This window comes from Dendropsophus ebraccatus, chromosome 7 (assembly GCF_027789765.1).
Source record: "Dendropsophus ebraccatus isolate aDenEbr1 chromosome 7, aDenEbr1.pat, whole genome shotgun sequence".
Taxonomy (NCBI): Eukaryota; Metazoa; Chordata; class Amphibia; order Anura; family Hylidae; genus Dendropsophus; species Dendropsophus ebraccatus.
In genome coordinates this window covers 76017634-76272328 of record NC_091460.1, presented here as the reverse complement: position 1 = coordinate 76272328, position 254695 = coordinate 76017634, and the positions used below count along the sequence as shown (strand labels likewise).

The 254695-nt window shown below is 40.7% G+C and overlaps 1 protein-coding gene across 2 annotated transcripts; it reads right to left on the bottom strand.

Annotated features, from left to right (window-relative positions):
• Positions 1-35508: 35508 nt before the first annotated feature.
• Positions 35509-167948, bottom strand: GLRA3 (glycine receptor alpha 3). Of its 2 annotated transcripts, XM_069977800.1 has the most exons (9): positions 167878-167948; positions 121009-121136; positions 114933-115000; positions 75954-76177; positions 62154-62236; positions 60509-60646; positions 54963-55177; positions 47693-47839; positions 35509-35903 (listed from the first exon to the last, which is right to left on the bottom strand). In XM_069977800.1, the coding sequence occupies exons 1-9, from the start codon at positions 167946-167948 to the stop codon at positions 35628-35630; spliced, it is 1350 nt and encodes a 449-aa protein (XP_069833901.1). In that variant the 3' UTR covers positions 35509-35627. The 2 variants fall into 2 exon arrangements, with proteins under 2 accessions (XP_069833901.1, XP_069833902.1); XM_069977801.1 differs by lacking the exon at positions 167878-167948 and having other exon boundaries at positions 47690-47839; positions 121009-121087.
• Between the last annotated feature and the right edge of the window lie 86747 nt (positions 167949-254695).

Here is a 254695-nt window from a genome sequence, read left to right as displayed (position 1 = left end):
TACTGGGGGCAGCACACAAGGGGTATATACTGCTGGGGGCAGCACACAAGGGGTATATACTCCAGGGGCAGCACACAGGGATATTTACTACTGGGGGCAGTACTCAAGAGATATTTTCTACTGGGGCAGCACACAAGGGGTATATACTACTGGAGGAAGCACAAAAGGGGTATATACAACTGGTGGGAGCTCACAGGGGGCTATATACTACTGGGGCAGCACACAGGGGGTCTATATACTACTGGGGGCAGCACACAGGGGGTCTATATACTACTGGGGGCAGCACAAAAGGGGTATATACTACTGAGGGCAGCACACAGGGGGGCTATATACTACTGGGGCAGCACACAGGGGGGCTATATACTACTGGGGCAGCACAAAAGGGGAATATACTATACTACTGGGGCAGCACAAAAGGGGAATATACTACTGAGGGCAGCACAATGGGGTCCATATACTACTGGGGGCAGCAAACAAGGGGTATATACTACTGGGGGCAGCACACTAGGGGTATATACTACGGGGGGAAGCACACTAGGGGTATATACTACTGGGGGAAGCACAAAACAGGTATATATAACTAGTGGGAGCTCACAGGGGGCTATATACTACTGGGGCAGCACACAGGGGGTCTATATACTACTGGGGGCAGCACACAGGGGGTATATACTACTAATTATAATACCTAATTATTAAGAGGGGGCACAGGGACACCTGAAAACTATGGAGGCACAGAGGGGTGTAACTACTATATAGGGGTACACAGGGGACCTAATTACAGTATGTGTTGGAGCCTTAAATGTTTCTCTGGAAGATTCTGGAGAGAGGATTCACAGCCAGGAGAAGACTTCAAGGTTGCCCAGGCTGGATGGAGAGAGAAAGAAAAAGTGAAAGACTCTGATCGGAGAAGACACCCCTGTGAGTCACTAGATGTAACTGCACTCTGTTATAGGGTTGTAGATATAGGGGTCATGGTGTGGCGGTACTATGTAATGGTTTCATTGGTGATATCTTTCTGTTTTGTTCAGAGCAGTTTTGAGGCAATATGTATTTGCTGTTCTGGAAATAGTGTTATAAGGTAACTACTGTATGTATTTGGGCTCCAATTCTGATAATGTGTGTGTGTGGTAAACTGTTGAGGGCTCTGCAGCGGGCCCACCAGTGTATTAAAACGGCCCTGATACTACTATAGCTGTCATATGGGGGGAGGGGGTTACTGCTGCACTGAGTTTACAAGTTGCTATGTAAACAGACAGGAAAACAGCAACAGCATCATAGTAATGCAGGGGTTACATCATAAAAGCAGCTATAGTTAAAACAGTGTACTGCTGCTGATAATGGAAAGCTAAAGTGAGAGCTTTAGCTGTTCTGAGATGAGAGGGAAACACTAGTCTACAGTATAAAGAAGGTAGAGTATGGACCATGTGGAGAAGGTAGGCTCAGCTTGCATTTACACAGTTCAGACTCTCTCCTGCACACAGCACTAGCTAAGCCCCGCCCCCACTTCTTGTGTTCCATATTCTGTCTCTGTTACTAGAGATAGACAGAATCAAACAAGTGGCAGTGAAAAGCAAATATAGAAGTTCTGAGGACCCTAGTGGCTGAAATGTTAGTTTCAGTTTTAAGGGGTAGAGAGAAGATTTCTTTATTGACCCTTCAGAGGAGTAAGTTGTGGGAAAGTTCCCCTTCAATCTAGTGGCCAGTTGTTGCCTCCAAAGTCAGTCACAAATGGTTTAGTCTTCTGCTAGATCTTTAGGAGACCATAAAAAACATATTTTTTTTTTGTGACCTCCAGGGCAGGAATTGTTGTTACAGAGAGGGAGAATGACAGATGGTCTGGACTGCTGTAAAGCTGGACGGGCAGTGACTGGAACAGGTGGGGGGAAGAGTCTCCACATCAATAGTGGCAGGTTAGGGTGCGTTTACAAAGAGATTTATCTGACAGATTTTTGAAGCCAAAGCCAGGAATGGATTGCAAAAGAGGCGAAATGTCAGTCATTCCTTTATGAGCTGTTCACTGGTTAGTCTGTTTCTAGCTTTGGCTTCACAAATCTGTCAGATAAATCTGTCTGTCTAAACACACCATTAGACTGTGCAAAGAAGGTAGTAAAAATAAGAGTGGCAGACATTTGTCCAATACAAGTGCATTTCTAGAAGATCGCCCCTTGTTAAAGGAGTCTTTACACACATCAATTATTGTACAGGTAAGATTCTTATATAGTTTGTGAAGCTTTTATTTGAACCATGGCCACAGTCCCCTTTTCATGGGGGAGATTGCTGCCAATTAAGAATTATTTTTAGGCTCACAAAACAATGCGATGAGAAGATAAAGGTTTGTTGGCTGATCCATTACATGGGGCAATATTCACCTGTTTGTCAGACCAATCATCCCATGTAATAAGCCATTGACAGTGTGAATGTTAGTGCACATAAGAAAAGCTCCACAACGACAAGAGCCTGCCAGTTTAGCTGTAATAACTAGGTGTGTTCTTCTGTGTGAAAACCATGAAGTTTGTAAATACTGTAACTATAAAGCCAATTGCCTCTAAATAGTAAAGCAATCTTGATTTAAACCAAAACTCTGAGAAGCATAATTTCCTTCTGTGGGCTGGTTACCGCTAGACCTACACCTACCACCTTGCCTTCCCCTTCTTTACATGTGCTCTGTTTCATCACCCTTCATAGAAAGTCACTTTAACTGCTTAACAATTTCATCTTTCAGCTGAGAGGTGCGGGAGGACTGCCTGGAGTGATCTGATATGTAATGATGTAATCCTGAGGTTCAAAGGAAGTCAGTAACACAGACTGACCGTAATTTACTGGTTTTCAGACTGAAAATCACCTTGTCCAGCTGCAGTAATGAAATGTATTGATACAAGCTGAGCTGGCATTACAGAGATGACACTGCAGGAATACTGGTGGTGAGTTATTATTTGGGCAAAAAAATAATAAAAAGTGGAATGTTAATTTAAAGCGTACCTATCATGTGACAGCATAAACTGAAATAATCCTGCAGGTATACTGTCTATTCAGACAGGAGTGGGGGACGGAACACCCGGAAGTGCCATAGACTGCATTGTGGAAATGCATAAAAAAAAGAAAAATTGGGGAGCGATCTATTCTCTAGCAACCAACATTTAACCTTGATATCCTTGAAGTAAGTGGGTTACTCACATCTCGGAAGGGAGATTGGTCAAACTCCCCCCTGGTCAAACTCCCCCCCGCCGCCAGGAAATCTCGTAGCCGCAATACAGCCAGTCGATGTTGCACTTCTCAGTAAAGGACAGAATTTCTCCCCATATCTTATATTAAAACAACAAATTTATTCTTTGTCCAACGCATATCGGAATACCCAATTCCTTCATCAGGGACATAGTAGCAAATAACTATTTGCTACTATGTCCCTGATGAAGGAATTGGGTATTCCGATACGCGTTGGACAAAGTCTAAATTTGTTGTTTTAATATTATCACCAAATTTATCTTCAAATCACTGTGATCGAGGAATTTACTCCGGTCCTAGCTGTAAAGCACGATAGAAGACTCAATAGGCTGTGCATAGAAGATCTGGGGAGAAATCCTGTCCTTCACTGAGAAGTGCAACATCGACTGGCTGTATTGCGGCTACGAGATTTCCTGGCGGCGGGGGGAGTTTGACCAATCTCCCCTCCGAGATGTGAGTAACCCAATTACTTCAAGGATATCAAGGTTAAATGTTGGTTGCTAGAGAATAGATCGCTCCCCAATTTTTCTTTTTTTTAATGCCTTTCCATGTTGGACCGGTGACTTGGATCCTCCGGAGGGTGTAGCGATCCCGGCAGAATTGTGTTATTAATCTCTTCTAGGTTGGTCTACAGTGAGTGGTGAAGCTTCACCACTCACCAATTGTGAGTGTTTTATTTCCTAGAGTCCTGTTCCAACCATAGGAACGTTACCGCTCCCAAAGTGCGTTTTTTTTCTTTTTGTTTTTACATAGACTGCATTGTAACAAACTTAATAAAACTACAATGCAGTCTACAGCCTGGGAAATCACATCAGAAGAGACATCTAATGATGCGTTTACACAGAGATTTATCTGACAGATCTTTGAAGCCAAAGCCAGGAACAGACTATAAACAGGATGCAGGGAGATTTCTCCCCTTTTTAAATCCATTCCTGACTTTGGCTTAAAAAATCTGTCAGATAAATCTCTCTGTGTAAACGCACCATTACCTGCAGAATATTTTTAGTGCATCCTGCCTCAGTCACCAAATGATTGGTATCCATTCTTATAAGTCTACCTAACAGGACAGTTCAACAGGACACCTATATTATAGCATTCTGTTTCCATAGACCTTAATAGTTAAATTCATGATTCTCTATTATATTAAAGGAATCAAGTTAGGTGATTATGGTGATGTCAAAATTTCAGTACCATTAAATGTTTCTTGAAACTAGTTTTACTCAATTTTCAGCATCTAAAGGGATACTCCGGCGGGGGGGGGGCATTTTTTTCCTAACACCGGGGAGGAGGTGGCTGAGGGAAACGACGTCCACTCACCTCCCCGGTTCCAGTGACGCGGGCCCGAGACGTGACGTCTCAGGTTCGCTCAGCCAGTCAGTGACGGAGGCGGGATCCATTTCAAGTCCGCTCAGATCCAGCCTCTGTCACTGACTGGCTGAGCGGACCTGAGACATATCGCCTCAGGCCCGCGCCAGACACCAGGAAGTGGCCGGGAATCGGGGACCAGAGCGGCGCAATGCAGGACCCGCCACTGGAATCGGGGAGGGGAGTGGACGTCGTTTCCCTCAGCCACCTACTCCCCGGTGTCAGGAAAAAAAAAAATGCCCCCCCCCCATCGGAGTACCCCTTTAAGAGTCAATAAAACATTTCTGACGTAATTATTCCTGTGATACATCTGAGACCTATTATAAGAAACAGCTGGGTGACTACAGGTACTTCAGCATAAAATGTGGTGTGTGAGTAATGACAGGTAGACTCCCTTTGTGTGTTATGAAATAGGCGTTTTCGGTCCTGAAACTGTAAACATTAGGTATTGCTCTCGCTTGATAACAAGTTTGGCAGAACATAAATAGATCTTTCTTAACTGTAGTGATTATTTTATGCGTGTAACCAGTCGCTCCACCTGTTCCCGATGACGGTTATTATTTTTGTAATCCTCCAGGCAGTACTTTCTCTGATAAGATGCTTGTCTTTTCTGACTCAATGATTATAATAGGTTTAATTGCTACCAAAGCCACACTTTAAATGAAGTCTGCTCCTACATTCTACCTTTATAACTGCTGGTATTACCTGTGTTTCAAGAACTACAGTACATCTAATGGATGTGTTACGCAAGCACTGTATAAATAGGAAATATTACTATAATTAGAGATGAGCGCAGCAAATCTGGCAAATTCTGGTTTGCAGCGAATCGGGCGTTTAATTTGCCAGATTTGCTTAGCAAATTCACTAAACATGGCGGCCGCAATAGCAAACGCACATGTTAGCTTACACTTACACAGTTGCATACATCACAAAATATAAACGTTCGCATGTTTGAAAATGATCGTTATAACCATTCCGTTAATCGAACAAATTGTTCGGACCGGCAAACACAGACAGATTAGCAGCATTTTTGTACGAGCATACGATTGTGCGAATATTCGTGCAAACTTCGCAAAATGAATTTCCGAGTGATTCGCTCATCTCTAACTATAATATTAAGCAACAAATAAGAAAACATTAAGTTTGTCATTGATTTTTCTTTTTCTGTTCCTAAAACCCCAGTTTAACTATTTATATAGCTATTTGTATAATCTATATCTAGGTGTTATTTAATATCACAGTTCCCTAAGGGCTTTTTTCCCCAAGGTATGTGCTGGATAGTGATTCCCTTTAGGGAAAAATTCTGACACATTCCTAAGGGATCCCTAGCGGCTGTACAAAAAATTGACATGTTAGTTTTGTGCAGCCACTATTCATTGAAAAGCAGACGCACAAGCCTGACAGGTCACACAATAGAGAGTGCGCCACCATTGTGTTCAATAGGGAATTGGGATGCAGGTGCACACGGATGTGCCAGGATTCCAATTCAAGCAGTACTGGCCGGGATGATCTTCACTGACACCGGCCATTCTGTAACCTGAGGATCCTCTGCCTTTCTTCCTGGCAGATCCTCTTCAGTCTCCTCAGGTTGGATGGGGAACAGTGGTGGACAGCCATTTTCAAGTCTCTCCAGAGATGCTTAATTGGGTTTAGGTCAGGGCTCTGGCTGGGCCAGTCAAGAATGGTCACAGAGTTGTTCTGAAGCCACTGCTTTGTTATTTTAGCTGTGTGCTTAGGGTCATTGTATTGTTGTAAGACGAACCTTCGGCCCGGTCTGAGGTCTAGAGCACTCTGGAAGAGGTCTTCATCCAGGATCTCTCTCTATATATACACTCACCGGCCACTTTATTAGGTACACCTGTCCAACTGCACGTTACCACTTAATTTCTAATCAGCCAATCACATGGCGGCAACTCAGTGCATTTAGGCATGTAGACATGGTCAAGACAATCTCCTGCAGTTCAAACCGAGCATCAGTATGGGGAAGAAAGGTGATTTGAGTGCCTTTGAACGTGGCATGGTTGTTGGTGCCAGAAGGGCTGGTCTGAGTATTTCAGAAACTGCTGATCTACTGGGATTTTCACGCACAACCATCTCTAGGGTTTACAGAGAATGGTCCGAAAAAGAAAAAACATGCAGTGAGCGGCAGTTCTTTGGGCGGAAATGCCTTGTTGATGCCAGAGGTCAGAGGAGAATGGGCAGACTGGTTCGAGCTGATAGAAAGGCAACAGTGACTCAAATAGCCAACCGTTACAACCAAGGTAGGCAGAAGAGCATCTCTGAACGCACAGTACGTCGAACTTTGAGGCGGATGGCTACAGCAGCAAAAGACCACACCGGGTGCCACTCCTTTCAGCTAAGAACAGGAAACTGAGGCTACAATTTGCACAAGCTCATCGAAATTGGACAGTAGAACATTGGAAAAACGTTGCCTGGTCTGACGAGTCTCGATTTCTGCTGCGACATTCGGATGGTAGGGTCAGAATTTGGCGTCAACAACATGAAAGCATGGATCCATCCTGCCTTGTATCAACGGTTCAGGCTGGTGGTGGTGGTGTCATGGTGTGGGGAATATTTTCTTGGCTCTCTTTGGGCCCCTTGGTACCAATTGAGCATCGTTGCAATGCCACAGCCTACCTGAGTATTGTTGCTGACCATGTCCATCTCTTTATGACCACAATGTACCCAACATCTGATGGCTACTTTCAGCAGGATAATGCGCCATGTCATAAAGCTAGAATCATCTCAGACTGGTTTCTTGAACATGACAATGAGTTCACTGTACTCAAATGGCCTCCACAGTCACCAGATCTCAATCCAATAGAGCATCTTTGGGATGTGGTGGAACGGGAGATTTGCATCATGGATGTGCAGCCGACAAATCTGCGGCAACTGTGTGATGCCATCATGTCAATATGGACCAAAATCTCTGAGGAATGCTTCCAGCACCTTGTTGAATCTATGCCGCGAAAAATTGAGGCAGTTCTGAAGGCAAAAGGGGGTCCAACCCGTTACTAGCATGGTGTACCTAATAAAGTGGCCGGTGAGTGTATATATATATATATATATATATATATATATATATATATATATATATATAGCTGCTGTCTCCCCAGCACAGTTGAGGGAATTAGTGCTTAGTCAGAGCTATAGAGACATGAGTGTGCAGTAGATAGAATCACAATCACAAATATGACAGCCAGTCCTGTTGGTAGCTTATGAGGATAGGATTGGGAAAAAACAAACAAATGATGTCAGTGTCTGACCACACACACACACACACACACACACACACACACAAAAAATAAGGGCCCGTTCACATTGAGTGAAAGTCGCAGAATTTCATGCGCCACTGTAAATTCAGCCCTGTCACTTTGATTCCATGCGATGCCTCATGAGCCACCGCTCTCTGTCCAAAGAATTGATATGTTAATTCTTTGGGCGGAGAGCGGTGCCCACAGAGCGATATAGGGTCAGAGAGGATAGGATAGAAGGGCTGATTGTGGGTGGTTGTTTGTTGTAGCTGCCAACCAAGTGTACAGTTTACCAAGTAACTGGGTGCCTATAGGAATTTACTGGGACCAGTGAAGACTAGATATGAGCGAACCGGGTTCGGGTTTGAGTCGATCCGAACCCGAACGTTCGGCATTTGATTAGCGATGGCTGCTGAACTTGGATAAAGCTCTAAGGTTGTCTGGAAAACGTGGATACAGCCAATGACTATATCCATGATTTCCACATAGCCTTAGGGCTTTATCCAAGTTCAGCAGCCACCGCTAATCAAATGGCGAAAGTTCGGGTTCGGATCGACTCGAGCATGCTCGAGGTTTGCTCATCTCTAGTGGAGACACAGTCCATATTATTCACTCACTGGACACTGGGCACTGCAAACTCCTACCAATTTACTGGTATCAGTGAATGGAGTGTGCGCCTTACATAATCAGTGGTTGCACTCCACTCCTCCTGTTTTAAACAAATTTGGTTTCATTACTGAACTGAATGTGCACTTTACTTAATTAGTGTTTACACTCTACTGCTACTGTGTTATACAAGTTGGGTTTCATTGAATTGGATGATTGACATTTTTTTTTAATTGTGATTTTCCCATTTTTGACACCTTTACACGAACATGCATTTACAAATTTGTCATTTTGTAATAGTCCCAGTACTGTAGCTATTATAGTTTAGCTGTTTTATCAAAATTTGTTAAGATTCGATTCATTAATATTAAGGAGTTTGACCCACAATTCGCGAAGCTTGCAAAATGAATTTCCGGCTGCTTCACTCATCTCTAATGGTAATTATTATATTATCATAGACAGTTATAATGTACAATAAAGCATAGATAAAATCTAACAGAAACTGTGATCTACCCTGTGCAATATGCGCGGGGCACAAGATGGAAGTTCTCTGCATACCAAGAAACCTGCAACAGGTATAAGTAGCACTGACTCCATTAAGAACCAGATAACCACAGTTACCGCATTGTAGTGGAAGTAGGGGAAGCTGTTAAGGGGGATTGGTTCCACACATCCCAGACATTGTGATATTTCTTGGGGCATTTCATATGGATTTAGACAACCTTCTTATACGGTATCATGCTGTTAACTAGTTGCTTCCACAAAGTAATGGTGGGCAAACTGAGACCATTCCATTGCATAGAAATGGCTTTCTGGCCATAAATAGAGTTTCTTGTAGCATGTTATGAAGGTCGTGAGCCCAATCCTCCTCGTCCAGCTGCCTAAACAAGCAAACTAAAGGATCCAGTGGAATGGGGACTGAAACTACATTTGACAGGAGCTGAATGATCTCCTTCTAAAATTTGGCTGTATTTGGGCAAGACCATATCATGTGCCAAAAAATCTTGGTGAAGAGGGTATGCATCCCATACGATGGAGACACACAAGCCTCAAGTATGCCTTATGTACAATTTATAATTGTGTAAGTCTATTATTTATCGCCGGGGACACAAATCTATGAGATTCGAGGAGGGACTCACACACTTTGTTGTCTAAAACAGAAATAAGCATCTTCCATTTATCTAAGACAGGTAATGGTCTCCTAGTCATCAAGGCTCTGATAAGATGGGAATACAAACCAGACACATGTCCACCTGGGCCATGGGATCTGATTACCCCTGTTATAGGGAAAGAGGAGACTAAAGTAGATGGGTTGGGGAACTGTGGAGAGAATACATGCCACAGCTGCAAAACTCTATAAAAGTTCTGGGAATTGCAAAGGAGTCTCTAAGTATAAAGAACTATACAATACTACTATCCACATACACTTAAAAATGGACCCCCCCACTGGTGCCAATAATTGCGTCCTCTAATCCATGAAGATGAGATAAGATCTGATTGAACTAGATGGTGATTTTAGTGGAGTTTAGCTGGTCAACTAAAATACTTGGTCCATAGCCAAATAGTATAGACTAGTGTCCGGCAAGGCCATCCCAGTACTATCCTTAGGCCTTTAGTTTAGAAAGTTGTAGCTTTGATCTGGAAGCACCGCAAATAAATCAATCATACATAAATCCAGATCAGAGAAAAATTATTTGGGATTTGTACGAACACATGTTAAAGAACATACAATTATTTGATAGTACCACCATCTTTATGAGATTGATACAGCCAGCTACTGATAATGGTAAGTAGGACCAAACCCTAAACTTCTCCCTGAAATGTTGTAGCAATGGATCTACTTTGAGCGACAGGACCGATGTGTGTTTACTAGAGATGAGCGAACCTTGAGCATGCTCGAGTCGATCCGAACCCGAACTTTCGGCATTTGATTAGCGGTGGCTGCTGGAGTTGGATAAAGCCCTAAGGCTATGTGGAAAACATGAATATAGTCATTGGCTGTATCCATGTTTTCCAGAAAACCTTAGAGCTTTATTCAAGTTCAGTAGCAATCAAATGCCGATCGTTCGGGTTCGGATGGACTAAAACCCGAACCCAGTTTGCTCGTCTCTAGTGTTTACCCATTTTTAAACCCCTAAATACTTAAATTAATCAACCATTCTCAGACCCACCCTCTCCCAACCCAGAAGATTTGCCCTAGTAGTACTAAGATAACATAAAGACGACTTACTCAAGTTGATTGTCAATACAGAGTATTGGGCAAAAGTATTGATTACATGTGTAGACTTGGGAAGAGATAAATCCGTGTCGGACAAGTACAGCAGCTTGTCATATATAGAGCCCAACTCCATAGAGCCTTACTCTTATCTTCCTTGGTTGAGTATGGAATAAAAGGGAAAGCTAAGGGTTCAATGGAGAGTACAAAAAGGAGGAGGGAAAGAGGACAGCCCTGACATGTATGGAATAAAGTAAGTTTTTTTTATAGTAATGTAAATGTATTCACAGCTCCCAGTGATTTATTAGGTGAAACACTGTCTTTACAGTACCTAGTCACCTGTTATGCGCACCCAGTGACTGGCCATAATGCACCACCAGCATCCAGTTACTTTGTATACTGGACATTAACTGCACGGCTCCTGCAGAAAACTACAATCTACCCACAATCCAACCTACTCTGTCCCTATATTCTCTCCCTGCTCTGCTGCTTCACTACCTGATGCAACCTACTCTCCACTATACACAGCTGACTGCTCACCTCCAGGAAGCAAATCACCTTATAAAGAGGGTGAGGTGCGGACATTACAGAGGGGCAGGTGAATGGACAGATAATCCCTTGCTCCCGCTGAGTGAAGGTACTGTAAGCTAAAAGGCTTGCACTAAGAGGCTTGCAAGAAATTTGCAACTTTTTATGCCATATAAGCATTTACCCATATTTTACAGCTTGCTGCATCTGGGGGAACTTAGCCATAATTAAATTAGGGATCCATATAGACCTCTGTTTACTGCCAAAGTGCCTACAAAGGCCATGAAAGCATCAGCACTAGACCATAGACATTGGAGCAATATAAGGCAGCCTGGTATAATACATTTTGTGGACAGCTAGGTGTGTGTGGTTTCCTTACTTGGGGAAGAGATTGTACCAATACACACTATGGAAAAAAGGTAGTATGGTGGACTATAAGAGTTCAATTGTTCTGGCATTCATGTTCCTTTTGGTGGCATAACCTGCACAATAGTAGACTGATACATTTATATACGTATATCAATAAGTGTGTACATGTACATGTGTGCATTTTTACTTTGGTACCCAGGGTTTTAGATTGACAGTACTGTAAAACAGTGTCTGTTTAGGAAATATAAAATTTGCTCTTGTGGCCGAAAAAAAGAAAGTCACTCTTCAACATACTTTCTGCCCTGATTTTCTCCAGGAAACATCATTATTCTGAATTATAAGGAAGCGAGAGAATTGGCAAGAATTAGTAAGGTAAGTATTGTTACAATATGGACAATTGCATAGTCCATTCCTCTTTGGAGCAATGCCTTTTCCCTTGTTAATAAAATTGATATATATCTTTATCTCAAGGTGCAGATGTAAATAGTCACCTTTTCACCCCAACCTGGAAAGTACTGGTTTAGCTTTTGCATGTCCACCTCACCTTAGTAAATTCCTACAACATTCCTGTGTATGCCTGGGAGGAATAGTGCAGGAAATACTGGTATGGGCTATTGATATGGAAGAGTTGTATAAAATTATCAGGGATTCTCAAACATTGTACCGATTATGTATATACTGTAGGTATATGTCATAGGGATAATAGATGTAACTAATTATAAGGAAAATATGGGATTATAGTGTACTATGTGTTTTTGTTTCTTATTATAGTTGGTAGTTAATATAAATGTATGGGGCAACAGTATATATAGCTTTGGGAGTGTTTGTGTATCACAAGTATTGGGTTGGATATGTCAGGTAGTTGTGATGGATACACAGTGAGCTAGTGGTGGATGACACATTCAAACTTCCCTTTTTTAGACATAAACAAACACATTCCCTAAGAAAGACAATCATTATAGGATATGACCAATTAGGACCTACCACACAATAGTAAATGGCTGAGCAGTGTATAAAAAGAGAGTCCAGAGGGATGATGGAACCATGAAGAGAAGGAACCACACAGCTGTGTAGACAGAAGGACCGCTGGCTGGTAGATATGGTCATATTCTTATAATTATTGCGCACATGTTTATGTATGTATGTATATTGTTGTTAGTTTAGCGTTCTGTATGTAGGGGGATTATTGTGTTTTACTTCTGAATGCATGCTTAGTGTAGGAACCTTATAAAGAGGAGTTATGTACTGTGTGATGTAAAACTTTTGGGCAACGTGATTAATAAAGTTGTGGATTGGAGCTAATTTATGTGTTTCTGAATCCTTATTATTCAGATATAGTATTTACACATCCACTATAGCAATATATTCACAGCAGTACTTCATTCTTTTAGCCTGTAGAGTCAGCCACTATTACAAAGGGCCAAAAGGCCTACATTGAATACTTCTGTATAAAGATAATAGTATTAAAGTGTAACATTTAGTATTAAAGTGTAACTGTTACATATTAACAGCAGCTGTTAATACGGCCCTGGTCATGGACTGACTATTTGTTGATTATTGAGGCTGGGTTCACACTACGTATATTTCAGTCAGTATTGTGGTCCTCATATTGCAACCAAAACCAGGAGTGGATTAAAATCACATAAAGGATCTGTTCACACAATGTTGAAATTGAGTGAATGGCCGCCATTTAATGGCAAATATTTGCTTTTATTTTAAAACAGTGGCTGTTATATTGAAATAATGGCAGTTATTTACCGTTATATGGTGGCCATCCACTCAATTTCAACATTGTGTGAACAGTTCCTTTCTGTGTTTTTAATCCACCCCTGGCTGTTGCAATTTGAGGAATACAATACTGACTGAAATATACGTAGTGTGAACCCAGCCTATATGTATATCTATGCTTTTTGCACTTCTTAGAGATTTTTGTCAGTTTTATCTATTAGTACAAAATTTAAAGAATAGGCATAATTGATCAGTGGGGTGATACCAATTTAATACGGGAGCTGTAGATTAAGTGTCCGTACAAGCCTTCTGCTTTCAGACACAAAATTTCTGGGCTAATCTGATTGATGGCTTATTCACAGGATCAGCTGTAGCACTCGCTCTACACAGTGTACAGGCCAAAGGCAGCTGGTCCCATTCGCTGTGTAGTGGTGGCACTGTGTAACTGCAGTTCAGCTCCTATTCAAGTGATCGGCAGCTGAGCTGCAGTTACCAGGCCTGGCTACTACATGGTGAATAGAGCCAGCTGATGGCAGGTGCTGAGCAACCAAGTTTTTGCTCCCCACCAACCAATGGCCTATCAATCATAGTGGCCCAGATAATGCTTTTATTGGATTCCTCAAACATTCTTTTTTGTCTACATTTGTCTACCTTGTCTACACATACAAAACAATGTTCTTGTAGCCATACTCATATTTAACTGTAGACTTTAACAAAAATGCGCCAACAGTTCCCTGAAAAAAACACCATCCAAAATATGTCAAAACAAAATATGTATAAAACCCCCATTACAGCTCCCTTTCTGCCTCTTGTCTTTTCAAGTGACTTGCCTTTAAAGAAAAATGCATATTTTAGACTAATAGTCATCTGCTTACCGGGAGGATGTATTTACTAGCAAAAAAAAAAATAAAAAAAAAATTATATAATATATATATATATATATATATATATATATATATATATATATATATATATATATATAGAGAGAGAGAGAGAGAAGTGATAAAAACTCATGATGGCCCATTTCAGTTATAGCTACTTAGATGATAACTGTGATGCAGATGATTGCTGTGAAATCTACTATTATTACTGTCATTATGCACATATAATTACAAGGAAGGACAAGGAAGTTATTTGAAAGCTTACACAATATTTAAGTGGCCCCCATCAACATCATATTTATTTGCTTACAGAGGTTCTCAACATTTCATCACTATAAACTTATTTACGTCTAAGAAATCATTAGTGCTAGGAATATGTCAAGTAAGTCACATATTATTCTCCTTTGGAAAATTAAATGATCACAGCAGTCCCTATATAATACACAGGCTCAAATAAAGTGGTGACATTTTCTTCTTATTTGACAACGTGTTGAAAACATAAGGCTGTGACAATTGCTTGCACTTTGAGGCTATGTTCACGCAATGTATGTGTTGTAGAAATCAAGGCCGTTGCTGTAAAAATATATGAATCGATGGAATGACATCGGTTTTCTGCGGCCGTTATTCATTGAATAAAGGGCACAGAGAACCTTTCAGTACACACAATGTACACGCTCCATTGTGTGCAGCGGGGAATTTGGATGCGGGCGCACACTGATGCGCCCACATCCGAATTCAGCGGCAGTGAAGATCATCCGGCCGATACTGCAGTACCGGTGTCTGCGTCCGGTGTCTTACTACATGTGAACATGACCTGACATAGTGAAGTGAGTATATGTTGCCTGTGATGGAATGATGGAAATTGTAGTTTTGCAACAGTGGGAGGGCTGAGGGTTCCCCATCCCCAATTTAGACAGACACAAAATTTGCTGACTTTTAATTCCTTTATTATTGAATGATTTGTGGCTATTAGGATTATTCTACCAATCATAAAGTTACGATTAAGCCATGAAGTTATACAGATTTGTACATTTCTTCTGTTTATAAAACTCAAGCCTTCCAGTACTTATCAGCTGCTATTTGTACTGCAGGAAGTGGTGTATTCTTTCCAGTCCAACCCGCTGCACCACTCAGAATGTGTCAAAACACTGTGTATAAAACCGTAATTAAAACTCCCTGTCTATAGCTCTTCAAGTGAACTAGTTTTAAATACAAAAGCATATTTTACACTAACAGTCATCCACTTGCCGGGAGCATGTTCATGTCATGAACTGTGCAGAGCAGTAGTAAATCCCTATAAAAAACCTCTCTGGCTCTGGACAGTTCATGGCATGGACAGAGGTGGCAGCAGAGAGCACTGTGTCAGACTGAAAAGAATATGTCAGAGTTTGTTCTCTTTGTGTGAATTCAGCTGAAATTACCAGCTGATGCCCGCTCTCTCTCTGACCTTATTCACACTGCAACTCTACTGCCAGGAAACCGACAGGAAGTCGCTCTGTGGTAGCTCTGGGTGCTGCTACGCTACAACCGGTCTCCTGCTAGATGGTACTGTGTGACGCCACTACTGTGGTGGTTGGTCGGTGGAATAAAGCCCAGCCGGTTATGATGTTGTCGTGACGCCAGTGCTAACTCAGCACACAGGTGTGATGTGTGACAATCAGGGGGTTACTCACTTGCTGGGATCGCCATCTCCTGGGCCTGAGACGGTTGGCACATCACCAATTGCAGTCCAGTCAGTGCTGTATGCTTTATACTGACCTCAGTCAGCTTTATTTATCCGTTCAAATAACAAAAGACATAGGCAACACTGCCAATAAAATAAAACCTGGGCTGTCTAGCCACTGACTACACATTACAGCTTCCCTAGCTGCACTCCTGAGCCTACTGCTCCACTTGACCAGGTACACTGGTCTCACCCAGACTTCTTGTCTGCAGCTCCCACAGGCCTAGCACTGCCTGTGTTCTCCCACCCTGGGAGTCTTCACCTGGGAGCCATCACCTGGAAAGCTCTGGAGTCTCTAATAGAGCTCCACCAGGTGTTTTCAGAGCCTCATTAGCTCTAAGGCTGGAGTGGAGTATCTGGACCAGGAGCTTCACCTGAACTCCAATTCCCACTCCAGAGGCATAGAACTGCCTCTTATAGCCCCACCATGCCACAGATGGTATACCTTCTTTTAGTTTTTATGGCTGGCTATACCCTTCCCCAATGGTCAGTGACCTGCTGGGTTGTGATGGGTCCCTTGGGCGCTTATCACGGTGGTCCAGAGTCTAGATGTGACCCACCTGGACTGTTGGTACCACCACCCACAGAAAGGGGAAATGAACCAAGGACGGTGTAGCTTGTGTGTAGGTGCTGGTGCAATGATCACTGAGTCCCAGTAGAATAAATAAACTTTCTTTACTAGTCTTCTGTGATACAAGAGAAATAGTGACTGTTGTGATACAGACTTGCGTTCACCAGATCTGTACTGAGAGATTCTGAGGTAGAAAGTAAGATAGCAGTGCTGACTTGGTTGTTTGCTGAGAAAGTAAAGTAGAGAATTCAGAGTAGTGGAGAGGAGTTTGTCTTGAGAGTCCTAACCCAATGTAGTACTGTTCTCTGCCAGAACTTTAGAAGAAGAAGAAGAATACTTGAAAGAAGAGTACTTGTGGCTGTGTTTTGACCTTTGTCGCTATACCACCTTTTGCCCTGTAGTGTTAAGTTACCTCTGCTGCCAGGGTGCCACAAGCCCCAGTATTATTTACCTGAGTTGAGCTAAGTGTCCAAGTGTGTCCCGGTGTCACCTGTGCAGCGAGATAGAGTACGTAGGCTCTTGGCTGCTTTGCTCTATCCGGATCAGTTCCTCTGCTCTAGAATACTGTCCTGCGTTGTTTTGATATGTTCACGGCATGGGATGGGGTGATCCCTGACATGTCCTCTCTGTAGGTGTTTAGAACTGCATTGTTAGTAGAGAAGTTGCTTTAAGAAAGATCTCTGTCTACTACCACACTCTAGACTAGACTAGCTTAGACTCTTGTCCCTGACAGGGGACCTGGCATAAGCTAGGGCCCAGCTTGACTACAGCAGGAACTGTCCTGTCTTGTGTCCTCTCTGCACAGAAACCTGAATAAGACTGAGCTACTTCCACTTCCTCCCACCAGTGTAAAATTCCTCCTACATGGGCCTAAGTGAACTTCCCTGAAATTGGTGGGGAGGTGTGTGTGCAAGAAAAAGAGGATAGACATAGGTTAAGAGAAATAAGCTTCTCCATTGGTCAGCACAGACCATGTGGTATAGAAATAACAGTGACCCAATAAAAACTACAGCTGTGCAATACGTTGCCCACCCGTAACTTTCCATCTTTCCAAACAAAGTGATTACGGATTCTGCACAGTTTGGCTGTTATATAGAGGCATTCACCCCAGGGCCGTTTTAATACACTGGTGGGCCCAGTGCACAGACCTCAAGAGTGGGCCCCCTCTCCTTATGAAGCTTAACTGAATTATATTTATCAGGTATTATCACTGGGGCATTATACTCAGTGCATCAGGTTTTATGACAAGTTATAAAAAGGGAGTATGGTCGGGGAGCATTGCTATGTCAGGTACAATACCCCTAAATCTTTATGAATAATGGAGAATGAAGCTAGTGGGGGCACGTACAGACCTAATATCACCACTGGAACAGTTTCTGGCTATAACAGGTTCCCACTGTAGGGAGTATGGGTGTGTAAGCTCTTGTGTCCCCCCAGTCCTCCTCCTAGTCTGTAGGAGGACTGAGGGCACAGGAGCTTACAGACTAGGAGGACTGGGGGGACACAGGAGCTTACAGACTAGGAGGAGGACTGGGGGGGACACAGGAGCTTACAGACTAGGAGGAGGACTGGGGGGGACACAGGAGCTTACAGACTAGGAGGAGGACTGGGGGGACACAGGAGCTTACAGACTAGGAGGAGGACTGGGGGACACAGGAGCTTACAGACTAGGAGGACTGAGTGGGACACAATAGCTTACAGACTAGGAGGACTGAGGGGGACACAGGAGCTTACAGACTAGGAGGACTGGGGGGACACAGGAGTTTACAGACTAGAAGGAGGACCGGGGGGACACAGGAACTTACAGACTAGAAGGAGGACTGGGGGGACATAGGAGTTTACAGACTAGGAGGACTGGGGGGACACAGGAGCTTACAGACTAGGTGGATTGGGGGGACACAGGAGCTTACAGACTAGGAGGACTGGGGGGGACACAGGAGCTTACAGACTAGGAGGAGGACTGGGGGACACAGGAGCTTACAGACTAGGAGGACTGGGGGGGGGGGGACACAGGAGCTTACAGACTAGGAGGAGGACTGGGGGACACAGGAGCTTACAGACTAGGAGGACTGGGGGGACACAGGAGCTTACAGACTAGGAGGACTGGGGGGCACAGGAGCTTACAGACTAGGAGGACTGGGGGACACAGGAGCTTACAGACTAGGAGGACTGGGGGGACACAGGAGTTTACAGACTAGGAGGAGGACTGGGGACACAGGAGCTTACAGACTAGGAGGACTGGGGGACACATGAGCTTTCAGACTAGGAGGACTGGGGGGACACAGGAGTTTACAGACTAGGAGGACTGGGGGGCACAGGATCTTACAGATTAGGAGGACTGGGGGACACAGGAGCTTACAGACTAGGAGGACTGGGGGGACACAGGAGCTTACAGACTAGGAGGACTGGGGGGACACAGGAGTTTACAGACTAGGAGGAGTACTGGGGGGGACAGGAGCTTACAGACTAGGAGGGCGACTGGGGGGACACAGAAGATTACAGACTAGGAGGACTGGGGGGGACACAGGAGATTACAGGCTAGGAGGAGGACTGGGGGGGACAGGAGCTTACATACTAGGAGGAGGACTGGGGGGCACAGGAGCTTACAGACTAGGAGGAGGACTGGGGGACAGGATCTTACAGACTAGGAGGAGGACTGTGGGGACACAGGAGCTTACAGACTAGGAGGACTAGGGGGACACAGGAGCTTACAGACTAGGAGGAGGACTGGGGGGACACAGGAGCTTACAGACTAGGAGGACTGGGGGGGGGGACACAGGAGCTTACAGACTAGGAGGACTGGGGGGACACAGGAGCTTACAGACTAGGAGGAGGACCGGGGGGACACAGGAGCTTACAGACTAGGAGGACTGGGGGAACATAGGAGTTTACAGACTAGGAGGACTGGGGGGGACACAGGAGCTTACAGACTAGGTGGACTGGGGGGACACAGGAGCTTACAGACTAGGAGGACTGGGGGGGACACAGAAGCTTACAGACTAGGAGGAGGACTGGGGGACACAGGAGTTTACAGACTAGGAGGACTGGGGGGACACAGGAGATTACAGACTAGGAGGACTGGGGGGCACATGATCTTACAGACTAGGAGGACTGGGGGACACAGGAGCTTACAGACTAGGAGGACTGGGGGACACAGGAGCTTACAGACTAGGAGAAGGACTGGGGGGGACAGGAGCCTACAGACTAAGAGGAGGACTGGGGGGACACAGGAGCTTACAGACTAGGAGGACTGGGGGGGCACAGGAGATTACAGACTAGAAGGAGGACTGGGGGGACACAGGAGCTTACAGACTAGGAGGACTGGGGGGGGACACAGGAGCTTACAGACTAGGAGGAGGACTGGGGGGACACAGGAGCTTACAGACTAGGAGGAGGACTGGGGGACACAGGAGCTTACAGACTAGGAGGACTGGGGGGACACAGGAGCTTACAGACTAGGAGGACTGGGGGGACACAGGAGCTTACAGACTAGGAGGAGGACTGGGGGGACACAGGAGCTTACAGACTAGGAGGACTGGGGGGGGGGACACAGGATCTTACAGACTAGGAGGAGGACTGGGGGGGACACAGGAGCTTACAGACTAGGAGGAGGACTGGGGGACACAGGAGCTTACAGACTAGGAGGACTGGGGGGACACAGGAGCTTACAGACTAGGAGGACTGAGGGGACATAGGAGCTTACAGACTAAGGGTACTATTACACCAACAGATCTGATGACAGATTATCTGCCAAAGATTTGAAGCCAAACCCAGGAGTGGATCTGAAAAGAGGTGAAATCCAGTCTTTCCTTTATGACCTGTTCTCTGATTATAGTCTGTTCCTGGGTTTGGCTTCAAATCTTTGGCAGATAATCTGTCGTCAGATCTGTTGGTGTAATAGTACCCTAAGAGGAGGACTGGGGGGACACAGGAGCTTACAGACTAGGAGGACTGGAGGGGACATAGGAGCTTACAGACTAGGAGGAGGACTGGGGGGGACACAGGAGCTTACAGACTAGGAGGACTGGGGGGACACAGGAGCTTACAGACTAGGAGGAGGACTGGGGGGGGGACACAGGAGCTTACAGACTAGGAGGACTGGGGGGACATAGGATCTTACAGACTAAGAGGAGGACTGGGGGGGGACACAGAAGCTTACAGACTAGGAGGACTGGGGGACATAGGATCTTTCAGACTAGGAGGACTGGGGGACACAGGAGCTTACAGACTAGGAGGACTGGGGGGACATAGGAGCTTACAGACTAGGAGGACTGGGGGACACAGGAGCTTACAGACTAGGAGGAGGACTGGGTGGGACACAGGAGCCTACAGACTAGGAGGACTGGGGGGACAAAGGAGCTTACAGACTAGTAGGAGGACTGGGGGGGACACAGGAGCTTACAGACTAGGAGGAGGACTGGGGGGACACAGGAGCTTACAGACTAGGAGGAGGACTGGGGGGACATAGGAGCTTACAGACTAGGAGGACTGGGGGGACAAAGGAGCTTACAGACTAGGAGGAGGACTGGGGGGGCATAGGAGCTTACAGACTAAGAGGAGGACTGGGGGGACATAGGAGCTTACAGACTAGGAGGACTGGGGGACACAGGAGCTTACAGACTAGGATGGGGACTGGGGGGACACAGGAGCTTACAGACTAGGAGGAGGACTGGGGGGACATAGGAGCTTACAGACTAGGAGGACTGGGGGGACACAGGAGCTTACACACTAGGAGGAGGACTGGGGGGGCATAGGAGCTTACAGACTAAGAGGAGGACTGGGGGGACATAGGAGCTTACAGACTAGGAGGACTGGGGGACACAGGAGCTTACAGACTAGGAGGGGGACTGGGGGGACACAGGAGCTTACAGACTAGGAGGACTGGGGGCACAGGAGCTTACAGACTAGGAGGACTGGGGGGACACAGGAACTTACAGACTAGGAGGACTGGGGGGCACAAGAGCTTACAGACTAGGAGGAGGACTGGGGGGACACAGGAGCTTACAGACTAGGAGGAGGACTGGGGGGACACAGGAGCTTACAGATTAGGAGGAGGACTGGGGGGACACAGGAGCTTACAGACTAGGAGGACTGGGGGGACATAGGAGCTTACAGACTAGGAGGAGGACTGGGGGGACACAAGAGCTTACAGACTAGGAGGAGGACTGGGGGGGGACACAGGAGCTTACAGACTAGGAGGAGGACTGGGGGGACACAGGAGCTTACAGACTAGGAGGAGGACTGGGGGGACACAGGAGCTTACAGACTAGGAGGAGGACTGGGGGGACATAGGAGCTTACAGACTAGGAGGACTGGGGGGACACAGCAGCTTACAGACTAGGAGGAGGACTGGGGGGGCATAGGAGCTTACAGACTAAGAGGAGGACTGGGGGGGACATAGGAGCTTACAGACTAGGAGGACTGGGGGGACACAGGAGCTTACAGACTAGGATGGGGACTGGGGGGACACAGGAGCTTACAGACTAGTAGGAGGACTGGGGGGACATAGGAGCTTACAGACTAGGAGGACTGGGGGGACACAGGAGCTTACACACTAGGAGGAGGACTGGGGGGGCATAGGAGCTTACAGACTAAGAGGAGGACTGGGGGGACATAGGAGCTTACAGACTAGGAGGACTGGGGGACACAGGAGATTACAGACTAGGAGGGGGACTGGGGGGACACAGGAGCTTACAGACTAGGAGGACTGGGGGCACAGGAGCTTACAGACTAGGAAGACTGGGGGACACAGGAACTTACAGACTAGGAGGACTGGGGGGCACAAGAGCTTACAGACCAGGAGGAGGACTGGGGGGACACAGGAGCTTACAGACTAGGAGGAGGACTGGGGGGACACAGGAGCTTACAGATTAGGAGGAGGACTGGGGGGACACAGGAGCTTACAGACTAGGAGGACTGGGGGGACATAGGAGCTTACAGACTAGGAGGAGGACTGGGGGGACACAGGAGCTTACAGACTAGGAGGAGGACTGGGGGGGGACACAGGAGCTTACAGACTAGGAGGAGGACTGGGGGGGACACAGGAGCTTACAGACTAGGAGGACTGGGGGGGACACAGGAGCTTACAGACTAGGAGGACTGGGGGGCACAGGAGCTTACAGACTAGGAGGACTGGGGGGACACAGGAGCTTACAGACTAGGAGGACTGGGGGGACACAGGAGCTTACAGACTAGGAGGACTGGGGGGACACAGGAGCTTACATACTAGGAGGACTGGGGGGACACAGGAGCTTACAGACTAGGAGGACTGGGGGACACAGGAGCTTACAGACTAGGAGGACTGGGGGGACATAGGAGCTTACAGACTAGGAGGACTGGGGACACAGGAGTTTATAGACTAGGAGGACTGGGGACACAGGAGCTTACAGACTAGGAGGACTGGGGGGGACACAGGAGCTTACAGACTAGGAGGACTGGGGGGACACAGGAGCTTACAGACTAGGAGGACTGGGGGGACACAGGAGCTTACAGACTAGGAGGACTGGGGGGACACAGGAGCTTACAGACTAGGAGGAGGACTGGGGGGACACAGGAGCTTACAGACTAGGAGGAGGACTGGGGGGACACAGGAGCTTACAGATTAGGAGGAGGACTGGGGGACACAGGATCTTACAGACAAGGAGGACTGGGGGGACATAGGAGCTTACAGACTAGGAGGAGGACTGGGGGGGACACAGGAGCTTACAGACTAGGAGGAGGACTGGGGGGGACACAGGAGCTTACAGACTAGGAGGACTGGGGGGACATAGGAGCTTACAGACTAGGAGGACTGGGGGGACACAGGAGCTTACACACCAGGAGGACTGGGGGGGACACAGGAGCTTACAGACTAGGAGGACTGACTCAGTCCTTCTAGTCTGTAAAATCTTGTGACCCCCTCTCCCCCCCAATCATACTAAGACTAAGATCCTTGGAAAGCTGGGTGGCCTCAGTCATACAACAATATAAGATGCAGGAAAGCTGGGTGACTTCTGAATGGCAGTAAGTGTTAAAATACCACCTGTGGTCTGTGCCGGGGGCGGGACTTGAGACCAGGGGGCGGGGCTTATCGGGACATACTCCGTACAGGTCCGGTGGGCAAATCATCTGTCAGTGGGCCCCCAGCTTCAATTCCCCCCTCCACACACCTGGCTACTACTTACATGCATGGTGCAGGTGCTGCTCCCCAGCCTCTACACACTCTGCCTGGGGAGAGGCTGGATGCTTGTGAAGTCGGCACTGCCTCCTAGGCTCCCCCGCAGACAGGGCCAGCAGAGCATGTAGTGCAGCCTATAGCTGCTTCCTGTAAGACCCGGTCACTCTGTCTCACAGGAAGCAGCTACAGTCCTCCTCCTTCCTGACCACCACCAACCCCGCACTGCCACAGGTGTCACAGAGCGCAGACACTTGTGTCTTCAGCTCCTTCCCCTACACTGCTCTCCTCAGCCGGGGGGCCCCTGTCACGTGATCTGAACTAGGGGGCCTTGTGCACATGCACCATATGCACCTAGGTTAAAGCGGCCCTGATTCACCCCCACCGAATGCATAGAATCATCAAATCTTAGTCCAACCCGACACGCTCCCTGATCCTGGCCCCCACCTTCCGTGTCGGCATGACGTGTCCTCCGTCTCTTTAATGGGCTGGGTTAGCGCTTCTAACCTCTGGAAGCAGCTGCCCCCCCCACACTGCGTAACCCCATTTCCCCCAATAGGTGCTCCCTGCCAGCGGCTAACTCCCCCGGCAACTGACCTGGTGCTGGCCGCCCCCTGCACCCCCCTCCCCCGCGAATCACCTGACTCTGGCCCCCCCGGCACTCACCAGGAGCTAGCCGCGGCAACCGCCCCACCCCACAAGCGCCCGGCAACTGACCCAGTGCTTCCCGTCCACCTGTGGCACGTCCCCTCCTGCGAATCACCTGGTGCTGTCCGTGGCAAGCCTCCCCGCGAATCGCCCGGTGCACACCTCCCCCTTGCAACGGACCCAGGTGCTGGGCGCTAGTGGCATCCCCACCCCCGAATCGCCTGGTGCGGGTCGCGGCACCCCTACCACCCGCGAATCGCCCACCCGGTGTTGGCCAGCGGCAACCCCCCGCCCGGAACTGACCCAGTGTTAGCCGCCTGCGGCATCACCAGCACCCCTCCCCCCCGCGGATCACCCTGTGCTGCCCGATAGCCGCCGCCGGCACCCATCCCCCCCGGTGCTGCCCGTTGCAGTTGTATTTCTGCAACCTGGATGGTCTCAGATGGCAAAACTACAACTCCCATCATGCCCTGCTGACAGGTAATGATGGGGGATGTAGTTCTGCAACCTGGATAGCCATCCAGGTTGCAGAACTACATCTCCCATCATGTCCTATTGGCAGGTCCCAGCAAGCAGCAGGAAGCATTGCATGCTGGGAAATGTAGTTTCCTGGCCAGCGCCATCTTGTATACATATATCGGTTTTTAGAAAAACTTTTTCTCGGGAACAGCAGCAGCTAAAAAGACGGGTGATAGCTCAAAAAACTCAGGAGGACTTGGTTTGGGGGAATTTAATTTTTTGGCTCTTGGGGGGGAATACCCCTTTAAGCTTTCTCCTGTTTCCTGGTGCTTGGTGGGTTAAGCTTTCAGAAGTTGCTATCTTGCCTTCTGAGGCTTGGTCTATTCGGGGCACAGGGGAGGGCTTCCTGGCTTTTATTGGTGTCTAAAGGCCCTATTCCACGGAACGATTATTGGCCGTATCCAGCAGATATTGGCCGTTATGGGCGATAATCGCCCATGTAATAGGAGTCAATGATCGGTCGACATCGTTCATGTCGGCTGACTGTTGAAGTCATTAATCTTTCAACATGTTGAAAAACAAACCACTTGTATAGCAGCTATCTGCTGCCGCCCCTCTGCGGAGTGGGATCGGCGGCAGCAGACTGCCACTATATATTCTATGGGCTGCCTAGACGATCAGCAATCACCCGAGCAGCCCCCTGCAGCTTCCCCCGGCCCTTCCCGTACTCACTCGCTTGCTGAAGCCGCATATAATAGCGAGCGGGGAACGAGAAGCAAGCGAGCACTGACATCGATCGTTAGACTCGGGCCATGGAATACAGCCTTAACACTGTTGTCAGACTCCTTGTCCCTATCAGGGGCTGGGGCGGGAGTTCTGGCAGCATTTAGTCTGGTTGGTTACACCCAGCAGTTGCCAATGTATGTTTGGTCTCCTGCTATACCAGCAGTATCTCATCGTACTGCTTGTGATTTAACTTTGTCTTAACCTTCTATTCTGCGTTACTTCTTGTGCTTGACCTTGGACTGGACCTTGTTAACCCTTTTGCTTGCTGTTTTGGATTTTGACGTTACCTCCTGTCAACTCAGACTGTTGACCTCTTTGTTACTATACCTGTCTGGGTGTTCTGTCTTCCGCCCCGTATCCCTAGTTAGGCTAGGGACTGTCGCCCAGTTGCTGCCCTAGGGTTAGCCTAGAGGAGCAAGTAGGCTGGGACAGAGGGTGTGTGTTGAGAGAAGGGACCGCCATCTTCCTAAATCCCAGCACTCCCTAACAGAATACGCCACTTCCTGCCAGGCATATAGATGCTGAAAAGTAGTGGAAGACTTAAAAAAAAAATTTTTTAAGAAGAAAATTACAAATCTGTATGCATTTCTGGTACCAGTTAAAGGGGTTGTCCAGTGAAAATCTTTTTCCTTCAAATCAACTGGTGTCAGAAAGTTATATAGATTTGTAATTTACTTCTATTAAAAAATCTCAAGTCTTCCCATAGTTCCCTCTGCTGACATCTCTGGCCGAGACAGGAACTGTCCAGAGCAGGAGAGGTTTTCTATGGGGATTCATAGAAAACCGAGGCTGAGTTCCTGTCTCGTCCAGAGATGTCAGCAGAGAGCACTGTGTCAGACTGAAAAAAAAAAAACATTTCCTGCAGGGCATACAGCAGCTGATAAGTATGGAAAGACTTTTTAATAGAAGTACATGAAAAATCTGTATAACTTTCTGACACCAGTTGATTTGAAAGAAAAAGATTTTCCTTTAAAGTACTCCTTTAATAGATACAAACTTTGCTATCTGTGGAATATAAAATAGGAAAAGAAAAAATGTTAAATGGAGAGCGGAATTTGATTTCTCCACAAAGGGAATCAAAGTGAGAAAAAATGGAAACCAATTACTCACTATTTGGAGGGTAGTATGGACCTAAACTCCCCTCCTGGCCAGGATCACCTCACTGGTGTAATCTCCCGCAGTCAGCCAGATCTCTGCGGACTTCTGTGATCTCCACACTGGTGCTCCTTGTTCCTTCAAATGGTGCATGCATTTTTCCGACCTGGACCAGGTGTGCACAGCAATCGTGTGGGCAATCTTTGATTAGGCTGGGTATTCTGGATAGTAAACTGTCTTCTGCACTTTCAGAACTTTCTGGTGTCCCTGCATTTTCTTTCCTTATGGTAAAAGCACAGCTGAAGGTACAATGCAATGGTTTAATGATATACTTGCTGTTTCACTTGTTTGCCACTAAGAGTTGGTTAGCTGGCCTATTCCTATCCAGGGAACCTCACAGAAGGTCCTTTCACTGCTTAGCAACTTATCTCAGGCCAGTCTCAGTCTCTTTCTGTCCTCTTCATCTATATGAAAGCTCCATGAGGTCTATATAGGGAGGTGGAGTAGTAGTTTGTGCCAAAGCCAGAAGTGAATTCAAATGGGATAAAAAAAAAAAAAAAGTGAGTGGCCATTTTCCAAAAAACTGCCTTGTGTGATTCCAGCATTTTGGATCCCACAAGACTTATTTCAGGTGCTGTCCTGATTTTATAGGAGAGCCAGTGTATGTGCTGCTAGTCCCACCTTGTCATGGTTTTCTGTTTGGCATTTTATGATGCTGTGCCATTGCAGTGAGGTGTCCCTTGTCTCTTCGGTAAATTTCTAATATTTTTTTTAATAGGTTAAAAAATTTAAATAAAGATTGGCTGTGGGTCTTCCTTAAAAACTAGCCCAGCATTCACTTGTGGATAGGCCTGCTCTATAGACAGTAGATAGGTTCAATCTATAGGCACATTCTCCTACTGGTGGTTCCCCATCAACAACTACAACTACCAGGACATGCTGAGAGCTGCAGTTATGCAATGGATGAAAAGAATAAACTACGAAACTGTTTGGAAGTGGACTCTGCTGTTGCTTAACTCACTTTTTTCATCCTTAGTTACATAAGTGAAACACACAAAAATGACACATTTAGTAATAAAGAATTTATTTTTACATTAAAATATTTACAGTCATCAGTAAATAAGTTGGAGTATTTGTTTAGACTTTAACTTCCAAGGCTTGGTCTGCTAGCAATGAATGGAAAAATTACATCATATAAAGCATGCAGTGTTTCTAGCACAGGAAAATGAGCAAACACCAAAAAAATAAAGTCCCTCAAAACCTCAAAAGATGAGGGTCCAGCAGGTTCTGAGCCCACAATGAGCTTGATAAATTACATATATATATATCGCTTTTACTAGCAAACCATCCTTCGTTTATTCGCCCTACACTGAATCTTTATGGCACAGGATTATACAACACTTACATATTTTGCCTGTTTTTGAAAATGTCATTTACAATGGTATTGCCAACAGACACCATTTATATATATATATTTATATGCATATATGGAGATAAAAACTTAAATCATGTTATCTTTTTCTTGCATATTTCGCCAACATAATATAAGTAATAATATAAGTGCAATAAAATTCAAGCATTGCAAGCATATGGTACATAATTATTTTTTTATAATTTATATTTTTTTTGCTACAGTTGAAGCAAATGCTCCATATCACATTCAACAAATTTAATAACTTCTATTTCCTTTTAGCAACAATGGGGAAGATTTAGTAAGAGTTCCATAATATCGTTCATTTTAAACAACAGCGAAAATGGCTGAACTTGCACTAAGGGTATCAAATGGCACATGGTATACTATATTTGGTGCAACTCAATAAACATGTAAGATATTGTTATTTTCCTTAATGCCACTTCGTACTAATGTATTAAGAATAAACTGTTAAGCTATTTATCCGCAAGGGATTTTGAATTTTCACAAGGGTTACACCTTCTCCAGGAGGTCTAAATATGTGATGGGATATCATGTTAACATATAAGGCTATGTTCACACACCATAAAATAGAGGTAAAATATGGCAGTTTTTCAATATTAGGCTATGTTCACACTTGGTATAGTAACAGATGCTGTTAAACTGCTGGCCGCCGTATCATTCTTTTTTGCAATTGACTTGCGGGCAGCGTCGGGTGTGCCCGGAAATCATTTAACCATAAACTTCAATGTAATGTGCGGCCGCCACCGCACAATACATTGTGTGATCAGCTATTATTTCCGGACACAGTTCTGTGGACAGCGTTCGGGAATAATTGGCAGGCAGACTATTTTAACGCCCGTATATGTGGAACGAATAAAGAATATTAAAGAACATCTAGCTTTTACTTTATCGAACTGTACTGGAGATATTTCTTCCTTTCAATATTACATTTGAACTTTTTTTTTGAAGGGACATCGGTTTTATATTTTGTTCATTTTTTGTTGTTTTGTTACATTCAATAACAACATGAATTTGGTAACAGAGTTGAATTGTAAGTCAAATATACAGTTATTGCTGAGATAAAGGCTATGTACACACCACGTCAAAAATAAAGAAAAGGCGGCCGATTTTGATATATCAAAAAAGTCAGTTTTTGCTATGATTCAACTGCTTGCATAGGCAATGCATTAAAGTCAATGGGAAGACGGACGTCCAATGCACACAATGCATTGAATAACGGAAGGGGAGGCAAGGCTGCTAAAGGACATTCATTATTTTAGACTCAAAATAACGGACGTCATTTTAAACAGAGCTGTGTGAACATAGCCTAAGGATATATTATATCTATATACATATATTTCATCTATGCAAATTCATTTTTAGGAAGACATATCATTTTCTTCATTGAAATAAAGTCTTTCACAAAATAATAATACTGTATTATATTTTCTATTTAATATATTTTTTAATTATTTATTTTAGATTTTATATTTATTAGCAGCCTTACTTTTGTATGGAACTTTTTCCACAGCATGAATACCTACTTCTAATAATTTGTAATGAAGCTTTTTATTTATTATTAATTAACCATACCGTAGTAATGTCACTACTTTGTGGATTCTAGGATATTTTTGGAATCCTCAGTATGCTCTATATATCATAACTTTCTAATATGTTACCAGAGGATTTCAGCTGCAGGGCTGTCACCGCCACTCCATTCTGCTCCACCCCAGGTGCTGGGAAAAAGCTGGAACCAATCCTGGGAAACTTCTCCCAGTTTCCCAGGATTGGATCCAGCTTTGAGTATTTGGACCGTTCCTAATGCGGACACAGGTTGTAGCAGGCAGAGAGCACCATGTCAGACTGGAAAGGACACACAACTTCCTGCAGGACATACAATTGATAAGTACTGTAAGCTTAGAAATTATTTTTTTGAATAGAAGTAAATTACACCAGTTAATCAGATTTTTGTTTCCTCTGGAGTATCACTTTAGTTTTTCTGTGAATCTAACCTTATGATAGACTCCAATTAAGTTACTATTTTTTACTAACTTTTAAACATTTGGGTTAAAAATGATTTAGTTACATTTTGAATGGATGTACATTGTATTTAAAGGGAACATTTCAAAAGCCTTTATAAAGTAAAGCTGCTGGCAATGTGACCCAGGTCATTTAATACCCATTCTACTCCTGTGCAATATATGTGTGAGTAACATGTTTTTACATATTAAACTTTGTTTCCAGCCTGCACTGTATGTAAATGAAGTACCTGGAGTCATCAGGGTGTCACCCAGCAGCTTGGAGTCAAGGGCCCATCTTTTTGCCCAGCTGAAAGCATGCCTCCTCTCTGATGATTTACGGCCCTCCCTGCTTGATATAAGACTAGCTTGTGCAGATTTCTATTTGTAATAGAGAATATACTGGCAGTTTGTATAGCTTTTCTTATGCAGCACTCCATTAAGAAGTGTTTGCTTTTGTTAAGAATAGAATATTGTGACACAATAATACGATATTCAAGGTATGTGTTAAAGCTAGAGAGCACAGAGAAATATAGTCCATGCTTCACAGTAAAAAGGTCAGCAAGAGCTGGTAACCAAAGTGATGATAGACCAGATGATCTGGAATGTCTATCGTCTATTCGATGACTTTTCCCTCTAATGGAGTAAGTGAGGGAGCAGATGATAACCCTGTACTAAGGAGGAGGACATCTCACTTCTCTAAGAGACCTGAGAGGCCATGTGCTGTCATCTATCAGATTATTAAGGCATTTCTTACAATATGTATTTCAATGGGTTTTAAAAAGCATCTACAAGAGTATGTTATTAGTTCTAGTTTATTATATATGATTGCTGTTTGCTTTTCATATTTTTCATTGTTTCACAAATTAATTGTGTCATTTTCTCAGTGCATACGGCCGTATTATAACACCATATTAATGTTGCTTGAAGAGAAGAATACAGTGGTGTCACATGGGTGCCACATGGGAGCAAACAGTTAAAAAAGAAACTCAGCTTTTTTTTTTACCTCTTCATACATGCTCATTTTTTTTAAATATAAATTATTCCTAAACACCTGAATATTTTTTCTTAATGAACTAGTTAAGTTTAAGAGTTAAGTTTCCAAATAAAATACCTAATAAAATCTAAGATATAAAAAAAAAATATTTTAAACTAGTTTATAGTGCTACGATTAGAAGGTGAAAAGTATTTATGAATCAGAATGATTTAGGCCCTTTTAACTTCTAATAGGAGATAATGACAGGGAAATAAATCAGTCGATTATGAAGCAATTCCATAAGAGTAAGCAACAATTGAGCAACTGATGAAACTGCCAATAGCAATGATTACATAATATATATGGGATTATAATATGTGTGTATTATTACAGTTGGTATATTTATATAATGTTTTGTCGATAGGCAGGACAAAACTTTTATGGAAATAAACTGGGAAAGAGGCAGGGAAAATAATATAACTGCAAGAAATAGGCTATGTGCACACAACGTCAAAAATAGAGAAAAGGCGGACGATTTTCATATTTAAAAAAATGTCAGTTTTTGCCACAATTTAACTGACTGCAATGGCAATGCATTGAAGTCAATGGTAAGACGGACGTCCAATGCACACAATGTATTGAATAGCGGACGTTTTTACAGCGGACGTCAAAGTAATGATCATGATCATTATTTTCGGACGTCTTTTGCAAACAGACGTTTTTTATTATCTGTTCACACACAGTTTTTCTTTTGTCAACGTTCTTTCTCCGTTTTTACTTATAAATTCAATGGACCTTTTATTAAGCCGCACCCAAAGGCCACTTAGTAATCCCAAACTAGAATAATGTACCAACAGCCATCATTGTCTGGGAGACCAGACAGCTAAATGAGGTCCGTTATTTTACACTCAAAATGACGGACGTAATTTTAAATAGAGCTAAAAAAGGTTGTGTGAACACAGCCATAGTCCAGGTTTTTTTCCCCTTTCATTCTGCTGCCCTCATAACTGTGAATAATATAATAAATATAATAAATAGTATTTAGGTATTGTGAATTGACTAATAATTACAAAAGCCACTCCATTCCAGCTCGCCCATTATCTTTGATTTTACCTCTTGACTCCTCAACTCTGCGTAAACAGTGCATGCCCACACACCCTAATGTTTCCGAGTCCACCTTAGTACTATGCTCTGTCTCCAGTTGGTTTAGCTGTACACAACTTGTGATCAGTTTGGGCACTGCACTTCCAGACCTTTTATACTGCTGGACCTTTGAGTTCAATTTTAGCAGATCAGACATAAACAGTCAACCTTAAAAAAGTCGGGAGGGGGGGGGGGGTTAATATATTGCTGCTGGTTTACAGTATATAAAACAATAAACATGTTATACTTACCTATCCAGTGCCCACCACTTACTGCAGATCCTTCACTTCCAAGACAATCTCGTCTCAGCAGTGACAGCCTGCTTAGCCAATCACTGACTGAAGGGCTGTTTTGTCTCAGTCAGTGATTGGCTGAGGGGGCTGTCACTCCCGAGAAGAGTCTGTCTCAGAAGTGGTGGTAGCCGCAGTCAATGGGGGACACCGGCGACACCAGCAGCAATATATTAAAAAGGCCAACTGATGGACAACCTCTTTAATAACAACAAATTTGGGATATGATGTTCTTTACTATAATTCAAAGATGCAAATTATAGAGTAGTTAATGTCACAAAAGAAATCAGAAATGTATATACTGTACAAAATGCATTTGTATTATCTTAAAAATATAGTAGTTGTAATAGTAGCAGTAGAACATAGTTTCTTCAAGAACACAGTTTTTTCTTATAGGGTGGTGGCACCTCTATACCTCTATACCACCTATAGTTATGTCCCTGAATGTACTGTGGATGTGGACTCACTTACAAATGATCTAATCTGTACTATTAATAGTATTATACCTTTTAAACAATGCTGCACATATTATGATGGTTGATATTGGAGGAGAATATGTATCTTATTAACTAATAAAAAAAACCAGCATTGTCAGCCACCACATAAGATATTTCTTGGCAAATGCTCAGTCAACAATTATCTCATCTCTCTTGACGTCACCATAAATATTCAATAAGGGGAACAGGAATGAGCCGCTGCCAGGCTCTAACCAAAATGAATGGGCATGTTAAAATTGAACAGTGTGGATCTTCATTCCCTCCAACATCTGCTGTCAAGGTATAGGCAAGGGGTCTCCTTACAAGATCTGCCAATATTATTCTAATGTCTAGGAGGGACCTAATTTATCCAAAATATCTACACAAAAATAATTATGCAACCTCTCACATGAAACATGGATACTGTACATGTATATAAATTAACAATATATTAAGTATGAAAAATAATAATGTATACAAAACTTAAAAACAAAATAAACATCTGTATAAGCGTGCTATAGAAAGATATCTCTGCTGGTTACATACACCCTAATGCTTCAAAATTTGATCACGTTTCCCTTTGCCCTAGGTTTTTATAAGTCATCATGTATGTAGAATACAGCTATGTCATGAATGTAGAAAATTGCCTCTTCTATATTGTCGATGTAAAGTTAGATAGAAATTTACAAAATTGGTTTGCTTAATGAATCTGTCCTATCTATAGATATATACTATTGGAATGTAAGGTGTGGGTATAAATATATTTAAAATGAATCACATATAATATTAGAAATAAATATTATTTTTGCACAACTAGAATCTTGGGAACACATGTGACTCTTGGAAAACCCACACGTAGCTCCTAAAACTTTTTTGAATCAATGACACCTGTTATATCAAAACAATATTAAAACTTGGCACACATATTACTGGCAGTTATTAGGACCTGAGAGACTTTTCTTTTTTTTTTCTGTATTTTTTTGTGCAGTTGATATACAGTATACTGATTTGATGCATTAAGCTATACCAGTTTGCACCAGTTTTTTTTTTTTTTTTTTTTCTGAAATCTGATTTTACTTTTTAGGACTAAACAATTTAGCATGGCGTTAGTCCACATGACATTTTCTATTTCTATTTTTAATCATTATATACATTTGTCAGCATTTTTGCTCAAACAGATACATATGTAATTCAATAAAAGAAAAACAGTTTTTTCTTTCTTCTTTTAAATATAAAAGTACAATAGCTTGAAGGGAATGTATCACCTGAATTCTTATTTTACCGATTAGAGGCACATTTCAAAAACAGTCCTTTGTGTACAGTCATATTTTTTGCTCTGTTAACACCCTCTAGAGACAAAACACTAGAGGGAACCTAATGACTTCCATTGAGCAATTTTCTAGGCATGATCTGATACCTGTGTGGGTGTCAGTGTGTGTGTCCATGTGTAGGGGTGTGTAGAACAGAGTTAATAAAGCATGTTAGAGCTGATAAAGCCACTGCAGGTTTTTAAAAACATTTTTTAAACAATAGGTTTGTTTTACCATAAAGATTGTGATGGGGTATTTGGCATCTGGGCCATAAGGGTTTTTGCCTTCTTCTGGATCAACACTTGGTTGAATGTGATGGACTCTTGTCTTTTTTCAACCTTATTAACTATGTTACTATGGTACTATTTGATTTAAACAATCAATCATTTCCTGATAACACATTCCCTTTAAAACATGACTGTACTGTAGTGAAGTTCTTTTCTGACATTACATATGCAGGCTGTACTATCTGCTAATTTCAGCCTGTGGTAATTAAATAAAACAAGATCATACTGTAAAATTGTGATCCCAAAAAATAAGCAATATAAATATACAGTATATAAATTAATTATACAGTAAACATGGTCAATACTGTATGGATACAATACAATATATTCTCCTGTGGTCATGTGAACTTGGCTTTCTGCCTTAAAGGGTGCATCCATGCATACTTTTTTTTTATTAATCCTTTTTTTTTTTTTTTTTTAGAAAATTATTATTTTTTTAAGTGATCACACATTTTTGTCTTTTACCTTCCAATGTGTATCTCCTGGTATTTAAAAGTGTAAACTTTCCATTGTTCACATGAAGAGATAATAATGTTAAATATCACAATTTAGGTTTATTACAATGTGTGGAGTGAATTTCAAAATAGTTTACAATTTAAGCAGGGATGATCTCAATGGACAAGGCTTAAACTAAGACCATGCTCCGTGACCTTCACTAGGTTTTATTTTTGGATGTATCATGAGCAGGTTGATCATAGCGTTGCTATCATTTCAGCATTGTTGCTTTTGTACAAAATGTGACATTAGAAAGACTTAAAAATAGAATTTACCACACAAAAAGTTTAATATTTTCACAATTTTGAAATAAAAATGTTAATAAATTTGTGGTCACTTTAAAACCTACTACCAATTTTGCTATTTGGTCCTGTTGTGTATAATAGTATGTAGTAAAATAAATTCACTTAAAAAAACAGTAAGCTTTCTGTACTGACACCTCTGAGTAATAACATGTAAAAACAGTTGGCAGTATATTGTAGCTGTTTTTTGTACCATCAGATTGTTTTCTGTTAGATTTGGAAAGCATCATATTTAATAGGGAAATGAAATTAGGGCATTGATGATCAGACTTTTGTGTACAACCCCACTACAAACATACCAGCATTTAGTCCTTTAATCTTGCTGCTGGTGAATGTCCTCATGTCGCAGAATTTTGTAGATCACCCAGTAGAAGATGTTGAATATTAAAAAGGCCAGTGGGAAGCAAGCTCGAGAAATTGTGTCTATCTTTTTTGCCCTGTCAATAAATACTTTTCTCATCTCTTCATGGGTTTTAGGTGCTGCGGGTGCTGGGTTTGGTCCCTTTGGCGTCACTCCATCTTTTGCTTGTAGACAAGGTCCCATACCATAAGCTGTAAAGCTGAAACGACTTTCTCTGACATCTTCATCCTGCAATGACAGAGTTAGACATTTTTTAATTCTCGTCATTTGTTTAGGTTATTGAGCTAGGAATATAACATTGAAATAATAAAAACAAAAAATTATATGAGGGCATAATAGTACACTTTTCTGTATAGCACTGGCTACAAAAATAGTAACAAAACATTATGTTTTGTCAGCAAGACAGATAAAAAGGTGACCATATGAGGCCTAAAAATGTTCTCATTAACAGGATAAGTCTCATCAAGGCACCCATCCACTGACTTTATCACTTAAGACAGGTCAGAAGAACATCTATGGCAGACTGTGGCCTGTGACTCCCACCAATGTCCAGAATAACAGGAATGGGAAGCTATATGTGTTAAACTATGGGATGTTACAGACACGCATAATGTTATAAATCCTTTAATAATGGGAAGAGGGGGGTTTGTGTTTTTGGTATCTTTTTTTTTTTTTTTGTAACATTTTATTATTTTTTTTTAGTTTCACTATGGAGCTAGACTAAAATGACTATAGATCCATTCATTGAATTAGGGCCCTATTCAACAGTAACGATAATCGGCCGGATCGGCCCCATTTGGCCCGATTCGGCCAATTATCGTTCGGTGAAATAGAGAGAACGATAAGCCGATGATCGTGTCATCGGCTTATCGTTCATTTAGGGCCAGACCTAAAATCATCGTTCCCCACCGCGCATCGCTATGGCGGGCGACCGACGATTTGACAAGCAGCAGCAGCATACATTACCTGTCCAGGCTTCTTCTCCACGCTGTCTTCATCCCAGGGTCCCCAGGGTCTTCAGAATGGCCGGTCAGCTGATGGAGCGCTTAGCCTATCAAAGGCCGGGACCGCCGCGGCCTGTTATTGGCTGAGTGTGGCCTGTCAGTTGACCGGCCATTTTGTAGATATAACCCGGGGATGAAGACAGCGCGGAGAAGAAGCCTGGACAGGTAATGTATGATGCTGCAAGGGCTGCAAGGACATCGGTAATGCACAATGACAGTGACAATGCACTGTGGGGACATAGGGATGGCTAAGTATACATTCTTTATTATGTTGCCCTCACCCTCTGCCTGCAAAAGATTTTTATTTGTGGCCGATATTCTCCTTTAATTTAATTTAATGTCTTTTGCCTAGAGTGCTGACAGGCATACTATTACATCAATAATGGCAGACCTGAAAGACTTAATTAGACATTCAGCCATCATTGAAAGTCATTGATGCTGTGGAGTAAAGAGAGTAGGCCCCATCTATGCCACCAAGAGTTTAAAGTCAGTGCAGACCATTTTGATTGCTTTTATTTATTGAGTCTACACAAACAAGCATTTTCTGATGGTGGTTGGGAAGCAAGGGTATATATTTAGCCAAGATCCAAGACTAATGGTCAATACTAATTAAAATGCCAGCCACTACATGATTATATTGCTATGCACTTAATATCATCATTGTGAATTGTTATGAGGACTGCTTGTTTTTTTATGCAGTGAAACCTCAAAGTAGCATTACTATTCTTCTAGATTACATGTAGGAAATGATAATGTAATGTTTACCTCAAAGTGAGGTATGGCCCCTGCTGCCCTTACAATGGACGTATTCTCTTCTGAAGGCATCCCTCACCTACACCTTCCTAAATATTGCTTAGAAATATAGCAGGCTAAGTTTTGTCAGAATTAAGTGCAAGAAAAAGCATCCTGCACTATACTTTCCATCAGAACCAGAATCTGATTATATATTAATCATTGGGTCTATTTTGTACAGTTGGTGTCCATTATCCTATGGATCTGAATCTGTTGGTAAGGAGGCCATGATGGTGGTGTCATATAGAACCCTATTACGTTAAGGGCATGAGAAAAAAAAAGTCTAGCTTCAAGGTTGTAAATTGGCATGACATTAATCAACTATCCATTGTTAGATTGGAGAGAGTCAAACGTAAAACTATGAGAAAAATATCAATATGATTCTGTAGAAATTCAGATGTACAGTATGTGGAACTAGAGCATGGGCACAAGGGAGCACAAAGCCTTACTACAAAGCATTTAATACCTTGCATCACTGTTACAAAAAAGGAACATTTAAAAGTTTGAAATAGCCCGAATCCTATTGAAAAGACTGCAGTGAATAGGAAAAGCTGACAGAGAAAAAGAAAAAGTTGTATTTCTAGTTGTAGAAGTAAATGAAACAAAAAAATAAAGAACGTAAAAAAAACCTAAACAAAACAGCATAAAAAGTCTATGTAATAAAAATTTTCAACCCTTCCCAAACCCACTAGAGACCATTTATTGTGACACGGCCCTTTGCATATGATAAACTATTTTACATCATATAAGTATGAATCCATTTATTTTCACTGTTTTTGTCTCTCTAGTCCTGCCACTATCTACTATTATGCCTACAATCACATTTTTGACATGGGGCTTTGCATCTGTTTGAAGATCCCACATAAAAGGTACAAACAGGAGGCATGTGAGAATAAAATAATGAGCTTTTACATGTACTCTGATATCGTAGGGTTCAGGGAATATTCAGTGTTACAAATTTTTCTTTTGAACTATTTACAGTAAATTACAAGAGGGAATAAAACATGTTAATTAGCACCCAATTTTATCCCTACATCCACCCCCTTCCTTTTTTTTCCTATATACAATTTGAACTATATTGACCCTTTCATTTTGGTGTGGACATTTAGGTGTTGGAAGGACTTGGTCTTGATGTAACATCGTACATGAAGAAAGCAGATGTGGCATTTTCTGTTAGTTTCCTTTTAAAGGTAATATCAATACATTATACAATAGAGATTACATTATATGCTTTAATATTATACAGCACTAGTTCTTCTTGCTGACACACATTACAATAAAGGTTCACAGAAGTAGCCATAGCTTAAAGAAACATCAAATACAGTTATTAAGGTTGTTAAAGTAAAGACACAGCTAACACAGTTACAGCAACTGCCTAAAGACAAATGCTTATATCTTTTCTAAGGAGCTATAAGGTACCTCTCCTGTAAAAGTCATAAGTGGCAAGGTTCTCATAAGAAATTTGATTAAACTTCAGTTTAGAAATAACGTGATAACTTGGAAATGGAAACATTCCGATTCATAAATTAGCCTCTTGTGCCCTCTGCTGCCTTGCAGGGAAAACTAATTTTTCTAATACTTGTAATCTGTCTTATATGTAACAGATATTTCTTTTTATTGTTTGGTAGTATTATATACAATATTCTGGAAATGATACCATTATACTAATAGCATGGTTATTTCAATTGGGATTATGCGTTGGTGCATTGTAATTTTATGAAAACAGGAATCCTTAAAGCTGTATTTCAAGGGGTAAGTAATGTGCTGCACGTTAAAAAAATGTGTCTGGTTCTGCATTGGTTTTATTACCTTGTGGTTTTATTGGTAAAATGTTAGCAAATCCTGTAGCCTATAAATATTAGATATTTAATATCAACAAACACAAGTGGAAAGAGCAGGCACTACGATCCCCAGCGCTCCTGACAGCACAGCTTCCCATACGCCAACTGACCGCTCTGGTGGTGCTCGCTGCTGAAAGTACAAGTCCAATGCAGATAGTTGTATAGTAGATGAACAACGGCAAACTCACCAATGTAGAGCGGAATAAGATGCTTTATTTCAGGGAAAAAGCAGTGTACAAGCCAGTGGTGCGTTCCACTTGCGCTTGCGCGCTTGATGTGAGCCAGTTGAAGCGCGCAAGCGCGAAACGCCCTCGCTCTAATCTGTGGAACGCACCACTTGCTTGTACACTGCTCTTTCCCTGAAATAAAGCATCTTATTCCGCTCTACATTGGTGAGTTTGCCGTTGTTCATCTACTATACAACTATTAGATATTTAATAACTGCATAATAGAAGCAAGGGAGTTCATGGTAAAATGGGAGGTTTATTAATGGACTCTTTGATCATTCAGCACATTCCCATCCTACAGTACAGTATGTGGTTACACCCATAGAGTAAGAATTAAGTTAGGGGCTTTTAATTTCATGTCAGGATATAGTCAGAAAGGTATTCTTCTAACATATTCCATCACATACAAACTGTGACTTGATAGAACTGTTATTTGGCTTACTGGGGGACATTTATAAAGACTGCTGTACTGGTACTCCATTTAGCCAGCCGGATATACTAAGAGACACACGTAGTAAAGCTCACCAGATCTGCGCCTGTCACAGGGATTGTGTACAAATCTATATCTGCCCCAAAGCAGTTGAAGATTTTTGCATTGTTTACGGCCATCAGGCGAGCGGGTTTACAGCTGGTGTACACCATGGAATTGTTGTCAACCAAAAATGCATAGTTACCTTACCAGAGACCATGCTCCCCAGCTGTCCCCCAGCTCATCTGAACACTCTGTGATATACTAAACCATGAGAACAACAACACCAGTCCTTAGCTTGTCACCGCTTATTTGATGTTCCCATGACTTCCTCAGTAGTAAGATTAGTAACAACAATTACAGGCTGTGATGGCATATTGCTTTCAAACAGGGAAGATGCCCTCTCAACCGTGCAACGTCTGGCAATATCAGCTGATTACCAGGGAATTCAGGAGCAGGACTAAGAGTAATCTGCTGATTCCTGAATTGACTTCAATATACTGGATAAAACAACCACTTTAAACTTTTTGTGAAATAAAAAGAGTTAAATTTAGGGTATCTATAGACATTTAGCATGGCCAAACATCCATGTGTTCCCTTTTGGAAAGGTAAAAGTAAGCCACTGCCAGACTGCTTATCCCTCTGTGAACAAAAGTTGCAGACAGTCAAGAAAAAAAAAAAAAAATTACTACACCGGACCCCCTTCTCCACCATCATTATCTGTCGGTGGAGACATCTAAAAATGGATGGACCTCACAAACATTTGCTGCTAACCAAAATATTTATTTAGCGAACATATTTAAGGGGCCTTACTTTAATCAAACCAATCCAATAGACTCCTGTGGACTGCAGATGCTGTCAAAGTGGAAAAAAACAACTCCACAGCCTGTGCAAAGCTGCAAGCTGTTACATCCCTGTGACAATGCCTTACACTGCATGTTACTGATGGCTCTCTGCACTCCTAGAAATATATTAAATTTAACAATTTATAGTAATATTATTTAGAAAGGAGACCTTAACAGGACAGGTACCTTGGAATTAAGAACAAGCACATATGGAAAGCAATGAAGGTTATGACCAGCTAAAACCTTCATCGATTTATCTTGGATTCTCACAAAATCATTTTACACATAATTTACCCTGAAATTTGCACTGTTGACTTGAGTCAATGTCCCATATGTTGGTCCAGCACTTCTCATGCTATTGCTACAACGCAAATTGCCTAGGTTCTCATGTTCATCAACCACTGGCTTAACATTCTAGCATTACAACAAAGAATGAAGGCAAAAGGGAAAAAAACATAAATAAGAGAGCTACTAGAGCAGCTAAAAAAACCCTCATGTCAATATAAACATTGTGCAATTTATACAGTATATAGTAATCATATACATTGTGTTTTTTGCTTGGCAAGTGGAGAGATTATTTTTCACAGAAAAATCAAATATAGCCATAAGCTTTCATAATGCCAATGAAATAAATATGTCAATTTGGTAAATATTTGTAAAGGAATGACTATTTATGATGTTAATTACAGATTAGCAAAGCCAATCCGCCGAATCAAAATTCACTGCTAGTTGGGCCTTCAATTCAATTTGTTCTGCAAAGTGAATTCCCGCCAATTTGTTAAGGAAATTTGCAAAAAAACTAAATGGTGTCAGCATATACTTCCTGGAGTGTTTCTGGGCAGGAGAAAGGGAAACATATTTGGTTTCGTTACTGAACTGAGTGTGCGGTTTAAATAATCAGTGGCCGCACTCCAATCCTACTGTGTTATACAAGTTGGGTTTCATTACTGAACTGGGCACGCGCTTTACATGATCACTGCTTTTGTGATTTCAAATTTTTGACACTTTTATAAGAACATGCGTTAACAAATTGGTCCTTCTGTAATAGTTCCAGTTCTGTAGCTACTACAGTTTTATTGAAACTCATTAAAGTTCAATTTGCAAATATTAATGGATTTGACCCAAAAGTTGCAAAGCTTGCTCAACAAATTTCTGGCTGCTTATCTGTAATGTTAATAGCTCATTGTACAAGCATTTGCAGTAAATTATTATTTAAGGTGAAATTATTAGAATTAGTTGTTAGAAACAAAATGCAGATGTTCTTTGGATGCTGAACATGGGCAACCTGTACGTGAGCATGTTCAAACACTGTTCACCATTCACACACCCATTTTTTAAGATGAAAAAAGCCTTTTTTTTAAATAATAGTCATACAAAAATTATCATGATCATTATTTACCATTATTTAAAAAAAAGCCTTGTTTTCCAATTTAAAAATAAATGTGTAAACTTATTGTAGCCTGAAGCTGCTTTTTGCTGTTAGATATATTACCTGTATATAACACACAAAACACAGCGGCTACTTTTGTTTTACAGCCTCCTCTATAGATCAGGAATTTGCTTTAAGGCTATGTTTACACACAGTATTTTGCTCAGTATTTTGGCCAATTTTTTTTTCAACCAAAACCAAAAGTACCTGCCTATTATTTCCGGACGCTGTTCAGGGAACAGGAAAGAATAGCTGTTAACACAATGTAATGTGCAGCGGCGGCCGCACTTTGCATTGAAGGGAATAGTTGATTTGTCGGCACACCCAATGGTACAAATAAATATTAAAAAAGAACGTTCCTGCAGCCAATACAGAGAAATCGGTTGCAGGAATGTCCTAAATGCAGCTCGGCGGCCGACAGTTTAACAGCGTCCATTGCTATGCACGGACACTGTTAAACGTAGTATGCACATAGCCAAGCTGTATAAATATTCCACTGTAGATTTTGGCTGCAAATACTGACCAAAATACTGATAGAAACACTGGCAAAAAAACAGTGTGAACATAGCTTAATACTAATACTATACCCTTATTACACAGAATTTTATAGCTTAATTTTATTAATTATTATATTATGCAATAAACTGTACTGTCTCTTTCCATATCCCTGTCCTTTGGAGACACATTAGCCAACCACAGTGGGGCTCAATAGCTGGCAAAAAATGACAGCGATAGAGCAGAACCACAGCAATTTCATGCTACCTGAACCACAGGTCATCCAGGCAATCCCTGGTAGGCTGTCCTTGCTGCTGCCCTTAATTAATAGATCTTTATATATACCCAAATTGATAGATTTATCAATAAAGAGAGGGAGAAGTTGCCAAGGACTGCCTGATGCCTTGTTTTTAGGCAGTATGACAGTAATGACAGATCCCATTTAGGCTATGTTCAGACACAGTAAAATAAAATCTAAATAGTGGTCATTTTGACTGAAAATAAAACAAATAAATATTGCCTTCTACATGGCCCCAATGTTTAATCTCCCTGATCTGCCTCATTCCAGAGATACCCCACCTATGCTGTGCCTTAAACCAGAGGCTTCATAAAAGTCAAGAGGCAACCGGTGTCTATGGCTATGTTCACACAACGTCAAAAATAAAGAAAAGGCGCCCGATTTTGATATTTTAAAAAACTTTAGTTTTTGCCACGATTTAACTGACTGAAATGGCAATGCATTGAAGTCAATGGGAAGACAGACGTCAAATGCACACAATGCATTGAATAACATTCCTGCGGACGTCAAAATAATGAACATTATTACGTCTTTTGCACACAGCGGACGTTTTTATTAGTAGTTCACACACAGTTTTTCTTTTGTCACCGTTCTTTCTCCATTTTTATTATTAAACTCAATGGACTTTTCAATTAAGCCACACCTAAAGGCCAATTAGTAACCCCAGACTAGAATAATGTGCCAACAGCCGTCAAAGCTAAAAAAAAGTTGTGTGAACATAGCCTATATGTGTCAGGACAGGGGAGGCAGGGACAAGACACAACATTGAGCCCTGATGCTGAACCCACCAACTGTCCCTACCTGCTTGCCTCAATCAGCCCTAGGCGGCCGTGGACAACCACGAAGACGTTCCCTATACTGAGTATGTGCAACACAGAACAAGACAGACATACAAACACACTATAGAATAGTCGAACAGGTAAAGTCAAAAACCAAGCAGGCAGCGCAGTACAAAACAAGTAGCAGTCGGATAGTCAAAAGTCAAAGCCAGAGGTCAGGTAACACAGACGAGCAAGCAGAGGGAGTTAGGATGGGAAGCGCAGGAATAGACAAGGGGTAGCTGGGATCCGGATGTTACTCAAAATAGCCAGCGCTGGGACTGAGTCCCAGCTTTGATTTATGCTGACCAAGAGCCCGATCTGGATCCCTATTGGACCAGCGCTCTGATCTTCCAGGTACAGACAGGCAGAGAGACCCATCAATCACAGAGACCAGACAGCTTCAAAATCAAGTCCAGAAGCTTCTCAGCTTAACTCCTGCATTGCTGGAAGCTGAGAAGCAATCGGGTGTGGCACACAAAAGCAAAACACCAGGCCCAGTTCAGACCAGGCTACTGCAGATTCCTGACAATATGTGAATACCTTATGTCTATAAACTAAGGAGTAGAGGAAACACTTCCAGCATCCTGGATGGAAGACTGATAATTCCCATTACATTACATTTCTCAAATATAATTTTGTGGGGCATGTAGGCACCCATACCTCCAGGCAAAAAAATTTCCATTTTCCATTTTAATAAAGAATGGTAGACTTAAAGAGCTATTTTATGCTTTTTTCATTCTTATAAAATGACTTCACCCGCAACACATGCTTTAACACTTTCATATGATAATAAAATAAGACTTGTACAATGCTTTGCTGTTTGCACACTCCTCTCCGCCTAGTATGAGGTATTAAACAAATCAATATTTTATTCAGCTGTGGAATTTTGATAAAAAGCAATTTAGAGAAAACTATTTTCATTTCTTGAGTATTGTATCATAAACCTTTGACTAAACACTTGATAACATCTTGCTGGGTCTTTCTATAAAGACCACCACTATAAAGATTTCTCTAGTGATTATTTTCAAGGACAGAGTTTCAGTCTATTAAATACAAATCAATTGCTTGACAGTTTGTGCAGAAAGAAGAATGCAGCATGGTTTTTCAATAGTCTGCTAAATCAGGAGGCTTTATTTCTGTATGGACAAACAGCAATTATACAGCAAGCGGACAAATATCTGGAAAAAATGCCCTATATACTGATGCAAGGTTACTTGTCTTGAAGAAATCCTCAGACCATTTGAAGTTATAACAACTGTATTTGTTCACATCAGTATTGAAACATTTACAAGAAATTTACCTTCCAAGCTACAAAACTTTTAAATAATATCAAAACCAGCTAATGGACTACATAGTTAATGTGGAACTTCTAGAATAATATCTAAAGGATCCTGCCATCACTTTCATGTTCTCTGGACCATGAGTCATTGGGGTGAATTCTGCCCCACTGAACTTGATTGATAGATCTCACCCTATACCCAAACAGGGAGAGATCAGTCAAGATTGGTGGTGTGGGGAGAAGTCTCCGGGGGGCATCGAGATGACTTAAGGTTTGGATAAGGCGATGACAGGTTTCCTTTAATTACCTATATCTTCCAGGAGTGGAAGTGTAATTATTAAGACCCCATTAAATTCCAAGAGAATGGGTTCTATTAGACAAAGTGATTTTTAACTATCAACGATAAACCTAAAATTGTTCACCATATTAAACAGAAAGACAAACGATATTTACAATTATTACAATGATTGTTTACTCCATCTGATCCCAGCAAATGTATGAATAATGTGGAATTACACTGAACAATTAGTGAACAACTACAGCGAACGATTGTGGAATCACCGATCGTTACCTGCATTCACACAAAATGATTATCGTTTAAATTTGAACGTTTAAATATAGTTTACATATATAAGTTGCATCCATTTCCGTGTTTTTTTTGTAAGAAAGTGACTACAACTTGATATCACAATTGATGGCAAAAAGACATCAGTTGTCATCAGGTTTTCTATAATTTTTTCAGTAAAAACCATCAGTTGCCATCAGTTAATATCAGTTGCCATACCTTTATGCCATTAGTTGTCATCAGTTTTTTTCCAATACAGCATATAGGGGGCATCTATATAGGGGGCAGCACCATAGCAGGAAATATAATATTGTGTACAACCCTTATGGGAGTCTTCTACTTTGGGCAGCAGGACATGGAGAAATCTGTTATAGCAGGGATAGGGAACTTTGGCCCTCCAACTGTTGCAAAACTACAACTCTCATCATGACTGGATATCCCAAACATAATGAGTGCTGCAGTTTTGAAACAGCTGGAAAGGCAAGGTTCCCTACCCCTGTCCTAAATGGTTCTGCCCCTGTATAGAGGAGCTGGGGGGCCAGGGGTCATAACAGTTAATAGGGGTGCAGGTACAAGGATATTTCTGTTTGGATCTCCGAAAGGCAAAAGCCGGAGGATGCATAATGCATGTGTCTGTACATGGCATGCCTCTGGTGCTCCATAGACTTTAATAAATGCGGTGCCGGACTGCGTTCTGATGTGCGTCCAGCTAGACTATCCGGCTAGCTGGCCGCACGTCAGAACGCAGTCCGATGGTCCGGCAGCACTAATGTGAGAGTGCATCATCCAAACTGTCCCATTAAAAAACAATGGGATCAGTTAAGGGATGCGTTTCCCTCTGGTGCTTTTCTACTCCACTGGAGGGAATCGCCGCCGGATTGCCGTATGTAAACTAGGCCTTAAAAAAAAAAAAAAAAAAAAAACAATGAACATGTTCACTGAAGCACTGAAGAGCTATAGTCACTTAAACAGGATTATATAACAATTTCCAGCACAGTTATTGATACCTTTGACACAAATTTCATAAGGGCCATACCATATTAATTTTAAAAAGTAAATAATCTTTATTTAAACATATATTAGTTAGTTACTGGTCTGGAGTAGCGAAAGCAAACTAAAAGGGTCAGGATCCTTTTGTTTAAGGATAGATGAGCATTAGTAGTGTATGAACACAGCACACCATTTATGTTATTGGTTGGTTTGTTCTAAGTTTATTGGTTGGTATGTTCTAAGCTTAAGCATGTCCAGTAATTGCACTCAAACGTTATGCACATAACTTACTAATCCATACACAATAATAAAATTCAAAACATTCTATAGCTAAAGGAAGTTTTAAAGCGCGTCTACCATCAGGAAACTAGATTATGGATATCAAAAGCTTATTGAGTTATTAAGGAAAATTACTGGTTAATAGGACATAACTGATAGAAAGTATGCTAATACTCAATGGTAGCTCAATGGTCCCCTGAATAATATCGCTTCTTTGCAGCAGTCGGAACCTAGTTTGAAATCTGTTTAAGGATGACATTTTCATAGAATCCCCCCCATTACAAAACTATACCGATAGGTTAACTTTTCTGCTATGAAATTGGACCTATTGTGTGTTTGAGGAAAATTAGATTCCAGGGACAGTGGCTGGGGTCAATCTTTGTACAGTACTGTAAGTAAAGTAAAAAAAAAAATAAAAATTACCAGAATATACTGTGGCAAAAGCTAGATTTTCCATTTCTGTTTCTAGTAGTTTTTTTTTTTTTTGTGTCACATGAATTTATTAAAGCTTCTTTTCATATATATCTTAGTCAGCTATGATAACCAATGTGATGACAGTATTATAAAGGTTTATGCAGGTTTCTTTACAATATTTCTTTACAACTTTGTTCTTTCATGAGCATTGGAGATCTGTCTAATAGAAAAAGATAGTGAAAAGACAGCTATAGAAAATAATAAACTACCTTATCCTTCTTTCTCTTGCGCCGAAATCTTAAAAGTTCCTTGTGCTGTCTGGATACAAAATTGACTGCCGCATACTCCAATAAGGCAGAAAACACGAATAGAAGACACACGGCCATCCAAATGTCAATAGCTTTAACATATGACACCTGTTTGAAAGAATATTAAGGGTTACATGTGAGGGTATCTATACATATCAAATAAGGTAAACTCAATTAGGGCAAACAGAAAGCACAGGCCAAATCTCACACACACACACACACACACACACACACACACACGTACACACACACACACACACACGTACACACACACACACACACACACACACACCAGTAGATATATCAAAACAGTTGAAGTAATACTATAAATAATTAAAAATACAAATTTAAGTGGAATTATAGAAAAAGCAGAGACTGTATTTATACCTAGAGAGGCCAAAAAAATTCCTCTACTCTAGATGAGCAGACCGCTATAATTTACCCATCACTTTAAGGCTTTATTGGACAGCTGGCATTTAATGACAAATAATGGACAAAGCACCGGAGTGCTGCATCTGTTGATTATACATATTTTCCATAGACACTTGTGGTCCTGTGCCTAGGGCAGCAGTGTTGAGGGGGGCATCATATCACTGAGTAAAAAAAAAATCTAATTCTCCCTTTGGTTGAATTCACATGGATCTGAACTAATGAGAAATTTCCCTGCAGATTTGCAGCTGCATCCGCTTATTATGCTGTGGATTTGTAATTAATTTCTGTGTATTGGGGCAAGATCCACTGTGAATTTTCAATAAATCTACTGTAACTCATCGGATTTTTGCTGCATATTTTTGTCAGATGTGCAAAAACTCCTGTGAAATCTTCCTGATGAGGTGCATTCAATCCGAATGCCTGGGGCAGTCTGAGCTGTAAATATGGCCCTAAGAACTTTTTCCTCATTATCCTTGATTGGGGACTGGTTGATTTCCACAGTCTAGAGATCACTTATCTAGAGATCTAGAGATCAGTCTAGAGATCACTTATCTAGAGATCACTTATCTAGAGATCTCTTATCTTAGCAAATATAAATACATTCAGGAGACTTTTTTATATTAATGATAATGCCAGGACGTTGAGAGAAGGGTCATGTATGGAGATAAGTACAGAGTTGTCTCGAGTCATGCATTATGTGCTATGCCTTGGTATTATTTCACATTGCATTTGACACCGATGAGCATCTCCTAGGTGTAATACCAAAGGATAAATGTTGTCTATAGACTCATAAACAAAAGTAAGTGCAGTAAAGAAACCAGATGCAGATTTCAGGAAATTATTGTTGTTCCTGAAAAGAAAGTACTGGAGCCAAGGCATTGCTATCAATATAGTACAAATAAATAGGAAAGCACGAAAAGACAGTACATATGTTATTTTTATTTTTGTTATTGGAAATAAACACATAGGAGGACATTAACAATTGAGTCTTAACCATGCAAATACAGAGTATTCATCTGGTTTTCACCCAGCCAGATAGGACTAATTTAACTAACTATGCATAAATTTGTTCATAGAATATTCAAAGAACATTCTCAGAATATTCACAAAAAATGTGCACACAAATTCACCTGGTATTGACCAGACGTAAGTCTGCACCGTGACTTTTTAAGAGGTCGCAAATGATAAATTGGATGCAAATCTCGGGTGAATACTCAAAACAGGCAGATTAAAAAACACTCACATTTAAAAAATATTTGCCCATTGACTACTGGTTCATAAATAGAACTTAGACCACAAATGGGTAAAAATACAATTATTTTCCTAAAAATAGGCCTTGCTAGATTTCCCAATAAAGTTCTGTATATTATACTGTCTAATAGTAACCTTTTAGGCTACCAATATTGTTGTTAAAGACAGGTAAACATATGTAATGCACAGCTTTGATTTTTTTTTTTTACGCAGTAATGTGTTTGCTATATTTCTCCTTCAGGCTATACACAAAGTAATTTCCTGCTTTGGATATACTCATGCATTGGTATGACCCTTGTGGTGCTTTTTATAATAACTTACTGCTGGACCCCATTAACTTTTCTTAGTAGGCATGGAGAAATGTCAAGTGTGGACTACCTGGAGTAATTTATATGTATTTATTTATATAGAGCCGGACAGTAAGGGAATACAAATATAAACAACACTATTTTACTACCCACTAAAACTCCACCATTTTATTCAGACATTGAATATATAAACTGTATATATATATATATATATATATATATATATATATATATATATATATATATTAGTTTCCTTGTATATTTTCATTATTGGAATTATTTTTATACAAGCAGAGTTGTAGCTATTGGGGTACAGGGGTAGCAAGCCTAAAATGGGCCCAAAGGCCTCTCTACCATACCAGAAATGTGTAAGTGACACATGAGGCTGTAGGTATAGGGTTCTGATAGAAGGTTTTGCTACCAAAAAACCCAAAACATTCAGGTTGTATCTTTATAATCAAGGAGAAGAGACCTTCAGAGAAATGAAATCTTTTGGATTCCTTTTTTAGTAAGTACCAGTTATATAGTCAAAGGTAAGCTGTCAAGTTTCATCATGCTGAGAAACGCACATGGGACTCGGAGTCTCATTCCTGGACAGTGTTCAAATACTGCAGTGCTTTTGAGTAAGTTATAGGTAGATGTAAAAGGAGAGTCTGTCTCTGAAGGGTTCCCTTTAAGGCTGGGTTCACACACAGTATATTTCAGGCAGTATTTGGTCCACATGTCAGGTCCTCATAGCAACCAAAACCAGTAGTGGGTTAAAAACACAGAAAGGCTCTGTTCACACAATGGTGAAATTGAGTGGATGACCGCCATATAACGGTAAATAACTGCCATTATTTCAATATAACAGCCGTTGTTTTAAGATAACAGCAAATATTTGCCATTAAATGACGGCCATCCACTCAATTACATTATGTGAACAGAGCCTTTCTGTGCTTTCAATCCACTCCTGGTTTTGGTTGCCATGAGGACCTGACATGAGGACCAAATACTGCCTGAAATATACTGTGTGAACCCAGCCTAATACTGGTTCTTTAATGGTTTTGTTAGAAATGGAATTCCTGCCATATGGTTTTATTATTGGTGTTTTCCCATTTTAATAGCTTCCTAACACATTAGGATACTTAGACAGCAAAAATAGAGAAATTATGTATATTATTTTTGAAAACTCTAAAAAAACAATTGTAACATATAATTACAATCTGGGGAATATAGATAAAGTTCTCTTCAGTGTATCCAGTCAAGCTTCAGCTGTAAATCAAAGTATTTTCAGCTCTTGTAGCATAAAACCCATATCTATTATTCATAGACTATATATCTAGTCTAAAGATTGCCAGTTCAGCAAACATTTGTTACACCTCCCCTTACAGCAAACAAAGCAAAATTAACAGAAAAGGCAAAAGATCACTACAAGCCAAATCTATGGAATGAAGGGAGGATACAGGAGGCAGCTTCCCTGGGGACAGATAGGCTGCAAATATTGCTTGGCACACGGAAAACATAGTGCCCATTCTAGACTCAAATGTCCTTGAGGATTTAGTGCTTTGTTCTGGTGATCATCAGCACAATTGGTATGGATTTTATTAGTTTCTAGAGAGGAACATTTAGATACCTTTATTCAAATGTTTGCATTTTTCAGAACATCTATTCATTGCCGTCATCTCTAGGACCTCTACTTATTGGGAGGGCAGGGGTCCTTTGACCTCTTTTCTCCAGTTGAAGCACATAAGTTTCTCACTGAAATCAGTTGTGGGGTAAACTCTCTTGCATTTGGCCCCTTCAATAAAGTCTATAGAGTTGTGAAAAGAGATAAAAAAGTAACTCTCCATAGGTTTTAGTGAAGAAAACCATTGACAAATTAGAAAATCTTTCATCAATCTTAACCCCTTTATGTCTGGGTTTACTTTTACTATCGAGGTTTAGTTTTTTTTTATTCCTCACCTTCTAAAACCCATAACACTTTTATTTGTCTATGTACAGAGCCTTTTGAGGACTTGTTCATTTGCAGGACTAATTGTACTTTCTCATGACTTCTTTTATTTTACTATAAAATGTACAGCAAAAAATATTTTGAGGTAAATTGAAAAAAAAAACAGCAATTTAGCAAATGTTGGGGATTTTGTTTGTACACTATGCAGTAAAAGTGATAGGTTATCTGTATTCTGTTTTGACTACAGTGATACCCAATATATATTTTTTGTTCTATTTCAGCACTTAAAAAAAAATCTAAAGCTTTATTAGGGCTTATTTTTTGGGCTATGATCAATGGTTTTTACCTGTACCATTTTGGTTTTGATAGAATATTTTAATCTTTTTGTACTGTAGATATATATATATATATATATATATATATATATATATATATATATATATATATATATTTTGTGACCAAAAATCATCAATTTTAATGTTTAAAATAGTTTTTAACACATATTTTACTAGACTGAAAAAATCTGCATGCAGTGATACCAACTATATTTATTTTTTATTTGAAAAATGGGAAAGGGTAGGTGGATTTGAACTTTTATTATGGGAAAGTTTTATTTTCAAAAACATTTATTTTTTACACTTTTCAAATTTCCCTAGGGACCTTTCATAAGCAATTGTTAGAATGCTAATACTGATCTAAGCAATGATATGCAATGCAAAGATTGTTGCTCCACTAAAAGAGTCTCACTCACGTTGTGGAGCAATCACGTTGTGGAGATGGCAATCAGACAACTGACAGGTGCGGCACCTGTCATTCTGCCCATTCATTGACACAATTGTGTTACATTGCAGCATTGAAAGGGTTAAATGATTGCAAGCTCACTCCATTTACTCTTTCATGTTAGCCGACATATATCGCTGTATTGCTAATGTGAAGGGGTAAATTGTATTGACAAGTATTTTTATTACTGTGTAAGTACCACTGAAGAGTAAATATTGAGTTGAGTGTAAGGGTGCTCTCACAAGTGAGGAGGAAGTTTGATGGTATCAGTGTCAATAAATTTGACCGTGGTAAGCTTTATCCTATTGTGGTGCTCAGCAATGCAACAAGAATACAGTGATAAAGCACAAGCTGGTAAGAAAGTGTGAAGTAATGATTCCAGCGGCACTCACCAATCTTCATGCAGGTAATGGCTTTATTCAAGCCAACATCAGACATATAGGCAAAGGGGCAGGGGGAGACAGTCCATCAGGTGCTCTGCCCCTTTGCCTACCTGTCTGATGTTGGCTTGAATAAAACCATTACCTGATAAATGGTGAGTGCTGCTGGAATCATTACTTTACACTTTCTTACCAGCTTGTGCATTATATAGCTATTTTCTCTTTTCATTGTCTTATCACTCCTAAAAAGAGAATTCAATGCTATGGTAGATACGGAAGGTGTTATGCTCATCTTTTTACATAGTTTAATATAAGACTTCTGGAGAGAAGCAGGTATTGTTTTACTTCTACCCAGTGAAAAGTGAAGTAAAATCAGAGAGAGAGAGAGAGAGAGAGAGAGAGAGAGAGAGAGGTCCAATTGATCCATAATTGATCCATATAAAAAACACATTCTGAGGCAAAGCTTGCATCTTTCTCAGGCGCTCAAGGTACTTGGGGACCTAAGTCATGCACAAAGAGGTGTTGTATGAATAAAGGTTTATGGATCAACCAAATCCTTCTTTCTACCTTTGCTGCACTCTACCCTGGAGACTAAAAGGCAATGCATGGCCAGAGCATGGCCATATTTGCTCTATAATAAGAATGCTTACAATCTCTGGGTTTTGTGATCCATCCTCAGTATCTATGTGCAGGGCCCATAAAATACATACAAACAAAAAACTTAAAACTCTTTTAGGCTATGTCCCCACAATGTAAAAATAAACAGCTATTAGCTGCTCTTATTTATACATTGTGGGAACATAGCCTCAGAGTGTAATTCATACAGTTTCTTAAGTTCTTGGCACTTTGGAATCATTTTAGTATTCATAAGGGACTGTAGAACACGCTTCATAGATGATCCAGGTACATAAGCAAGTCAATTTCAGTGTTTATGCATAATATTTATTTTGCTAATTGTTATGCACATTTATTACAATGACATGTATTATTTATGTATCTGTATCTAACTTCACATTCTTAGCTATTTAGCCATAGAATTGATTATTGGGAAATCCTTTTTTTTTGGGGGGGGGGGGGGGGGGGGGTATGTTGAGGTTGGGACTTGATTTCCATCTCTCTCTTTCTTTCCGACATTTTTCACCATATAATTTATATTCAGGTTGCTGTTGGCAATCAGACCATAATGTTTTTTATTGCTTTATTTTTATGCTTTTGTTATTCTTGTACCTTGAAATCCCTCTGGGTATTCATTATGTCTTCCACTTTCCATCTGTAATATTTTCCTCTTCTTGCAATACTTAGTTTGACGCCATGTCAACATTTTATTTACTGTGTCCTTAATCATCATTAACAGAACTCTTGTGCTCTTGTTTACCATTATTACATATCTATCATTTAGCATCATCAGCCCTGTCATAGTCTAGACAAGTGCAAGATGTCCTCATTTGTAAGAGTTAGAGATGAGAGGTTTGCAATAAAACTCTGTCTTCAAGCTAATTCCCTTGCTTTGTGTAACTTAGAAAAGCTGTTTACATTGAAAAACCCATTTTTAAAATTTGTTTTTGAAAACTCTTATTATTACACGGGATTCCCTCATTCATGACACTCATCCACTAGTCAGAGAGCAGAAGAGTTACAAGACATTGCTTACATTTCAAAGTGCAATGCTCCAGGTTCCTTCTGGTGGAGCTGCAGGGAAACTGAGATCTTGCAGCTGGGTTTCCCCACTGACTATAGCTTATTGCTTGTGGTTCTAGCAGCAAAACACACACTGATAAATTTATCATCAGGGGGCCCTTCTAGCAACAACTGAAATGTGCCAAAGAAAGTAACCAGTACTAGCAGAGCTGAAGAATTGTTACTATTGCCTATAATAAGAAAGTATTATGTGATTTCATTTTTTGCAATACTTTATTTATAGAATATTCCAAGGTTTATAGAACATTTTATTTTCAGACTTTATTGCTAACAACAACAGGTAAACTTTGTGCTTTAGCTATTGACTATTCCTGTATGTGGTCACATTATGCTCAGTCTTTACTAAGTGTTTAATTTTAGTTTCTGTAGCCGTATGACTTATTTTCTTTTCAGTATATTAAGATAAAGTATTTATGGTACTGATATATATTTCTTTTTATGCTGCTTACCTTAGGCAGTGAAGCTCTGGAACCAGAACTCTGTGTTGTCATAGTAAGTACAGTTGTAATACCTAAGGCAACTCTGGCTGGAGCTGCATCCATGTTGATCCAAAAGGAGACCCATGATAATATGACAATCAAAAGACTAGGAATGTACATCTGAATCAGGTAATATCCCATCTGCCTCTCCAGATGGAATCGAACTTCAATGCATGTAAACTTTCCTAGTGAATGATAGAAAAATAAAGAGAAAACAACTGTAAATACATCTTAAAACAAGTAAAATTTTATAGTAAGTCTAAAATTCTATATATGTGTTTCACTATATTTTATAGTCATACTTTGAAACAATTGTTGGTTAGGACATACAATATCAGGGATCTCATGGAGCACCCTATTCTTTTAGTCTTAGATCCTCTCTCAGCCAAAAGCAGAGAGATGCTGCCAACAGTGGCTCTTGCCCTGGCAAACTTAGCTTGCCTATGTGTTACACAGAATTGCCACCGTATTTACACTACATTTTTATGGTATCAGCCTCTTTAGAGAAAATATATGGCCAGCTGGAGCCAACTTCAGCTCCACCTCATTGTGCTAACGTCTGTGTCTGCCAACAAGCTCTCTGTGGGGAGCTACCATACATAACTTGGTACATTTTCTTGGAAGTAACTTCCTTACATAGTCTGAGATTTTTTTGCATAGGGCTTGCATTAGGAAGATTTGCAGCTGGACATGTCTTTTAAGTTTAAAATGACTGACTAGCTTTACTGTGATTGAGTGACCTGGACATTTTCCCTCCGTTGGCTTGTGCTTTTCACTATCCTTGTCTCTAATGGTGCGTTTACACAGGCAGATTTATCTGACAGATTTATGAAGCCAAAGCCAGGAACAGACCATAAACAGGGAAGGGGTCATAAAGGAAAGACTAAGATTTCTCCTCTTTTCAAATCCATTCCTGGCTTTGGCTTCCAAAATCTGTCAGATAAATCTGCCTGTGTAAACGCACCATAAGTTGCTTGAAGAGCTCTGGAGAGGATTCTAAGTTTTTTTATAGCATCAGGAATTAACAATTTTGCACTGTTTTTGCTGAAAGAAAAAGTCAGGCGAAAATTTTTATTAAAGTATTGTATTGCCCGCCATAATGTGCTTTTCCCCCTGCACTTACTACTGCATCAAGGCTTCACTTCCTGGATAAAATGGTGATGTTACGACCAGGGGCGTTGCTAGGTTCCTTAAACATCCAGGGCATGGGCCCCCTGGGTTGACTTCTGCAGTGACGTTACATACACACTATATATATATATATATATATATATATATATATATATAATGTGTGTGTTTTTGTATATAATTACCTTTTTTAACAGATGGTCACATAGGCTAGTATTTGAAATTGTGACTCACAGATGACTTCTCTGATTAGAGTCACTCACTTTTCTCTTTCTTTTCCATTCGGCCCAAGCCATAACCCTTCTCTTCAGAATCTGCCAGGAAAAACATTTTAGGCTCCTTGAACCAGCACACACAGTAATTAGGTCTCCTCTGTGCCCTATCTGTGCTTGCATAGTATAGGCCTTCTGTCTACCCCCACATGGTTGTAGCCCCCCCTTCCCTCTGTGTCTGCATTAATTATGGGCCTCAACTGTGCCTTCAAATAGTATAGGTCCCCATGCAGCAGTCCCCATGTAGTATATGGCCCCCTGTGCAACACACAGTATAAAGTATATGCCCCCCATGCATCAGACCCCATACAGTATATGCCCCCCTCTGCTGTGCAGCATCCCTATATGGAATATCCCCCCTTCTGTGCAACATCACCATATAGAATTTCCCTCCTGCTGTGCAGCATTACCATGTAGAATACCCTCTGCTGTGCAGCATCCCCATATAGAATAGCCTCCCCTGCTATGCAGCATTCCCATATAGAATAACCCCCCTGCTGTGCAGCATCGCCATATAGAATACCCCCCGCTGTGCATTATTCCCATATAAAATATCCCCTGCTGTGCTATCCCCCATTGTTAAATGCCCCTACTGTGCCCCATATAGTAATAATGTCCCCTGCTGTGCTCCCATATAGTAATGTCTCCTGCTGTGCCTCCATATAGTAATAATGTCTCCTGCTGTGCCCCTCACATAGTAATAATGTCCCTGCTGTGCCTGATATAGTAATAATGCCTCCTGCTGTGCCCCCATATAGTAATAATGCCCCCTGCTGTGTCCCTCATAATAAAAATGACTCCACTGCTGTTCCCCTATATAGTAATATAGCACCTACTGTACCCACCATAGTAATAAAGTTCCCCCCTCTGCCTACAATAAACCTGCCCCCCATCACACTACCCCATTTGACCCCCTACACACAATACTCCCACCTTAACCCCCCTACACACACTACCCTCATCTGAACCCCCTACACACACCCTACCCCCATCTGAACCCTCTACACACACTACCCCATCTTCCCCCCTACGCACGCACACACACACACACTACCCCCATCTGACCCCCCCTACAGACACATTACCCCATCTGACCCCCTACATACACACACTACCCCCATCTGACCCCCCTACACACACTGCCCCATCTTACCCCCCTACACACACTACCCCATCTGCCCCCCTACACACACACACACTACCCCACCTGACCCCCCTACACACACTACCCCCATCTGACCCCTACACACACTACCCCCATCTGACCCCCCCTATACACACATACTACCCCATCTGACCCCCTACAAAACACACTACCCCATCTGACCCCCCTATACACACACACACACACAATACCCCCACCTGACCCCCTACACACACACACACACACTACCCCCATCTGACTCCCCTACACACACACTACCCCCATCTGACCCCCCTACACACACTACCCCCATCTGACCCCCCTACACACACACAATACCCCCATTTGACCCCCTTACACATACACTACACCCATCTGACCCCCCTACACACAATACCCCCATCTGACCCCCCTACACATACACTACCCCCATCTGACCCCCCTCCCCCTACACGCAATACCCCCACCTGACCCATACACACACGCAGAGCACTACTTGGTCACCATCCCCACACACTGCCAACCCCCCGTCCACCAATACTATTCCCCACACACTCCCCCACCAAATATCACACACACTATCGCAGCAGACCACCATCCCCCTGCCCCAGACACACATAGTAACACCCCCCGGGGGTTACAATACACAGCCCCACTCAGGAGCTTGAGGTGGAGTAGCGCGGCGGGTTAGAAGATTGGCACCGCTACAGCTACTTGTGGACGTCCCTGGAGTGCCGGAGAGAGGCGGGGCCAATGAAGAGCGGGGGGGTGATGACATCACAATGGTTTCCGGACGTAGACGGCACTAAGTGGTGCCGGCTGATCCCGCTCCCGCGGCCCGCCAGTGCTGAAGTAACAGCAGCCTGGGGCCTCTGATAGTGATCTATCACAGGCCCCGGCTGACGTTATTTATTGAGGGACACAAGGCACTGGAGGGACACTGAGCATCCCTCTGCCATCATCTTCACCAGCAGCCACAGCCCGCACAGCTCTGGGAGTCGGGTCGTGACATCACCATTTTATCCAGGAAGTAAAGCCTTGATGCAGTAGTAAGTGCAGGGAAAAAAGCACTTTATAAGCATTTCCTGTAATAAGTGTATACTGGTGATTTGTAAAACTTTTGGGGGACAGTACAATACTTTAATAAAAATTTCCCCCGGACTTCTCCTTTAATGTTTAAAATGAATAGAGGCAACATTTTCATTCAAAGTGAATGTTCTACTACGCCGACCAAGCCAAGTAGGAAAACATTACTTAGCAAAGTGGTACATTCACTTTAAAGGGGTTGTCCAGGCTGTGTCCAAATGTGGTTTGTACAGCTCAGTTCCACTGAAGTAAATGGAGATGAACTGCAATACCACATACAATCTCAGGACAGGGGAGGTGCTGTTTTTGCAAGAAACTAGCTCTTCTTTTTCTAATCCTTGATAACCTCTTTAATCAGAGTCAAAATGCAACATTTAAACCAATATAATTTATTATTTAGAATCCAAAGTAGGAAATGCAGATTTGTACAGTGATTGTGCTTATCACCTCACATAAATCAACTTTTTTTTTTTTTTTTACTTCTTGCCATGTACCATCATGGTATAAGCTCTGTGATGCAGCATCACATCATCATTTGTTTCAAGCAGCATGTTTCAGCTGGTAAAAACATGCCACATTTGTGTTCTTCATTTGCATGCATAATATTAACTTGTTACATAGTTTAATAGATAACAATGTAAATATGTATGTAAATGTAAAATAGATTTCTTTTGTGCAGATTTGCTGAAAATTGCAAACTCTTACTATATTACCAGATAAAGGCTATAGGGGGAGAATTATCAAACATGGTGTAAAGTGAAACTGGATCAGTTGCCCCTAGCAACCAATCAGATTCCAAATTTCATTTTCCAAAGCGTCTGTGGGGAATGAAAAGTGGAATCTGATTGGTTGCTAGGGGCAACTGAGCCAGTTTCACTTTACATCATATTTGATAAATCTCCCCCTATGTTCATACAACTTTTTTCCTCTCTGTTTTTGAAAAGAAAAAATCACGTCTGTCATTTTAAGTTTACAATGACAATGACAGCTGTTGGTACGTTATTCTAGTTCAGGTGAACTAATTGGCTTTTGGTGTTTCTTTAATTTAAAAGTCCATTGAATTTAATAGTAAAAAAAAGTGAAAGGACGGTAAAAAAAATCAACTGTGTGAACACCAAAAAAATAATGTCCGCTGTTTGCAAAAGATGTTCGAAAATAATTGACATGTCCATGCTCAGGGTTTTTACTCCCAAAAAGCAGACATGGTTAGATGGATTTTAATGTCGAATTTATTAAAAGAAGAAAAAAAAAGTTCATCGCTGGCGTGATTTTAAAAAATAAATAAATAAATATATATATATATATATATATATATATATATATATATATATATATATATATATATCATAAAACAAGACAAAAAAGGGGGGAAATTACTGCCTTTTGCATCTGGACATACATGAGGACCGGGTTAGGGAAGAAGATCAGTGTAGGCTTGTTCTTACCCATCCAAATATCAGTACCTAGTTGGATGAATAAACCTAAATGATGACCCCTAACTGGGCAATGGTCCCTACTTTGGGATAATGTAAGTGTGCAGAATAAGAAAATAACTTAGACAGGCCAGGTAAACACCCAACGGGCACGAATGGTCAGAAACACTGGAGAAAAACTATTATTTTTTTTAGAGGGAGGAAGGGTTACGTATCAGTGACATATGTTTCTTTCATATTTTACAGATCAGATCCAAATTTTGCATTGACATTGTTTAATATACTGATTAAATAATGATTTTCAGCAAAGAAATGATTCCCCCTATTCTGTTAGATGAGATTTTATTTGATTTTATCCATAAAACCACACTGAAATGGTTATAATTACTTAGGGAATTAGTAGTACTGTGAACAAAACATACAAATCTGTAAAGTTAACCAGGATAGAATTACCTGTATTATAATGCTTGGTACAGTAACGTAAATCTTTTTCTTCTTTTAGGACAAACTGTGGAAGAGTCAGGCCATCTGCTATCTGTACAGGTGCATTTTCTTGCCATTCAAAAATGAGATCATTCATTGTGTATCCAACTGGAAGATACATAAGCATAACCTAAAGATAAATGTGTCATATGCCGGTTCTGTCACAGCAGAAATGAGTAATCTACTCTGGAGTAAAAGCAAACTTTACCCTTATTTCTATATATTAATAAACATTTTTACAGAAATTAAAATATCAGTTCCTATATTTAATTGCTCTATAAATGTCCCCATTATAGCTTGTAGGGCACGTTTTCTGGTTCCCTGAACACTGTCTTGGAATTATATCCTTGACTCCACATAAAATACTTTGATACTCAATAGTATGGTGTGTATTCAATTGAAAAACAGCTGTGGGTAATACTGATTAGCATTTGAAGCATGTCAACAGTTGCCAGAAGAAACATCCCAAATCCATTGACATTAATCTGACAAGAAACAACTGCTATGTCAAAATCTGTTCCGCCAAAGTAAATGTGTTCATTTAAGATGAAAAGTTAATTGTACAGGTTCCCATTGTATGTATAAAAGTTATTAATAAAGTTTTAAGATTAAAGATCACATTTTATTTGGAAGGGTTTAAACCATGACATTTACAATAATGGTTCGTACATTCTATCTGCAAATGTAAGTTTACTTTATTGTGTCCTCATGAAGACAGCTACTTCTCAAACTACCATGGGGATCAGCTGATCAGTGGGGATCTGGCTCCTGGGACACCAAACAATCAGCTATCATTAACTTTGGAAGATCTGGCTGACCATATATTTCCATACAGATGCTGCAGAGCTAATATCCAAATGCGCTAATAAGAAAAATGGATGGCTTGTTTTTATAATACAACATATTTCCTGTTGTGTAATTGGTAAACCTTAAAGGACAACTCCGGCGGGACCCCCCCCCAAAAAAAAAAAAAAAAAACACACACAGACACCATCCCTCCGGTGACGATCACCACTCCATTTGCCGCCGTCTGCCTCACCGTCACCTGCATCCACCGTCCAGCGATGTCTCTTACTTCCGGGTCCATGGGAGAGAAAAGGGTGCCAGTGCGCTTGCGCACCGGCAGCCTTTTCATTGGCTGGAGCACATCACATGGCTTCCAGCAAGCTCAGCCAATCAGGGCTGATCAAGCTGGAAGCCATGTGATGGGCTCCAGCCAATGAATAGGCTGCTGGAGCGCATGTGTGTGTTAAATAAGCCAAAACCTTTTTCCATGGAGGTTGTCCTTTAATGGGAACCTGACACATTAAAATGGAGTTCAATCTATAGGCATGGGGTATTTTGTGTATGTTAATATGACAAGTTGACTTGATGGTGTGTTTCCACAGAGTGATTTATCTGACAGATGTTTGAAGCCAAAGGCGGGAACAAACTATAAACAGAGAACAGGTCATAAAGAAAAGACTGAGATGTCTCCTCTTTTCAAATCCATTCCTGGCTTTGGCTTAAAAAATCTGTCAGATAAATCTCTCTGTGTTAACGCACCATTAGTTGATCTCATTTAGGATTAGTGGTCCTTTATGCAACTGTTTTGTATTTTTAGCTTTTTACTTACAACTTTCCAATTGCATTATACACGTTTGCACATCCATAGGAAAATTTTTCAGATCCATAGGACAGGACAGTGTGAGTGTTAACCTGAAATCACAGAAAATCAGTGTTAATGCTAGAAAATGAAGAGAATCAAAATCCATGCTGCATTCTTTTAAAACAAAAAAAACTTCAATAGATTAGCAACAATGAGACTTATATCTAATATAATCTGAAATCTTGATACCATAATCAGAGGTAAGAATCATTTTCCTTCTCTTAGGTACCTTTGCCAACATTGGCCTGTGTCTGCTTTCCTTTCTGTAATATTTTCTATGGAAACGATCAGTGAATATCTGTCCTGGTCATGTGATGATTACATCAGCTTGTTAAACTCACAAGAGTCATCTCTTCTAATAGGTTGTGCACTTGTGTGTCCATCACATGACCAGTACACATTATCAATCTTCTAGTAAATAGTAAACATTTTTATTTAGACACAAGTAGAGATCTTGAAAATCATGAGATATTGATACACAAAGTTCAAAAAATTGTATACATTTTTCATTATACAGTGAACTGTGCTTACATAAAACTGGAAAACAAAAGATTTTAAAAATGAAATAACAAATGACAACAAAAATAATTTTCTATAAATGTATTGTTAAAATTTTGCTAAGTTTCTCCTCTACAGCCTTGTACGCACATGCCCTATTTACAATTAAATTAATCAAGAGCTGCTTAATAGGGCCTTTTTCTCTCTCTTCCTGAATGGTGTTCAAAGCAGATTTATGACGAGATAACAGGTCATTTATCTGGTCATAACTCAGCTTAAAAGAAAGTTTAGAATAGGCGAAAACATGCTGGAGACTGAGTCTGCTAGGGATTTACAGTGAACAGAACAATGCATCCAGCACTATATGTAAAAAAGGATCAAGCATCAAGCTCAACTTTATTTGCTACCTTTCCTTTAATTTAAAATCCTCCCAGCTGAATACATATCCACTCATTAAGCAAGTTCCTCTTTTGCATGCTACAGTCACTCTCTGTGAGCGGCTATTTAATTTAATCACCCTGGTGAGTGGTTACTCCTCTTTTCTTAGTTGATACAACCTTTTTTTCCTTTTTTGCTTTACTATGAAGACCTGGGAACAACTGAATTTGACCCTAGTAAGAAGCAAATCATTTAAACTATTCACTTATTTTATGTCATTATGTGACATTTCAGTGACTACTGTATGTATAAAGTAAATTATAGCTTGGTCAGCATGTATGTGTCAATGAATTAGTCATATTTTGTAGGAATATTTTTGAAAGCTTTGTATGATACTACTGCTCATTATTAAAATGTTCTATGTTCTTGCTAGGTGAGAGGCATTTAATATGTGTCTCAGGGGGCAGTGTTACTCCTTGCGGAGACTACCAGCTTGTGTAGGGTATCTTAAAGGGGTAGTGCGGCGGTAAACAATTATTCACAGAATAACACACATTACAAAGTTATACAACTTTGTAATATATGTTATGTCTGTGAATGGCTCCCTTCCCCGTGTCCCACCACCCCCACCCGTGTACCCGGAAGTGTGGTGCGCTATACATACCTGTCACGTGCCGACTCGTCTCCGATCTTCAGTCTGCGATGTCATCTTTGGACGGCCCGGCCGAATCCCTCCGAGCGTCCTGAGTGCCGGCCGCCCTCTTCAGCGTCATCGGCTGCTCAGCCACGATTGGCTGAGCATAACTGTGCTCAGCCAGTCGCGGCTGAGCAGCCGATGACGCGGCCGCGTCATTAGCTGCTCAGCCGCGATTGGCTGAGCCAAACTGTGCTCAGGCAATCGCGGCTGAGCATCTAATGACACGGCCGCAGCCGATGACGCTGAAGAGGGCGGCCGGCACTCAGGACGCTCGGAGGGATTCGGGCGGGCCATCCGAAGACGACATCGCAGACTGAAGATCGGAGACGAGTCGGCACGTGACAGGTATGTATAGCGCACCACACTTCCGGGTACACGGGTGGGGGTGGTGGGACACGGGGAAGGGGGCCATTCACAGACATAACATACATTACAAAGTTGTATAACTTTGTAATGTGTATTATTCTGTGAATAATTGTTTACCGCCGCACTACCCCTTAAAAGGACAGAATATACTACTTTAGGAAATAGTTATTGAAATATCTAGTCCAGAAGAAAGAAAAAGATTAAAGAGCCTGGAAACATGATAGGAATCTAGCCTTCTGTTATGCTCGTACAGTCCAGGGGACACTGACTACTAAAGTATATTTATTAGCTTGATCCACTGCATCCTTCTCATACCTTTTACTGATATGCCAATGAAGGCGATTTGTAAACTGGAGGCAGTACAATACCCCTCAAAGCACTGATCTTCCCAACTGTTGTGGCCACCCACCCAAATGTGGTCGCTCATTACTGCAAGGTGCTGCATGAATATTCAGGAGTAGGCAGTAAGTGGGTGGGTTGATTGGTGCATCAAGGGGCAAAGCATCAAATGCTCTTATTAGCATAATAACAAGTGTAATTTTACAAAAACAGCAGAGCATATTAAGATAAAAAAGATGCTTTACTATTTACTATTCAGTGTTTCCCTGCCCTATAAAAACATACCAGCAGGTTAGATTCTTCCAAACTTCTGTTAGTGTCCATTTAAAGTAACATCGATGTTAAATGGCCTGTGACTACAAATCTAATCTATCACCTCTAAACCATCATTGAAGAACATGTTTCCAAACTACTCTCCACATCACACCTCACCACCTGCGCACTTGACCCAATTCCATCCCACCTTATCCCCAACCTGTCCTCAGTACTTGTCCCAGCACTAACCCATTTCTTCAATCTATCACTAACTTCTGGCGTCTTACCATCTCCATACAAACATGCAACCTTCACACCCATCCATGAAAAGCCATCCCTTGACCCTACCTTCTTATCCAGCTTCCGCCCCATCTCACTTCTCCCCTGTCCCTCTAAACTCCTGGAACAACATGTCTACCTTGAACTATCCTCCCACTTTTCATCCAACTCGCTTTTTGACTCCCTGCAATCTGGCTTTCATCCCCACCACTCCACAGAAACTGCCCTCACCAAAGTGGCCAATGACCTGCTTACTGCCAAAACCTCACACCAATACTCTGTGCTCCTTCTCCTTGACCTACAGTATCTTCTGCCTTCGACAGAGTTGACCATTCTCTCCTCTTACAAATTCTCTCATCCCTTGGCATCACTTGCTCAGCCCTCTCCTGGATCTCCTCTTATCTCTCTAACCGCACTTTTAGTGTTTCCCACTCCCACACCACCTCCTCTCCTCATCCCCTTTCTGTTGGTGTTCCCCAAGGCTCTGTACTTCTGGCCTGGGACGAATCATCGAATCCCACGGCTTCAGGTACCACCTCTACACTGATGACATTCAGATCTACCTCTCTGGTCCGGATGTCACCTCTTTGCTATCCAGGATTCCAGAGTGTCTATCGGCCATATCTTCCTTCTTCTCCTCCTGCTTTCTAAAACTCAACATGGACAAAACAGTACTTATAATCTTTCCTCTATTTCGCTCCACCCTGCTGTCTAATCTGTCAATCACTATCAATGGCTTCACTCTGTCCCCTGTCCCCCAAGTCCGCTGCCTTGGGGTCCCCTTTGACTCTGCCCTGTCCTTTAACCCCAATTTCGATTTTTGCTCTTCCGTTTTGAAATGAAATAAATTAATAGTTCGGGCGATTACGCACGCGGCGATAACAAACATGTTTATTTATTTATTTTTATTTATAACATGGGAAAAGGGGGTGATTCAAATTTTTATAAGGGGAGGGGGCTTTTGATTAACAATATCACTTTTTTTTTTACACATATACTAGAAGCCCCCCTGGGGGACGCTCGCGGTTGTTAAGGGGTTAACAAGGGGTTAAGGGGTTAAACCACCTCCTGACGCCTTCACCTCAAAAACATTTCCAGAATCTGATCTTTTCTCACTGCTAATTCCACCAAACTGATGGTCCATGCTCTCATTATTTCCCGCTTGGACTACTGTAACATCCTCCTCTCTGGCCCTCCATCTAACTCCCTTGCTCCCCCCCAGTCTATCCTTTACTCTGCTGCTCAACTAATCAACCTTTCCCCTCGCTTTACCTCTGCCTCTACCCTCTGCCAATCTCTCTACTGGCTCCCCATTGCCCAACGTATTCACTTTAAATTGTTGACCATGACGTACATCCACAATCTGCTACCCCGACACATCCGTCTCTCATCCACCATCAAGTCCTTCAAAAGTAACCTGAAAACCCATATCTTCAAACTAGGCTAAAACCTACAATAATTCTGCATCACACTTGACTGGCTGCACTTTACCTCCTGTTTCTCTTCCTGTACCTTATAGATTGTAACTATATAGTGAACTGCTCTGGTCATTCCTGACCATGGTCACTCTAAGTGCTGATCAGTCAAAGTGTCTAGATGAATTAAACCAGAAAGAATGAATGAATTAATTATGGAATATCACCATCTCCTGACCTGATCCTCTTCTTCCATTCACAGGTATGAATTGGCTCCAGCTTTCTACTCCTACCCCCATTATCCATTGCATTGTTTAAATTTCATGGTATGAATTGGCTCCAGCTATCTACTCCTACCCCCATTATCCATTGCATTGTTTAAATTTCATGGTATGAATTGGCTCCACCTATCTACTCCTACCTCCATTATCCATTGTATTGTTTAAATTTCGTAGTATGAATTGGCTCCACCTATCTACTTCTACCCCCATTATCCATTGCATTGTTTAAATTTCATGGTATGATATCTGGCTCTGTTCTTCTCAGCATTGACTTTTATTGCCCTCTTTTCTAAGCAGTGAACCCAAACTGTTGGTTTACAATCTCCTCTCTATCAGTTACCCCTGCCCTCTTCCATCTCTTCCCCACCCACCCCATGTTTCACACCTGGTAGTACTTCTCAGCTAGTTATCTAACTATATAGTGAACTGCTCTGGTCATTCCTGACCATGGTCATTGCTGATCACTCTAAGTGCTGATCAGTCAAAGTGTCTAGATGAATTAAACCAGAAAGTTAATTAATTAATTAATTAATTAATTAATTATGGAATATCACCATCTCCTGACCTGATCCTCTACTTCCATTCACAGGTATGAATTGGCTCCAGCTATCTACTCCTACCCCCATTATCCATTGCATTGTTTAAATTTCATGGTATGATATCTGGCTCTGCTCTTCTCAGCATTGACTTTTATTGCCCTCTTTTCTTAAGCAGTGAACCCAAACTGTTTTTTTACAATCTCCTCTCTATCAGTTACCCCTGCCCTCTTCCATCTCTTTCCCACCCATCCCAGGGAAGGGAACTGAAGGTAACTGCATTCCATATACTCCTCTGCTCTCCAAAAATGTTCACCTTTTCTATCACTTTTGCTTCCCTAATACTCAAACTCTGCTCCAAACCCCCAACTCCTATATCAAGCAATAGTATATTTATCTCTCCTTCCCGTCTACCTGCTGATCTACCCCCCCCCCTGCTATTTTTTTTCCCATACAATAAACCATTCCTTCCCATTCCCTCCAAACATCCTCCCTCCCTCTCTTACTCCTGCTATCTCTATCTCTGCTCCTGCTTACTGCTGGAGACATCTCTCCTAACCCTGGTCCTCCAACCTTTACTAACAGCTTCTTTTCATCAGCCTCCTACAGAAACCCTTTTAACCTGATTAAGATTCCCTGCATGCCAGACCCCATCTCCATTAACTGTGCTCTATGGAACTCTAGATCTGTCTGCAACAAACTCACTGAAACCCACAACTTATTCCTCAATAAATCGCTCAACCTGCTGGCTCTCACAGAAACATGGCTTCAAGAGTCAGACACAGCCTCACCTGGTGCTCTGACCCATGGAGGCCTTCAATTTTCCCATACTTCTAGACCTGATAACAGGCATGGTGGAGGAGTAGGTGTACTTCTCTCCCAGGACTGCACTTACCAGGTCATTCCCCCTGTACCCTCTCTCTCATTCTCCTCTTTTGAGGTGCACACCATTAGACTCTTCCGGCCCTTTTCCCTGAGAGTCGCAGTCATATATCGCCCCCCCCCCCTGGTTCACAACAACGCTTTCTTGACCACTTTTCCACCTGGCTTCCTTACTTTCTTTCTTCTGACATTCCTGCCCTCATCATGGGCGATTTTAATATCCCTATTGACAAACCACTTTCCCCATCGGCCTCTCAGTTTCTTTCCCTAACCTCCTCCTTTGGCCTCTCCCAGCATTCTGACTCTCCAACCCACAAGGGTGGGAATACCCTGGACCTTGTCTTCTCCAGACTTTGCCCAGTTTCTCGCCTTAATAACACTCCTACCACAATCTTCTCTCCTTTTCAATCACTAATACTCATTCTCCTCCTGACACCCCAACCTTAGTCATGTACAGAAACTTACGTGCCATTAACACCAACAACTTACAGACTCTGTACAGTCATCACTGCCTCCTATCTCTTCGCTCTCCTGTCCCAATCTGGCTGCCAAATGCTATCATGACACCCTCAAAGCAACCCTTGACAAAATGGCACCCCTCACACCTCAATCAGCAAAACACAGACAGCCACAACCTTGGCACACACCTTCAACTCGTTTTCTTAGACGGTGTTCTAGGTGTGCTGAACATTCGTGGAGGAAGTCTAACACTGATGCAAACCTCCTACATTACAAATTTGTGCTTAGAAGCTACTACTCCGCTCTTCATTCTGCTAAACAATCTTACTTTACCTCTCTCATCTCTTCTCTATCCCATAACCCAAAACGTCTCAACTCCCTCCTCAAACCCAAAGTTCAGACACCCGTAACTAACCTCTGTGCTGAAGACCTAGCATCCTACTTCAAGGAAAAGATAGATACTATCCGCCAGGAGATCACCTCCTAGTCCCCAAGTAGTGTTGATCCCATTCCCTCTTGTATTTCCTCCTCTTCCCTCTCAGTATTTGAACCTGTAACAGAAGAGGAAGTCTCCAGACTCCTCTTCTCCTTTTGTGCCACCACCTGCCCTAGTGACCCTATTCCCTCACACCTTGTCCAGTCTCTCTCTCCTGTTGTCACTACTTACCTTACTAAAATCTTCAACCTCTTCCTCTCCTCTGGCATCTTCCCCTCGGCTTTCAACCACTCCATTATCACTCCATTACTGAAAAAACCCTCCCTAGATCCATCCTGTGCAGCCAACTATCGACCTGTCTCTAATCTTCCTTTTATCTCCAAACTGTTGGAATGCCTGGTCTATTCCCGCCTAACCCACTACCTCTCTGACAACTCTCTCCTTGACCCCCTTCAGTCCAGTTTCCATCCTCACCACTCTACAGAAACTGCCCTTACTAAAGTCTCTAATGATCTCCTCTCCGCCAAATCTAAAGGTGACTATTCTCTGCTCATTCTCCTGGATCTATCTGCAGCTTTTGACACTTTAGACCACCAGCTCCTCCTCTACACGCTCCGCTCTATCGGCCTCAAGGACTCTGCTCTTTCCTGGTTTTCCTCCTATCTCTCTGACCGCTCCTTTAGTGTATCACTTTCTGGCTCCACGTCATCTTCTCTTCCCCTTACAGTCGGGGTTCCCCAGGGATCAGTCCTGGGCCCTCTCCTTTTCTCACTTTACACTTTACCCATCGGACAAATCATCAGCAAGTTTGGTTTTCAGTACCAACCTTATGCCAATGATACCCAGCTGTATACCTCCTCCCGTGATATCACCCCCGCTCTTCTACAGAACACCAGTAACTGTCTGTCTGCCATCTCTAAAGCTATTTCCTCCCTATTCCTAAAACTAAACCTTGCTAAGACTGAGCTTCTTGTATTCCCTCCCTCTGCTAACCGCCCCCCACCTGACATCTCCATCTCTGTCTGTGGTGCAACCATAACCCCTGCTCAGCAAGCCCGCTGCCTTAGGGTTATGTTTGACTCGGATCTCTCCTTCACTCCTCATATTAAATCTTTCACGTTCCTGTAACCTGCGTCTAAAAAACATCTCTAAAATCCGTCCCTTCCTTACTGTTGAATCTCCTAAAAATCTTATGGTCGCTCTGATCCATTCCCGTCTTGACTACTGCAATTCCTTACTAATCGGCCTTTTTTCCTCTAAACTCTCCTCTCTCCAGTCCATTCTCAATACAGCGGTCAGGCTCATCTCCATGTCCAGCCGCTATACCAATGCCTCCCCCCTGCGCCAGTCACTACATTGGCTCCTTATTAAACACAGGATACAATACAAAGTCCTCCTGCTCACCCATAAAGCTCTCCACAGTGCTGCACCTCCCTATATCTCCTCCCTCATCTCTGTCTACCGTCCTACCCGTGCCTTACGCTACTCTAATGACTTACGACTAACATCCACCTTGATCCGCACCTCTCACTCCCGTCTCCAGGACTTCACCCGAGCTGCACCAGTTCTATGGAATGCATAACCCAAGACTGTCAGGCAGGGCCGGGACAAAGGGTAGGCCAGGGTAGGCGATGCCCTAGGGTGCCATCTAGTGGTGAGTTAAAGGGGGCGCAATTTCAATCTCCAAAAAAAAAAAAAATGTACTACAGGCTCCTGTACTCCTGGTGGCCTCAGAGTGCTACCCCTCCCTGCTCACCTTCAGCATCCTCATGTCCTCCCACTCTCTCCCCTCCTGGGCAGGCAGTGTGAATATCCCCTCAGCCCGAGCAGGATCATTGCTCTGCCCTGAAGATGGCCTGCAAGGACCTGCTAGGACCTTTCACTCGGACTAGAGGCTCCGCCCCCTCCTCACCATGTGACCTCCTCACTATCTGACTGCTGGAGGCCGTGCCGACTGCTGGGGCTGCTGTCTGGTGAGTTCACTGACTGACTCTCATCATCCTGTAGGTGTAGGGAGGCTGGGAGTGCTGGGAGAGGGAGGTCACCTAGGTCACAGGGCTGCCCCATATAACACTGCCCCATATCCCTGCACTGCTCCTCTATACACAGCACTTCCCATATTGTTCCCAAACCTGAGGGTAACCAGCTGCTCCAAAACTACAACAGTCACAGCATGATAGGAGTTGTAGTCCTGCCACAGTTCGGGACCCACAGGTTGGTGAACACATGTGTTTATTATGTACAGGCTAATTCTCCTGACACTGGTGCTTTATATCCTTATTGTACTGGGTCCTTGTACTGGGTCAGGCAGGATCAGTATATGATGTGTATATGGCGCTGTGACTGTGCTGTCATGGTATAGGGGAGGTGTATGTGGTAGGATCAGTATATGATGTGTATATGGCGCTGTGCTGTCATGGTATAGGGGAGGTGTATGTGGCAGGATCAGTATATGATGTGTATATGGGGCTGTGCTGTCATGGTATAGGGGAGGTGTATGTGGCAGGATCAGTATATGATGTGTATATGCCGCTGTGACTGTGCTGTCATGGTATAGGGGAGGTGTATGTGGTAGGATCAGTATATGATGTGTATATGTGACTGTGCTGTCATGGTATAGGGGAGGTGTATGTGGCAGGATCAGTATATGATGTGTATATGTGACTGTGCTGTCATGGTATAGGGGAGGTGTATGTGGTAGGATCAGTATATGATGTGTATATGGCGCTGTGACTGTGCTGTCATGGTATAGGGGAGGTGTATGTGGTAGGATCAGTATATGATGTGTATATGTGACTGTGCTGTCATGGTATAGGGGAGGTGTATGTGGCAGGATCAGTATATGATGTGTATATGGGGCTGTGCTGTCATGGTATAGGGGAGGTGTATGTGGCAGGATCAGTATATGATGTGTATATGCCGCTGTGACTGTGCTGTCATGGTATAGGGGAGGTGTATGTGGTAGGATCAGTATATGATGTGTATATGTGACTGTGCTGTCATGGTATAGGGGAGGTGTATGTGGCAGGATCAGTATATGATGTGTATATGTGACTGTGCTGTCATGGTATAGGGGAGGTGTATGTGGCGGGATCAGTATATGATGTGTATATGGCGCTGTGCTGTCATGGTATAGGGGAGGTGTATGTGGCAGGATCAGTATATGATGTGTATATGGCGCTGTGACTGTGCGGTCATGGTATAGGGGAGGTGTATGTGGCAGGATCAGTATATGATGTGTATATGGAGCTGTGACTGTGCTGTCATGGTATAGGGGAGGTGTATGTGGCAGGATCAGTATATGATGTCTATATGGCGCTGTGACTGTGCGGTCATGGTATAGGGGAGGTGTATGTGGCAGGATCAGTATATGATGTGTATATGGAGCTGTGACTGTGCTGTCATGGTATAGGGGAGGTGTATGTGGTAGGATCAGTATATGATGTGTATATGGAGCTGTGACTGTGCGGTCATGGTATAGGGGAGGTGTATGTGGCAGGATCAGTATATGATGTATATATGGCGCTGTGACTGTGCGGTCATGGTATAGGGGAGGTGTATGTGGCAGGATCAGTATATGATGTGTATATGGCGCTGTGACTGTGCTGTCATGGTATAGGGGAGGTGTATGTGGCAGGATCAGTATATGATGTGTATATGGCGCTGTGCTGTCATGGTATAGGGGAGGTGTATGTGGCAGGATCAGTATATGATGTGTATATGGCGCTGTGACTGTGCTGTCATGGTATAGGGGAGGTGTATGTGGCGGGATCAGTATATGATGTGTATATGGCGCTGTGACTGTGCTGTCATGGTATAGGGGAGGTGTATGTGCTGCATCATTTTCTCTGTTCCTGAAGTCTGTAACGCTGTATATTCCTGTTATACCTATAGCACAATGTGCACCATCATTATACCCGAGGGGCCTGGTGTGTGACACCTAAATTCTCAGGATGCCATGTGTGACACTACTACATTCAGGTGTTACAGGTGTTACAGTCAGGGGGTACAGTATACACGGTCCTGTTACAGTCAGGGGGTACAGTATACACGGTCCTGTTACATTCAGGGGGTACAGTATACATGGTCTTGTTACAGTCAGGGGGTACAGTATACACGGTCCTGTTACAGTCAGGGGGTACAGTATACATGGTCCTGTTACAGTCAGGGGGTACAGTATACATGCTCCTGTTACATTAAGGGGTACAGTATACATGGCCCTGTTACAGTCAGGGGGTACAGTATACACGGTCCTGTTACAGTCAGGGGGTACAGTATACATGGTCCTGTTACAGTAAGGGGTACAGTATACATGGTCCCGTTACAGTCAGGGGGTACAGTATACATGGTCCTGTTACAGTCAGGGGGTACAGTATACACGGTCCTGTTACAGTCAGGGGGTACAGTATAAATGACTCCCACATACAGTATAGCCTCCTGGCTGTCCCCGCATAGCGTACAGTCTATTCTGGGGGGGGGGGGGGGGGGGCGCCATTTGTCTTCTCTGCCTAGGGCACCAAAACTCCTTGTCCCGGCCCTGCTGTCAGGCTCACCTTCAATACCCAAAGGTTCCAACGTGCCCTCAAAACTCATCTGTTCAAGCAGGCTTACCAGGTTCCCTAATTTAACTGCTACCCTCAACCCCCCCCCCCACACACACACCTCCACCACGCGCACACACACACAGACACATACATACACACACACCAAGCATTTAAGCACTTAGACCTATGCATGCAGGCATTGGCTGGTGACAGGTTCACCCACCCTTACCTGCACTGCCTTATTTATAAGGATGGCCGGACCGTAAGAACAATGATGCACTTTGCCCCTCTGCCATTTTGTCTCGCACCCCCTCCTGATAGTATGTAAGCTCATGCATGCGAGCAGGGACCTCACTCCTCATGTATGGATAATTTTATGTATATCTCTGTAATGTCCATTTTTTCTCTATGTATGTACCCCCAGAATTGTAAAGTGCTACGGAATCTGTTGGCGCTATATAAATAAAAATTATTATTATTATTATTGTAAGCACTTGTGGGCAGAGTCCCCCTTCCCCATGTACCAGTCTGTCTTTTGCCTGTCTTTTGTGTTGAATAAATGGCTTAGGCCACAGATACAGTAAAATCTGCCAAACATAGTTTATCAGCAGGGGGCACCTCCATATTTCCATTTGGATATTCATTGATAATTGAATGAAAATCTGCCAGCACATTAGGTCGGCAGCATTGGAAACTATTCACATACTGTATATTGCACTGACCAAAAGAATGATCAGATCTAATACCCTGTGATCTCTTTTGGTGGGGCCGTATTAAAGGATTTAATATATGTGCCCCGCCTGAGCCAAAGAATCTGAACAACCTGACACAACACATCACTGAAACAGTGGAGTTCATATCCAAGGATATTGTGATAGATGTTTGGACAGAACCCCCTAGACATCTGCTTTATCACCAATGTAAGTTGCTTTAAACATCTGTAGTCCATACTGTATATAAAGCATGGACAGTGTTAGTAAATTTGTGTTATGGTTTCTCAGTTATGAATATAGGGGAAGATTTATCAAACATGGTGTTAAGTGAAACTGGCTCAGTCGCCCCTAGAAACCAATTCGATTCCACCTTTCATTCCTCACAGACTATTCAGAAAATGAAAGGTGGAATCTGATTGGTTGCTAGGGGCAACTGAGCCAGTTTCACTTTACACCATGTTTGATAAATCTCCCCCTATGTTTGAAAAAAATCTCTCTTTCACCATCCCTTTTTAATCCCTCTATATGGACATATTTCAACCTACAGAATTTTATTCTTGCGATCATACTAAATCCAATGTATGTTTTGATTTTGATTTAACATCCTGTAGATGTTCTGTTTTGCCAGTGATACTAAAGGACACATTGAACGGCACGTCGCTAATGCTTTGCTTCTGCTAAGCCATGGGCAACTCCTGACATTTACTATACAAGGCACACTTTTGTAATGATGTCCTTCTAATGACATTGTGCCTTATTTTACTAGAGGTGAAATCTACTTATATTGCCAAATATCCTGAAAGGTAAAAGCTTCATACTAAATTCTCATTAGTCCACAGTGCGGTATGATAACATATTCATACTGCGTACATGTATGTGCTATTTATAACCATCTCTTGTGGCTTCCTGCGTGATACAGTATAGATTCTAACATCTACTCTTCTCAGCCATAAAAACAGTAGACATCTAAGCTGCAATATGAGTTTTTTCAGTACTTGTTTTTTCAGTCTTTTTGGCTATACTGTATACGGTTTGTGGTTTCATATTACGCCATACATGGTGATACTCTAACAGAAACACATTTTTATTAAATGCACAATTTTTTCTACTTGCAGTTGTAGAGTTTTTTAAGAACACAAAGCATTGTATAATATACTATGGGGGGAGATTTATCAAACTGGTGTAAAGTAGAATTGTCTTAGTTGCCCCTAGCAACCAATCAGATTCAACCTTTCATTTTTCAAAGAATCTGTGAGGAATGAAAAGTGGAACCTGGTTTGTTGCTAGGGGCTACCAAGACTATTCTACTTAACACCAGTTTGATAAATATCCCCACATATGTAAATTTTTTAGGGAGTTTAAAACCTCTGTTATTGGCTGGCATAGATCACAGATGGGTAACTGTAGGTCAATGACAAAAGTATTTTTTACAGTAAGAAGCTAAACATAAATGGATTTCTAATTGTGTAATATATAACATTTTACATTTAATAATATTTCCATGGAGTATGGCTGGCACCCACCATGGAAGAACAATAATATATATATATATATATATATATATATATATATATATATATATATATATATATATATATATATATATATATTATATATATATATATATATATATATATATATATATATTTGCATAATCTACCTATTCTCATAAATTTGATTTCTACTCACCGAATAGAATATAAAACATTTCCATCTTTGAAGATTCTCAGAAGCTTATTGTCCGTCGTCACTTCGTGAAAGTTTGCACCCTTTTCATTGGCAAAGAATAAATCAGGTTTCCATATAGAATCCAACATAGAAGGATCTAAGTCTAAGGAGTCATCTGGATATTCACTATATGCAAGACGGGGATCATTCCACTTCTGCCGCAGAAAGATATTTAAGCGGTAATCCTGTGGAAGAAAGCAGCATGTCATTTACATTGTTTATATATATATTTAAGTGTATCTGCTAGGTGGCATGGTTTTTCCATGGAGTATTTCCTAAAAATGAATCTCTGTACACCAACTGCATCTCTTTTATAAGAATTAGTACATTAGACATCCGAGGCATATCTCTATCCAACTTTTATTGTTCTCTGTTCTGAAAAGGGTCACAAACAGCAAAACAGCTGTCTACAGAGGGATACATTTTCCTTTTAGACAGGATATGTTCTGTGTTGGCAAATACTTCAGAAGAGTAGGATTTAGGGGTAGTGATTCCTAGCAGCAGTAACAGGAGTCACCAGTACAACTAAGCAGTAGAGAAAGCAAATTGTATGCTGGGCTGTATAGCTAGAGGTATAACCAGTAGGAACAGGGAGATTGTGATCCTACTGTATAAAGCTCTAGTGATCTAGTGAGACAACATCTGGAATACTGTGTCCAGTTCGGGAGACCTCACCTACAAAATGATATTGATAAAATAGAAAGGGTCCAAAGATGAGTCACAGAAGTGATGAATGGCATGAAGCATAAAACCTGAAATAAAATCGGGTAGGCTTTATTTGAATCTACAGTATATACTCTGGAGGAAAGAAGAGAACAAAAGGACTAAATAAGGTTCAACAGTGAAAAGTTTTTAATAATAATAATAATAATAAATGAACTCAAGAACAAGTGGACATAATCTGAGCTTAGTTGGGAAAAAGATCAGAAGCAACATGAGAAATTATTACTTTACTGAAAGTGTTGTAGATGCTTGGAATAAACTTTCAGCAGATATGGCAAGTAAATCCACAATAACAGAATTTAAACCTGCCTGGGTTAAACATATAGCTATCCTAAGATAATAAGAAAGGAAATACTAAAAGGGCAGACTAGATGGACCAAGTGGGCTTTTTCTGCCAACAATCTTCTATGTTTCAATGATTTTGCTTATTAGTTTATATAAGATGACGAACATGACCCTCATGATCATCCCATTTTTGGGCCGCGTTCACACAACGTAAGATTTAAGCTGTGTCACAGAGCAGCCGGTGTCAATGAAGTTCATTACGGCCGGATAAACTTCTTTAGAATTGGGATGCGGGCGCATTCCAGTGTGCCCGAATTCCAATTACCCATAGCACACAATATAAAGTGCGGCCGGAGCCTCACATTGCATTGTCTGCACAGTCAGTTTTGTCTGGCTGCTTTTAATGAATAGCAGCCATACAAACTGACATATCAGTTTTTCGTGCTGCCGCAAGGAATCCTGGCCGGAGTGTATACAGAGTGTATGCACTCGCCTGGATTCCATAGACTTCAATGCAATGAATATTTTCAATTAATCATGGCCAGTGTTGCCATTTGCAACAGCGGCCGTGACTAATTGAAAATATATGTTGTGTGAACTTAGCCTTAATATGTTTCTGAAGGTACAGGTACATGTGAAATGTTTTGATCCGTAGGGATCTCATCAGAACAGTGAGAAAAGCTTTGATAACTCCCTTCTCCATATACCTTACAATGTTTCCAGAACTCTGTGAATGTTGCTGAAATGTATCCAATTTGATGAGAAGTTTATCTAGAATTCTCTAATACATCTTTGACACCTATCAGCTGAACCAACCATTTTCTTACAATCTATAATATTATTTTTAATCTCTATTGATCCAGTGCAAAATATATTATTTATCCTAAACAAAACACCACAGACTGTAACACAGGCTGCTATACAGCTATGTAAAGTGTATGTTACCAAAAGGATATGCACATTGCCAAAACTGTATAGAAATCTACTGAGCCATAACAAAATCTGTTGTCAGAGTAAGAAAATCAGTGTTATTTTTTACCTATGCCTATTGGCCACAATACTCATCTACTATCACTCACTCGAATTTCACTACACTTTATTCTTGCACAGATCATAGATAGATAACTGGTTCATTTAACTCTACAGTGTTTATAGCCTCCTTCACGTGTAAAGAAGCATTACTACCTACCACGATCCCCGTCCCTTCTAGCTGGTTCTGCAGCACAGGCCCCTTTCTCTTTGTTTCACATTCTTAACAATATTTATGCAAAATGTGTCTAATGTCTGTAATTTTGTATATTATTTGTATTTCCTGCTGTGAAATGTTACAAAACATCTTGCAACTGTATAAATGAATAATTTACTGTGGTTTTATTGAGTAGAATTCCTTTAGCTGCCTAGCTTTGAACTGTATGGATTTTTTGTGCTACCATATCAAGTATGTACAGTGTGCATGAATCTACATCTAAGTAAATTAAATACCTTGGTGTTTGTAAGGATGTAGGAAGTATTTTCTCCGTCTATGTAATGTTGCCATTAGTCAGAGCTGAATGTTGGTAGGATTTGCTGGGACACAACAACAATATAAGGGAATATGTATTTGTAAATAGTTGCCCATTGGATCCCATATTAAAAAAAAAATTACTTCATACCTCGGCATGGCAAAGGATGTACTATCACTTTCCATAAAGTGATACCGGCCCTGTATGTGCCGAATAAACAGTTTTTTGTATACAACGATGTATAAGACCATATGGTTACACTAAATATTTCTATATATACATGTTAACAGAGTCTTTCTTTGTAAAGAATATAAAAACACTCCAAAGTTGCTAAAAGTATAAGTTTGTAAGGTATATACCTCCAGGCCATTGTCCACATTTATACTTTAATCTTCTGAAAGTCCTCTGACATAAATAATAGAAAACGTTCTGTGCTCTATGGTTTTTCTATGCCTTTTATTTACACATTTTAGTATTTGCTGAGGGAGATCTGCATTATGGGGCTTAAGCCGAGGATTTTGATTATGTGTGTCACAACCATTTTGCTTTTCAGCAGTAATTGAAATCTGCTCATATTCTGTAAAGCTACAAAAGATTATTTCATATGCCGTTGACTGTAGCTAACTTAATAGCTTAAGATGACAAAGAGGAGAGTTATATTAAATCGGAACAATTAGGATTTACATCTTGTGTTGATTAAACATTCTGCTTCTATCCTTAAGACCGTCTATAAAATTAATCTACAAATCTGATTTCTTGTGCAAATGATATCACTCATTATATAGTGTGTTTTTATAAGAAAAACGTTGTTAAAATGTGATATTATACAAACTAATTAAACGGAATTTAAATATTAGAGAAAAGTGGAAATTGAAGACGATACGTCATACACTTAGTTAAAAATGTCTGGAGACAATGAACATCTCATGTCTTGGCGACCCAGCATCTCTACGAAGAAATAAAAGGGGAAAATAACATCTATTTCAGAAGAAATAGAGAGTAATTAAAATATTACAGGGATATATAAAAACAGTGAAGTGATAATACAGCTATGTCAGTAGACCAAAAGACCATGACCTTAATGAATTAAATACATTGAAGAGGAACACTAGGCAAGTGCAATTTTTTTTTTTATAAAGGGCAGGAGGCAGGGGACGGTTCCAAGTTGCCATATGTCGTCTAGTACACATAGAAGCAAGTAGATAGGGACAGTGGACATGGAAAAGCATCAGGGCTGCACTTGTCTGTGCATCACCCTGACCTGTTCTGGCATTATAGCAGGCCCTTCCCTTTCCCAGACACTCAGGCGGTTTGTTATAAATACCGATCAATCGGTTACTGACCCCCTGGATGACTTGGCGAACAGGTTTAAAGGTATGGCTGGCCTCATAGATAAAATATCTCAGCGTCTAGATTCTATAACCACAAAGTCTACTGACACAGCTACTGCTCGCCGCCTTTACCACACCTGTTTTCCCCATCCACTCTGTTTAGCAAAGACCACGCTTGCTTTTTTCAGATGGCTTTTAAAGGGATCCCAACTATTTTCACACCTTTTGTGAATACTGACGTCTTTTTTTTTTATTTAACCATTTCTCTACTGAGGCAGAGAAAGTTGGAATGATATACTTCCTCCCTAAGATTTCCTCACAGGATTGGGCACTATCGCTCCTAAGTTGTTTTCAGTGGACAGATTTCTATTTATGATGAACTGAAATGTGTATCACTGCTGGAAGCACATATCCTCTCTATACAGCAGGGGCGTCACTCCATTGAGGACTACTGCTCTGAGTTCCATCAGTGGTGCATGATTACTGGAAAAGCTGACCAACCCTTTAAAGCATTATTCAGACCGGGCTTGTCAGACGCTGTTAAGGCTTCTCTGGTCAGCCATCCCACCCCAGACTCCCTTAATGAATTTATTGCCCTTGCTGTGAGTGTGGACAGAAGTAGGGAAAAACAAGGGGTCTCTCTTACACTAGGCTAGGTTTGTCCTCTAAACCATCTTCTGTTTTCTCTAAAAATCCTTTCTGCTCTCCTCCACCACCAACTACCAGTGCAGCTGGCATCAACTAGTGCTTTTGCCTGAGCTGATAAACCAAAGCCGATGCAGGAAAACTTCAGCGCCTGAGTGATGTCCATTTATTTGATACAGCTAAACCCCTGATTCTATTGCTATTGATCCCAAAAAGTTGCTGCCATATGGGAATGGGTCCATCCTGCTACACCCAAGGAAATTCAGCGCTTTCTGTGTTTTGCAAGTTACCAGAAGTTTATAAAAAAAAAAATCTGTAATTGCCAAACACCTGGTCTGATCTTACAAAAAAAAAGGGACAAATTCCACCTCTTGGATGCCATAGGTATAGAAGGCATTAATTTCTTTAAAAATTGCTTCTGCCCATGTTCTGTCTCATCCTGATACAGAAAAAACATTTAATGTTGAGGTCGATTCCTCCAAGACAGGGGTAGGGTCAGTTCAGTCCCAAGGGCATGAACCCTATACTAATCTTCGTCCTGTGGCCTTTTTATATGTATATAGGTGAGAAAACCAGTGAAGAGATAACAATATAGCCCGAGGAGTATAGTAGGCTATTTTACACCCCAAGGTATAGGGTTTATTCCCCAAGGAATACTGTGATCTGGGCCAGAGATGAAAAAACTGTGAAGTAATAACGGTTCAGAGTAATTATGAAGTAATTATGGTTCGGAGGGATAAAGTATGGCTTAGGTTGTTTTACATCTACAAGTAAAGAGTTTATAAAAAGGGGTATACAGTGGACTTGGCAAAACTTTATCCAGGTTTGACATTAGATGGATATATTCTGACCTTCATGGGTATAGTTTGGCCTAGGCTTTTTTACACAGCAGAGTATAGTTTGGCCTAGGCTATTTTACATCCTAGGGTATAGTTTGGCTTAGGCTATTTTACGCCCCAGGATATAGTTTGGCTTAGGCTATTTTACACAATGGGGTTTAGTTTGGCCAAGGCTATTGTACACACTGAGGTATAGTTTGGCATAGGCTATTATATACCCCAGGGTATACCCTGGCCTAGGCTATTTTACACATTGGGGTATAGTTTGGCTTAGGCTATTTTATACCCTGGGGCATGTTCTGCCCTAGAGGGGTATAGTTTGGCCAAGGCTATTTTATCCCCAAGGTATACTTTGGCCTAGGCTATTTTATACCTCAGAGTATACACTGGCCTAGGCAAGACTATACCTGGGTGTAATCTGGGTGGGGGTTAATTTGGCCTGCTACACCGGCAGGAGTGTGACTGCAGAGGTGTCCAATGTTTGAATGGAGTAGAGGCTGAGCATTTCTGCTATTGCTGCATTTAGAGTTTATTGGGCTGACTGAAACTGTGGAGTGGTTGTCCAATAAAGAGGAATGGGGATTTACAATGACTTACATTCTATAAAACGTGTTTTTTTTTCTTTTTATAACTGTAAGGGTATAAACCCACACACCTTATACGCAGCAGATATGCAACAAATACGCAGCAGATTTGTTGGTACAGATTTGATGCTGTGTTCAGTTATTTAGATCTAATCTGCTGCGAGTTTGCTGCGAGTTTGCTGCGTATCGCAGCAGTAAATACGCTGCATATACGGTGTGTGGGTTTATACCCTAAAGCATTCTTATTGAAGGAAAACTAAATGTCCCACAGCATTATAGGTACGCAGCTAAGCGATCAGGAATGTGTTTAACATTATGCTGACTTTTATGAAAATTCTGTGATATACCTCTGCTGTAATTTAGTTTTAGTACTGAATAAATTAACCTTTTATGTAGACATTCATTGACAGATCTTATCCAATATGCCAGAATGGAGAGATACTGTGTAGGAGAAGTTCCCACTATGGTGGACAGTATCAAAGGGATTATGTCACTAGGTTTACACTGCCCTATCTGAGGGCAACCTAAATTAGTGATAAAGAAGCTAATAACAGCAATGTATTGCTTACATCATGTAATTCTGCTGTTATGATATCTTTGCAGACTCTGAGGACAAAGAAGTAGTCCCCCTGACGTGTAAATTGGTAGTCCTTGATGTTCACAAAGTCCCACTGACTACCACCCATGAGATTACTGTGGGGTATTCAGATTTGTTATGCCACCTTTAGTTTTTTTAATTCAAAGGGTGTCCAGAGACCTTTGACTCACCCTGTAGTTTTGAAAGGGGCTAATTCAGCTATATGATGTACTGTAAGGCTAAATGCAATAAAAACACATAAAAAAAACATAAACTCTAATCTATTGGAAAAACCGTTGTATTTGATATCTTTGCAGCATATCATTATTACAAAGGTATAAGTAAACACATCAGAAAAATGGCCAGGATTTGGAACATATTACTGCTGATTTTTACAGCAGTTTTCTCACTACAATTTTACAAAGTGTTAGAAAAATTTAAAGGTAATAGTTACTTTTTAATTCTCTTTCATCAATAAAATTGTTAGTTTAAACCATTTTCTATTTTTTATCTTTGCTTTTAAGTTGCTGCTTGAGATCACTGCCTTAGGTTGTCTCATTACAGACACAGATACAGTATGTAATTATTTCTTTCTCTGTAGTTGCCGGCGTTCTCTATGACAAATATTTGTATAATGGAGCTTTGGCTCAGGGCAATATTTTTACATTCAAATTAGACTCAGTCACACGCTGCATATTTCTACATACATCTACAAATTCAATTTTTTTAAGTGCTTAATGTCCAGTAGTGGGAGCTAGGGAGCATAGTGCATTTACAATAATGCCTTCAATTCATAAGAACGATTGCATAACCTTTAACAGACTGGATACAGGCACAATTTTTGTCCTTTAGCTATAAGTTAGTTTAAAGAGGACCTGTCACCCCGGCTGCCAGGACAGAGCCCGTCCGACCCTATGGTGGAGCCCTGAATACTTACCTCTTCCTTGAAGCCCTGCTCCTGGACCCTGTCTCGGCACGGAGAAATTGCCGCTGGAAGCTGTGAGCACGTGTTATGCAAATCACTAAAGATTAGTCAGACATCCATAGAAAATGACTGGAGCAGTAATTTTGGACGTCGGACTTATCTCTAGTGATTAGTATAACAAGCGTACAACTTCGGGCGGTAATTTCTCCGCTCAGGAACCGGGGCCAGGAGCGGGACTTCCAGGAAGGGGTAAGTATTCAGGGCTCCACCGGGGGGGCCGGGCAGCTAGGGTGACAGGTTCCCTTTAACATTGTTGATGTTGCTTATTTATACTATGCATCATCATATCATATAAATATAAAATGGTTGCATTTGTATTTAGAATGAGTAAATGGGCGCACTTTTATCCCATTTTTTCTTCTTGCTTCTCTTTAACCCTAGTTTTACTTAACATTTGTATATGTATATAATTTTATATACAGCTCTCAATGTTTGATGTCCATCTTCATGAAGCCTTATAATCTTTTCCATTTTTTAAATTGACAGCTCTCTTGTCGGGGCTATGTTGTAAGTAATTTCTGTTTTACCCATAGAAAAAACTTTCAGACCGGGGCTGGTATTTGTAAATGCAAACCACATTTCATTTAGAATTTCCAGAAATAACAGAATTTTTTCTATAGTAGTTGATGTGGAAGTGCACAGGCCATTATAGCAAAATCCTTTATTTTGATTTGTTTGCAGTATGTTTCATGACGCCATGTTTTTTCAGCTATTGCACATTGTTGTGTGTCATATCTGTGATTTGTGAATTTGCCACAAAGTAAAAAAAATTGCCAACAGCTCTATATGAAACAGTTTAGCATATAGGTGCATATATATATATACACCTATATATATTACCCAACATGTAAAGGTCCCACTGCAAACCTAATATACCAAAGCAAAAGAAAGGGGAATAACCCACCAAGAAAAATGCAGGACCAAATAAGAAATATATATTAATATTCTTTTATTACAATATATGTAGAAAAAATTGTTTCCAAAAACACTTAAAAATACACAATGTAGGAGCTGACATGTAACCAGATCTTTAGAAAATTGATGGTAGTAAATCACGTTACAAAATAAATATCAAATGATATAGATGTATACAGATATGTATTATTTTTGATTTACGTAAACAAAGCACTGGGCATTGGGCATATAGCTAAACTGTTATTATGCACAATAATGTGTATAGCATATACAAATCAAATACCATAAGTATACATTGCCCATAAAACTTGTCCTTAGTGCGGCGACCACCATACCACTCACCCAACGTGCGTTTCGCGTACTTGCTTTATCGAGGGTCTCTTGTGTATTGTGTATTAGTGTTTTTGGAAAGAATTTTTTCTACATATATCCTAATAAAAGAATAATAGCATATATTTCTTATTTGGTCCTGCATTTGTCTTGGTGGTTTATTCCCCCTTTCTTTTGGTTTGGTATATAGGTGCATACATTAAAACATACAATACATATGTTTGGAGATTTGCCCACCAGGTATGCTAATGTAATGCAAACAAAGCTTACATCAAATACAGCAAGCTCATTAACCCCTCTTAGTGGATGTTTCATAAAGACTTTTATTATTTATAATTATAGCTATAAAGTAGATATGTAAAAATTACTTTATTCCCTTATAAGTCTATGGGGGAGATTTATCAAAGGGTGTAAAATTTAGACTGGTGCAAACTGCTCACAACAACCAATCACAGCTCAGCTTCTAGCGCTGGTTAAAGGAAAGAGGAGCTGTGATTGGTTGCTGTGGCCAGTTTGCACCAGTCTAAATTTTACACGCTTTGATAAATCTTCCCCCATGTTCACACACAGTTTGGCCTTATTTAGCAAATTGTCTATTTGTCTAAATAGGTTGTACTAATTGGTTAGCAATGTGGCTGCTTATTTGACATTTCTGTGTTCTGTGGCAACACAAGCAAGTAATAGATGGCACAGTGGCAACAATCCCTCGCTCTGGTATAGCACCTCGCTGTTAGCCTCAGATGAAGTACATGTAAAAGACAAGGGATGCTCAGTCCATCCAAACACTTGTAAATCCAGTAAAGGTAGACACAGCAGCAGAACTCACCAGCTTCCTTCTTTTAGGCAATAGTTAGGCAATAAAGCAGGGCATAAGCATGCCTGCAACAAAGCAAGCAAAGGCTGTTTCAAGTCACGGAAGAAGTGTTGTGATGCTTGCTCAGTTGAAGGCATGCATATGCCCTGCTTTATTGCCTAAATAAAAGCATCTCAAAGAAGGAAGCTGGTGAGTGCTGTCGCTGTGTCTAGCCTCATGGGATTCTTAAGGAGCAGTTGACAGATGAGCATTGTAGAATGGAGTCTGGTCATAGATCAAGTTTTTCATTTTCACCATAAATTATCAATTGGATTTAGATCTGGGTTATTTGTTGCTCACTTTTATTTAGCTGGTAGCACCAGAAAATTAAAGGATTTTTCTATGTTGTGGAAGCACCGCTGGATATATATGAAAGGTACCATGTGTCTTCTTAACCTAACAGCTATCTACCAGTGTCAGCAGTCTAGAACCTAAAGTGACAGATGCCCTTTAATATAACACATTATTAAATCCTAAAACATACAATTTTTATAGGTATTTGTGGTATACAGTGTGTGAACAAGTGTGACTAATGTGACTTTGTTACCCTTGAAATTTATCTCTTTGATTGTAAATTATTTTTTAGTTTATCATATATTTCTTATAAAAGTTTTTATGAGAAAATTCTTTAAACAACAAATCCTTTAGTTTTCTTTACATCCCTCAGCTTGTGTTGTCTAGTGTGCCAATCCTCTTAACATAACTGCTATTTCCTCAAAGTATATCTGAGGGGAAAAAAAAACTGCCATCATCTTGATTTTCCAATGCATAAAAAGTAACCAGAAATGATACAAACACACATGCATAATACTAGGGTGGAAGGAATTTATTATTTCTAGTGAAGGATCAGCTTCTATTTTGATCACTATAATGCTATCATTGGAAATGTCAGAGTAATCTTTCATTCCTGTAGCTTAATCTGGCCTTTCAGTCAATCAGTCTAGCATGTGTCATTCTTCATTACATATACAGTACCAATGTCCCCGGTGTTCACACTTTTGCTTATTTTACTCTCCGATGTTAAAATTCCAGCAGCACATGATTCCCATGCATCACAGTGAAATGCATAATTTACCGTAACACACCAAATGCTGCATGACATCCATAATTCATTCTTTATAGACCTCTACTATGAATTTGATTATTTTTTCATTTGTATCCTGTCATTTTTAAAACTAAGAATATATTATTTATATTCATTATCCATTTATCCACTTATATGTCAAAGTGAAGACTTTTAATAATCAGACGGAGAGATGATAAATTAATTCAAATCTTTATTACAATCACTAATCAGGGAAATAAATGTAATTGAAGTCAAAAAGTTTTTTCTTCGACTATTCAGAATCGTTTTTTTAATATATGAATTCACATTAACTCAATGCAGTTTTTTAGTCCTGCAATTTTTAGGACATCTTGCTTTAGTTGTGATCATGGCAATTGGTTATTGACTACATCCTTGACTGTTCCCCGTGTTCCCCTTAGAAAAGGGGTGATCTAGCTTTGGCTAATCCCGCAAGTCTCTACTTTCAGCATAATGCAGCACATAACCTCCTCTATGAACAAACACAATGCTATTAGAAAACAAGTTTTTGCTCTGTCAAAGCATGGATGTAAAGGGAGAGCAAATTACATACTGTCTTATTTTGATAAAAAGAGAATTTAACAACGTGCAAAGTTACAGTAGGTTCTGTTGATACATGTGTCCTGGGTGCTGGCAGCCGCCATTCAGTTTTTGGTATTTAGATACAACGCTCGAGTGCTGAACTATATTGTTACTCAAGGTTTATGAAAGCCCAGCTACAATGCAACTCTCGAACTCTTTAAATGAGAGCACGGCAGTCTGCTGTTTAGGTTGTTAATAGGGCACAAAATACAGACTAACCCCTTTGATTACCACCACCACCACTGGAGAACTTAAAGGGGTAGTTTGGCCAGGACCCCTTTTTTTTCTGAATTCCTGGGGAGGGAGAGGGTAAAAAACATTACAGGTGTCCATATCCCTTCTTAAGGGCCCTATTACACCAACAGATTATCTGACAGATTTTTGTAAGCTAAAGCCAGGAGTGGATTTGAAAGGACGAGGCATTTTAGTCTTTCCATTGTTACCTGTTCCCTGTTTATAGTCTGTTCCTGGCTTTGGCTAAAAAAAAATCTGTCAGATAATCTGTTGGTGTAATAGGGCCCAAATGCCCCTATTCCACCGGTCATTAAGAGGAGCAAACGAGCGCTCTCAGCGCTCGTTTGCTCCTCGTTCCCTGCTCACTGCTGCCGCTATTCAGCGCGGCTGCAGCGAGCGGGTGAGTGCGGGAGGGGCGGCGGGGAGCTGCGGGGGGGGGGCTGCTGGGAGGATCGCTGATCGTCCGGGCAGCCCATAGGATACAGCAGCGTCTGCTGCCGATGCTCCTATTCAATGGAGCGACAGCAGCAGATCGTTGCTCTATCAGTCGCTTGTTTTTCAACATGTTGAAAAACAAGCGACTGCAACGATCAGCCGACATGAACGATGTTGGCTGATCGTTGCACTCTATTGCCCGACATTCGTTCCGTGGAATAGGCCCTTAAGTTTGGTCTCAATGCCAGGAAGCAGCTGTATACTGGAGACCAGAGCAGTGGAATTTGGGGGCGGCAGTGCAGAAGCCAGGAAGGTAAGTAGACGTTATTTTTTCACCTATCCTCTCCCCAAGAATTCAGAAAAAGGGCTTGTGGCTAGACTACTTCTTTAATCATTACACAGTGCCCATCACAATCTATAGGTTATCTTTTAAATAATGGACAGCACCTTCTGAATACTAAATATCCTTTGTAATTGCTCTTCACTCTGATCAAGAGAATAGCATCCTGAATGGAGGACTGCATCCTATTACCAAGAAGTCCCTAATAAGGTGTAGCAATATAGATGCTGTAAACTGGACCATCCCTTTAATGTGTTCCCCTGCAATTTGTACACTAAGGAGGAGTTCCTAATTTATCAAGGTTTGTGTCTAGAGACAGCCATTAACACCAGGCAAAAATCTAGGTGTAGATGTCTGTGCAATGCCTATGCCAGGTGCTGGACTGCCTGGGTAAAGGGGACAAAGACTAGTGTACAAGAATGCCAGTCTTCATACATGCCCCCCTAAATCTTTATGAACAGTTTTCTACACTTAAATAAAAATGCTGAACATTTGGAATAGACACTTGTATTTTTTTCAGTAAGGCATTACATGAAGCGCTTTGAATGTGGAATGAGGTGATACAAAGGCGATGTTAATGGACTCAACTGCTTTTAATTCTCAATTAAATTCCAATCAAAACACTAATCCTAGCAGGCAGTGAGACGTGACAGCCACACAATTAAGGATAAAAAGGGCTGGCATTCCCTGTGAAAGCAAGACTAGATTATCATTATTGAATGGAAGTACATACAACGTGTGGTAGGTACAAAATCAAATAATAACTAGAGAGCTTCTTTGAAATTGTGGCTGTGTTCTAAGCAATTTACAGTGTATGCTTGATTAAACTGTATTGCATGTCATTGCATATACTGTCTATTATAAGCATATAAAAGGTTTACCACAAAAGTGTGCTCAGTCCAGCAGTTTTCTATAAGGGTGAGTACAAAATACATTTAGGTTGTATGGTGATCTAGTATTACTTGCTCCATGTGCTGTGTTTATCTAACACTGTTAATATCAATTATGTACTGTAGTTAGCATAATCAATGGTAACATCTCCTTCTGGTTCAGGTGTCAAGTGCTGCTGCCAAATGGTACTTAACTTAAAGGCATTTAAAGGGAGACTAGGTTAGAAGAATCTACACTGCTGATAGCTCCCTATTGGTCAGGAGGCGCAGAGGATAAAGTTAAAGGGGTTTTCCAGGAAAAATAGATTTTTTGTATTAGGAAAGGGTTAACCAAGGTTAACCCTTTTCTAATATACTTCCCTAACATTACTTGACAGCTCTAGGAGATCCCCCTGCTGGTCACCTGAGTTGCCTGCTCCTGAGCTTCTGACTTCCTGTCACATCCCGGACCACAAACACAGTGTTTCCGGTTCGGTGACGTCACTCCTTTCTCTGCATGTGTCCTCTGATAGAGCTAGACGCTGCTGAGTCCTGTGTGTGGAGAGGGGGAGGGACTCAGGTGTTGATGCTGTCTGATTGGCTCGCGGCAGCAGCACAGACATCCACAGTCTCTCCATCTCCAGAGGGAATCACACAATGCTGCAGCAGGCTGTATCCCATCCAGAGCAGGAGCAGTGAGAGTCACTGTGGGAGGGAGATGCTGTGTATCTGTGCTGCTGCCGATCTGATAGCTCTCTCTGTCACAACACAGAAATCATCTCCACCCCGTCCTAAGCCGCCCCTCCCCCCTCCACACACAGGACTCATGGGATGTCAGTATAAACCTTCCTATAGATGGAGCTGCTGCTGGTGTCTTCCTATGTCTGTGGAGGGGGAGGTCGGGACAGGGGTGGAGAGGAACTCTGTGTGACAGAACACTGTTATGGTCTATGTTCCTCCAGCTTCCCCAGCTTCTGCCTGTGGAGCAATGGTAAGTGTCAGGATTACCATGCTCACTGACCAGGATTCACATCCTGTCACAGTTTGATTTTTTTTTCCAGTGATGGCTTGTGCTAAGCATTATGCTGATTGTATTTCCTCTGCAAACAAGAAACACTCAGGGTATTATACAAACAAGATGAATTTTCAAAGAAAACAATGCTCTACTGACAATACCTATTGACTCTATACCTTCTAAAACTGCCCTGGATATCTGTATACATGTATTACCTAACCAAGTCTATAAATAAATAATAAAACCAAATCTATTTGCAATAATAATAATAATAATAATAATAATAATAATAATAATAAATGTATTAATAATAATAATAATAATAATAATAATAATAATAATAATAATAATATATTTATTATTATTATTATTATTATTATTATTATTATTATTATTATTATTATTGCAAATAGATTTGGTTTTATTATTTATTTATAGACTTGGTTAGGTAATACATGTATACAGATATCCAGGGCAGTTTTAGAAGATATACAGTCAATAGGTATTGTCAGTGGAGCATTATTTTCTTAGAAAATTCATCATGTTTGTATAATACCCTGAGTGTTTCTTGTTTGCAGAGAAAATACAATCAGCATAATGCTTAGTACAAGCCATCACTGGAAAATAAGGGCCCGTTAACACAGAGTAAGAAAGGCGGAATTGTCGCCAGCCTCCGTGTCATAATGACGCTCTATGGGAGGTGGGCCCTGCATTTCTTGGCACTGAAGAATGAACATGTTCATTCTTCAGCGCGGGGAGAGGAGCGGGGCCCGCCTCCCATAGAGCGTCATTATGACACGGAGGCTGGCAGCATTCTGCGGAGGACAATTCCGCCGTTCTTACTGTGTGTTAACGGGCCCTAAGACGGGGGGAAAAAAATAAAATCAAACTCTGTCACCAGATCCGAACCCTTCAGTGAGCACAGTAATCCTGACACTTACCATTGCACCATAGGCAGAAGCTGTGGAAGCAGGAGGAAAATAGTCCAAAAAAAATAGATCTAATTCTATGCCTAGGCCAGGTTCACACTATGTAAAAACAACGCTCGCATTTCATAACAACTACGGCCATTGTTATGAAATATGGACGTTGTTTTTATATAGTGTGAACCTGGCCTGAGGCTGCAGCACATGTGGTATTTGATTACCTTCTTATACACTGCAATTCCAACTCTGGCCACTGGGTGTGCTGCATATGTAAACAGACAGAGCAGCTTGTAAACAAACAATACAAGATATAAAAAGAGCTTTTTCATCTCAAGAGAAGCTGATAGAGAAGAAAAATGTATATGGGGAGGTTTGTCTTGACTTAGGCAATAATGCTAGATGATTTTTGAAAAAAACATAAAAATCCTGGAAAACCTCTTTAAGTCTCTTACCTTCATGCTCTGCGCTGTTCCTGTGCAGTTAGTCATTTATCCCTCGGTCTGGTAAGACCATTTGGAGCACTGCCCCCCCCCATAGCGTTAAACTGGCCAGGAATGGTCTGGGCCATGCAGGTGGGGCAACGCTCCTAACGGTAACCCAGTGCTCCGAACAGTGCAAACAATGCGATAGGTGGGAGAAAAGGAGGTCTTGCAACTAATGGGAAGGTTCTGATAATGAATAAAGGAATTTACCTGTCTCTTTAGTTTATAAATAACATTCAGCATGGCCCATGTGGGTAAATATGCAGTATAAAGAAGGAAATTTGCTTAAGAACTATTGTATAAGTATGTCCTACTAGGCACACATTGCATCAGTCTGCGGTAGACAGAAACTGTGAAAAACAGGGGCTATTTATAGTAGGGGGTTATTTTCCTCATTTGTTGCATACTACTGCTTAGTCATATAGGTCTTAGGACACCACATCCAAATACAGTATATTCCAGTTAGTGAATAAAGTCGAGAGAAACAGATAATTCAGGTTAATAATGGGAAAGCTTTACTTGTATAAAATCTTAGCGGGTTACATTTTTTTGTGAACCAGGGGCACAGGCCTTGAAAAATGGTTGTAGCAGCATACATTGAACTTGTCTTTGGACCCATCTCCAGTAAGCATCCAAAACCAACCGAAAACCAATGGGAACCCAAAATGCACACTATCCATGAACTCAGACACTTTGTGCTAGCTGGATCTTAAAGGGGTTTTCTGGGAGAGGGGGGGGGGGGCATAAGCAAAGTATACTCACCTATCTTGGTACCCTGCTGTTGCCACACTGACTCTTCAGATTTTCCACTGGTCACCACTTTTTCTTGGTTCCTGTGACTGGCTCATCCCATGGGAACTGCCCTGCTTAGTCAGTTACAGACTAAGTTGGGACACCACTGTGGACATTGATTGGCTGTGCAGTTCCTGTGGAGTTAGGAACCAAAAATAATTGATGACTAGCAGGAGACCTGGAGTGTTGGCACTAAAACTGTAGGGTACTGTGGTAGGTGACAAACTTAAGCCTTTCAGTGGCCACACATTTGTTATAGTTAGATAGTTCTGCTTTTATTACAGTAGATACAGTTATAGAGATCTATAGAAAACTCAATCTATACTCAGTATGGAATATTGTATTGATATAAATATTATAGTGCCCCATTTCCTAACAAATGCATAGCTTGTTGCTGATCTGTGTGTCCTATTACCAGAGGCAGAATATACTGTACATGTACATCCTAGAAAACAAGAAATTATTAAAGAGGGAATATTGATGGAATGCAATGTAACAAGTCATTCTTCTAAATAACTATTTCTCTCTCACTTTTTATGATGCTGTTTTGGGACTGTGGAGCACTTGATGTTGTGTCTGAACTATAGAAGAGAATAGTTACAATTTCTGTTCTATGAGCCCTCAGAGATTTTCTGAGTAAACTCTGTGGTCCGATTGAACACAAAATGACTCATATTTATTTGCCCCAGACCAAATCTTTTTCATTACTATTTCTGTTACTATTGGAAACAAGAGTTTGCAGTAGTGTATGTGTTGTCAATAATAACGTAGGTCATACACTCCAGAAGCTATAGCACAAAAGCAATGAAAACAAGTCTAACCCAGAGCTATTTTGAAAAAAAAAAAAAATAGAAGGAAAAAAAACTGCTTCAAATGTATAAAAATGATAGTAAAGATAGTTAGAAGACCGGAACAGTAATTATAATTCTACCCTACCCCCAACAGAGAAAAGCCTGGCACCCAGGGGGTTAAATGATGCCCCTGGGGGCCAGACTGTCACTTTGTAAGATTTCAGGTTAACAAGGTGTCCTCTGTTCTGCTGAGCAGGGGGCATCTGATTAAATGCTTGAATCTACCATTGTTTTGTTACTCAAATTTAACACTCGATCATTGAAAAATGCTCACTCAAGTAACAAGCACTTGAGCATTTTAGTGCTCGATCAATGCTCATTGTGGATTGTGGCATGATCACATAATGATAGATACTATATATGAGTGCAACTTGTGCATCCTCTAGTACGTTCATTTGGCTGTTTAATATCAGTGACTGAACAAGTGGATGTAGCCGTAGAGAGTCGAGGAAAATATAATTACAACCGTAGGATGCTGAACAATCGGACTCGAGCATGCTCAAGTTGTGCTCATCTCTCATAGTTATTGATCTGGGTGGATTTGTTGTTCCTAATATTAAAAAAAGGTTTGTCTAGTTCAGGTGACACCTTGAAAGGGCTTAGCCCTTGAGTAGATATTCTTACATAGAAATGTATTATTTATTTTTTCTTTTAGATCACAGAAAGCACAAGTTTTTAATTTTCATTTAAATACTTCACTGTGTCTAGATATCGCTTCCTCATACTTGTTATGGCACCTCCTGGTAATCTTTTGATTTCCTCTTAGAATTGGCAGCCCAGCTATTTCACAACTAAGCTTTGGCTGTCCAGGTATGATGGGCAGTTTTACAACAGCTGGAGGGCTGTCAGTTTAACACCCCAGTCTTTGAACATGTAACAGCACAAGCTAAAATATTGCCATTGGAAAAAAAAAAGTATTTTTTTACATGTTTAGACAAATGCAATTGTGGGAAAACTCTTTAAGCAGATGGTCAGATATTGGTAATACTGGGTCTGGGATGGAGAGGTTGTTAGGTAATTTTTAAACTATAGTAGGTGATTTTTAGGCTGACCCTGCTTACTCTAATTGAACCCTACACATATTCTCTTTTCCACCACATTAGAAAGGAAATCGTATTTGGACAGCAACACACAATAAACTTGCTATTAATTGGTGGATAAACAAGATGCTCTATGTCAGAAATTAATACAGAATTACTGTAAATATCTACCTGCAAGTGTTGTAAAAAACAAGACATAAAAATATGAGGATATGGCCCCTGGATAAGTTTATCGAGTATAAATGGAAGTGTATTTTCTTTTCCGTTGTGTTACTTTTTTTTGTTGTTGCTGGTCGTAGACATGCAATAATGAAGATATTTTATTCCATGTATGTTTTTTGTTCAATCCTTTTTTAACATCAACACACATTAAACAAGCAGCCATTTCAAGGGAATGCTGCCAAAATGACAAGTCATCAGGGTGGTCCCTGACAGCTTCACCCTGTCTAATCAGCCTTCATTGATAGATCTCTCCCTGTTTAGGTGCGTGGAGAGACCAATCAATCAAGGCAGAAGCCTCTGGGGACCACCTTCATGATTTATAGTTCAGGCAGCATAAAAAATTATGACAGGTACCCTTTAAATCCAGTGTTACAAATTCAACAAAAACACAGAGGTTTGAGAAACTAAGATATGGATATGTTTGATGTCCTCCACACCCAGCTGCTTTAATACTGCGCCTGTAAAAAAAAAGAACTTCTAATCTCAGACATTTACTGACCTTGCAGAACTGTTACTTTGTTACTGAAACCCCCAGAAAACTCTATCCATTTGCCATGGCTGAACAAATGAATTATTGAAGTTCATTTTCAGGTTTACAGAAGAATAGAATTGTGTTTAGCATTTGCAACAAAAACAAGGTAACTTGTGCTGCTTATGATCCTCAGTGCTCCTGCTGTTTGATCATTTTATCTCCATTGTTAATTTCCTATATTGAGAACCCCCTACCCCATCTGGCCTACCCATGCCCCCAATTAAAATGATAATTTGTGGACCCTTGGGTCTATTTAGCTTAGCTGGTTCATGACAAGTGCTTTATGACTCACTGGTAGGTAGCAAATCTTTAAAGTAAAAAAAAATATTTCCAGACGCACTCCCAGATTTTTTTTCAGTATTCATTATGCCGCAAGTCAAACTAATCTATCTATCTATCTATCTATCTATCTATCTATCTATCTATCTATCTATCTATCTATCTATCTATCTATCTATATATACCAGCTAGTATAACCACATTTAGTTGCTCCTTTCAGTCTGAAAATTCCTGTAATCCTTGGTTGGGTCCTGTGAACTTCTAGTGACCCCTTGGAAATTACATCTGTTCCTATGCTCTCAATGGGGTCACCATCTCATCAGCATCTCATCTCCTATATGATGCTGCATGGACTAATCCACACAATTAAGCAGCTACTGTTACACAGTTATAATGGATGAGGACAGCTCAGCCTCCCTTACTGTATATGCATAGTCTGTTAGTTTATTTAGGAGATTATAAATATCAGGCTTATTACACTGTCCTGCCACCTGACGGAGATGGTACTGGCTCTAGCTGCCCATTACATGCTGTGCTGATGTCCCATGGGAATGAAAGCAGATTGAAATTTAAAAGTCAAAATGGTGACTGAATAAAAGTGGCCTGCCTGGAAAATACTATATCGGGCTAAACTTTGCAGAAATAGCAAGTTAATATAATACAAATTATTATTATTGTTCTTGCTGTTATTATTACTATTATAATTAGAGTAGGCATCATCTGTATTAAACCTTCTTCAGACATATTAGTGACAAAAAAGAGACATTGTGGCAATACAAAGATTAGTAATGTGCAGAATACTTCTATTAGTGGAGATAACGCTGTCACTGTATGTTCACAGTACGTTTGCACAAAGCCTTGCCTTTAGTTTCAAAGACTCGGCTCCAGTGTTTCAGAGGCCAATAATTCTATTATTATTATTAATAATAATAATAATGATAATAATAATAATAATAATAATAATTTATTTTTAAAGCACTCTTGATTCCAGAGTGCTATAGTGCTAAAGGCTAACAAACAGAACATTACAAAATCCAAAACACATAAGGTGAATGGCAGACTGGTACATAGGGAGTGATGACCCTGCCTGCAAGGCGGAATTAGCTTTTTTAAAGTGGAAAAGGGAAAGTTCTTCTTTTATGATTATTGCTCCCTGACTGACCTGTGTAACCAATCCTAACAGATGTTCCCGATGATTGAAGAATCTGTACCTATTCAGAAGAAGGGTAGCAGAGAATAGCCCAGTATCTACAGGCCAGTTAGCTTGACATCTGTGGTAGTAGGAAAAGTGCTGAACATTTTTTTTAAAGAAAAAAAAAAAAGAATTGATCACCTAAACACCATCAACTTAATGGACCCCACCCAGTAGAGCTTGATTTATATGTTAAGGAATTAATTCAGCAAAAAAAAGTGGGGCCAAAGCACATCAGCCTGCATCACTGCTTACTGTCAGGCTAAGAGAAGGCTAAGCATCAACACTTACTTTCCTTGGGGTCCTATTACACAGAGCGATTTTTAACGATTAACAACTAACGATAAACTATTGCAAACTTGAGTGTTTATAGTTAACCTAAAATCGTTTACCATATTACACAGAACGATGGTCGTTAGATACGATCGTTATTGCGATCGTTTATTCCTTCTGATCGCAGAAAAACAATGGGCAATGAGCTATTACACTGAACGATTAGTTAAAAAATGCGGAACTTGAGTGAACGAATGTGGAATTACACCGAAAGATTAGTGAACGATTAGCGATAATTTTAGGTTCAGATGTAAATCAACGATTAACGACATACGAACGATTCTTTGATCGTTGCCTGCAATTACACAGAACGATGATTGAATTCGAACAATATAACGATTTTTCGCACGATAATCATCCCGTGTAATAGGGCCCTTACACTTACTAGGCTGAAAGATCTACCGATCCCCCCCCCCCTACACCAGAACCAGTGAGTGTGGGGCCATCTCCAAATTGGATCAATGGCTGATTTGCACAAAATCCTTCTAAAAAAAAATTCAGGATGTTCACTCAATTCACTTCATTTCACTCATTGCCACTTATTTATCTGTTTTACTGTTTTTCAGTCATTATGTCCACACACTAAACTAAACCACTAATCTAAACCACCTCAACCTATGATGACATAATGAATAAACACAAAATGCATCAACCTCTGATAAATTAAGAAAATAAAATTCTGGCAATGACAACCTAAAGGAATATACTGTAATTTAGTGTAATGTATATGACATTGAAGAGATAATGTTTATTGTTAGTGCATTTTTAAGAGGTTTTTCCTTTGAATGATCACAATTAAATAATAGAATGTCTAGAAATCAATTGTATGTTTACCTATTCTTCTTGAAATTTTTGAAACATGTCAGTATTTTTGAAAATCCACTAGCTCACTAACAGAAATGCTGTGCTGCTTCATACCTACAAAAAAAATCCATAAAAAATTCATGGGATTTGTCTCAATAAAAGCAATGTAATGAAATTATCTCCCCATAGCGTTAGAGAAGAAAAGGTACAGTCAAAACAATGCTTCAGATTTAATAATCAAAAACATTACAGAGAACAACATACATTAAATCTGGAGGACATACAGCAGGGCTTTGGAGGACAGTTTACTGCTCCAAATGAAAGAGAAAATGGATGATAATCACTGTGAACTATTAAATAAAATGTTTTAGTAAAAAGTCGCTAATAGGTGGCGCTGTAGATATGCAAATCACAAATGCTCAGTATGTCCCCCTTGGTTTTTAACAATGCCTTCCTTTTGCAAAGCCATGTTTTCTATTAGTGATGAGCGAATAGTAAGATATTTGAATATTCGATATTCGTTTGAATATCCCGCGAATATTCGATCGAATATTCGAAGCCATTAAAGCCTATGGCAACAAGTATTCGATTAGTGAAAAACATCTATTTGACGATTTGGAGGGTGAAAACGGAAGCTGGGGGATTTGAACGCTTATCGAATATCTATCGAATATTCGCGGGATATTCGTACGAATATCGAATATTCAAATATCTCACTATTCGATCAAATATCTATTCGATCGAACAGTATTCGCTCATCACTATTTTCTATCTGTGTAACAGAACCTGAATCAGTCACTTCAGGTTACAATTTTGCTATGAATACACCTGTTAACTTCAGCTATGTTCATACAACGTAAGTTTAGTATTACTCACGGCCGTTGTTGCCGATTTGCAACAACAGTTGTGATTAATACTTAACTTACATTGTGCTGCAGCTAGAGGGAATCCCGGCCGGAGCGTATACACAAAGTATACACTCTGGGCAGGATCGCTAGTGGCCGCACAAAAAACTGACATGTCAGTTTTGTGCAGCTGCTATTCATTGAACAGCGGCCACACAAGCCTGACAAGTCACACAGTGAAGCGTGTGGCTCCGGCTATGGTGAATTGGGATGTGGGCGCACACGGATGCGCCCACATCCCAGTTCAGCACAAAGGAAGGTCAATCGGCTGGTACTGCAGTACAGGCTTGGATGATCTTCTCTGACACCGGCTGTTCTTTGATGTGGCTGGGTAACAGAACAGCCGGTCTCATACACCATGTGAACATGGCCTAAAACCTGAAGGTGAATGTCTGTTACTTAGACATTGCATCATGATGGTGAGTAGTCATATCAGGGAACTTATTTTTTATCATGGTTATGTCATCATGGTTAATTGTATCTAGCCATCATGAACATTTTGATTTAATAATTTACTATTCTACTCAGCAATTTCCTCACATTTGCTATTTTGTGTATCTGAACTGCCTATTATTTACCAGTTTTCTTATATTGCTTTCTTGGTAGCTTTATTGGCTCTACAGTGTCCCTTAATGAACGCCAACAAGGGGAAACATGTTAGAACATTGTACTTTGAAAAGCTTATACGCGCTGTAGTTGGGGATTTTACTTTAGTTATTGTGATATCCTCTGACTACAACCTACAGTATTATCATTCCGACTTTTTGTATAACACTTTAAAGGAGAACGTAGGCGAAAATGAAAAACCCAGTGCTGGCAGGGTGTGGAGGAACATAATAAAACAGCTAAACTTACCCATACCCGTACCCCTGCAGCACTGCCTCACCAATCACAGACCCCTGACAGCCTCCTGCAGTGTTACAACCAGGCTCAGGAATGCCTGCTCAGCCAGTTGGTGACTGAGGTGGGACACCACTACAGTCAGTGAATGTCTGAGCGAGGAATTCCCGCTAGGCCTTTATGGCACTGAAAACCGGGAGAAACTGGGGGCTGGCATAGGTTGATAAGCAGTAAGGTAGCGCTGCAGGGCATGGAGATGGATAAGTATAGCTGATTTATTATGTTCCCCCACTCTCCCTGCCAGCACTGGATTTTTCATTTTTTCTGAACTTTTCCTTTAACCTTCTCTTGGAGTACAGGTTTTTGGGATAATTTGGTCTATACCCAAACTTTTGGTTCAGGAAAAATTGCTTCTTTTTCCGTTTGATTTATTTTTGTAGACTCTTCTTATATATCACTTTTATATCAATAACCAGTAAAAATTACATTTTAATAGGCTTCATAGACTTTTATTCTGCACCTTTATGATTTATCTGTATCATTTGGATTGGTGATAGTATTTTTGTTTATCAAGTTTAATTGTTGCTATTGTATTAGTATTTCATCTGCTAAAAAAATTGACCTTTAGTTTTGGTAATGTCTGCCTGTGAACGGGAGCAATTTATAATCTTCAGAGTAACAATAAATGCCCTTTAAATGTGCCATTAAGGTTAAATTATCTTACCTTATTTTAGAAATCATTATTCTACCAGCTCACAAATGCAAGAGATCAGGGCCCCTGCCTGAAATACTGTACACAGTACATTTAAGGGGAACGTGTCACCGTGAAAATGCTATGTAATTTATCAGCATAATGTTATAGAGCATGAATAGATTATTAAATTAAATTAACATTATATATGTTTGTGGGGAAAGTTTCAGTATAACTTATTATTCAACTTGTCATTTATTGATTAAAATCTTTCCATGCTTAGGAGTTCAGTGGGTCATACTATACTTGAGTGATGCTTTAAAAGAGATTCATCTGTTATCCCCACCTGCCTTGGTTACACAGTTCTGCTGGTAGTTTCAGTGCAGTTTAGGCCATTCTTGCTTTATTTGTTTCATACCCTTAACACTGTTCAAGAGGTCTCCTGACCTGGTGCTCTCTATATAGGAATTAACAGGCAAATCTGCAATCCATTGCCCGCACAGCAATTGTCTCAGGGATGTTGCCTACAAATGGTCACATACTTACATGTGCATCAATCAGCTTCTACTTATATGGAACCCTATGTTAGCTCCTGCTATCTTTCTTACAGCAGCATAACATTTGGCCAGAATTCTCTACAAACCACAAGCAATACACATACTGTAAAATATTCTGTAGCAGAAATGCATATGACAACAGGTAACTTATTTTCTTAATGTAAACCCTAGAATAAGACATGGGGAAAAGGAATATAATATTTACAGTATTCCTCTTTACACATTTTCCAGTCACACTTGAGAGAACCTGCTTACAGGACGTGCACATTACAGAAATTGTTTCTACAAAACCAGTGATACATAATGGAGACAGCCCTGATGTTCTTGTATATTCATGATGAATTCATGATAAATTAAGTAACATCAATTAAATTCCTTAATGTATTATCACCCCTTCTCAGCAAGTAGAAATGGGTTTAATCCAAGGTACAAGAAAACAAATGACAAGCCTTAGATAGCTAAATACCACACACTAGGAGGTGACAGTGACAATCCAACATCTCAGAGACAATACTGTAAACTACAAAATGATAGCCCACAGTTTGTATATGGGCTTTTTCTGGAAGAAAAAGAAATCTAATGACCTGGTAATATACAGATATACAGATATGTAAATCTAATAAAAACAAACTTTTCAGTACATAACCTGTCATATTCCCCAGGGGAAAAATGCTCCCTGCTGACCCTTCTATTCATGTCAAGAACTGTCCAAAAAAAGAAGAAAACCCCAAGAGCAAACCTCTGCTTTGGAAAGTTCATGACATGGACAGAGGTGGCAGCAGTGAGCACTGTGTTGGAATACAAAGAACTAAACAACATCCTCCAGAGAATGCAGCAGTGGTCTAATAACTAGTAATATATAACTTCCACATGAAAGGGGCAATAGGGAAAATTCGTATTGGCTCGTCTATATTTTGGATGATGAAGCACTGGTAGAAAATAGAAATTAAATTCAGACTTTAAACAGTCACATGAGAAAGTGCTAAAATGACTAGCTTCTAAAATTCTTAGAATACAATAGCTGAAGTGATGACAATATCCTAAAATATGTTTTAAAAAGCAGACTAACAACTTGCTGCAGTAAATGAAAAGCTGAATTAAAACAACAAAAACGGCCATAGCTTCTATTCTGAGTAACATATTTTCTCAGAATACCCCAGTGATGTGCCAAATTTCGAATGTAGTCTACTGAGAACTGTTGAAAAGAAATTGTGCATAAATAACTGTCTCATACTGTACTTCAAGGGGTGGAGAGCTTTTAAAGCAATACTGTATCCACCAACCTGCCCCCCAAACCTCTGGTACCGTCTGTTTGATGAAAGTAAGTCTTTGCCAGTTGCGTCTTTTAAAATGCCCCCAGTGCTTTGGCTAGGGTAAAAAAAGATCTTTTAATCTGTAACAGCCGAGTCAAAGACAAGCAACGAATAGGAGAAATAGGGGTGTTCCTAATGATAAAAGGGGTGATGAGGAAGAAAGGAGAGGCATCACAGGCCTAGGGCACAGACGATCTAGGACATGCCACGTTGACTTGGCTGCTGCAAAGTAAAACCAAGGCACCGGGCACATTTTAAAAGACACAACTGGGAAGGACTTACTCTCATCAAATGGACGGTATTAATGGTTTAGGAAAATTGTGGATACAGTGGAAGATTGTGGAAGATTGTAGGAAGGTTTGTGAATACAGTGTCGCTTTAATTCAATTGTTTTGTAAGCCTTACTGTTGAATTGATTGAAGCACTTACATATATACAGTATCCTGGCTGTACCTTTATTCTCTATAATCGTATAGCTCTACCTCCAAAGAGGCCCTTAGACCCATATATCTGGCTTTCATAGATGGGAAAGACGTCAAGCCACCACAAAGGCCTAGGACATCGCCCAAGGAGAGAAGCTACATATTTGCAGAGAACAGGGCCGCAGTCAGGAAGGACACTAGTGACAGAAGTAATTGCATTCACTTAAGGTGGCAAGAAACTGATGACAATTACATAGCTAATAAAAGTTACATGTATTTATCAAACATTATCATTAATGACCTATAAACATATATGGTTCTACATGACGCCTGCTCATTTTTTGCAGTAGAAGTCTATTGCAGATCACTTTAAAAAGATGGTTTATTAATGGATTAACATGTAGTGCTGATTCTTTTTTTTACGCTTTTACTGCCAAGACAGCAGTGTCCCACTAAGACCAGTGATTGGCTCAGTGGCAATGTCTTGTGCTGACCCGAGCATCAGGAAGAAAAGCACAGCATAAACCAGGAGCCATAATAACAGAGGACGCAAGGGAGCGAGGATGGAGAGTACAGGTGTTTTTCTTTTTTTAAGGCATGTTCATTAAAAAAAAAAAAAAAAAAGCTTTTGCCTGGACAACCCCTTTAACAATTTATACGCAACTTTACATCAATAATAATAATAATAAGTCAGAAACTTACTGGGCCAGATCCTTGATGCATACAAAATACTGGGGTTAAAGAAATGTAATTTTTGAAATACAGACAGTCTCCTCTAGTAATGATTGTTAATGTTATGAATATACTGTACATGTAATAATTATAGCTACAGAAACAATTAGCACCTTTTACACTGTTGATTATGGTCAAGATAGTTAACTTAATAAATAAATATGTATACACGTTAATGATGTTAGTGTCTGAGTCTGACACCCCATCCCAAGAAGTGTTAAGTGAGGACTAAAATGCACATATTCATTATGATTATTACATCAGTAATGTCTTTGTGGAATATTTATGTTTCATTGTTACTCACACTTCTATGAGTAAGTGACATGTAATTTTCATACATGCTCTGACATTAAAGCACGTTATGTAGAAGCACTGATAAACTCTAAAACAAAAGCTGCTTAATATACCAGAGGTTCTGAACTCCCCATCACATGTGAAAAAGTAATTGCTTTAAAATGTCACTGTATATAATAAAATCATGTATCTCTTTCAAGGTTGTACCCCCTATGTGCTTATTTAAGTCGGCTCACATACTGAGATGATGACAACCTTGTGTCAGAAGATGACACTATATTTATTGAATAAGTCTCCTGTCAACAAATCAATCAACACAGAGTAATGTGTATAGGCAACAGTAATAAAGCGCAAATATGTTGTCTGAACATTGTCAGTATTCTGATATTATCTTACAAATGCAACAGCAATACATGGTACAAGGACTGATGTACACTACAGAGCAGTGCTATGGAAGAGTAGGTATTCTATATATTGTCATCAGTACAGTCATAGGATACAGATTCTAGGGAACACACTCTTTAATATATGACATCAGATAGACAAACTGTAAATGGACCAACATCAAAAAACATGCACTATGTAACAGTCTGAAACACAGAATAAATATTGCACACCTCATGCATTCAATTTCTCCCCAATTTGAGAGTATTTACAAAGACTATGGATGGTAGAAGCTACCATTAGTTATAATATCCCAGCATGCGTCTCCAATGAAGACGGATAAAGAATATTGAAATACTACTAGTCAGACTCTTCTATTCACAGGAGTAAACACTCTTGAAGCATATGAAACCTTTTTTCTATATCACAGAGTAATAATACAACCTCTATTCTGCAAGGGCAGAACATACAGAACAAATGTGTCCCCTGGTAGTCAATCATTTGTAAATCTATTATGTGCTGTCATTGAATGGAAAGCCATCTACTTGTGAATATTGGAACTTACTCTGACCCATGGAAGCAATTTGTCTTCTAGCTATGATTTGCCTTTAGTTGAATGCATAAACAATGCATTGATTTTCTTCAATGTAATTTTCTTCACTGCCCTGCTCAAAACAGATAACTGCTTTTTCCGTGATCCTTTTGCATGACGAGAATATTAGAATGAGCTACACGTGAAATAATGATTTCTATGTAAATCTCAGCAGTGAGAGGGTTAGTATGTTTGTATGTCTGTATTATGATGTAGTCAGCTTAAAATGCAGAAGGGGATATTCAGCTGTGGGATTTGAATAGATTAATTTGCCCATGCAGCAACTAAGCAGCTGTTGTTCAGTAGAATCTCAAAGATTTGTGTGCAGAATTGATTCAATGATTCAGGGCCATGGTCTAGCTACAATATGATGCACTCTGCGGCTGCTTACATATAGCCTATTCACTAAACAGTACAAGACAATTTGTCATAGAGTGGCACGTCAGCTCTTTCGAGGTTTACACTAATAGATTCAGAGATTAGAGAAAATTAATTTATTAAACATTTAATTGATAAAAGGCCATGCCATTTGTTTTACAATGTATGTTCTCATCCAACATCATTACCAACAGTTTGAAGTACGCGTCATGCACCGCCAATGATTTATGCTTCTAAGATCCTGAAACCTCTGAGCCTGGTTGATTTTCAAATAACCTTTAGAAATATGAGCTAAGAAAAAAAAAACTGCCTTGAACCGCACAATGTTATATTCAATGCATTATTTATGGACTTACGTATGTTCAGCTTTCCCACATGTAAGAATTTAAAGACAAATGAGTGCTGAGTGATGGATGGCACAGACAATCGGTTTAGCCATGTACAGAGGCCACAGACCCAGCCAGTAAAAATATATGGATTAAAAAGGGACTAAAATATAAAGAGTAGATAAAAATAGCAATACTGTAAACTACAAAATGATAGCCCACAGTTTGTATATGAGCTTTTTCTGGAAGAAAAAGAAATCTAATGACCTGGTGCTATACAGATATGTAAATTACCTCTAATAAAAATAAACTTTTCAGTACAAAAGCTGCCATATTCCCCAGGGGAAAAATGCTCCCTGCTGACCCTTATATTCGTGTCAAGAACTGTCCAAAAAAGAAGAAAACCCCAAGAGCCAACCTCTTCTGCTTAGGAAAGTTCATGACATGGACAGAGGTGGCAGCAGTGAGCACTGTGTTGGAATACAAAGAACTACACCTTCAGAGAATGCAGCAGTGGCCTAATAACTAGTAATATATAACTTCCACATGAAAGGGGAAATAGGGCAAATTCGCGTTGGCTCGTCCATATTTTGGATGATGAAGCACTGGTAGAAAATAGAAATTAAGTTCAGACTTTAAACAGTCACATAAGAAAGTGCTAAAATGACTAGCTTCTAAAATTCTTAGAATACAATAGCTGAAGTGATGACAATATCCTAAAATATGTTTTAAAAAGCAGACTAACAACTTGCTGCAGTAAATGAAAAGCTGAAATAAAAGATTAACCCCTTCAAGACAGAGCCCTTCGATGCACAAAAGTCCGGGTCAAATTAATGCAATGTTCCTCCCCGCCTTCAAAGAGCCATAGTGCTTTTATTTTTCCACCTACAGGGCTGGTTGGGGTGTCATTTTTTGTGCCATGATCTCTAGTTTTTATTAATATCATATTGATGTGGCAGAAAAATTTTGATTGCTCTTTATTAATTTTTTTTTGTGATATATAATTTAATAAAATCAGCAATTCTGGTGCGTTTTTTTTTTCTCTATTTACGCCGTTCACTAAGCGGAAACAATAATGTAATATTTTAATAGATTGGACAATTCCGCACGCTAGATATTATTTATTTATATTTTTATTATGGCCAAGGGGGTCTTTTAAACTTTAATCGGGAGGGGGTTTATAAGTTTTTTTTTTATACTTTTAAAAACTTTTTTATAACACTTTTTTAACACTTTAATTTACTGTAAACATGCAATCATTAGATTGCATATACTGATCTATGCTATGCCACAGCATAGTAGAGATCAGTGTTATCAGCGATCTATGTATAGAGCCTGCCTGAGAGCAGACTCTACACATGAATCGCGGATCCGACAGGACTGAGGTAAGGAGTTTACCCCCGCCTGTCGGTACATGCGACTGGGACCTCCGATCATTCTGTGACAGATGCTTGATCTGTCACTGAGCACCTTAAACGCCACGATCGCTGTAGATCGCGGCGTTTAAGGGGTTAATGAGAGTCAGCTGTGATCCCGCATTGATCGCTCACATCAATAACCCCGTCAGTACAGGGAACGTATATATACATTCCTACTGCACGGGGTATGTGCAGTAGGAACGTATATATACATATTACTGACAAAAAGGGGTTAAAGAAATGTTACCAAGATGCTAACTTCTAAATAAAGACACTACAGAAATTATTCGTCAATGGTATACTGCATATCCACATTTTTCCTAAAATAGTACTCCAGCAAATGACATACTAATTGTTCACTAATGCATCAGTTACATTTTTTTAAATGCAAAATTAAACTTTCCAAATAATCTAAATTAAAAATTTCCTACTATTTTGCTGCTGCTGTAGAGTTTAAGTAACTCCTGTTTTACCAGGGGTTGTCCAGATGGAACTCTTCAAAACTGTATGCCCAGGAAGATATCAGATATCTGTCAGAAATGGCAGGGCAGCCAGCTATTTTAACTTTTAATGCTCCTTTGAAATTACCTTAATCATACTGTTTGTATTATTAATCCCTTAACATCCACAATCTGTATATATACATTCCTACTGCACATGCCCTGTCCCTTAGGAACATATATATACATTTCTAGATTGAAGGGGCTTTAAATGTGTGTGGGACTGCTCCAATGTGAGTGATCCTGAACACATTCATGTGGCTTGCTGCAGAGCTAATGACAGACAGCCACAGTCCCGCAGCTGCCTGTCTTTAACCCTCTTAAACACTGCAATACATAGCGATCACTTCGTTTAACATAGTCAGTGACATGACAAGCACCTGTCACTGACTGATCCCTTATAATGACAGGCAGGGGAAAGCCACTCACCTCCATCCTGTTGGATCTTCGATCTGTGCATAGAGTCTGCTCTCAGAACAGTAAAACTGTTAAATGCTATGCTATGGCATAGCATTCATCAGTATATGCAATCAGAGCAATACAAATAAAAGTCCCCTAAGGGACTTATATATGAAATATAGAATGTGTTAAAAAAAATAAAAAAGCTTTAAAACATATTTTTTTAAGAAATCCCTAATAAAAATGCTCCAATAAACATTTATATTATCCCCTTTCCCATTATACAAATAAAAATATATACCAATGAACTCCCAGATCAAAGCCAAAAACATCATATATTTTATTCAACAAAAAAACAACAACATATAAAATACATAAAAACTAAAAGGAAACAACACTCCAGTACTTGATCATGTGACTATATCACATACAGCTATGCTCCTATTGCACCTATTACCCATCATGCAAACGCAAGGGGCCCCAACGCACGTTTCGTATCTTTCTCAGGGGTAAGGTGCAATAGGAGCATAGCTGTATGTTAAATTACTGAGAGTTGGGGGTTGATAGGACTGTGCATATAGTATACCATTAATATAATACTTATTGTTACTTTTCGTGATATATGCATTCTCCATTTGGATGAAATATATGCCCCCCGGTTACTATTTATTACATTAATAGGTTATGTTCACACTATGTAAAAGTACAGCCGTTGTTGACTTCGGCAACAACAGCCGCACTTTACATGTGTGTGCACATTTCCACTGCTACTATAGCATCCCGGCCGGAGCGTATGCACATTGTATACGCTCCGGCCGGGATCCTGCACAGGGCCGCAAAGAACTGCGGCCGCAAACTTTTTTTACATCAATATGATACCAATAACAACTAGAGAGGCACATTGCTTTAATTTGACCTGGACATCTGTGCATCAATGACCTTGAAGGGGTTAAAAACACACTCATCACTAGTACATGTTATTTATAGCCATATTGACGTATATTTTCAGTCAATGCGTAGCTGCAGCCTACTAACTACCTATAGAAATGTTTACTAGTGCTATTAGAGTGAAATTCAAACACAGTCCACATAGCCCCTTGACTAGTTTTTTTCCCTTAGGTACGTCTTCAGGAGGAGGGCTTATGACAGCTTGGCCCTGTCAGTGCTTCTTTTTATACGCTTCAGTAAGGGTCATGCTGGATAATTGAGTAACCAACAGGTGAACACATTAAATATATTTCTACATAAACACCAATCAGCGACACGTCAGATGCCAGTTAATAACCTTCCTATATGTCCACTATTTATAGGTGACTGGTGCCCTCTCAAGTAGTAATAAACATTGGATGCAATACAATGCTCCACCAATATCCAAATGTTAATGTACACCTTTCCAATATACCTCTCATCTTATGCCCATGAATAACTTCCGGATTGTAGCGGTACAACGGCATTCACTGTTATATCTAAGTGCGAGTCTTCTATCAGCATATACAACTGGCCATGTCCGGACCTCCAAAACTGACTGTGCATTTCTAAAGGCTACTCTAAATACACATGTCTACGGACTTGGTCTCAAAGTCTTCCTATAGAATGCACATGCGCTACAGATCCAGGACAGGACAACTACTTTAAATAGATGGCTTTCCTGCCATTTCTGACATATCTGACACCACACTGCTTTTAAGACCACAAGGAATGTTTATGCCCACTGTTATATTTGATGAGCTTAATATCAGAATTTTATCTAACAGAGTAGTAGATTATCTGAATTTGTGATATTCAGGTACAAGTCAGTCAGGTTTCATTTTAACCTTATGTACATGCCACATGTTCACTCACTGGCTTAATAGTTTTATTGAGCCCCCTTTTTTAACAAATCAAATGTCACCAATTATGCAACATTGAGAAAAAAAAGATATTATACACTACAGTGACAAAAGTTGCTAATGCCATGATTCACCTTTGATGCTTCTCTTGTACCCATCAATTTTAGTTATCAGCTTTGCGGTTCTAGTATGGCATACCTCCATGCACCCTGTAGTTAGCAATTGTTACCAGAATACATTATCATTCCATCAAGCCATAGGGTTCTTATACCCTTTAATATTGCATCCCAACACAAATGCAAACCTAGGGCTGCAGTAAGCCTTATTTCTCATACATAGCCTTATAAATAGAGACCAATATATATATATATATATATATATATATATATATATATATTTTTTTTTTTTTTTTAAGTCCAGTATTTAAAGCATATAGAAGGAGCATGTGAAAGTGGCCAGAGTGAAATCTGCTAAAGAAAGAATAAGCAATACATTCTAACATGGATTGAATATTATACAAAGGAGTCAGGCGTGGACAAATATTAGCACAGATTTATCTGGTGGAGGAGCAATTGGGTCCACAGCTGTCTCATGTAGCCTGCTCCACCATTTTGGATACTGACCAACCATATAAAGAGTGATCAGCATATTTTCATGTGGAGTGCACATAGGCTATATTGACTGTCGCTTCAACCCCAATACAATAAAATTAAGGGGACGATTTATGAATACCGTTATAAAGCTGGCACCAAGATTTTGTTTTAAAAAAAGAGACACACTGGCACACAACTCAGAGCCTAGCCCCTTTTTCTAGTAACTTTTTCTAGAAAGAGAAAAAAAAAGCATCTGAAACAGGTTTGGTGCATGCAATGATCTCTAAGTCTTTCAGTAAAATACTGTATGTGTTCTTCTTTTTTCTGGTGTATACTGGGTTTTTAGGGCAGCAGGCACAAACAGTTTACATGGGTCTGTAGGTGAAAAAATGCAAGCGCTATGGCCTTTTAAACAGAAGGAGGTAAAAATGAAAGTGCATAAACAAAAATTGGAGTGGTCCATAAGGGGTTAAACCTACAGGATATGTGATATATATATTTTTTTACGTTTTCCATCAATTTTACCCGCAAGCCAAATATCTGTAAGGCATAAAACATATTTGGGGACCCTGTTGCCATACAATGGAGTTCTCAGTGGGGTGGCCCTGGTAATTAGACACATATCCCCCTATCCTGTGGATTAGGGTATAGCCCACTGTAGGCTAGATTGCACATTCCACAGCTAAATAGAATATTATATGTTTATATAATCAACATATTTTCCTTGGGCAACCCTTCCAACATTTAATCAGAAATGTAAAATGGTACTTGTTTGGTTGCCTGGATTGTTTTGCATTAACATTTGGTGCCTAGAAAATTGAAATAACCAAGAAAATCAGCAGCTGTGTCCTATTCGACTGTTTCTCTGTTTTATATGAAAACAAACACAGTTTCATAATGAGATTTGCATAATGTGTAACTGAAAACAAAAGGAACCAAATCATAGAGAGAACAAATATAGACGTTCAAAGGGCTGATAGTTTGATATATATCATTACTGTTATATTGTACAAATAAATGACCATTTCCAAATTATAAGCGCAAAATGCATAAAGGTAATATATATCATTATAATGCATTTACACCCAATAACTACTTGGGTCAGTCCTCCCTGAAAATTAATCATATCATAGAATTACAATAGAACAACACATAGTTCAGTTGGCCCGGGGGGTCAAGCAGCAGGAATCCTCTGGTATCAGGTATAATTCTGTCACTAACAGTAGGGTACAAAGACTAGCCATCTACAAAATCTAATAATGTTTCTAATAGGGATTAAGATTGAGGCTGGGTTCACACACAGTATATTTCAGGCAGTATTTGGTCCTCATGTCAGGTCCACATAGCAACCAAAACCAGGAGTGGATTAAAAACACAGAAAGGCTATGTTCACACAATGTTGAAATTGAGTGGATGGCCGCCATATAACGGTAAATAACTGCCACTATTTCAATACAACAGCCGTTGTTTTAGGCTATGTTCACACAACGTATGAACATCTCCGGATCATGGCCGGATCATCTCGGCCGGATCATCTCGCCTGCATCAGAGCTTCACATACCACACAGTGAAGCAAGCGGCAGGAGCCGCTCGCTTGACTGTGTAAACTGACAGGGCTTTCTGCAGCCGGAATTCACTGAATTCCGGCCGCAGAAAACTGACATGTCAGTTATTTGCGGCCCCGTATGGGATCCCGGCTGGAGCGTATACGATGTATATACACTCCGGCCGGGATCCCATTGAAAGTAAGTCATTGTTCCACCGCGCAAAAAGTACGTCCGTTGTTGCCATCGGCATCAACGGCCGTACTTTTACGTAGTGTGAACATAGCCTTAAGATAACAGAAAATATTTGCCATTAAATGACGGCCATCCACTCAATTATAACATTATGTGAACACTGTGTGTGAACCCAGCCTAACCCACAATATTAATTTATTTAATTAAATTATAAAATATTAATAGCCTGTTGGTATACTGAGTTCCTTGTAATGCCAGAATTTCACCTCTGATCTACAGCAATCACTTTTTCACTGTGGGAGCACGTACAGTAGAGTTCTACAGCAGAGCCCTGCCCACATGTTTCTAACTAGAGGTAATTTAATACAGCTATTTTTTTACAGCAAGATCTCTAATTAAGAAACTTCATTTTAGAAAATCATTGTCAAGAAAATTAGAGAATCAGAAAAAAATAGTAAAAAAAATAATAATAAAAAAAAAAAAAAAAAAAAAAAAAAATATATATATATATATATATATATATATATATATATATTAGGCAAATAAATATTTGGCTTATTCATATGAGTAGACAAGCAAATAAACATGAAGGCATGAAGGCAGCACCATGACTCAGTTGGCATTTTTGCCTAGTAGATTTGGGTTTTAGGTTTCAATCTGACCAAAGACAAAATCTGCATTCAAGATGTACTCTGGCCATATACAGTGGTTTGCAACAAATTAGAATATCAACAAAAAGTAATTTTTTTTTCCCAGTAATTCAATTCAAAAAGTGACCTCATATATTCTATTTATATATTACATACAGAGTGAACTTTTTCAAGCGTTTCAAGTTTATTTCTGTTAAAGTTAATGATTATGGATTACAGCCAAGAAAAACCCAAAAGTCAGTATTTCATAAAATTTTAATAATTAACCCAAAACTGTATCAAAGCATATTAATGGAAAGTTGAGAGGAAGGAAAAAGTGTAGAAGAAAAAGGTGCACAAGCAACGGGGAGAACCGCAGTCTTAACAGGATTGTAAAGAAAATGCCATTCAAAAATTTGGGAGAGATTCACAAAGAGTGGACTGCTGCTGGAGTCAGTGCTTCAAAAGCCACCACATACAGACATTTGAAGGACATGGGCTACATGGGACATGTTGCATTCCATGTGTCAAGGCCCTCCTGACCAATAAACAACGCCAGTAGCGTCTTATCTGGGCCAAGGAAAAGAAGAACTGGACTGTTGATCAGTGGTCCAAGGTGCTGTTTTCAGATGAAAGTAAATTTTGCATTTCCTTTGGAAATCAAGGTCCCAGAGTCTTGAGGAAGAGTGGAGAAGCACAAAATCCAAGCTGATTGAGGTCTAGTGTGAAGTTTCCTTAATCAGTAAAGGTTTGGGGAGCCATGTCATCTGCTGGTGTAGGTTCACTGTGTTTAATCAACACCAAAGTCAATGCCGCCGTCTACCAGGAAATTTAAGAGCACTTCATGCTTCCCTGTGCTCAAAAGATTTTTGGAGATGGAATTTTCATCTTCCAGCAGGATTTGGCACCTGTCCACACTGCCAAAAGTACCAATACCTGGTTTACTAACCACAGCATCACTGTGATTGGCCAGCAAACTCGGCAGACCTTTACCCCATAGAGAATTTATGGGGTATAGTCAAGAGGAAGATGAAAGACACCAGACCCAACAATGCAGATGAGCTTAAGGTCGCTATCAAAGCAACCTGGGCTTCAATACCACCTATGCAGCGCCATCAGCTGATCGCCTCCATGCCACGCCACATTGATGACAGCATCATGCAAAAGGTGCCCCGACCAAGTATTGGGGGCATTTACTGTACATACTTTTCATTTGGTCGACATTTCTGTATTAAAAACAATATTTAGTGATGAGCGAATAGTGAAATATTCAAATATTCAATATTCGTACGAATATCTCCCGAATATTCGAATATTCGATCGAATATTTGATCCCATTAAAGTCTATGGGAACAAGTATTCGATTATTGAAAAACATCTATTCGACCACTTGGAGGTAAAAAACGGAAGCTGGGGGATTTGAACGCTTATCGAATATTTATTGAATATTCGGCGAACTATTCGATAATATTCAATAGATTGAATACCTTACTATTCGATCGAATATCTATTAGATCGAACAGTGTTCGCTCATCACTAATAATATTCTAATTTTCTGAAATACTGACTTTTGGTTTTTTGTTGGCTGTAATCCATGCTCATTTGACTCTGTATGTAATGACTCTATAGAATATATGAGGTCACTTTTTGAATTGAATTACAGAATTTGTTGATATTCTAATTTATTGCAAAGCACTGTGTATATATATATATATATATATATATATATATATATTACTGCCCTTATGTAGAACATAATATACAGCCTATTCTTACCTTACCATGCTTTTCCAGAGTTCTCCTGCATCACCTTTGCTTCCCCTGCTAATAAGTTTACACTGCCACTGCTAAGTGGGACAACTCTGTGGCCAGTAATTGGTTGAGAAGGCTGTCACTATGGCCGCCAGGGCAGTTTCCAGGCTTTCTGCTGCCTGAGGCAAACCTGAGATGCCGCCGCCCCTCCCCCAAGTGCCCATACCACCCTATCACCCAGCCCCGCCCCGATCGTTCACTTCAGCAAGCCCCTCCCCAGGACAAGTGAACTACGCCCCCACCCCAGCATGCTGCCTGCCCACTCACAGGTATACTTACCAAAGTGCAGGAAGAGGAGGGTGACGACAGTACAGCTTTGCAGTACTACTCATTCCGCCTCATGGCAGAAGCGGCCCTGATGGCCGCAACACCGTAATTGTACCCCACGGGAGCATAGTGAGTTTACAATAGGCTATATGTTCTGTATAAAAGCAATATATAAAAATGTTTAAAGGGCAAAACTCCTATAACTATAATAGGTTAATTTTCAATTTCCATTGTGTGCCCTTATACGGACCAACCAATGTAAGTGATTGTTCAGCTCTGTGGAATATGTTAATATTGTTCATATTCTGATAGTGTTCCATGAACTTATTTTTGCCTGAAAATGCAGAACCAGATGTGGTTGACCTTTAATCTACTTGGACAAGTCACATCCACTTTACTATAATTTCTGAGACAAGACAGCCTAGCTAAGCAATTCATCCTATACTGTCATATCGGTTAAAGTTACTTAAAATCTTGTGCTAATAATTTTACATGTATATAAATATATGGTGGATTTACAGTGACTGGTAGGTGTTTCAGGGAACAATGAAATGAATTATAATAGCTCTTCATCTATCTAATACCCGTAGCAGATATCTTATTGGGTTATTTATAAAACTCAGATAACTATTTTGTTCCACTCATTGTTCAACAAGTAAAAGTAGCAGATTATAGTAAAAAGATGGTGATAATTGCAGCACTTATAGAGCAAGCATACATCATAATACCATGTACATACCATTGTGGTTTCTGCAATTGATCCAAAGCTGTTAACAAATATGTTGCAGGTGACATTTACTGGAGGTCCTGTAAAATAAAAAAGATTATTATGGAATGGAAATGAGGCAAAGTATAGTGTATAAAATATATGTGAACCGTTTTATGATTGAATTTTTTAATACTATATATTCATATTATTTATGTCAAAGTAAAGTCATTTATTACATTTATAATGCATAGATTACTGTGCAACATTTTATGTGAGATGTAATGCGATTTAGTAAGTGGCTGTAAAAAACTAAGCTTGTGGATCAAATGCATTATACAATGTGTTGTTTCTTCTGCCTAGTACGGATTTTAAGAACAAGATGTCAGAACTAGACCAAATGGAGAGATTCTTTAGCTTACAGAAGGTCTCAGCATATCGCTGCTGTATATTTTATTTCAGCCATGCAAAATATTTTATAATGGATTTGGAGTGCCTATTCACCTGCACTGAAAGCGACTAGCCCCACTGTTATTGGCCAATTCCGTTTCCACTAATGTTTTGTTTTACTTCTTACCACACTGAAGTACCACATACAATTCTGCTCCTGATCCCTTACCGTTTTTTTCCCCTTATTCTGTTGTCATCAGGCTACCAGTTTTTATATGATTTTTTTGTCCATTTGTGACTTATATGTGTTTTATATGATGTGATTCAATAAAAATTATTCTACTTTTTCCTATACATCAATCTTTGGTCCATTTCTGGTCTGCTTTTGTTTTGTTTTAGAGTGTTTGCACGTTGGAGGTTTACTGTTACTTATTTTGGTGTTCTTTGGTTTCACAAATGTTTTGTTGCTGAATGGAATGCCCATTTAGCCAATCACTGGCTTTGGTGGGTTACTGCTGTGCTCAATGACTTGCTGAGCAGGCATTACCTGCAGGTACAGCAACCCTTCCACATTATAAAATATTTTCAATCCTGGAATACCTCTTTAAACCCAAGGTTATTTACTCAATTCCTGCATAGCTAAAGTACAAGAATATAATGCAAGCTAGCTATAACCCAGACAAAACTAAAGTTCTTTCTATTAGAAATCAGCACATAGCAACAAAATGTTAACTTGCACATCAGCAATGTCTGTAAACACAACCCTTCAGGCTCAGACTATGTACACAATTTTGATGTAGTTATTTATGGGGAATTGTCTCTCAGGAACCAGATATCTGCCAATGTTAAATTTGGGTACCTTAACCTGAGGAATATCGGAAGAAAGTCTACCAACACTGGTACACACCTTCATAACCTCATGGCTAGAGTACTGTAACGTCAAAAATATTCACCACCCTGACAAAGCAATACACCAATTTTAGTTAGATAAAAAAATGTTGCAGTTAGGTTAAAGAGATTTCCCAAATCCACCTTCTGATGACCTAACTCGGGATAAGCAAACAATATCAGATAGGGAGAGATCAAACACACAAAACCATTGCTGATCAGCTCCAGTTGTTGTGGCCCAATCTGCCCTGTCAATGGAACTGGAGGCACTGATTTGTACAGTTCATCTCCGGTTCTCTGCAACAGAAGCTGAGCAGCAGTAACCAGGTATGGCTAATATACTGTGAACAGATTAGGCGGCAGCAGCCCTTCAGAGGAGCTGATTGGCTAAGGTGTTGGGGCTCAGAACCCTGCCAATTAGATATAAACAGTCACTAAGGGCTTAATAGAATGTAAGTAAAACACAGGGCCTAATTTATATAGAAAAGGATGAATTCAATTATATCAAAGCTCTAGGATTCAGTAGCTTTGGTGTAGGATATTATAAAAAGTTTAGTGAGTCCATATACCTTTTAATTCTGAAAATGCAGAGTATTTCTGGTAGAATGTGATCCATTAAAGTCTCACTGTTGTTTTGCAAAACTTTTGACATGTCATAGAGATATGTCATAAGTTTTGATCGGTCAGGGTCTAAGTGTTCAGACCCATACTGATTGGGAGAAGAACACGCCCAGAGCAGTCCTCTCCTGGCTCTGTGTCATGTGATCAGTTGAGCTTATAACAGAGCTCTATGGAGCCTGACTGATTATGCTGACATAGAGCGGGGAGAGGACACACTGCAGTACAGTCCTCTCCCAGCTCGTTCCCGCGATAGGTGTGGGTCTGAACACTCAGATCCAGACTGCAAAATGACAGTGACACTTAAAAATACTTAGAGCAAATATAATAGGTGGTGTGGAAACGTTGCGGATAGCATTATTGCCTTGTAGTACTGAAGTCCTAAATTTCAGTCAAACCAGGGAAAAATCTGCCAGTAGTTTAAATGTTTTCCATGTGTTAATCTTCTTCCACATTTCAACAAATTTTCTTAGGTTAGATTTATTTGAATATATTTTTTGTATTGTTGGGTCTAATAAATCAGTATAATGTTTATTAAGGTTTATTAAGGGGAGAAGTGCTATAGATGCAATGTGATATATACCAAGATCAATTTATTTGTACTCTGGACTTAACTAAGTCCCCTCTCCTCTGTCCCACGGCAGAGTTATTGAGAGATGCACCCCAATAAATCTGTCAAATCTTTTCATATGCTATGTTATATGGGGACTATTGCTCTGTGCCTGGAATATCCCTGGAATATCCCTAATCTGTACAGTAAAGATAGTATGTAATCAGGATGTAAATGGTCCAGCCACCACATTGGTATAGTTAGTACACTGTGGCACTAAAGGAGTAATCCCACAAAACTTAAAAATGACAGGAAGGCAAGGGGGTGGGAACATAATAAATAAAGCATACTTACCCATCTCTTTGTCCCCACATCGATGCTTATTTATTTCTGACAGCCACCTGCCTCCTGCAGCCCCTGCTGCTGAAACATCACATATTTGGCTGATAGATTTCAGGGTTAGCCAATCAGTCACTGGGACAGGACACTGCTGCAGTCACTGACTAGCTGAATGGGCAATCCATCATTGGGCCCATGACATTTCAGCAGCAGGAGCCAAGTATGAGACATTCCGCAATGCCGCCCGAAATTCACATTGGCAAGCTGTCAGAGAGACCCGAGAGTGGCACTACAGGGGCACAAGAACAGGTTATGTTCGCACACACCCCTGTCTTTCTGCCATTTTTATGTTTTTGTAGGACTCTCTCCAGGCAGCACTAAACATGTATAGGCGTATGGGTGCACGTTCCAGGCAGCCTGATCACTTTTTATCCAATACCTGAAGCACTTCAAATTCATTTTATTTAATATCCCACAATTATATCTATGAAACACCACAGTTTATGAAATAACAAATGGCGAAAATAAAATCCAGTAAATTTTTTTCGTTAAGATCATTATAAAGCAGTGTTTTATAAAAAATGACATATATTCTAGTCTCCTACTTTCCCTGTTTCAAGCCATCTAGAGAAATAAATCCCATTACTGTGTTATTTAATATGCATGAGGACAAAGCAATAAAAGAAGTGACTACAGTAATAATGTGATACTGGAGATTATGGACGATATTAGCAGTGATGACGATGGTAAAAGTATTTTCAGAGCTTCATTAGCAAAACTCAAAGTCAATTGACTTTCATCCTGTGGTCATTTGTGTAGGTACATAATATTCCTCTGTGGTTGGAAATTGGATGGCTTACCTACCTGACCTCATAAAGGTTATACAATGGAAATTATGCTGCTATTTTTCATTAAGCAAGGCATATATTAGCTATCTAGAAGCTTTCAGGCTGGATAACAAGTAATTAAAAAAACCTTTCTTGCTAAGAGGCAGTTCTTTTTTTCTTATACTAGAAATGTTTACTAACAAAGGATCAATGGAACCAACAATCCATGAAATACGAAGTCCATTACTGATGCTTGTTTTAAGTCGGAATTTACAGCAGCAACATATTATTATACTTCAATACTCCCTGGCACTCTACTTTAATCAGAGGTCCTCCATTCATTACCTGGTATTTACCATGATTCATCACAAGGGGAATCTATCAAACGCTCAGTTACTCTGTCTGAACCTAGTATCCACTCTCAAAAAGAGACCAATCTTAGTGCATTCTTATGGATAGCTTGTGCACATTCAACTCCTCTACTCCTACAATGCCCTACTGTAGCAGGGTCATGTGACAGCACTTAAAGTATCATAAAATAACATGGCTTTGTGTGTCTGGGGAGTGGTCTGTCCTGGGTGACCTGACTTCTTTAATAGTATAAGGTGACATCATCACCATTTAGATCAATCCTGTTCGCTCATACCTCTGCTCTCCCCTCCAACCTCTACTTGTACATTGCTGCTGCAATTATACACCTCCCATTAAGACCCCATGAAGACTTCATAAAAGATCTCATTTGTAATTATAGGTCAAATTGCTTTCTCCTCATGGCGATATTTCAATAAAATATACAAACTAAGAAAACTTATCAAAACTGCACATAATGAAAACTGACACCGACCAACTTATGAGTCTAACCAGTTCACCTGAACCGCACTCCAGCAGTCAGCAGCAATTTGCTGGTTTAATTTGAGTTATAAGGGGGTTAGTGTCAGTTCACATTACATGTGATTTTTTTAGTGTTTCTATATTTAGGCTACGTTCACACTACGTAAGTTTCCGGCCGTAGCGTGTTCCGTGAATAAGCGTCCGGAAACTTACGTAGTTTGCGTACAATGGAAAGTATACGATCTACGGGCGCACAGTTTACACTACGTACGAACTTACGCCCGGATCGTATGCGGCGCAGTAAAAAATGAACCAGACGATTGTTTCGGGACGGAAATGCCGTAACTTACGCCCGTAGCGTAACATGCGGTCCCGTACGTAGTGGTGATTTCTTCATTTTGCCAGCTTTTTGTTCCGATCCAAAAGGTTCTGTGGGGTGTCCGGGGCTAGCCGAAGATTTCCAAGTAAAAGACCGCTGTTAGATCGCTACAAAGAGCGCTCGGGAAGCGTAAGTACGATACGGGCGTAAGTTCGCGGTCTGTACGTATCCGGCCGCAACTTGCGTAAAGTCCCGGCCGGAGTTTCATATGTATATGTCCGCCCGCGAAAAATATGCGGCCGGACATATACGTAGTGTGAACCTAGCCTTAAAGTGTATTTTTAACAGAAATATTTCAATGAGGGGAAAGTAATTTAATGTATAATCCCAATTGGGGTTCAACATACAGTATTACCAAGATGATATATTTAAAAAGTGCCCACTTTGTGCTTAATATCCTTTAATGGTTCTTGTCCTATTGGTTGTTCTATTAAGGGCACCATCATCTCTCTAAACACAATCTGCAGATGTGGTTGCTTACAGCTGCATAACTCCTATTTCCAGTCTATTGTCTCTTGTTTATCATTAAACAATGATGGGGGAAAACAGAGCAAATCATCAGAATCAAAGAACTTATAGTCTGCACATGATCCACCGGTAGAGTCAACCATCTGAGAAGTTAAGTCTCATATCTTTTATACCTATGTTCAGAAGATAGGGCACCCATATTCATTACCTACTCGTTTGTTACAAAAACAATGAAGGCATAAATAAGTATAAGCTGTATTTCATATAAATAATTTAGTATATTCATTTCATTGATTTACTGTATACTGACGTTTTCTGCAGGGATCTACCCTCAGCCAAGCTAAGGCCAATAGTCATAAACTATACCACTTTAATATATGTACCTATATTGCCTTTTTAGTCCAGTACCACACCTGAGAGTATTTGCTACTGGTGTACAGAATCATTGGTTAACTAATAGATTCTGACAAACAGCATTGTCTATCATTAGCCTCTAAAACTAGGATGTTCTCTAGTAAATTGGCATAAGCAAGGAACAAAGAAGGAATTCAGATATTACATTTTACAGTAGAATACAGTGGGTTCCTTGGTGTAGGAGAGAACTATTTCACACAGAAAGGGATGGGAAAACAGGCAGCTCCCATTGACTATAATGGGAGTTACTGAAGCTGAGCAAGCTTGTATGTGAGATGTATGAGACACTGTTTATGCATCTCTCATTGGCTTTGCCACAAACTTAGCAGCCACAAACAGCCCAGAATGGTCCAAGAGGCCATCTTTATGACATTAAGAAAGAATAATAACAACAAAGTATGTTACCTTTGAAGTTAGGTCTTATTCGTGCATCATATCCTGAAGTTCTTCCCATGAGTTTGTCCAGGAAATCAGATGGTGACATTGGGGAACTACGGGATCGGGCACTGTCGGTTTCTTTGGTGGCAACCAAACTATAAGATAGAATAGAAGGTTCGTTAAATTCAAGTGTCAAGCATGCAAACCATCACATCTTTGAAAAAATAAATAGATTCACTCTATTCAACTAATCAAAATATCTGACTTTTTTAACATTGTGAGAAACAGAAAAACTTATTTATCAACTTTTATTTAAAGGGCAACAGCAAGCAATAACAGTAACACTGGGATTCATTGTTTAAGAGTGGAAAATAACAAGCTGTATGCAGTACTGTTGTTAGGACTCGAGTCAGGCGCTCGGCTCGGCTTTTTCAGCCATAATGCTTCACATGTTTTTCACATACTCAGCTCTGCTGTTCTTTGTTATAGCAGAGGCCAAGGTTTCACTCCCCTGGCTGTTCAGCATAGGTGTTGGGTGTGTGCACTGATTATTGATTGACAGCTGACTTACCAGTTAGCTTTCTGTATCTGGCAGGACCTGGAGCCTCAGCCCCAATCAAGTCTGGGGCTGGGACTCCAGGCTGAATAAATATCAGGCCTGTGCTCTCATTTCTTGCCTGCGATAGAACCTGGTTCCTCCTGTGTATCTTGACCTAGCATTACTCTGACTTTGTACTTCCGATACCTGACCTTTTGGCTTGGACCTCGACTATTCTTTGGATCACGATTTTGTACCTATACTGACTCGCTGTTACCGACTCGGACCTCTGACTTTCCCTTGCTTGTTTGTTAGTCTTGTCTCTGTTTTTCGTGTATGCACTTTGTCAGGTTAGGGAACGCTGCCCAGTTGTCCGCAGCTGTTTAGAGCTGTCGCGGCAAGCAGGTAGGGCCAGCTGGGGTGGGTGCCAGTTCTAGGGCTGCACTCGTCTTGTTTTCCCAGAACCCCTACCTGACAACTGTTTTTCTTTAAAAAATGATGAAATCTGAGACTATGTGGACATAGCCTATAAATGTTTCATGCAGGTTGTATTCGGTACTCTTGTGTAAAAAATGTCATGATGTGTAGATTTGAAATGGCTTCTTGGTTAAACAGGTTAAGATAATTGACATGCTGTATTACAAAACAACCTTGAAAGGGAAACTAGTCCTTAATTCAACAGCTTACAAAAGTCTAGCTTGTGACATAAGCCATTTTTACTATTCACAATTTTTGTATGTAATGTACAAGTAGGTCTTTTATCATTAATCAAACAAATAAATAAATGTTATTATGGAAGAAAAGACCACTTGAACAAATGTAAGTGTTACAGAAGTATTCATGAGGAAATAATACAGAAAATGTTTAGACAGGTTTATGCCTGAACATCAATAAAAGGCTATCAAGATCAAAGAGGATTGGTGTGTTTATCTTGAAGACTGTATGAATAGTACACAACAATACAGACTGAGAAATTGAGTATAAAATAAGTATAAGATACCTTAAAGAAGCAATATATATCATATATCAAGATTCTAAACAAGCCTACACAACTAGATTAACTATAAACTGGTATAAATACTAACCAATGTCATATCAGGAGATGGTTTACCAGGCCTACCCACACCAGGAATGAGGGAGAATGGCTGGTGAGCAAATTTTTTGCTATTGCATTTTTTTTATATATATATATTACAGGAAGATATAAGTTATGCCAAGATTCAAAATCTTGGGTCAAAAAAGAGAGCTATTCTTGAGAAGGAGTGATACTGAGGAGCCCATATTATCACTTAAAAATTTAATTAAAAGGTACATTAGGGCATGGTGGACCATGGTGTTTATGTCATTTGCCAAGAACATTTCTAAGAGAAATTTTTTTAAATCAGAGATTACAGGGAATCTGTCAGCTGCAATTCTTGTTCCAAAGGGCTGACACTGTTGAGGCCCTAATACACTGAAAGATGATCAGCCTTACTTGGCCGATTACTGTCTATTCAGGCTCATAATTGTTTAGTGTAATAGCACATGCACAGTGTTGGCTGATTGCGGTCTTTCAACATGTTTTACATGACCATGTAATAGCAGCGGAGGAAGCAGACCACCAATGACTTCAATGGACAACATTAATCTAAGGATCGTTCGGAAGGTCCCTTCTGCTGCTTGTTGTCTGTGCATGTAATAGCAGAGGCAGCGAGTGTGGAATGAGGGAAAAGCTAGTACTGATTTGACAAGTCGATGTTCGCTTCCCCGACGTATCGGGCCGTGTAATACAAATTTTAATTAGCTGTTAGGACCAAGAAACACATTTTACCTTTCATATATCTGTCTGTGCTTCCATAACATAGAAAAATGAATTTATTCTCTAGTAAAAAAAAGAGTGTAAGAGGCTATCCAGAACTCCAGAAGTGCAGCAAGCTATAAACCTCCTTACCCCCCCCCCCCCCCCATGGGATACCTGAACCTAGGACTAAACTTCCAGGTGTCATTTAAGGGAGAGAGGTGGAATTACAGCTTGCAGATTTTCGGAGAAGGTGTAGATTTCCGTGCCTGCCATGTGATAGGTCCACTGGATGTACTCTTAGTAAATCCGGCAAGGTGCATGGGGGACATCTTTAATATAACCAAAGTCACCTGATATACTAGGCCAAATACAAAAATATAAGTGATTTTGCCTTAACAATCAAGTTGTTTGAAATGGATAATGTTAATGCAAGGATTATTAGTACCCGTTGACAATTCTCAGTGCAGTAATATCTACTATATATAGTAGATATAAATAGTATAGGAAAAGGTGGTAAAATGTTATGTCTGATCTAGCATAGAAGTGCTATAACAGGCTATGTTTCCACGCAGGGAAAGGCGTCCGTCATGTAATATAGACGACTGCTAATAATGATCATTATTAGTGGCCATCTATATTAAGCAACAGACTTTTTCCCTGCTATGTTCCTGAAATGTGAACATAGCCACAGACTTATCTGGTGGCAATCAAAGATTTATCTCAGAACTTACTGATCTCAATAACCAATCCTTTCTAATTGGAGATATGCCTGATAATTGGAGAACGTTGTGCACAGCCACACAGCCACATAGCCACAAGAATATGCTTGTGTAGCAGAAGATGCTTAGAACAAACTTTAAGGGGGAGATTTATCAAAGGGTGTAAAATTTAGACTGGTGCAAACTGGCCACAGCAACCAATCACAGCTCCTTTTTCCTTTGACCAGAGCTGGAAGCTGAGCTGTGATTGGATGCTGTGGCCAGTTTGCACCAGTCTAAATTTTACATCCTTTGATAAATCTCCCCCTAAGTGTTTGGTAAATCCACAGTAAGGCTATGTTCACATGTGCGTTCATGGTTCCATCAAAAATGATTTTCTACCAAAATTTTCTGGAGAAGATAACACAGTTTGATTAACTAATTATGTCTTGTAAAATGCTGGCCACTATAATGGAATCCTAGGTGATCCTATTAAGGTCAACTAGCTCAGTTGGAGGTGGTTGCGATTAATTCCGCACTGCCATTTTTTGTAGTTCTGCTCCTATGATGGAGCAGAATGATAAAGAAAAATAAACATACAGCTATGTCAAAATAAAATTAGGAAATAAGAAAAAAGCAGACTAGATAGATAAGTTTTTCTTTTCCAGAATATGTAGGGTCTAAATCCGTACAACAATGCAAAGTGATCCAAATTGTAAGCTGCTTTCTTGAATGTCTTTCAGTAATATCTATTCTTTGTGCAGTCAAAAATGTAAAACATCAATTTTAAAAATACACACTCATTAAAGATACATTACATGAAACATTAATATCAACAATTAATTATTAAAAACAATTTCTAGGATTCATTTTAGACAGATTTCCATAAACTAGATTTTAGTATCCGTTTATATTTAGCATATCACCGGAATCCTTCTGTTGTTTAATTACACGGCTTTGTATGAATAAATGATCGCCATAATTAATTATAATCCAAGTCTAATGAATGAATTCTGCAAAGTAGCTGAAGTTTATATGGATAACAGTGAAGAATGTAGTATTTGGTCTTTTATATGATAGAAGCGTAAAACGGAGAAGTAAATCCAGCATTTTCTTTTACTATACAGTAAGAAGTGAAGGTTAGCGGCTATCAGTGGTTGTACTACTGGCTGCAGAACAGACAGAAATCACAATGTATAAAAGAAGAACACATCTAGGAGTTGGCAGCTAATCAAAACCCTGTCTGTACCTGTCACTTTCACACACAGATTTTTCATATCACTGGATGGACTGAAATACTGGAGGTTATGTATAGAAAATATGTGACAAGTTACTAAACTAGATTGGACAGGACATTAGATGTATGTCTTAAATTAAATTAATAAATATACAAGCTTAATAATATTGTATGCTGTAACATTTAGAAAAATGGCACAATTATTATAGAACAAAGGTGATTGGAGATTACACTGATAAAGACAACCCATTGTCTAAAGAGAGCCATCCGGGATGAGTTGTACGGGAAATGTACTATTTAAAGGGTCACTGTCATTTTAACTTTTAAAATCTATATCAACAGGGGATGTGAAATAGAGCAAGTCTGCAATTTACATTCATTATTTTTGTTGTTGTTATCATGCTGTAAAACAAAGCTGAACTTTACAGAAATCCAGGTCCAGTCGCCTGAAGGCAGATTTTTTGACTTGTGTTGGTTGAAAAAAACAGACTAAACACAGGAATTCCGGCCAGTACAGAGAATTACGGCTTAATGTGTCCATCAGTCACATGACTGCCTTCCTCTCTGTGAGCGCTCAGATGGCCTGGGACAGTCAGAATAACATTCAGAAAACAGGAAGTGCCATGTTTTCAAGTTTTAATGTAAATTGCCAACTTGCTTTATATCACATCTACTGCTGATTTAGATTGTGAAAGTTATAACGACAGTGACACTTTAGAGGAATAAATCACTACCATTTAGTGTTTTCCGAGGTAAAAATAATGAACTTATAAAGCATGCTAAACTGTTTCCTACCATAAGTGCTTATTTCCCGTTGTGTCTATCTCCCCAAAAGCTATATTTCTTCCCCCGTTGTATGCGAAGCAGTGCTAACTAGGTATATTGGCAGCATCTATCCCCTGACTAGTTATGGTTCCCAGGCTGTAACCATTCCCTTCTGCACTATAATCCTACCTCTTTGGGTATCCTCTGTAAGATGTAGTTGGCTCCTAGCATGGGAATTACACCCAGAAAGGCAAGATTACAACACAGAGGGGAGTGATTGCAGTGCAGAGGGGAGTGATTACAGCTCAGAGGGGAGTGATTACAGCTCAGAGGGGAGTGATTACAGCGCAGAGGGGAGTGATTACAGCGCAGAGGGGAGTGATTACAGCTCAGAAGGGAGTTATTAAAGAGGACCTGTCACCCCCCGTGCCGGGGTGACAGACTCCCGATCCCCAGCTAGATCCCCTTATATAGACCTCATCTGGCTCCCGGAGCCGGTGCCGGGCCGGAGATATCCCGGTCAGAAGCCGGTGCGCGCGATGTGGAGATAGGTCCGGTGTCCATAGAGAATGAATGGAGCCCTGCGCAAGCTGCAAAGATGAGTCCGGCTCCATTCATTCTCTATGGACACCGGACCTATCTCCACAGCGCGCGCTTCGGCTTCTGACAGTGACATCTCCGTCCCGGGACCGGCTCCGGGAGCGGGACTCGGCCAGATGAGGTCTGTATAAGGGGATCTAGCTGGGGTCGGGGGCCTGTCACCCCGGCACGGGGGGGTGACAGGTCTCCTTTAAAGCACAGAGGGGAGTGATTACAGCACAGAGGGGAGTGATTACAGCACAGAGGGGAGTGATTACAGCGCAGAGGGGAGTGATAACAGCGCAGAGGGGAGTGATTACAGCGCAGAGGGGAGTGATTAGAGCGCAGAGGGGAGTTATTACAGCGCAGAGGGGAGTGATTACAACACAGAGGGGAGTGATTACAGCACAGAGGGGAGTGATTACAGCACAGAGGGGAGTGATTACAGCACAGAGGGGAGTGATTACAGCGCAGAGGGGAGTGATTACAGCGCAGAAGGGAGTGATTACAGCGCAGAGGGGAGTGATTACAGCGCAGAGGGGAGTGATTACAGCGCAGAGGGGAGTGATTACAGTGCAGAGGGGAGTGATTACAACACAGAGGGGAGTGATTACAGCACAGAGGGGAGTGATTACAGCACAGAGGGGATTGATTACAACACAGAGGGGAGTGAATTAAGCGCAGAGAGGAGTGATTACAGCGCAGAGAGGAAAAATTACAGCGCAGAGGGGAGTGATTACAGCGCAGAGGGGAGTGATTACAGCACAGAGGGGAGTGATTACAGCACAGAGGGGAGTGATAACAGTGCAGAGGGGAGTGATTACAGCGCAGAGGGGAGTGATTACAGCACAGAGGGGAGTGATTACAGCACAGAGGGGAGTGATTACACCGCAGAGGGGAGTGATTACAACACAGAGGGGAGTGATTACAGCGCAGAGGGGAGTGATTACAGCACAGAGGGGATTGATTACAACGCAGAGGGGAGTGATTATGGTGCAGAAGGGAGTGATTACAGTGCAGAGGAGAGTGATTACAGTGCAGAGGGGAGTGATTACAGCTCAGAAGGGAGTTATTACAACACAGAGGGGAGTGATTACAGCACAGAGGGGAGTGATTACAGCACAGAGGGGATTGATTACAACACAGAGGGGAGTGAATTAAGCGCAGAGAGGAGTGATTACAGCGCAGAGGGGAGTGATTACAGCACAGAGGGGAGTGATTACAGCGCAGAGGGGAGTAATTACAGCGCAGAGGGGAGTGATTACAGCGCAGAGGGGAGTGATTACAACACAGAGGGGAGTGATTACAGCACAGAGGGGAGTGATTACAGCACAGAGGGGAGTGATTACAGCGCAGAGGGGAGTGATTACAGCGCAGAGGGGAGTGATTACAGCGCAGAGGGGAGTGATTACAACACAGAGGGGAGTGATTACAGCACAGAGGGGAGTGATTACAGCACAGAGGGGATTGATTACAACACAGAGGGGAGTGATTACAGTGCAGAGGGGAGTGATTACAGTGCAGAGGGGAGTGATTACAGCGCAGAGGGGAGTGATTACAGCGCAGAGGGGAGTGATTACAGCGCAGAGGGGAGTGATTACAGCACAGAGGGGAGTGATTACAACACAGAGGGGAGTGATTACAGCACAGAGGGGAGTGATTACAGCGCAGAGGGGAGTGATTACAGCGCAGAGGGGAGTGATTACAGCGCAGAGGGGAGTGATTACAACACAGAGGGGAGTGATTACAGCACAGAGGGGATTGATTACAACACAGAGGGGAGTGAATTAAGCGCAGAGAGGAGTGATTACAGCGCAGAGAGGAAAAATTACAGCGCAGAGGGGAGTGATTACAGCGCAGAGGGGAGTGATTACAGCACAGAGGGGAGTGATTACAGCGCAGAGGGGAGTGATAACAGTGCAGAGGGGAGTGATTACAGCGCAGAGGGGAGTGATTACAGCACAGAGGGGAGTGATTACACCGCAGAGGGGAGTGATTACAACACAGAGGGGAGTGATTACAGCACAGAGGGGAGTGATTACAGCACAGAGGGGATTGATTACAACGCAGAGGGGAGTGATTACGGTGCAGAAGGGAGTGATTACAGTGCAGAGGGGAGTGATTACAGTGCAGAGGGGAGTGATTACAGCACAGAGGGGAGTGATTACAGCGCAGAGGGGAGTGATTACAGCACAGAGGGGAGTGATTACAACACAGAGGGGAGTGATTAAAGCACAGAGGGGAGTGATTACAGCGCAGAGGGGAGTGATTACAGCGCAGAGGGGAGTGATTACAGCACAGAGGGGAGTGATTACAACACAGAGGGGAGTGATTAAAGCACAGAGGGGAGTGATTACAGCGCAGAGGGGAGTGATTACAGCGCAGAGGGGAGTGATTACAGCGCAGAGGGGAGTGATTACAGCGCAGAGGGGAGTGATTACAGCACAGAGGGGAGTGATTACAGCGCAGAGGGGAGTGATTACAGCACAGAGGGGAGTGATTACAACACAGAGGGGAGTGATTACAGCACAGAGGGGAGTGATTACAGCACAGAGGGGATTGATTACAAGACAGAGGGGAGTGATTACAGCACAGAGGGGAGTGATTACAGCGCAGAGGGGAGTGATTACAGCGCAGAGGGGAGTGATTACAGTGCAGTACTGTAGCTACTATAGTTTGTGTGTTTCTTTTTTAATTCAGTAAGATTCGATTTGCGAATATCAACAAAATTGACCCAAACTTTGTGAAGCTCGTGAAACGAATTTCCAGCTGCTTCACACATCTCTATACACAGGTATTACTCGGGTAAATAATGCTAGTGTGGAAAGGGCAAACCACATACCATCACAGGGATCTGCCGATGCCTCTTTAACCCCTTCATGACCAAAGGTCAATGATGCAAAAAAGTCCAGGTCACAATAAGGCTATGTTCACACATCGCTTAACAGTGCCCATTGCACAGCAACAAAACGCTGTTAAACAGCCGGCCGCCGGGCTGCACTCAGCCCATTCCTGCAGCCAATACCTCTGTATCGGCTGCAGAAATGTTCTTTTTTCACAACTGATTTGCGGGAACCGTTGGGTGTGCCCTAAAAACAATTAGCCATTCACTTCAATGTAATGTACGTCCGCCACACATTGCATTGTGTGAACAACTGATGTTTCCGGATGCTGTTTGGTGAACAGCGTCCGGAAAAAATTGACTGGCACATTATTCTAATGCCCGTTCTAAAGAACGGGCATTAAAATAAAGATGTGTGAAAACAGCGGGCGGCATTGCATTGACTTCAATGCCGCCTCTGCAGTACAGAAGGGACACTGTGTAAACCGATGTGTGAACCTAGCTTAAAGCAGCGTTCTCCTTCTTGCCTTCTTCTTTGTTCTCCTTCTTGCCGGTCTCTTACGCCATGTGAACATGGCCTAAAACCAAAAGAAGAAAAGGACAGAAAAAATTGACTGCACCTCACAGATAACACAAAATAGCTATTTTATTATACATAAATGCCGGTGACAAAAAAGACTATTAAAAAAAATTAAAATACAGAAAAACCACTGGCCCAGATCTGGCCTTGTGGGACCCAAATCACTGCACAATATCTTTATGTAATGACCATGATCACAGAAAATGAACAAATATAGATTAAATAAATAAATAATGCCTATAAGCAAAAATTAATATGTGCAATATTCAGAACAAGCATATATGTAAACATTGTGATGTAAAATACTGCCTAATAAACAAACTCATAATGCCAATGCAAGAATCAAAGTGCAAGTGCAAAAGAGAGTGCAAAGAGAATGCGGATAGGAGTATTCTAATATAATACAACCGACATGGCCATCACTCAGTGGGTTAGGACAGGCATCCGTCCGTCTCATGGACTTCCTCAGGGATGAATACACATGCCCCAATACTATTATAGGAAGGTCAATAGATGGGGGGGGGGGTGTTGTGAGTGATCTTCTACATTTATTGTTTTTGTGTGGCCTAATAGTATGTTTTTTGCGTTCTAGAATATTTCTTCTGCGAAATATCATATTCTCCTTCCTTTGTACGTCCTTTGTACGTCTATCCGTGGAAAATTGATTTGAAGAATGGAGATGAAGAGACTTTATTGCAGCTAAGGGTCTATTATTTCATCTTGGTTGGAGTTGGACCCTTACCCTTGTTGGAATCAGACTTCTATTACGAATTTGCACCATATATTCCTATCATGGACTTTTATAATAAACAAACTCATCATGGATTTCTTAAATGGACTCTGAATTTCTATTGTATAGCATCATCATGGATCCTTATTGTGGTCCTTTGATCATGACTTTTTGTCATTGTTTCCCTGTCATGACTAATTGAAATGTTATTTTTTGCCTATATGGATACTATGTCTAAAACCTAGACTGGGGACATCACATTTGGCCTTTTTTCAAGTTGCCTCTTGTATACATGTAAATAGACCAATTTTTTGTAAATCTCTTTCTTTTTTGTCTGGTATTGTTTTTTTTTGTATTGGATACCTCATGCTGGACCCAGTGCCATTTTGTACAGTCTTTTCTTTACTTTAAAATATATATATATGAATTTTGCAATAATTAACTGTATCCTTGATCCATTCAGTTGCGCGAGACTCACGGAGTGTGTCTTGACCACATGTATGGAGGCGCATGTATGGTCACGAATGAATGTGGTTTCTATATTCGGCAGTGATGATTTTATGTTACCTACTACATTGTTTTTTGACTTGGTATTTATACATTATAACTCTGCAGATTTGACTCATTTATACTTTGTGTACTGGCCTATGCATACCTATTTACATTATGTCCATTAACTTGTATACATATATGGTCCGACTTGATGATATACCTATATTGTTTGATTGATATATTTGTTTTATCACGTTGGACTTATGCGAAGTGTCATATGGCAAATGATTGTGTCGCATTGTCTATTCATACATTGTGCGACTTAAGACCTTCTTGTTTTTATGCATTTGCTCATTTAGGTTGATAATATATTTACATTATGCGGTTTTTGCATTAGGGCGCTGTTGTTGCTGTGTGGCGTGTTTGCCCTAGAGCGCATGCGCTGTGCATACTCGTTTGTGTTCATTGTGATTGCACTTATCTTTATCGCGCATGCGCTGTACACATTTATGTGAACTTAGATTCTGTTTACTTTATATCATTCAAACATTGCGGTATCTACTTAGGCCTCGTTGATCAGGTGACAACCTGATCATGTGACCGGAACAAGATGGCGCTGGGTCTATGCAGGGTCCGTCAATCCGTGCCCTTCATATGCATTATGTGAGTACTGTTTAAGCCATACACCTGTTTGTTATTTGTTGATCTATTGAACTGCCTATATATAATAGTATTGGGGGCATGTGTATTCATCCCTGAAGAAGTCCATGTGACGGAACGCGTGGGATGCCTGTCCTAACCCACTGAATGATGGCCATGTCGGTTTTATTATACTAAAATACCCCTATCTGCATTGTCTTTGCACTCTTTTTTGCACTTGCACTTTAATTCTTGCATTGGAATTACAAGTTTGTTTATTAGGCAGTATTTTACATCACATTGTTTACATATATGCTTGTTCTGATTATTCCACATATTCATTTTTGCTTATAGGCATTATTTATTTATTTAATCTATATTTGTTCATTTTCTGTGATAATGGTCATTACATAAAGATATTGTGCAATGGGTTGGGTCCCACATGGCCAGATGTGGGCCAGTGGTTTGTCTGTATTTTAATTGTTTTTAATAGTCTTTTTTTGTCCCCGCCATTTATATATAATAAAAACTGCTATTTTGTGTTATCTGTGAGTTGCAGTCCATTTTTTCAGTCTTTTGCTTCTTTTTGTTGCATGTATTCTTTGGATTGTTAGGACTTGCACTCACTTGAATATTGTTTACATGGTGCCAGTCCGATTATAATTCATAACATGGCCTAAAACTGCATGGGGCATGGGCAATAGGAACAAATATATTCAGATTGCGGATGTCAAGGGGATACATTTTCTTTAATTCTCTGCAGGAGCTGTGGCACAGCACTTCTCCATCCAGACCCAGCATCACTGAGGCCAGTCCAATTAACATGTCACTGATTGCTGATTGGCTGCCCCACATGAGACTATACCATTTTAAACATGCAGCAGATTTTTTATTTTTTTATATAAATAGATAAATGTTGGCGCAGGGATGTTTGTGTTGTGGTCCTTTTTTTTTAACCATGGCCCAGTTAACCCACATGGCGCCGGTCTATTTCCGGTAAACTGATCTATTTTTTATTTAGCGTACACAAAAATGTGGCTTGTAAAACGGACTGCAATAACACAGTGTGAACCTACCCTAGGACGCTGTTAAAAATCTAGTATAATTAAAATCTGTGCAGTCTAGTTAAAAAGTTTTTATTGGCAGCTTTTATCACTCTTCCTCATTCTTTTAACCCCTTGCTGCAAAATGGCGTTTGGGAAACGTCATGTAAAGCAGGTATTTCCTGCAACTTGATGTTTCCCAATCGTCGTGCTTTCCCTGCCTCACCCCGCTGTCCCTAAGTGAGATCAGGCAGCTGGAGGAGGCTGTGTCGCACAGCCTCCTTCTGCTGCCACTGCCCGGAGGGGAGCCGCGCTGCCCCCCGGCCGTTAGCCCCATAGACGCCGTAGTTGATACGACCGCAGAGTCTATGGGGAGATTTGTGTTCCTCCTGCCAATCGGGAGATTTGTGCCTCCTCCCGCCACCACTGCCTGATCCTCTCCCTGGCCTAATATCCCCTTCTGTCTGCCCCCTGGCCCGTTTGCGCTCCTTGATCTGCATCCCCTCCCCTTGACCCCCCCCCCCCGGATCAGCCTCCCTCTGGATCAGCCTCCCCCTCCCCTGATCAGTATCCCCATGCTCCTCTGCCCCCCCGTGCTCCCCCCCATCAGTGTCCCCATGCTCCCTCCCCCCTGGATCTGTGACTTCGGGGGGGGGGGGGGGGGGGTTACCATAGTAACCTAGACGCAAATAAATAAACATGAATAAATAGTTAAAATAAATAAATATAAATAAATAAATATACACATTCCCTATCCCCCTTTATAAATGATCCCCTATAAATAAAGTAAACATATTTGGTATCGCCGCCTCCGTAATGACCTGTTACATTATTTTAGACCTGTTAAATTATTATACCGCCCCATTGACACCAACCAAAATGACAATTTTTTTTGCTAATTCCGCCCCCTAAAAAACTATAGAAAAAAGCTATAGAAATGTCACATGTACCTAAAAGGTGTACCACAAAAAATGTCAGCTTATGCCGCAAAAAAAAAACATTAAAGAAATAATGATCAGGGTGTCACATGTCCCCCAGAATTGTACCAATGGAAACATCAACTCGTCTTACACAAATATTTTGGCACCGCAAGGCCTCTGTGACATATGATTGCTATAAAATACCTGAAATAAGAAAAGACCCCAAAAATACACAAGGCTTCTGTCATGTCTGTGTCAGGTGGATTTCTAGAAACATTGAAACATGGGGGATAAATATTGAGTTCCATTTCTCATTTAGTATTTGCTGTGTTAGAGGGAAAAATGGATTAAAATGAAATATCTGCCAAAAAATTAAAATTAAAAATTTCCCCTCCAACTTGCTTAAATTTCTGTGAAACACCTAAAGGGTTAATACACTTATGAAATATTACTTTGAATACTTTGGGGGTGTAGTTTTTACAATAGAGGGATTTATGAGGGTAACTAACATACAGGCTCCACAAATCCACTTCAGAACTGAACTGGTCCCTAATAAAATCAGAATTTGAAATTTTCCTGAAAATTTGAAAAATCGCTGCAAAATTTCGAAGCCCTCTAACATCCTAAAAAGTAAAAGGACGTTCAACAAATGACGTCACTATAAGGTAGACATGTTGTAGATCTTGCAGTAATAATTAGTTCATGTGACATAACTATTTTTCTCAGAAAAAGAGAATTTTGAATATAAAGGATTGTAAATTCTTCAAAATTTTGCGCAAATGTGCTTTTTACAAAAAACTACTGAGTTTATCAACCAAAATATGCCACAAACATAAAGAGGAATATGTCACGAAAAAACAATCTCAAAATAACCGTTAAAAGCATTGCAGAGTTATAACTACATAAAGAGAGACAGGTCAGATTTGCAAAATAGGCCCCGGGCATTAAGGCCAAAACAGACTGAAGAGGCAAGGGGTTAAAGTTAAAGCTGAAGATGGTCAAAATGTTGAATTCATTTTATTGTTTGATAATGTACTGGCATACCCAACCCTCTCAGTCTCTTCAGTATTACTAATCTCCACCAAGAAACCTGGGCTTAAGATTTGTATTACAACCAATCCCTCACTCCTGATCCTCAGGCAATTGGAAAGATCAGTATTTGTTCAGCGTCCTCACTGTCCTACAAAAAAATGTACACAATTTATAATTTCATATTGACAAAATTGCTATAGGGCAACAGTAGTATTGCAACTTAGAAATTGTAGAATGGACATTTATCACTGTAATATTATGCATTTTTCTGTATATGGCTTCTTTTCCAGTTGTTGTTTTGTAAAAAATCTCCTGCCCTCTTTGGCACTCTGGCATCACTTGCCTAACATACAATTGACACAATGGTTGAAAACATACTGCAATGGTGAATTTAAGTGAGCACAAAACCGCTATGGTACATAATCAGAGAACACAGACAACCATTATGCGATAGACATTTCAGTTCAGTAACATTTGAGATATTACCTTGTATGTGCTTCAAGTTAATGGGATTTAGATTTAAATGATCATTTGATGTGTTAAACCAAATTTACCAAAATTTAAATTGGTGCCACTGTCACCAAAAAAGGTTTTTACATGTCATAGGGACACGTCAAAAGTTTTGAATGATCCCCCAATAGGGAGAAGACCATGCTAAGCACAGTGCTCTCCCAGCTCTGTATCATGTGATCAGTCGGGCTCATAATGTACTGTAAATCTATGGAGCCCGACTGATTATGCTGACATAGAGTGGGGAGCAGATGAGCTGCAGCACGGTCCTCTCCCCACTCATTCTGACAATCAGTATGGGTCTAAACACTTAGACCCGGACTGATCAAAATTTTTGACAAGCCGTTATGACATGTCAAAAGTTTTCTATGATGACAGGGACACTTTAACTAACCAATGTGTGTTTTTGACATTGCTCACAAAATAGCACAATTAAACAGAACCATTTGTGCTGATTGGGCACCCAGAACAGCTGTACGCACCTGGCAGTCGGCTATCCAGTAGAGCCGTGACTAGTCACAACCCAGATGACTAGTTATGGCTCTCCCTCTGCCTCGCGTGCAGTATTAAGGGTACAAACCCACTTGACGTATTTGCTGCATGAATCAGTCTTAAAAATAAGCAGGCAAAACGCAGGTTGGCTTTATACAATTGTTCTGCACTAAAATACGCAATTGCGTATTTTTGAAGCGTGAAGCTTGTTGTTAGCAAAGCATCAGTTGTTAACAACCTGTGCGAAAAACGCATGTAGCTTCACACTTCAAAAATACGCAACTGCGTATTTTAACGCAGAACAATTGTATAAAGCCAACCTGCGTTTTGCCTGCTTATTTTTAAGACTGATTCACGCAGCAAATACGTCAAGTGGGTTTGTACCCTTAAAATGCATTTAACTGCACATCAAGCCCACAGAGGTCAGAACCCCCAACACCATCAGAAAGATGGCTGCCAGGTGCGTGCAGCCATTCTGGGAGCCCAATCAGCACACAGGTGCTGGTTTGTTCCATTTAAACATTTTAAGGTAATCTACTTTTGTGTTTCCCTAGCTCATGAATTCCAACTAAAGATCACCTTTTGACATGTAATTTCGGATGGAATTCCCATTTATTGATTTTCAATAAAACGTAATGACATCTATTAAAATCCTGCCCTGTAAATGACATAACCCAAGGAACATTACACAATTGTTTGAGGTCTGTACTTCTACATTCCTTTCTTTTTTTAATGTTTTACTAAAACAGCTCCAGCTGTTCTTATGTTGGATGTACATGGAGACTTTGTGCTTGGTTAGAGCTGAGTAATTGATTCTAGGTTTTTCATGACCTTGGAAGATATAAAACCCTTGTGATCTAAAGATGAGAGTCTCTTTTTTTCAAGTGACTTGGTTGATCAACTCAACAATATTGCCTGTAAGTTTGAAGTATGGTTATTAAAAAGAGATATCCTAAGGATGTATTGATAGATTATACCCACCATACATGTAGTATTGTCATAATAATTACATATTTTCTTAGGTAATGAGAGGGTGTCTTATTTTGTTTTTCTTCACATCCTAATTTACGATCCTAGTATTCTTTTTATGACCATCTGTATTATTTTATTTTTATAATATAACTTAGAATATTTAAGTTCTATACCTGTTTAAAGTATAGAAATAGTAAAAAAAATAAAAATAGTACTCGCTCTATGTCAGAGATGTCCAGTAGGATATTCAAAAAACTATAGGGTAATATATGACAGTGGTTTATTAAAACAGGGGGAAAATTACATTTTTTCACTAGTTTCAGTAGTCTCCCAAAATGCATCATTTTTGTATTGTTTTAACCCTTTGAGGACCAAGCCCAAAATGACCCAGTGGGCCGCGCCAATTTTCATTTTTGTGTTTTCGTTTTTTCTCTTCCCCTTCTAAGAGCTTGAGCATTTCATCTACAGGGCCATGTAAGGGCTTGTTTTTTTTTTAAGGAATAGGTGTACTTGTACGACAGAACCCCCAAAATATTATTTATGAAAATCTAAATTGGTGAAATTGGAAAAAAGAATGCAATATTATTATTAATATTATTTCTTTTTGTGAGGGGGTTCCTGTGTCTACGTAATGCACTATACGGTAAAAGTGACATGATACCATTATTCTATAGGTCAGTCTGAACACAACCATATGCAGGTTTACACAGATTATTATTATTTTTTTTTTTTTATGAAATCCTTTTTTTTGCAAATATTCATTAATAAAATGGCCCTATTGTGACTCTTATAATGGTTTTAGTTTTTTACCTACGGGGCTGTATGGGGTGTCATACAGCGCCGATCAGATAGCATGGAGGAAGGTAAGAGACCTCTGGCGGTTCCATACAGCGATCGGGACTCCCGCAACCACACTGTGGGGGTCCAAATCGGTAAGTGACAGGAGCTGCTCTTGTCACTTACACTTAAATGCCACATCGTGCCGTGATTGCAGTGTTTAAGGGGTTAATGAAAGGCTGCAGTGCGATTGGTGCAGCCTATCACTAACGGTGAGGGCCCAGCTGCTGATTGCAGCTGACCCTCACCTGCTATGAAGCACGCTCCACTCCAGAGCACGCTTCCTAGCAGGATATACACTCAGGATGTTCCTGTACACCCAGGGTCGCCTGGTGACAGACGGCCAGGGCATAAAGGTACATCCAGGGTTAATAGACCACTTTCACATATTACTTTTTGGTCTTCTGGATATTCTTCGGTCAGCACTGGCATATTGAGTGTACCATTTTTGTTTCTTTACCTTTTCTACCAGTATCAGATAGTCGACAATGTAAACTGGAAACCAGTCTAAGGCTATGTTCACACAACTTTTTTCAGCTCCATTTAAAATGACGTCTGCCATTTTGAGGCTAAAATAATGGATGTTATTTAGCTGTCCGGCTTTCCTTTAGTGCAATGACTGGTGTTGGTACATTATTGTAGTTTGGGGTTACTAGTTGGCCGTTGGGTGTGTCTTAATTGAAAAGTTCTTTGAATTTAATAGTAAAAAGGGAGGAAGAATGGTGACAAAAGAAAAACTGTGTGAACAACTAATAAAAAATGTCCGTTGTTTGCAAAAGTTCATGTTCATTATTTTGATGTCTGTGGAATAAACATCCGTTATTCAATGCATTGTGTGCATTGGGAGTCCGTCTTTCCATTGACTTTAATGCATTGCCATTGCAGTAGGTTAAATTGTGGCAATAACAGAGGTTTTTTAAAATATCAAAATCGGCTGCCTTTTCTCTATTTTTGACGTCATGTGAACATAACCTAAGGGTCTTTTTTACCTGGCCGGATGTGTGTTCGTGTGTGGCTGTAAACAAGCACCAATGAGAGAGCATGTTTTAAATGCTTTTACACGGCACAATAGCTGTATCATTTTTGCAGCCATTTAAATAAATCCCTATTATTGGCTGCACATTCCCTGGATTATTTTACTGATTGCACAAAAGATCCAATCAGCCAATGAGCAAGGAATGCTCATTAATCAAAAATTGGCCTACATAAAAGGAATGTCCGAATCTATCAAAGTGGCTCAATTTTGCAGACTGTCAGGACTCAGTTTAAACCAAGTTTTAGATGTCGTGCCAGATTTCTGGTGCAGTTTTGGTTCATAGTGTCACATTTTAAGCCATTTTACCAACATCACACCCCTTTTTTAGACATGACAAGAAAGTATTTAAAAAAAATGTCTAAAACTCCTTAAGGTTATCTTCACACACACCGTATCGAAGTGAATTTTCTGCTGCGGATACGCAGCAGATACGCAGCAGATTTGATGTAAATAATAGTGATGACGAATACTAAAATGCTCGGGTGCTCTTTACTCGAGACAAATATCTCCCGATACTCGAGTGCTCGTTTCGAGTAACGAACCCCATTGAAGTAAATGGGAAACTCGAGCATATTTGCAGGGGACCCAAGTTCGGTAGAGGAAAGGTCGTGTGAAAACCTGTCATTCTCAGAAAATGATGGAAACACAACGGAAATGGACAGGAAACAGCAGGGGCAGCGTGTATGGATGGAGGCTGCCTAATCACACCATTTTGCCAAATTGTGGGCAACAGCCTGGTTAAAACAGAGGTAGGCATATGAACCACCCAAAAACTCAGCCTGACACAGCATGGCAGTGAGAACACAGGGAACCATTAAAACAGAGGTAGCATATGATGAACCACCCAAAAACGTAGCCTGACACAACATGGCGGTGAGGACAGAAAGAACCATTAAAAACAGAGTTAGCATATGAACCACCCCAAAATTTAGCCTGACAAAGCATGGCGGTGAGGACACAGAGAACCATTAAAAACAGAGGTAGCAGATCACCAATCCCAAAATTTAGCCTGACACAGCATGGCAGTGAGAACACATGGAACCATTCAAACTCCGGTAGCATATGGACCACCCAAAAACTGACACCAGAGACCCAGACCAAGATAAACAATACAATCATCCAATAAAAATAGCTGGATTATGGCTAGATTTGGACTCACACCCTCATGCAGTTGTGCGTGAGAGGCATCTCTTTGAAGGTAGGGACGAAGAATAACAATACAGTCTTCTTAAGAGGCCCCGGAATTTGATTTGAATGAATGAATACACTTTCAATCCTTTAAAAAGTCTCTAAGAGAGGATAAGTGCAGTAGACTGTCTATTAAAAAGACCAGGTAAATCCTGCCTTCAAAAAGGGTACTACAACATCCAAGGAAGGATAGAAGCTACTGGTGAAAGGCCTGGTCAATCCTGCCTTCAAAACGGCTGCAACATCAAAAAAAGGTAGAAGGTACTGATGAAAGAACAGCAGAGGACACCGTTAGATGACATCCACAGATAATATGGTTCAAAATAGACAAGACAAGGATGCTAAATTGAATTTGACTAATTATTTGACTGTAGCAGTTGGGGTAACATTCCCTGCATCATGTGACTCCCCACTTCTCCCCCCCAACGCTGTTTCGACTTTGAATTTGACTTTGAATTTGACTGCAGCAGTTGGGGTAACTTTTCCTGGTTGACTTGCGTAAATGCACACAGATGCGGTGCACCTTGGTGAGCAAGTCAGCCAAATTGGGGTAGGTTTTAAGGAACCGCAGCAACACTAGGTTGAAGATGTGGGCCAGGTATGGTACATGTGTGAGGCTGCCAAGTTTCAGAGCGGCCACCAGGTTCAGCCTCTTGTCACACGTAACCAAGCTCACTGCTAATTACACAGGGTAAATAGCAGTGAGCTTGGATATGGCTTCAATAAGAAATAAAAGAAATAATAAAATTAATAAACGTCAGCCTGTCAGCGCTGTCAGTTGACAGGTGGGTGCGCTTATTAGTGACTGATAATGCCACCAGCTGCACTGAAGACCCACTCTGACAACACGCTAGGGGCAGCCCATCACCTCCAAGTCAAACTCAAACTCAAAATCCAATCAGCTTTGGGGAGAAGTGGTGAGTCACATCCAAGCTCACTGCTAATTGCCCTGTGAAGGATGGTGGCATATACTATATGGCTGCAGTTACCCACAGATTGTATACAACAACCTCCAGAAACTAGTGTGACCTGTCCTGTATATTTTCTTATTTCTTCATTTATGACTGCATTCACATCAAAACTCACTGCGTATTGCCCTATGAAAGATTGTGGTATATACTATATAATAGTACTAATAATAATAATATAATAGTACTGAGGACTTCTTAGAGGTCTGTATGCAACACCTGCTGTCCCCTTTCTGCCAGCAGCCGATCACCACAGTGTGCTCCTAAAATCTTGTTAGCTGCATTGCATGTCCAAGCTAGCAGTCTGGAGTCTGAATTTGGGCATAGTGGAGGTGAAGGGGTGAGTGTAGGGAAGGAGGCGCTCATGCCTGGGGCCTGTGGTATACAATCTGGTAAAGGCTGCACCTATACACACTCTGTGACACCCCATGTACTCTGTGCAAGCAGTTGTGAACTTAGATAGGCCTTGCGTATGAAATACAGAAATCTGAAAAAATACTTGTGGTCCCACTAGTTTTGGGGGGCTGTGGGATACAATTTCGTAGTGGCTGCACCTATACACACTCTGTGACACCCCCTTTACTCTGTGCAAGCAGTTGTGAACTGAGATAGACCTTGTGTATGAAATACAGAAATCAGGAAAAAATACTTGTGGTCCCACTAGTTTTGGGGGGCTGTGGGATACAATCCGGTAGTGGCTGCACCTATACACACTATGTGACACCCCCTTACAATGAGCAGGAAGTTCTATGCAGGTTTACTACAAATCCCAACAATACAATGTAGTACAGCAGCACCACCAGCCACAAAATCAAAACAGAGTACACTGAGCACTTCTTAGGGGTCTGTATGCAACACCTAATGTCCCCTTTCTGCCAGCAGCCGATCACCACAGTGTGCTGCTGAAATTGTGGCTGCACTGCAAGTCCCAGCCAGCAGTCTGTAGTAATACAATTTATTAAACGATTGGAAGCCATTACAAGGGCTGTTTGTTTCGCTAGTATTCCCTGCCTACTGGAACACTAATTCCCTCCCTTATGCTCTCCCTGACCAGCAGCAGCACTGTCCCTAATCTCTTCCAGCATACTTCTGAAGCGAGCACTGGCGGACACAATTTTTATATTGCAGGGTCATCTGATCTGACCAACCAATCGCTGCTATCGACATGTATGGGTCCCACGTGATCGCAGGATGTACCAAAGAGTCTCCAGCATTTTCGCGAGTATCACAAGATGCTCGTCCGAGTAACGAGTACCATCGAGTACCTTAAAACTCGAACTAGTACCAAGCTCGGACGAGCATGCTCGCTCATCACTAGTAAATAACTGAACACAGCATCAAATCTGCTGCAGATCTGCCAAAACGAACGGGCCACTCAGTACAAAATCGGATAGGGAGCGCATAGTCGGAGGTCAGGCAAAAAGTCAGAACACGGGCAGAACAATAGCAAGGAAATAGGACTGGGAACGCAGGGAAAGGAGCATGGGAGCTGGGACTAGTAACAACTAATAGCCAGCTCTTTCTGCTGGGCTTACTTACTATTTATGCAGGATCAGGGACTCAGTCCAGCAGCTGATTAAACCAGCCCCTGATCCTTCACACAGCTCACCTCCACAGCAGCAGGTTAACCCTCAAGCTGCCAAGGCACAACAAGCAAGACGGGTGGGGCTGAACAACAACCTAAAATAAACCTGTGTTCAGACAGGGTACTGGAACTGCACCAACTCAGCGCCTTCTTGGCCAAACAGTTCAAACCGAGGAGCGCCAGCGCACAGTCCTGACATGGTGCTTTTGGAATCACTATGTGGCTGCACTACTGTTGTTTCTGTTGTTTTTTTTGTGTTGACATAACATATACAGTGTAACATATAAGAAGAGGACAATTTGGGTACCAGAAACATGCTACAAGGTCTGAAGAGTGCCCAAATAGACTCTCCTGTGTAAAAAATTGGTGGCACAAAGTGCAAAGGTGATGGCTGTGCAATAAAGTGTTTGGTGTTTTAAATTATATAATAAAAGGTAATTTTTAAGTGACTATTGGAATATTCAGTGATGATATAAAATTAACATAGTCTTCTATATTGACTTACATTCAGAGACTGCACTACTGTTGTTGCCACCTTCTTGAGCCTTTCCCCCCAGTCTTCACCACTGCTGTATTGCCTGTACCGGCTGGCTCCCCCTGCGGACACCATGCACCTGCACTATAAAGACTGAGGTGTGAGGATCCCTGTGTGCACTATTTTGTTTTACATGTATAGTACTGTACTGTAGTGGTTAGGTTGTACATTTTTTAATGAAACATACAGGTATAGTAGTTAGCTGGTGGATGCTGGAACCAATTAAACATTACTTCTCATGGGGAAAAACCGCTGTCAGGGAGTCCTGGGGTCCGGGAAGATGGAAGTCCCTTGTCTAGAACCGCAACCCCTGTCCCTACCTGCTTGCCCCCCTAGGCTAACCCCTAGGGCAGCAACTGGATGACAGTCCCTAACTTACCTAGGGATACGGGGAGGTAGACAGTACACACAGACAAGTATATACAAACAGGTCAGGCAGTCCGAGTCAGCAACAGGAGGTCACGTCAAAATCCGAATCAGCAAACAAGGGGTAAACAGAGTCTGGTCCTAGGTCAAACACGAGAGGTAACGCAGTACAGAGGATGAGGCAAAAGCGAAGTCCAAGTCCAAGTGTCAAAATATCTAGCAGAACAATAAGATACGCTGGTGTAGCTGGAGACCAAACATACACTGGCAACTACAAGGTGTAATTCACCAGCTTAAATGCTACCAGAGCTCCCACCCCAGCCTCTGATAGGAGCAAGGAGTCTGACAGCAGCATGAGACACCAATAGCAGCCAGGGAGCCCTCCCCTGTACTCAGACAGGAGCAAGCCTCAGGGGAATGCAACACCTGAAGGTTTAACCCCACGAGCACCAGAGAGGAGTCAGGAGAAGCATGAAGCCGGGTGTCGGCTCCCTGGCAGCAGAGCAAGAAGTGTGAACAGGTCAGAGATAAATCGGGCGTCGGCTGATTCTTCCAGCCGAGTTCACACACACAGACTGAACTCTAACAACCGCTTTGTTCTCAGATTGCTCAGCTCTCAACCAGCCTTCCAGAACAGATTGCGGTTAGCACAGAGGTACCACTGTAGTTATAATTAGAGATGAGCAAAGTGAATCTGGTGAATTAAGATGAGCAAAGCGAATCGTGCTGTCAATTTGTTTCGTTCTGCGAAGCCAATACTCGCTAATTCATTAAGGAAATTTGAAAAAATAAATAAATAAAACTTTGTAGGCCAAACATGCTGTGTGGAGCATCACTGGGCAGGAGAAAGCGATTAACCATAATCCCCAGGGCTCATCCAATCAGCTGCAGGCCCCTCTGTGATGTCGGCACCTCCCCCTCACCTTCTATATAAGGAGGTTTGTTAAGGAGATGGCCACTCGTCTGTAGGAGAGAGCGGGATCGTAGCAGGCAGTTAGAGCAGAGCAGGGAAAGGCTAACGGTGATTTAGGGACAGAGAGGAGACGATAGGTGGGCTGATTGTGGGTGATGTTAGCACCTCCCTCTATCCTCTATATAAGGTGGTTTGGAGGTGGCTAGTCGACTGTGTGTGGAGGAGAGAGCAGGATCGCAGCAGGCAGTTACAGCAGAGCAGGAAGAGACTAACAGAGTGATAGAGGGACAAAGAGAAGAGCCGGAAATTGGCTAATTGTGATTTTCCGATTTTTGCCATTTTTACAACATGCTTTAACCTGGGCGTACCCGTGCATCCTGGACTGCCTAGGGGACTTAAGAGCGCAGCGTTTCAGATCACTGTGCCAGCTAATTAAGTTTTCAGATGCAGCTGCATCTGAAAACCTACTGCTGCCGTTCCCTGGTGTCTAGTGGAGCGGACCCCCAGCGCGCGCGTGACGCGATCGCGGAGGGGCAATCCTTGCTTCTGACCTGGGCCGGGGTCTGCATCGTAATAGCGCTGATCCCGGCTCGGCACTCTATTGTCATCGGCTTCAGCAGCGAAAAGCAATAGAATGCCTAGCTCATGGATCTATGCAGTATTACTATACTGCATAGATCTCAATGAGAGATCAGTGTACTTATACTAGAAGTCCCCCAGGGGGGCTTCTAGTATTAGTGTAAAAAATAAAAAAAAGTGTTGTTATTAATAAAAAGCCCCCTCCCCTAATAAAAGTTAAAATCACCCCCCTTTTCCCATGTTATAAATAAGAATAAATAAGTGCAAAATTGTGCATTTTTGGTCACATCAAATGGAGAAAAATTGTAATAAAATGCGATCAAAAAGTCGCATATGCGCAATCTAGGTACTGATTGAAAGTACACATCATGGCGCAAAAAATGACTCACACAGCCCCATATACCAAAGGGTAAAAGCACTATAAGCATGGTAATAAATCAATTTTAAGGAACATATATTTCTTAACAGTGGTTTGAATTTTTTTAAAAGCCATCAAATAAAATAAAAGTTATACATGTTATATATCGTTGTAAGCGTAACGACTTGAGGAACATATTACATAGAGAGTAAGGAGGAGAGAATAATGTAGGGACCTATATGAACTAGGAGTCCGGTACGTGGTACATTGGGCAAAATGGTTTGATCAAATTAAATACCAACATCCTGGTGTTGGTTTTTGAATGTAGCCAAGTAGCATTAGTGTCAGCCATAGGTGTGATGTGCATCAGCTCTTTTCTCTCCATGTCGTACTAGAGGAACATATATAACAAGAGAGTTTTACCCCAGGGCGAACGGCGTAAAAACAAACAAACAAAAAACTATTTAAAAAAAGTATTTTTTTTCCATTTTCACCATACATTTAATTTTTTCTGCTTTTGCAGTGTATTTTATTAAAAAATTCAGCCTGTCATTGCAAAGTACAATTAGTGCCGCTAAAAATAGGGGCTCATGTGGGTTTCTAGGTGAAAAAATGCAATTGCTATGGCCTTTTAAGCAAAAGGAGGAAGAAATGAAAACGCAAAAATTTAACTTGGCCCATTCCTCTAAGGGTTAACAAATTCACCCTTCTGTAATAGTCCCCGTATTGTAGCTACTGTAGTTTTGGCTGTTTTAATGAAATTCGTTAAGAGTTTGACCAAAAATTTGTGAAGCTCGTGAAACATATTTCCTGCTGCTTTGCTCCTCTCTAGTTAATCCTTTGAACAATGTTTCCTTTGCAATTTTTTAATAACTGTTCCAAATCATTGGATTAAAATTATTCATATAAAGGAAGCCATCCCTCGCTCACAAATCTATCTATTTATCAATCAATCTATTTATAGGTGTTACATACACATATAATGCTTACATACATATTTGTTACTTTCAACTATTTTATTATAGGAAATATACTGCTCTATGAATTAGTCTGATACTCACATATTAAAAGGAAACAAATGTTGATTGTCTTTAGCTAGGTAAAGAGGAATTTCTCATATAGACAGTGTTAAAACTTTACCTCTAGGTCAGCTACTAGTTAGCAGCTGTAGCAGCCATAGCAGCCAATGGGTTGAGTTGTGAGGGGCTGAATTGTGAGCAGCAGCTATTGTGTGCACCTCTGGTATCTACATAGGGCCACATGTATCATCCGGCGAACGGATGATTTTCGTCGGAAAGTGCCGATTTGCGTATTTTTTTATATCCGCCGAGTACGGCAGGGGGCGGAAAAGGGGCGGAAAGTGGGCGGAACGGAGGGCGCGGACTCAGAGTCCGCGCGATTTACCATCCGTTCCGCCAAAATGTACCCCGAAAACCTACTCCAGTCCTCAGCTGGCGTAGGTTTTGGGCGGTGCGCAACGGCGCGTACGGGATTTATGTAGAGGCAGTCCGCCTCTACATAAATCTCTGTAGCGCCGGAGCTGCGGGGGCATTTTTACGTCCGGCGTAAAAAACGCCGGACTTAATAAATGCCTCCCATAGTGTTGTCCCCTGTCACTGTACTCCTGTCTGTGATGATAGTAAGGGTACTTCGGGAAATAATCTTTACAGAACAAGTCTCAGCCTGGTTTTAGGCCTAGTGGCTAGAATGGGAGCTGCAAGATTTCAGAGTTATTTTAAAATATAAATGGTAAAATAGAAAATATAAGAAAAAAACATCAAGTTTTTTTTTAATATGTGTAACAAAAAACAACAACTTTGTTTAAACCATAGATCATTTTGATAACTCATTTCCTTAAATATTAAAAGCTTGGTAGCATTAATAGTAAGTCAATTTCAAGAGATAAGTATATAGTGGCCCAACACATCATGTTATATTCTGAAGACACAATTAAGATGCATTTATACCATAGATGTAGCATCATGCCTGAAGCCAAGGGACATCTCTAGAATATGTGAGAAACCAGAGGATACATTTTTTCAGAGGGGGGGGGGGGGGGGCATATCGATAAAATGGTACTTTCTAGTTGAAGGGTTATTCGTATATTAGACATTAAAGGCATATCCATGTATCATGTTCTAATGTGTACAGTGTCCCTATGTAATCATCATTGCTGTCTCACAATCATTAGATATCATTTTTCCAGATCAGACTTATAATAGATAAAACCTATAATCAGACTTGGTAAAGTGGCAGGGACATGTGTTCATAGGACATTGAGATAATTTAAACTGCAAATATTTAATGTATTTTTCAGTTGATTTAATAATTAGTATTTTCAACATAAAACAAATTAGAAGAGAAGTCACACAGGGGCAGGTGACCTAGGGGTACTCCACTTGTTGTAATAACTAGATAATGGATAGTGTGACCCACAGTGATAACAAGCACTGCTATGTATGATTAAATTATATTTGCTATGTTTAACATCTTTTAACTCTTCATATTGAACAAACATCTCAGTCACATACTGATCTAATTTCACAGTGTGCAAAGCTAAGGACAGATGTACACTCTATGGATCAATAATCATTATCATTCACTTGGATAGCCATAAAGGATAATTGTTATCACACTTCAGTGACTCCACACATAGAAATGTTAAGCCTAGCCTTTCATGGCCTTGTTTGCCCAGTAGAAATGTTAATCTGTGTCGTTTTACTACTTCTTTGTGAAAATAGAGTTTTTGTTTATCTGGTTTTAGACTGCATATGCTATGTATTTGGCTTGTCCCTATTTTATTGATAATGAATAATGCCAATTTTATAAAAATAAATAAATAAATAAACACTTTCCCCTTTGTACAAAATGGTCACGTAATATAGTATCCTACGACTAGCATGACTGCGGGGGTCCCGGTCGTTAAAACGAACTGCTGAAGGTCTCTCACCTGCCTCCGCACGGTCCAATCGGCGATCTGCTCAATGAGCAGAGCGCCGATAACACAGATCAATGCTATGCCTATGGCATAGCAATGATCAGTGTAAAAAATAAATTAAGAAAGCTAAAATCACTAACACACTACCACAAAACCCCCCTTTCCCATTATATAAATAAAACATATAAAAATAAATAAATAAACATATAATATACTGTAGCGTGCGTAATTGTCTGATCTATTAAAATATAACAAGCGTCATTGCGAACGGTGAATGGCGTAGACGAAAAGAGGGAAAAAAGTGCGAGGATTACCGATTTTATGTTACATTATATATAAAAAAAATTTATAAAAAGTTATCAAAACGTCCGATCTTCACAAATATGGTATTAATAAAAACTAGAAATCATGGCGGAAAAAATTACACCCCATTCAGCCCCATAGGTGAAAAAATATAACTGCTATAAGCGTCACAATAGGCCCATTTTATTAATAATTACTTGCCAAAAAAAAAAGGATTTCATTAAAAAAATATATGTAACATTAGAGAATCTGTGTTAAACCTGCATATGGTTGTGTTCGGGCTGACCTATAGAGTAATAGCATTATGTTGCTTTTACCATATGGTGCATTACGTAGACACGGGAACCCCCCAATCGTTACCATATTGCATTCTTTTTCACGATTTCACCTATTTATATCTTCATAAATAATATATTTGGGATTCCGTCATACATGTTATGGTAAAATGAAAGATGCCATTACAAAGTACAACTATTCCTGTAACAAACAAGCCCTTACATGGCCTTGTAGATAGAAAACTGAAAGTGCTTGAGCTCTTAGAAGGGCAAGAGGGTAAAACGAAAGCGCAAAGATCAAAATTTGCGCGGTCCACTGGGTCATTTTGGGCCTGGTCCTCAAAGGGTTAAATGTTGGCCTTTTTTATTGGACAGCCATCATCTAATTGCAAAGTATGACCGCTATTTGCACCACTATGTAAATAGTGGCCGTTGTAAAATAACGGTCATTATTTGCTGTTAAATAACGTTGTCCAACAACAACAGCTTTTTGACGGTGTGTAAACATTCCCTAATTGTCTTTCTATTTTATTTGTCTTACATTTTTCTGCGTTAGGAAGCATCAACTAATAGTGAGGTTACTATTTTAAATGTTTTTATTGTTTATAGGATTTTTATTTAAAGTAAAATTATAATAAACTGTTAAAAATTTTAATAATTCAATGAGTAAGGTCCAGAAAAGGAGGTTAAGAAAAGGTAACCTCCTGTTGCAGGTCCATACTAGTAAACAAGACAGACTCAAGAGAAATCTGCTTGAACAATTAAGTTTGTGAAGCCCAGAATGCTCGCCATTTGTCTCCCACTGGCTGGAGAAGATAGATGTAGCCCTAGGGATGCCTGGAAAACATGAAAATAGCCTATGGATAAGCATTTAGAGTTTTGCAAACCCAAACTTACTGTACTTTTGCTCATCTCCAATTACTGCTTTCCACCTTTTATTGGTTTATTAATAATATAAGAGTAGTATTTTTCAATACAAACAGAACCTTATTGTAGGAGCATAGTACCGGCACTACTCATTAGGCACGATTCACACACTTTAGCAGGCTGGTATTTTTGCATGACAATACTATTGCATCCGGGGTGCTCCCCTTGAAAGCCAGACGTTCCTTAGTATAATCACCAATATGTAGAAAAAGATACGGGGGCACTCAATACACACAGGTTACATAACACACATGCAGCAATTTTCTTTGACAATGTAAAGTATCAATGTGAAAAAAAATGCCTCAGATGCCCCCATCTCATTGGCCCCATAGCAGCTACATGTGATATCTCTACGTTATACACTTTACTGATTATAAAGTAATTCTCCTGGGTCTCCTTAAAACTTTGTCAGGAATTTCCCAGAATATAACAAAAAAGAAATGATTACTTTTGGGCTAAAACCACACATCTTTTCTTTGGCTGTTTGGTGGACGTTTTTTGGATGGCCCATATAATGTCAGTTATTTCTAAACAACGGCTGTTATTTGTGGAAAAATGGCCGTTGTTTTGAACTAACGGTGGTTATTTAGGTGCTCAATGATGGCTGTTTAAAAAGAAGTCTGTCAGGTGGCTAAAAAAGACAATATGTGTCCTATTTCACGAGCCGATGGGGGCCCTATCAACGATGTAAACGAGGGCCGATCTTCTAGATCAGCGCTCGTTTACTGGGCCAATCCCACAGCCGATGATTGTTGAGTGAGGGCTGCAGGGACATCGTTATCGATGTCCTTGCAGCCCCTGCAGCATAAAATACCTGGCAGGACTTCTCCTCGACTTCGTCTTCCTCCCCGGGTCTCCGGAGCGGCCTTACTGAGCTGTCAGACCGCTCAGCCAATCACTGGCTGCGGCGGTCCTGCTGCTGAGCTGCTGATGCTGTGCCGCAGGACCCGGGGAGGAAGACGGAGCCGAGGAGAAGTCCTGCCAGGTAATGTATGCTGCTGCTTCTCAAATTGTCGGTCGCCCATAGCGATGCGCGGTGGGGGACCGATGATTTTAGGTCTGGACCTAAATAAATGATCAGCCGATGACACAATCATCGGCTGATCGTTTTCTCTATTCCACCGAGCGATAATCGGCCGAATCGGGCCGAATGGGGCCGATTTGGCCGATTATTGCTCCCATGAAATAGGCCCCTATGTGGTCGTAGCCTTAGGCTATGTTCCTACAATGTAAAAATAAGAAGAAATAATGGAAATTGTTGCAAAATAACGGCTGTTATTAATGATCATTGTGGCAATATAGCTGTAGGGTGGATTCATACATAGGCAAATGATGCTTTTTCATGGCATTTTCATTGGATTTTTTTTTACAGCGTTTTAGGGTAATAATGCTAGGCCATATGTTACCCTTAGGTAGAAGTGTATAGTATTTTTCTTAACAAGCATCTGAAAAATCTTAAATAAGGAAACACTGTAAAGAAACCTTACAGAAATGATGTCAGGCTAATTTAAACCTACTCAAATATGCATGGGATGGGGGAAGGTAAAGGAAGAGATAAATCTCAGCATACAGCATTGAGCAGGAATTCTACAATGCTTTACTCCCCCACCTTACTGTTTTATGGTAGTTAGGTCAAGAGTCGCTGATTTAAAAGAAAAAAAATCTCATTCCATTGAAGCTGCTCTTCCTATTTAAAATGTCTTTATTCATTCTCCAAGATGCAAATAAACCTCATTCACTACACAGCAGGCAAATACATTTGATATAGAATCCTATTGAATCCTATTTTAAAGTGTTCTAGTTTACCCATTTGGATACGATGTGTAGCATGTTTATATCTTTGGCATTTAGAAAACAGAGAATCACAAAAATATAATAACACTCTTTTTTCCTAGTGACTTGAGTCAGAAATTAGTGGATGCAATTGCAAAAATTAGTTTAGCTTTAATAGGATAAAAGGAATTTTCCCAGAATGTCAATCTTGGTACCAATACATCCTATAATCTCTATTTTCCCACCAACAAACCTCAGATTGTGCCCCCTTGTTCTTGTGCTTAGTTAATCAATTCATTCCCCTTCATTTCCCTTCTTTGCTCCAGACAGATATAGCTCTTTAGGTAATTTTGATATGTTTTAGTCTTAGACCTTCCACAGTTTGTGAAGCCCTTTCTTGGACCTGTTTAATAAACATATTTTTGTAGGTGAGGTCTCCAGAACTGAACATGGTTCTATACAGCAGGAACCTAATTCCCTATTTGTACTGGTTATACCCATAGCTGTACAACCATTTACCTTGCTTTTCCTACCCCCTAGTTGTGCTGTTGGTTTTTTTGAAGATGTCAAAAATCACTAATCCCTAAGTCTTCACTGACACTAGTAGGAACATAGCGGGAAAGGAGATCACCTTTAACAAAGATCATGATCATTATTAGCCGCTGTCTATATTACAAGATGGACATCTTCTCCCGCTATGTTCCCAAAGTGGGACCATAGCCTAATATTTAGAGAATTTGTTTTTTTTTTTTTTTTTTTTCATTTTAAAACTCTGAACTGCAATTTTCATGGTAAATACCATTTATCTAATAAAGCTAAATAATTTTTAATATTACAGACACCTCCAGAACATCAATCCTTTTGCACACTTTTGTATCAAACAGACAAACCTTACCTACCAAACCTTCTCCTATATCACTTACAAACATATTAAAAAAAATTATTACCCCCAACAGACCAATGCAGAACACTACTTGTAACCTGTCTCTGCTCAGAATGCATACCATTAATAGCAACCCTCTGATTGTATTGATCTGATTGAACTCAGTTGTCACACACATCCCCCACCCCCGCCCCCTGTCCTCAGGAATGTTAGGCACAGCCAGCAGTTCCTGTGTTCTTTAAGAGTAACGATTCACACTGTTGTTAGAGTGTTGGGAGAGCCCCATACACTCTATATTGACAGCTAACCACGCAGCTTGCGGCAGATTCAATTGACAGGAGTTTAAAGTGACTGTACCACCAGGCCCAGGCTGAAGCACTAGAGGTGGGCCGACCCACCCTTAGTGGGAGGAAAAACTAGCCCCTCTATGATAGGGTTCCATTGATTCTAATGGAGTCACGTCATGGAGGGGCTGGAGTTTCTTCCCACTAAGGGTGGGTCGGCCCGCCTCCAGTGCTTCAGTCTGGGCCTGGTGGTACAGTCACTTTAAGGCTATGTTCTCACACTGTCAAAATGACGGCCATCATTTACCATCACATAACGGCCCTACTTACAATAGCCCCCGTTATTTGACGCTGTAAAAAATGTTCGACCAATAAAAACAGCTTTTTGACGGTGTACGTACATAGCCTTACCTATCTATTTGATTCTACGTAAGGTATTGTTGGGGATGCTAATGGGGATGTTAGAACAGAAAATGCAATAGGAATACAGATAACATGCAACTTGATAAACCATCAATTTGGCGCTAAAGACATATATATTTAGAATGTGTAACTGCACAGTCTGCAAACAAATATATAAATAATACATGAAAATTCCTAGTGTTACAGTTTGATAAATACTGTAGTAACGTTTAACTAAATGTTTTTTCAGTCCATGACCAAACACATTATCATCCAAAGAAATTGTGCTGTTTGATTGTTAAATAATACATATTGTATAACTATCAATTCGCCAGCCATACAAATAGTCTCAGAGCGTAATGACATAACAATGAACCATAGTGACATTTTTCTTACTGGATCATTTGATGATTTCAATAAATATTCAGCATAAACCCTAAAGATTATTTTCTCTTCATGGTCTATCTATTAAATAATGTCCTGACATGTCACAGTGACAAATCAGAAGACGGCATCAGAGGGGTCCTGTAAGCATGGACTCGGTGATCTTATTGAAGATGATTCAGTGTCCTACAGAACACCTGAATGCTTGCAATTGGATGGAGATTTATGTCAGTTCAATCTTCATTGCAGTGTACTGCTGATTTTAAAGGCACAGTAACAAAATAATAATTTTTTAGATTTCCAAAAATCTCCCTTTCACTTTACCCAAGAGGAATTCAGGGGCCACAGTGTACAGTGCAGGAGTCTGTTATTATCCTTCTAAGAAATGATTTCATGCTTAAATCCCCCTTCATTAACATAAGAGGGGAATTCAGAAGTTGTTTTGAGCACCAATGATTCTTCAAGCTGGTAAAATACACGTTCAGTTGACTACAGTTGCTGCTCCTGATAATTTGATAAAATGTTAACATAGGTTAAATTTAGTCATAACCATTCAGTTCCAATGGTCCCTAATTATTGCCTTTGACCGCCTTGTCATCACTTTAATTCTGCCTGAACTTCAACCTTTTTTTTTTCAGGATACAAGTTTTTTTTTTTTTTTACTTTTTACATCTGTCTCTGTATGAGATAAATCTGTTAAACAGTCAACTTAGCCTCCACTAAACAGCTCCACAAGAGCAGAAAACTGATTCTGTGCAATCACATGGTGTCAACATCTTCTGGCAAACTCTCAGCAGCCATAAAGAAAAAAAAAATGAGGATGCATCATGTAAATCTTAAAGGAGTTATCCAGAAAAAGCACGACAACTCTCTAGCAAAAACATTATGGTATTACAATTCAGCTCCATTCACTTCAATGGAACTAAGCTGCTAACCCCCAACCAAATATATAAGGACATAGGTGGGTACCACCAATGAATATGAGAGTGCACCTGCTCAAGAGGAACTATAAATCAAAAAGCAAAAGAGTTAACAAGAATTACAGGTTGCACCTTAAACGTAAATAGCATGACACAAATCTTTATTGAAATACCATAGAAACCACACTACAAAAACACTTAAAAAACACATAATAAGCTAATCACTGGTCCGAATAAGACCTAGGGATCCAGTGACTACAGTGAGTCCTAGAGGGGACACGTGCTAGAGCTGGTAAGGTAAGTGCTGTATTCTGTATTAAATAACTCTGGGCTGTTCTTTTAAGGAACTGGAGAAATCCTTAAAGGACTCTCATAAAATCCTTTCAAAACAACATGATATCAGAACATTCAAAAGGCTTAATTTATGTAACAATCAATAGGTGTCCTTAGATATGGATACATAACATATCATTCTTATGTAATAGCATCACCAGATGATGATGGTTTGGAAAGCTGGTACTGTCACACCATGCATATCATGATAATTTGAGTTTAGAGATACATTAAAAAGTACTGGTCACTACAGCTGCTGTATTCTGAGTGTTGAAGTTTTACCAACAAACATGCTGTGAGGGGGAATGCATGCAATCCCCATTCTGATCCTATTGAGGGTCACATGCATTTCCGTCATTGCCTGTTTGTTGCCATGGATACCTGAACTTCCGGGTTCATAGTTAAATAAACAGCTGATATGGCAGTGGCTGTAGTAACAGGGACTCTTTAAGAAAGGACACATCAGCATGTTCATTTGTGAATCTTATTCAATACATTTGATTTGATTCTAGTAAAAGTTACATTTAAGTGCTATGAGTCGCATGAAAGTAGAACAAAACAGTTTAGAATCATTAGAGCTTTCTGGGTAGAATGTATTCAAAGATCAAGCTGCATCCTTCATTACTTTAATTGTATCCATATGTTAGAATGGTATGGTAGTTTACATTCACTTTGTTTTGAAGAATACCTTGCATAAAACAGCTAACAGTGTACTAAGTAAATATGGACAGGAACATTTCTTTATTCAGTCATCAGTGGGACCATGCTAGAACAATATTCAAACATGCTACAACGTTTCCCTTTCTGCTTCTGTGTTATTATGTTTAAGGTCGCAATAATGTCCCCAAATCAAGATTTTTTTTCTACATACTTTCTTAGTATTAAAGAAGATTACCCCCAATAACTGCCAATATACAGCTCTACAGCGGGTGTTAAAGGTCTGTATTCTTGTGTTTTTACAATACTGTCGAATAAGGTTTGCACAGATGTCTCATGTCACTCTGGAACAGGTGCTTGGTTGACATTTGACCTTTTTTTTAATCACCAACAACTCTTTAACATACAATCTGCCATCATAAGTTCTCTTTATATCAGAATAGTCTAGTTATTGGCCATTTCTGTTAAGCCTTTTGTTATTGTTAGTTATATTATATTTATATACAAGGGGTAGATTTTGAGAGATTCTTAATTTTGAAATGTTCAGTTGTAGGAATTTCACAGCATATTTCGTCCATATAATTTTTTTTCACATTCTGTAGTAATCACTGAATCATTTCTCTATGTTAGCTTGATCTATCTATCTATCTATATACAGTATTCACAGTATTGTTGTAAAAAGTTAAAATACTTCATCCTTCATCTAAGCCATCATTCAACAAGGTTTATCTTTAAATAACATAAATGTTTTCATTGCCCTGCTCTGCCATAGGAGCAGAACAAAGGAAGAAGCAGGGCTGTATCCACTGCATGTGAAACACCAACAGTACTATATGGACCCCAGTAACTTTAATAGATACTATTAGTTTTCCATCAGGGTGTCTTAGTTTTTTCCAGTATTCTTAACCCCTTCAAGACCAAGCCTATTTGCACCTAAAAGACCAGGCATTTTTCAAAATCTGACCTGTCTTACTTTATGCGCTTATATCTCAGTGATGCTTTAACGTATGCTAGCGATTCTGAGATTGTTTTTTCGTCACATATGGCACTTTATATTAGTGGCAAAATTTGGTCACTACTTTGTGTGTTTTTTTGTGAAAAACATCAAAATATCATGAAAAATTTAAAAAATTAGCATTTTATGAACTTTGAAATTCTCTGCTTCTAAAAAAAGAAAGTTGTATTACATAAATTAGTTACTAAGTCACATTACCAATATGTCCTCTTTATTCTGGCTTCATTTCATAAACATATTTTACTTTTTTAGGGTGTTACGGGGCTTAGAAATTTATCAGCAAATTACCACATTTTCGTGAAAGTTTCCAAAACTGATTTTTTTTAGGGACCAGTTCTTATTTTAAGTTGATTTAGGAGGTTTGTATACTGGAAACCCCCATAAGTGACCCCATTTTGGAAACTAGACACCTTAAAGAATTAATCTAGGGGTATAATGAGCATTTTAACCCTACAGGGGCTGGAGGAAAGTATTCACCATTAGGCCGTAAAAAAATGAAAAATTAAAATTTCCAATAATATATACATTTAGATTAAAGTTTCTCATTTTCAAAAGGAACATGAGAGAAAAAGCACCCCAAAATTTGTAACACGGGTTCTCTTGAGTACTACGGTACCCCATATGTGGGCGTAAACCACTGCATGGGCACACAGCGGGGCTCAGAAGGGAAGGAGCACCAATTAGCTTTTCCATTGCAGATTTTGCTGAAGAAGTTTCCGAGCGCCAGGTGCATTTGCAGAGCCCCTGTAGTGTCAGCAGAGAGAAAAAAAAACCATAAGTCACCCCATTTTGGAAAGTACACCCCTCAAAGAATTCATCTTCGGGTAGGATGAGCAATTTGACCCAACAGGTGTTAGAGGAAAGTATTCAAAATTAGACAGTAAAAATGAAAAACTCGAATTTTTCCAATAATATGTTCCTTTAGTTTGAAATTTCTCAATTTCACGAGGAACAAGAGAAAAAAAGTACCCCAAAATTTGTAAAGCAGGTTCTCCTGAGTAAAAAGGTACCTCATATGTCGGTATAAACCACTGTATGGGCACACATCAGGGCTCAGAAAGGAAGGAGCGCCAATTAGTTTTTTCAATGCAGATTTTGCTGAAGAAGTTTCTGAGCGCCAGGTGGGTTTGCAGTGCCCCTGTAGTGCCATCGGAGTAAAATCTCGCCATAAGTCACCCCATTTTGGAAAGTGCAGCCCTCAAAGAATTCATCTTGGTGTGTGGTGAGCATTTTGACCCCACAGGTATTAGAGGAAAGTATTCAAAAGTAGACAGTAAAAATGAAAAACTCGAATTTTTCCAATAATATGTTCCTTTAGTTTGAAATTTCTCAATTTCACGAGGAACAGGAGAGAAAAATTCACCCCAAAATCTGTAACGCAGGTTCTCCTGAGTAGAACGGTACCCCATATGTGGGCATAAACTACTGTATGGGCACACAGCCGGGCTCAGAAGGGAAGGAGCGCCAATTAGCATTTTCTCTGCAGATTTTTCTGAAGAAGTTTCTGAGCACCAGGTGCGTTTGCAGCGCCCCTGTAATGTCTACAGAATAGAATCCCCCCAAAAGTCACCCCATTTTGGAAAGTACACCCCTCAAAGAATTCATCTTGGGGTAAGATGAGCATTTTGGCCCCACAGGTATTAGAGGAAAGTATTCAAAATTGGCCAGTAAAAATGAAAAACTTGAATTTTTCCAAAAATATGTTGGTTTAGTTTGAAATTTCTAAATTTCACAAGGAACAGGAGAAAAAATGTACCCCAAAATCTGTAACGCAGGTTCTCCTGAGTACAACGGTACCCCATATGTGGGCATAAACCACTGTATGGGCACACAGCAGGGCTCAGAAGGGAAGGAGCGCCAATTTGCTGGAGCAAAACCGCAGCTAGTAACAGTTATTAGAATAGCGCAGTTACTAAAATACAATAAAAAATTAGATTACAGGTAATGTGGGGTGGTTACGGACAGTCTGGGGTGGTTACGGGTAATCTAGAGGTGGTTACGGGCAGTCTGAGGTGGTTACGGGCAGCCTGAGGTGGTTACGGGCAGTCTGAGGTGGTTACGGGCAGTCTGGGGTGGTTACGGGTAATCTGGGGTGGTTACGGGCAGTCTGAGGTGGTTACGGGTAATCTGGGGTGGTTACGGATAATCTGGGGTAGATACGGTCAACATGGGGTGGTCACAGGCAACCTGCTTTGGTTACGACAACCTGGGGTGGTTACAGGCAACCTGGGGTGGTTAGAGGCAACCTGGGGTGGTTACGGGCAACGTGGGGTGAATACGGACAACGTGCTATGGTTACAGACAATCTGGTATGGTTACAGGCAACCTGCTGTGGTTACGGACAATCTGGGGTGGTTGCGGACAATCTGGGGTGGTTACGGACAATCTGGGGTGGTTACGGACAATCTGGGGTGGTTATGGACAATCTGTGGTGGTTACGGACAATCTGGGGTGGTTACGGGCAACCTGGTGGGGTATGGGCACACAGCCGGGCTCAGAAGGGAAGGAGCGCCAATTAGCATTTTCTCTGCAGATTTTTCTGAAGAAGTTTCTGAGCACCAGGTGCGTTTGCAGCGCCCCTGTAATGTCTACAGAATAGAATCCCCCCAAAAGTCACCCCATTTTGGAAAGTACACCCCTCAAAGAATTCATCTTGGGGTAAGATGAGCATTTTGGCCCCACAGGTATTAGAGGAAAGTATTCAAAATTGGCCAGTAAAAATGAAAAACTTGAATTTTTCCAAAAATATGTTGGTTTAGTTTGAAATTTCTAAATTTCACAAGGAACAGGAGAAAAAATGTACCCCAAAATCTGTAACGCAGGTTCTCCTGAGTACAACGGTACCCCATATGTGGGCATAAACCACTGTATGGGCACACAGCAGGGCTCAGAAGGGAAGGAGCGCCAATTTGCTGGAGCAAAACCGCAGCTAGTAACAGTTATTAGAATAGCGCAGTTACTAAAATACAATAAAAAATTAGATTACAGGTAATGTGGGGTGGTTACGGACAGTCTGGGGTGGTTACGGGTAATCTAGAGGTGGTTACGGGCAGTCTGAGGTGGTTACGGGCAGCCTGAGGTGGTTACGGGCAGTCTGAGGGGGTTACGGGCAGTCTGAGGTGGTTACGGGTAATCTGGGGTGGTTACGGGCAGTCTGAGGTGGTTACGGGTAATCTGGGGTGGTTACGGATAATCTGGGGTAGATACGGTCAACATGGGGTGGTCACAGGCAACCTGCTTTGGTTACGACAACCTGGGGTGGTTACAGGCAACCTGGGGTGGTTAGAGGCAACCTGGGGTGGTTACGGGCAACGTGGGGTGAATACGGACAACGTGCTATGGTTACAGACAATCTGGTATGGTTACAGGCAACCTGCTGTGGTTACGGACAATCTGGGGTGGTTGCGGACAATCTGGGGTGGTTACGGACAATCTGGGGTGGTTACGGACAATCTGGGGTGGTTATGGACAATCTGTGGTGGTTACGGACAATCTGGGGTGGTTACGGGCAACCTGGGGTGGTTACGGGCAACCTGCTGTGGTTACAGACAATCTAGGGTGGTTACAGGCAACCTGCTGTGGTTACGGGCAACGTGGGGTGGTTACGGACAATCTGGGGTGGTTACGGACAATCTGGGGTGGTTACGGACAATCTGGGGTGGTTACAGGCAACCTGCTGTGGTTACGGATAAACTGAAGTGCTAATAGGTAATCTGAGGTGGGTACCTGTAATCTGGCGTGGTTACGGGCAATCTGGAGGGGGTCACTGGCAATTTGGGGTGGTTAGAGGCAAGGTGCAGTGTTCAGAGGCAAGGTGCGGTGGTCAGATGCAAGGTGCGGTGGTCATAGGCGACGTGCGGTGGTCATAGGCGACGTGCGGTGGTCATAGGCGACGTGCGGTGGTCATAGGCGACGTGCGGTGGTCAGAGGCAACCTGCGGTGGTCAGAGGCAACCTGCGGTGGTTGCGTGCAATCTGGGGGGTTACATGTAATCTGGCATGATTACGGGCAACCTGGGGTGGTTACGGGCACCCTGGGGGGGTTACAGACAATCTAGAATTGTTACGGATAGAGTGAAGTGCTTATAGCTAATCTGGGGTGGTTACATGTAATTTGGGGTGGTTACAGGCAATCTAGGGTGATTACGGACAATCTGGAGGGGGTCACTGGCAACGTGCGGTGGTTACGGGCAACGTGTGGTGGTTACGGGCAACGTGCGGTGGTTACGGGCAACGTGCGGTGGTTACGGGCAACGTGCGGTGGTTACGGGTAATCTGGGGGGTTACGTGCAATCTGACGTGATTACGGACAACCTGGGGTGGTTATGGGCAACGTGCGGTGGTTACGGGCAACCTGCGGTGGTTACGGGTAATCTGGGGGGGGGGGGGGGGTTAGGGGTAATTTGGGAGTAAACTGCAATTATTACTATAATAAAAAGTGTGTGTTTTATTTTTTTGTATGTTTGTCACTTTTTGTACTTTATACATTCATGTTCACTGTATTACTATGATTACTGTGATATTTTCTATCACAGTAATCATAGTTCAGTGACAGAGACCAAATTGGTCTTTGTCACTTTAAATTTTCAGAGCTTGGCTGGTTGTGGAGCTCATGCGCACTTCATAACCAGCCAGGACACGGAAGAGGAAGGAGCTCCAGGAGCAGGTGAGTATATGGGGTAGGGGAGGGTGACTCGGGGACGGGGGTGACTGGGGGGCGACTTGGGGGGTAGGGGGGACATCACTTTTTATCCCCTGTCACCAATCATTCATGGTGACAGGGGATAAAAAGTGCCGGCGGCACATGGCACAAGCGATCAGTGGTATATAGCATATACCGCTGATCGCTTGTACCGGGACCCCACAGGGGGGGTCCTGATGACTGCCCCATGCTCTCCGCTACCTCCGGTGGTGGAGAGCATGGGGCTTTCATTCATTTTTCTTTTTTGATCACTGTGAACAGACATTAGTCTGTTCACAGTGATCGCGGCGGCCATCTTGGATCCGATGGCCGCCGCGGGAGGGGGGGTTAGTGACTGGGGCACTAGGGGGCTGATCTGGGGTCTGATTTTTACTTATTTCATCTCCCCCCACCGTGGATTCACGGTGGGGGGAGATGAGATACAGCGGCGGCACCGGCCCATTAGTGACCGCCGTTTCGGCGGTCACTAAGGGGTTAATGGGGGTCAGCTGCGGAATAGCAGCTGATCCTCATTATCTCCGGTGCTGTACACAGATGAGAGCGGGATTGCTGTCCCTGCAGCGATCCCGTTCTCATCACAAACCCCCGTCAGTAACAGGAACGTATATGTACATTTCTACTGCACGGGGCATGTGCAATAGGAACGTATATATACAGATGGCTGACGTGAAGGGGTTAATGGAGTCTGTGGCCCATACTTCACATAAGCTATTGACGAAGGGGACCAGCTCCCCGAAAGAAATTTAGCATTACGTACATCGGTGCACAGAATTCACTGAAACAATTGTCTCTCCACATACGTTCCCCAGTTGAAATATCAGAACAATATATAGCAAAGGTTCAAAATTAAGAAGTGAGCTCTGTTGAGCTGCATATCAGAACCCACATTGAGAACCTCTGTCAAGAAGAGATTCTCGCACAATGTGGCCTTGCAAATATCCACTGGTACACCACTATCACGTCACCGCCATCAGACATTGACGTGATAGTCGCTGGGAGAGCGTCTAGGGAGACAGACTGTGCTATCACTCTGCTACACAGCACTCAAACTGCCCCAAGTACTGTATTTCCGAGCATATAAGACAATTTGGCGTATAAGACAACCCACAATTTTTCCAGTTAAAATATAGAGTTTTGGATATACTTGCTGTATAAGACTACCATTCTTTCATACTTTCCATTGGTAGCTTGCTTGCATTTAAGCAACTTTTTGATCACTTTTTATTTACATTTTTCCGTATTTGATGTGATAATTTTTTTAGCGCTTACACCATTTACAGTGCAAGATCCGGAATACCATTATTTAATAGTTTGGGCGATTCTGCATGCGGCGATATCAAATTAATTATTTATTAATTTATTTGTATTCAATACTGGGGGGCATATAGATCATTGAAGTATATATACAAGTTAATGATCAATGAGATCAGTGCTGTATTTCTCTGTCCATCACTGAGTTGGGATCAGCGTCATTGCGATGCTGAGGCCAAGCCAGGTAATAAGCAGGGATTGCCCCTTCACGATTGTATCCCGGGGGGGCATTGTGGGAGGATAGGGGACACACCATTCCACCACTAGACACCAAGAATGGCTTATTTATAGTTATTTAAATGCAGCTGACAGCTGCATCTGGATGGCTAATTTGCTGGGTATGGCGGATCGGCTTGTGGTCTACTTTTTTAATCTACTATTTCATTAAATATATCTACAAACATGTTGTATTTTACCCTTGAGGATTGGTCATATCTCTTTTCACATATATCAAAAGCCTAGACTAGTGTAATTACATTTTCCTGACCATATTTCAATGATATTCTCCAGCCAAACCTTACTCTGATTTCCAATGTGGGGTCAGTTGAGAGATACTAGGTGGACCCAAACAAATGTCAAAGCATTTCCCCCTTCAATGCCCAATAGTGTCCACAAACAAGCTTGTAATACTTGTATTCAAATCCACACAACAATAATTTCTGAACACTCATAAAACTCTAAATGAGTTCATTTTTTTACAAATAATATAGACAAGTGTAGAAAAAGTCTTAGTCATTCATGTACAAATACATGTCACATTAGTGTGCATTATTTCTTTTCTTTGTGTCATTGCACTTACACGCCTGTAAGTTCAATCAACTGGACAGTCTCTCTGAGGGAGATAACAAGCTTGGTGGAACATTGCCCATTGCACAAAGGGTTTTTGGCCCCACTACAGTGTACAATTTTCAATATTTCCTGTATTCTTTCATGTTGCAAGATACAGTGGTATATACTGTACATTGTATCCAACTTAATTCCCTAAATGTTCCATTATTTTTTCTATTACTATCTTACTATGCTTCCTATTTTATCTCTCTGTACCTCCTCTGGATTAAGTTTTATTAAAGGGAACCTGTCACCCCTGGTGCCGGGGTGACAGGCTCCCGACCCCCGCTAGAGCACCTTATACGTACCTGATCGCGCCGGGTCCCGCTTCTTGAGACGGTTGGGTGACAGAGATTTCAGCGACCGAAGCCCGGCGCGCGTGCTCCTGAGATGAGTCCAACTCTCATAGAGAATGACGGAGCATCGTACTCACCAGTCATTCTCTATGAGAGTTGGACTCATCTCAGGAGCGTGCGTGCCGAGCTTCGGGCGCTGAAATCTCCATCACCGGACCGTCTCAAGATGCGGGACCGGGCGCTATCAGGTGCTCTAGCGGGGGGTCAGGAGCCTGTCACATGGCACGGAGGGTGACAGGTTCTCTTTAAGTCACTGTATAAGTTACAATATGTTACCTAACATTTGTGCCCCAGAAAAGTATTGGAAAAATGTATTCTTTTTTCAATTTGGCACTGCATTATCTGCATGGTTTTTGACCCTACTTGTTGACTATAAGAACATTACATTAAGTCCTGGGGTCAACAGAGTACCTATACCCTAAACAAAGTACAGTAGTTAGCAAAGGGGGTGCAATATGTGAAAGGTGCAGTCCAGTTTAGTTCTTTGTCTGAATAACTAATAACCAAGTGCATGTTTTTTTCCAATCAGGAGGATGTAGTAAATTACTGCCAAACACTTATGGAGAATATTATATAAGTTGACAATGTATAATTGACAGTGTTAAATCCAACATGTCTTCATTTCTGTGTTGCAATAAAGATGTTTCCAGACACATTAGCTTTTTAACCAATCCTACCTAGCCAACTTTACGCAAAGCTAGATTAACCCCTTAAGGACAGAGCCAATTTCGATTTTTGCGTTTTAGTTTTTTCCTCCTTGTGCTTAAAAGGCCATAGCACTTGCATTTTTCCACCTAGAAACCCACATGAGCCCTTATTTTTTGCGTCACTAATTGTACTTTGCAATGACAGGCTGAATTTTTGCATAAAGTACACTGCGAAACCAGAAAAAAATTCAAAGTGTGGTGAAATTGAAAAAAAAAAAGCATTTTGTTTATTTGGGGGAAATGTGTTTTTACGCCATTCGCCCTGGGGTAAAACTGACTTGTTATATATGTTCCTCAAGTCATTACGATTAAAACTATATGTAACATCTATAACTTATATTGTATCTGATGGCCTGTAAAAAATTTAAACCATTGTCAACAAATATACGTCACTTAAAATCGCTCCATTCCCAGGCTTATAGCGCTTTTATCCTTTGGTCTATGGGGCTGTGTGAGGTGTCATTTTTTGCGCCATGATGTGTTCTTTCTATCGGTACCTTGATTGCGTATATATGACTTTTTGATCGCTTTTTATTACAATTTTTCTGGATTTGATGCGACCAAAAATGCGCAATTTTGCACTTTGGGATTTTTTTGCGCTGACGCCGTTTACCGTGCGAGATCAGGAATGTGATTAATTAATAGTTTGGGCGATTACGCACGTGGTGATAGCAAACATGTTTGTTTATTTTTTTATTTATTTACTTTTATTTATAACCTGGGAAAAGGGGGGTGATTCAGACTTTTATTAGGGGAGGGGGCTTTTTACTATTAACAACACTTTTCTTTTTTCCTTTAACACTTATACTAGAAGCCCCCCTAGGGGACTTCTAGTATAAGTGCTTTGATCTCTCATAGAGATCTCTGCAGCATATCTATCCTATCCATGAGATAGGCACTCGTTTACTTCCGGCTGCTGCAGCCGGAGGTAAACGAGTGCCGAGCCGGGGACGGCGCCATCTTGGAGCGGTCCCCGGCCGGCTTCAGAAACGTAGATCGCTCCTCCGGGATAACATCCCGGGGGAGCGATCTCCGCCACTAGACACCAGGGAACGGCTGAATCCGGTAATCGGATGCAGCTGTCATGTTTGACAGCTGCATCTGATTACTGTATTAGCGGGCACGGCGATCGGACCGTGCCCGCTAATACCTACGGTCCCGGGCTACAAGCGGCACCCGGGACCGCCGCGGTTCAGAGCGGGTTCGCCGCGCGGCCACTATTTTATTTTAATTGGAATGCAAGCACATTTGGGTGTGGCTGCACTCCAATTAACCATTGAAGTCTATTCAATATACGGCCATCAGAACGGACATATATTGTGTGAACGAAGCAGAAGCAATGGCCGCCGTTCCTGCATTAGTGGCCGCACCATAGGGGAACAACAGCCGTTGTTCATGAAAGTGTGTGAACAATGGCCGTTGATCCCATAGAGTGCAATGTATTGCATTATTTTAAGGCAAGAGCCGCCGTTGTTTTAATCGCTTCTTCGCTAACAACAGCCGTTCTTGTCTTAAAAAATGTACTGTGTAAACATAGCCTTACACAATCATCTCTTTAATAATGTAAATGCTACATAAAGTATTCAAAGTATGTTAAAGTAGATTCACAAATTGGGTAATGCGTTTAATGTTTCCATTATGCTTAATCCTTTCTGAACCCATAATCTCTTCATGTACTAGATATTTTTCTGTATACTTATAGATAGCTTTTAAGTAAAAGCATTATATTCAGACAGGCTTGTATCACATCAAAACAGTAGCCTACATGCAATGTAAAGCTAAATTGTATTTCACCCCCTATCCTTTTCAATATTCTCTTAGGAATTATTGAGAAGTACAATTGGGAATTCCAAGAGCTCTGGAAAATTAACAGTTAGTGTATTGATTTACCAGGCCATAATAAATCAGCTCTTTATTATTACAGGGTGTACATTGTAAAGCATCTCTCAGCACTTCCATAGCAGGGATCAGACACTCTCAACCTAATAACCTGATTTCATAAAAATGGGCAACCCAGTCAACAAAGCAGCAAACCCTTAGACCACAAATCAGTACTCTTTAAATATTATGATCATTCATATGAATATCCAGTGGGCCCATAGAGTAGTAAACAGTACTCCCCCAGTCTATTCATTTTACTACTTGTTCTAGTGACAGCCATGATAGATTAAGACTGTAGAGTTTTCAGCAGTTCATTGACCATTGCAATTAACTAATGATAAAACTAATTTATAATATATATGTATATCAAACAATTCTCATGTTCCCTACACTATTCACACCTTGACCATAATATGCCCTTACCATTTCTAACATTAACTACAGTAAATCTTATCATTAACATACAGTAGGATGTACTTGCTAGATGAACTTTTATATATGGGATCTCAAAGCTAATGACAATGTATCTTCTAAAGAGTTCTAGCAAATGACTCAATTCTCATTAAAGTCCTTAGCAAGCCAAAATGTGTTCATTTGTTGGATTCTTGATGATTTGAGTGATTGACACAATGGCCCACATAAAAAATCGATTGCAATGCACCTTACGGTCATGCTCAGGATTTATAGACTTAAAAGTCTGGATTTAGACTAAAAGCTTTGCGACCTTGAATCTGTATTGCCATATTAATTCTGGGACAAAATTAGATTATAAAGCCACTGGGGCATTGATTCATTATCCAGTCATTATTCATAAGCACTTGGAGATAACATTATGAAATGTAAAAATAAATTACATTAATTCAAATGTAATGATTTCCATATAAATTCTATAAACAAAACACATTGTTGTGATATTAGACAGCAATTCCCAGTACAACCTTTGCAACTTGTAAGGGGTTAACACAGCTTACCCACAATGGTCAAATAAGAGCATTCACTGTGTAAACAAGCAGACATTATAGTGCAAGCATGTAACTACATGAAACACCATTTGGCTTGTGTACACTGTGATTTGTAAAGTCTCAGTTTGCAGGAGGTTTACAGCTTGTCAATCACGGGTAAGTGATCTTGTCTAATTAAAATGAAGTGGGTAGCTACCTCTGAAATATATTTAGCTAAGTGCTCTTTTAATCAAGGTCACAATATTGATTTAATACCATACTGAATGGAGCATTTTCTGCTGTACATACATTGAGGAAATATCAATATTGCTATCAATTTCACATAAACATCAAGGTTTGTATATATATATATATATATATATATATATATATATATATATATTTATTTATTTTTTTAGACTATATACCTATTTCTACTGCTTCATATATATTGTTAAATCACTGTAATTTCATTTAATTAATTATCAGACTTTGCTATTGTGGGAAATTTCAAGGACTATACACTGTATTACTGTATCTGCAACTAACTTTTACATTGTTGCTTGTCACAGTAATCAGCACTACAATGCATTACAGTAACAGGTGTGATTATAACAGTTGGTGGTCTAATACATACTGTACAAAGGCATAATAAAGGTTAATAGTAATAATTTCATCTAGAAACACACACACATACACACACACACACACACACACACACACACACACACACTTGTGTATGTCTGTATGCATACATTTGATTGGAAAACATATGGTTATACAGCAATAGAGCATTGCACAGGTTGTACAGTACTTACTTAAACACTTGTACATGACTTATATCTCAATAGGTTGAGCCATACCTTAACAAGAGTGCAGCCTCCCAGAAGTAAAACCCAGAGACAGCGGTTAGTATGCACCTGATCCGGGCCATTTTTTCTAGTGATGGGCTGTGAAATTAAAATCATCAAAGTGATAGATGGTTGCAGCTGGCAGTAGGGAACAGCAGGACACTTAATTCAGCACCAAGAACAGCTCCACAATGAGGATTCTATAATCCCAGATGAAAAAGCCAAGCTTCCCCTTAGTTGTCCGGCTAGACGAGATAATGAGAATGAAGATGATGATGTATTGTATGCATGATAAAAAATTTCAAATCCAGTGCATGAATATTGATATTTAAAGCAAGCAGAAGTGCAGAGTCCACTCCAAGCTGCTGCATTCCTATACAGTGAAATGTGCTCAAGCTCTGCTAGGAGGCTGGACTGGTACAGGGGTTGGATACAGGCATGCTTGTTAGCAGCCAATGAACAGGAGAGCTCCTTTGATGGAGAAATAAAGAGCAGCAGTAACCCCTTGTATGCTGATGGTGCACGTGGATCTATCAAATGGAATACAATTGTTAAAGTTCTCTTAAACAGCTCTTGCTTTTGCACACTGGCACAATACTGAATCATTGCCTGAGCTATTTTCTGTCTGGAGACTGAATTCAAATAATAGATGTTATATATACTGAATGCTCAATCTTTGCTCTGGGTAATTTCCCACAGATAGTAGTATGCATGAAAAGGACTATATTAACATTTTTCTTCACGTTCTTTCAAAAAGAATGTGCTGCTTACCTGTGGGTCTAGACCTGGCGAACAAGCAATGCTTTTAATCAATACATTATGGCTTTGCATTGCTTAAAGTGCTCTGTAAACCGGTTTGCCCTCTCCAGCTTTTATATACATCACAAAGGGAGGGTAGTGATACAATAAGAGGAAGGCAATGTCATTTAGCAAAATGGTGATGGATCCGTACACTACAGTCTGTCACAGTGACAGGTTCAGCACTGGCTGCAGGACTGAAACACACAAAGCTTCCTCTATCAGATTAGCATGCAGCTAAAGACTCTGCTTGCCCACCCAGCTTGATTGCAGTAAGAAGACTGGACATTGCATGCCTACAATTCTGTTCTACAATAATCCCTCTTTAGGCAGTAGCAAAGGTGTCATTTTCCTCTTGTGGAATGATATTTTACAGCAATAAAAAACAAAATAACGTAAAATTATTGTTATTATTATTATTATTATTATTATTTGATTATAATGATTAATATTATCAGTATTCTTTTGATTGATATTATTTTTTAATTATTAATTTATTTTTTTCAATTGAATTGAAAATAATATTATTTAGGAAGTACTTTCCTAGCAGCTGAAGCCTAAGCATACAATATTGAGACTTAGAAATAGTAATAGTCATCCTTCTTACACTACATATACATTTATTATTTGTTTTCTAAGAAAAAAAGAACACTGGCAAATCTACTCTAAATGGGTTATGGATTATTTGTCTTTATATAATTCGTGTTTAAGGATCAAATGTGACATACTAGCTGTGGATTTTACACATAAAATATCTGCAGATTTTATAGTAGAAGTAAAGTGGATAAGAATGTAAAAATCTCATTAATATGATGTAGAGAAAATCAGTTTTGCTGTTGGATAGGATTTATGGCAAATTTTCACCTTTAACTTGGAGAATTCAAAATCCAGAAAAAATCCTCATCTGTTGAAAAATTGTGGATCCACATGAAAATTCACTATTGACTTTAAATGCATCCATTTAAAAAAAAAAAAACTCCCCTGTAAAATAACAAGGGAATTTATCCAGCAATTTATTAAACTGTTTTAAAGGGGTACTCCAGACATGTAAAACTTTTTATATAACGCTGCCCTTGCCTAGAAAATCATAAACATGCTACTACTACCTCACAATGCTCCCCATGTGTCCTTTTGCACTTCTGAAGATGGTCTCTTTCTGGCAGTGACAGCCTGCTCAGTTAATCACAAACACCAGGGGAGCATCGTGAGGTAGGAATAGCATGTTTATCATGTTTTACGCAAGGGCATCACTATATAAAAGTACAGCTTTAAAACTTGAAATGCAACTGGTTTAGGGCTCAGCCACACTAGCGTTTTTCTTTGTTTCTAACGGATCCGTCCATATTAATTTAATGGATGAGCATAAACTGATGAGCAGACTGATTCCAACTGATTCAAAATGTTCATCTTTTTTTAATGGTCCGTTTGTATTTTGGTTTAAAAAAACTGACTTTTGTACATCAGCTTGCATCAGTCAGCATCCGTTTTTCTATCTGTTTATTTTTCTTCTTTGGTTTCTTGCTGCTTCTGGGCATGCTCAGTGCAAAAACGGATAAAAAAAAAGGGAGGTGAACGGAAATACCTTCCGTTTTAGATCCGTCCTCATTGACTACAATGTAAAAAAAAACTAAAGTGCACTTTCCGTTCGTGATCTGTTTTTTTAAGCGGAAAGAAAAATACTGCAAACACTATTTTTTCTTCTGTTCAAAAAAACGGATCTTGAACGGATTGCATGGTCAGGTCAGTTTTCTGCGGTTGGAATTCAGTGAATTCCAGCCGCAGAAAGACCTGTCAGTTCACACAGTGAAGCGAGCGGCTCCGACCGCTTGCTTCACTGTGTGCTATGGTAAGCTCTGATGCGGGCGCGCGCTGATGCGCCCACATCAGAGCTCCGCGGGTGGAAAGATCACCCAGCCGGTACTTAAGTACCGGCCGAGATGATCCGGCCAGAGACCGGCCGTTCTGTGACCCGGCCGGCGTCACGGAACGGCCGGTTTCATACGTAGTGTGAACATAGCCTAAAATTGCACATAAAAATACACTAAGTACAAGTAAAAGAATAGAAATAATTAAGGAGAGCTGTAGATGACCTTTAGAAATCCAAATAACTAGAGATACAAAATATTATTTGAATTTGTAAGATCTATTTAAAATCTATATATTACACCAGTGTGGCCATGTTTATTTTTCTCTATATAGAATTTAGGTTAGGGAGCCACACAAATCAGGAACTGTGAAGTGGTGTGTGGGTTTATACAACTTTACGACCAAATTGTATACTAACTCCTGATACTACTTTGAGGATTAGTGTATTGCATGTGGATGTGCGATGATGTCTCTTTTTTTCTCTTTATAGAATTGTAAGCATATGTATAATCTGTCCCCTATTTTTTTGCTGCCTTGGTTCCAGCACTCTACTCACACCCAAACAAGTTTAGTTACAAGGTGATTGCATGTGGTTCAGAACCTCGCCCCCTAGTTTGCTGCCTAGAAGCCCAAGAACACTGTTGCTGCAATTAAGTGTCTGTGGGGTGCTGTGGACTAGATCCAGGGGGGCTTGATCTGGCGGCATTGGGGTTGATGGAAAACTGGGTCACTCCCCTTGTGGGAACTGGTGTTGTGGTGATGGAAGTCGCTGCCCAGCACTATGCCATTTAGTTTAGGGACCCATACAAATCAGAAACTGTGAATTAGTGTGTGGTCTTATACATTTAGAGTAGAGACATGGGACCACCAGAGCATCTGCACTGGATCAGTAGTCAAGATGAATAGTTTTTGTTTCTTTATTTGTTTTTATATCATTTAAATGCATTTGCTTTACCTATTGTTCAAAGGAGTCAATCAAACCTTTTAAGTTTAATATACAACTTGACTCAGTTCAATAGTAATATGAAATAATAATTGTAAATTACTAGAAGTGCTTTGACTAAAATTAAAGCTGTAGAACAAAGCACAATGATAGGGGTTATTTGTTTCCTTCTTTTGTCTCCTATTCTTTTTTCCTAGCAAGAATAAAATTATATGCAATTAATATTTGTGTTTATGTCCTCCATGTGCAGCCAGATATAAAACATACAAGTGTACATACCAGTACAACAAGTGGTGTTATGCTGGCTATATAGTTCTGTACTGTTTTTAAGTTGCTTTACAAATTTTCTATTGCTTCTTTCAAAAACATATAGGGGGAGATTTAGCAACCGGGGAATTTTTTAGGTGTAGTCTATTTCTGCTTTGGCAAGAATAGACTGGTCTATTTAAAGTACAATTTACTATCAGGGATAAGCCTGATCTATTTTCTGTGGTGCAGATTTGTTTGTCTCAGAATTGTCTTTAAATGGTCTAGTCTCATTGGCCCTGGTTTGCCTCCTAGGTTATGAGCATTTTCTTCTCCCTTTCTTTTTCAGATACCTGCATGCAGAGGATTAAGTTGGATTCATTTGGACTACGTTGATGACCAGCGGACTTTAATGTGCAATAAAATGGTCAATGAGGGGTGTGGGGGTGTGTTTTTTTTTAGGTGTGTTGTGTTTTCTTTCATTATTTACAGACTTAGAAGTGGAAGCTGTCTGGAATCCATTACTAAGTTGGGACTTAGTGTTAGCCGATATAAATAAACTAACTAACCCCCCATTATTACCCCAGTACCCAATGCCACCAGGGGTACTGGGAAAAGCCGGGTGCCAGTAACCGCATAGGATCCCCCATTTATTTTAGCCCTTCCCAGCCTCATAATACCAGCCTGCTACCGCCCAGTCCAGGAACACCAATTTTGACGCTCCGGGACCACTGGCACCCGGCCCTTCCCAGTGCCCCTGGTGGCATTGGGTACTGGGGTAATAATGGGAAGGGTTAGTGTTAGTGTCATTTTATACTAGCTAACACTAAGTCCCGACTTAATGAGTAATGGATTCCGTCTATCAGACAGCTTCACTACTAAGTGTGTAAAGTAATCAAAGAAAACACAACACACCTAGAATTTTTTATTTATTTTTTTTTTCAAATAAAAACACCCCACACCCCTTGTTGACCATTTTATTGCACATTTAAGTCTGCTGGTCATTAAGACATAGTCAAAATGAATCAGAAGTAATCCTCTGCACCGGTATCTGAAAAAAACACCAGCAAAAACAAACAGCAATTAAGGGGTTAAGTCCCTTGGAGCCAGAGTGTAACTCCCATGTCTATGCTGGAGGTCACCCAACTTTCCCAGCATCTGTAAGGTTAACCCTTAGAGAATCCTGGGAAAGGTGAGTAAGCTTCAACATGGGCATGGGAGTTACAGTGTGGTTTCCAGGAACTTGACCCCCTGGGAGTCAGACTTTTCTGGCACTGCAACTGCAGCAGCAAGGAAAGGGGGTTAAGGGCCCCCTTCCTTGCTGGGGCAGATGCAGTGCGCTCACCATGGGGGGGGGGGGTATGATGGTAGGGGCTGGGGGCTACCTACTGCTTCCTCCAGAGTTGCTAGCAGTCTTACGATGTCCCGCTAAGCCTTGCCCCCTGTACCGGTCACAGATGGTATATGGGCAGGGTTTAGCATAATGGAGGAAGGGGCTTATCTGGACATTCCTGGACTGCTATCAACTCTGGAGTAAGCAGCAGGTAACCCCCAGCCCCTACCATCATACCCCCCCCCATGGAGAGCGCACTGCATCTGCCCCAGCATGGAAGGGATCACTTAACCCCTTTCCTTACTGGTGCAGTGCCAGAACAGTATGACTCCTAGGGGGTCAAGTTCCTGGGAGCCACACTGTAACTCCCATGCCCATGCTGAAGGTCACCCAGCTTTCCCAGGATCCTGTAAGGGTTAACCTTACATCATGCTGGGAAAGCTGGATGACCTCCAGCATGAGCATGGGAGTTACAGCCTTGCTCCCAGAGGGGTTAAGTCCCTGGGAGCCAGACTGTAACTCCCTTACCGGGGATTTTAAATGTCCCCCTCAGAAGCAGACTGCTTTCTGCTTCTTGGTGGGAAACCCTGTAGGGAAGGAAATCACGGCTTAATGAGTGGATTCCCTGCTCCTATACTGTAAGGAGGGGTAGGCTATGCACCCTTCCTTACTGTACAGCCCCAAAGAATTAGTAGTGATGCTGCTGCATCACTACTTAGCCCCTTACACTCCGTGGACCGGGTGCACTGCACCCGACCCTTGGAACATACCAGTGCAGTCAGTCTGCGACCCATGTGCCACTATTTTAGTTAGTCACACATGATAAATCATGCCTACTTTCAGCCTAAGCTGAAGTAGGCATGATTGGTCTATATGCAGGAAAAGTCGAAAATTTTGCGCAGCTATGCGGTTGCTCAAAATGTTGCGACTTTTCGATAGATTATAGATTATATCAAGTTATTCATTTTTGTGTATGTACAGTATGTATACGTATGTACGATTATAGTTGCAGAACCTGCTGTAAAGGAAGAGGTTGTCAAACCTACTGTAACTACCTCTTTAAGTGGCTCCTGTTCTACTCCTATTCTGAGAGCAGTGTAGGATGAAAGGTGAAATGCTAGGTTTGGAAATATGCATATGATTTGATTCAGTATGTCCCTTTAAAAAAAGCATTGCTTAAATGCTGACAGGGCAGTAGAAAAGCCTGTGTGTCCTGCTTTCCACACTGACATGTACAAAGATTGACAACATTACCTGTGTACAAACTGCAGGAAAAGTTACCAATCACACACAAGGAGAAATTCTGCCAGTAATGGTATGGACATCTACAGCCAGGGTACAGCATTGCACTGTGTCGCCCTTAGAACAGCAGTGTTTACACAAAACTGCCATCACCATGACCCTTGTGGGCGTCTGGTTGTAGATGTCCTCACAATTAGGCTATGTTCCACACATGATCATTAATAATTGCCATTGTTTGACAACAATATTTGCCATTATTTTTACATTGTGGCAACATAGCCTTTAGGGACGGTGTCAGCATCTGGCTCACCCGGGCAAGTAGCGGGGCCCACAATGCCACTAGATCCCAGTCCCCCCCCTTCCCCCGAAACTCACTCACACACTTACAGGGGCAGCCCCATCACCTGGCATGTGAAGAGCACCAACATCTGCATCTTAAGACTCACACAAGCCACTCATGACACACAGGTGTCATCCCTCGCCCCCAGCACCACAGGCATAGTGGCCAACTCCACTAGCACTGGTACATGGCCCCAGATACCACTGAGGTCCCGAAACTGGGCTGGCCGCAACTGTGCAGTGTTCCTGTCCTGCAGCAACCACAGACTGAGGATCTGGAACTTTGTTGAGTATTCTTAAGGGGAGGGGGAGATGGGGGAAGGGTGGAATGCAATCAATTTGTGTGGGTGGTATTTGAGGCATTTAGTCTACTGTCATTGTTAGAGGATCTCAGCAGAGGTGAAGGAGGGCAAGAACATTTATTTAGTTAATGAACTAATGTATGGTGTCCACCTATTTGTCATAACCAGCCAGATACAAAACCAGGCAGCAGCCTGACACTATCATGGTGGCAAAGGCCACTTATTTTGGCCATTGCTAGCCTAATAATACCAGCCTGCTGCAACCCTATCCTGAAAAGTAATTTTCTGATGATCCAGGCCTGATGATGTCTGGCTTTTCTCGGTACACCTGGTGGCAGTGGTTGCTAGGGCAATAAGTATGTGTGTGGGGGTGGGGAATTAGTGTTAGCTGTTCTACCAAGTTATGGCTTAGTAATGGAAGGCATCTATTAGACAGTTAGCACTATTAAACCAAAAATAAGTAAGAAAAAGTAAACTTTAAAAAGATCTTTATTTAAATAAAACACCTTAGAGTATCCTCATTGACCCTTTTATTATATATATAAAACAAAAGTAATGATCTTCTCTCTCAAGCAGACTGGTCTTCTTTATTTGACCCTGTAAAGTAAAAAAAAAAAAAAAGAGAAACTCTCACTGAGTAGCGACCAGTAGTCTACTGTCACCCAAAGGGGCCCACATAAAACTTGGAGAGGGCTTTGATAGCTTTAATGAGATTCTGATTTCTTCCATTCTTATAATCGGACTGCTTACCATATGCTCTGCATGAAATCCCCATGTTTATGACCTACAGTATATTCATTCATTCATTCATATATATATATATATATAGTGCGGAGACGCTATTTTATTGATAGTATTCAGTGAAGAAACACACTAAGAGATTTATTTTTTTTACTGTTCCACAATAACATTAAAGCAATATAGTGTGTGCAGAATTATTAGGCAAGTTGTATTTGAGAGGATTCTTTTTATTATTGAATAACAACTATGTTCTCAATCAACCCCAAAGACTCATAAATATCAATAAATTAATATTTTTGGAAGTTTGTGCAGGTAACTATTACTGTGCAGAATTATTAGGCAACTTAATAAAAACCAAATATATACTCATCTCACTTGTTTAGAGTATTTTAACTAGGTAAACCAATATAACAGAAAATTTAGAAATAAACATTTCTGACATTCAAAAAGAAATCAGTGACCAATTTAGCCACCTTTCTTTACAATTACACTCAAAAGCCTTCCATCCATAGATTCTGTCAGTATCTTGATCTGTTTCTGATCAACATTGCGTGCAGCAGCCACCACAGCCTCCCATCCACTGTTCAGATGGAGCCTACAGCGCCCCAGGTAACCAGCAACGCTGTTGGGTCTCTGTGATGTCACATGGCCCCGGGCTGGAGGACGGCCCCGCACTCCAGACGGAGATGACGACGCTGGAGCACATTCAGGTAAGTTGCTGACATTACCCCCCCTCCCCCCCCCCCCCCCCAGGAGGGGCCTCAGGACCCTTACCCAATGGACCAGATTTAGAAGGGTATGATATTGCTGGATCAGACGTGGTGCATTCACATCCTTCCCAGAAACTCCCGTTCCTCTGTGCCAAAGCCCTTCAAGTGGACCAGATACTGTATGGAACCCTGTACCCAACGAGAATTAAGTATTTTCTCCACCTCATATTCCAATTCCCCTTGTATTACGAGTGGAGAAGGAGGAGCTGCCGGAGACACCGGGGGAATGTATTTTTTCAGGAGTGCTTTGTGGAATACATTATGGATACGGAATGAAGCAGGCAATTTCAATCTAAAAGTGACCAGGTAATTATCTCAACAATAGTATATGGACCAACATATTTGGGTGCCAGTTTGCCAGACTGCACCCTTAACCTCAGGTTCTTTGCAGAGAGCCAAACCTTTTCACCTAGTTCTGATGGCCAGGTATGTGTCTTTTATTAGCATGCTTTTGGAATAGCTCTTGGGCTTTGACCAAGCTCTGATAAGCTTGGGCCCAAACTGTGCACAGTTTCGAGAATATTGCTTCGACTGAGGGGTTAACTGATTTGGCAGCATGAGTAGAGAAATACCTAGGGTTAAAACCATAATTACAAAAGAACGGCGACATCTTAAGTGAGTGCTGCTCATGATTGTTTAACCCTTTAACGACACATGACGGGTATACCCATCATGCGGCCTTTAGGGGATCAGAGAGGGCTCCAGGCATGAGCCCTCTCTGCAGCCCAGGGTCCCCGGTTGCTATGTGTAGCCAGGGACCGCGAATATTAGCCGGCTAATTAACTATTCAAATGCAGCTGTCAAAGCTGAAAGCTGCATTTGAATAGTGACTGTGCCCCCTGTCCCTGGTGTCTAGTGGGGGATCTCGCCCCCCCCCACGATGCGATCGCGGAGGGGAGATCCGTTGTAATGAGCAGATCCCAATTCGGCAATCCATGTAGATGGTCTGCAGCAGACCAGTATAAAAGAGCACCAATCTGATGGATCATTGCTCCTTTATATACACAGCATTGATCTCAATGAGAGATCAGTGCTGTGTATATAGAAGTCCCCCAGGAGGCTTCTAATTACTGTTAGTGAAAAAAAAAAGTGTTTTTTTAATAAAAAAAAAACCCTCCCCTAATAAAAGTTTAAATCACCTCCTTTTCACATTTTTCTAAATAAAAGTAAAAAAATAAAAAAATAAATAAACATATTTGGTATCGCCGCGTGCGTAATAGCCCAAACTATTAAATTATTACATTACTGATCTCGCACAGTAAACAGCGTAAGCGCAAAAACCTGCCAAAATGCAAAATTGTGCATTTTTGTTTACATTAAATCCAAATTTTTTTTATAAAAAGTGATGAAAAAGTCGCATATATGCAAACAAGGTACCGAAAGAAAGAACAGATCGCAACACAAAAAATGACACCTCACACAGCCCCATAGACCAAACAATAAAAGCATTATAATAATGGGAATGGAGCAAATTTAAACACATTTTGTTTTCTTTAAAAAATTTTAATTTTTTTAAAAGCCATCAAATAATATAAAAGTTATACAAGTTAAATATCATTGTAATCGTACGGACATGAGGAACATAGATAACATGTCAGTTTTACCATAGGGCGAATGGCGTAAATACGAAACCCCTCAAAATAAAAGGAATTGCACCTTTTTTCAAATTTCACTTCACATATAATTTTTTCTGGTTTTTCAGCATATTTTATAGAAAAATTAAGTTTGTATTTGCAAAGTATAATTGGTGTCGCAAAAAAATTAAGGCTCGTGTGGGTCTGTAGGGGGGAAATATGCAAGCAAAGTGGCCTTTTAAACATGAGGAGTAAAAAACGAAAGCGCAAAAAAGAAAACTGGCTCCGTCCTTAAAGGGTTAAAGCGAACTCAGCAAGAGATATAAATTCCCTCCATTTGTCTTGGGCATTAGCCCCGAAACATCTCATAAATTGTTCTAGAGATTGGTTGACCCTCTCTGTCTGCCCATTCTACTGCAGGTGGAAGGCAGAGAAGAAGGACAAGGAGATACCCAACCACCCACAGAACTCTCTCCAAAACTTCGCCACAAACTGAACACCCCGGTCAGACACAATATTTTTAGGAATACCATACAAGCGCAAAATGTGATTAATACATAGTGGGGAAAAAAAGGACAAAATTGCAACAGAAAAGCAGAAAAATGCAACAGCTCACCACAACAGCATGATACACCATAGACATGAAAATAGTTAAAAGTAGTCCCCCAACTGCTAAAAAAAAACTCCCACAAAAATAATGAGTCTCCATAATACGCCTATGCTCTGGGCAAGCAAGATCCGTCAAATACCTACAAAAATAAGTGCACCACCTGGGTGGGACAGGTGGAGTGCACGACCAAGTAGAGGCAGCCACTCCCCCAACACAGAAAAAAAAGGAAAAAATTGGTAAGAGATCAATGGAACAATCATAGGGTCGATGGGTAGGTAACCCCTCCACTAAACTCTCATCAAACATATCAGCATAGTGATTTAAAAATTCTGGAATCTCCCCATTCCCAGGTGACCCTTCCACTAGCGACACGGTACCACAATGAGGACCGCACTTAGGCCCCCACTGAACCAGTTCCCTGCTGGACTAATTGAACACGGGATTATGTGTCTCCAGCCAGGGCAACCCCAGGATAATATCAGAAGATAGATTGTTCATAAGGAGAAAATAGAGGGTCTCCACATGAACAGACCCCAGGTTACCTGCGCCTGAGGGACCCCTTCGATAGTCCTTCAGGCTCTGAAGTTTTCCGGTGGTGATCCCGGCCTAAACGTACATTGCCGTACCCTATGTCCTGCTTTAGCATAGTACAGGACAGGTTGTTCTGTAAATGGTGTGCTCTTCTGGCCTTGCCATCGGTGGCATCTACTTGCATAAGTTCTTCTCGAGGTGGTGAGACAGGGGGGAAGGTTTAGGGAAGGAAGTAGGAAACAAAGAGGGTCTAGTCAGGTCTGGGGAACCCCTTTCCCTCAGTCGTTCCCTCAACTGTCGATCCACCCTAATGGCCAAGGTCATTCTCTCTTCGAGGGTATCAGGAGTCGGGTAGGCCACTAATATGTCCTTCAGTCGGTCGCTCAGCCCGTAACTGGAGGGCGGAGTCGTTCCAAGTGGAAAGGCCGCTCCACTGCCGGAACTCGGAACAATAGTCCTCTACAGGACGTTTACCTCATCGTAATTTGGTAAGTTGTCTCTCCACATTGGCTGCACTATCCGGGTCATCATACAGCAGGCCCTATGCGGAGAAAACAGTCGGTCAACAGTTTGCAGGTCAGGGGAGTCATGTGACAGGGAGAATGCCCATTCCTGCGGTGGCCCTTGGAGGAGGGACAAAAATATACTATACTATATAAGGAATGAGGACGCAGTTGAAAAAACAGCTTACAACCCTCAAACTCAACCCTTAAAACAAAACAAAACAAAAAAATCTTTGTTAACCTGAGGCGATAATAATATATGACATCAAAATGTCTATTAACACCATAGAAAAGACATAATTTTGTATTAGGTAATTGCACATTATAGGGGAGAATGTAAATTAAATGCTATGGCTCTAAAATGAGAAATAAACAGCTATTTTCCTTCTGACAGGCAAGACCTTTGTGTTTCTGTTCAAACACTCTCTTTTGCTATTGACATCATCATGTTGTTTACAAGGCTATGTAGCTAAACAGTGCTGCGTTGAATACCTGAGAAGCTGAAAATTGTGTATAACTTATATCCATATGCAACTCCACATAAAAAAATCTTTCTCTAGCTACAGCCTTGGATCAGAATTTTATCTAATATTGTCATTCTATAGAAAATGCTGAAAAGAGTAGAATGCTGACAATTTTTCTTCTATTATGGGCCCAGATTTCCATATTTAGGACTTATATTTGTTCATGGAAAAGCAGAGACAATGCATTTCAATGGTTTTATTCACATTTCTATTTATGTATATATGCATTTTCTGTAGATGCCTTATTGTTCAAAACGTAAAATGTTTCAATGGATCCATATTGGCACTATTTTTAGTCATATAGAAGTCATAAATTTTAATATACACGTTCCATGTTAATACATAAGGTGAAAAAAATAATAAATAAAAATAATCACTATTAGGCCACGACCACACAATCTTTTTTTTTTTGGCTACTTGCGAGCGTTTTCTTGGATGGCTGTCATTTTGTGGCTAAACAGCGGTCATTATTTGAAAGTTTAAAATCCACAAATAACTGTTGTTGTTTTACAATAAAGTCCACCAAAAGACAATGGGAGGCATTTATTAAGTCCGGCGTTTTTTACGCCGGACTTAAAAATGCCCCCGCAGCTCCGGCGGTACGGGGATTTATGTAGAGGCGGACTGCCTGTACATAAATCCTGTGCGCGCCGGTGCGCACCGCCGAAAACTTACGCCAGCTGAGGACTGGAGTAGGTTTTCGGCGTACATTTGGGCGGAACGGATGATAAATCGCGCGGACTCTGAGTCCGCGCCCTCCGTTCCGCCCACTTCCCGCCTACTTCCCGCCCCCTTTCCGCCCCCTGGCGTACTCGGCGGAAAGTGCCGATTTGCGATTATTTTATTCGCAAATCGGCCATTTGCGTATAAAATAATACGCAAATCGGCACTTTCCGCCAAAAATCATCCGTCCGCCGGATGATACATGTGGCCCAATGTTTAGTCGTGGCTTTAGCGATTCATGTTTGATTCCGATTTTATACAATAGTGTGAATGAGGCCTAAATATGTAATATTCAACAAAGTTAAAAGGGTATTTCTTAGATATAGGCCAGGTTCCCACAATGTAAAACAAGGACAAATATTGGGCGTTCTTACAAAACAGCGGCCATTATTAAATATTATGATATTTGCCGTTATTTTTACATTGTGGGAACATGCCTTAAAATGTTTTTATATGTTGCTAGGGGCCTCCTAAAATTACATAAATTAACTAAACTTAACTTCCTATCTCTCGAAGTCCCCCATTTGCAGGATACAGCTATGACCAGTGTTTGGGTAAGTCCTGCTCCTGTAGGTTGTCCTGGAAGCATGTAAAATTGGGTGGCATATATTAACACAATTAGCTACACATGAGTCTCTCATACGAGTGTGTATTACGAAGGGCTTGTGAACATCCGAACAAGAATCCAACATCTGCTTCGCAAAGCCGTTCACCTTCATGGAGATGACAGCGCTCTGACTGAGCTTTAAAAAGGACTTTGTTCTCTCATGCAGCACTTTCAGCACGTGTGCTGGATGAATATACCATTGGGCATTTGTATCCTTAAAAATATTTTTGGATAAAGAAAATTGGAACATATTGGTGGTGTATCTATTTTCACGTAAAAGTGGGTGGCAGCAGTGAACAAGGAGTCACTGAATAGGAAGATGTGGGGATCTCGAGTAGGTAAATATAGGTAATTTCTAGAAGACCACTAGCAACATAAGGAAATATTCACAATCCCAGAACTTTCTACACTTCAATATTAGGTGCATGCACATAAAATACAGTAGTCGGCACTACCACTCTCACCAGGTTGTCAGGTTAGGAGAATAATGGCAATATTAGTCACTGATGATTACATAGGTGGTGCTCACTTGGAAAATACAGTAATCTTGACAATTCACATAGTCGAAAAGGATACAAGGGCGAGTGACTATTTTTGGTGTATTTTAGCTCACATCGTATGGCTGTTACAGATGACCCCCACTAGTGATGACAGCTGTTTCACGCTAACTCTGTGCTCCCTTTGTGCATGTCTCAGGATATACACCTGCTGTATGTGTAGAAAAAGGGCATCACAGTGAATTAAAACCATTTAAATTTAAAGAAACATTACCCAATAGTTTCTGAGAAACAAAGTGTTTTAGACCTATTGCTCTTTGCGCACTAGTTTTAGGTATTCATCTTGCTTCTCTTTGTAATAAAACTTTAGTAGTGCCTTTGTCTCCTTTACTATATACCCCGTCTAAACCCATAAATCTCAGATCTTTTACTTCACCCTCAAGTCTTTTACATGTTTAATCAATTTATTACGTGTTCCTTGTTCTGTACGTAACTATTTTACATGTTCATAAAACTGTCTCTTCAGGGGACAAATTGTCTTACCTATATAAAAAAGACTGCAAGTAAATGTGATGGCATATACTACTTGTTTTGTTCTACAACAGATCAAGTCATGAATTTTTCGTGCATGGCCTCCTAATGTCACCTATTGGCAACACAGTGTGGGCACCAATTACAGTTTCCACATTTATAGTTGCCTTTTTTCGTCTATGTCAATGTTAGGTGCGTTTACTGAAAGACAGCTCTAAAGAGTGTAGATTGCAAAGCACCTGCAAAAAGTTCTAGAACCCATGAGTGCCAACAAGTATTACAAGGAGGGCACAAACAAAAAAAATTGTATGCATCTAGAGGCAGGTTGTAAACCGCATATCATGGTACCAGCGTATCATTAGTACCAGATTGCTAACAAAAGGGAATCACTTATACGGTATGTTAAAATACTTTTCCTATGTCAAAGGTGTCAAACACAGTGATTGACAGCTCTCCCTCTATTCAATATCATAGAGGGCAATCTGTTCATCACTGTGTGTGAATACCTTAAAAACTTTATCTAAGTCCTTGCAGTATTTAAACAGCTTTTTTTCCCCCTGTTAAGCAATATATATCCCGAAACGTGGTATCTCCTTCTCTGCCATATACTGCTCTTAGATATGGCAGCAAAAGGTAGAACATGACAGTGTATGTGTAAGTTTGCTTGGATATTTTACAACAGTACAAATATGCTCAGTTTGACAGTCAACTGCAAATACTCTGAAAAATGTAATTACTGGGACAGAACATTGGAATAAAATTTCACCATCTACATTGAAGGATGTATTCATTACAATACTTGAAATTGTGAACCTTTTTTTTTATAAGGCTGGCTTATTAAGAAGAAAAAAAATCTTTTCATTACAGATACTGTCATATCAACATTATGAATACACAGTACTACTCTGTTATTGTGCATAAAAATGACTAACCTTCGAAATAAGAGGAAGAAATTTACAAAGCATGGCAGCGCACACAGATAATCTCTCTCTTCCAGTTCTTTTGCAACATACAAATTACAGAACAACTCCAGTTTATAATATATTTGAAAGTCTTGAAAGCTATTTGGTAATAAATATACAGCATAATGTGGCTACCTAGTGGATATCAACTAGCTTCAGAAAGTACTACAAGTCATTTTTGCACTAAAAAATTTAAGTGAAATCCACCTTGAGGCTATGTTCACAAAACATATTTTTTCGTATTTCTACGGCCATTGTTGCCGATTGCAACAACGGTCATAGTTAATACAAGAAAATACTTTGGCCGGGTGTCTATGTGTATACGCTCTGGCCGGGATCCCTAGCGGCACGCCAAACAACTGACATTCAGTGAATAGCGGCCGTAGAGAACCATGTCAGTGCACACTATGAAGCGAGCGGCTCCGGCTGCAAGCTCCATAGCGTGCAGTGGGGAGTTCTGATGCGAGCACGCACGGATTCGTCCGCATCAGAACTCTGCGGGCTGAAAGATCATCCGGTTGGTACTGCAGTACCGTCCGGGATGATATTTTCAGAGACCGGCCGCTCTGTGACCTGGCTGGTCTCTTACGCCATGTAAACATGGCCTGAAGCCGCATTGAATGATATGAACATCTATGCACAGTTTTTTGTTTGTTTGTTACTGTTTGTAATATGTTTTCTGACTGCAAAATTAAACAACTTTCTCTTTAGTCTTTATTACATTTAGCCACTGCTCAGAGAAAGGTGCATATGTCAGATAGACTTTCTGCTCTCTCAGTGATGGAGATAACAGCAGGAAAAGATAGGGTTTATACACAAGCTTAGATAATAGGCTGGTAGGAGAGAAACCTTGAAGGACAGCCCACACGGGGTAGAGAAAGTAAGGAGAACATTCTTGAGGAGGCTGCACAAAACAAAAGAAGCAACTTTTTTTTTTTTTTTACTAAAGACCAAGACCAAGGCATAAAATCTTTTTGGACAAAACAAGAACTAAAAGGTGCTATTACTTTAAAGGCTATATTATATTAACTTTTCAAGACAATTTCCTTAACCCCTTAAGAATTGAGCTAATTTTAGTTTTTTAAACTTTTGTTTGTGCCTCCACATGTTTAAAAGCGCTTTTATTTTTAACTCACTTTTTTTTTTTGCGACACCAATTATACTTTTTTAGTGGCAATCTTAATTTTACATAAAATATTATTTGGGTGGTGAAACTGGGTTTAACCCCTTCCCCCAATATGACGTCCAGGGACGTCATGAAAAGCAGTGCCAGAACGCATCATGACGTCCCTGGACGTCATGCTTTTCCTGCCTTCCCCCTCTGTCCCTAGTTGAGATCGAGCAGCAGGAGGAGGCTGTGTCACACAGCCTCCTCCTGCTGCCACTGCCCAGAGAGGAGCCGCGCTCCCTCCAAGCAGTTAACACCATAGATGCCACGGTCGGTGCGACCGCAGCGTCTATGGGGAGATATGCTCCCCCTGCTGATCGGGTGCCTGGGAGGAGGCTGCGGCACATGCTGCTGCGCTCCCCCCAGGCTCCCCTTCTCTGCTGTCGAGGCCCCCCCCGTGTGGCCGCCCCCTCCCCGCGTGGCCACCCCCTCCCCATGTTTCCTCATCCTCAGCCGGCCCCTCCTGCCGATCGGGTGCCTGGGGGGAGGCTGCGACACATGCTGCTGTGCTCCCCCAGGCTCCCCTTCTCTGCTGTAGAGCCCCCCCGTTTGGCCGCCCCCTCCCCGTGCTCCCCCCCTCCCCCAGCTCCCTCTGCAATCTCTCCCCCCCCCTGGAGCCATGCGACTCCGGGAGGGTATCCATAGCAACCCAGACGCTTTCCAGTGCGTCTGGGCTGCTATGATTTCTAATGATCAGGCCCCTGCATTGAGGCAGGGACCTGATCATTTGAATGATCTGTCAGTGTGTAACACATACATACATACATAATTAAAGAAATAATTAATTACAATAAATAAATTAAATAAATACATAATAAATTATATATATATATATATATATATATATATATATATATATATATATATATATAATAAATATACACATTCCCCATCCCCCCTTTATAAATGATCCCCTATAAATAAGATACACATATTTGGTATTTCCGCGTCCGTAATGACCCCGTCTATTAACCCGTTACATTAATTATTCCACCCGATTAACGATATAAAAAAAAAAAAACTAACAAAAATGACAATTTATTGTTAATCCCACCCCCCTAAAAAATTAAGGAAAAACCTATCAAAAAGTCACATGTACCCAAAAGGTGTACCACTAAAAACATCAGCTTATGCCGCAAAAAAAAAAAGCCCTCACATAACTCCATTGGTGAAAAAATTTAAATATTACCACTCTTACAATATGCAAGACACAAACAGTATTTATAGTATAAATGCCATAAACTATAACAAAAGCTATATAACATGGATATCACTGTAATCGTACCTACCTGATGAATAATGATAACATGTCATATGTGATGTATAGTAAAGGGCATACAAAAAAAATGATGAAAAACAGCTGCTAAATTGTGTTTTTTATTCATACCACCTCATAAAAAAATAATTAAAAAATGATCAGGGTTTCACATGTCCCCCAGAATGGTACCGATGGAAATGTCAACTTGTCTTACACAAATATTTTGGCACCGCAAGTCCTCTGTGACATGGTATAATGGCTAAAAGAACCTCTGAAATAAAAAGGAACCCCAAAATTCCCCAGGTCTCTGTCATGTCTGCGGCCTGTGGTTGAGTCAGGTGACACACTGCGGCCACATATGGGGGATTTCTAGAAACATTGGAATATGGGGAATAAATAGTGAGTGGTATTTCTCGGTTAGTATTTGCTGTGTAAGAGGGAAAAAATGGATTAAAATGGAATATCTGCCAAAAAAATGAAAGTGTTAAATTTCCCCTCCAACTTGCTTAAATTTCTGCGAAACACCTAAAGGGTTAATACACTTATGAAATGTTACTTTGAATACTTTGAGGGGTGCAGTTTTTATAGTAGAGAGATTTATGGGGGTAACTACCATACAGGCCCCACAAATCCACTTCAGAACTAAACTGGTCCCTAATTAAATCAGAATTTGAAATTTTCCTGAAAATTTTAAAAATCGCTGCAAAATTTCAAAGCCCTCTAACATCCTAACAAGTAAAAGGACGTTCACCAAATGACGTCACCATAAAGCAGACATGTTGTAGATGTTGCAGTAGTAATTAGTTCATGTGGCATGACTATCTTTCTTATGAAAAGAGAGTTTTGAATATACAGAAACATACGTTTTTCAAATTTTTGCGCAAATGTTGTGTTTTTTACAAAAAACTACTGAGTGTATCAACCAAAGTATACCACTAAAATAAAGAGGAATATGTCACGAAAAAACAATCTCAGAATAACCGCAATAGTTAAAAGCATCACAGAGTTACCACTACATAAAGAGAGACAGGTCAGATTTGAAAAATAGGCCCTGGTCATTAAGGCCAAAACAGGCTGCGGAGGCAAGGGGTTAAAATTGCTCTATTTTGACCCATATAATACTTTATTTTTTTTCATCTATGGGGCTGTGTGAGGTGAAGTATCAAATGGTTAACAAGCATATATTAGATTTTTTTATTCATTTTTTTGTGAAGTGACCCAAAATCAGCAATTTTGCCGGCTTGCTGTTTTTTGTACTTATGCTGCAGTGTACAAGATCAGGAATTGGTAATAAGGTTTATCAATTGTCAATTAGTTCAATTTAATAATAAGTAAATAAGGATAAAATAAGGATAAAAAATATTTTTTTCATGGAAATGCAAGCCACATAAAATTTTACCACAGGTTTAACCTTCTTCTGCCCTGGACCATAAATGTATAGTACCGATGACCCATGATTATCACTCTTTTACAGAACTGCAATGGTTCAGACTCTAGTCCTGAGCTTGTGCCATAGGTTAGAGTAAATTGTAACAAAACTGTAATAACTCTAATCCCTGTCAGATTCTATAGTCAATAGATTGCTATGACACTCAACTGCAAGCCTGCAGGGAGCTGATTGGTTGTCATGACAGTCAGGGGTATAATGTAAGCCCCCAGGACAAGCTATGTTAGCATTTTTATTATTTATTACCTTGACAGGAGAGCTAATAGGATGCCTGTCAACATTACACTGCAAAACAGAAGTGCTGCAGTTTATTATATTAGTTATCAAGTGATTCTATAGTCTCCCCCCTGAGTGATTTAGCAACAACAACAAAAAAAATTACACAGATCTCTACCTTTCCTAAGAGAAGTCCGTCCAGACCGCATCCTGCTGCTCTGGTCCTTGGTCCCCAGCTGCTTCCTGGTCTGAGCGGGGACCCAGGTTGGGATGTATGTGGTCCTCTCAGCCAGTTAGCGCATGTAGTGGGGTCCCACCTTGGCCGTTGACTGGCTGAGTGGATGTGTGGAGAATTACAAACCATTGCTGCTCCACTAGGAATTCTGGGACGAAAAGAATATACAAAATAGCTCTCAGATCTCTTGGCTTGGAATAAAATCTCCAGTCAATGTTTTAAGACTCTTACATTGAGTGAGACTGGACTTGAAGGGACACCTCTTTGCTTAAGAGGTGTGAGAGCTATTTTGCATTTCCTTTCTTCCCAGACTACCCAGTGGAGAAGCAATGGTCTGTAAGCCTCCACAGAGCTTTATGACAAAATCTCCTTAACCCCTAGACGACCCTGGACGTAGGGTTACGTCATGGAAGTCTGTCCCCAGACGACCCATGACGTAACCTTACGTCATGGGTGTTATTCCCGCTATGAAGCCTCCGGAGCGCGCTTCATAGGAGGTGGGGGCCGGCTGCAGTGAGCAGCCGGGACCTCACCGGTAATGACACGCTGCAGCGATCGCGCTGCCGCGTGTCATTAACCCCTTAAACGCCGCGATCGCGGCGCGACCGCAGCGTTTAAGTGTAAGTGACAGGGGGAGTCCCCTGTCACTTACCGATCGGGACCCCCGCAGTGTGACTGCGGGGGTCCCAATCGTTGAAACGGACTGCTGGAGGTCTCTTACCTGCCTCCATGCGGTCCGATCGGCGATCTGCTACACTGAGCCTGCACAGGCAGGCTCAATGAGCAGAGCGCCGATAACACTGATCAATGCTATGCCTATGGCATAGCATTCATCAGTGTAGAAATCAAAGTAATGTATGTACAAGTCCCCCAAAGGGACTTCAAAAGTGTAAAAAAAAAAAAGTTCAAAACACTAACACACTACCCCAAAACCCCTCCCCCAATAAAAGTCTAAATCACCCCCCTTTCCCATTATATAAATAAAACATATAAAAATGAATAAATAGATAAACATATAATATACCATAGCGTGCGTAATTGTCCGATCTATTAAAATATAACAAGCGTAATTGCGACCGGTAAACGGCGTACACGAAAAGAGGGGAAAAAGTGCGCAGATTACCGATTTTATGTTACATTATATATTAAAAAAAATCAATAAAAAGTGATCAAAACGTCCGATCTTCACAAATATGGTATTAATAAAAACTAGAGATCATGGCAGAAAAAATGACACCCCATACAGCCCCATAGGTGAAAAAATAAAACCGTTATAAGCGTCACAATAGGCCCATTTTATTAATATTTAATTGCCAAAAAAAAGGATTTCATAAAAAAAAATATATATAACATTAGAGAATCTGTGTAACCTGCATATGGTTGTGTTCGGACTGATCTATAGAATAATAGTGTCATGTTGCTGTTACCATATAGTGCATTACGTAGACACAGGAACCCCCCAAACGTTACCATATTGCATTCTTTCTTACGATTTCACCTATTTATATCTTCATAAATAATATATTTGGAAATCCATCATACATGTTATGGTAAAATGAATGACGCCATTACAAAGTACAACTATTCCTGTAACAAATAAGCCCTTACATGGCTTGTAGATAGAAAACTGAGAGTGCTAGAGCTCTTAGAAGGGGAGGAGGGAAAAACGGAAACACTAAGATCAAAATTTGCGAGGTCCACTGGGTCATTTTGGGCCTGGTCCTCAAAGGGTTAAAGGGGTTGGCCACTTTATATTAAAATAGGTCAGTACAAAGTATTACTAAGTGTACTCACTGTATATAGTGACAGCAGCTCCCTGTGTACCTCATAGAGCTAAATTCAGACTCCCCTTCACCAGGCTGGGCTGCCCTGCTCTGTTTTGTTTCTGTCCATAAAATGGCCGACATGGAGGAGCATGTGACCATGCCCTGTCCCCTGCATCCTCCATAGACATATACAAGCTCAGTGGTGGACACTGGGGGGCGGGGCCTGGTCACATGCTCCTCCATGTAAGCAATGTTATGGACCGAAACACCACAGAGCAGGGCAGTACAGCGTGGAGGAGGAGAGTCTGATTTAAGCTTTATGAGGTACACAGGGAGCTGCTGTCAGTATATACAGTGAGTACAGTTACTAATACTGTACACTGAGCAATTTTACTATAAAGTGGCCAACCCCTTTAAGAATTAGTATTTGTACCCATTTGACTAAAGGCAAAGGTAAAATAGTTGCACAGTACTGATTCTGTTTTATAGACAATTTAGTCTACATATTTTATGGTTGTCAGGGCAAACAAAGGAAACACACACAGACAGGTAAAGCTGTCCCACACCCACTGTTCCTGTCTACTTGTCTCAAGACCACCCTAAATGATGGCAGACAACTTGTAGACGTTCCCTGAAATTGGTGATACAACACAATAGACAAACATGAGACAATACAAGGCAATAACGAGGCAGTTACGAGACAAGGACAAAAATACACAATGGCGGGTAGGCAGAGATACGAGAGACCAGACAGGAGGACCAGTTTGTCAATCACTACACAAGGGGAGGTGTTAACAGTATATCTGCTGGAAGAAATCTTCCCAGAGAATGTATGGGATTAATCTGAATCAATTAAGCCAAAGCAGAAACAAGCCATGGCTACACTAGTGAAACGCAGACATGAGGACAACTAGGGAAAATGTAACTGCTGCCACAATGGCCTTAGCCAGCGAGCTTGAATCTAAGGTTTTATCAGGAATAGTCATGACAATAGTATTATAAATAATGATTTATGGATTAGACACCCACTTAATATCTGTGGCAACTATACATACAGTACACTGTGAGGAATACATTGGAGCAAGGTTAAGTTGGTAGAAAGGAAATATATAGATAAATAGGTCAGTCTATATGGGTCATTAGCTGGTTGTAGCAGCAATACAATAACAGAAAATATGAATTTCTGTGTACACTTAAAAGACTTAAAGAACTTAATATGCATTATCAGGAGTAAAAAAAGCGAAAGGAAGGACAAGACTGAAACCTTGGAAATATGTTATAAGGTTAAATAAAGTTTAAACGGAAAAATTCTTAAATAAGAAGTAAAACACAAGAACAAGGAGAAAATCTGAGGTTGGTTGGCAGAAAGATCAGAAACAACACAAGAAAGTATTATTTTACTTTCAGCAGACATGGGGAGAGATTTAGCAAACATGGTGTTAAGTGAAACTGGCTCAGTTGCCACTAGCATCCAATCAGATCCCACTTTTCATTCCTCAAAGACTCTTTGAAAAATGAAAGGTGGAATCTGTTTGGTTGCTAGGGACAATTGAGCCAGTTTTATTTTACACCATGTCGGATAAATCTCCCCCATGGTTTGTAAATCGAAAGTTGTTACAAGCTAGTAGTAACACTCAGTCAGGGAAAGGATGGGAAAGACACAGACAGTAAACCCTGCACTAATCCCTGTCCCTGCCTACATGCCACTATTAGCCCTAGGTTACTGTTGACAACTTGGCGACAGCTCCTGATTTAGGAAATGTGCCAAAACAAACACAGACAGGACAGACAAACAAGTAAGGAAGGTCTACTGGCCGTGGTTGAAACTACCAGAGGTACAGAAATCCAGAGAATAGTTTGGTCACAAAGTAGAAAGGTCAGGACAGGCGAAAACCAGAATAGTCAAGGTACAGATAGCAAAGGTCAGATAAAGCTTGCACAGAAGGAACACAGTGTACACTGAGCTTGCTAGGTGAATTATACTTAATAGACAGCCAAGAGTTAAAGGACAACTCCCACCATAATTTTTTTTTTAGCTTATTTAACACACATTACAAAGATATATAACTTTGTAATGTGTGTAAATAAGCAGTCTGGCCCCCTTCCCCCACTTTCCGAACCCCGACCCAACCCCCCCCCCCCCCCCGAAAGTTAAATAAATTATACATACCCAATTACTGTCGAACCCCATCCTCTTCTCCCAGGCACCATCTTCTGACGATGTCATCAGAGTTGGGGGGCGGGCCAGGTCTTCTTTCTCCTCTGCGTCTTCTACTTTTCATTGGCTGGAGCGCATCACTTGGCTTCCAGCTTGCTCAGCCTTGATTGGCAGCCTTTTCTCTCCCATGAACCCGGAAGTGAGGGAGATCGCAGGACGGCGGCCGGAGGTGATGGAGATGTGGGCGGCGGGCAATTTGAGTGGCGATCGTCTCCAGAGGGATGGTGAGTATGGAGTGTGTGTGTGTCTATGTTTTTTTTTTTTTTTTTGCAGGTCCCGCCGGAGTTGTCCTTTAAGACACAGGAAATGCTTTATAGGAGTTAAGGGGTTTACTCCAGGAATGTGATTGGACAACATCCACACACACTAGCAGAACTCAGCAGAGGACAAACGGGTGTGGCAGGTGAATCAATAAGCAAGGCAGAATAAGTAGGACAGTGTTCAGACAGAGCAGGTAAATGAAAATAAAACACAGAATAAACATAAATTCATGGCCAAAAGCACAGTCTCAGTCGTACCTTACAAACAGAAGACCATGCCAAGGTCCCAACAGGTACAGTCATAACAAAAGTAAGTGAATGTAAACATGCTTAGGATAAACATATAAGTATCCTAAGGTAATAAGAAAGGAAATAATATAAGGACTGACTAGATGGACGAGGTGGTCTTTTTCTGCCATCAATCTTTTTGTTTCTAAGTTTCTTCTATACAAAACTGGTCTAAGGCAAAGCCTTTAAAGTATATATAAAACCCTGTGGAAGACAGGAATAAAAGGTTTTAACCCCTTCACGTCAGTTATCTGTATATATACGTTCCTATTGCACATGCCCCGTGCAGTAGGAATGTACATATACGTTCCTGCTTTGACGGGGGTTTGTGATGAGAACGGGATCGCTGCAGGGACAGCTCTCATCTGAGTGAGGCACCGGAGATAATGAGAATCAGCTGCGATCCCGCAGCTGACCCCCATTAACCCCTTAGTGACCGCCGAAACGGCGGTCACTAATGGGCCGGTGCCGCCGCTATATTTCATCTCCCCCCACCGTGAATCCACGGTGGGGGGAGATTAAATAGTTAAAATCAGACCCCAGACCAGCCCCCCTAGTGCCCCGGTATCTAACCCCCCCTCCCCGCGGCGGCCATCAGATCCAAGATGGCCGCCGCGATCACTTTGAACAGACTAATGTCTGTTCACAGTGATCTCTTTGTAAAAATGAATGAAAACCCCATGCTCTCCGCCACCGGAGGTAGCGGAGAGCATAAGGGGAAGTCATCGGGGACCCCCCCTGTGGGGTCCCGGTACAAGCGATCAGCGGTATATACTATATAACGCTGATCACTTGTGCCATTTGCCGCCGAAACATTTTATCCCCTGTCACCATGAATGATTGGTGACAGGGGATAAAAAGTGATGTCCCCCCACCCCCCCAGTCGCCCTCCACCCCCCCAATCACCCCCGTCCCCGAGTCACCCTCCCCTACCCCATATACTCACCTGATCCTGGAGCTCCTTCCTCCTCGGTGTCCTGGCTGGTTATGAAGTGCGCATGCGCTCCAGAACCAGCGAGCTCTGAAAATTTAAAGTGACAGAGACCAATTTGGTCTCTGTCACTAAACTATAATTACTGTGATAGAAAATATCACAGTAATCATAGTAATACAGTGAAAAAGAATGTAAAAAGTACAAAAAGTGACAAACATACAAAAAAATAAAACACACACTTTCTATTATAGTAATAATTGCAGTTTACTCCCAAATTACCCCTCACCCCCCCAGATTACCCATAACTACCGCAGCTAGCCGTAACCACCCCAGGTTGTCCGTAATCACGTCAGATTGCACGTAACCCCCCAGATTACCCGTAACCACCGCACGTTGACCGCAACCACCGCACGTTGACCGTAACCACCGCATGTTGCCCGTAACCACCTCACGTTGCCCGTAACCACCGCACACTGCCCGTAACCACCGCACGTTGCCAGTGACCCCCTCCAGATTGTCCGTAATCACCCCAGATTGCCTGTAACCACCCCAAATTACATGTACCCACCCCAGATTACCTATAAGCACTTCTATCCGTAACAATTCTAGATTGTCTGTAACCCCTCCAGGTTGCCCGTAACCACCGAAGGTTGCGCATAACCACCCCAGGTTGCCCGTAATCATGCCAGATTAAATGTAACCCCCCAGATTGCACGCAACCACCGCAGGTCGCGTCTGACCACCGCACGTCGCATCTGACCACCGCACCTTGCCTCTGACCACCGCACGTCGCCTCTGACCACCGCACGTCGCCTCTGACCACAGCACGTCGCCTCTGACCACAGCACGTCGCCTTTGACCACCGCACGTCGCCTCTGACCACCGCACGTCGCCACTGACCACCGCACGTCGCCACTGACCACAGCACGTCGCCACTGACCACCGCACGTCGCCTCTGACCACCGCACCTTGTCTCTGACCACCACACCTTGCCTCTGACCAGCGCACCTTGCCTCTAACCACCCCAAATTGCCAGTGACCCCCTCCAGATTGCCCGCAACCACGCCAGATTACAGGTACCCACCTCAGATTACCAATTAGCACTTCAGTTTATCCGTAACCACAGCAGGTTGCCTGTAACCATCCCAGATTGTCTGTAACCACCCCAGATTGTCTGTAACCACCCCAGACTGTCTGTAACCACCCCACGTTGCCCGTAACCACAGCAGGTTGCCTGTAACCACCCTAGATTGTCTGTAACCACAGCAGGTTGTCCGTAACCACAGCAGGTTGTCCGTATTCACCCCAGGTTGCCTGTAACCACCCCAGGTTGCCTGTAACCACCCCAGGTTGCCGTAAACACAGCAGGTTGCCCGTGACCTCCCCATGTTGACGGTATCCACCCCAGATTATTCGTAACCACCCCAGATTACCCGTATCCACCCCAGATTACCCGTAACCACCTCAGACTGCCCGTAACCACCCCAGACTGCCCGTAACCACCTCCAAATTACCCGGAAACACCCCACATTACCTGTAATCTAATTTTTTTTATTTTATTTTAGTAACTGCGCTATTCTAATAACTATTACTAGCTACTGTTTTGCTCCAGCAAATTGGCACTCCTTCCCTTCTGAGCCCTGCCGTGTGCCCATACAGTGGTTTATGCCCACATATGGGGTACCGTTGTACTCGGGAGAACCTGTGTTACAGATTTTGGGGTACGTTTTCTCTCATGTTCCTTGTGAAATTTAGAAATTTCAAACTAAAATAACATATTATTGGAAAAATTCAAGTTTTTCATTTTTACTGGCCAATTTTGAATACTTTCCTCTAATACCTGTGGGGCCAAAATGCTCATCCTACCCCAAGATGAATTCTTTGAGGGGTGTACTTTCCAAAATGGGGTGACTTTTGGGGGGGTCTATTCTGTAGACATTACAGGGGTGCTGCAAATGCACCTGGCGCTCAGAAGCTTCTTCAGAAAAATCTGCACGGAAAATGCTAATTGGCGCTCCTTCCCTTCTGAGCCCGGCTGTGTGCCCATACAGTGGTTTATACCCACATATGCGGTATCGTTCTACTCAGGAGAACCTGCGTTACAGATTTTGGGGTGAATTTTCTCTCCTGTTCCTTGTGAAATTGAGAAATTTCAAACTAAAGGAACAAATTATTGGAAAAATTCGAGTTTTTCATTTTTACTGTCTACTTTTGAATACTTTCCTCTAATACCTGTGGGGTCAAAATGCTCACCACACCCCAAAATGAATTATTTGAGGGGTGTACTTTCCAAAATGGGGTGACTATGGGCGAGATTTTACTCCGCTGGCACTACAGGGGCACTGCAAACGCACCTGGCACTCAGAAACTTCTTCAGCAAAATCAGCATTGAAAAAGCTAATTGGCACTCCTTCCGTTCTGAGCCCTGCTGTGTGCCCATACAGTGGTTTATGCCCACATATGAGGTACCTTTTTACTCAAGAGAACCTGCGTTAAAGATTTTGGGGTGAATTTTCTCTCCTGTTCCTCGTGAAATGGAGAAAATTCAAACTAAAGGAACATATTATTGGAAAAATTGGAGTTTTTCATTTTTACTGTCTAATTTTGAATACTTTCCTCTAACACCTGTGGGGTCAAAATGCTCATCCTACCCCAAGATGAATTCTTTGAGGGGTGTACTTTCCAAAATGGGGTGACTTATGGGGGGTTTTCTCTCTGCTGACACTACAGGGGCACTGCAAATGCACCTGGCGCTCGGAAACTTCTTCAGCAAAATCTGCAATGGAAAAGCTAGATGGCGCTCCCTTCCTTCTGAGCCCCGCTGTGTGCCCATACAGTGGTTTACGCCCACATATGGGGTACCGTAGTACTCAAGAGAACCTGCGTTACAAATTTTCTCATGTTCCTTTTGAAAATGAGAAACTTTAATCTAAACGTATATATTATTGGAAAATTTTAATTTTTCATTTTTTTACGGCCTAATGGTGAATACTTTCCTCCAGCCCCTGTAGGGTTAAAATGCTCATTATACCCCTAGATTAATTCTTTAAGGTGTCTAGTTTCCAAAATGGGGTCACTTATGGGGGTTTCCAGTATACAAGCCTCCTAAATCAACTTAAGAAAAGAACTGGTCCCTAAAAAAATCAGTTTTGGAAACTTTTACGAAAATGTGGTAATTTGCTGATAAATTTCTAAGCCCGTAACACCCTAAAAAAGTAAAATATGTTTATGAAATGAAGCCAGAATAAAGAGGACATATCGGTAATGTGACTTAGTAACTAATTTATGTGATACGACTTTCTTTTTTAGAAGCAGAGAATTTCAAAGTTCATAAAATGCTAACTTTTTCAATTTTTCATGATATTTTGGTGTTTTTCACAAAAAACACACAAAGTAGTGAGCAAATTTTGCCACTAATATAAAGTGCCATATGTGACGAAAAAACAATTTCAGAATCGCTAGCATACGTTAAAGCATCACTGAGCTATAAGAGCATAAAGTGAGACAGGTCAGATTTTGAAAAATGAGCCTGGTCTTTTAGGTGCAAATAGGCTTGGTCTTGAAGGGGTTAAGAAATAACGATGATAATTGCAAATGGCAGATGTGGTGGACTGGTAGGATGACAGACAAGACAAAGAAATCAGAAACTGTACATGAGTAATTTATTTTTGAATCATTGTAACTAATCTATTTTAACTGATAGTATAGCTATAAATATACTATAGCTCTCTTTACCATTTTGTTACAACCCAAATGGCAAATTAAAGAATCCTCCTCAAGATGGCCTCTACATTTGTAATAGAGACAAAATGCATAACAAAATAGGGATCAGAAATTGTGCTGTGAGTGCACCTGTAACAGAAACGGAGACAGAAAGAGGGGAAGCCAAGAAACTGAGAGAGCATCAGTATTGCAGCCAAGAAACAGGAGGAACATAGTGTTGATCTAGCTGCAAAATTGATTTAATATGGACTAACTAAATCAAACATTTACCATTTACAGGTTTACAAGTAAGACGCTTATGCCACAATTACTGTTCAAAAAGTAATACAGCTACAAGGTTATTTTGTCACAAAATAACATCAAAGAGAAATAATCTATACAAAGGAACAAAGACATACAAAAACAAACAAGTATAAACTATGTAGATGTGATCTGTAGTGGAAGACTGAATAGTTTAAAGCGAATGTACCACTTTGCTTAGTAAAAAGTTTTTTTTATACTACCAGGTTGGTGTCAGCACAGAAATCCCAGTGGCATGGTCAATTTTTTAAATCACTGCCTCGTTTCTGCCATCTGTGCCGTTTTCTGTGATGCAATTCAGCCCGGCCTATGCACTGAAGGCGTGCTTAGCACCCCCCAGTGCCCCTAATTTCTCTCCCCTCTTTGAGGCGGCTAGACTTGATTCTGATGGCGGCACGTTGAAGAGGGGAGAAGATGTCGGAGCACTGGAGACGCTGAACCCACCTCCAGTGCATAGAGAGGGCCAAATTTCATGTTTCATTTATAATATTCTAAAAGGATTCCCAACATGACAAATTATCACGATTTGACAAGTGATGAGTATCTGAATGGTGGAGGATGACCACTAGGGCCAACAAGAATAGGGCTCCCTAGTTCTCCCTGTTTAAATGGAGCAGTAATTAAGTATGCACACTGCTGTTACAAGCGCTAAGTACAATGCATGGCTACTTCCTGCAGTCCTGAAGAGTTTGATTGGAGCAGTAATGCACAAGCCCATTATTAAACAAGGGACCTAAAGAACCCTGTTCTCAACCGGTGGGTCCCAATGGTCAGACACTTATCACCTATCCTGCAGATAGGTTATACGTAGTGATGAGCGAACATGCTTGTCCGAGCTTGGTACTCGATCGAGTATTAGGGTACTCGATGGTATTCGTTACTCAGACGAGAATCTCGCGATACTCGAGAAAATCTCATCATCCGTTTCCTGCAAGTTTGGGCGCAATTTCTCAGCCAATCAAAATGCAGGAAACTCTTTGGTACATCCTGCGATCACATGGGACCCATACATGTCGATAGCAGCAATTGGTTGGCCAGAACAGATGACCCTGCCATATAAAAATCGCGACTGCCGAGGCTCGGCTTAACATGCATGCTGGAAGAGATTAGGGACAGAGCTGGCAGAAAGGGGACATTAGGTGTTTCATACAGACCCCCAAGAAGTGCTCAGTACTGTTTTATGATTTTGTGGCTGGTGGTGCTGCTGTAGTAGATTGTATTGCTGTGATTTGTAGTACACCTGCATATAACTTCATTGCTCATTGTCCTGTGTAACAGGTGCCATAGACCACAGACCACCACTTACACACAGACTTTATAGACAGCCTCCAAATACTAGTGTGACACTGACTACCAGTATATTTGCTGATTTCTGTATTTACTACTCAAGGCATATCTAAGCTCACTAGTGATTGCCCAGTGTAAGGGGGTGACACACAGAAGTGCATAGCTGCAGCCACCACCAGATTGTATACCAAAACCTCCCATAAACTAGTGAGAACACTAGTATATTTGTTTATTTCTGTATTTACTAGTCAAGGCATATTTAAGCTAAATAGTGATTGCCCAGTGTAAGGGGGTGTCACACAGTAGTGCATAGCTGCAGCCACCACCAGATTGTATACCACAGCCTCCCAAAAACTAGTGGGACCTGACCACCAGTATATTTTCTTATTTCTGTATTTCTAACTGAGGGCATACCCAAGCTCACTGCAAATTGTCCTGTGTCAGGGGGTGTCATACAGTGTGTATCTGCAGTCAGCAACAGATTGTTTACCACAGCCTCCACTAGTGTGATCACTAGTATATTTTATGATTTCTGTATTTCTTACTGAGGGCATATCCAAGCTCACTGCTAATTGCCCTATGTAAGTGCTGCTATACACCATATAGCAGCACTTACACACAGACTCTATACCACTGCCTCCAAAAGTAGTCTGAGTAATATATTTTCTTGGCTTGCTGTGATCTGTAGTGCCGCTATCTCAGTCTTGGCTGTGCAGTGTCCATAAAATGGTGAGCCAGGGGTAAGGGTCGAGGGCGTGGGGTTCCAAGCGATGCAGTGGGCTGAGACCGTGATTCTGGGCAGGGTGACAAAGCAGCACCCGTTGAGGAGGAAGCAGTGGCACACTGCAGACATTCAATCCCTAGCTTCTTCTCGCAACTTACAGGGTCTCAGGGTACACCACTATTGAAACCGCAGCAGCGTGAACAGGTGCTGATGTGGATAGTGGATAATGTGTCCAGTAACTTATCCACCATCCAGTCTACACGCAGTCCACCCATGCTAGCCAAGGGAGTGGAACCCTTGCTCCAGAAGCTCAGCCTCCTTCCCCACAGCCTGGCCCCTCCAGGGAAAGGAGGGATTCAGAATTGGAGGAAGGGCTGGTGGTGGATGAGGATGAGGTGACTGACCCTAGCTGGGTGGATAAGCCTAGTGACAGTGCTTCCGAGGGGGAGTCAAGTTCAGCCACAGGACAGATTGTAAGAAGAAAAGGGGTGGGCAGAGGGAGAAGCAGGGGCAGAGCAAGTAGACCAGCAACTGTTTCATGGAGTCAAACTCCTGTGGCCAGGGCTAGATGTTCGCAAGTCTGGAGGTTCTTTAAAGAAACTGCGGATGACCAACGGACTGTAGTGTGCGACCTGTGCCAGGCCAGGATCAGCAGGGCAGCCACCACTACCAGGCTAACCACTACCATTATGCGTAGGCATATGAGTACTAAACACCCCACTCAGTGGAACCAAGGCTGTTCACTTAGTGCTCCTTCCCATGTGTCACATGCTTTCTCTGTCAGTCCCCCCGCCCAGGCCCCAGGCACGAGCGCCTCCTGCCCTACACCCACTCCTTCACCTCCACTATGCTCAAAGTCATACTCAAAGTCAGACTCCAGACTGCTGGCTGGGAAATGCAGTGCAGCTACCAAGATTTTAGCAGCACACTGTGGTGATCAGCTGCTGGCAGAAAGGAGGCCAGCAGGTGTTGCATACAGACCCCTAAGAAGTCCTCAAGACTATTATATTATTATTACTATTATATAGTATATACCACCATCTTTCACAGGGAAATTAGCAGTGAGCTTTGATCTGACTGCAATCATAAATGAAGAAATAGGAAAATATACTGGTCAAACTAGTTTCTGTAGGTTGTCGTATACAATATGTAGGTAACTGCAGCTATATAGTATATGCCACCATCTTTCACAGGGCAATTAGCAGTGAGCTTGGATGTCACTCACCACTTCTCCCCACCACTGATTTGAGTTTGAGTTTGACTTGGAGGTGCTGGGCTGCCCTGTCCCTAGCGTGTTGTCAGAGTGGGTCTTCAGTGCAGCTGGTGGCATCATCAATCACTAATAAGCGCACCCACCTGTCAACTGACAGCCCTGACAGGCTGACTTTTATTAATTTTATTATTTCTTATTGCAGCCATATCCAAGCTTACTGCTAATTAGCCTGTGTAATAAGCAGTGAGCTTGGTTGCGTGTGACAACGGGCGAAACCTGGTGGCGGCTCTGCAACTCGGCAGCCTCACACATGTACCATGCCATGTTACGGGTGTCCTCTGCCGTCCTTTCACCAGTACCTTCTACCTTCCTTGGATATTGTAGTCATTTTGAAGGCAGGATTGACCAGGCCTTTCACCATAGCTTCTACCTTCCTTGGATGTTGTTGTAGTCTTTTTGAAGGCAGGATTGACCAGGCCTTTCACCAGTACCATCTACCTTCCTTGGATGTTGTAGCCTTTTTAAAGGCAGGATTGACCAGGTCTTTTTAATAGACAGGCTACCGCACTTGCCCTCTCTTAGAGACTCTTTAACGGATTGAAAGTGTATTCATTCCAATTCCGGGGCCTCGTAAGAAGACTGTATTGTTATTCTTCGTCCCTACCTCCACTGATATGCCTCTCATGCACAGCTGCATGAGGGTGTGAGGCTAAATCTAGCCATAATCCGGCTATTTTTATTGAATGATTGTATTGTCCATCTTGGTCTGGGTCAGTGGTGTCAGGCTAAGTTTTTGGGTGGTCCATATGCTACCGGTGTTTGAATGGTTCCATGTGTTCTCACTGGCATGCTTTGTCAGGCTAAATTTTGGGGTGTTGACTCAAAAGCTACCTCTGCTTTAATGGAACTCTTTGTCCTCACCGCCATGCTGTGTCAGGCAAAGTGTTTGGGTGGTTCATATGCTACCTGTATTTGAATGGTTCCCTGTGTCCTCACTGCCATGCTGTGTCCGGCACTGTGTTTGGGTGGTTCGTATGCTACCTGTGTTTGAATAGTTCCCTGTGTTCTCACCGGCATGCTGTGTCAGGCTAAATTTTGGGGTGGTTCATTTGCTACCTCTGTTCTAATGGTTCTGTGTCCTCACTGCCATGCTGTGTCGGGCAAAGTGTTTGGGTGGTTCAAATGCTACCTCTGCTTTAATGGAACTCTGTGTTCTCACCGCCATGCTGTGTCAGACAAAGTGTTTGGGTGGTTCATATGCTACCTGTATTTGAATGGTCCCCTGTGTCCTCACTGCCATGCTGTGTCAGGCAAAGTTTTTGGGTGGTTCATCATATGCTACTTCTGTTTTAATGGTTCCATTTTAATGGTTCTCTGTGTCCTCACTGCTGTGCTGTGTCAGGCTAAATTTTGGGGTGGTTCATATGCTACCTCTGTTTTAACCACTTAAAGACAGAGCCAATTTATATTTTTGTACTTCCGTTTCTTTCCTCTTTGTGCTTAAAAGGCTATAGAAGTTGCAATTTTTCATCTAGAAACCCACATGAGCCCTTATTTTTTGCACCAATAATTGTAATTTGCAATGACAGGCTGAATTTTTTTTCAGAAAAAAACACTGCAAAACCCCCCAAAAATAATATGTGGTGAAATTGAAAAAAACAAACAAACAAACAAGCAAACACATTTTGTTTATTTGGGGGGTATTTGTTTTTACGCCGTTCGCCCCGGGGTAAAACTGACTTGTTATATATGTTCCTCAACTCGTTATGATTACAACGATATGTAACATGTATAACTTTTATTTTATGTGATGGCTTGTAAAAAATTCAAACCATTGTTAACATAAATATGTTCCTTAAAATCGCTCCATTCCTAGGTTTATAACGCTTTTATCCTTTGGTCTATGGTGCTGTGTGAGGTGTAATTTTTTTGCGCCATCATATTTACTTTCTATCGGTACCTTAATTGCGCATATGCGACTTTTTGATCGCTTTTTATTACGATTTTTCTGGATTTGATGCGACCAAAAATGTGCATTATACTACTTTGGGATTTTTTTACGCTTACACTGTTTACCGTGCGAGATCAGGAATGTGATAAATTAATAATTTGGGCAATTACGCACGCGGCAATACAAAACATGTTTATTTATTTATTCAAACTTTTATTAGGGGAGGGTTTGTTTTTTTTATCAATAATAACACTTTATTTGTTTCCTGTCCATCTCAGTGGTGTTTCCATCATTTTCTGAGGTTGACAGGCTTTCACCAACCTTCCCTCTACCGAACTTGGGTCCCCTGCAAAAATGCTCAAGTTTCCCATTAACTTCAATGGGGTTCGTTACTCGAAACGAGCACTCGAGTATCGGGAATTTTTGTCTCGAGTAACGAGTACCCAAGCATTTTAGTACTTGCTCATCACTAGTTATATGACTTTTCATCTTAGGAAAATTTCTTTAATGAGACCTTTGGAATAATAATTTATAATAATTCTTAGGTGACAGAGATGGTCCTTCACCTTCCCAGGCTCTAAAGCATAGACACAATTTCTACTTCTCCAATATGGTAGTGGGCATAGTGGCAGAGTCATAGTAAAGCCCAACATGTTAATAAATGTCATGCTCTAGCTCAGCTTTCTACACTACTACTGTAAGCATCCAATTAGTAGCTGTTGTGCATGAAATGTCAATGCAACCCCTCCTGTTGTCAGCACATGACCTGAGCGTCATTACACCCAACTAATATAAAGTGTGTTTTTGCATTGTTACAAAGGTAATGCTGTGTATGTACTAGCTTGTGTTTTCCAAGCAAGATTTCCCATCTACATATACATTTTCTGCCTCCTGTTTGTGACTTTCAGGATGATGTCAACTACAGTCACTACTATAATGAATGAAGAACAAAGAGTGATGGCTGCAGAGGTCTGTTCATGTGTGGTCTTATCTGGAAAGAATAGATTAGCTTCATTTCAGAGGAGCATTGCAGAGTGTTATTCTGCCCACTATTATCTTCTTGTGTCTTGATGACCTCTGAATTAGAGAATAGACTATTGCACTGTGTAGCCCTGAGTTTTTGTCTTGCTGACCACATACAAACTCTGATGAAGCTTTTTCGTGATCACACAGGCAAATCTCTAGGGACTGTCAATATAAATGCTAGCACTGAGAGTTCTTATGACGAAATGCCTCTGCTGATCTCAGGGAAAGATTACCCTAGACATTAATTTAGCAGCTTACTAGTTACACCTTCTATAGCACTAGTATTGCAAAAAAATAAATAAATAATAAAATGTCTTCCAGAGTACTAATAATGTGTCCTGTCAGGAAACACAGTCCTTTGACTCTATACCCCATGTATTTAAACAAAGGGCCTGACATTGTAAAACAATGATGTGAAGCTCTACTGGATTAATTCATCTTATTCTAAGTCAGCCATAATATGAAACTTTAGCATGAGGCTTTACCTGCTACAAATTGCAACTTTAAGTGAAGAGTTAACCAGTGTTTGTCAAGCAGAAGCCATTTACATTATTACTAAGAATGGCATTAATTTCTGTCTTTTGCGTTGCCATGTGAAAACCCACATAAGTCAAAATTTTTATTTCTCATCTTTTAATTCCATTGTTTTGTTCAGGGAGTGTTTTAAAGCTGTATCTACTGAGCAGGTAACTTAAGCCCTAGTAGTGACAGAATATTTGATAAATATTATGATCTTGCCATATTGCATGACTTTATAACATAAACATGTAATTTCACATATAGACTAATAAATCTTTTACAGACAAAATACCACTTATAGTACATCACCAATACATATTTAATATATCCAATTCCATGCATAATGCTAGAGGGATCTAGTATTTAAAGGGAACCAATCTGCATGATTGCGCTGATATGGTTCCCATCAGCGCAGTATAGATCTACCATGCAGCTCACTGAGCAGCCGCAGCTCACTTACCAGCCGCAGCTGCAACAGTAGCTTTACAAAGGGGAAAAAGATGTTTTATTATGCCTCAGAGATGGGCAGCAACTAGTCATCTGAGCAGGGAGCCACCTGTGACTAGTCAAGGGTCTCTGCCTGTCAGCACGCAGTACAGGGATGATTGACAGACAGAAAAGCCACTAAATGATTGAACACGTTTTTGTGTACGTTAAAAGTAACTATTTAAAAACGGATATGTTAAACGGCCTGCAAAAACACAAAGTGAACCCAGCCTTACAGTAATGAAAACAATAATGATTCAGATTGCTTTGAGAGTAAGAAACAGGTGGATTCTAGAAATGTTTATGAGGTTCAGGTGACATAATTGAGCAAGAGACTGGAAATAAGGTGTAAAAGACAGATCTGAGTCTAGCATGAGCCAAAGATGGCAGGTGTGCTGCCTAGGAGTTATGGCAGTATCACACACTAGTAGGTTAGTAGACAGAGGAAGGGTGATATAGTAGTAGGGTGATATAAGATATATATATATATATATATATATATATATATATATATATATATATATTTATATATATATATATATATATATATATATATTTACATATTCCATGTGTTACTGTAATTTGGAATTCTGAATAATTTGCCATAGTTAATCACCCCATAGAGTTTTTTTTCGAAAAAGTTTACATGTAATAGAGTTAATAACACTGTTGCTGGAGACCAACAGGTATTTAACAGGATATGAATGAGGAGACATAAGAAAGCATTATGTTCAGAAACATCAGATATCAGATCCTACATCAGACATAATTAGTTTAATGACACAAGCCTGGGAGAAAATGTTAACAAGGTTATTAGTAATGTGCACAAGAATATCAAGATTGGTTCACCTGAACTCATTGCCATGCCCTTCAAAAGTGCATAATTCTAATGAATTATAATAACTGTTAGATGATATCATTGTCATGAAAGGGTCTACAGCAATGTTTAGGTAGGTGGTAAATGTCAATGATGAATGGATCAATGAGCATATTACTGATGTTTCTTATTGATGGAATTATTTTAAACACTCATTACTTGGGGTGTCTTAGTGTTTCTTGGGAGGGCATGAGTACTCCAAATGTAACACATAATAAACAAAGCACCCTAAAAGTGGTGCTAACCAATCCAGAATCCTCTTTACATAAGAGACTTACTGTATTCCAATTCTGTCTCATTTATAAACATTGGGGAAGATTTATCAAACATGGTGTAAAGTGAAACTGTCTCAGTTGCCCCTAGCAACCAATCAGATTCCACCTTTCATTTTCCAAAAAGCCTGTGAGGAATGAAAGGTGGAATCTGATTGGCTGCTAGGGCCAGTTTCACTTTACACCATGTTTGATAAATCTTCTCCATTGCTTGTATTGTATTTACTGTATATTAGATGTGATTTACTGTTTTTATGTTTCAAATATTCTGTTTAAGTTTTTGACATTACTAACGTTTGGTTTTTAATTAATGTATACTACAGTAGGTTCTTTTTGCAGGATAAGACCAAATGGGCTGGCCTTCTGTCTCAATACTGCAGGTAGAATATGGTCAAGGAAAAGATGGGTGGACACAGACGGCAAAGGGATAGTCAACAAACCGGCATCAAACCAAACTCGCAGCAAAGTACAGAAATCGGAATCCAGAGAAAAGTCAGGTAAACCAGAGCCGAGGTCAGAAAAGCCAGATAAAAACAGACAAAGGATAAGGAGTCACTAAGCATGCTAGAAAACTAGTCTAATGTCCAGGACAGGGGTCTGGTCTTGAGCATGACTTGACCAGCCACCTGATCTCCAAATAAAGGCAGCTGGAGTGGAGTCAGGTAAGTTTATAACATCTTCTCTCCCAATATAAGGGATCTCTCATACTTCAACAGGAACCCCTGCAGTGTAGACATAGACTTAAAAGAGTATTTCAGTCAGTTAAAATACTGTAAATGTTGAATAATCTTACATTCTTGTAATTATCCTTTTTAGTCTCCTTCCCCCAGTTTTAAGCCTGTTGCTTTGTGTTGACACAAAAAACTGTGTCTGACCTGTTCACTCGTCTCCGCTCTGAACTCTCCCCTCCCTCCTGAGATGGCTCATTTAAACAGTGTCCCTGTCTGTCTGTCTCTGCACCCTGTAATGCTAAGAAGATTAATAACAGTAAGGTCACCAGCAACCTTACCTCAGACTAACCCTCCCAGCATTACAGAGAGCATAGAAAGCCAGCCAGGGGCACTGTTTACATGAGCTGTCTCAGAAGTGAGGGGGAAGGAGGGGCAAAGAATAAACAGCTCAGACACAGATTTCTGTGTCTCCAGTCTTTAGCACAAATCAACAGGATCAGAACTGGGGGAAGGAGACTGAAAAGATAATAAGTATGCAATATTCAATATCCCTTTAAGTCTATGCCTACACTTCAGGGGCTCCTGTTGAAGAACGTGAGTTCCTTTAGATTGGGAAAGAAGGCTAGCCCATTTGGTCTGATGCTACAAAAACGCTACTGTAGTATATTGTACATTAATTAAAAACTTAATGCTAGTGATATCAGAAATCTATACATAGTGTATTTGAAATATAAATACAGTAAAATCACATCTAATATAAATATAATACAAGCAAGATCTAACCCTGGGCTGGAGTAGTGGGCACCATCACTGTCACTTATCACCTCCATGGCCTGCTGCAGGATAGATATGAACTTTGGGAACATCTTCTACCTCTGTTGCAGCTAAGCCACACGCCAGGCCAGAGAGCAGAGAAGGATCCCAGGGGGAAGGAAACACCCAGGAAGTGACACTAAAGGATGATCATAACTGTGCCCCTGCTTTATCATCAATTATCTGCATTCTTATGTGTTTTCCTTATCGTTGTGTCCCCTTCCTCCTCTGTCTATGACCCCCCCCCCCCCCGTCTCGGTACCCCAAGCCTCCCACCACCTCTATCTCGGTCTCCCAATCCCTCTCCATCTCTGTGTCCCAACCAGTTGCAGCTTCAGTTGCATGGAAAACACAGTCCTGGTCTCCGTCCAGATGACTTGTCCTGGCCTCACCCCCTGCAGCATGCATCAGAAGAGAACAGCATTTTCTCCTATAGACCCCCTAGGAGGACAGCACAATCAGTATGGTAAGACAATGGTAAGACATGTAGTTATTATATGGTTGTAATATGTTGTAATGGTGTAGTGGTATAATTTGGCCTTCATGTACAGTTAGTCCCGGTGTACTGCACTTGGTCCATAACAGTATGATGGAATGTTGGTACTATGCATAGGACTATAATAATTGTTTCTTGCATCACAACAGAATTGTGCAGTAGTCTATTTTGCTAGTGCTGCATGTGAACCTGTTTAGAAAACCTTAGCATCCCTGCTCCTGTGTAAACGATAGATTTGGCATTGGGGTGGGGGCTACGTTTTATGAACAGCCCAGGGCCCATGGTACAGTTAATCCATCAATATTTTTTATCTAGCCCTTCTTAAAGTGTATTAAAATAGGCGAAAAAAAAAACAAAAAAATAGGGTAATAATGTAGTTGTAGGGAGAAAGAGAAGGAATGAGCTCAAATCGACTCACCTATGTTGTACTTAGAGCAAAACATTTATCAGTGTATTTATGGCACTGAAGCAGCCAAACTGTGTGTTGCATCTGAGGCCAGAGCCAGGAGGTACTGGACAGGAGGTCATAGGAGATTCGGTGCTGCGGATCTGTGGCATGCCCAAAGGATCCAGTACAGAGTTATCAGCTGCGCTGCAGTGTTTCAAGTCATCACTCAGTGCAGGAGGATGTATTAGAGGCTACTTTATTCTGTATTTCTATGTTACACAATTATTGAAGTGTATGGACCACTTCTGAGTATCTTCACTGAGATATCTTCACTGTCTGACTCCAAGTGGGTTAAATGCAGTATAAATGTATTCACAGATACAGCTCCCCAGGGTTAATGGTGCACATCTTATAGACTCCCAGTAGTAAAATCTTGACAATGATGCATGGCCAGAATTCATTGTATGTATAAAAATTTCACAGCTTTATTTCCATCTTGAATAAAAATTTCTTAAAAGAAAAAGGTGCAGGCCTGTAGGTAAATTAGTGATGAAATAGCCATAGTCTGAATCTCTAAAAGGTCGTAAATATGCCATGGGGTCCTTGAACAGCTTCATCTTAAAGCCTTAATTTTGGATGTGTTGGATTTTTTTCACAGGAGTAATAAGGATACCCAGAGCAGCCCAAGGTGGTAAGGCCTAGGTAATGAAAGGTGGAAAGTAATGTTTTCCTTACCCTTCTTCACTCTGAGTGAATCTCTAACAAAGCAACTAACTACTGTAACTAACTAATAAACAGTATCCGCTTTTTTTCTGGGGAGAGACTGGAGCAAGGGAGGCTTCTCCTCATTCTCCAAGATTGAACACTATGTGGTAGTGTTGGCATGTGGGTAACCTGACTCACGGCCAGTGTACTGAGTGCACAGTGGGTGGTCATATCACCATATCATATTTCCAGTCATTCACATTAACAAAGCAGATATCGGACAACCATGTTTCAATGTGACATGATTCTGTAATGGAAGGCATACCATAGCAGCAACTTTGTATTAGGACAAGAATGTCAGTGCAGAATTACATGTCAAACACAAGCAGGAAAATAAAGACAGGACAACTTAAAGGCCATGTTCACACAATGTTTTTTCAGCTGCGTTTAAAATGATGTCCGTTATTTTGAGTCTAAAATAACAGACGTCACTTAGCTGTCTGGCCTCCCCTTAGTGCAATGACAGCTGTTGGATCATTATTCTAGCTTGGGGTTACTAATTGCCCTTTGGGTGCTGCTTAATTGAAAAGTCCATTGAATTTGATAGTAAAAACTGAAAAAGAACAGTGAAAAAAGAAAAACTGTGTGTGACCAATTAATAAAAAACATCAGTTTTTGCAAAAGACATCTAAAAATAATGATTATGATCATTATTTTGATGTCCACAAAAAAAATTTCTGTTATTAAATACATTGTGTGCATTGGGTGTCCGTCTTTCCATTGACTTCAATGCATTGCCATTGCAGTCAGTTAAATTGCAGCAATAACGGACGTTTTTTAATTTTTTAATTTAATTTTTGATGTTGTGTGAACATAGCCAAAATCAGACCACAGTCAGCAGTGGTGGTCTTGCATGTTCCCCACTACATCATTCACTGTCTATAGGACATAGATACATAGATTGCAAAGCACTGTACATGGCTGTCTACATGTGTCCCAAAGACACTGAATTGACCAGCAAGACTTTTCCATTGAAGCTTTTCCAAAATGAGTTCTTGGGAACCTTATTTTGATGATTTTTATGGTCCCAGCCATCATATGTTTATGTTTTTCACAAGATTACCCCTTTATGTGCCAATGTCCGAGTTAAAACACATACAGCAGCAGGCTCTACAAGCTGGACATTATTGTGGAAAGGTAAATGTGCAGGAAATGTTTAAAACAAGCTGTTTTGGGGACATGAGACTTAGATTGATGCTTGCTGCACTAAGGCAACATGTTCAGTAGAAGGCAAATCAATTGCCACAATAAGGATTATAGATTTCTTGAAAGTGTGTTGAGAATACATTGACCTTTTCATTCCCTGTGCGCTCATGTTGAAAAAAATATTACTTTAGCTGAAGTAGTTTCTGAATTTCAAAAGTAATTTATAATGTATTGTTTTAATTCAAATGTGGGATTGCATTAGTCAAATTGAATATTCATACAAGTTTCTGAACTCAGTAAACTGCATACATATTAGTTTTGAGAATTCCAAAGTGTATGTGTTATGCAAAAGATTATTCTCTTTTGCCACTAAAAGAAGACCTGATATGTGCTCCTTAAAAGCACTTCAAGTTAATATTATGGAAAAAAGTTAGAAAAATAGTCAACATCAACTTCAGTTGAGCATTCTACCAAATGCCCCTTTAGGTGGTTAATAAATTGATATTTGTTGAACTTTCCTCAACAGAGAAACTACTGAATTCAATAAAGAGGCACCACATCGGCGCCAGTCTATTGATTAAGAATCGTAAATCGATGTACCTGCTGGTACATTCCCTTTAAGCATGCTTTGAAGAGTGAATGAGCTCATCCCAATAAAATAGTGGGGACATTTGTACATTATACTTGTGCAGGAGACCTATCTTTGAATAGTAACATTTAAATATAGTACAGTGGTGCCTTGGATTACGAGCATAATTTGTTCTAGGACAGGCATGTCCAAAGTCTGGCCGGAGGGCCATTTGCGGCCCGCGTTCCGAACTTTTACGGCCCCCCAGGTATCCAGCTTGCTATTATCTGCCTGTGTTATAAAGCATATAGCATGTAGCATGTAAAATGGTCGGCCCTCGCACATGTTCACTTCATCAAATTTGGCACTCTTCAAAAAAAGTTTGGACATGCCTGTTCTAGGACCATGGTTGTGATCCAAATCCACTCTTAAACCAAAGCAAATTTTACCATAAGAAATCAATGATATGCAGACAATTGGTTCCACACCCCAAAATAATGTTTTTTTTTCTTCTGAAAAACATGTAGAACAGATGAAACGAACTATGAGAAACAGCTGAATATGTAATATTATCGGTTACTGTACAGTATAGCAATCAGCATTTGGAGTATTATGTATAGTAAGTGCATAAACTTGAAAAACCAGCCGCAGTTTTTATATACAAAATGGAGATGCAGATACCCATAATTCAGTAGCGTAGTACAACAGGCTAGAATAGAGAAGCAGGGCTGCTGTCAGAGGAATGTGTAGTCACATGACAGCAAAGGGGAAGAGGTGTGAGAATCACAGAGCTGTGCAGGAGGAGAGTGACAGAAACTTTATACACAGCAGTTTAACAGTTTAAATGGCTGAAGGTAAGTGCAGGCACATTATAGTAGCTGAATCACATTATAGCAACAGTGTGTATAGCTGAGTGTAAGTGCAGGCACATTATAGCAGGAATTGAGAGGATGGGAAACACAGGGGATGACAGAGACTGCATGAAGTATGAAGGAATGAGCAGGGCAGATGTGGGCACATACATGCACTACTTTCTGTCCAGGGAGAGAGGGGTTACAGCTATAAAAGAGATTACCTCCGCAGTCCTGTCCCCTGATGAAAGCCTCAGCCTGAAGTGGATCTGCCCGGATTTGGAAGGTGAGGGAGACTTCCTGGGTCAGAGTACAGGGCTGTAGACCCCGCTATGCAGACCATGCCGCTCCCTCAATCCCACTCCAACCCAGTACAGGGATCTCTTAAATGAAAGCAATGCTCTTAAACCAAGTTAAAATTTTGAAACACTGTGAGCTCTTCTTGCAAAACGCTCTTAATTCAAGTTACTTTTAAAGCAAGGCACCGATGTATATGGAAGTTCTAGCATCTAGATTTAAGTCCAGCCAAATATAATTCATAAAGATTTAGTAGGTTTAGCTATAGGCAAGAAAATGTTGAATGGAGCCCGAGGGGTTTCGGACTTATTGGATGCAGTCAACAAATCAGGAAACCCTATAATATCCCTGCAATTAGACACAGAAAAAGGATTTGACAGGATACATTGGCATTTCTTAGATCAAATTTTCATTAAGTTCAGCTTGTCTAGTTTAAATTAGTCTGCCGTCAAAGCTCTATATACATGGTCTGAGGGTTTTTGTAGGTCATCCTGCTTCCATGGAAAACTATGGCGATCAATCACAGAGCCCTACAGATCTCTTACTTGCCATGGTCATGATTTAAACTTTATTTGCTTAATCTGATCTGAGGTTTTCTGGTCCTGGTAGTTAGTGCAGGAACCCCAGCTGTCCTATTGAGACAAGGTCTGTTTCTAGCATCAGGAAAGGGGGTTAAACTTCCTGGGGTGTCAATTTTTCACAAAATAACACACATTACAAAGTTATACAACTTTGTAATGTATGTTATGTATGTGAATGGCCCCCTTCCCCGTGTTTCCCCCCCAAGACCCGGAAGTGTGGTGCATTATACTTACCGCATTCGTGTCGACCCCTGTCCGCCATCTTGTGACAATGACGTCGTCTTCGGGAGGCCTGCTGAACAGCTCTATCCGTCCCTCATGCCGGCCCCCCTCTGCCGCGTCATCAGCTGCTCAGCCGCTATTGGCGCTGAGCACCAACACTTCCAGGTCTAGCGTGGCAGGGGGGAAACACAGGAAAGGGGGCCATTCACATATATAACACACATTACAAAGTTGTATAACTTTGTAATGTGTGTTATTTTGTGAATAAATTATTTGCGCCGCACTACCCCTTTAAAGAGGTTGTCCAGGAAAAATTAACTTTTCCCCTTTAACCTTCTGCATTATGACAATAATGAAAAACGTCACAATATCTTATGGTTTACGGAAAGGGGTACAATGCTGAAACAATGCAAAGTGCTAAAATGACGTGGGGTTAAAAGACTAATTTATGCAGGATTTTCACATATCTGTTTCCCTTTTCATAATGCTGTTTGATGAAATAAGCTACAGCCATGCAGAACAATGGAATAACTGCAGAAGAATGTGTTTCAGGGGATGCGTGTCCTGATTTCTCAGAAGACATAAATATCTCAGCATAATTATTAGAATCTGTATCATCTATCAGAGAGATGCACAAAAGACTTTTGTGCTAGATAACTGATATAGGAAACATTTTTCATTTATCCAACTTAATGGATTGACTTACACTCACTGTACATCCTAAATAGAGGTGATTAAACTGAGCTCCCACGTTGCAATACTCTGAGCTAAAATGAGATGTAGGGACCTCCTGATACAGTGCTTTTATTTTTCTTTTCTTTTTTTTTTCTTCTAAAATTACAAGCAGTAGACACATGTAGCAGAAATGCTGTATACATTACACTGGAAAAACAAGGTTTATTTTTAACCAAGTAAGTACAGCTTTTGATTCTTAGCTAAAAGTTTACCTGTCAGGAACTTCAGGTATCCCTGGAGATAGAAGAGTTGATAACGCACAACACCATTTGGATCAGAATGTAGGTTGCACGCATTACCACCTTGGTGTGTTTCGTCTCCATAGATGCTTCCATCCGCCAAGTAGTTCACCATCAAATGTGGTTGCAAACTTCCTGACAAGGAAATATCTGGTGATAGAAATATTTTTAAAAGAAGCCATGCTGGCTGAAGTGGGAGACCACTGTGGGCAGTACATGACCATGCAAGCATTTTCTTCATAATAAAAATGGATCAGGTAACACTGATCATTGGAGCCCTGAGCACATCAGGATGGAAACATCAGGACATTGGACAGGTGACTATAGGTTATGTTTTGGAAGGCTCTGTGTGCATTTGGGTGCTGTGCCCACTCACTTAACATTGTTCTATACGCCCACTTACCATATGGCTGGGTTCACACTACATAAGACACCGGCCGTTCTGTGACACGGTCATGTCACAGAAAGGGCAGTGTCAGTGAAATTCATCCCATCTGGTACTGAAGTAGCGGCCAGATGAACTTTATTTCTTTAGAATTGGGATGCAGGTGCATTCGTGTGCGCCCATATCCAAATAACCCATACCAGACAATGAAGAGTACGGCCAGAGCCACACTCTACATTGTGTGGACTGTCGGTGTTGTGTAGCCACTCTTCAATAAATAGCGGCCACAGAAAACTAACATGTTAGTTTTTGTTACGGCCGATTGGAATCCCGCCAGAGTGTATACTATGTGCAAAGTATTGCATCCTTGTCTTATTCTAGTGAGTTGGCTATTGATGGCCTATCCTAAGAATAGACTGTCAATATTGTAATATTGTGATATATACCCCCTAAAGCTATGTTCACACAACATATCTTTTCGTAAAAGTATGGCCCTTGTTGCAATTGTATGTTGCCTTGTCTTCTATGGGATCTCTTGCAGCGCCGTAGAAAAATGACATGTCAGTTTTCTGTGGCTGCTATTCAGTGAATAGGGGCCGCAGAAAACCCTGTCAGTGCACACTGTGGAGCGAGCGGCTCTGGCTGTATGCTCCATAGTGTGCTGTGGGGAGCTCTGATGCAGGCACGTACTGATGCGCGCGCATCAGAGCTTTGTGGCTACAAAGATCAATCGTCCGGTACTGCAGTAACAGGCCGGGATGATCTTTTCAGAGTCTCTTACACAGTCTGAACATGACTTAAACATTTAATATCACGAATATTGTGAAACAGGATTTATCTATCTTTTGGAGACAGTTGGGGAGTCCTCATAAACAATACATCAACCTATACTGCTAACAATGACAGCTTCATCCGATTTTTATTTGATATGTATGTTCTTTATGTAATTCACATATTTGAATATTTTACAATACTTTTTTTTGTTATTGCTTACTCTGTAGATGAAAACATCTTTCCCATTGATCACAGTTATCACAGGACCTCCATGATAATGAACAAGCTTCTTCTGTTGTTTTAAATGAAAAATGTTTTAACAGAATGTTAAAATTCCACACTTAAAACCCTCAGTTAAATGTATTGATCTCTGCAACTGATGGCTGACTTTCATCTACATAAGTATACATCACCGACATGAGCATCAATACATTTCTGATGAGACAGCAATACATGTGCCTTCTTTTAATAACCATTATTTTTTTCTTTTAAATCAGTCTTTATTAAATTTTTCCCATATTAAAAAAAAACAGAATTTACATACAAGGCAGGGACCGGCACAACCCGAATCCCTGCCGATATATACAATACATTTTCACACAAGAATAGATCCAGCACGTGTAGCGGTTTCACCATACACATATACAAAATTGAGCATCCTTATCAAACCTTAATACTCGTTATCGTTTACCATAAAAACCATGCTCCAGTACTCCGGAGAGTGCGGAAATGATATACAGAATAGGAAGCACATTACCTAATATTACCGCTCCCAACCCCAACCACCCCCCGCATCCGCCTCCCACCCCTACCCAACTGAGGACCCCGAGAGGAAAGAGAAGTGATCAGGAAAGGGAAGAGAAAAAAAAAAAAAAAAAAAAAAAGGAAATCTTTATATTATGTTGCCAATGATGACTTCGACCACATTTACCATATGCTCCATATGTTACCAAAGCGTTTTTTCCCCTTATCATTACTTTCAGAGTAAATCTTTTCAAAGCACCTGATCTTATTTACCAAGTGTAACCATTCGAGCATGGGGGGCTCTTCTGTATCCACCCAATGCCTCATCAGGGTTACCCGCGCAATAAGTAACAATTTAGCTATTAATATTTGATGCTCCGGTATTTGCACTGTACAGCCTAATATTATGCATAGTGGATTATATGGGATCTTTACTTTTGTTTGCCCTTCTATTTTGATCACTACCTTTTGCCAATAATCCTGTATCACCTTACACTCCCATAGTAGGTGAAGATTGGAAGCATCATGCCAACCACATTTACTACATATTGCATCAGTACGTTTATTAATTAATTTAAGAAACTGTGGAGAGTAATGCAGCCTCCTAAGTATCTTCCATTGGATCAGTTTATGATTCTTATTAATAGTGGCTGTACTAGCCATTTTGAAAATGTTGTCCCATTCATCCTGTGTGATAGCACCTATCTCACGCTCCCATTTTTGCTTACAAGCCATATGTTTATTCTCAGTGCAAATTCTAATAATCGACTTATACAGTCTTCCCAACTCTCTTTTTCTATTCCCTTTAAGTGTCAAGATATGTGCAAAGATCTCATGTGATTGTGTCTTAAATATCCCCTGATCTTGAGTGAACTTAACTGCATGTGCTAGCTGTCTATAATATATTACACCTCGCTGGTCTAGCTGATATTTTTGTGCTAATAAATCAAAACTCAGTAACTTCCCTCCTTCAAAAACTTGATCCAATACTGTGATTCCTCTAAGGACCCAGAAGCCATTATTAAACCTAACAATGTAGCACAGACAACAATACAAACTACTAGATGTGACATTTGATCCATGTCTGCCATATGTCTGCTATTTCTAGTGGTGTGTAAGTTGTACTGTAAGGGAATTGATAAATTACATTACAAAAATAAAGTTTAATTTAAAGCAAATGTACCACTTCAATTACCGAAAAATAAAATATATAAATGAATTGATTAAAATTACTGTATATATATATATATATATATATATATATATATATATATATATAGGACGATCCAAAAGTAGGTGGAAAGTATGTGTAATAGGGTTATAAAGGGGGACATTTATCAAACATTTATCAAACAGTAATTTTTTATAACACTATGTAGAGTGATGAAGCTTCTTTAAAATTAGCCGGTCATCTTAACAGACATAACTGTATTTACTGGTATAATGAGAACATGCATTTAACATTAGAAGAATAGAGAAGAAATCAGGCGATACCTTTTGGAGGCTAACTGAGTATATTTGAGTGTAAGCTTTCGAGAGTCTAGCTCCCTTCGTCAGACAAGATGTTATACAGAACTGAAAAAATCACAGACTTATATACACACTAAACAGAGCTCATCAAAGGATTTTAGGAAACTTTGGAATTAACAAAATGTAATATATACACAGGGTCTGCTATTTACAACAGGTCCATAAACTATAGCTCATGAGGCATGACAAGAGGATGGTAAGCTCTTGTTGCTATCTGATTGTTGTCAGATTAATGGCCTAATAGTAATTAATGATCTTTATAGCTAGAACAGGTCACACATAGGCCGACATGAAGCTGGCCTGGATATTGAGACCATGTTGCAAAGTTTTAAATTTGAGCATTAGTTTATATTCCCATTCCCTTCTTTCTCTTTGTGTCTTAAAATGGAAGACTGTAACCCGCAGGTCTTCTACTGTGTGTCCCTCTCCAGAGAAATGTGCAGCCACAGGGAGATCTGTCCGGCCATTGTTAATAGTAAATCGGTGTGAGTTCATACGTTGACTCAGTCTCTGCCCTGTTTCCCCCACATAGAGGCCTGTTGTTGGACATCGCACACACATGATCAGATACACCACATTGGAAGATCTGCACGAAAATGTTCCCTTGATTGTGTGTCCCTCCTGTGACTGTGGGACTGGTACACTGTCAGAGATATGGATGTGTGTGCAGGTTTTGCACCGGTTTTGTAGGCAGGGTGAGGTGCCATTATCCGTTGGGGCCTTCAGAGCACTGCGGATAATGATTTGTCGCAGGTTTGGTGGTTGCCGAAATGAAAGCAGTGGGGGGACTGGGAATATTTCTTTTAGTCTGCTGTCCTTGTGTAGCACAGATTGGAGTTCCCTAGAAATCTTTCGTAGGATCTCCAGCTGTGGGTTGTAGGTGACAACTAGGGGCACTCGGGGTTCATCTTGGGCCTCCTTGTATGTGAGGAGAGTGTCCCTGTTGATGGCTGCTGCTTGGCTGATCTGTTTGTCAGTCATGTTTGGTTTGTAGCCCAATTGGAGGAATTCAGTCCTAAGATTAAGGAGGTGCTGGTCCAGGTCTGCTTTTTCTGATTAGATACGGTTGTATCGAATAGCCTGGCTGTATATAATGGATTGTTTTGTATGTTTGGGATGGAAGCTGTCGCTTCTCAGGTAAGCAGTTCGGTCTGTCGGTTTGCGGTATATTGATGTTAGTATCCGGTGGTCTTTAATGCATATAGTTGTGTCCAAAAAATTGATTTCACTATGGGAATGGCTTAGTTTAAGGTTTATGGTGGGGTGAAAGTCGTTGAAGTCTTCATGAAATTTAAGCAGGGCCTCCTCACCTGCAGTCCAGATAATCAGGATATCGTCAATGTATCGAAGGTAAGTCATAGGTTTGATGGTGCATGTGGATAGGTATGCTCCTTCCAGTTCTGCCATAAAAAGATTTGCATACTGGGGTGCACATCTTGAGCCCATTGATGTCCCCATTTGCTGGAGGTATAGGTCATCTCCAAAGGCAAAATGGTTATGGGTTAGCAGGAATTGAATGAGTTGTGTGATTGGTTTTATTGGGAGGTCTTGTTTCTCCAGGTATTTTCAACATGCTGCAATTCCATCTTTGTGGGGGATGTTAGTGTACAAGGATTCCACATCCATGGTGGCCAATATGGTGTCGTCAGGTAGTGGGCCTAAGGCTTTTAGTTTGTTTAAGAGGTCAGTAGTGTCCTGGATGTAGCTGGGAGTGTCTCTGACCAGGGGTTTTAGGATATTTTCTATCCAACCAGAGATATTTTCTGTCAATGTCCCAATGCCTGAGATTATGGGTCTACCTGGGTTGCCTTCTTTGTGGATCTTGGGCAGCATGTAGAAGCAGCCTGGTCTGGGATCTTCTGGAAGGAGCAGTTTAATTTGTTCCTGGATGTTATTAGAGCAATAACTAAATGAGCCTGGTGTCAATGTTTGGGGTGGTATAACAATTTTTGGTGTTTTAGGACCAATATTTTTTGATGGAGCAGTCACAGGAGATAAGTATCTCAAAGTTCTAATAAATCAGGTTGTTTCCCAGTTACAGCAACAGCCTAATTCAAATGACCTTTATTTCCAAAAAGATGGGGCCCCTCCCCATTATTTAAGAGAAGTCTCCAAGTATCTTGATGAAAAAATTTCCTAATAAATGGATTGGCTGAAGAAGCCGGCCGGCATGTTCACCAGACTTGACCCTAATAAATTTTTTTCTTTTGGGGTGTACTCAAGGACAAAGTTTATAGTTAAAAACCAAAAAGTGTCAGTGATTTGAAAAATAACATAAGAGATGTATTTAAAGAAATGAATACCAAAAATGGCAGGGTGGCAGAAACCAGGTAGTGGGGGTATGCCACTATTTTGTTGTTACACTGACTGAAGACCAATCCCTGAGCTGGGTACCCCACAGATGTCCCTCCTCTATCCAGCAAACCTATCAGAGGTGTGTTTCAGAGTCTCTTGATGTGTTCTGGCCCAATCAGATAGCTCCCTGAAGGGTATTTATTGTGGGATAGAGCATTTTGGGGTGTGTTCTGGTCTAGCCAGAGTGAGTCAGAGTTGTGGTTGTGTATAGATAAAACCTGGATAACTAGTGTATCATTTTATATTGATACATTTGTGTTATATTCTCCCAGTTATGAATGCAGAAGTTATAATTTTGCATCAATCATTTTAATCACCCTAAAAAAAACACTGTCCCTGTTATATAATTCTTAACACAAACTGCCCCTAGAATAAATCAGAACCTAAGGACATGTTCACATGTAGCGAGTTTGCAGTAGATTTATTACAGCAGATTAAGTTGTATGAAATGCACTTCTAACTTGTAGCACCCTCTGTGTTTTACACCTCATTGGTCGGATGCAGAGCTAAGAGTTACATGGTGATGTATATTATCACCACTTGCACCCTGCCAGGATTCCTGTCACAACAATGGGAGACCCTGTTCTGTATGTTGTTTCCTGTTTGGGAGCAGAAAGTACACCATATTTGGGGCTCCTCAGGCATATATTATGTGCCTCCTGCTCAGTCAGCCTGGCAGAAGTTAAATTGAATTCACTTTAGACCGCAGCATAAAAGCGCTTTTCAAAATGAAGTTGTCACAGGGGAGCGATCTCCGCACCTGGTGCCGGCCGGGGTCTGCACCGTAATGGTGCTGATCCCAGCTCTGCATTCTATTGCTTACGGTTACAGCAGCCAAAAGCAATAGAACACTGATCTCATCGATCTATGCTGTATAACTATACAGCATAGATCTCTATGAGGGATCAGTGTGCATATACTAGAAGTCCCCCAGCGGGGCTTCTAGTATATGTGTAAAAAAAAAAAAGAAAAAAAAGTGTTTTGTTATTAATAAAAAACCCTCTCCCTTAATCAAAGTGTGAATAAATAAATAAACAAACATCTTTGGTATCACTGTGTGAGTAATCACCCAAACTATTAATATATCATATTCCTGATCTCGCACGGTAAATGGCGTAAGCGCAAAAAAAGTGCAAAATTGCGCATTTTTGGTCACATCAAATCCAGAAAAATTGTAATAAAAGAGATAAAAAAATTGCATATGCACAATAAAGGTATCGATAGAAAGAACAAATCATGGCGCAAAAAATGATACCTCACACAGCCCCATAGACCTAAGGATAAAAGTGCTATAAAAAAACCCTAAATAACCATAAACCACATACCAAAATTAATTTAACAAAATATCAATTCTTTATTAATATATGAATCCCAAACCTATCCCATAAAAACAACATATACACATGAGACACTTAAAAAACATGGTGCAGGGGATCATAAAAAGTCTATATCATCTTGAAATACACCAGCAATGAAGAAAGGGGACAAGACAAACTATGATAGCTTACATAAATAATGGGATCTCAAATGGTTTAAATCAAGTATCTAAAGTGCAATGTGCAACCAATATCCATCACAAACCAGTACTGAGTATAGACAAGGGAATAAATTTATACATCACATGGCTACCATTGCCATCCCAAAAGTAGTAAGACCTCAGATCAGTGCCAGATAAAATGAGTCCCAGTCCCCTTCTAATGCGGCCCCTGCACCTCACCCTCCAACGCGTTTCGTAGACCTTTCGTAGAGAATTTGGAGACGCAAATTGGCACCATTCAAGAAAAAATGCAACAATCTATGAATACAGAGTCTATCAACCAGTATCAACAGGAAATAAATGAGTCTTTTCTCAAATGGGAGAGAGAGATACAACAGCGAAAGGCAAGCAAATTTCAGAGGGATACGAGTGACTACCACCAAAACAAGGTATATAGGTGGAAACAACAGAAAGTACTGTCCAGATCTAATTCGGTGATGTCTATACAAAGCAATATATCTACTAACTCACAAACGAGTGGGACGAGTGGTCAGTGGCCCAGGAGGGATGTAAGGAGAACATACACAAAACGGAAAGAGAGAGTATCTGGTGATGGCGAACAACGGATGGACAACAAGATGAAGGTAATCAACTTATCGCATCATGTACTTACCCCTGAACAATTATCTGTTCTATCTTTGGGACTTACCTTTAGTCCAGCATCCCATTTTGATAGTTTTGAGGCAATTAAGGATGTTTTTCTGTTTGCTCGCAAACTGTTATTGAAGAAACATTTCTTAAAGCAATCTGCTTCATCTACCTTTACAGAACAGGAGGAATTGGAGGTACTCCGCGTATTAGAGGAACTACTTTTGGAACAGGAAAACACGAATGGGGGTAAGTTTCCTGATTTTACCAAGAAAAAATCCACAATGTTTCCTCCCTTGAACTTAAGCTCGCCGGTTGAGTTTTTTGTCAAAATGGTGATACAGGATCTAAGGAAGATACCTGAGAATAGGAGATATGACAATCTGACAAATGAACAACGTAAAGCCTTGAAACAACTAAAACAAATTAAGGATGTGGTTTATAAACCGGCAGATAAGGGAGGAAACATTGTGGTATGGCCTTGTGACATGTATGAGGCAGAGGCCAATAGGCAGTTGGGTGATCGCAGCTGCTACAGGAAACTTACTGAGAACCCCTTGACCGTTTTTAAAAAACAATTATGTGACATTTTGGGATGTGCCCTGAGAAAGGGCATAATTTCAAAAAAAGTGCATGATGGACTAGTGGTCGAGTATCCTAGAATTCCAACCCTATACTTTTTACCCAAGGTTCACAAAAACATCCTCACTCCACCAGGAAGACCAATTGTCTCCGGTAGAGGAGGACTGTGTGAACCGGTTTGTCGGTTTCTTGATTATTATTTGAAGCCCTGTGTACAGGATTTACCGTCCTACATTAGGGATTCGAGTGAAGTTCTGCAGAGACTAGAGGGGGTCGGATTGGAGAAGGATGTGTATATGGTGTCTTGTGATGTGGAGAGCCTATACACCTGTATAGATCATCAGCATGGCCTGAGGGCATGTAGGTTCTTTCTCATCAACAGAGGTCTGGATTGCGATTTGACTGATCTGTTGTTGATCTTGTTAGAATTCGTTCTTCATCATAATTTTTTCCTTTTCAGGGACAGATATTTTTTGCAAATAAGGGGCGTGGCCATGGGCGCGACTTGCGCACCGTCGTACGCAAATTTATTTTTGGGCCACTGGGAAAAGGAAAACGTATTGACATATGACACCGCATCATATGGAGAGGTAATTATGTGGATGCGTTTTATAGACGATATACTGTTTTTGTGGCAAGGGACAAAACAAGGCCTTGAAAGATTTATTCAAAATCTGAATGATAATGCCTTGAACATCAAACTAACATATGTCATTAAACAAGATTGCATCGACTTCCTTGATTTGCATATTTTTGCAGATAATCAGGGTATGTTACATACAAAAGTCCATCGCAAGAGTACCAGCACCAACTCTCTACTACATGCCAAGTCATCGCATCCAAGACACGTGGTGAAAGCCATACCCACTGGTCAGTTCCTGCGGGCTCGCAGGATATGCGATTTGGATGGAGAATTTGAAAAAGAATCCAGAGAAATGGAAATGAGATTCAAACAGCGGGGTTATTCTTCCAGAGATATTGATGCTGGAATTTTGAAGGCAAGAGCATCACAACGCCGGGACCTGTTGAGACCGCAACAGAAACGTAACAATGATGGTTCGATCCGCCTCATCACCAGATACCATACGAGATGGGCTGAAATGACTGAGGTACTTAACAAACATTGGCCAATTTTGTCACATGACCCTGATTTACAAAGGGTTTTGTCTCCAAGACCATTAATCACGCCGAGACGTAGTCGTTCTTTGCGTGATGAATTGGTTCAAAGTCATTATGTTCCGGCTAAATCTAATTTTATTTTTCAGACACGAGGCCCTAAGTGGGGATCATTCCCCTGTGGGAGGTGCTCTATCTGTCCACATGTTATCAGAACTGACCGGTTTGTGGATTCTATGAAGGAACAAGAATTCCGTATTGTGCACCATATTGACTGTCGAACAATTGGAGTCATATATTACGCCACCTGCCCATGTGACTTAATATATATTGGAATGACCACTAGAGATCTAAGAGTGAGAACACAGGAACATATTCGTGATATTAAGGCAGCTATGAACATCCCTTTGGAAGACATTTTTGCCATTCGACAACTCAAACCCTTGGCCCGTCACTTTCGTGTGAAACATAAAGGACAATGGAAAGAATTGAGGGTACGAGGAATAGATCATGTTCGTCTTGGATCCAGAGGGGGGGATCTGTCAAAATTACTGGCACAACGTGAATGTAAATGGATGACGAAGTTGAAAACAACCTCTCCGGATGGTTTGAATGAACAATGGACTTTCTCAAGTTTTCTGTGAAGCCAATACTTTCTGATTGATATATTCAAATAATTTCTAGGGTCCTATGTATTATAGGTTTTAAATTGGGGTGTTTTTTGAGTAATTGTGGTGCAGAAGATATAGGTGGGCACATATTTATATTGGAAGGTTTGTTTGGCGGCTATGATATAGAAAATATAGGGAGACTTCGGCCTAGCTTGCAATACTGGTTGGTTCTAATTGGTGGTTTTGATTTGGTGAGTATAGGGAGACTAGGGCAAAGTTTTTTAATGCACACTTTTGCACTTTTGGCATTTTTTATGGTACTTTGTCACTTTATGCACTTATCACTTTTAACATTTTCTTATTCTTTATTTTTCATTTTCATCAATTAATATGCACTCATGTATTCAAGCACCTATGCATTTTCAGCGCACTTTTAATGGCAGTTCTTTTTTTCACTTCTGTTTTGCTTCACACTTTCACTTTTATTTCACATAGAATGCACGTATGCACTTTATGGCGATGATCCAACAAACTGCTTTTTATTTATTTGTTATTATATTTTTTTCTCTTTTTTCTCTTTTTATTTTTTATTTTCAATTATTTATATTCATTTATTTTATATTATTATTATTATTATTTATGATTATTTATTTTCATCTTTATTTATTTTTATTTTTTATTTATATTTTTTATTTTTTATTTTATTTTTTTTATTTTTTATATATTTTTTTTTTAAATATATATATTTTTTTTTTATTTATTTTTTTTTTTTTTTATTTTTTTAAATTTTTTTATTTTTTATCTTTTATTTATATTTAGGATTGTTTATTTTGGATTTTTTATTTGCACTAATTTCATATTAATATATCACATATGCTTCACATGCACTCTCATTAACATGTAATTAGCCTTTATTCACACTAGATTTTTTTCCAATTTTTGTCCTAATAACTCACGTTGTTTTGAGTATGACACATATTTATTTCATGGATATACCATGTCTTACACTTTAAGTTTACACAAGACATTCCTTGTCACATTATTTCCATACTACATTATTATTTCTTCCAGTATTAGTATCTCCAGCGGAATATGCTTCATTAGTATATGGGTTACATGGTTCAATTATTCATAGTGACGGCTTATGGGCAAATCCGGAGCTGTCTCCCTTATCCAATATGGCCGCCGTGATTGAGCGCTCCGGTGCGCATGCGCTCCCCCCGCCGTGACGACTTCCGGTCCGACGCTCGCACCGCTAATGGCGCACGGTGTGCGTCCTTGGTGATGCGGCCTCGTGGCAGGCGTGGTCTTGGCGGATGGGGGCGGCATGGCGTCGAAGCGCCAGGTAATTATGATCACGGCTTGTTATAGGCTGATATATGACAGTACTGGATATATAAGTATGCCCACCTCTGCACATTTCACCACTCCTTGAGAAAGGTCTACGAAACGCGTTGGAGGGTGAGGTGCAGGGGCCGCATTAGAAGGGGACTGGGACTCATTTTATCTGGCACTGGTCTGAGGTCTTACTACTTTTGGGATGGCAATGGTAGCCATGTGATGTATAAATTTATTCCCTTGTCTATACTCAGTACTGGTTTGTGATGGATATTGGTTGCACATTGCACTTTAGATACTTGATTTAAGCCATTTGAGATCCCATTATTTATGTAAGCTATCATAGTTTGTCTTGTCCCCTTTCTTCATTGCTGGTGTATTTCAAGATGATATAGACTTTTTATGATCCCCTGCACCATGTTTTTTAAGTGTCTCATGTGTATATGTTGTTTTTATGGGATAGGTTTGGGATTCATATATTAATAAAGAATTGATATTTTGTTAAATTAATTTTGGTATGTGGTTTATGGTTATTTAGGGTTTTTTTCTTTGGTTTTGAATATATAGAGTGAACCCTAATTGCTTACTACTGGTCAGAGACCCTAATATAGGTTTTTGTAAAAGTGCTATAAGCCTGGGAATAGAGCGATTTTAAGGAACATATATTTGTTAACAATGGTTTAAATTTTTTACAAGCCATCACATAAAAGAAAAGTTATGCAAGTTATATATCGTCGTAATCATAACGACTTGAGGAACATATGTACACACGGCGTAATAACGAAGCCCCCCCAAAGTAAAAGAATTTGGACCTAAGGGTCCATTTACAGAGAAAGATTATCTGACAGATTATCTGCCAAAGATTTGAAGCCAAAGCCAGGAATGGATTTTAAAAGAGGAGAAATCTCAGGCTTTCCTTTATGACCTGATCTCTGTTTATAGTCTGTTTCTGGCTTTGGCTTTCAATCTTTGGCAGATAATCTGTCAGATAATCTTTCTGTGTAAATAAACCCTAATGCCAAGTTTACACGGAGCGATTATCGGGCGAATCTTCGCGATAATGATCGAATTTGAATGATAATTGTACGTGTAAACGCGGCGAACGATCGATAAATCGTTCATTTTGATCTTTTAACATGTTCATAAATCGTCGTTCGCAAAAAATTTGCCGATCGTTCCGTGTAAACAGTCGTCGCGCGATAGTCCGGCCGTCCGCCACCCGGCCCCCCACTCACAGCCCACCCCCCACCCCGCTCATCCGCAGCCCCCTGCGCCGGCTCGAACGCCACCCCCGCCGCCGCTCTGATCGCCACCCTCGCCGCCCCGATCGCCACCCCTACCACTGCCACTCCGATCGTCCCCCCGCCGCCGCTCCGATCGCCACCCCCACCGCTCTGATGCCCCCCCCACCCGCCGCATACGTTACCTGCTACGCGTCGCAGGTCTTCGAGATCCCCGACTCCCCTCTTCAGCGCATTGATTGGCTGAAGAGATGAGCCGGGAATTTCAAACGGCTCCTCTTCAGCCAATCAGTGCTCCTCTTCAGCACTGAATGGCTGAAGGGGAGCCGTTTGAAATTCCTGGCTCCCCTCTTCAGCCAATCAATGCAAGGCAGCATTAATTGGCTGAAGAGGGGAGACGGGAATTTCAAACGGCTCCTCTTCAGCCAATCAGTGCTGCCTTGCATTAATTGGCTGAAGAAGGGAGCTGGGAATTTCAAACGGCTCCTCTTTAGCCAATCAGTGCTGAAGAGCGGAGTCGGGGATGTCGAAGACCTGCGACGCGGAGCAGGTAACATATGCTCCTGCCCGGGGCGGGGGCGATCGGAGCGTCGGGGGGGGGCCATCGGAGCGGCGGCGACGGGGGGGCCATCGGAGCGGTGGGGGTGGCGATCGGGGTGGCGCAGGGGGCTGCGGTTGACCGTGGGGCCAGGCTGCGGATGAGCAGGGGGCCGGGCTGCAAGCGGGGGGCGGGCTGCGGGCGCGCGATCGCAAAACGATTCCAAACGATTTTTCCGTTCGATATATCGTTATAAAAAAAATTGTTACTTCGAAATCGTTAATCGTGCGATCGGGCCAATTATCGCTCCGTGTAAACTTAGCATAAGACAGCCCTGTGAACATCAAGCCTATTGAGCTCTAATTTGTGTCTGCCTTAATAGGGAAATAGAACCACAGTTGTATAAGGGAGGAATATTTAAAAATGAATGTTCTGTAATTGAGGCTTATGGCAACTCTTGCTATATTATTACAATGAGTAAATAAAGTCAATAGCTGACACTTTCAGTAGCGATACATTTACAGTAGTTCCCTTAAGAAGATATATAAAATACATTGCAAGCAACAAAACTTATATTACCTTACTTGTTCAACATGTTTGTTAGCTATATTGTTGATCCAATATTATTAATTTTGTACAAAGTATTGCAAAAAATTACTTTGATCTTTTCAGATCAGAAAGGCCTTTTTTTCTTCTAGTGATGTTATTGAGTAAAATAACAAAAATGTTTTATAAAAAGCATTGATTATTCTTTATGGCTTTGTTTATACAACGTCCAAAAATGAGAAAAGGTGGCCAATGGAATGACGGACATCCAATGCACACAGTGTATAAAATGACGGATGTTGTGTGCACGGCCGTCAAAACATTAATCCTAATACAAAAACAGTTGCAGAGACAGTACTCTAATGAGAAAAAACTGTGATTTTATTCACACCATCCTGTACGACCTTTCGGCTATTGTGTAGCCTTTCTCTGGTGAGGCGTGCACTCTCCCTATGATTTTTCTATACTTAATTTTTGTTGCTGCTTATACTTTTTGTAAAATGTTGATGGTGTCAATTATTTGACACCGAAATGACGGACATCATTTTTTCTTTTCAAAAATGGAGGAAAAAATGTTGTATGAACATAGCCTATAATTGTTGCCTATTTTAAACAATTGATCACATGGTGCACTTTAAATTATAGTTTATTTGTTTTTTTTTCTTTTACAATAAGCAGCTGGTGTCACCTGAGGAGCGTAGTTATAATGCTCTGCCACAGAGCACATTGACTTGATGCTCAGTGAAATTTAAGATGTTTTCATCAGAAACGCGCTGCCTTTGAATTCAGCCAAGCAGGTGGCATTGCCTTAATATAATCTTGAGACACTCAATAAATTTCACTCCAGGCAGTACTAGCACAGAGACTTGTACATCTGTTGGATTTATTTTCTTTATATATATATATATATATATATATTTTTTTTTTTTTTTTTTCTTTATTTTAGCAATTGTGGAATTTGACCTGAGTGTAATTTGAGATAATAACCCAATGAAGCTTTCACCATGTTACTGTATACAGATCAGGATTTGCCATTTACAAACAAATGCATAGGGGGCACTGTGCGTGATAAATAATGACATGAATTTTTTTACTTTTATATTTTACTTAAAACTGTACTACAAACTTTTTTCCCCCGCTTTTATTAGTCCCGCAAGGTGACATTGACAGGCTATCTGGTTGGTTGAGGGTATAATACACTGCCCTATAATTTTTGTTTACGACTAGTGATTATCTTTTAAAAAATTTGGTTCTACTGGTTTTGCTCAACCTTGGCAAAATGTTTTCATTTGAACCAAATTAGTTTGGTCTGAACTGAATTTTCCCAGTGGAGTTAAGTGCTGATGCATAGTATCACCACATACCTCTACAGGGTGTACAGTAAGGAGAGGTGCATAGAGCACAACTGTTTACTGTATAGGAGCTAAACACCTGTCAAAATTTTGGGAATCCCTGCTCTTTACTACCTTTCCTTAGTTCCTCAAGAGCTGATGGTGCACAAGAAGCTATGGCCACTAGTGCAGTGGGAAACAGTGCCCAACAAACGCTGAAAGTCTGTGGTCCTGCATTTTTTTTTTTAACATATATTTTCTGAAAGAAAACACGTTAAAAATGCTACATAAATTCAATAAGGGAACACAGCGTAACACTCCTTGCTCCTGTTTGTGTCCTGGCTAGCTTCTTTCTCTTCACTGCAGCCTCTAATGCAGCGTTTACACAGACAGATTTATCTGACAGATTTTGGAAGCCAAAGCCAGGAATGGATTTGAAAAGAAGAGAAATCTCAACCTTTCCTTTATGACCCGTTCCGTGTTTATGGTCTGTTTCTGCCTTTGGCTTTCTAAATCTGTCAGATAAATCTGCCTGTGTAAACGCACCATTAGGACCGTCAGGAAATCACTAGAGGTTGCAGTGCAGCTGAAGATTTTAGCAGGGAGGGGTAAATTTTAAATCCCCCCTATGGGGAATAGAACTTCCATTTTGACAGATGTTCTCTAAGCAGAAATCTGAATAGGACACTACTTACTGTCTGGCCTCATTTTTCATTAAATTCCATATATATATATATATATATATATATATATATATATATTTCTGGGGGGGGGGGGGGGAACACAGTGGCCAGATGAGTGCTGCAGCTCATCAGATATTTATTAAATGCAGTACTAACAGAGACCCCATGTCAAGTGCTATTCCTTTATAATTATTCATTACAAGCTTATAATTCAAGTTAATTATTTCCTGGTTCTCTTTATCCTTTCCAAACAAATAACAATCATTCTCTAATAAAATGGATTCATTAATGTTTACCCATCCTTGCCCAGTTTTGTAAACACCGGACAGCCAGTGGAATACACAGCAAGCTAAGCATTATCCTTGGGGTCCAGAAATGTTACTTTGATCAGGACATGAGGCATTGATTGTGTTATTTCTATAGGTAATTCATGTATGTATACTCTTCCTGTATGTATATGATTTGTATCATATTATTTGACATTAGAGCCTGGCTTTAAAATCAGAACCTAATTATCTTTAAAAGTCAAAGTATATGAAATATGCTATTTGTTAAATATATTAATATAAAGTTACTAAAGATTGATAGATTTTTGTTTGCATTTTAGATCAGAAGGAGTTATTCATGCACTAAAAAGAATGCCCTGGTCAGTCATATGTTACATTCTATCACATTTTTATCTTGACAGATAGAAGTTACAGTACCTGTCCATGCAGTGTCACCTCAATGCAATAACTTACAAGTTGGAACGTTTCGCTTTTCATGGAATCTGTCGGGTTTTGTACTTTTGCACTGTAGGTTTAATGACCGCACATTTGAGACCGTCACAGAAAATCAATAGATTTAATTGAACTGAAGAAAATCACTAACATCTACATCACTCTCTACATGTACATGGTAAATTGAGAATAAAATAAGATATATTATCGTCATTACTCATCTAAAAATTGGAAAATATTTAATAACATCTAAAACTAATCTAGACAAAATAAAAAATTACATAGCTTTAATAATAGGCAATATAACAAACAGGTTGTTGTGGTAGTATCCTCTATGGTGTCCACTGTTGTATATGGATTCAAAGGTTCTCAAAAAGTAACCTTCAAAACCTTCAAATATATTTTCTTAAAATGTTCTGGATACCAGGGGGTACCGGATGTGTGTCTAAAACAACCCTACTGAATATGGACCTCCAAAGCAGACAGATGGTCACACCAGTTATGCTAACTACAGTATGTTGCATTGGCAGTATCAGAATTGGACCTCCACTGATTGGTAAGTGGCTGCCTCCTTTGATTAGAAATGTTTTCTGCTACATCAAATTGATGGATATTGGGGTGCTAGGCGAGAAACATCAGGAAACAAAAACCCTGCAACCTTTACTGGAAGAACACAAGCTGGTGACGGCAGCATTTTAATCTGGGGAATGTTTTGGGGTATTCTCTGGGGCCACTTATCCACGTAGAAGGCATTGTAAACTGATTTGGGTATATACTGACAAATATTTGCATTCTTTATGCATACGCACCTCTTTAGATTCAACTATAGAGCTCCATAGTTTATCCACCTGTAATCTCTTTTTTTATTTTTTTCCTAATGCATTTGTCCATCAGTTTCCTTAGGAACCCCTTGTACATTAAACATTCCCTTACAGGTTTTTTTTCTATTTCTTTATCCTTTTTAAATTCTCTAAAGACTCGACTGGGTAAACACATTTCAGTGACCCATTTCTAAAATGGTAAGCTGATAAACTGTTCTATACTGCATGTGTAAACACAGCTGTGTCTTGTTCTGGGCTTTCCATTTTCCGCAAGACACACTTTTTTTATTCATTAACCACTGTAGCTACGTGGTTATGGTTTAGAACTGTAAGAAAAAAATTGGACAATAGTGAAACAAATAAGGAAATTAAAATGCAAGATTAATATTAAAGGAGAAGTCTGGCCAAAATGATTAGTACACTGCAGGCAGGGGGTGGGGGGGACCTAATAAATAAGTTATACTTACCAGTCCCAGTGCTTTATCACTAAGCTCCCAGACCCCACCAGATGTCATTTCCTCTACTTTTCTAGTCATCTAGGATCCTGGGCTTACCTGTTTTTATTTCTAACGCCCTTTATAGAGCAGATATATAGGCCTTTTTATCAATGTATGTGTGCGTGCGCGCGCGTTGGGGGGAGGGGGGTATGGAGTTACTTAACTGGGCTTTTATCATAATGGAAAATGCCGTATGGACTATTGAGCTCTCACCGAAGTAAGACAAAAACTCAGGAAGCCCCCCCTCCTTAGAAGAGCACTCTGTTAAATGCAATGTTATATAATGGGAGGCACATCTCGGCCAACCAAGGCAACCCCAAAATAATATCCGATGACAAGTTGTCCATAACCAGAAAATCCAAAGACTCAAAATTAATAGACCCCATCCGCACTTCCAGAGAGGTAGTGATATATTTTACCCTACCCTGAGCCAATGGGGTGAAATCTGCTCCAGTAATACTCAGCGGGCATTTAAGCTAAGGTGGACATACCCCAAGAGTGGACCAGAAGCCAGAATTAATAAAATTAGTGGATGCCCCAGAATCCACATGGGCAAACCCAGAAATACATCAATGATCAATGACCCCCTCAACAATCATTCACGCGCTGGAGTTTTCCGGCGGTGACGCAGGTCTGGAAGTACATTCCCGTACACGCTGTCCGGCCTTGCCACAGTATAAGCACAGGTTCTGCTGTAGTCGGTGAGCCCATCTGATCTGCGCATTTGTCGCTCCGATTTGCATAGGATCCTCTTGGGGTATTGACAGAGGAGGATACTTAGGAGAGGAAACAACAGAGGATGGGTGTTTGAAAGACTCAGGGGTTCCCTTCTCCCTATGTCTGTCCCGCACCCGTCTATCTATTCTTATGGCTAGGGTCATGGTCTCTTCCAAAGTCTCGGGAGGAGGATAGGCTACTAGCAAGTCCTTCAACTGGTCTGAAAGACCCACCCGGAACTGATACCGCAGGGCAGAATCATTCCAGGAAGAAGGAATACACCACTGTCTGAATTCAGCACAGTATTCTTCTACTGGCCTCTTTCCCTGACGCAAAGAGGTCAACTGACGTTCAGCCACAGCAGTCCGGTCGGGGTCATCATACAAAAGCCCAAGGGTTAAAAAAAAATAATCAACCAAAGTTAATTCTATCGCATTAGGAGGTAGGTAAAATGCCCACTTCCGCTGAGGACCTTGCAGAAGGGACATGACAATTCCCACTTTTTGACTCTTGTCCCCAGAAGAACGAGGACGGAGCCGAAAAAATAACTTACACCCCTCTCTGAAGGACCTGAAAACCTTTCTATTTGTCTCAAATTTTTCAGGGAGTTGTACAGGTGGTTCTGGTGGTTGTCATAGTCACCTGTCGGGGTGCAGCCTCCTGTTCCTGAACTCACTCAGCAAGACTCTGAACCAAGGTGTTCAGATTTAGCATTTGCTCTACCAACGTTTTCATGGGATCCATGACACAAAAAACCTCTCATAGTAAATGTAGGAGACAGCACTTCTTGTGAAAAAACATGATTTTTTATTCACATCAGACGCGACCATTTTGGCTGGTACTTCAGCCTTTCTCAAGCGTGACTACATGGTGGCCATTCAGTGCCTTATATGTGCTACACAGCAAAATCCCAGCAAATTACACAGCAAACATATCAAATCAGTAATTCATAGCATAATTAAGTGATAAACATCATATCAAGTATCAAAAACAGTATTGTATGCGTCATTAAATAAGTGTATCCAGTGTATCATACATTATATATCTGTGAAAAACTAGTCATATCTCCTCCAGAGATACAAAAAACCTCTGAACTAGTTTATGGCTGGCTATTCTGTCAGGGTGGGGAGACACGGACAAGACAGTGAGCCCTGAACTTGCCCCAACCAATGTCCCTACCTACTTGCCACGCACTGCCCTTAATGGCCGGGGAGAGTCGGTCCCTACACTGAGTAGGTGAACACACAAAACGTAGACAGACAAACAACAAAATGGAGGAGAGTCAAAAACCAAGTCAAAAACCAATCGGACAACGCAGTACAAAAACAGAAAGAGAGCGGATAGTCGGAGGTCAGGCAAAGGTCAGAAAACTGGCAGAACAATAGCAAGGGTATTAGGACAGGGGAACGCTGAGAAAGGAGCAGGGGAGCTGGGACTAGTAACAACTAATAGCCAGCTCAGAATGCTGGGCTTACTTACTATTTAGAAAGGATCAGGATCTTAGTCCAGCAGCTAATAGAACCAGCCCCTGATCCTCCACACAGCTCACCTGCACAGCAGCAGGTTAACTCTCAAGCTGCCAAGGCACAACAAGCAAGACGGGTGGGGCTGAACAAACCTCAAATAAACCTGTATTCAGACAGAATTCTAGAATGCATCAACTCAGCGCCTTCTCGGCCGCACAGCTCGAACCGAGGAGCGCCACCGCACAGTCCTGACATAACAACAAAAAAAATAATAAATGTATATTGCAAACTTGCTTTATTTCATATATTCTGTTGATTTCGACTTTGAAATTTTGGTGAGCAGCAGTGACTTTGAATGCACGCTGAGTATTTAATTCACTGAGTGGTTGGACCTCCAGCGATCAGTTTGTTTTCCTCTATCCTATGTAAAGAGGAGATTACTGTCATGTGTTAAGTGTGACATCTATGTATATGTGTTGTTCAGTCTTGTTTATTCCTGCCAATATGAACTAGACTATGATTTCCTTTTAAGCTCTTTGTGTCTGAATTAATAAATGTGCAGATGTTTTAATTAGCCCTTCCTTGAACTCTTCCAGACGGCTTCAGACTCTATAATGTTCAGTGAATTTGAAAATACCATTTTTGAGCAGACGCATATGTACATTAGTGTATCTTCATTGCATAAGTTATTTATTAAAATGCATGTTTTCTTTCAGGTCTAATTAAGTCTTAATTTGTTAATTTGTTAATCTGTTGAACTCCTGCTCTTGTTGTACAGTACTTTTATGTAAAACTATGAACCAATGATGCCAACAGCTGGAAGTAAAGGTGGAACCGCTGAGAAAGTAAACCCTGAACCCAGTGCGCATAAGACTATGTTCTGAGCACTGGAGTTGCCATGACAGCCTGGAAGCGAAGGTGTAATGCTACAGGATTACCTGAGTTGAACCATATCACCTCAGGGGAAACAGGAGGGTACCATATTACGATCCCCACAAACAGGTAAAACCATGGCCACATGCAGTGCCCAATGCCTGGTGTTATGGACACGACATACTGGCTAATGTCTATATGTGGTAAAGGTAGTATGTTACCTAACCCCTCATCTTGGAAGCATATCTTCTATAAAATGGGGGTGGAGTGGGTGGGATATGAAGTTGAAGGGGAAGTGTTGAAGAGCAAGGGTAAGCCCAGCTCCTGGGACAACCCCTTTAAATGTGTTAATGTGTACCAAATATATGCCTTCAAAGATAAGCAAATAAAAACAACTAAAAGGTAATGTCAATTCAAACTAGATGGTGTAAAACTACAGCAAATTAATTAAACAGCATAAGTCACTATGGCAAATTGGGGGTATTCTTAAACAACTCCAAGATCTGTTCTGGGGTCCATTCAGTGACTGAACACTGCACAAGGGCTGAATCATTAAAAAGGTTATCCAGCGCTACAAAAACATGGCCACTTTTCCCCCTCTCTTGTCTCCAGTTCAGGTGTGGTTTGCAATTAGGCTCTAATTATTTCAATGGAACTGAGTTTGAAATCCCACCCAAGAGAGTGGGACAAGAGACAAGAGAGGGGGAAAAGTGGCCATGTTTTTGTAGCACTGGATAACCCTTTTAAGGCACCTGTACAGTGTTTAGACAAGTGAAGAATAGGAGGAATCCTGCCTAGGGCATTCCTAATGATGAAGAGGGCAGGGAGGAGGGACAGAGAAGAGTCGCAGACCTAGCACAGACACTCCAGGCCACGCCAATTTGACACACGGCTGTCAGTTCAAAAGCTTTTAGGACAATAACTGAATCCTCTGCCGAATGGACCCCAGGACAAATCTTGAAATAGAATCAGCTATCTGACAGTATGAATGATTTAGGGGGAGGGTGTGTGTGTGTGTGTGGGGGGGGGGGGGGATACCGAGTCACTGTAAATTTTAAAAATTGTAAAAAGTCTACATGGTCTAAGAATTAAAGGAGACCTGTCACCCTCCGTGCCAGGGTGACAGGCTCCCGACCCCCAGCTAGATCCCCTTATACAGACCTCATCTGGCCGAGTCCCGGGACAGAGATATCCCGGTCAGAAGCCGGCGCGGGCGCTGTGGAGATAGGTCCGGCATCCATAGAGAATGAATGGAGCTGGACTCAGGTCCGGCGTCCATAGAGTATAAATGGAGCCATGCGCGCGCTGCAGAGATTAGTCCGGTTCCATTCATTCTCTATGGATGCCGGACCTATCTCCACAGCGCGCGCGCTGGCTTCTGACCGGGATATCGCAGTCCCGGAACCGGCTCCGGGAGCGGGACTCGGCCAGATGAGGTCTGTATAAGGGGATCTAGCTGGGGGTCGGGAGCCTGTCACCCGGCACGGGGGGTGACAGGTCCTCTTTAAACAATTTCAGTAAATCTGCTTTAATGTATGTTTAAAAACCTCTAAAACTTTTGTTTGTTCATGCAATGGCATATGTATGTTTAGGTATCATGCATCATGAATATTACTTAAAAAAATAAATTTGTTTTACAATGATAACAGCTTTTTTTTTTTATTTAACTTTATTTGAGTTGAATTTCTATGTTCCAGAAGAAAACGGAAGAGTTGAATTCATAGAAATTACAGTACTTTTCTCCTAATGCTGAACTTTTGCCTTAGCAAGATTGAAGAATGGGAATCGTGGGTCTCAAGGGTAATCTACAGAGTTATGATGTACTGAGGTGACATCTTTCTGTAACATTATGTTAGAAGCCATATAATAATCAGCCTTGGTCTGCCATAACTTTAATCCATCAATGGCAGAAGAAGAAATATCACATATATGTCTAGTACAGGCTACAATCTTAAGGCACTGAACCAAATAATTTGATGTCAATGTGTGAAAAGAAAAAGAAAGACATATCTGTGCCTAAGGCACACTCTTAATGTGAACGCACCCTAGGACTATTGTGGCTCACAATGTAAAACAGTCTGCTAACAAAGATATTGACTATTGTGGCAAATACAATACCCCAATAGAATAAAGCCAAGTGTACACAATTATTGTAACATCATCACCATGGACCACAGCCTAGGAATAGGATAAGAAGACAAACATTGATTTGATAATAATGATAGAATTTTGACAACAATAATGAGAGAACATAACCTTTAAATAAAGACAAGCTTTATTTTAACATCATCATAATAGAACACCTTGAATAAATGAATAGAACATAAGAATAAAGGACAACACCTCTATGACATCACCAGAATAGACCATGGCCTAAGAATAAAAATCACTATAGAGATATTATCGCAATAAAATATTAAAAAAAGACAAGGAACATTTTGACTTCATTGTAATATACAGTATCACAGCCTATACATGAAGACATTCTTTATTATGACAGTAAAATACAGCTTAGAAATAAAGGCACAGGTCATTATAGCATCATCACAATCACAAGCATATAAACAAAGATAAAAACAATTGTGGCGTCATAAAAATAAACCCAGCCTAGGAATAAGGGCAAACGTTACAGGGACACATTCACAATATATACACTGAACATATAGACTCAATCCATGATTCTATTTTATTATTTTAAGACTGTGGATCAGGTTCTTCAGCTATATAACAAGTGTATTCCAATATTCTTCAATGCTGCTTGTCTCATGTATTTTAAACTTGAATACAGCCTTTTACTTAGGTCAATGGCTATGGCATGAACTATTGCATGTAGCATGGACATACCAAATGTGCAGACTGTGCAGCTACACATATATACTATAAATACTACAAAAGGTTCCCCCACCCCCAAAATATGCACTAACTCTATACCTCTAAGTAAAAGTCTTAGAGCTACTTAATAAAACCAGTATAAGAGGGACAGATATCATATTACCATCAAACTGACCAGATTTAGGACACAAAGACTAACATTCCAATACCATTACACCACACAGTGACAAAATCATACCGCTATTATTACAGAACATTTTTATGTGGACTAAAAATTCTCCCTTAACACAAGCTCTTTAGCCCATATACAATAGGTGATTACAGTTACATCTAGTAAATCTAAGGTGATATCTTCTCTGATTGGAAACATTTTATTTTTCTACCCAGCCCTGATCGCCATGTTGACTTCTCCCGTGCAAAACAAACATTTCTATCTTACCCATAGTGCCTCAAAGGATAGTAATGGCTCTCTTAGTTTGGACATTTATGCCCAATAGGTAGATAGGTGTCACCCTGTAGGTAAGGGTCCCCCAGAAGGTAGATAGGTAGTCCCCAGTAGATAGACAGTTGCTCCCACTCTACAGAAGATAGACGCTCCATTGAAAGCAGACAAATGCCCCTAATAGGTAGTTGGCCCCAGTAAATTGGTAGTTGCCCTCCATTTGGTAAATAAATCCTTCCAATAGTTGCCCCTTAGTAGATAGATGTCACCCAGTATTTGTGTTTTCCTCCAGTAGCTAGATTGGTTCCACTAGTGGGTACAATGGTGCCCCTCAGTCCAGGTAGTTTCCCCATAGGAGGGGCATAGATCCCCTCTAGTTTAGATAGGTGCCCCCTCCTCCATGTAATCCTGATTGCCATCAGTTGCACCCCTCTGGGTTGAGTAAGGGATGCTGCCCTAGGCAGAAGTCTACTACTTATTATTTTAAGCATTAGGGTGTGTTCACACGTACAGGATCTGGAGCAGATCTGCAGCAGATTCGATGGGGCAGATTCGATGATGACTTTGTTTAGTTACATTGATATCTGCAGCATCAAATCTGCCCAATCAAATCTGCTGCACATCCTGTACGTCTGAACGCACCCTTGCTGTCATTTGTTAAACAGAAGGTTTTGCTCAAATAGGTTCTTGGTTTTAAGCCCTACCAATGGCTACAAAGAGCTAGAAGAAGTGCGCGGCTCTGCTTTTACGCTACTTATTGATATGAAAATGTGAATAAAGCCTAAAGAAAAAAAAGACATCAATGTGTGAAATAGTACCATATAGTAACTGGTTTCATGTTCTTATAAAAAATCTGACCATGCCTTGCAAAACAAACAATCAATGTATTTAAAAAGACTACAATTAATACATGAATACTTTAAGCATTTGTCAACTTCATGGATTTGTTTGAATAGTGAATACAAATTATTTCCAACCACTGTGTGGCTTTTACATTATATATGTTATTCATGAACTTTATCTTCTTGGGAGATGTGTGATAGCATTGACCTTGCTGAGATAGGTTCCATGTACATTTCAAGTGGCTTTCTTTAGAGGATTCAAATGTAAAGTAGCACTCCCCAGCACTGCTGGAAACAGTCAGAGATATAGAGGATAGAACAGTTGTATGAATGATTTACTGCAAAAAAAGCATTAGCATATTCTTGTTTGCAAATTGTTTTGCAATTGTAAAACACTAAGATTGTACTGTTTGAGGCAGGTGGAATAGCAGCATAGCAGTTATAATAAAATAATTGTGTGAGTGCATGGTAAATCATTAACTATTATTAATCTGGATACAATACTATAGTTAACAATAGTAGTCATGGTAATACTATTATATATGTCTCACTCACCTGGCCATGCTTCAGCAGTGGTCCCCCTGTTGGACTAAGACAAAGCAGGCAGGCTGTTAGCTTGATACTCACCCTACTTTCTGATGCTGTGGATAACTAGGCTATTGGCGGCTGGGATGAGTAGTTTCAGCCAGGCCCAGTGCTGCAGTAGGCAATTCATGTGCATTCATGTGCAGCTCCATTTAAATCATGGCGGGAAATTTAAACAGGCAGGTAATGCCCCATAGCTGCCTGACTTAACCAGCATTATGCTGTGTTCTCATATCCTGTGTACCTGACCTCAGCTAGGGTTTCCTGTATTCGGCTTGTATTCTGATTAAGTAGCTCACTTCTGACTGTGTTTTTGACCTCGGCTTGTTTTAGGTATTCCTCTTGTTTGTAATTTTGTACTGCTTTGCTCACCCTGTGGACTGTATTGGACTTACTGGACTTATTGATTGTGGTTTTAATTTGTGGCTTGTATGTTCCTGGTTGTTTTTTTGACATGGACGGCTGACTACTCTCCCTTGATGGCCCAAGCACTTAGCAGTGGAGGGACCATGGCTCAGTTGAGGTCTGCCGCCTAGGGCAGCACGTCAAGGAGGCAAGACAGAGGGGTGGGCTCAGATGGGGATCTCCGTGTCCCCTTGACATGACAGAACATTTTCAACAAGATGCAATAAATTTTGAAGACCTACCTATATGTATTTAAAGTAGTAAATATATGCTATAGATTGTACTGTATATTCACATGCACTTTATATCCTTTCTGTACACTGTTAGAATTTTTTAAATCGCATAACAGAAACATCACCTCTTTACATTGCACTCCTAGGGAATCTGCTCTTTCTATTTGTATGTACAGTATCTACTAGTGGCCCTCTGTTTAGCTCACTACAGAAATACACTTATTTAACTGAACAAGGTCATTCTCACTCAAAGATGTATTCCCATCTCAAGTCGTTATACCCTATAAATAGCATAGAGGATAACAAGCTGATCAGAGGGGAATCTGGCTGCTGGAACCCCGACCACTAATCCCAACAACAGGAACAACATTTTCCCTTCAAAAAATGTTCACCACTGCTCCATTCATTCTCTATGGGGCTGTTGAACATTTCTGAACAATGAACTTAAAAAAGCTCAGCAGCCCCATACTGCAGCAGACCACACATGTGCAGTAGGCATCATTCATTTTGGGGACAATTCTGTCTCTGTTGTTGGGATAGGTAGAGGTCCCAACAGTCAGACCCTACAAACAGCTTATGATCACCTATCCTATAGATAGAGAATAACATTTTAAAATGAGAGTACCCTGTTAAAGAGCAAGACTGGACAGTTTTTTAATAACAGGTTGCTGACATGTACCACAACATTTTTGTTGTGTGAACATACCCTTACATTAGAAATGCATATGAAATATAGGTAAACTTTAATTATTTTATATTTTTAATGTATTTTAATTTTTTTTTGTCATAAGGCAGTCTAGTATTGTGCTACTTACTGAAAAAATTAGATCTTTTTTAGGGTTTACTATAGATAGCCCAAATTCAATAACACAAATGATCTGAGCCAGATAATGTTGTGGTGAAATTGTGAATGACTACAGTTCATCTAAAAACTAGATAAAATAAAAAGTTTATGAATACATATTTCCCATTTGCTTTGTCTCTTTCCCCCTTTCCCACAGTCTTCCCGTTTTAGAACAATCAGGTAGGATGTTAATAAGCCAATGATTCTGGCTCATTCTCTATACATATTTTATGCACCTTTATGTCTGTCATGTCACTTTGCTTCTAGCACACAATCATGTTAGTCTAGATGACTGTAATGTATTAATCTTGTTAAATTTGACATTTCTAACCTTGGAAAGAACATACTGAGAATCCCATCTTTATGTAACAATGTCTATCTATCTATCTATCTATCTATCTATCTATCTATCTATATAGGCAGTAGATAATTCAGCAGCACTCTCTGTTGTTGCAGTGCCAGCGGATTCCGTCATCATCAATGACCCACTTATATATCCAATAGATAGTCCACAAAACTCCAAGAGCTTCGTACAAACGTGCAAAGTTTATTCCATAAGTAAAATTACCAGCAATCAGCAGCAGCGCCCTCACCGTTAATGACAGGCTGCACCTATTGTGTTGCAGCCTGTCGCTAACCCCTTAAATGCCACAATCCCTGCAGGTTTAACAGTAAGTGACAGGAGCAGGAGTGTGACTGCAGGGTTCCTGATCGCTGGCAGGCTCAATGAGGAAATCGCCAATAACACTGATCAATGCTATGCCTATGACACAGCAATGATCAGTGTATGCAATTTAATGATTGCATGTAAAAGTAAAATATCCCAAAGCCCGTCCCCCAATAAAAATTTAAATCACTCCACTATCCCATTATGTAAAACATGTAAAAATAAATAAAAAAATAACATATTATATACCGTGGCATGCATAATTGTCCGATCTATTAAAATATAACAACTGTCATCCCACACGGCGAACAACGTACACAAAAAAAGGTTAGAAAAATCCTAGAATTGCTAATTTTTTGTTACATTATATATAAATTTTTTTAATAAAAAGTGATCAAAACAACTGATCTACATAAATATGGTGTTAATAAAAACTAGAGATTATGGCAAAAAATATGACACCTCATGCATAGGTAAAAAACTAAAACCGTCATAGGAGTCACAATAGGGCCATTTTATTAATTAATTAAAAAAAAATCTGTGTAAACTTGCACATCGTAGTATTTGGACTGACCGTAAAATACATTATGTAGACACAGAAACCCCCCCAAAAGTTACAATATTGCATTCCAATTTCAACAATTTTTATTTTCATAAATAATATTTTGGGAGTTCCATCATAAATGTTGAATGGTAGAGTGCAAAGAGCCATTACAACGTACACTTGTTCTTAAAAAAAACAAGCCCTTGCATGGCCCAGTAGATAGAAAAGTGAAAGTGACTAGACAACTTATACAAAAATCATAGACATCTTACAGTACATAGACACTATGGAATCCATAATGAATCACAAAGATTATAAGTTATTTACTTAAAGTTCAAAGAATACTGATTTGTTCACATGAGCAGCATTCACTATGACCTGTAAAATTATAATTCCAGCAATAATAATCAGTACAAGCTCCTCCAGCTTAAAAATAAAAAATCGTAAACACTTGAAATTCTGCAGACTGAGAATTTATGGCTTGTTGGTAACTCTGGATGAACCCATCACAGCAAATGGTTTATTGTCTTGGTTTCAGCTTCTCTAGCAGCTGCCAAGTTCTATATATTTCAGAAGTTGAAATCAGAAAGCTCTGTGGTCATACACTGCATTCTGGAATTCAGCAAGTTCAAGTTATTCTAGGATCAATTTTAACAGAGAACAACTTTTGTATTAGTATTGGTGTCCTGAATGAGACCAAAAAAAGTTTGCTGCCTCCTGTACATCCTTTGCACATTTCTTTTAGCTTTTGTCATTTACCCTTCAGATGGAGTCCGGCTCTTCACCAAGAATACTAAACTAAAAGTTCTATAGAAGTTTGTATAATGCTTCATTGAGCCATTCAAGTTACTGAAGCAAAGTAACTAAGTTACCTTTCATCTCCAGTTTGTTCATTCTCTTTAGATTCACAGTAGTTGCCATATATCTCTTCTGTGCCCACTTGTCCATTTTTCCCACTTGTAGGGGCCTCTGCTCATTCAGAGATTTGGAGATTAGGTAAATCTTGGATTGTAAAGAGTTTTTTTGAAAGAGGAAGGGTACTGCTACTGATGGTTTTAGGCATCTCAGTAAGAGGCTACAGCTACAACCCACTGCTATGTTTAAAGCCTATTTAAAGAACAATTTACTTGTTATGTTTTGCAATAAAAGTGAGGTTCAACGTTTGCCTGGTCATCATTACTTCACATCTGATTTGACCTTTGCTTGGTCATTGGCCTTGTTTCTGGACATTACAATACTCCTACAGAGGCCTTTGAAATGTTTGCCTGGTTTCAGTTGTACAACTGAGCCCTTCTGAGCCCTTCTGAGCCCTTACAAATCTCTTGTATTACCACCTTGCAGTCAAGGGCCGTATTAACAGCTGCTTCTGCCCCCTAGACACTAAACCTGAAGACACCCCATCTTGGGGAGCATGGGGGAGCATGATTTCGGCCACATGCATTTCTTTACATGTAGAAACATTGTCTGAATTGCGTTTTTCATGGTTTTTAACTGCTTAAAACATAAACAAATGAAGGAAAGGAATTGTTACCACAGGATTCGTAGATTGGTAGGTAATAGCTCCAGACGTCACATTTAACACAGGCATACCAAACCTGAACATTACCGCCATACTGTGACTGGTTAACACCACTATACTAGACCTGAACATTACCATCATACTGTGACTGGATAATACCACCATACCAGACCTGAACATTACCATGATACTGTGACTGGATAATACCACCATACCAGACCTGAACATTACCGCCATGCTGTGACTGGATAACACCAACATACCAGACCTGGACAATTCCACCATAACACTCCCATCCACCCCCCCCCCCCCCCCCCCCCCCCAAAAAAAAAAAAAAGACACCAGATTTACTAGCAAGTCTGAACGGGAAGTGCTGTCCCCTGCAAGATACTGCCATAGACACTGGACCATGGGTGCCTAGTGGTAAATTCAGCCCTGTTGCAGTCACATCCTGAAAGCTTTACAGGTAATGATAAGAGATGAGCGAACCTCGTGCATGCTCGAGCCTATCCGAACCCAATCGTTCGGCATTTAATTTGCGGTGGCTGCTGAAATTGGGTAAAACCCTAAGGCTATGTGGAGAACATGGATATAGTCATTGGCTGTATCCATGTTTTCCAGACAACCTTAGAGCTTTATCCAACTTCAGCAGCCACTGCTAATCGAATGCCGAACGATCGGGTTCGGATGGACTCGAGCATGCTCGAGGTTCTCTCATCTCTAGTAATGATCATAGGCTATGTTCCTGAATATTCTATGCTACTGCTCCATCAATTGTAAAGCAGTAGGTGGCTATTCTGGGGACTGCAAACAAGTATACCAATCTGGAATGTCTTTATCTTCTGGTGGGTTTTAAGGGAAAAGAATAGAGATATCCAGGGTCCCCTCCATGCTTGTATAATTCTTTGAGCAGAGAGCAAAGGCTCGTGAGCCTTCCCCTAGAGACACTGAAGCAGGTGGGATTCAGCCAAATTTACTCAGTGTGAACTGGCCCTAATAGGGCAAATGGACAGCAGTTGTTCCTTCTGTAAAAATAACTTTAAGAATGAGAATTTTAACTGCGAAACATTTATACATTTATTTTCTATATTATATATGTAAAAGCACAATATGCTCCTACTAACAAAAACTTTGTCACAGTACTGTATCATAATAAAAATATAATCTAACGTAATGTCACCAAATCATGTGTTACAGGAATAAATACCAATATTGCAATGTTTCATTTCAGCTTATATTTCATCTTACAGTCTATTGATTTGTATTGTTAATGATTCATGAACAAGAATTTTCATTTTGCTTTGACATTCAGCAAAATTAGAAACAAATTAAACTGAGCGTTAGTTTTATAGCCTCCACTATCAATACTTGAGTTTTGCATTGCTTGGATTTAATGTTTTATGACTCTCCATATTTATATCTTCACTTAATACCCTTAAACATTGTGCTTATAAAATGAGCAATGTTTTCAGGGGCTATTCATAAAGACAATATCAAATTAAGATGCCACTGACATTGGACATTATGGGGGAGATTTATCAAAGGGTGTGAAATTTAGACTGGTGCAAACTACCCGCAGCAACCAATCACAGCTCAGCTTTAGGCAGTGCTGAAAGGAAAGCTGAGTTGTGATTGGTTGTTGTGGGCAGTTTACACGTCTAAATTTTACACCCTTTGATAAATCTCCCCCTATGTCTTTGTCTCTAAGACACAGACAGAAACATGTTATTACCCTATACCAGTTAAAGAAACCTGCAGTGACTAGTCAGCAATTCTAGTTGGGGCAGTGGGTTCTTGACAGATCATTGCTCTTCTGTGCACTGACAGCATTAAATTGCTGTACATTGACTCTCTATTCCTTGACTATTCCACTGCATTATTTTACCTTCCACTGGAATAGTGTATAATGTGTATTGAAGAGTAAGTGAAGTACCCCATTACTGCCTCCAGCGCTACAGAGTCTAATTTCCATCTAATCTTATGGTGGTTTTACACGGAGTGATAATTAGCCCGATTGCACGATTAACGATTTTGAATGAACAATGTTTTTTTATAACGATCAGCGTTTAGACGGAATGATACATCGTGCGGAAAAATCAATATGCAATCTTTTTGCGATCGCTTAAGCCTATCTCACACATAGGTGAAATTGTTGTAAGAATGTTTACAAGGAACGATCTGCAATTTTTTTGCGAATGATCAATGACGATTTGAGAACATGTTGAAAGATCAAAATGAACGATTTCTAGCTCGTCGCTCGATTACACGTACGATTATCGTTCAAATTCGATCGTTATCGTGCAAATTCGAACAATAAATCGTTTCATGTAAAACCACCATTAGGCACATTAAACAAATAAATGTATGAATTTCTCTACATAAAAACTTGCTCATGCCTTTTATAATATACTGTATAAATGACTATATTTATTTAGTTAGCACGTGTTTAAATCAGATCTGTCATTTCTATAAACCTAAAAGATTAACCCTCCAGAGTTGTGGCAATATGATTTTTAGGCTACACCATTAATCATTATATTTCATGGGTAAAACCAGATCAGGGCTGTATGCCAGGAATAAACACAATGGAGGTGATTAATCAAACATGGTGTAAAGTGCAAATGGCTCTGTTGCTCCTAGCAACCAATCACATTCCACTTTTCATTTTCTAGAGTCTGAGGAATGAAAAGTGAAATCTGATTGGTTGCTAGGGGCAACTGAGCCAGTTTCACATTACACGTTTGATAAATCTCCCCCAAGGAGTTCATCTATTGACTCTAGCCATCCACAGCACAAACCTCATACCTCTCACTGCTATACCATGATATAGTGTTGAGGAAGTGCATGGGATTGAACAGACTTGCACTGTGATGGGCTGATGATTTACACAGTATAGTACTATATACAGCGAGGGAGGGGTACATTAGGCTACTGTTTTTGTTGTTTTTCTTTCTGTTAAAAAAACCAAACAGAGGGAAAAAGGGGAGTTAAGGCCCTATTACATGAAGTGATTATTGCCCGTATTTGGCCGATTATCGTCCATTATGGCTGATAATGGCTTAGTGTAATAAAAGGCAACGATCAGCTGACATGCATGATATCCACTGATCGCAACAATCTGCTGCCATCACTCTGTGTAATCAAAATCTGTTTTTTTTTTTTTAAACTCGGTTTATTGAAGTATGTACATCCAATAATACACAAAATATACATGTGCAATTCTACAGACAATGAAAGAAAGATGACTTACATACTTAAAAAATAATCCTAAACTGTCTGCTGGGTACCACTTGATAGACGTAAAATAATTAGAACATGGACAGTACAACTCCCACCCTCAAGGAAAATAGTCATTGTATACCCAAAATCATGTTTGCTTTAATAAATTGCGCACCCATAGCTTTTCATCTTTCCAATATTCATTTAATATGGATTCTGCACAGTTTTGCTGTTTTCTAGGTGCACTCACTCCCTCTCCAACTGTCGGATTACATTGATTTTACTTAACATGTAAAATAAATAAACAAATTAGATTCTGGGGGTCTGAAAATTGTTGGCTTTCTTTCATTTCTCCAATATTTCACCCAAAAAATGGAAAGTCCTGCCACAGTTACCAACATTAACTGTCTGTGCAAGGCCCCTCAGGGTCGAAGAAAGTCTGAGTGCTTCTACTGCCACGTCCGGATGTCTGTCCCAGGCCTCTCAGGGTCGAAGAAAGTCCGAGTGCTTCTTCTGCCGTGTCCGGATGTCTGTCCCAAGCCTCTCAGGGTCGAAGAAAGTCCAAGTGCTGCCCCTGCCCAGCTACCACCATGAGAAAAGCTTGAGTAATAGTCTTTTCATCAGCATGACAAATCAAGCGGAATAGTAGCTTTATCTCTAGACAGGCCTACCAATGAACATAAAAAGTATACTTTTGACTTTTTTCTGTGTTTTGGACTTGTTTTTTTTTTTTTTTTTTTTTTGGGGGGGGGGGGTTAAAATACTAACCAAGTTACTAACAAAATGAGGGTGAAATACTGCCCAAAATGATGGACCCTGCTTTATAAGGGTGTCCTCAAACATCCCTTTTGTGTATTGTTTTAATTAAAAAAAAAAGCCAATACCAGCGCATAGTGTTTTTTTTTCTTCATGCATGTGCACTTTTTTTTCTGCCATTTTTTCTTGCATTTTTTGACTTTATGTGTGAATAATCTTTTTTGTAGTATAGGTGTCTTTATGTGCATAACTTTTTTTTCCTATGACCTACTGTAGTTACTGGACCACATAAGGTGACAAAAACACCGGAAAAAAAAAAACACCATACACACAGCAGTGACTTTTTTGAGACAACCAGAATGATCCCATTGAAGTCTATGGGAGAAAAAACGCAAGCTTGCCCAAAAAACACCAAACACCACGAAAAGGCCCGAACGGAGAGAGAGGCTTTGTTCACACGTCTTTTGAGCTCCGTTTAAAATGACGTTCAATATTTTGAGTCTAAAATAACGGACATCATTTAGCTGCCTAGCCTTCCCTTAGTATAATGACCGCTGTTGGTACATTATTCTAGTTTGGGATTACTAAGTGGACTTTGGATGTGGCTTAATTGAAAAGTCTATTTAATTTAATAGTAAAAACGGAGAAAAAGAAAAGCTGTGTGTGAACAACTAATAAAAAATGTCTGCTGTTTGCAAAAGACGTCCGAAAATAATGATCATGTTCATTATCTTGACGTCCGTGGTAAAAACGTCTGTTATTCAATGCATTGTGTATTGGACGTCTGTCTTCTTATTGACTTCAATGCATTGCCTTTGCAGTTAAATCGCGGCAAAAACGGACGTTATTTTAAATATCAAAATTGGCCTCCTTTTCTCTATTTTTGACGTTGTGTGAACATAGCCAGAAACATTACACACACACACACAAAAAAAAACTTTCATTGACCTCCAGCTAACATCTGGCCGCTGGCGTTTTTCTTGTCTTTTTTGCAAAAAATTAAGGCAGTGTGAAGCCAGCCTAAAAGCAACCTATAATCGTTTTGAGGGCACTGCTTAGCTGAGTTTTTCTTTTAGCTTTTGTGATGATTACCCAGGGGCAAATTTAGTTTTGGCTATTAGAAAAATAAAAGATGCATAATTCATTTTATGTCAGATAAACAACTACCAACAGAAAAATATTATTTTCATTTTTAAAAATACCACAGCATAACAAGTAAAGAAAGAACACAGCATTAGCTCAACATGTTGCTGTTTGCGTATCTGTGCCTTTAAATAATGAGCCAGTGGCAAAATTTCATGTTGCTCAAATTGCAAGCACTTCTGCTCCATCTGCCTAATTGCTAGATGTAATGCTGGAATGAAATATTTACAGAAAGTGGGTTAACAGAATTGCTTAATCAACAAACATGAGTTCTTTACATTTGTTTTGTCACTTCTAATCATACCCATCAAAATTCATTGCATATTTAAAAGTAGGCATGAAATGGTGCAGATCGCTTTGTAGACACAATTTTCACTCTTTGGATATTGCAATGGTAATGTGAAAAGGCACATTGCTTGCACTTGTCCCAGGGCTTGTCAGTTTTCTTACATGATTAAAATGTGTTGGGCTGCAAAAAAGGATTAATGTTTAGCAAGGTCCCGTTTTCATCAACAGAACGTTACAAAAGACTCATTCATCAGAATTCACCAATACATACAGGGGTGAGAGCTGTGCTAGATATCTTGCATTAATAAAATCGGTTCATTCTTACTTGAAAATGTGTACAGCCATGGTGCAAAATGCTCTAATGACCATTGCGAGAGCAGACAGGATTTGAGGCCACTGCTATGGCTGACTGAACCTGTTGATATCAGTTCTAGTGGACTGTGTGAAATCCAGCTGAAATCAAATCAGACAGCTGTCCTGTCACAGACTAAATTGCTTTTCAATGCCAAGCCTTTATCCAATGTTCTGTTCCAATGCCTCAGTTACAAATATACAAACAGTATATATATGTATTTAAAAAAAGTAACATTACTCCCAGAAAAAAAAATATATATATTTTGTTCTTAGCTTACAAAGAAGAAAATCATACTGAATCTCTGCTCTTATTGAGATTATTATTTTTAGCACTAAAATTCTGGGTTTATTTTGTATATAAGTTGAAAACTTATTGTCATACGAGTTGATATAAACATAGAGCCAAAAGATAAAATTGTGGTTTTCTGCTGTCATCATTAAAAGGTGCCTTACTGTTGGAGGGTAAACACTTTGAAGCATGGGAAATTGATCAAGTATTTCCGGTATAAACATTATGTTTAGTTAACATTATATTTACTTTCTAATATTAAATACTATATGTTATATTGTAAAAAATTATAGTAAATGAGCTACAAGAGGTTATGTCCCCTTTTGCTAAGCGCCACCAGTCATAATTTTTGTCAGTAAAACAAGGCTTCAACAAAAACTTGTGACTTTTGTAAGCGATAGAGATGAGCAAATCAGATTTGTTTTGCTTGGTATAAAGCAAAACTGATCTGCGCTCATATCCTCCAGGCTGCCGGCTCTGAGCATAGGGAGGATATTGCCCGGGGACCGCCTGAAATATGCTCACTCTGTATGAGCCAGCAGCCTGAGACATATGAGCGCAGATCAGTTTTGCTTTGTAGAAAGCAAAATAAATCTGATTCGCTTATATCTAACCACACCCCTTAAAGTGACACTGTCACCTCCTTTTTGCATTCTGACATCTCTACACAGGTGTAAAGGGTAAATTTAGTGAATTTAATACCTTATTTTATATCATACATCATGGTGCTTGTTCAAGTAAAAAGACATCTTTTATCAACTGCAGACTGTGATAAGTGGGCGGGGGCCTTGCGGCATTAGCACCACTTAGCCCCGCCCATAATGCCACAGTTGGCCCCGCCCCTCGCCAGCCATTGGAACAGGCTGGCCGAAAGGTCTAGACCCCACCCTCTTTACGTTGGCCAACCAATGGGCATCAAGGGGGCGGGGCTAAGTGGTGCTAATGTCGCTAGGCCACGCCCACTTAATACAATCTGCAGTTGATAAGAGGACACTTTTTACTTGAATAAACACCATGATGTATGATATAAAATAAGGTATGAAAAATGCTAAATTTACCCTTTACACCTGTGTAGAGATGTCAGAATGCACAAAGGGGGTGACAGTGTCACTTTAATGTGTAACTGCATGTTATGCTTTACCTGGTTTACGGGTAATTACTTTCAAGAGGTTATCCAGTTAATGAAAAACCATGTTCAATATTCCTTAAAAGTAACAGTCTGTTCCATACTTATCATTCTTCTTCCTAAATTCTAAGTCTGCTGCCCTCTGATCAAGACACAAAAAAATGTGTTTGAGTTGTTCTCTCCATCTCTAAACTCCCTTTTCCCAAGTTTCCATGAGCATCTCTGTAGGGGTGTGTGAAGAGGGAGTTCAGAGTGGGGATGGAGAGAACAGCTCAGACACAGGTTACTTTGCAGACTCAGCAGACTCAGAACTCAAGAAGGAAACTCATAAAATAACAAGAAGGATGGAACAGATTGTTAGTCTCCAAGAGGGGGATTATTGAACATGTATTTTGCCCTGCGTGAACATAAGCATATGTGTAAATCATAGTAGTAGGTCTTTCAATAAGTTGTGACATAGGTCTGTTTAAATTATCTAGATCATTACACATGATGTGGGAAACATTTTAATCTTTGCCAGGATAAAGCTTTCATATGCTTGCCCTGCTAACTAGAAGAGATTAGTCAACCATGCATAGGAAGAGTTGGTAAAAGAATCTGTCTGATAACTTTGTAAGCACTTACCTCCTTGCCAGACACTTATGTTATAATCAGAAATGTGCTTCCGTCGACAGCAGACAGGCACCATTCAAGATGTAATGCAAGGCTTATGAATCAGGCATCCCATAGTTGTTGGTGAAGTGTAACTATGATGACAGATTTGAAAAAAAGTGTTTAGAAGCAACAGAGCATTTCTGGTCTACCAACATAACAACTATTCTGTTCTTATTTTAACCCCCCTCTTCACCAGAACCATAAGAATCCTATTACATGGCCAATGACAGATCAATCAATAATGTAAATGAGCACCAATCTGCTAGATCGGCGCTCGTTTACTGAGCCTATTTCATGGCTCAATAATCATTTAGCAAGGGCAGCGGGGACATTGTTGCCAATGTCCACACAGTCCTTGTGCTATTCTGGCATACATTACCTCTCCATGCTCATGGCTTTCTATTGCCCTTTGTTTTCACTCCCAAGGTCGCAGCTTCAGCTCCAGAGCGACCTGTCTTAGCTGACATGAAGCTGGCATGGATATTGAGACCATGTTGCAAAGTTTTAAATCTGAGCATTAGTTTATATTCCCATTCCCTTCTTTCTCTTTATTTCTTAAAATGTCCCATTAAGACGGTAACCCGCAGGTCTTGTACTGTGTGCCCCTCTCCAGAGAAATGTGCAGCAATGGGGAGATCTGTACGGCCGTTGGTGTTCATTCGTTGACTGAGTCTCTGCCATGTTTCCCCTACATAGAGGCCTGTTGTTAGACATCGCAAACACATGATCAGATATACCACATTGGAAGATCTGCAAAAAAATGTTCCCTTGATTCTGTGTACCTCCTGTGACTGTGGGACTGGTACACTGTCAGAGATATGGATATGTGTGCAGGTTTTGCACCAGTTTTGTAGGCAGGGTGAGGTGCCATTATCTGTTGGGGCCTTCAGAGTACTGCGGACAATGATTTGTCGCAGGTTTGGTGGTTGCCGAAATGAAAGCAACATGGGGACTGGGAATATTTCTTTTAGTCTTTTTCAAGGTAACATTTTCTTGCAGATTTTCCAATGTGATGTATCTGATCATGTGTGTGCGATGTCCAACAACAGGCCTCTATGTGGGGCATTCAGGGCAGAGACTCAGTCAACGAATGAACTCACACCGATTTAGTATTAACAACGGACGTACAGTTCTCCCCGTGGCTGCACATTTCTCTGGAGAGGGACACACAGTAGAAGACCTGCGGTTTACCGTCTTAATGGGACATTTTAAGACACAAAGAAAAAGAAGGGAATGAGAATATAAACTAATGCTCAAATTTAAAACTTTGCAACATGGTCTCAATATCCATGCCAGCTTAGTGTCAGCCTATGTGTGACCTGTTCTGGCTATGAAGGCCATTAATTGCTATTAGGCCATTAATCTGACAACAATCATATAGCAACAAGAGCTTACCATCCTCTTGTCACGCTTCACGAGCTTTAGCTTATTGACCTGTTGTAAATAGCAGACCCTGTGTATTTTGCATTTTGTTGTTTCTAAAGTTTCCTAAAATCCTTTGATGAGATCTGTCTAGTGTGTATATAAGTCTGTGATTTTTTCAGTTTTGTATAACATCATGTCTGACGAAGGGAGCTAGACTCTCGAAAGCTTAAAATCAAATATACTCATTTAGCCTCCAAAAGGTATCGCCTGATTTCTTCTCCATTCTACTGATTTCTATGGCTAACACGGTACAAAAATACTTTATTACACAGAGTGATAATTGGCCAATCGCCCTGATTCGGCCGATTATTGCTCCGTGTAATAGGGCCCTAACGCTTCTTTTTTCCATTGGCAGAGCCATGTGCAGGCCTAGCAAAACAAAAAACAATAATTTATACCAGAAAAGTTGAAAAATTATACTGTCAAACCCTCCCTTCCCCCGAGGCGAGACTGAGAGTACAACAACTGATGCATCCTGCAGTCTGATTTTATCTCTATGGGGTACACAGGGAACTGTTGTCAGCAAGGGCTGTGAATACACTTACCAATACTGTACACTGAACTTTTTTTTACTATAAAGTAGCCAGTGTACTCACTGCACTTACTGACAGCAGCTCCCTTTGTACCTCATAGAGCCCCTCCTCCAGGCTGAGCTGCCCTGCTCTGTGTTGAGTCTGTCCATAAGATGGCCGACATGGAGGAGCATGTTACTATGCCACGCCCCTTGTGTCCACCATGGAGCCTGTATATGCCTATGGAGGACACTGGCGGGCACGGCATGTCACATACTTCTCCATGTCTGCCATCTTATGGACAGACTCACCTTAGAGCAGGGCAGCACAGCCTGGAGGAGGGGAGTCTGATTTTAGCTCTAGGAGGTACACAGGGAGCTGTTGTCAGTAAGGACTGTGAGTACGCTTACTAATACTGTACACTGAACTTTTTTACTATAAAGTAGCCTACCCCTTTAAGTATGTTGATAATAATCATCAATTATATTTATATAAAACATCTTGAGTCCTTTTTTTTTTTCCCATACCATTTTGTAGTCATCTTGGATCATACTGTGTTTAATCTCTACTTTACTAGCATTATACATCAGAAAACTCAAAAATGGCCCATTCACCTTTTGGACCACGCATAGTCTTTCAGTGACTGTGTTTGGACCATTTTGAGACCATATACTTGTCCCGTGTGATAGAAGGCAACGATCAGCCGACATGAACGATGTCAGCTGATTATTGCTGTTGTTTGTCTTTTAACATGTTGAAAGACAAACGACTGTGATAGCAATGATCTGCTGCCTTTGCTGCATGGAACAGGAGCTGCAGCAGACCGACGCAATCCTCTATGGGCTGCCTGGACGATCTAGCAATCACCCGGGCAGCCCCCCAGCAGCTCCCTGTGGCCTCCCCTGCACTCACCCAGCGGGGAACGAGGAGCAAATAAGCGCTGACAGCCCCGTGTAATTTTATACCAACTATTATTGCTGCCATTTATATGTTACCTATTGATATTTTTACATACTATGCCAATTTCCCATTTCCATAACCCCCTGTCCTGAATGGCAAGAAGTTATATGTTGGCAGCCAATGAAAGACTGATTTTTTTTCCCCATCATCCTGTTTTGTTGTTATTAAAGGTTACTACAAGAATAGAAGTAATATGCCTGACACAAAATAGCCAATGATTGATTATAATGCTACTATGGGAAAACTCTTTCCAATATGTGGCATCAGATGAATCATGCTGTTCTTTATTTTTGTGTAGACTCTGCATAAAAGAAAAAAACATATCCCTGTATATTCATATGGCGGTTTCATTGGTCCCATTGAAATGCATTACTACTGGGATAAAGATCAGTGCGATATGGATTACAAACATGTCATACATGAGACCTAACACTTTTGCTCATTCAAAGCAAATAATCAGATAGCTGTCTCTATCTATATCTTGTCATAGACATTTCTTGACATGACAGCTGTAAAATGATTGCTGAAGGCGCTTTTTATGTGCACCAATTTGTCGTTTTTTTTTTTTTTCCTTATAAGTGCTCCCTCCCACAAAAACATTTCTGAAACATAGCATC

Excerpts from the sequence above, each read along its gene's own strand:
- GLRA3 (XM_069977800.1), bottom strand. The coding sequence starts at position 167,948 with ATGGCCCGGATCAGGTGCATACTAACCGCTGTCTCTGGGTTTTACTTC. Across the intron at positions 62,237-75,953 it reads AATGTTTTATATTCTATTCG|GTTAACACTCACACTGTCCT; the intron begins GTGAGTAGAAAT and ends CTGTGATTTCAG. Across the intron at positions 35,904-47,692 it reads GCAAGAGAAAGAAGGATAAG|GATGAAGATGTCAGAGAAAG; the intron begins GTAGTTTATTAT and ends CTGTCATTGCAG.